Source organism: Protomyctophum bolini, assembly GCF_963924005.1.
Source record: "Protomyctophum bolini genome assembly, chromosome: 7".
NCBI lineage: Eukaryota > Metazoa > Chordata > Actinopteri > Myctophiformes > Myctophidae > Protomyctophum > Protomyctophum bolini.
The window spans coordinates 11,898,299-12,150,893 of record NC_137868.1 but is presented as its reverse complement, the minus strand read 5'-3'; the positions used below and the strand labels follow the sequence as shown (position 1 = coordinate 12,150,893).

General features: G+C 41.7%; 8 protein-coding genes across 12 annotated transcripts; 4 read left to right on the top strand and 4 right to left on the bottom strand.

The window, feature by feature from the left end:
• Positions 1 to 12,252: 12,252 nt before the first annotated feature.
• arl4aa (ADP-ribosylation factor-like 4aa) lies at positions 12,253 to 15,089 on the bottom strand. Of its 4 annotated transcripts, none has more exons than XM_080767486.1 (2): positions 15,000 to 15,089; positions 12,253 to 13,790 (listed from the first exon to the last, which is right to left on the bottom strand). In XM_080767486.1, exon 2 carries the CDS (start codon positions 13,700 to 13,702, stop codon positions 13,100 to 13,102), a length of 603 nt encoding a protein of 200 aa, XP_080623612.1. In that variant the 5' UTR covers positions 13,703 to 13,790; positions 15,000 to 15,089; the 3' UTR covers positions 12,253 to 13,099. The 4 variants fall into 4 exon arrangements, with proteins under 4 accessions (XP_080623612.1, XP_080623611.1, XP_080623614.1 ...); XM_080767485.1 differs by having other exon boundaries at positions 15,004 to 15,051; XM_080767488.1 differs by lacking the exon at positions 15,000 to 15,089 and adding an exon at positions 14,741 to 14,810.
• Positions 15,090 to 15,713: 624 nt separating this feature from the next.
• Positions 15,714 to 17,724, bottom strand: cUnh7orf78 (chromosome Un C7orf78 homolog; the record flags this gene model as incomplete). The annotated part of the gene is made up of 4 exons (XM_080768175.1): positions 15,714 to 15,791; positions 16,355 to 16,497; positions 16,974 to 17,058; positions 17,302 to 17,724. The coding sequence occupies 4 exons, from the start codon at positions 17,722 to 17,724 to the stop codon at positions 15,714 to 15,716; spliced, it is 729 nt and encodes a 242-aa protein (XP_080624301.1).
• A 1,320-nt stretch (positions 17,725 to 19,044) lies between these two features.
• Positions 19,045 to 21,051, top strand: dnaaf19 (dynein axonemal assembly factor 19). The gene is made up of 4 exons (XM_080768787.1): positions 19,045 to 19,136; positions 19,501 to 19,671; positions 20,337 to 20,520; positions 20,875 to 21,051. The coding sequence occupies exons 2-3, from the start codon at positions 19,511 to 19,513 to the stop codon at positions 20,482 to 20,484; spliced, it is 309 nt and encodes a 102-aa protein (XP_080624913.1). The 5' UTR covers positions 19,045 to 19,136; positions 19,501 to 19,510; the 3' UTR covers positions 20,485 to 20,520; positions 20,875 to 21,051.
• Positions 21,052 to 28,390: 7,339 nt separating this feature from the next.
• Positions 28,391 to 53,811, top strand: vwde (von Willebrand factor D and EGF domains). The gene is made up of 31 exons (XM_080768450.1): positions 28,391 to 28,604; positions 30,676 to 30,866; positions 35,147 to 35,378; positions 35,945 to 36,031; positions 36,976 to 37,208; positions 37,826 to 37,915; positions 38,071 to 38,218; positions 38,465 to 38,682; positions 38,942 to 39,015; positions 39,136 to 39,409; positions 39,686 to 39,882; positions 40,197 to 41,053; positions 41,849 to 41,985; positions 42,333 to 42,500; positions 43,567 to 43,671; positions 44,346 to 44,460; positions 47,152 to 47,408; positions 47,793 to 48,012; positions 48,366 to 48,503; positions 49,118 to 49,339; positions 49,857 to 50,216; positions 50,781 to 50,876; positions 50,962 to 51,057; positions 51,359 to 51,454; positions 51,603 to 51,698; positions 51,810 to 51,905; positions 52,072 to 52,167; positions 52,255 to 52,350; positions 52,491 to 52,586; positions 52,872 to 52,969; positions 53,075 to 53,811. The coding sequence occupies exons 1-31, from the start codon at positions 28,529 to 28,531 to the stop codon at positions 53,087 to 53,089; spliced, it is 5,280 nt and encodes a 1,759-aa protein (XP_080624576.1). The 5' UTR covers positions 28,391 to 28,528; the 3' UTR covers positions 53,090 to 53,811.
• Positions 53,812 to 53,947: 136 nt separating this feature from the next.
• Positions 53,948 to 58,282, bottom strand: seraf (Schwann cell-specific EGF-like repeat autocrine factor). Its single transcript, XM_080768451.1, has 5 exons — positions 57,848 to 58,282; positions 56,694 to 56,789; positions 56,313 to 56,417; positions 55,742 to 55,837; positions 53,948 to 54,305 (listed from the first exon to the last, which is right to left on the bottom strand). The coding sequence occupies exons 1-5, from the start codon at positions 58,110 to 58,112 to the stop codon at positions 54,193 to 54,195; spliced, it is 675 nt and encodes a 224-aa protein (XP_080624577.1). The 5' UTR covers positions 58,113 to 58,282; the 3' UTR covers positions 53,948 to 54,192.
• A 4,345-nt stretch (positions 58,283 to 62,627) lies between these two features.
• Positions 62,628 to 68,415, bottom strand: tmem106ba (transmembrane protein 106Ba). 2 transcript variants are annotated; one of them, XM_080767626.1, is made up of 8 exons: positions 68,260 to 68,415; positions 67,102 to 67,309; positions 66,774 to 66,837; positions 66,424 to 66,583; positions 66,191 to 66,331; positions 65,588 to 65,637; positions 65,409 to 65,462; positions 62,628 to 64,754 (listed from the first exon to the last, which is right to left on the bottom strand). In XM_080767626.1, exons 2-8 carry the CDS (start codon positions 67,295 to 67,297, stop codon positions 64,637 to 64,639), a joined length of 783 nt encoding a protein of 260 aa, XP_080623752.1. In that variant the 5' UTR covers positions 67,298 to 67,309; positions 68,260 to 68,415; the 3' UTR covers positions 62,628 to 64,636. The 2 variants fall into 2 exon arrangements, with proteins under 2 accessions (XP_080623752.1, XP_080623753.1); XM_080767627.1 differs by having other exon boundaries at positions 67,102 to 67,312; positions 68,260 to 68,404.
• Positions 68,416 to 88,744: 20,329 nt separating this feature from the next.
• Positions 88,745 to 217,599, top strand: LOC308319250 (thrombospondin type-1 domain-containing protein 7A-like). Its single transcript, XM_080769223.1, has 29 exons — positions 88,745 to 89,269; positions 144,671 to 145,499; positions 150,972 to 151,220; positions 153,924 to 154,108; positions 157,574 to 157,642; positions 162,962 to 163,117; positions 163,279 to 163,482; positions 165,903 to 166,097; positions 169,098 to 169,254; positions 169,576 to 169,686; positions 175,933 to 176,048; positions 177,381 to 177,516; positions 178,086 to 178,189; positions 181,199 to 181,393; positions 181,802 to 182,068; positions 191,997 to 192,175; positions 193,072 to 193,205; positions 193,686 to 193,839; positions 195,499 to 195,640; positions 198,569 to 198,684; positions 199,639 to 199,756; positions 201,946 to 202,091; positions 202,533 to 202,707; positions 206,239 to 206,412; positions 208,268 to 208,366; positions 208,491 to 208,576; positions 209,417 to 209,630; positions 211,545 to 211,632; positions 214,738 to 217,599. Exons 1-29 carry the CDS (start codon positions 89,122 to 89,124, stop codon positions 214,826 to 214,828), a joined length of 5,037 nt encoding a protein of 1,678 aa, XP_080625349.1. The 5' UTR covers positions 88,745 to 89,121; the 3' UTR covers positions 214,829 to 217,599.
• A 497-nt stretch (positions 217,600 to 218,096) lies between these two features.
• On the top strand, positions 218,097 to 228,474 carry LOC308318255 (neurexophilin-1-like). The gene is made up of 2 exons (XM_080767736.1): positions 218,097 to 218,392; positions 227,540 to 228,474. Exons 1-2 carry the CDS (start codon positions 218,312 to 218,314, stop codon positions 228,326 to 228,328), a joined length of 870 nt encoding a protein of 289 aa, XP_080623862.1. The 5' UTR covers positions 218,097 to 218,311; the 3' UTR covers positions 228,329 to 228,474.
• Positions 228,475 to 252,595: the final 24,121 nt, after the last annotated feature.

The following is a 252,595-nucleotide window of genomic DNA, read 5'->3' as shown; positions in this document are numbered from 1 at the left end:
TGCTGCCATCTTCAACCCCCAAGTGAATTAATATGAAAGGGTTCTATTTGTGTCCTGTTTAATGTAGTTATAATGTTAGTCCTACAGCCCCAGTCTGGTGAAAAGCACACATGTTCTAATTGGCTCTTTTATGCAATGATAAATTATGCACAACGTTAATGGTCGGGGGTTTCTGGCCACACCTAATGTGGAAATGGCAACATCCAAAGGTTTGTTTTCTAAATGTATTCTGTGGGGGAATTGTCTCAAATATGTGTTTCTCTTTGTATTACAATCGCATGAAGGCAGGTCAATTTGAGTGGAAATAAGTTAGGAAGGAAATATGTAAAAAAAAAAAAAAAAAAAAAAGTGGGATATTTATTTATTTTTACTGTATGGAAATTAATACCTCCAACATGCAGGCATACACATGCACATATAATTCAAATTATCTAGTGCAAGCATGCCAAGTGACAGATAATTGTGAATTTACATTACTTTGCGTTGCTTTATTTGTATATTTCAAAGTCACCATGCAGTTCTGACACGACATGATGTAAAGCCATTTGGTGGATGCTTTTATCTACAGTAATGCTCCTTACCGTACCACGTACCATGCGCAGATTGTATCTACAGTAATGCTCCTTACCGTACCACGTACCATGTGCAGATTGTATCTACAGTAATGCTCCTTACCGTACCACGTACCATGTGCAGATTGTGCACATAAGCGTGGGACGCCCTAGCCTAGTGGGAGTCAGAACCCTTACCGTGACATTATTAATGTTTTAGGCTATAAATTGTATTACACTGACTATACTGACCTGTACATTTGACTGTGTAATGCTGTGTTCAAAGGTCCACCACATTATTGACTGTACCAGTCACAATATGCCACGGTTTACCCTCCTTCTGCTCTCTAAATGCATCCATCTACCTCTTTCTCACGCAAATGCTCTCCTTCACCCCTTCTCTCTCTCTCCTATCCGCACTGGAATGCAGATACAGATAGCTTGACACTAATTTGACATTACACATAAACCAAAATACCCTCAAGGTAATGGGGGAGTCCTCACATCCCACAGGATGGTATAAGTGAAGTCTCAATTTGCCACACTTCTAGCCTATTCTCCAAATGAAAAGGTTGAAGGCTATTAGAGAAGAGAATCTAAATATTGTATACTGTATGTCAACTTTGATTGCAACCGTATGTTGAACCAATGTTGGGTATGCCGGAATGGCATTCACAATCTTTGGATTATACAGGTACAGGTACTACAAGTTTGTTGTATACCTGGCTTCACTGTCTTATGGAAACAGGCAGTCAACTTCTGGCCTACATGAAGTTAAAGTGTTGTTGAGCAGCCTGCACCGCTCAGTTCACACGTGTGTGATTTTAAGCCTAGAATAAAGCCATCCAGGATGATGATTCATGACCATATAACATTTGTGTGTGTGTGTGTGTGTGTGTGTGTGTGTGTGTGTGTGTGTGTGTGTGTGTGTGTGTGTGTGTGTGTGTGTGTGTGTGTGTGTACCTGCAAATGCAAGAATGTGCGTCAGTGACAAATGATGCAGGGTCACCACTCATCAGCCATGTTTACTCATTCATGTGTCACCGAACACAATGCAAAATGGTAAAAGTGCAACCACTGTTGGCCAGCCTACCTCTGACAGACTACCAGACAAACATAACACTAATGCATGTTGTTGCCAGACTCCACAGCACATAATTTAGGGTTTTGAGTTACACTTTGTAGCCCACAGAGTGAGCACACAGCACCTGGTAGGGAGAACATCAACAATCTGTGGTCCAGGAAGCACTTTATTATTTTAGTCTCTTAGCTTTTGTTACTGTGTTTGCTCAGTGACATCATGGTAGGTTATACAGTGACGAATGGAGATTTGTTTGCTTAAGGTGAAGTGGACAGGTTAAGATGTAACATAATTCTAGGCCTCTACAATATAAAGGCCCCTTTCTGTTTTGTTTTTTTCAATGTATTATACATGTCGCTCCCTCCATTGGTGGCCAGCCTGGCCTACAAAGCAACCAAATGTATGGCACCACCATATCTTCAAAGTCTGATTCAACTATATCTATATCTTAAACTTGTATGAATTTGGTGGAAGGTTTGCACATCATACAATCTTGTTCAGAAGAACCCAGATGTTGCACAGTGTAATCACATCTAATAGTTAATCTATAAAGGAACCTTAATTAAACAGTGAGTAATGTGTAACGAGTACTAATTATTAATTCATGTTAAGGTGGTTCTTCTGTGGTACAGTATGTCTAATAAGAGGTTAACTTAATCATTGTAGCCCATTGTTGTTTGTTTGTTTGTTTTTGTTTTTCTGAACAAGCATACTGGTAACTCTCCACTGTTACCTCATTAAGATGCAAGTGGCTGAGGTCCCCACAGACCAGAATTCCTTTAGTTTTTGTCTGAGTTTAAGTAGGATCCATTTGTCCTGATGTCCCAACATGGACACAAGGGTTTAATGGTTGGAGGTTGACCTACTTGCCTAGCCGAGTCCCACTTGTCTCTGTCTGTGAGGGCAACGTGAAAAAGAAAGGCGTACATAGGGGGTATGAAAGTAAAAGGGGGAACTGCGGTATGCCTCCTGCTATGAGACAGGACAGCTGAGGGCAAACATGCTGCAACATAACCAGCCAACATTATTCTCACTCCCCTCCATCAGCAGCACACAAATAGAACACTGTCATCCATAAGTATGTGCAATGATTGCACATACATAGACATGTGTCTATGTATGCAATTCTACAGCAGGCAATGTGAAATTCAACTGATTGTTTGTTCGTCGTCACTGTAAATGAGGGTAACCTCAACGCCTTTCGAGCATAAATAATGGTTTGAACTTAAATTAAATTATGGGGTTGTATAAAGGAGTCAAAGGTCCAGTCGTTAATGTTGTACAAGAGATGAAGAATTCTTTATCAGACCAATGCCAAGCTGTTTATGGGTGTTTTATCAAGGTGTGTTGTATTATGAATGATTACAAATAGCTTGCATTATCAACTCTATATACAACTTGTGGAAAAGCCAACTAACTACAGATCAAAATACATGAAAATGGAATCAACATTACCAGACAGGCATTCAGAGCATTTTAGACTTAAGACAAATGTGATGTTCTGTGCCCTTCCAATATATATGGTGTGAAATTCTCCAGGCATTATATCACATTAGGCCTTCAACAACAACAAAAAGAACACTGACATTGACAATAGCTGATGAGGGTTCATGCGCTCACATGCTTTCCTTCCCGATAACCCCACTACCCACGTGTTTGCTCTTCTGAGAGCGTGAGGGGCATGCATGCAGCACTGACTTCCTGCCTGACGGATGCACCTGCTCTTGTGGAACAGGTCTTCAGCACTGTGAGCCTAAATCACTCACTGCGCTGCCAACCGTCATACAAACCTGTCCCAATGGAGGCTCCTATTGTTGGAACAGGGAAGACTTTTGCCTTCAATAACACTCAACAAATGTAATTTGTTGACATATAATTTACGGTAGTTCCTTTTCATTTGTAATAGTGCAAACTGTGGAATATTATTATGGAAATGGAAAGTACCGTAATAGTCCACAGTTTAGATATTAGCCTACTTCCTTTTTCATCTTGGAAGCAATATTCAGACTGTGAAATTGCTGATCTCAAGCATCTAAGTCATAATAATAAAGTGAATCAATCGAGATAGTCATATATTATAATGGCAGCAAGTTCAGTTTTTCTTTTCTTTTTTAAATATATTTTTTATCCCACGATTGTGTAACCCATTTTTCACCCCTGTGTCAATCATCTAATGTGATCCTGGGCTCTACACACCCTCCACCAACCTAGTCCCCATATATATGCAAGTTCAGTTTTAAGGCAACTGTTGCCTAATTGCCTTATATTACTGAGTATTTCCCCCTTGCTCTTTTTATTTTGGTTTCTACGTCAGTGACTTTTCCCCTCAGTACAGCTTTTCCATGCACCTACAAAATCTATTGTACTGCAAGGAGGAAGCATTTAACCATCAAACACCATGACAGGCATGACAAACCACAGCTGGGAGAAAGCAAAACTTCCCCTAAATTCCCCTGACTGAAATGTCTTCAGCAATGTTGGACCATGACCAAATGCCAGCTTTTAGAGTCTGGATTTGTGCCACATGTTGGCAGTGTGAATGTGTGTTTCATGCATTAGGACACTAATGATTTTAGTATCATATAAATGTAGGGGTGTTTTTGAAATGTACAGTAATTACTTTCCCCAGTAATTTCTCCTGATGTGAAGGATGACAGATAGACTTAATCCGTGCCCTCTCTTGTTTCGGAAAAAGGTAGGGTTGGAGCCTGCTCTTTTGAAGTCTCTCCTTTCAGTCCTATTTTTCTGAGCGCCACTGTAGCATATCAAAGACTGCCCAAAGACAAAGGTACCTTGTTTTTTCATGGGCACAAAGATATATTTGTAATGAGTCTGAGCTCAGATCTGGCTTTGGGACTTTAGTCTAAGGTTTCAGCTAACATTCGGTGTCTGTGTGTGTGTGTGTCTGTGGGGGGGGGGTGCAGGGGAAAAGAGTCACTGTATTTGTTTTCATTTTCTGCAACAAATAACTTCTCAGTTATTTGTTGCAGTTTTTTGCTCTCTTTTAGGGGTTCTTATATTGAACCCTATTTAAAGACATTTTTGGTTAAATGTTCGTATGTTCTGGGCTCTTAAACCCCAGGGGGGTCCGGTAGGGAAAATCAAAAAATATCGGAGTTGGAACCTGATACCTTGACCAGCCCCATTTTCCCGCTGAGAGCTGTTCATGAGGTGGACAGCCGCTGCCCATGGGGGATTTGGGCTTAAGAGGTTTTAAAAGAGCATTCAATGATTAGAGTGATTTGGAAACCCCCCCCCCGGTAATAAGATGTGTACATGGACTACATGCACATGCTCTACAGTGAAGGGACGCGCAACAGGCCAACAGCACGCACACCTGCTCGGTCATGATTGGAGGAAGGCCCCTCTCAGACTGGATGAAGGCTTTCTCCACCAAAACCGAAACTAGGGTTTTTTGACCCCAGGGGCTCATTGGGGACAGGGAGGATTATGCTCACTCCTTATATGGTCAGCATATTTGAATTAAGTGAAATCACTGAATATACCTTTACATTTTTTTAAAGCAAGCCAAGAGTGTTATGTATACACTATACTATAGAGTGTTATGTCTACATAAAATGCTATCTAAACTACATAAGTTTAGCCTTTGCATATGCCTGTAAGGTCATCGAGGCTAGTTCAGTGGGAAGTTCATTCCATAGTTTTGGAGAAAGAAAAGAGAAGAGTCTGGAATGTGTGGAGAGCATAGACTGTAAAAAGAAATATGGACAAAGCGTTCTCCGGGTCTGATATGGACGTAAGATGAAGCCTGTCAGTCCTTGAATTTTAAATCGCCATCTTTCTAGATCCGTTTGGGCCCAGCTGGCCATTGGCTGGCCCCTGACAACGAGGTGGGACTTCCCCCCCTTCTTTTTCGTTGGTTTTTATTTTGACTCGAGCGGGGGGTGGATCCCGAACATAGACTGTAAAGGTAGCCATGCCCCTCAGAACATACTCGACTTTATGGTAATTTTTTTAATAAATGGGACCATAATTTTCCAAAAAGAATATTTTGACTTGAGAAATGAGACTTTAAACTAGTGACTGGAAGCAGAAAGTATTCATGACCATGTTTATTAAGGTCTAGGTGAAGTTGGGCCCAAATACATGGACCTCTATGGAGCTATGGGGTTTTTTGGGCCCAATGACAGCGCCACAACAGGCCATTATATGAACTTTCAGGAAGTCAGGATTTCCTACTGGCTTCAGAGTAGACACTATTGGCTTCACTGCCCCCCCTGGCTGTTTTAGTGAAGGTTTTCCCAGACTCCCTGTATTGGCTGATCTGAGAGGGGTGGGGGGGGGGGGGGGATTTTGTGGGGACAAAAGCTGTATTATGTAGGAGGGGCTAGCGCCCCTCAGAAATCCTGCTTAATGATTATGTCATCAATAGGTTTCTGTGTCCACAGGTCTATGAGACACAGACCGAGTAAATGTTATACAAAAACATATTTACCATCTTATTTGCAATCATTTTGTGAAGGACGACATAGAAAAGAACCACTTTAATAGTTCATGATGAGCTGCGACCAACTAGTTAGACAGACAGACAGACAGACAGACAGACAGAGTGGATTATTGCTGGTTGCATCTAATCATCCTGATAAGAACCGTATCTAGTTTGTCGTAGTTTAGGGCTGCATATTGAATATGTCCAATAATCCCCAAACCTACTGTGATCTGTTTTTCCCCTGTCTGGATAGTATACCCATTGAGTCTCAGAATCTAGTTTCCAATTGTAAAATCTTAAATAAATAAGAGCTGACACTTCAGAGAGAGATGGTAATGAATAAAGACCACAGCAAACCAGTTTAAATGAAAAGAAAATACATTTTTTGATCTTCCAATTATTTCAAAAAGTGATCAAATCAAAATGATATATTTTACACCAGCCATAGTTAAATCTATATATTTTCCCTCTCTCTCTCTCGCTCTCTCTCTCTCCACAATACTGGCTTGGATTTTAACGAAACTTGTAAATCAGGTCAAACGACCTGTTACCAAGTGCACCAGATGGACTAGGATTTTGTGACTTTAATTTATTTTGATTGATAGCGCAAAGGGCCAGAGGGCATAACTCCACCCCCTCAGGAGTTTTACTTGAGTGGAGTAGGGAGGGAGTCTTGTGTCTGCTTCTTGTATCAAACCTGCTCCATCAGTCTGCCTGATGTTGAAGCAGGGAAACAAATTAACCTTTTCTTCAGCCAGTCACATGATGACTAATGGCTTTGAAAAGTAAGCAGCCACTTAACATACTGTAGGCTTGTGAGAATAGTGAGAATAGATCATATTTTGTACAAAATAAAACAACATTTTAATTGGACAATGATAACACTATGTGTCTGCAACTATACATTATGAACAATGCTACTGTGTGTCTAGTGTGGTCAAGTTATGACCTGAATTGTTTCTAACTAGGCCATACTTCTCTACCCCTAGGAATATTGCACTACTATACTATAGTTTTACATTTGTATTTGTATATTATTATCTCCGTAGTTTTACACTTTGTATTTGTATATTATTTAGACCTTTCTTTGCAGTACAAACTAGAAATGCACTCTGTCGAGCTGCCAACTTCAGCTTTGCACACAAGTTGGCCATGAATGGCCTACTTGTGCATGAGCAGAGCGAGCAACCTACCTCTGACTCTTGTCAACTTACCATCCCTCCCCCACTTCTGCCACCAGTTTGACACCCCTGGTCTATTCTAGACCACCCAACGTGCGAGGATGTCTTGCTTGTGTATATTCTCTTTCCCATTGTAAATTGCAAGCTTCTTTGACAAATAAAAACAGACAGTATCAGCATCCATGGACTTTTAAGTTACGTCAAATCAATATAATTTGCCATAAGCAGACTCCAATCGAGTTATTGAAACATCTGAGTTATATGTCTACATGTATATAAATCCCGTTTTTGGTGGCGTCGCTTGGCCAATCAGGGATTGTGCAGTTTCGTGGCGTTGCTCGGCCAATCAGAGCTCTGCCGCTGCGTATGTTGGTGGCCCCCTTGGCCAATTGGAATGGCTCCGTATGTTGGTGCTGTCACTCTGCTAATCAGGGATTGACTGAAGACTTAACTATGTATGTTTATGTAAAAACGGTGATTCCTGATTGGCCAAGGGGGGCACCAAAAATACACAATCCCTGATTGGCTGAGGGAGTCACCGACATACGCAGCCGAAAACAGTACTCGTGCTCTGCTCGCACAAGGGGATTTCATTGAACTGAATAATATAGGCAACCTGGTGCCTGGGCCCTGGGGTGACTTCAGAAGACAGACGAGGAAGCATGCTTGCACAGTACACAGACTCCGGTGAAAAGCATACACCATACCCAATGAATCTTCTCTTGTCTCTGACTTGTATGCCGCTTTGAGGGCATCATTGTAACTGGGCTTGCAGAGCTCATGACATGAGCCAGAAAGATATGGGCTCATACTGTGAAAGGTTGGACCGGATTGCCATGGAAATTGAGACAGACTGACAACCCCTGGTCAGCGAGGATAACCGGAACACTCGCTCCAAAACACATTCATAGTTTTACTGAGGTTATGTTTAGGAATACCTGGTGGCGACCGTTCCGAGGCGACCGGAATGAACCGTGAGGTTCCCAGTTCGATCCCGGGCTGCCCCAGAGTTACTGTCGAAATGTCCTTGAGCAAGACTCTGAACCCCTATTGGTCCCAATGTGCAGGTTGGTGCCTTGCATGGTTTCCTCCGCTATTGGTGTATGAATGTGTGTGTATAGATTATGCATTACATTCACCCATCCAAAGCGCTTTGGATAAAAGCGCTATATAAATGCAGTATGCACCATTTACCATTTTGGAAAACATGACCCCTTCATCTGTCCTAAAATGGCCTGGACCCTTATCTATTATCCAACCTCATCATTCTTTGCTGTTGATGAACTACTCACAGTGGGTTTATGAAGAGTCCTTTATGGGGTGGCTGCTGCTGATTAGGAGTGCCATGCTGTGTTTCCATGAGATGGTTAGGTGAATCTACTTTCATTAAATTGACTGCATTTATCCAAAGCACTTAACGAACAGTGTATTTCACATTCATCACACACCAACAGTAGAGGCAACCATGCAAGGCACAAACCTGCTTATTGGGACCCAGGGGTTCAAGGACACTTTACTCTACTATACCTCCTGAGCTAGTAGTTGAAACACTATGGCATCCTTGTTTGAGGCTTAGTTGTTCAGCTTTCATTGAACACTAGAGACAAACATTTGTTTATGGTCCAATTGATTTTCATTTTGATTTAATGTGAAGGAATTATTGAGAAAGATGTACTTTGTCGTACTTTAATAGTACGACAAAATATAAATCACTCTTATCATTTTACATCTGAAGTTCATGTTTGTGGCTAATGGAAGAGGGCTTCAGTATTGGGTTTCGTAACTACGCTGCTGTATCTTTATAGTCAAATGTTTTAATGCTGAGTTCGCCAAATCCGATCTATTTTGTTCTACTATCAAAGATACTTGATCCACCTTTTTCTTCCAGCCCACTGCTTTTGCTGACTTTTCCTGTCAGACAATGGGAGAACATAGAGCTTTGGGGACCTCGGCCTGCCACTACCCTAATCCTTCATGCCCAAACAAGACCAAAGACAGATTTCACAGGCTTGTGCCTCACAATACCCAGACTGCAGAGGACACGCTTTTTTGTGTGGTCAATCTGTGGCACATTTTGACTCTGGATATGGATGCACCGTGTGGGTGTGTAACAGTCTACCCGAGAGTTCAAGGTCAAAATGGTACAGATAATGAAAAAGGAATCTGCACGCCGCCACGTACACACACACACACACACACACACACACACACACACACACACACACACACAGACAGAGAGAGTTCCCATTCACCCCACAGCTGCTGAAGTTCATGCTCTATCAGACAGAGGCAGAGGTGAAAGAGCAATCATCACCTTGACAATGAGTCTTTCACACAGGCTGATCCATGGAATGCCATCACATGAACAGTCAGCCATCCATGCCTAAACACTGCTGCACAGAATCGCACAGTACTCAGTCAGTAGCTTATTAGAGGCATACAGTTATTATTTGAATCTTTGACTAGAGTGCAGATATAAAATATAATGCTAATGCTTTGACAGATGTTGTAAAACTACATATGGTAACAGAATATTGAGGATGTTGTCAAAACTGGCATGGTCAACACACTTCTCACACAATAACAAAGCTTCAGACAAGAATATAATATAACAAAACAAAACAATTATCTCCAGGTTTATTACAGTGAGCTTCCCCACACCGAAGGAAAACAGGAGTAATAACCTACAGTACACTTCTCTAGCTATCCTTACTCCACCTCCATCGTCTCCCATTGCAGGTGGCCCCGTTTGCGACTTTAAGCGAGGCTTGCAGGGACACGAGATGAATTCACATGTAAATAGGCCACTTGCTCTCACTGCAGGAAGAAAAATGAATCCTGCAATGATAACCTTGCATATTAATCAAGCGGGGAGGGAGTATGCATATATTGCTACTTCTCTCGTTATACACAACATGGGAAATCTCAAAACAGCAGAATCACAGAGGCAGAGCTTAATATGGTAAAAGTTCCGTAAATAGGGTTGCTTGAGTAACATTTATTTTAAAACTGTGCAGTGGCTATTAGTTTTGTATTTGGCTACAGGAATTCCAAATTTGTTTTATCTCAAAGTTACACTGTCATGTTTTGATGCCCATGCAGTCTATGGCTCCCATTGCATAAACATAATTTATATTTTCTGAAGTTAGCTGCCTAAAACCAAAAAGTAAGGGTTATAGTTTTCACATTTTCACATCACTGGCAGTACACTTTTCAGCCCAAGCTGCATTTCAGAGATGGACAGTTCAGTTTTATGGCTTCTAATGGAACACTAGAAAAATTGCAAAGTGTGGTTGCCGCAGTCGCTTACATAGGCCCCTCCCACTAATATTGCCAGCCAATTACAATGTCATGTTTTTACATTTTTCGCATTTGCTTTTGGCTCTGGGTTGAGTAACCCACCCGTGACAAGTGATTCAAATTTGGGATGGATTGGACATTCCGTTCCTGATTTGTGGCATGTTTTGTAAAATAGGCCCCTCCTGCTAACTTCGGACGACGATTACGGCCGGACGATACGATCAAAAGATCATGTGTACAGATTTTTGTGAGATTTGGACAAAATCTGTAGGAGGAAAAGCAAAAAGTGTGTTTTGGAGAAAATTCTAAATGGCGGAAAATCTATCATGACAGAAATGGGCGTGGCCTATATTGGGAGATGCGTCATGACCCAAGGAATCCATGGTTCAAGAGTTATAAGCCAAAACACGCCGATAGGATGGTTCTGTATACTGTGGGGACCTCATGTTTTTGTATTTTCTTGTTGTTATGTGCTATGTGTTGTTTTTGATGTGGGTTTTTGAACAGACTGTGAAGACGAATAATCTTCATAGTGTCTTGAAAATTGTCATAGTGTCTCTTTAAGAGCTACAGACTGAAGCCCTGGACCACAATGGAAACGAGTACACTTACCAAGCAGTAACTAGCTGAAGTTAATGGATTATAGGAATGCTGTTGAACAGGGAATCTGTTTGAACGTATCCAACCTCACCATTTCCCTGAAGGAAGTCAACAGCAAGAAAAGGTAGAATGTGTTTTGGCCAAAGCGTTTCACATAAAGGGGTAGGCCATTTTGTTCAAATGGATGGCTGGGTAAAGGAGGGAGAAGAAAGGACCCAGTCTTGTGATCTCTCTCATTTAATCACTTGAATTCCGGAGAATATTAGAAGTGTAATTATGCCAATTCCATCTGCGTTTCCTTCCTTGGCAAACAAGGTGACAAACTGTGGTGTGTGCAGATAAGGGCCATGTATCTTTTCGCAATTCCAAAGCAGCATATAGGCTTTTCTGTGTGATTATTGCTAATACAGTACATTTCTCTAACGCAATCCTAAGAAAGATGATAAAACTGCACAGTACTGTGTAGATCACATACAAGAGCTCAGGTGTTTTAGTAATAGCTGCTCTGTTGGTCTTACAGCTTCCAATTGTTTCAAAGGAATGGAAGAGCAACAGGCATAAACTCCCTGTCACAATAATGACAGTTGTATCGCCACTTGTGAAGTTGTAGATCTGCTATTTTTGGCACGTGATTCCATCCAGTATAAGCTGTCCATTATCCAAAAATACCCAGGACACCCCCAGCTTTAATCTCCTGCCTCAGCCTGTTGTACTAGGTCTGTACGGCTCTCCTCTGACTGCCCTGACCACATTTCTATGCCACAAGGCAGACCTGTTATGGTTTTCCTCTTTCCTTGTTATGTATTGCATGAATATAAAGGTGTTTAACCTGTCTCTTTTACAGAAGAGATATTTTGATGTCTGTTCCTCAATATTCATGAATATATTAATTTATCCTTCCTTACAAGAATAGAAAAACTGTTTCATGTCCTGGATTTACGTACTTCCCAAGTTCATGCTGTCTGTCAAGTTGTCTAAACACTTAATGAAGCCGAGAAAATTAGTTACAGTAATAATCATAACCCCCATCCATCACCCCACACTGTATGTGTGTTTCAATACAAATGTATTCAAACCATAATAGTCATTGTCCAAATTGATGTAAATAAGGCTTTATTTAGGAAAAGATTATGCATAATTCTCTAATAATTGCCACCAAGGTGGGCCACCTACAGTGTCTTGTTTCATTCAGGCTAGGCATAAATATTAAGTCCAACACAATAAACTCTATTGGAACACTGTAAACCCATAAGAAAAGGTCAAACTTATTATTTAATCTAAAGTGCTTTTAACAAACAGATATCAGACAGTAGACGTAAATTCATGACACCAATGCATGTCAACACTTTCATAATGAAAGTACAGTGTAAAAACAAACAAAATAACATACACACAGAAAGGTTTTTTGATAATAGATCTCCAAGATTAAAAGAGACAAAGTAGCTGTCCTTTTACCAACACATCCCATGCCGTTATCATATGATATGGTATCAGAATACTCACTCATTGACAAGTTCATCCCCAAACTTTCAAATGCATCTTCATTTTCGTGAATCCTTTTTGGCAATATTTTGGAATAGCCATTGACCATTCATGAATTATAATCAATCTCATAGTCATACACAACTTATTTCGCCTCTCCTGACCTCAAGCCCTCCTCAGCCCCCCCTTTTAAAAACCATAAGCTTTCCATTTAACTTTCAAACATTTCAAAATTCCTTCTTTACATCATACTGGATTCCTTTATAGCACATCCTGATAAACAGTCTCACCAAAACACTATCTGAACTATCCCAAAGCTCAACATTTAGACTGATAAAACTCAGTATATTGACTTGGAGCCTTGCATTGGTATCAATTCAACACCTGTATTCACTCAGGAGAACATCCTCCATAAATCCTTCACATACAAAAAACAATAAAAGACATGGCTCATTTATCTCTTTTTCCTCTGTTGCTGGAGCATCTTTCTCCTTTTTAGGATCATGTCATGCAGCCTTCCTATACCCTCCCTGAGCCCATCTCCTATGATGGCACAGGTAGGCTGTAAGTGCCAGGGTGTTGCCGGGCCCAGTTCCTTTAATGCAAGTGACTTCTCAATCTCACTCAGTCCCAAAGAGTGTCGCAAGTCCTGCTTATTGGCCACCACCAACAATGGCACCCCCTGATTCTCTGAGGTCTTAGCAATTTTGTGGAGCTCCGTTTTAGCTTCCTCCATGCGCTCTGCGTCCACAGAGTCCACTACAAATATGATACCATCCGTGCAGCGTGTGTACGACTTCCACAGTGGACGTAGCTTCTCCTGGCCACCAACATCCCAGAAGTGGTAGGTTACAGTCCTGTGTCCGCCCAATGACACTTTCACCTTTTCTGCATTGAAGCCCTTGGTGGGCACAGTGTTGACAAACTCATTGAACTGCAGCCTGTACAAGACTGTTGTTTTCCCTGCAGAGTCCAGGCCGAGGATGGCAATGTGATAAGACTTGAAGAATGGGATCCTTGAGAAGGCATTGTGTTTTTCTGATAATCCATTCCCCATGTTTTCTCATGCGCAAGCATAGATGATAGACATGTGATCCAACTACTGTTCTTCCCAGCTTATATTCCAGAAAGGCAGCAGTATCGACCTGAAATCACAGTTCACAAGGTTATTTTTGTGGAGCACATAAAAGCATTATCTGTGGCAAATACTAATTTGAGTTAGGCTATTGTTGCTATAAAACTGAGTTTTATAACAGAGTAGCTACTAAAATCAACAAAGCTTCCTTTTGTAAATTGTGGGCCAGACTGCCAGATTACTTTCCCACCGAAATCTCTCTCATCCTTCTAAAAAGGTCAATGTGGTGGGCTTGAACCCTCCCCTTGGATAGACTATGAAAAAGACCTGGGAAATTTGTTGTGTTTGGGTGCCTATGTGTGATCTGTTTGGTTAATAACTACTATTATTACTACTATATGTGGTGGCATGTCGTGTCTGACGTGTCTGTGACTTTTTTTGTTTGTATTGATGGTATTGAATATGAACGGCAACTGGAAGATAGAAAAGAAAATAGATAGGCCTATTTAAAATAGTACAAACAAACAATTAACAACAAACAAACAAACTAACAATAAACAAACACCAGAGCAGCTGGGAGTTGGGTACTAGTTGATGATCTTAATCAGCTTATATGATTGATTTGCACACAAAAAAGCAGCATTAGGCTGTATACCTGAGTGGTTAAAGTGCAAGACAGCTATTGCCTATAATCAACTTTAAGAACATCATTCCTCATCATTCCTTTTTTTTCCATCATTATTATCCACTATCCACATTATCATTATCCCTGTAGAAGCGGGTACTCTATATAGCATAATATGCATTTCGTTATATTTAATTAAAATGCCTACCAGTTCGAGTCGCCTGTGTGAGAATTTACAACCCCCTCTCTTTCAGTCCGAAGAAGCCTACACAGTGCATAAATTATAGGCTATCCCGAAAACGTCGCTCTCTATCCGGTGCTGTTCATATTCCTCACAACCAAGTTCTTTCTGTGTTCTAACGATTGGTTCAAATGGTTCATCACCTGTTACTCACGTCTCGTTTTTAATTCCCCGTCAGGCGTCAGTAGTTGTAACGTGTACGATGTGTATAGGCTACCGTACCGCTACAAGCCATGCATGCTCTGCAAAATGTGAATGCAGCCCCGTCAAACACGCCTGCCCTACAGTTATAGGCTATTTTAAAACACTACTCAAGATGATATAGGCAGCCTACAATAATATCTAGAAGAAGGCAAGTCACAGTCACATGGTGTAGGACTAGCTACATTAGTGGAGGTTAAATAGTAACTTACTTACTGTGTTGATTCAACACGGGTGGTCAGCTTACTTTCCCTTTCAGTGTGCTTGTGACTGTGGCTTTCCCAGGCGACTGTCTGTGCAGCTGACACAGCACCGCCCCACACGCACCCTTGTGTTTATGTTTGAAATGATTGGTCAACGGGCAGAGAAAAGCACCATAATGAAAAGTTGGTGACGCGAGGTTTAGCGCCAATACACACATTCTTCCGACATTGTTTGTCTCCCGTTTAGTGACACACACACACACACACACACACACACACACACACACACACACACACACACACACACACACACACACACACACACACACACACACACACACACAAGAACATAATTGTAATGTGGATTCATTTTAATAGGTGGTGACTGGTGACATTGTGTGACAAAGATTCAAGTTAGGCTATATTTCATTTTTATTATTATTCACAAATAATAAGAAACTATAGGCTATTTATTACACATAGGCCTAGGTAAAGTAATAATCGATTATTAGTAATAACTGTGTAACTATGTAATAATTTATTACAAATTCTATATTTAGCCTATGTCCAGTTGCAGTGTCAGTTGATCAGGGCAGATGAATCACAAAACTGTATGGGACTATGTTATTATGCTTAGAACATTGCTGGCATCACATCGTTGAAATTCTCAGGGTATATAGGCTATGTGCAGCTGTCTGACTGTGTGGATCATGAGAGAGCATTCTATTTCCATGATGTCCAAAGCTTCTCCTCCACCCTGTCCATGAATGCACTGTATGCTCCTCTCCTTCGTCTGTGCCTCTGTAAAATTAATTTATAATTATCAGGAATGTATCCAACATGTTGCTCAGTGGTATAGAGAAATCTACAGAGTAGCCTACTTTCAATGGAAAGGCTCAGTGCCAAATCAAAAGAGAGATAACTCTCTAAAGAAAATAACTTTATGAATATATGGCAGCCGCTGATAGATTACTTTCCCAGGGATCTATCTACTCTGATTTATAAAGGAAGTGATTCATTGAATTGGCGAGCCCCAGCTGTATACTGTTGCAATTTGCCTTCTGATGTGCCCATGTGTGTTTTATTGTATTGTGCTTTTAATTTATACCTTTCTAGTTTGTCTTACTTTATCTGTATACATGTATGATTCATCTTAATGTGAAAAATGTTTTAAAAAAGGGGGAATGTATCCAAGACAGAATAACAAAATTAATAAGCGAGAAAGAGGTGAGTAAAAAGATATTCCTCCATGAACAGAATGCAGTTGTGATAATTGTGATAGGCCTACTGAGCATGACATTTGCAGAAGTGCAGGGTTTAATTAGACACCTCTGATGGATGTACCACCAGCGTCATTCACTCACTGTATAAGAAGCTGACTTTGGAGGCCAGGGTAGCTTTGGGAGTATGAGCCTGGCCTCCCATCTGGGTTCTGCTAGTTTGTATGTGTCCATCCCCAACATCGGGTTTCTTGAAGTAAAGTCTGTCTCAGACGCAGAAGTTTGTACTGGAATCAAACGGACGATATTAAAACAATCACAGTGTCGGCATCTGTCAGCAAGCCATTAGCCAAGTTGGCTGACTCTGGCACATAGGCAAAGCAAAGCAAAGTTACCATGTTTACCCAGGGTAACTGGACTAAGCTCAAGAACTTGTTTACAGCCAGGCCCTGCTCATAGAACATTTCATGGTAGGGGTTCAATGCCTTGCTCAAGGGCACTTCAACGGTGGTAATTTTAACGTGCTGGTCCGGGGATAAGAACTAGCGACCTTCCGATATCAAGACCGCTCCGCAAACCGTTCGGCCACCGCTGCCCCCTCGCCCCTGTAGGCATATAGCCTACAGAAAAGTTATCAATGATGTCCCTGTTAGCTCTAATGCCCAACATTTTCAAACAAAAATAATGCAAATATGAAAGAAATCCTGCGGGTGCCATTTGGATCTTGCATCTCATAAGACGACAAAATTAACAAATTACTTACTGATACTCAGGTGCTGTGATTTGAAGTACAGTTTTCCAGTTTCTTTGTCAGGTGTAGTTATTATCTTTGGTAGGTCTTCCTCCAGCTAATTGCAATGTCAGAAATATATAATATTTGTATATCGCCAATGCCATCTTGTGTGCAAGCCAGAAATTACAAACTGCACACAGAAGCATAATATATAGAAGAAAAGGCTATACTTAAGTGATATTGCGTGCCTTCTTTCTTATGCAATCTTATATTTAGCATCCGTCTTGTGTGCTAAATATTCCTTGCTAGAGGTTAATACTAAAGTAAAATATTTATAGAATGACATTTAGTTCCTTACCAGTCTGAAGTTGTGCGGTTTGGGATTCTTGTAGGGTCCAGAGGGATATTTCCCAGTTTTGACGAATATCAGCTTGGACTCTAAAGTATCAGGTGGCCTGTATGGTTTGCATGGAGGTTCTATCTTTTTGTTGATAATTTCAGTTTTCAAACCCTCATGAATAACCTTTCTAATTTCCCTGTGTGTTTCACTGGGCTGAGATACAGCCTGATATGTAGTTCTGCTCTTCCTTTGAGGGATTTTCAGAGACTGGTACAGTTTATAAGAGAAATCTGGTGCCTTCATGCTCCACACATCAACCTTGTCATTGCTTACAGGAATCAGAAAACATTTGCTTCTTGTGGTTGCCAAATCCTGTCTGGCAGAGAACATCATTTTTCTGTCAAAACTGACTGTTGACATCAGCTGACTTGCTGAAGTCATCTTGATTTAAAGCCTACAGTACATATTGGCTAAAATTAACTCTAGAATCTGATTTGCTAATCTGTGGAGTACACTTGAACAAACAATAATGTGTCCTTACCTTGAATTTCAAGGTAATTGTTCACTGCTTGGCCAATCTTTTCCTCCAAATCTCAGATTTGGAGTTTGGAGTACAGTTTAACAAATTCGTCCTCTTTCAGCAGCACAGCAGTAGCATAGAGAGAAAAGGCCAGTGCAATAAAAGGGTTGCTTGGTGACCAGTTTCACTATAAACTTTATAAAGATTAAGCACGTGCACAGTAGGGTTCTCGACAGGAACCTAGCAACAGTGGAACAATGTGTCCCTCTGAATGCCAGTACACTGGGTTATTTAACTTGTTGAGAACATTCATTCATGATTTGTTGTATGTGTGTTTGTGTGATTAGCCTACTCTGCAGGGACAAAATACAAAACAAACAAACAAACAGAAACGTGTGAATGAAATTGTTTAGATATACATGTTCTCCTGGAAAAAAAGATTACATCAGTTGTGTACAGCTACAATGCTAATCTATTTAGATTTAACTTGGGATTTGAACATAAACCATGGCCACTTGTGACTGAGAAGGTAAAAACCAAAAGATTGGTAAGAATAGCATGTGGTCAAACAGGGAATTACCGGTAACTATAGTTTTCCACAGTGAGTGGATAGATACATTGCTATAGTTTATCTTATTTTTTACCGGTGGAGTACTTTGTAGGACAGCTTTCATGATTTATTTAGGGCCTATGTCAAAGTTTTAACCTAGATTAAATCAAATGTAAATAGATACTGAAAAATGCTCACAGGAATATAAATGTATTATAAATTCCAAAGCCGGGGGTGATAGATTTCATTTGGAGTGGCAGGGTTGCTGGTAAGAGCTCCAGACGTGTATTCCAGAACTGGGGACTGGAGGGTGGTTGTTAGTACATTTACAGCATACACTCTGAATAGTGTCAGTCAAATTATCTCTAGTGTTTCACTCTTTCTATTTATTCATCCCTTACCCTTATTATAATTAACAAAGCTATTACAAATGTTTTGCGATCTAGAAACTATAGGCTATTCTAATCCTACAATAGTATAATTGGTGAAAATCTAAAGGTTTATTGGCAGCAGGATAGCATGGGCACTATAGCTCATCATGGGCATGGATGCAGTGTCAAGATGGGAACTGCACCCCGGCGCCACCTTCTGTTCACACAATGCCATTGCTCTGGCACTGACTCGGCCGGGACCACGGGACGCGTAGCGCAGCCTATGTGCTTGTTTGTTGTCATGGAGACACGTAGCCTACCCCAAAGTGCATGTTTGTTCTCTATTACCTCGGCAAAGACGGCAATCTTCACACATTTCCAAACAAACTCCGTTCAAGGAACCGGCATTCAAGTAAGTGCCCTTTACATTTCATCTCATGGCATGTCACGTCCCAAATAATATAAGCTAACAAAATACGCGAAAGCGATCCGGAAAATAGCCTAATTTAATTTTCCTAATTATCAGTATAGGCTAGGCCGTCGTGTCTGACTAGCGTTATGACGTTACGCTCTGACCAAGACTACGTTAGTAAATGATGTAGCCTACAGTTCAAATGTAGCCTATATTGTTGATTTACTAGCCTCGGTACGTTCCCTCTGAGCAGGGACTGAGGGAACGTATCGGGGCTATTGATTACCTAACCAAGTAACGGTTTGATATCCTTAATTAGTTTGGCTAATAGCCTAATACACAACATCACTGCTATGCTGAATAGGCTCAATCTGATGATGGAGAGGTCGGACACGTTGGAGGGCGATGTGATTGACTTCTCGGCGCTGGAGAGAGAGCTGTCCTCGGCGGTGGAGGCTGACCGGAGATACCATAGAGAGAACGACGCCAAACTTCGAGCCGTGAGCCAGAAAGTGGGATCATATGAAGAGTTCAGGTGAATGGACATCAAGAATAGACAAGGAAACACTTCATATTTCGACATTTTCAAAAGTAGGCTACGACGAAAAGTCACTGTTTAGGCTACAAACTCGTCATGTCACTCTAGCAAAGTGATTGATCTGTGTCTCGTCATACTTGCCCCACAACAAGGATGCGGGCTGGAACTGGAAGCGACAAATGTTTACGCCCCTTTTGGTATATATTTTGCTGGGCCCTATACAACTTCAGGGACATTACAATATATAATATAACCTAAACGTAATATGGCCTAAACGTGCCAAAACCACGTGAAACAATTAGTGCAAATAGCCAACAAATGAGAACATCAAGGCTAGTAATAAAAATGAAAGAAGACATTAACATTTATATGTTATATGTTTTTCCATATCTGTTTAGTTTTTCCTTTCTTTGACACATTTTCATAGGCCTATTCAAATACTGGCTTCAGTAGGCTACTTCAGCCCCTCCATTTCAAAATCAGACAACGCCAACAACAATATAATATTCCATGAATTAAATCCAAAATAAATGTTGACACAGCCATGGTTCTTACTTATTAGTCCTTATTTCTCTACATGGAGTATAGTTTTGCTCACGGACATAGTTATTTTCTGCCATGTCTTTATTGTCTGTTTGTCTGTCTGTCTGTCTGTCTAACAGGGACATAGTTTCAGCCTGCCATTTGACGCCTCTGGCAAAGTTGGATAAGAATGGAACTTCTCGCAAACAGCCCTGGAATCCCCTGTTCTCCCCTACCAAGCAACATACACAAACCAGTGGTCTCCCCTATGTCAGACCTCACACATGATCCCGCCTTCTCCAACAGCCCATGAAGCTGAGAAAGGTTAGTTGATAGACTGTGATGAACTTGAGATAAATAAACCTAACCCACAGCGGCCACACACTCATGTCCGTGTGGCTCACAAACAAACACGTCATGTACTACTAGTCTACAAGTTTATTTTAAGCTTTTGTCTTTTGAATGTTGTTTTCTCAAGTTATGATATAATACACACACCTTTACATTTGATTGTGCCTCATACACTTTATTATTACATTACAACAGTAAATTGCAGTTATTACACAACAGATATCTGAGTAGAGATTTAAAGAATGTCCATGTCCTCTCCCAGGCATCATCCAACACAAACGGTTCTGTGTCTTGATCGTTCTCTTTGTTTTCCCATCTAATCTCCAGCACTGGCACAAGAATGATTCAACTGCTCTGATGGAGATTAATTAAAGGAATGACAAGTGTGTGTGATAGTGTGTGATAGTGTGGCGTGCGCACTTGTGCTTGCACATGAATGCATGGGTGCGTGCGTGCGTGCGTGCGTGCGTGTGTGTGTGTGTGTGTGTGTGTGTGTGTGTGTGTGTGTGTAACTGTGTGTGCACGTGCGCACGTGCGTGCATGTATGTGATTCATTTGTATTTGTGTTTGACATGTAAAAGGAAATAAAATGTAAAAGAAAAACAATAAAAATTATGTAACAATTAATTCTGATGCACCTGTTTTTATTCTTTCTGTGACACTAACAGAGTTGTCCTAAACTCCAACCATCGGGTGATCTAAACAGATTAACATAAACAAACTTATAAATGCACAGATATTGGAAAGAGGCTATTTAGATAAAATCAAGGACTATGGCCTCCCTAAATATGTCCCAAACCGCCCCCTAAGGTCTTCCACTGCTGGCCTGCTCAAGTTGCCAAAAAAAAAGGCAACTAAAAAATACGGGAAAGCAGCTTTTTGCTTCTATGGGCCGTCTGCATGGAACAAACTCCCACTGTACCTTCGTCAGGCAGCCTCTGTAGACATTTTTAAAGCTCAGCTCAAGACCCACTTCTACAACATTGCTTTTAATTGAGTTTTAATTTGCTGCATGTGGTGTTTTTATTATTATTTTATTTGTTTTTATTTGTTTTTATTTATTTTATGTTCTTATATTCAATGTTGTTCTTTGCTTGTTTTATCATTTTTACTACTTATGTTTTATTGTATTCTATTTTTGCCCTGTGAAGCACTTTGCGCTACATTTATGTATGAAAGGTGCTATACAAATAAAGTTTATTATTATTATTATTATTATTATGGAACTACACAATACAGGTCTCCACTTCTGTGGGGGGGGGGGGGTAGCAGGTTTCTATGCCTGTGTCCACTAGACGGTCTGGTATAGTGTTGTGCATTGTATGTGGCGACACAGAACATGTGGCATGGTCACCTGCAATGAGCTTTAGAAGACTCAGCAGGTCAAATTAAAGACAAACTCATGACCCAGATGAAATCTGGACACAAGTATGACTTTCATTAGCCTCACAGTCTACTGACACACTTGCTGACTTTGCCAAATGTTCCTTCTCCTTAGGATTTCCTGTTCCAGATACATGAGCATGATCCTGAAGCCAAGAGGGGTTTTTGTACAGACCACTGAATTGGCTGCTACTAGAGATCCTCATCAGCATGCAGGTGAGTTGGGTGGGCAAAGGAGCTGGAAGGACAATTAGACATCCGATAGTTAGACATCCTGCATAATACAAAGAGACTATATCAATATTTATTTATTTGCATGCAGCGCATGCAAATATTTACCTTTCAATATGAATATTTGCACATGCACAGCCACACAAGAGCAGAACAAAGATAATGCCACTAGATGGCAGCACATACTGAACAGTGAATAGTCTTGCATGTTCGGTGAGTGCTTTTTGGTTCATATAAAGGTAAAACCTATGGGTAAAACTGAGAAATGTGATATGTTTGAGACACATATGGGGTGTTGTACATGAAGTAGGATTCGACACTTCGGACCACGTATCTGATACATCAGCACTGGGAGAAAGAATAATTGTAAAAAAGTATAATAAACAACAACCAATCGCTAGCTGTTCTCTTCTTGAGCAGTGGGCAAACTGGGCATATGTCTACTTGCCAGCCTATTGAGCCCCATTGTGAACCCAGACATGTTGAGTACACCAAGGTTTTATGTTAGAAATGTTGAGTATGGGTTCCCAGCAGGTAGAAACTGTGTAATTTTCATAATTGGCATAATATGTGACCATACCATTAACAGCCTATAGAAGGCAAAACATTAAAAATGTCATCATGCTTTAGGTAGCATGTGACATGTCAAACTACTAGGGGTTTTTCATGATGCTGAATCCATTCCAATCCATTAGTTTTGCACAAAAACACTCCCTGGGTTTAAAACGGCCATAGCCACTTCCCCCCCAAAAAAGCCCCTTGAGATGCAGCATCTCATTTTCAAGCGGGACCCATACACATGTCATACACAAAATACAGAAAAGCATACTGTACACAAATACACAAAACATGCAGTTTGTGCTGACATCGTCACAAAGGTGATGATGTCAGCACAAACAAACTGCATGTTTGTTTTTACTGCTATGCCAGTTTTTTGCTTTTTACTTTGTACTTTTACTTGTGATTTATTTTAATATATTAATAGTTTTCGGCCCATAATCTACTGCTTCACATTCAGGAGATCCCTTTAACTGCATAATAACGAATAGGCCTACTTGTAGGCACCCTCAAGAGACAGACCAAGGCTTGGCATGCAGAGATCAGATGATACATCTTCCAGATTTCAAGCTGCAGTCATGCTTGACCTGACAGCTGCTCAATGTCTAGTTGTCTACTGTAGCTACATAAGGACAATTTTACAGACTAAACCTCCCAGATAACCCTGACAGATGTTCCGGATAGGAACGCCATAAAGAGTAGACTATAAAGAGTATTTTTTACCAACATCCCCAGGCAATATTAGCTCAGTATACATTTATTATTAATTAATTTTAAACTTAAAAAATAAATATGATTTTTTTTTTGGGGGGGGGGATTCAACCTTAATTTATACTAAGTTGTACACAGTGTCACTTGCCAAAAACAACAGATTTTCAAGCAAAAAAGGTGTCGTGTTGCATGCCTGACGTTCTTGCTTTTCGTACAGTATGTCAAATGTGCATGTGGTGTCAGGTTGGCCTCAGACAGAGGAGTCAGCGATCACAGCTGTGATTTATAAGGACCCGCTGCTAAATAGAGTGGATAAAGCTTCATACAAACACTCATCTGCATGCAAGAGAGATTATCCAAATAGTTGTCACAGTGGGCATTTTGTTTGTGCTTGCCAGGACAGTTGACACATGCTGTCACAAACAAACAAGGGAGGGAAAGACAACAAGAAACCCGAGCTGAGGCCAAAGACTCTCCGTGAAGGAGATGACCTCTTTGCCCCTATAAATTTGAGAGCTTCCATTGAGGTCAACCTTTGGCCTCTCAGCTGTGTGTTTGAAAATGGCTCACCATTGTATCAAGTGACATTTATAGCTGCCATGCAATCAGTAGCTTGACATAACCAATTAGGTGGACATTTTGTCAAACCTGAAAACCCACCCCTGGGCAATGGTGATGGTGGAAGGTCAATAAAACTGAGCCTAATTTTGTTTTACCTGAGTTTATAAAATACACAAGCAGAAAGAGGCAGTTTCTGGAGTAGAAGCAAGAGCTATAGAGGCGGACTGCTTTACTCAGCTCTTGTGTATTTCCTCCGAGGTCATTCTGCACCCCCCACCCCCAATGCCCTCTTTCTGTCTCTGTCTGTCTTCGAGGCCACAGGCCACGTCTGACAGTGTGCCAGGACCCGACATCTGTTTTTACCATTGTTTGAGCAAAGCCACGACTACGAGTGTGTGTGTTTGCCATTCCTGCCCATGTCCTAGAATCAAGAACCTTCTATTTTCAATACACCTTTGTCATGCGCCCATGGCAGAAGACATGGTGTAACTCAAAGCAAATATACCTATAGACATAAAAGCTAGCTGTTACTGTATTTGACTAATGATGTTGATGATGATGATGATGATGATGACGATGATTAAGCACATACTGTATTAAACAAGATTAAATATAGCATAGTCCTTAGACAAATATTCTCCATATGGACCAAGGAAGGGCAACAGCATGAGCATGTACAGATTATGCACTTTGACCTTTCGTTTATAGTGAACAGCCGCAGGTGGCTTGTAAATCAAGGTGTTGTCTATTGAATAGGCCTATGGCAACTGAATGACAGGGCTGGATGCATGCTCTGCAAAAGACTTGTACAGGTGCTGAATACTGGAAAGTTGTGCTTGATTTATACTTGGTTGCATGCCGTGTCTCGCACAGAAAATAGCTGATCTACATCTACAAGCTGATGTGGCACTGGCAGTATAAATCACCCTTTAGGTTTACTCAAATGGTCACTTAAGCCCAATATACTTACTAAAAGATCTACATGCTCTCAACGTGTTGCATTGATAGATCTGTTATCTTTACTGTTTTGGATTTTGTTTTTGAATGTTTGATATTTATATATGCTTTGAAATGGTTGTCTACTATCCCCATTCCTGTTTTTACTTGCCATTGACTGGACAATGAGAAAAACCACAGAACAAAGAAAGAACAGAACTCAGTGGATGTTATGGACACAGCTAGACGACTTGGACTTTGCCGACGACCTGGCACTACTCTCACACAGACACCACCAAATGCAAGAAAAAACCAAAATACTGGCAGAGACTTCCTCACAAGTAGGACTCTCCATCCACAAGGGAAAAACACAAATCATGAAGATAAATAACACCAGCACAGAGCCAATCCTTCTAGGGGACAACACGTTGGAAGAAGTAGAGTCCTTCACCTACTTGGGGAGTATCATCAGCAACCAGGGTGGTACGGATGCAGATGTGAAAGCTAGGATAGGCAAGGCAAGAACAGCATTCCTACTCCTCAAGAACATCTGGTGCTCTAGAGAGATACAGCAACAAACAGAAATAAGAATATTTAACTCCAATGTAAAATCAGTCCTGCTTTATGGGGCAGAGACATGGAGAACAACAAAGACAGTGCAAACCTTCATCAATAAATGTCTCAGAAGAATCCTGAAAATACACTTGCCAGACAAGATCAGCAATATAGACCAACAACTCCCAGCAGCAGATGAAATCGGACGAAGAAGATGGAGATGGATCGGGAACACACTACGCAAGCCAGTGTCAAATACGACCAGACAGGCTCTGACATGGAACCCTCAGGGGAAGAGAAACAGAGGCCGGCCCAAAAACACCTGGCGGAGGGATCTCCAGGCAGACACCAAGAGGCTGGGAGGCACCTGGTCGCAGATAGAAAAGAACGCCAGTGACCGAGAACTCTGGAGGTCTATACCCTGGAAAGTGTGTCAGGCATAAGTAAGTTTGAAATGTTTATGACATGCCAAAAATAGGGGCACCTGGTTGAAAGTGATTAAATGTCAAATCTCTGAATCAGAACATATCTGTCATCTGAGGAATGGAGCCAAACTGCAGCCGTGAACAATTAAAAGTGGGAGTTTAATATAACTGTATAGTTGATTGATTGCTGTCATGTACCAATTCACTCATGGCCCTCATGGGTCAATTTTTATACTTGGCGGAGATTCCTACAGTTTGCGACTTTGCGTTGCCTGCTTAATTGACCTAATATCACATTTCCCTGGGGAGAAATTGGAAGTGCTATTTTCTAATTGTGCCATGTGTGCATACTGATTGTAATGGGAGAAAATGAGAAAAATATATAGGAACTCTGCTGAGATTAAACTACTGGGGCCATTACCTCTGTTTGTCTATTAACTTTGTTCACAGGATTTAACTTGGAAAAAAGTACATAAATGGTTGCATGTAGGCCTACTAATACATACTATACATAGATGATAATCATGTTCACTGATTTGTGTGTTTTTGATCTATAGGACTAATTGGAACCGCTAATTACTGGTGGAGCAGAAAGCATGAGGAGGGGGTAAAGAAAGTGGGTTAGATTTTTGTACCTGATAGCTATTCCAGGCTCTCATCAGGTTGATGGTTCAGGAGATTTATGAGGGAGGTGTTGTTCTCTTTTCTGCCTGAGAGTCAAACCCACAATGGTCTGAAGAAGACAGTCTATAGTTTCCTGTTCTCCCAAGGTGCTCCAGTCCAAATGGAACATAATATTATGACCCGGACAGCTTTCAACCTCCCACAGACTGCATTTGTTGACATTGGCAGTTTATTTAGGTGACTGGGACTCTGTATATGGCCTGAGAAAAAGGTTCAATTTTCAATGTAGAACGTTGTGCATGCTATGTGAATGGTTAAAACTCATAACATTAACATTGAGGTAGTTATTCATTAATTGTATTATTATTGTTTCACAGGTATTACAATATGAAGATGTGTGTAACTCTGCTTTTGTCAATGTTGTATACTTTATAACAGCACAAGAAAGTACAGTTCAATACAAGGTCTGCTAAGAGGATTTAAACCCATTACTCAACTCATTAAAACAACATACAGTATAGGCCTACAGTACTAGGCAAAAACATCTTATAAACAGTTTGAAATAAACTGGGGCCAGTTTCGAATAAGTGAGTTGAAAGGAAATGACATATTATGTCCCCCTCATCCCATGTTTATCCTTTTATGTTTTTAACCAGCACTGATCTTACTGATCTACTTCTACTCTTCCTAGTGTTTTATGTAAAGCGCTTTGGGTATTTAGAAAAGCGCTATACATTTGAGCTATTATTATTATTTATTTATTTATTATATTTATAACATTAAAATCGTTATTTTTTCATGTAGCCTACTCACTGCTCTACCTGATTTGCTGCCATTGTATGTTCTTTGATATTGTTTGATGTTATTGTTTTTTTTGCTTTTGTTTTTATGCTACTTTTTCTGCATTTCTCTTTTTGCTGCTCTGTAAAGCAATGCGCTGCATTTATGTCATGAAAGGTATATATATAAATAAAGTTTATTTATTATTATTACTATATTGGTAGAAGGAGGTTAATTTCAAGTACTGACAAATACATTTGTCACACTATAGGCGTAGGCTACTATTGGCCTGTATTATAAAGTCTCCAGTTCCAACAATGGCATTATATCTCAGGGATAAGGCTTTAGCCTACTTGGCAGTTAAAGTGTGAGAATGAAAAAAAAACATGTTTGACAGAGACCTCGATGTGTGATATCTGGTTTATCCAAAATCCCACGCTTAGCCTTTGGCTAAGTCAATTTCCCTGAAAAATATGGTGTGACTGTGACATCTGTTTTAGTGGTTTATAGTAGGCCACTAGGCCCAGTGACTAATGAAATATTACATGCATGGCTAGTGAACAGACATCCTTATCATTTGTCTTTTCCCACCAGTAACAGAAAAAATCTGATAGCCTATATGTGTTGCACTGCTGTATGTATTCAGTTCATAATGTGACATTCTAAAGCTTTTTGATTGAACGCCAACTATATTAGGCCTATCTAATGTTAAAATAAATATTTAAAAGTAAAAAATGTCTTGTTCACCGCACCCTGACTATGAGTGATTATAATAGACCTAATGCTTTGTGTGTGTACGTACGTACGTGTGTGTGTGTGTGTGTGTGTGTGTGTGCGTGCGTGCATGCGTGTGTGCGTGCGCGCGCCTTGCACGTTTACTGTGTTTTTTTAACGTTATTATTAGTATTACCATATTAAATGGATTTCTTTTTAATTAATTTATGAATGTATAACAGTATATAGTTGCAGGATTGGGTCCAGATAAGGTGTACAGCTGAGCTGGACGCTCCTCCTAATGTGTGATGCTGTTGCCTCACGGAGTTGGAAGCAGCGCTGCTGTAGTCCGGCGTCCCGGACAACTCCACCAACTCATGTGGCAACTATCAAGAGCTTCTTTGACCAATCTGGAATATATCATCTGTTTGAGTTGGGCGAAACGACCGAGTAGCCTATCGTAAAACTGTTTTATAGTGGCCATTCTTGTTGGTTGCCAGACAATGAGATTTACACTTGTTTTGAAACTTCTTCCGTATTTAGTGTTTTTACTTTCTAATGCAACGCATCCTCAAACAGGTAAGTAGCCTACAGTGAATTGGGTATTTGGATTTTGGAACCCAAATAGGCTACTGTTATTTTCATACAGTGTTTTGGCAGTTTTCTATTTTTATTGTTGAAGACTTTAAGTTTTATAGCTAGCGAATACGAAACGAAGTTGGATAACTGCATGTTAAAAATGCGAGATAGGCTACAGTGGATATAAACTCGTGTGTGTGCATGTGATGTGTGTAGGCTTTTTAGATTGTCAAAATGATTTTTCTGGTCCAACTGTCCGTCTACAAAATATCTTGTGTGGCATTCTTCTTCGATAGCTTCCCATTCATCATAGTGCTGTCATCCAAGGGCACATACCTCCATAGTCTCACGGTCACTGTAATCTATTGTGCTGTCAGGGAAAGCAGAGCCCCTCTTTTAGTATTTTCACCCACATGGGCCTATGACTCCTGGTGCCAAGAGCATGCCCACTCAGACAGGGAAACGAAACGACTATACCTCGTTGCCTGTGAAAGTCCTCGTCCATTACCAATGCATGAGAAGGAGTGAAGTGACCAGGTGCTGCTGCTGAGAATGGATGTCCGGACAGCTCTGACAACTCCTGTCATCTCCTGCAGCAGCATGTCTGCTTGACGCCAATATGTCATAGTTAGCTGGGCTATCACTTTTCAATTGGCTACTCTGGTCTTGGCCCAAGCTTCTTCTTTAGTGGCACACCAGCAGAAGCAAGTTATGCCAGCAACATTTACTTTATAAAGGATGTCTACCCTATTTAATTATTTTGTTATGGTCCAAACAAATAGGTTGCACTCCTGTTTTAAAATTACATTTGCCTTGAAAGTATTGGCTTTCTTTAATGACATGCTAATCAAAATGTTTTTTTAAGGCCCTTGAAAAGCAAGTGCCTCACGTTTGCTTCCTCTTTTAGAATACCTCTTATGTTAACCCATATCTTAACATGGACCATATGGGCATTTTGAGTCATGTCCTGCCAGCACTGAAATGATTCTGTTCAACTTTGAACCACTTTAATCATAATGATGTTTGGTTTGGATACAGCTTAGTTTTTTATCATTATTGAGGAAGCCACACTCTGAAACTGATACTTTCATGCTGGGTACTTCCAGTTTCCAACTAAGACAGGTCCCAGCTGGGGTCATTTCATTATAAGGATCCATTCATAACTAGTATAAAGGAATACTTGTCAGTTGCAGTAAACACCTGCAAACCCATTCACACCATTCTGTCCAATAGAGAAGGCAAACCATATAGATAAAATACAATGGTCATAAACATGTCATCAAATTAAGGCTTAAGTTACCAACTACCCTGTTGAGACGTGAGAGAGACTTGTAACTAATTTTGTCTTCAAAGTCGATGGGGTTTTCATACAAAGAATAGCTTTGTTTGTCAGAAGCTCAGATGACCTCCGGCGATTATTATGCTTATTCTGACAGGGATATATGAACTATGTCAAAGTTAAGCAAAAAATGAAAATCAACTAGGTTCTCAATGGAGGTGCAGATATATGAACTTTGTCAAAGTTAAGCAAAAAAAGAAAATCAACTAGGTGCTCAATTGAGGTGCAGAAAAAGTTTAAAAAGTAGGCCGGTGCTTCAAAGATCAAAGGAACAAAATGTTGAAGAAAATGCAGCGATCCGAGCACTCAAAAAAGTATAACAAATGAGGAGAGGGTGTAGGCCTATGTAAAATCAAGGTACTTTATTAATAAGTGTTAAAACGCCAATATGTTTCGACTCACAAAGGAATCTTCATCAGGGCAAGTAGGAAGAAACATGTTGGCGTTTTAACACTTATTAATAAAGTACCTTGATTTTACTTTGTTATACAGTTTTGAGTGCTCGGATCGCCACCTTATGTCAAAGTTAATTTGACTCCGAAGCTTGGCCATATGTTTGCAAATTGTACGCAGTTTTGATGCTAACAAAATCTGTGTGATATTCTTCGCTCTTCTGCCTGTGTGTGTCAGTACAAAAATGATGCTTTAATGAGGCTTCTGTGTTCATCCAAACTGCTCATTGATATAGACATTTATCCAGTACTTATACTAACACTTTCACTGGTTCTCTAGTGCGCCCCCCTGAATGTGTTCCAGGAGGCCACGCTCTGCTCCAAAACCCCTACCGCAGCACCACTTTCAGCTCCAGTTGGCTGCAGCAGTCAGCCCTGCAGGACTTCATCTGCGACCACACTCTAACACCAGGATGGTACCAGTTTCAGATATTTGACAAGCCTGCCAGCATGCCCACGCAGTGTGTTGAGGTAAATAACATCTTCTCGTTGATAGCTAACATTGTGACAAAGGAAAAGCACAGAACCTAGAGACGACATGGCTGGAAGGAAGGCCAGACCTCTACACTCTAGTCTACAGTATGTCTAATTGTAGATAAAGATTACATTAATTGCCCCTTTCTAAAACCTTCCTGCTAGTGCGAGCACACACACACACACACACTCACTCTGAACCCCTAATTGCTCCCGATGAGCATGTTGGTGCCTTGCATGGTTTCCCCGCCATCGGTGTATGAATGTGTGTCTATGTAAAGCGCTTTGGATAAAAGCACTATATAAATGTGCCATTTACCATTTTAACAAGTACAAGCCACACTCTCTCATGTTAGGATCACGTAGCAAGACAACTATAGAGAGTATGCGCGTGACATCATCATCATACCAGGAAGTTATGCGGAAATGCCTACTGAGTGGCAAAAAACTACTTTCTGGCCTTGACAGCCCATACATCCAAACAGAAAAGTCATTTTTGATTGCATTAAATTACTTTAATCAACATTAAATTCACTTTGTCACTCACTTTGCCACTCGATTTGCCACTCGATCTGTCATTCACTTTATGCATGCGCATACCCTCTATACTATTCCACAATCTCCAAATGTTATCTCTCTAGGTCGTACTCAGACGAGCCTTCCATCGTTGCTTCCAGTCATCCCAGTTTTCCATACATCTGGCCAGCTCGTTGGTGTTTTGTGCTCCTGTGTCTTTCTTGAGCACATCCACATATGTTAATGTGGAACGTCCTCGTGACCGGTGCCCATGTGTTGGTTCCCACAGCACTACTTTGCTGGCAGGCAGCTCTTGGAGCATGTCTTTGGCAGTGTCCTGCTAGTCTCATTCTCCCGGCTGCTATTTTCTGGCTCACCCTTGGCATTCCATCATACAGGTTCTCGTTGGTAACATGTGTACTCTTGCTGATGTTAAGTACGACACGCAGCATTCTGGTGTAGCACCCATCTAGAGACTTCTGCAGGATTGGCTTCTGGGTCCAGCATTCACTGACGCATAGGAGAACAGACTATACCGTGTGAGTGAAGAAGCTGAGTTTGCTTTGTTAGGGAGGTTTGAGTTCCATACGCTGGCGTTCAGGGCCTTCCATGCAAGTGCCTTCCTCACTTTAAGATCTTGTTCCGTTGAGTTGACCCTGAGCCCAGGTTAAGTCCTTGACTTCCTTCAGAGCAGTGCCTCCTGCTGTTGCTACGGGCCATGATGGAGTCTGAACAGGTGGGTTTTTAGACAACGGCGGAAGATTGGGAGTGAGGCTGCGGTTCTGATTGTAATGGGAAGTGCATTCCATAGTTTTGGAGCCAGAGAAGAGTTTAGGACTTGTGGAGCGTTGTCCCGGTGTTTTTAGTGAGGGTACTTCCAGCATCCCTGCATTGGCTGATCTGAGTGCGCGGGAGGGTTTGTAGGGTTCGATCATACTTGCAATATATGGGGGAGCCATACCTTTGGTTGCTTTGAAGGCCAGCATCAGAGTTCTATATTCTGTGCGGGCAGCGACCGGGAGCCAATGGAGTGAGCGGAAAAGGGGGGAGACATGTGAGAAATTTGGATGGTTGAAAACCAAGCGAGCTGCGGCATTTTGGATCAGTTGGAGGGGCTTAAGTGCACATGCCGGTAGGCCAGTAAGGAGGGAGTTACAATAGTCAAGTTTTGACAAGACTGTTGTCTGGATTAGGAGCTGGACTGACTCCTGAGTGAGGAACGGTCTAATTCGTGTATGTTATAGAGTGTGAACCTACAGGATCGAGTGACAGCTGTGATGTGTGTTTTGAACGAGAGCTGACTGTCCACCAAGGTTCAACACCAAGGTTCCTGGCTGTTGGGAGAGACATAACCAGGGCGTTGTCTACGGAAATAGTTAGCTCCCGCATAGGGCAGGACTTAGCTGGAAAGAAGAGAAGCTCAGTCTTGTCTGGGTTCAGCTTGAGGTGGTTGGAAGACATCCACTGTGAGATGTCAGCCAGGCATGCAGTGATGCGCTCTTCCACCTGAGTGGCAGAGGGGGGAAAGAATATAAACAGTTGTGTGTCATCGGCATAGCAGTGATAGAATATATTGTGAGCAGAGATGATAGTGTGAAGGGATTTAGTGTACAGTGAGAAAAGGAGGGGACCGAGTACAGATCCCTGTGGGACCCCAGTTTGGAGGGTTCGGGGGATGATAGCAAACCTTTCCAAGGTCTGGTTGTGGAGGTAGGAGGAGAACCACCATTGATGGCCTTCCTTAACGTGTAGTCCAGGACTATGAAGAGAAAGTGGGCTAGGGTGACCCCTTGAAGTACCCTAGCCAAGATGTCAAACTCCTCACTGTTGCCATCTGGGGTCACCACCTTGGCCCTTGTTCCTGTATACATGGTCTCTATTGCCCGTCAACTGGCTGACATTTCCCTGGGGAATAAATACAGAATATGATGGTATTTTGTAAACAAGGTCCTCATAGGCAGATCGAGAGGATATTGACCAGCTTGCAGCTGGTAAAAAACACAGTTATCCATTCAGACAGACAAGACAAGAGCTCTCCAAAAGTAGCCGCTCACACCCCACAAGTTCATCCACAAAGTAGCAAACGTCATATGGAGACATACCCATATAAAACTATATGAACACAAACATGCATTAACATGCGCAAGCAGGGTACAAGCATTATTATTGAAATACAGCAGCACACACACACCTTAGAAATGTTATATCAATGCATTAGATACAACAAATTTGCAATAACAGTAGTTAAGAACAATTGTTAAGAATAATTCATAAGAAGCATTATTATAATATCTAAGAGATCTAACATTGTAGGTTAATCCAGTCAGATGGGGGATTTAAATTTGAATGCGTGTCAACCAATTTATTTTTAAATGTCGGGGTTTAATAAAGAAAGGGTGCTCAGTATGCCAGGTTATATCGTGCTGTTTAGTGATTTAGAAATTGTTTCAAGTAATAAGGAAAATTAATTTGAAAGCAAATTACAGCCAGTGAGTGAGAAAGAATGTCTTGTGTGAATGGCAGTGGTGGGTTCTATAAGGGCACCTGAGGACAAATCCACAGAGACTGTTGTACATTACATTTAGAGAGTAGATTTGTTTCGGAAGTATTCTGATATATAATATCTGCATAATCTAGTATTGGTAGTGATAACTGTGAAATGATTATTTTTCTAACCCGGAGGGTGAAACAGTTGATGGACCGATATAATACAATGTGAACACTTATAAGACATCAAGTCTCTGGCCTTAGTTAAACTGAAGTATAGAGTTTCCCCTTCTGCCATATGAATTATCTTTTGTGGGTCATATGTTAGCAGGTCAACTATGAGATGTACTGTACATATGTGTAGGTGTGTTTGATTGATGTGCGTGATGCATGTGATACAGTATGTGCCTGCGATTTGTGTGTACGGATGGATGGTGTCTGTCTGTTCATTTGTACTGTACGTTTATGAAGGAGAGTGTGGGCTGGAATGTTGCTCATTTCCTCTGGGGAGCCTGCTGTGTCCAGCCTCTCTCTGGATTCCTCCCTCCCTCGTTGATGATTGTCCACAGAAGTGTGTTCTGGAAGGCTATGATTGGGAGGATTAAGTGAAAGTCATATTCAACATAATACTTTGTTTAATCTACAGTATGTGCCCCATTAACATACCGGCCTGAATACATATTATTGAACAGTTTGAATTGTTAATAGAAAACAATTGTATTTGAACACAACAATATGTTTTAGTCATATACCGTATACGTTATATATGTATATTATAAATACACACCAAGCATTTATTTTCCCTTGGTGAAGGGAGTGATTAACAGGCCAAGATAAGCTTGCACTAAGTGGTCAGCTGTTGTATCTTCCCTACGGGATGTTAAATTTAGGGTGAAGGTTAGGTTGTTGTTGTGATGTTGAGGTTAAGGTTAGATATAGTATTTAGCCAATCACAGGGACTCTTTGCTGGGTCTTGCCAGATTGAGGGCACAAAAAAAGACACTGATAAAACAAAAACGGAACACAGAGAGTGGAAACAGCAGCACACCGACTTTCTCCCCACAGCCATTTCTTAAGAATAGTTTTTGTTTTTCTGCCTCACACAGCATTCATTGTTGCCCACCACCGTTGGATAAGCTTGGGCAATGACAAATACCTGGGTGATAGTGTAGTGGTGTTATATATATATATATATACAGTATATATATATTTATTTTTTCTACTGTTTTCTGGTTGTCTGTCTGTCTCCTCTGTCTCTCTCCATAATCCCCTAGGTGAACCACTGTGGTACTCAAGCCCCGGTCTGGCTCTCCCTGGGTGAGGGGGAGTACTTGCCTGGGCCCCTGGAAGTAAGGCAGCTCACAGCCTGTGCTGCCTGGCAGTTCTTCCCAAGCGCCAGCAAAGACTGCTGTCTGTTCCGCATCCCTGTCACTGTTCGCAACTGTGGGGATTTCTATGTCTACCTGCTCCAGCCCACTCAGGGATGCATGGGCTACTGTGCCCAAGGTAGGTTTGTAGGTTCAGTCAAGCAATCAGTTTAGTCAAACACACATTCACATAATGATGATTCCCACAGAGCAGGGCTTTCCTTAATTGTGCAAAAGGTGTGACGACTGTGTGCATAAATATACAGTCTGTTCAATAAGTGAAGTCGGAAACTATTATTTCATGTCCTTGCATTCATATTGATATTGTACTAAAATATACACCAGTAAGACGCCCTGAGGGCGAGAAGCGCTGAGACAACGCTTCTTAATACGGCACAGTTGAGAAGCAGGAGTTAAACTATTAATCTGGTGTCAGTGATGTCAGATGTAGAGTTGCTGGCGGGCTCCATATATGCAGATGTAGATGTCCATGTCGTGATCTTCATATCTCATATGGAGACTGCCATATATGGAGCGTGTCACGAGGCATGATGTCACGAGGCGTGATGGACTGACAACCATATGGACAAATTATATTCAATTTGACAACACCTAAGCCACAGGCACGCCTCAATAACCTTTTAATTTAATGAAACCTCAACTCTAGTTTTGAACTCCTATTGAACTCCTATTGTCTGTCTACAGCATCAGAGATATCAGATGTCTCCTCTCCTACGGCGACGGCACCCTGTGGTCCTGATGAGGCAGACGTGGACACCGGATCATGTAAAAGTGAGGATCATCCTCACTGCTGTACATATGGCCCACTAACCGGCTCTCATGTTAGGATCCCACTGCTGTACATATGGCCCACCACCCGTCTCCTCGTGTTAGGAACCCACTGCTGTACATATGGCCCACCACCCGTCTCCTCGTGTTAGGGCGAATACCAAACAATCACAGGTCAGACAGTTGCCATGTGGCAAGGAATGCACCACTGGCCCCCTCGCTGCTGCTCTTAATGAGCTGAGCATGTGTACTGTCGTCCACAGAGCTTTGTCTCCATGGTAACAGCCCTCAGCCAGGTCATGAATTATCCCACTGTAGATTTATTTTTGGGGGGGACTACAGAGGTGGAAGGAAGGTGTTTTAATTAGGGCACATCGCTATACTTAGTTCATTCACTTATTTTCCCTCTACAGTATAGTAGTATAATAGCCAATCTACAAGCTCACAACGTGTTGCAGTGTAACATGTTGTGAGCTTGTCTGCTATCTGCTATTTTCTCTGAATGTTCCCTCCAGAAGAGTGCTGGGGACCATTCAAATGGTTATACGTTATAGGGATAAACATGTTGCTGTGGTGATGTACCTGTGTCTATTGTGCTATTTTCACTACTACAGTTTACATATCATCATAGAATCCTTTTTTTTGTCAGAAGTTAATTAGAGGATAGCCCCTTGAGATGCAGCATCTCATTTTAGAGGGGGTCCTATAATGAAGTATGTAGCGTTTATTTTGTTAAAGTGGACAGTGAAAGCTGTCAACGTTGTGACCAGTGAAAAGAATAATTTGGTTTCTCTCCAGACCACTCCAGATGTTACAAGTTACAACACACAAAACACAATCTGGAACAGAAAACATCAATAATGCCCAGAAACATCAGTACCATGCAGAAAAATACAAACAAGTCCTTACATGTTATCCCAGCCCTTATCTCTCCTTCCCCTATCCAGCCGAGCAGCCTCGCTCTCCGTCTGTCCCCGTGATCACATCTGAGCTTTCTGGCAGTACCACCTACCTCAAGTGCAGTTTTGAGGGTCCCAACACCAACAGTTCCCTCGGTTATGTGGTCGCCTGGTCCCGCCTGTCCCCTGAAGGCAGGAAGGAGGAACTCAAACAGGAGACCACCATGCAGACCTTCGCATTCATTGAGTTGGATGGCTTCAACCTCCGCCTGGGGGACAAGGTCTGATGACATGTGGATTGTACAGGTGTTGGCTAGTTTAACACGTGTAACATTTTAAGCCTATCAGAGTTATAATCATTAGTTTGCCTGTTTTCTTTTCAGACTCTTCCCTTGCAGCGTTTCAATATTTGAGCATTTCTATGAGGCAAACGATCAAATTAACCAATGGCTTTTGAAGCCCATTGTTAAAATAAATCACTAACTGATGTTGAAAGAGTTGAATGAGACAGAAAACATAAAATAAAGTTGTAAAACTGAAAGCCATAGATATAAATATCTTTTCATACAATATTTCATACGATGTTTCTCAAACCTTTCTTTTTTACCACAGTTGGCTTCCCACACACTAAATTAGACCTATGAAAAAAAACATATGGCTTGCTCACACATGTGCGTGCGTGCGTGCGTGCAAACTTTTATGAGTTTATTTGTAAATCTTAGAATATGTCAATAAAGGTTGCCATTTGTGAACTGGCTTAAACTATAAAGACCTTTAATACCTCCTGATTGATGCTTCAGACTGTTGCTTTGTTCAGTTTGTTGCAATCTGTGCTCTCTCTCATTATCTCCCTTTCCCCTGTTTCTCTCTCCGTCCCCCGTCCCCTCATCTTTCTCAGATATACTGCATCAGTTCGTGTTTCTTTTTGGACTCTCCAGACATACAGGGAGCTCCAGTAGAGAGTCAGGAGTTCTTTGCTGGGATCAGGGTATCTAAAATGGATGTAAAATGTTAGAATTGATGTATGTTAGAATTGATTGATGTTTGTGTCGTCACAAATTATGTTTATATGATGTATATAATAGGAAACGGCACATTGTAGCATAGCTATCACACACTGTTAACAGTAACTATGTGTTTCAGTTAAGGCCCACAGTGAGCACAGTGTCTGAGGACGGGAGGCAGTATGAGCTGATTGTGGAGAGCACTGTTGCTATCCCCTGTCTGGGAGATACCTCCACCTCTACAGAGCAGTGCACCCTCACCTTACAGCTTAGCACAAGCAATCAAGGTAGATTCTTCATATGTAACTATAATACTGAATACTGCAATTTGAGTACACTGCTTTTCGTTATTTGCTGACAGCAGGCAAACAAAAGGTGACTTTTGAATTTCTGCAAGTGAGTCATATTTATGGTGATGGTGGAGAAAGGATCTTTGTATCTCCATGACTGACTATGACAGGTCCTGTTACGTTGTCCTTTACATTTATCCTCATTGACAAATACAATGTTTAAATGTTTTCTCCTCTATACAGCAAGTGAAGGGAGGCTGGGTCCAGATCTGTTTTTGTCTTCTTGTGTGGTGGACTTGGCCAGTGCCCCCTGTAGGAATGGGGTGTGCAGTACAGCTCTGATCCACTTCAGCCCTGTTGTTGACTTTGTCAAGCATGGAGACAGGAGCACCCAGATCTCTGTCAAACCTATTGTCACAGACAACTTCCTCTGGAATGGATACTCACCAGCGCCTGTTCAGGTACAGGCAGATTTTTTAAATTACTTATTTTTCTTCTCCTGTGAAATGGCATTTCCTCCATCTATTGGGTTTTTCACACTTAGCCTTGGGATAATCTAAGCCGCTAGGCTATGCACAAGCCAAGGCTAACCTAACCTTGTTTCACACTCATATGTATTAACCCACAGTTTAGAGTAAGCCTGGGGTTAAATATTCACACTTCAATTTGTCTTTAGAATACAACTTGTGTTTTTTTGTTTTGTATTTGCCTTGTATTCAGATAGTAGTGAAGGATGTACCCTCTGCGTATTGCTACGCTTTCACTGACCCTCACCTCATCACATTTGATGGCAGGTAGGCTACTTAAGTCTCCTGTTGAGCACTGTAGGATATTCCTTTTTATAGTAATATGCTGAAATGCATTATATGATTGCATACATACCAAATAATGCCTTGTTTTTTTGCTTATTCCAGACACTATGATAACTACCAAATAGGCACTTTTGTTTTGTACAAGAGCAATGTGTCGCCTTTTGAGGTCCACGTCCGGCAGTGGGAGTGTGGCAGTGTGGTGCACGCCGCTTCCTGTGTGTGTGGCTTTGTGGCGAGGGATGGGGGAGATGTCATTTCCTTTGACATGTGCAACGGGGAAATGGGTGAGACAAAACCACACCTGTCCGTCAAGAACAGAGACTTGGGCAAGAGCGGCATTCGAATCACTGAGTCTTACCGGGGACGTAAAGTCACTGTGAGTCTGACAATACAGCACATCCACAACGTGCAGAAAGCAGCTAGTCATTAGTTTATGTAGCGCTATATACATAGCATAGAACTAAGTCATTTACCATTGAACTGAAACAAAGTTGCATTTTCAGCCTCCAAATATAATGGATTATCAAAAATGGATAGACAAGAACACAAAGTGAAACTGTATTAAATTATCAAAATTCTACTTTCAGCTGGAAGAGTATGTGCAACTCTACAATACTGTCATTATGATTTGACATGTTTGTGAATGCCGCAGGTGACCTTCTCATCTGGAGCGTTCATACGAGCTGATGTGTCTGACTGGGGGATGAGTCTGACATTGCGAGCTTCCAGTTCAGACTGGGACCACACTGAAGGGCTTTGTGGGACATATGATGGACAGTCGGACAATGACTTCCACTCAGCGGGGGGCAACACGTTAGAGGATATACATGGTTTCCTTGCTGAATGGAGGTTAGAATTATTCTATGGTAGATATCTAGTAGTCAGAGACAATTGTCAAGTCTTCAGAGGGAGATTCCGATGTACCATATTCATTTCATTAATCAATTTCATTATACAGTAGTACTCAAATATAATTGGTCATTACACATTTTGTATGTGCAAATGTGTATACTGAAAGCATACTATTTTTTGTTAGGTGTAAGGGTGCAGCAGTTTCTCCTGATTGTTTTATGCAGATGGATATAATGTACTAGTAGTTAGAGCTTGGCCTTAGGTCATTCTTGTCATTGCTTTCATGGCAGTGCTGTTTTCCCCCATGCCAGGCTTTCCCCAGGTACCAGTCTGTTTGACACAATTCCGTCCTATCAGAGCGCTCCAGCCTCCCGCAAGTACTGTAGCTGTCAGTCGGAACCCCACCTCTCAACCCCCAGGACCCGCTCTCAACCCCTCTCCTCCTCTGACTCCACCTGCTCTCAACGTAGTAATATAAGACTCCGTAGCATCATCCCCACATTAGATGTCACAGCTGAATATATTAAATCAGTGGAACTGTTCAGAGGCCAAGAAACAGCAGGGCTCTCTGACGGGCACAAGGATGGAAGACCCACCGCACAGCCACGTGGAAGAGCCCCCAGGAATGGAGCATCAACCGCAGTCCACCGCCAGACGTCCAGGGCCAGACGACAGTCCTACCAGTACATCTCCCACCCGGCACACCAGAGCCTCAGCCAGTCTGACTTAGAAGGCTTTACCTACTTCTTCCCAGAGGACCATGAACCAGTGGGACTCCCTGAGGCCTTTTCTCCTCCAACATGGCCCACTCCTTCTGGACTAACCCATCGGCAAGCCAGGGCCCACTGCCAGCGAGCGGTTGCTAACTCCAGCATAACGATAGCATGCGGACGCCTAATAGGGCGGGCTTTAGTTGGCCGTGTTGTGGCCATGTGTGTTAGTGACCTGCAGCTGAAGGATGATGAGACATGGGCCAATGCAACATTACCACTGCTGGAGAATGAATGCGAGAGAAGGCTGATGGAGGAGAGGAGGATAGAGGGGCAGTACCAGGAGGTGCTGTCTGCCCTCAAGTGTCCCAATCTGTGCAGCGGGAATGGCCAGTGTTCTGACTGGGGCTGTGTGTGCTTCCCGGGATTTGGATCCTATGACTGCAGTGTGCTGTCTGGTAAGAAGTGTTATAGAACTGTACATCCCTACACAGGAAAATCCTCAGTGTTCCTTTATTAACACTGAGGATTATACATTTTGTTGAGGTGCGATAGCCCCTCCTATGTCCAGTTTTGAGTGTTCGTGTAAACACAAATATTGTGTAACACAAACATTGAAGACGAAGGTGAGGACACAAATTCTGATTGGCCGGAATGAGATAATGTATGATGATGTACGGTGATAAGATCACCCCTTACTTGGGTTAGGGTTATCAGACTGCAGACTGCTACTACATTACGCATTATTAAGTAAATTTCATTCAGTGTCAACAGTGGCGCACGCACACACGTAATATAGGCATTGTGCATAGTGCATATAGGCAGAGCAATTGTCATATGAATTCATGTGGGCTACAGATAAGACTTATAACTAATCAAAATGGGGTTTTGGGATAAAAACTACAGGATTCTGGAAGACTGCTCATAATTTGGGACTGAGCAGTCTGGTCACCCAGTTACTTCTCTAATATTATGTTATGTTTGTTAGTCTATAGTCTGACTTTGGATTTGGATCCTTTGATTCCAAGCTTCTTACAGTAAAATGAGTGCATGTATTTTAGCATGGGTGGCAGTATTAATGTCATTGTCAACCCTAGCCTAAGATTCTGACATTTTCAAGATTGAAAATGTCAGAATCCATAAATACATCTACGAGAGTCTAAATCTTAGGCTATGTCTACCCATTGAATGACTAAACCACAGTTTGTCTAGACAACATTGTCTGTGTTTTTGTTGTTGTTGATGTGGTGAAGACCAGATCCCAGAAATCACTGAGTTGGAGAAGGATGGTCTGTGTGACATTCGACAGGGAGACTGTTCCACCATCCACATCTATGGCCAGGGATTTAAGGATTCCTATGAGCTCAAGTGTGAGTTTGTTAAAGAAAAGGTACTTTGGTTTTATACTTCTGTGATGAGTATTTATTATTAATGATGTGCACTTCATCCTATATAGGTTTACTCTAAAGGTAAAACAAAATCTCTTTCATCCAGTCAGGAGAGAGAAGAGAACCTATTTATCAGCTTCAATTTTATAGTGTTTATCTTTTATATGATAGAGCAAATTAATTTTATAACTTGCATATGACTGGCTCACTGTGGTGACAATATTCACTACAATTAATAATGAAATAAATGTATTTAAGGTATACATTTACTCTCTCTCTCCCCTCCCTGGTCATCTCTACTGTCATTCTACCCTCTCCTCCATCCCTGCTTCCCTTATTTGTCTTCCAGTTTGTGGATGGGGAATGGGTGTTGGATGATCCCCAGTTCGCCCTGGCCACTTTCCTGGATGTGATGGCTCTGGAATGCCAGCTCCCCCTGGAGGACAGACAAGCTCTTGCAGGCTTGGACTTGGAGACGGCCAGACTAGACAGACCTCTGGCCCGGTGGCAGATCAAAGTCAGTTACATATTGTAGCACATGCTGCTCATGTCTCTTCACTGATTCACGCTTTTATTGCACATTTTGTCGCTCAACAAAAATTACATAATTAATTTCAGTTGAAAATACTGTAGCCTACATCGTTGTTGTGCAAACAAAGTCTCTTGGCCATTTTTCACTTGACCTCCTTTCAGTTCTCCCTGCAGGGTCTCTCCCGCTTCCTCTGGCTGTACTCTGTTTCCTTTCCCTCCCATACTTTCTCTCTATTTCAAAACCAACTGCTGGATGTGATGAGAGTAGCCAAGTTTAGATCAAGTGTAGATCTGAATGGAGAGATCTGTGCTGAAAAGGTTGCAAAATGGTCCCAGATGATGATAGTCTACCTACGAGCTGCTGCTATGGAACCAGTCCACTGAGTACAGCTGTGGAACAGAGGCTTTATTCAGTGTTCAGAATCTGAATTGTATTGTATTCAACAGTGAGAAACAATGGAGAAAGGGCAGTGTACCCAAGTGCCATGTGGCTGCAAGATGGCAATGCCTGCTAATGCCTTCTCACAGCTATCAGCTCATGTGAATGGAGAACATTTATCACCATTTCAGCCGTCACAACTTCACAGCAATTGCATGCTCGGAGCATATACTGAATATGCATCCCTATTCTGGGCATGTAATAATAAGTGAAAATAGACAAACAATAGGTGAACTTTCTGCAAAGATAGGTGAACACTCGATAAAAATAGACAAAAACTCAGCGAAAATAGTTGAACATTCAACAAAAATAGCAGAACGTGTATATCGGTTATTTTCACTATTTGACATATTTTGACAAGTATATAAGGTTTAGTGGTTAACCTGCTTCTTTCATCTATTTTCCTGGCCTTACAAGGTTATTTAAATGAAAAACCATTTGACTTGATTGATTTGATTTGAATAGTGGCTATTATTACTTTCTCATGTTACATTTTTAAAGTGAACTTCTTGAGATTTATTTGAGTAACTTACAATAACTTAATAGCCTATAACCATTTAGGAATCTCGTTTCCCACCATTTGACAGCACGTCTCAACCCTTACCGTTCGCAGGTGTCTAATGATGGCTATGGCTACAGCAATGCCAAGATTCTCACACTGTATGACGGAGCCTGTCAGATCTGTAGTCTCAACTCTGAAGTACTCTGTACACTGAGGGTAAGTATAGTAGTAGTAGGAACTATTTCTATGCTGTTGAATTGTAACACATAGCATTTAGGACAATTTGTCAAACATGGGGACCTACTGTAAGTGGCACGATATCCAAAACTGTCTATGGAAACAATTTGCAACTATATGATTTTTTGGTCAGCAATGGTCTTCAGTATTCAAAATTGTACTCAGCGATAACATTTAAAGAGTTTCAGTCTAACGTTCCATTGAGAAAAACATCATACATACTAATACAATTTTCAACTGAAATGGGGTTCTGTTGATCAGAAAATATCTGCTAGTAATTTTGTGTAGGGAGGAAGTAAATAAATACTACACACATGGGTTGAATGCTTAGAGGGCGAATGTTTGGCAATCAGCTTTGTTGGGTTTTTCTTACTACTGGATGTTGGTCACAATTGAGTTGTTTACATGGAAAACAGAAGCAGCTTTGTTCTCCTGTTGGCAGAGAACAGTCTTTCTTCAATGTGTACTAACACTGTTTGAACTAGGAGTTCCATTCCTACAGGAGTCAATTATTATTCAGATTAGTATTGATTACGCAAGGCACTAATGTGAAATGGCAAGTAACTGTATTATACTGTGTCAATTTGTTTAAAATAAACTTTGAATTTGATTTAATTTCAGTCTCATTTCAATTTGCTGCCTTTATTTCCTAGGAGAAAACTTGCAACATTGATGGTCAGTGCTATGCTGATGGGGACCACAATCCCAGCAGTCCTTGCCTGATATGCCGACCAGAATCTTCCAAACACACATGGTCTATTGTAGACAGTATGTACAACAAGAACAAGCTTTTTCATATTTCACAAAAGTAATTTATAAAATGATCAGACAGATAATAATGCTGCATTCTTTTTAGACACAGTCGAATTAAAGATCCCTTTTTTTTTTGATTGATTGAAATCTTTATTAACAGTTTGCAGAATTACAGTACATTTCAAGCACAAACTCAATACAAAGACTGTTAACTGTGAGTGGACGACCCAATTAAGCCTTACACTTGTTTACAACAGGGTCCACATTGTTCAATTCATCAAAACATTTAGAGACAAACAAATAGACACTTCTATGTAGTTAAAGAACAGAACAGGAATTCATCATATAGGAAGCGAAAAGGGAAAAAAAGTATATATACAGTGAGGGGAACAGGGGGATAAAAGAAAAGAAAACGAAAGACAGAGTGTAGGGCGCCTGCACACAACACCATGCGTTGATGCCATGTGTGCATATGTGCAGGCACCCAACACCACGTCCATACAAAAACATAGTACAATCCATAGTACAAAGACAGAGTGTAGGGCGCCTGCACACAACACCATGCGTTGATGCCATGTGTGCATATGTGCAGGCACCCAACACCACGTCCATACAAAAACATAGTACAATCCAGATACAAATTCAGCTTTTACAGAGGCCAGTTTCGAATTGCAGCCATCCGTAGGTGCCCTTTGAGAGCAGTTTTGAAGGAGCCAAGGGATTCACATGTCTTAATGACTGTTGGTAGGGCGTTCCACATTTTGGTCGCATAGGAGCGAAAAGAATTTAGTCCCTTGTTTGTGCCGAATCTGGGTTGTACATGGTTTGTTGCACTCCCTCTGGTGTTGTGGGTGTGGACTTCGTTTACATTAAGGAAGTATTTAGACAGGTACATGGGTATCTTGGTGGTGTATCTAATCTTGTGGACCAGACCCATTGCAAGATGCTGTACTCTGTCGTCGACCCTAAGCCATCCCAGCCTGTCAAAGTGGGCAGGGGTGAGGTGGGTTCGGGGGGTGAGGCCAAGTAGGAGCCTGACCAGTTTGTTTTGGGAGGTCTGGAGCCTTGTTTTAAGGGCCTTTGAGGTGCTGTGGTACCAGGAGGTGGATGCATAGTCAAAGAAACCTTGTACAAGGGCTCCTGTTAAGGTCTTCAAGGTGTTTTTGTCGACCAGTGAGGAGATCCTGTAGAGGAATCTTGTTCTTTGATTGGCTTTTTTGATTACGTTGGTGGCCATCTTATCACCGGAAAGATTGGCCTCCAGGATGGAACCTAGGTAGGTAATTTGATCCTTCCGTGTGATAATATCATCACCAACTCTAACCAAGAAGCCATCTGCCTTTTTGAGATTACTATTTGATCCGAAGAGAATGGATTCAGTTTTTCCCAGGTGTAAGGATAGTTTGTTATCAGCGAGCCAGGTGCAGATTCTACCGAGTTCAGAGCTGAGGGTCTTTTCAACCTGCAGTTTGTTCCTGTCCGAGACCAGCAGTGCTGAGTCGTCTGCGAACAGGAACAAGTTGCAGTCACAAGCTGAAGTCATGTCGTTTACATATATTAGGAACAGTAAAGGCCCTAGTATGCTTCCTTGTGGGACGCCACAGCTCACTGGGAGGGGGGGGGACAGTGTTCCGTTCACTTCCACCATCTGTTCTCTCCCCTCCAGGTAGGATTGCATCCAGCTCACTGATGTGCTATCAAAACCAATAGCTTTAAGCTTGTTAACCAGTATGGAGTGGTTCACGGTGTCAAAAGCCTTTTGGAGGTCCAGCATGACCATGCCGCAGTATTTTCCAGCATCCACCTCGTGTTTGATGTGGTCGCTCAAATAGAGAAGGCATGTGTCAGTGGAGTGGGATGTTCTGAAACCAGATTGGAACTCGTACAACAATTTATTAGTGGCAAGATACTTTTCAACCTGTTCATAGACTATTTTTTCCATCACTTTCGAGATGGAGCTTAGAATAGAAATAGGGCGGTAGTTGCCGGGTTCTAATTTGCTCCCTTTTTTGTACAGGGGGGTTACTTTGGCCAGTTTAAAATCTCTGGGGACCTGTCCTTGTTTGATGGAGAGGTTAACTATGTGGGTGATGACTGGAGCTATGGAAATGGCTGAGTCTCTGAGAAATTTGGAGGGAATATTGTCATGGCCAGTGGCCTTGTGGGGTTGGAGGGCACTCAGTTTCTTAAGTACCTCCTCAGTTGTTACCATTGTCATTTTAAAATCATCTTTACAAACACCTAGGTTTTTGTAGAAGCCTTTGATGTGCTCTACACCAAAACGCCCAGAGTGGGAGGGCAGTTTGTTAACCAGCATTGTTGCAATGTTTGTAAAGAAGATGTTCAAGTGATTGGCTACTTTCCATTTAGCTACATTGCTGGTAATTGCTACATGTCTGCAGTTCAGTCAGTGTTGTTCCGTCCGTAATTATAGACCATCTTTTCTTTATTTCTTCAACTTAAAATTGCACAGACAGTATTCTTCTAAATGTATAATAATTTATAATTTTACGTGAGATTCATCAACTAATGCCACACAACATACATTGTATAGTGTGTGGTAATAAATAATGTCATATGTGCTTATCATCTTTTACTCATTATTTATTAATACTGGTACATACAATATCCATTTAAACATTTATCCATTCATTAATTTATTTAATTACTCCTTCACTGTCACGCTTGCTCATTCCACTGCACCAGAGAATGCACCTCCAGAGCTCCAGTCGCTCCCGTCTGGCATCCAGTCCTTCATGGGGGAAGACTTTGTCTACCAGCTACAGTCCCGGGACCCCGAGGGCTCATTGGTGTTCTTCACCCTACAGTCCGGTCCCGCTGACGCATCACTGTCTCCTGCTGGTCTCCTGGCCTGGAAGGCCAGCACCGACACCTCTGAAACGCACACCTTCCACTTCACCATGACAGATGACTGCAATGCTGAGACCAGGGCCTCTGTACAGGTATTGGTGGGAGTTTATGTGCATGTAATGTCTTTGTAAATATATCAATATACTGGCATAGGAAACCATTTATAGACATTTTGAAACACTTCCAATCTCAAATTCAAAAGGTTTGTTTGTAGTCCTTATGGCACAGTTGTTAGTTACCCACTAGAGGGAGCTCAGTGTGTGCAGTCTGAATGTGAAGACTACTAATGTAAGAAGTGCATCCAATGTGCACTTGCTGAGTCTAGCTGGACAATCTGATAAACCACAAGCATCTGCATAAAACATTTCCCCTCTTCTTAGGAGCCAGTGAGCCACTGTGGCCATTTCAGACTGGATTCTAAAAGAATGAGTTAGACAAACAACCAAAGCCCCGTTTTTGTACCCGATTCCTCCCAGGTGTCCGTGCACTCCTGTGACTGCCTGAATGGAGGTTCTTGCGTAACCAACATCAACTTCCCCACTGGCAGCGGGCAGTACCTATGTGTTTGTCTGGAAGGATTCAAAGGGGACAGGTGTGAGGTGAACATTGATGACTGTAAACCCAACCCCTGCAGGCTGGGTCGCTGTATAGACGGCCCCAACTCCTTCTCCTGCATCTGTCCTCCTGGGATGACAGGTAGCCTACTTGCATGCATAGAGTTTATTTTTTGTTTATTTTATTTTTATATCATACTGTTGTATTCCTGTTGTCCCCTTTTGTGCATAAACCTTTGTGCATAAATTTGCATCAGAATAGCTTTGAAGAGCATTGAAGTTACTGGATTTCATCTTCATGGCATTAGCTCAAGGACAAATCATTAACTAATAAAGCAAGTAAGCAACATAAACAAGCTGACACAGAACAAATAGACAAACTCAGAGTCAATGCAAGGTGACAAAGAAAGCCAATAGACAATACAATAGCACGCTATACATATCACTAAACAGATTTGCTGTACGTTAATGAATTGTAATATTGCATGTTTTCAGGTCATACATGCAGAGAGGATATTGATGAGTGTGTTTCCCAACCATGCGTCCCTGGAGTGGGTTGTAACAACACACTGGGCTCTTTTGTCTGTGGTTCCTGTCCACAGGGCTACAGCGGTGATGGAAAAAGCTGTGCACGTAAGTCTAGACTCCTCTCCCGCTTTGAATGTTATGAACCAGTAGGTCACTTAGCGCCCAAATGCAATAGAGCCAACAGGCTCGCCTGGAGGCTGGATCCTACTGCATGTATACTGGCTGCAATTAGGAAACACGGAAGTGAAATTACTACCGCCGAAGCGAAAACAATCGTGAAACTGACTTACATGGCCGGTTAAGACTGATATGAGGTTAGGGAATTATGTGGCCGGTTAAGACTGAGGTTAGGGTTAGATGTAGAGTTAGGGTTAGTAATAGTTGGACAACGTGACCAACGTCCGACGTCTCTGCGCTGGCTCGATTGCATTTGAGTGATAAGTAACCTACTGGTGAGTATCGGTTGATTTTCATACAAATCTGTTGCTCTCCTCCCTGTTTCATCTCATATTACAATACATTTTAGAGATCTTAGACTGACTTGAATCTGGATGATGGCAGTGGTAGAATCATTTTAGATTCATTGCAAGAACAAGCAACCTACAGGAGTGCAAAATGTAGGCCTACATCCGGGGTGGGTGGTGCAAGGACTTTACAAACCTGGGTTCGCAATGACTAATAGGGGGATTTAAAAAACAAACTCTTTCTGTTTTGTCAAGGTAACACAGAGTCCCTTGGCAAGGATGTGGTCACACCAGCAAGAGTACCCCAGGGTTCAGGCAAAACCAAACCATCTGGACATTCTCCTTGCTCTAGAAGGCCATGTCACCCTGGTGTTCAGTGCTTTGAGAGCACCCACGTCTCAACGGGTTTCATCTGTGGACCCTGTCCACTTGGGCTCCAAGGGAATGGACAGACATGCAGCAAGAGTTACACTATAGGTGAGAATGACACAATTATTGTAATGTATCATTGATAATAATACTACAACAATGGCATGGCAGCACTGTCAGAGATTACATTCCCTCCCAATCATAATATTAACCCGCCTGACCCCTCTGGTGAAGTGGATAGGAGGATATCGGAAGAAATAAATTGATAGTGTTTTTTTTTGTTTTTTTAATATATTAGCTTAGCTCATTGGATCTGGTAAGAATAAATAGTTGCGCAGCAGTGGCTCAGGAGGTAGAGTGTCCGTCTTGGAATCGGAAGGATCCTGGTTTGTGCCCCGGCTCTTCCTCCTCCAGATGAGCAGTTTGGTCCCATTCATGGTGCTGTGAATGCTGTGAATGGTTGAATGTGAAATACATTGTAAAGCGCTTTGGATGAAGACACTATATAAATGCAGTCCATTGGCTAACTCGTGCTAATTTCACCAGGAAATAGTTTCTCGTTCACATCTCAAGGTGATGTGTGTACATTTTCAAGCCCTATCTTCTAACTTCCAGTGTTTTTCAGGGCAGAGAACAGTCTCCGGCAGAGCAAATGGAAGATTTCAAGTCACAGAACCAGATTCCAGCAAAGAAATCCCTGCCATCTCATCTTCATCCTCACCGGCTGCACCCAGAAGACCCCTTGACAGAAGGACAAAAACAGAAGCATACATCGTTTCTACAAAGAGGGCAGACAGGAAGACGGCAACCAGCCCAGTGAGCCAAGCGGTCACTGTTGTGTCCTCCCCCACTGTCTCATCACATATAGTGACCTGTGCTGACTCTCCTTGCTTCTCCGGTGTGCAGTGTGAGCCCACGACCACAGGATCCTTCAGGTGTGGTCGCTGCCCCTATGGTTACACTGGGGATGGAATCACATGTAAAGGTAGCGTTCAGTATCTTCTTGAGCTTGCTCACTGAACTACAATAGATTCACAAGAGTTACTTTGGTGACAATGATTGTACAAGTGTTGATCAAAACTTTCCATGATAGTTTATTATATTCTCTGCTTGTTTATGATAATGGAAGCTTATTCCCATATCTTTATCAGGAGAAGTAATACCATAATGGATGGATGCCTAGAAACTGTTTTCTTTTTGAGCGGTGGCACACCGTCTCCATCATGTAGCTTTGTGTGTTCCTATGTCTGTCTGTTTAGGGTACCAACAGGTGACAAAGTGGTGCCGTTGAGCTTCACACTGTGCACAGTACGAGTACAGTATGAGTACATAATCGTACAGTACTGTACAGTACCAGTACATACTCGTACAGTACAGTACAGTACAGTACAGTACAATACAGTACAGTACAGTACAGTACAGTACAGTACAGTACAGTACAGTACAGTACAGTACAGTACAGTACAGTACTTGTGCAGTACCGTACACTGGCGTACAGTACGAGTATAGTATGAGTATGAATACAGTACAGTAAAGTACTTTTTTTCAGCTGTTTGCAGGTATCAATGTGGAAAGAGGATGGAATGTACTCTTCCCAACACATGCACTTGCAAAGAAGGTTACACTGGATACAACTGCCATATAGGTGAGAAAGAGAGGGAGGGAGAGAGAGAGCAGAGGCGAGTGAAATTATCAATGTACCACCTCTAAGATCTTCCTTTTCTTTCTAGCGGTATGCCGGCCTGACTGTAAGAATCAAGGGAAGTGTGTGAGACCTAATGTTTGTGATTGTCCTGTGGGCTACAATGGGCACACCTGTGATGAAGGTAAACCGAACACGCTGTCATGGAATACGGAAGATAGTGTTAATCACTGCTCTGCTGTGTAACAAAAACTCACCACTAAAATGTCAGGGTGTTTTTTTTCTTAGGTTGACAGCTTTGTCATTTTAGAGCAGTGCAAGTGAATCAGAGAAGAACATAATTATTATTTTCATAATATAACATAACATAATTTCAGGACATGCATGGTTCACAACACAAATATTTCAATGCTTAATATATTGAATATGAATAGTGTTATTCACTATTCACTATAGTTAGTAATCATGTGTTTGTTGCTTTGTAGCTAGCTGTGAGCCACCTTGTCAACATGGTGGGACCTGCCTGGCCAGAAATCTCTGCACCTGCCCCTACGGTTATGTAGGGCCGAACTGTGAAATCAGTGAGGACTCATTTCATTACTCTGTTTTTATGTGATATAGCAATGTTATATATTAAGATGATTACAATACAAGTTTGGACACAGGTTTGTTTATCACTGACTATATGAGATAGAAGTGTGGATACTAATTGTTTTTCTCCATAATTAGTGGTGTGTAATCGACACTGTGAAAATGGTGGTGAGTGTTTTTCCCCTGATGTCTGCAAATGTAAGCCTGGCTGGTATGGACCTACATGTAATTCAGGTACTTCAGATGACACTGAAAGGGGCTCAGATTCAGAACACATCAGTTATATCTTTAACAAGTTTAGGTGTTTGCAAACTTGGCATTTGAAATTCTCTGTATCTTCCATAGCTGTCTGTAGTCCTGTCTGTTTGAATGGAGGAACATGCATTAAGCCTAATATCTGCGCCTGTCCCAGTGGCTTCTATGGCGCCCAGTGTCAGATTGGTAAGACTTTGAAAAATCCAAGTTATTGTGCCCAGAGATGGTATAGTAGTTAAGGCCCCTGATTCCATATCCATGTATACTTGCTGGCCTTGTATCAAATCCTCCTATTATCCCCCCTTCTCTTCATCCCATATGCTGATTCCATTATGCGTGTTATGTCTTTCAGCTGTGTGTAATCCCCCTTGTAAGAATGGTGGTCAGTGTATGAGAAACAACGTGTGTTCCTGTCCTGATGGCTACACAGGAAAGAGATGTCAAAAGAGTATGTTTTGTTTGGTTTTATCTGAATGAATGTTTGATGCTATAGGACATCTCATAACATATTATAAATACTACATACGTGTTCCAGGTGTCTGTGAGCCTATGTGTATGAACAAAGGGAAGTGTGTGGGTCCCAACACTTGTTCCTGTACATCTGGCTGGAAGGGAAAGCGGTGTAACATACGTGAGTGACACCCTATATTATCTAAATAAATCATGCCTGTTTCCGCTCAAATTTAAGCCCTAAACCATACTCTGGAACTCATTTTCACAGGATGCTGTGTATATTTCACGTTTTCGTACATTAATCTGTTTTCTGTGTAGCTATGTGTCTGCAAAAGTGCAAGAATGGTGGCGAATGTGTGGGACCAAACACCTGCCATTGTCCAGTTGGTTGGGAGGGCCTTCAGTGTCAAACTCGTGAGTCTTTTGATCCCTTGGTGATACTCTTGAATGGTGAGAGGGACCCAAACACCATCCAGATGGGTGGGGTAAAAAAAGAAGAAAAAAAGGTTATGCAGCAGTTCCTTAATGTGCCATTATGGGTGTGTGTACAGTATCTAAAGTGAGAAACGTATGTCCCTTTTTTATCTTCACAATTAAACACAACGCTCTGATATTTTTGGTGAATGTTTGCCCCAGAATAGTGATGCTAAGATGCATGTGGAACAATATCTGATGTTGTCCAATGTATTTCATATTTAGCGATCTGTAAACATCGATGTGCGAACGGTGGGAGGTGTGTCCTTCCTGATTTCTGCCACTGTCGTAAAGGCTACAAGGGACTCGCCTGTGGAGTAAAGGTCAGCACCTTTTCATGATTATACTGTCGCCATCTTGTTTTATTGTTCAATACAAAGTAGGTCTACAATACAGTTTGTATAATATTTGTGTTTGTATATTTACAGGCACCACATGCATGATGGAAATGAAATGCTGCAATGAAATTAAAGTGACTACAAAATGCACAAAGCAAGAATAGCAAGTTTGTGTGTGTGTGTGTGTGTGTGTGTGTGTGTGTGAGACTGTGTGTGTGAGTGAGAAAATGCCTGTTTGCTTGTGTTTTTGTGCATATTTAAACAATAACAGAGTGACTTGATATATTGCACTTGTCGTATGGTTCCTGTATATCACTACCTCAGGACTCGGAGTCGCACATCTGTTGCCTGCATTAAGCCTCAAAGCAGCTTTTATGCAAATATTTTATACAGAAGCTAGGTGTTACTACACAATATTATGTAATAGAAGCAAAATACAAATGAATCAGATGACATGTGCGATGATTCATTGATAAATACAAGATTGTTTCTAGATAACTATGCTTTTAGTTCCTACATTTTGTATTGTGTAGTTTGCTGTGTAATAGTCAAGTATTGCTTGATATGTCACCAATGTGCACTGTTTCTCTAAAATCCAGCTTTGTTTTGCTTATGCTCATTATGATTAACGTTCATGTCACACATTCAATTGTTGTATTATGAACATATCAAAGACTGCATTTGTTTATTTTTTTGTGATTTAATAGTGTTTGGTTAATCTGTCTACATTTTGATTGTTATTCCACTGAAGACTTATTTATCAAAAATGATGACTTGTGTTCTACAGTATGCAGTTTTTTGTATTGTTTATTGTTAAAAAGATTATCTTAACAAACTTATGTTGTGTTGTACATACATCATAAAATAAAATGATCTATACTATTTAATTTATCTTATGCCTTCTTTGACTGAGGTATTTTGCTCAAATGGACTATACCTGATCACAATGATATACAGTACACATTTCACAAACATTCATTTAATGTCGCAAAATACAGTACATAGTGTGTTTATACAGTTCAAAGATACATTTTAAACGGGTTCAATGGTTTACAGAAACATGTTAAAACAATAAAACTACCATAGCACCTGCAGTTCAAACCATTTGGTAATATTCCACAAGCTCACAATGCATTGCACTGCAATGTGTTGTGATCTTGTAGATCTGCTATTGTTGCACCAAGCTTAAAACAGACATACAGGGCAAACTAGTAAGACTTTTTTCTTTCCCCACAGTGAGGGCCAGAGTAAGGAGGGCGACAGCGGCAAGTTTCGGGAGAAATACACTTCCCTCCGTTTAGGCAGGGCCGACTGCATACAGCTACAACAGAGAGAGACAGGGAAAACAATCAGGAAAGTATTTGGTTGATCGTGTACTAAAAATCCTCTGTGTTAAAGCGGCAACTTTGAACCAAGGCAAAAAGCATCTGTTATTAATTTGTCCTACCCACAATTCGAATCTGGGTCCCCTGCACAAGTGCTGATGTTTTTTATTACCAATGAGCTAATAGAGCACACCTACTTACTCAGGGGAGAAATATAAGTTTTACCTTCAGGCAGTACCACTTGTCAACCAGTAGTAGTCCTACAGTCCAACCAGACCTCAGGATCTTAAATGTCTCGACTACAACCACTGCAGTTGTGTTAGATGTATAATTAGATGAACATACTCAAATATACAGATCAGTCCAAATAAAAATGATATTCACTGAAAAGGTTACATCGTGGAAATGTAGTTGAACTCTGAGAATGTCAAAAGAATGCCACTTTTTAGGGTTAAATACTCATTTTTGGGGGTCTGTGTTGTGCTTTCAGCCAAAAGTAAATTGTTAAGGACAGTGGATTTCACTGAGGAAAGAAACAAGGAGATAAGAGACATAAGAAACAAAACGGTTAGGAACTTTTAAAACCTAATAGTACAGGTATCCGGAGAAATCGCCGCGATTTAGTGCATTTTAGTTTTACTTCACCTTCATTTAAATTGCATTGAATTGAAAGAGAGAGAGAGAGAGAGAGAGAGAGAGAGAGAGAGAGGATAGTTGTTTAGAGTTAACACTAGAGAAAGTAGGAATGCTAAAAGTTTAAACACCAAAGTACAGAAACAATGTAATTCATTAGTAAACAATTCCTGAAATGGTAGATCTACTTATCATTGGTATTCACATACTCACCTTTTTATCATCATCTAGCTGACCATTTAATTGCATCACTTTGGAAATGAACTATAACATCTGTGAGTTTGACATACTACACTGATGAAGACAGCATGTTAGCATAACGATGAAGAATTGTCTTGGTAAACTGGCGAGTTCTCCGGTATTCATCGTACAAACCCAATGACAACTTTAAAGAGAATTCATGAACTCATCTGTTTTTATCGCACCTGGAGAAATAAATGATAAGCGGAGGGACAGTTTGCCTTATAGTAGGTAGGTGGCAGATTTACAGTATCATTCAGTGCAAAAGAAGAAACCATTTGGCCTCATCTTAAACTGATTACTTACTTATTAAACTGATCTTAAACTGATTACTGCAGTATTATTTAGCACTGGAGCGTGTGTGTGTGTGTGTGTGTGTGTGTGTGTGTGTGTGTGTGTGTGTGTGTGTGTGTGTGTGTGTGTGTGTGTGTGTGTGTGTGTGTGTGTGTGTGTGTGTGTGTGTGTGTGTGTGTGTGTGTGTGTGTGTGTGTGTGTGTGCGTGCGCGTGCATGTGTGTGTGTGTGTGTGGCGTGCGAGAAAAGGTCGGACAGACACTAACCAGTATGGCAGGCTCCACCAAGCCACCCTTCTGGACAGCTGCAGATTCCTGGGGCAACGCAGCTTCCTCCATTCCTACACCCTTGGGGACAGATAGCTGGGGAACGGACCACAGTAACACATTCTCAAAATACCGGATATACTGTAAATCACCATTCACCAGAAGAATACATTCTATAGGAGTATGTATATTGTATAGGCTAAAAAAATGATATCCCATTCATGATAACTGGATTGACTGTTACTGTGGCAGATGATACTCCACATGGCAGTAACTTTGGCCTTGGGAAAGCCTTTAGGGAAAGCCTTTAGCCACGTTAGCCTCAATTACACTCTGTTGTGTCACAGGGGAAATAAGCCAATATAGTGAATCTACAAGCTCACAATGCGTCACATCACATTGTGAGGTTGTAGATCTGCTATTTCGACATGCCCAAAATAGGGAAGGCTGGTTGAAAGTGGCCAAAGTCAGCAAGCCAACTTTTGATGAATAGTTCCAGCTGAGACATCAGCCAGTCATTTGGGGACATTGACCTTTGGTGCTAATAGGGTACTTAAGGCTATAAACAGACCTTCTTGACACTTGGAGCCAGACCAGCTTGATGGACAGATGCACTTGGCCACTCCGTTGACAGCAATGCATTCCCCTCCATTCCAGCATCCACCAATACACGTCACTGACAAATACACAGCAGTGGAATCAATGAGACTTTGATTCAACCTGTCTCATTTTGAATGATTTGATTGATCGAAGGATTGATCATTTCATAGTGGCAAATATGGAAATTCAGGGGAAAAACATTGTAATCAATTTACTAAAAACAGAAACACTGTCAAACAGAAAGCATACAAGCTTTGCACTTGATTTCAATAGCCTACATATGCCATAATAAAGTGATTCCTTAAGTCGGTTTATTCAAACATTCCGACAAGTTGCAAACAACACATATTACCTTTATGGCAGTATTTCCCTCCAAATCCATGGCGACATCTGCATTTCCCTGGACGAAGACATTCTCCTCCATTCTTACATTTGGGATAACAATTAGCTGCATTCAACACCAGAGCATTCAATCCCATTCAACACATAAATGTAACGTTAGTCTGTGTTTACCGTGTATCAATCAATTATCATTTCTAACATTGCCAAATAAAAACCACACTGACAGATATCTGCATGGGCCCTGGTGGGCCCTGGAGTCCTAGGGGTTATTTTATTATTCTAGGGGAAATTATATTAGAAAACGTACAATCATTTGATAAGAGTTTCACATGCAGTTATTATTTCTATAGGCCTACAGTTTTCCTATCTAAGACATAAGGAAATGTGCACCAAATTACAAACTATCGGACCAAACCATGTAACATGGCGAAATGTTCTTACATTGGGGTCCCAGAGATAGTCTAGTAGCCAGCCCATAGAGCCCCATTGTGAACCCGGGCATGTTGAGTACACCAAGATTTTATGATAGAAATGTTTAGTATGGATCCCCACTCCCCAGCATGTAGAAACTGCCGGATGTTGAGCAATTTTCATAATTGCCATAATATGTGACCATACCAATTACAACCTATAGAAGGCAAAATATTCAAAATGTCATCATGCTTTATGTAGCATGTGACATGTCAAACTATGATGCTGAATCCATTCCAAGCATTAGTTTTGCAAAAAAACACTCATTGGGCGTCATCACAAATGTATGATGTGTGGGCATGGCCGTTTTAAGCCCAATGAGTGTTCTTTTGCAAAACTAATGCTTGGAATGGATTCAGCATCATGAAAACCCCCTAGTTTGACACATCACATGCTAGATAAAGCATAATGAATTTTTTTATATTTTGCCTTCTATAGGTTGTTCTATGGTCACATATTATGCCAATTATGAAAATTGCTCAACATATGCAAGTTAGCATCCGGCAGTTTCTACATGCTGGGGACCCATACTAAACATAAAACGTTGGTGTAGGCTACTCAACATGTCTGGGTTCACTTTTTGGCTACAAAATAAATTAATAAAATATCTTATCCGTGGCCTAATAATGCATAATTAAACTGGGGATCCTTGAAATCAAAAGGGTTGAAATAACCAAAAGGTTGTAACTTCACCATACTGGCAGGTCTCTCCTTCATAACCTCTGGAGCAGAAGCAGGTGTTGTTGCGGATGCATATTCCTGCGTGTTTGCACGGCGGATCACACCGCGCAGCGGGATCAAACACGAAGCCCACCGCGACTCCTCGAGGCGCGTCGGAGCCGCGCGCGGCACACATGGCCACGAACGCCACCGCCAGCAAGAGCAGCAGCTGTGCGAGCCGCCTCGTCCTACTCAACGCCGTTGAGGAAGGAGATGAAAGACGCACAGCAAGACCCATTATCAACTGATGAATTAGGCTTTTCGCGACTTTTTGAGTTAAACTCTGGAAGAAGATGGAATTGGAAGAAAAAATGTGACGTGCAGAAAGTCTGTCAAACAACCACCTCTCCTCGCCCCTGGCTAGTGGCTGCAACTAGAAAGATGGAATCTACCAACAAGGTTAGTGGAGCCAATGTCACTCAGCACAGCAGGGGACGGAGTGGGGACGGGGGTAGGTGGGGTGGTCTGCTTTCTTCTGGGGGCTGGCCTGAGGAAGATAATGTTGTTGTACTGCTCATAATTATGGTACTGCTGCTTACCAAAAAAGAACAGATCCAAGAAGTACTGTTTATAGTGATTCACTGGTGCTATATCAGCAGTGTGGTGTGCTATTAGTGCAAAATGTGGAAGTTTTGCAGTGATTCCCAACCTTTTGAATTGATTGATTGATTTAAGTATTTATTAACAGATTGGAGAATTACAGTACATTTCAAGCACAACTCTGCAAGCAAAACTGTTAACTGGACGACGCCATAAAGCATTACACTTGTTTACAATAGGGTCCACCATGTCCAATTCATCATAACACTTATTTTAGAGACGTATATTATACACTATAGCCAAAAACAGGAAATCATCATAGAGGAGGTAAAAAGGGGAAAAAACATATAGGCTACAGTGAGTGAGAGAGGGGAAAAGGGGGTGGGGGATTCAGATTTTACGGGGGCCAGTTTCGAATTGCTCAACGTAAACAGGAAGTAAACAAGGGGGAAATCGCGTTCGACCACAAACGGGATTAAAACACTTCTTTGTTGAAAAGTACAGACTAATACATTGCACAATCACCCCGTAATCCTCTCTAACATTTGTGGCACCAGGTTAAGAAACCTATATTTTGCATTTGTACATGTTCGGAGCTCTAAGGGTGCAGCTATTGCCCCCTCCCCTGGGAAATGAACGAAAAAGGGTTAGGCTAGGCTGGCACCCAATACTATAGGCCTACTGTTAAATCTTAAAGTGTTCATTTAACTCAGAGGAAGTGTACACTGGTCTCTGGGGTCCACCCGCCCTATCCTAACTATTAATCATTTAGCTGAGGACCCACTAGGCTGCCATCAGCAATGAGCATGACCTTGATGTTTGATATCCTTTTTGGGTCTGCGGCTGAAGTTGTAGCAGGCTCTGTCTCTTGGTTTCCATCCGGGTCGTAGTGGAAGGTTAGGGGCTAGCCCTAACTCTAGTAGCCCACCTTGGCTCTAACCCTAACCCAACTTGACCGGGAATTTCAAATTCATTCTTTGCTCCATGCTTGTGCCTCCTTCAGTTCCATTCCATGCAGTGTCCGTGGTAGACTTGGTCTTGTCCGTGGCAAATGTATTTTGTACCCACCATTATAATGTTCTTATTTTGATCATAGCACCCACTTACTGAAAGTCAAGACATATTTGGAGACCCGGGTTGTCAAATGTTTTATTTGCAAGGGCCCCCTTAACTCTGAGAGAGTATAAATGGAACCATTTGAACACTCTCAGTTACAGACCTGTTATGGTCATTCATCCCGATTGTTTTTCTCACGATCGGCTGATACCGATCTTGTGCGTACGGGGAATATTTTAATATTTCCAAAATTATTATATGTCAAAACCCACGTCAAAACTGTTCCTGTGTGTGTTGGGAGGAAGGGGAGAATATTCAGGCCTGTCACAAAGATGCAAACGAAATTATATATCTGATTGACCTTTATACCACTTAAATGGTATAAATAAAGGAACGGCTTCTAGTAAATTGCCGATCACCGATTGTCAAGTCCTAAGTCGTTTACATTGGAGTAAACGACATCGAGAGAACCTCTAGAGAGAAGTGAACAAAATTAGAGCAGAATAGTGGTGAGATGTTGCACAGTGAAATAAGTGGTTACTCAATTAGCTTTGAGTCATGAGTGTAACTGCCACAGTCCTGTTACTTTTCTGACACACTTCATATTTACTTCAAGAGGAATAGAGTAATGCAATAATATCTACCTCAGTTCATGTAAGCATTGCTGGCTATATAGTAGTATGGTTAACCAATAGCTTGAGACAAGTTGGCATGATTTCCTTTATGATGGCGGTCCTGGGTCCATATAGAGTAGTATAGGCTACATCTGGAAAAGCCATTTCCTTATGCCTGGAGAGAGGAAACTCTGAGTCTACTCTATGATCTATGATTGTCATAATTAAGACAAATCTATCTAGGATGCTGCTCTCATCTTGGCCGAAATGAAATTGACCATGTCTATATACTGTAGTTTGGCTTTTGTTGATATGTTTAGCCATTTTCATTACGCCAACCACTAGAACATGCATTGTGCATTTTTCCCCCCTTTTCTTATGGTCATATCTATATCTGTGTGTGGACATTTTTTGTCCTTTGGAAATTACCCAATTCAATTGGGCCAATTGGCTACTTACGAAGTCAGTTGCCATACAAGAACTAAGGATTAATGCAGAATCCAGTCTTGGCTGACTACCGGCTCAGAAACCACTTCCTCACTCAGCTCTTTGGACACATGCATGGGGCCGTGGGATGTGGGAGAAATAAATGCATTCACACATACTAACATTAACCCTCCTCTGTACCAAAAGTGATATTCTATCTACCAGAGAATCGTTGGTCTTGATTGAATTTAGTGCAGTATGTGTTCCTGCATTTTGTCTGCAGTGCACCTGGTAAATCGGACTGGATAGGCTCCAAAGCTCCTGACCTGAATCCTACAAAGGAAGTGAACTGGCGTTCTTAATGTGTACAACAGATGTGAACATACCGGTACTCACTGGAGACCTGGTGTGGAAGTCAACAGAGTAGCACAGTGACATGCATCCAGCTCTGTCTAGCAGACTGTGTCCATTTGTCTTTTGGGTCTTGAGCTATAAAGTTTGGGACACGCTGGTCTAGCAGACTGATGAGGTCAAGGACAAAGACAAAGGACAAAGAAAGTGATAGTTATACATATGCCAAATAGATAGTTGAACAAAGAATAATACACAATGTACAGTTAATGGTAATGCTAAATGTTAAAAAGGGGTGTTAAGTGATATCTTTTGAGTAAAAAAGTGCTTTAATTTTCATTTGTTGTGAAAGTGAAAGCTCTATATTCTGTTATTTTTGCTATCAGAGACAGTCTGACAGGTCTCCCCATCCCTACCGCTCTTTAGTAAAAAAAAAGTCTGCAACATTTTATAGTGTTCCAGTTCCCCCCCCCCCCCTTCATCGCTTTCCAATATCACTTGTTTATGTCCTGTATAAGTTATCTCTCTGACTGTGGCTCAGCAGGTCGTCCAATGATCCATGGGTCGGCGGTTCGAATCCTGGCTCCTCCTGTCTACATGTCGAAGTGTCCTTGGTCAAGACACTGAACCCAAAATTTCTCCCGATGTGCTGGTTGGTACCTTGCATGGCTTCCGCCGCAATCGGTGTGTGAATGGGTGAATGTAATGCACAATCTATGTAAAGCGCCTTGGATAAACTATAAGGCGCTATATAAATGCACCATTTACCATTTCTTCTGATTTGATCAAATCAGCTTCATTATCCCAAACTGGAAATATAGTTTGTTTACTAAAGAGCTGGATATGGGGAGGCCCTCCCACGGCGGTGTCTCAGGGGTAGAGGCTGGATGCAAGCGCAAGGTTCCCAGTTCCAATCCAGGTTCCCCCAGAGCAAGACTCTGAACCCCTGCCTTGCATGGTTTCTGCCAGCCATCAGTGTATGAATGAATGGGTGAATGTAATGCACAATCTATTTAAAGTGCCTTGGATAAAGGCGCTATATAAATGCACCATTTACCATTTCATAATAGAGCTCAGCTCAGAGATTTGTTTCTCTTTACATTTGATGTAAATGCATGGATCATGGCTTTTGAAATACTTTTCCAATTTACCCAGAATCTTCATGCTTTCATGCTGTGTACAAAGTGACTGAGCCACACTAGTGGCTATATTTCTTGACAACTCAGCACCACCCAGTGTTTGCAAGCTGTAGTGCAGTCCTCTGCAATTAAACAAAAAAAGCAAAACAAAGGTCTAAATCAGTTGTGATTTTATTCTTTTGCTTCATGCAGGTAAACTACTAAAACTACACCACAGTGGATGATTGTACAGTATTCACATTTACATGAACAAAATAATGTCATGGATTTGGTTGAAAAAAGCAGGTCAGGCAGCAGGCTTCTCATGGTCTTCACCGTTACAAATACAAGCAGAAGGGTACTGTTTTGAAAACTCTTGAAAATAGTCTGCAGCCAAATACAGATATTTCTGGGGTCCTTGACATGAAATAGTTTGAGAACCACTGATATAGAAACATTTGTAGAATCTGGTCTCAGGAGGCAGTTTAGAGACCAGGATTACTGCATGTTTTTTGTGAGGGTACCTACCCTAGGGGACACGGGGAGAACATGCAAACTCCACACAGAAAGGCCCTTTCGCCAACCCCGCCTCGAACAGGCACTCTTGGCCATCCAGCAGGGATCTATAATGCAGTGACAAACATGAGCCCTCAGCCTTTCTTTTTATGAAGTTATACAAACGGTCTCTGGGCAATGGCATATCATCACACATTTAATATACAGTTCTGCACAGCACCGATTCTCATCTCAACCCTTTTCATGTTAACCCCCAAACTGCAAAATGTAATTGGCCATAAACCCATGTGAAAATATAATGTGCCAGGGAGCCCAAGAAGATAATATTTGTGTTACTTTTGTTTTCTTTCAAATTTGTACAAAATTATCTTAAAAAATAGCAGATCTACATTCTCTTTTAGATCTAGTATTTTTGAGTAGCCGAAGTATAAAATAGCGTTAAAGTGGCTCAACTGATTGTAATAACAAATTTTAGCTGAGGACCCTCTGGAACCTTCCCAAGAACCCCTGGGGGTCCCCAGGCCCCACTTTGAGAACAGACTGCAATTAGAAAATGATACTACTTATCACACTGCATTATAGTATGGAATAGTCAAGACTAAAGGCTACCCGGCCATCTATACATGAATTGTTGGTTATTTTGAATTAAAACAGTGTTAAAACAATGACACCACATCCTACACAAAAATAAAACAAAATCTCCAGAACATTAGAGATCTGTGTTCCAACATGTGCTACTGCTAAGATACTGTGGAAGCTAGGGAGGCAATGCAAGACACACTATTAGTAATATGGAATTACATACAGCAACCACACTCCCATGTTTTCAACACAAGAAATGCACTCCTTTTTATACTCAACATAAAATGATGAGAGCAGAAAATCAATTAAACATCAAAAAGGTGCTCATGTGGGTCACCTCACTTTTTAGCGCACATACCATGTGAAGGCTAAAGGCTCCTTAAAAAGCGGTACATTTGGTATAGACAAAATAATCCAATATTTAATTTTGTTTGTTTGAATGTGAAAATTAAATCAATGTTATATGGGGAAGCTATCAAAAGTCAACTGTGGAACAAATTAAATAAAAGAAGTTGGAAAAATTATAAATAAGTTGTTTGAACGAGCATCAATAGGCCAGCAGTTCTACATCGGCACCCGGAATCAGTAACTGTATGTGCATTTATTGGTTATTCAATCAATATCGGCCAAAATGTCAACATCATGCATCCCCAGTCAAGTGGGCATGTCAAAACATGTTGATGCGTCTTTCTGAGCTGGGTTCTATTACATAGATGCATGGTAGAAAACGTATAATAGCATTCACAGTAGTCACATTTTCTTTTGTCATCCAAATATGTATGATATGGAAACCCAAAATAGGTTTAATATAGCTAGAACTCTGAACAAATAAAATATAAGAAATTAAATACATACAACTAGATTTTCATAGACAGAAAGAAATGTCTTTCTAGGAAACAAAGTGAAAGTATTTGTGTAGGAAGGATTGGGAAAAGGTAATAAAGTGATTCGGTTTTATTAACTTGGTCAAAGGGGTTCTGTCATATGTATCTAGGATGACATTTTCCCTTAGAAGGGTTTAAAAGTGGTCTATGGTCACTCAGTGGCATAAAGTACAACATCCCATACAGTACCGGTACAATACTGAATTAACATTCTTTCCTTTTTGATCATCACATTTAAATTCCCAAGATAAAGTGCATCACATCTGAACACCATTGTGGTCCCCAGATGACAGTGAAGTTTTGGGGGGTCACAACCTAAAAAGGTTGAGAACCACTAACTTAATCAATAAGGAGTGTCACTTAATTGGTTAATAGTAAAATAATTAATCCTAATTATTAAATTATATTCTTTTACTATACATTGACGCCAGGATGGGAATAATACTCCTGCAATGCAAGGAAGGAACTGAACAAACAGGCACAGCAACAATTTGGTTGGTAAATTCTTGAAACATCCTGTAATCCACAAGCAGCTGTACTTCATGGAAGAAAATACATTTTCTACCCTGGTTGGCACTTCATTACTTTCCTATTTTTTTCAGTGGAATCCAGCTTAGTAAGGCCCTACAAAAATCTCACTCAAAGCATTTAAGCATTAGGCTGTCACTAGCCTTATTAGTACACCTTCACATGACCATGCAGTGACGTTGTGTTTCCCCCACAGTCCACATACTGGTACATCTCCTGTGAAACTTGCTCTGCATGGCCGAAGTAAGATGCCGTCACCGTCACCCTGTAAAGCAATAAACATCTCATCAATAACAATAGTTCGAGTGATACTGTACTGGATGATGACATCTTTTTGTAGGCAAACCCCGAAGGTACCCCCATGAAGTGTTCCCACCGCAGATTTCCAAAACATATTTTGCAAACCTTTTGGAACACACTCCATCTCAGTTCTGCTCAGTGCTGAGCAGGCACTCAGACCAACCTGTAGGAGTTGCTAATGCAGCCAGCAACATAGATCACTCTCCCTAGTCCCACCCACCTAGACTCCTTCCCACACACAAAGTGAATTACCTCTGTGCCACCCAGATTCCCCTATAGTTTGTTGCAGCTCACCAGGGTATATAGATTGGCTATTTTAATAATCTACAGGTAGTTAATTGACAGTTGACCTACCTTTGTCTTTTGCAGTGGTGTAATTAATTATTTGGGACCACCTGTGTATTCTATAAACATTTTAAATGGCTTTCATATACTTTTATTTTATTATTTTTTTCAAGTGAAGGTTGGCCTTATAGTTCGAAATGTATTTTTGTTTTGGCTATTTTCTGGGTGTTCATTTAAACGAATTAATACATTAATCAAGAACACTTTAACAAGGATGCAGGGTGGAAGCGACAAATGTTTATTTTGCTGGCGTAGCATATGAAGCCATACTTACTGCATCATGACTACAATGTTGTGCACTTTAATGGACGGCAGGGTACAGTAGTCACTGCAAGGAAAGAAGAGGTAGTTTAAGATTTCTAACTAATGAAGGGATTAAGGCATAATGGCAGTTTAATTGTGTTATTGCACTATTGATCTGTGTTTATGCATCTTATTTCATGAGATACTTACAACATATAGCTCATCTCATCAGCAATTGTAGTTGGAACCATGTAATCAACCTGTAAAATAGATATGTCAAGGCATACATGACTAGGTCAACAGTAGGGTTTTTCTATAATTATATCTTGAACTATGTTGACTCAGTGGTTGAACATTGATGCTCCTGTAAGTGCTTGACTCAAAGGGCAACAGTCCACAGCAACCATTTTTATTTGTAAAAACACAGCTAAAGTTATAAACATTCATTGTGCGTGTTTCATTTAGGTTGCACTGTGCCAGCATGGGTAACTAATCCCTGTAGTTAAAACACACCCACAATTAATGTCATCATCTTCAGATGCATTGACCACTAGGCAAAATGTCAGCTGTGCCTGAATAGGGTATTAGGGTGATGTTTGACTGGTATTTGACTCCAGGACAATAAGACCATCAATTACTTCTGATTTTAAATATTTTGTTGGTCACATGAAAATTCGGACAACCTGTTTCTTACTATCTATTTTGTATTGGTTCATGGTTTGGAAGAAACGATGTACTATAAATAGTGGTTTTAGTTATTTTAGTGTAGCTCATCTACAGTACATGTGTACAAAGAAGAGTGTTAGGACCCACCTGCTGTTTATCCAGAGGTACAATTAATGTAATATTGTTATTCTTGGCCTTGCCAATCACCGTCTTGGAGAACTGGACTTGTGCAGTGATGTTGGTCACTGATATGGCATAGTAGTTGTTATTGGTGATGTTCAGGGTGCTCTATCGGAAAGAAGGAAGAGACTGTTAGACTCGAGTCTAGACACTAGAATCCTGGTTCAACAAACAGCAGGGGGATGACAATGCAGCCTTACTGTAACGTTAAGGTAGACAATCCGTCTGGTTTGGTCGTAGGAGACAAAGGCCGACTTAACTCCCACATAGGAGACGTCAATAGAACGAGGGAAAAGGAAGAAAACAGCCAAGCCAGACAGCAGCAGGCAAAGGCCAACTGATATAGAGACATACAGCTTTCTGTGGGGATAAAGAAAAACAGAAGTGTGACACGCCGCAAACCGCTTCTTTTAGGGAAGTACTATTGGCTAATTTTTACTCAATATCAGAGAGTATCATCCTCTAGGAAAAACAGTGCCAACTCCACTTATACAACTATTTTCAGCACAAAATAAAGCATGCTAATTTGGTCTAGTATGCTGAGACTTACGTTCTGCTGGGCCTAAGCCTCTGGTCGCTGTATGGAATAAGAGCAACAAGCTGGTTCTCTTGACCTGTTGGAACAACAACATAGCCTATTGACAAGTCTGTACACATCAAAAAGGAAATAGTGGTCCAATGTGCAAATCATATTTTGAACAGAATTTTAGAATGGATGTTTTTTTTGCTGCACTTTGCATTTACAGTAGTAGTGATCATAGTTGTAGCTACAAGGAGAAATCACTCAGGATTTTGCAGTATGATAGTGGTACTAAACGCAGTCACAGCTGAAGTAATTAGGTACACATTTCTAATTATTAGCAGCAATTAAGTCTCACCTCTTGGGATTCTGCCTGTGCCTTGGCATGTAGGACATGTTACGCTGTCCCTTCCGGTGAACTCCACATAGGGGAACTGAGAGACATCTCTATGCTTATCTTCCTCACTCTGTGCATCTGTTCCATCATCAGCCGTTGTCAGATTTTCCTTGCTTGAGGCTTTCTGCTTGGCAAACAGGGAGTGTGACTTGCCCATACCGAGAGCTTTCTGCTGAACATGTTGATTTGGACAGAAAGTCACATCATTAATTCATTTGAATGTGAAAATGGACTAGGATAGGACGGTTTAATACAAAATATATTTAAGAAACGTATTCACGCATTCAGAAATGTGTCATGATGATGCCTCAACATAATTATGGACACAGAAGGAAAATGCACGTGTTGACAATTTGATTTGAAGAACCTGGCCGCAGCTTTGTTCTTTAAAACCCTCAAAATAAAGGGTAGTGGGTCGCACACACCAAGACTGCAGTTCAAATATAGTTTATTTCATATTTGAAAAAATGGACAAACGTTTCGGCTATCCAGCCTACATCAGTGACACTGATGAAGGCTGGATAGCCGAAACGTTTGTCCATTTTTTCAAACGTTTACAGTCAGTGCGCGGTGGTCATATGAAGATTGTTCTTTAAAACCCTGTGTCAGCGTAATGTTTACGTTTTCGCTCAGTCTATACTAGGATAGGATCATTTCGCTTAGTAGGTTGCAGATCCGGTCTACAGCGGATAACTAGATACAGAGTCAGACAGTATGCGGCAGGTAGACCCCGGATCAGAGCACTGAGAAGTAAATAGAAACCGGGATTTCCACAGGTACTGCAGAAAGCCTGGTGATGCGAGGTTAATCTATACACTGAGCGAGCGGCTGTGTGGCCGCCATGCTCAGACATTTCTCCAATAAGTACACAATGTACCTCCCGAAAGGAAATCGTCATTCAGTCTAGATTTCGCTGCCTAACCACAATATTCCGCACACATATATGTCGTACAATGTGCACGAACATTTCCACGCTATGTGCACGAACATTTCCACGCTTTAATGTTGTCATATTATTCTGCTAAAGTAGGCCTACTGTGCGTGTCGTGATAGCGTTGCATTTAATAGTAGTCTACAATGGACTGTCTGCATTGTGTGAACAGTGTTTTATTCGCTTACCTTATTGATTTTTTAAATTCACAATCGCGTGTCATTCGTTTCACGATGTTGTTTACCAGTGAGCAATGAGGACAAAACACAACAGTAGCTATTGCCGTTAACTTGAACAGAACGCCCCTCTCCGGCCTCTTCTCTCCTCATTGGACAGACGAACACGATGCCGAGTCCGACCCGACCGGCGGAGTCTGTCTGGCTATGTTCTGACCCAACTTCACCTAGACTGTATTACCTTAATAAACATGGTCATGAATACTTTTTGCTTTCAGTCACTAGTTTAAAGTCTCATTTCTAATGTCATAATATTATTTTTGGAAAATTATGGTCCCATTTATAATTTTTTTTACCATAAAGTCGCGCATGTTCTGAGGGGCGTGGCTACCGTTACAGTCTATGAACGGGATCCCCCTCCCACTCGAGTCAAAATAAAAACCAACGAAGAAGAAGTCCCGCCTCGTTGTCTGGGCCAGCCAATGGGCCAGCTGGCCTGAACTGGGCCAAAACGGAGCTTGAAAGATGGCGACTTCCATTGCAAGGACTGACAGGCTTCATTTCAACGCTTTGTCCATATTTTTTACAGTCTATGGTTCTGACTCTGGATCCTAGAGACCGTAGAGACGAGACGGCAAGGCAGGTCGCACTGTGATCGGCTAGTTGGCTGTCAGGTAACTGCTGTCATAAGTTACTTTACACGACTTAAAGGTGTGTGGTAATACGTTTTGGCCCAGTCTGACACAGTCAGTTCTTCTATTATTTTGCTAACCTACCTGTGTCATGATTGTATAATTTGTATTCCTACATTTCACAAGTGGCTGTCTCTTGAGAAAGAAGAATGTTGTAATCGGACAGAGATACAGGAGTAGGCCTACTTTACTCTAGTAATCTAGTCCATTGTAATCATCGTAATGCAGTGGTTTTCCGGGGACCACCAATGGTCCTTGAGGGGGTTCCAGGTGGTGGTCCCCAGCTAAATGACAGAGAGTTGTTTACCAAATTGATTGATTATAGATCTTTAACTCTTCAGACTACAATGGAAATAAAAGGACCCAAGGGTCCATTTAGTTTCATTTTACACTCTCAAGAGTTAAATTATTGTTAAACATCTGTGTCTATGGTACTGGTACCACACCAATACAGCATGGAATTGGGGTTACATCTCATCAGATGGACTGGTCCCTGGCTCAAATGCAGAATAAATAATGGTCCTTGAAATTGAAAAGCACTTTCTTACCGCCAGTATCTTTATCAACCACATGATGGCAGTGTATTGCCTGATATTAATTTGTGGTACCAGTGAATAGTAGGATGTAGACAACAACAGTGTCAGAGACCCCTTTTCCACCATTTGGTTCCCAATGGGAACCGGTTCAGTTCTTTTTGGTTCTAAGTCCATGAGCCAGAGCTCCAAAATTGGAAACCATACCTATAACCATACCTATATTAGATTGTTATCACCATGAAACTTCCCCAGTTGATTACTTACACGAAGACAATGATTTATTGTATGACAAAATTAAATTGTAAGTGTTTGCATTATAATATGCAAATGATATATATATATATACTCACTCACTCACTCACTCACTCACTCACTCACTCACTCACTCACTCTCACACACACACACACACACACACACACACACACACACACACACACACACACACACACACACACACACACACAATATACAGCTCCATCTCACTGAATTTGAATATTTTGTAAAAGTTCATTTTCTTCTGTAATATAATTCAAAAAGTGAAACTTTAATATATTCTCCATTCAGTGTGCATAAAGAGAAGTATTTAAAAAAAATCTTTTAAATCTTGATGATTATGGCGTACAGCTCATGAAAATCTAAAAATCCTATCTCAATGAATTAGAATATTTTACGAGACCACTAAAAAAATGATTTTTTAAACGAGAAATGTCGACCATCTGAAAAGTACATTAATGTATGCAGTTAATACTAGGTCTGGGCTACTTTTGAAGAAATTATTTCATCAATGGGGCGTGGCATGGATGTGATCAGCCTGTGGCACTGTTATTATTCAAGTATTTTTATTTAAGTTTTTTGTACATAAGACAGGACACCAGTACTCAACATTCATGTATAAAAGTCTGAAATACTAGCCTGTGGCACTATTGAGGTGTTATGGAAGCCCAGGTTTGATTGAAATGTTTATTTGAATAAAGCAATTAAAAAAAAAAACAATATAAACAGAAACATCAGAATAACAAGCAGTACACAAAAAAAAGCAAATTCAAAAGGAGTGAGAAGAAGCATAGCTTATTGCTCCCACCCCCTTTCCATCAATACTAAATATCATTCAATAATCTATTCAATACTTGTATAACTAAATCTGTGATATCTATGCATACAAATGAATATTACATAATACATACACACACACAAACCTAGTGAAATCCTGCACCTTCTTCATCCCTGTAGCTCATTAAAATCATGTCTTTGAGCTTAAGTTGAAACATTTTCATGTTTGCACATTTTTTTCTGGTTGTACGCCTAAATTGAACTTTAAAGTTGCAATAAAAAATTCCCCTTAAATTATAATCCCCCTCCTGGTCTCTAAAGTGTTTTTGTATGTTACCTGGTAGTAACATATTGTTTGCTTTGTACATTACTTGTGCTGTTTGGTAGTCCACAATGTCAATACATTTTAGAAACTTTGACTCTAAAAAAAGCTTGTTTGTATGCTCCTGATAACCCACATTGTGTATTATTCGAATTGCTCTTTTTGTAGGGTTATTATTATTACTGGATTTAAAGATGTTATGTAGTTATTTCCCCAAACCTCTACACAGTACTGCAAATAGGGCAGGACTAAGGAACAATATAATGTGTGGAGTGGTTTCCTTCCTAGCTTTATTTATAACTGCAATACTTCTTGAAACCTTGTCTGATGCCTCATTGTTGATACGTCTCGTTTCAGCTTCCTGGGCTGCGGAAAGAGCATCTCCAGCGTCCTCCATGAGAACAGTCAGGGAGTCCTGAAGCAGAGCTTCTGCGTCCAGGGCCTTAGCCACCGTTGTCAGGTAGGAGTATATTCTCTTGAGCGCCTTCGAGGCGTCTTTGTCCTTGAAAGGTCGGGGCCTTGCCTGCTGGAGGGCAACTTGAGTGCAGTGGATTCATGAGTTAGCCAGCCATGGGAGGGCTAATCTCAGGGATTCCCCCTGGTCCTCTTTGTCAAAAGCCAAGGCGTTGCGGTGTGGAGGGTCCACGTCAGCGTCAGGAACTTTCTGAAACCCTGGGCGAAGGGTAGTATGGTCCTGTTGTCCTGTGGGGCCAGTGGTTGTGTGAGGCCCTGCCACAGGAGACCCACGGGTCTTGGTGGCTGAGCTTGCAGAGAGTAGACTATTTTTGCCCAGTGTCCGTCCGTCCACCTGTCTGACTCTGAGCGGCTAGGGCCCTATCTTGCGTTAGAGGCACTAACTCCGTAATTTGGGGAATTACCACTGTGTAAGAGGCGTGCCCCTCTAAAGTTTGCTTATTTTGTGCCACAGCCTAAATGTTTTTTGTCTCCACCAGGCCGAAGGCATGGGGAGAGTATGTTTTGCACTCTGTCCATGTGTCCGTCTGTCCGTGTACAGCTAAACTCTAGAGCAGAACTTCTAGCCCCAATTCTTAAGATCGGCCTGTTATAGTTATATGGTACTTTGCAGATGCTTGTCTCACGTTTAAGATTTCTAACTTGCATCTCCACCACTGAAACAATTTATAGATCGAAGGGACAGTTGTGCCAAAATAACTAGGGCAACTAACTACTGCAAAGTGCCAACCAGATGTACAGTAGCGGTTGGTAAAACAGTCATCTCTGTTAGAGCCTCCTATCACTGGAACAATCTCCCTACAGAAGTGAGAGAGACCTCCAACTATTTGACCTTCAAAATTAACCTTGGTGGCTTAAAGCAAACCAAATTTGTAATCACAAGTACCGGTAATTGTTAGCTCCTTTTGTCAGTGGTGTCACTTATCACTTTTCACTGTAAAATGGTAAATGGTGCATTTATATAGCGCCTTTATCCAATGCACAGAGATTGTGCATTACATTCACCCATTCTTCACACACACATTCACACAACGATGCCGGAGGAAACCTTGCAAGGCACCAACCTGCGCATCGGGAGCAATTAGGGGTTCAGTGTCTTGCTCAAGGACACTTCGACACTAACTAAGGGGGAGCCCGGGTTCGAACAGGGAACCTTGCGATTCCCACCCAGTCACTCTACCCCTGAGCCACTGCCGCCCCACTGTAATTGTTTTGTCCCCTGTACTATGTTTACTTGTTTTTGTAATGTATGTTTTTGTATGGATACTTTTATTACCACTTTTAAGAGCCTGCTTAGGGACTACAGATGCAAATTAGCTTCTGGCTAACTCTGGCCCATTTACATTGATTTGAAAAATGAATGTGCATTGTCCCTGTCAAATAAATACATAAATAAAATAGTGCCATCAGGATGTTTGCAAACAATTCGTTTGATATTACACCTATACAGATTTTGTCCAAACATCACGCAAATCGGTACACATCTCTATAGTCATGTGATCAAGACGGATCTGTCCCGATTCTTCATATTCCATCCTGATTGGCTAAGATTGGCTTCCAATGCAGAAGTTTTCAACAAAATGACTCAAATCATGAACTGATTGTCATGAAACATTCCCACTAGGCAGAGGAAGAAATGCCACCCTTTTCACATTGGCCTATTATAGTGCCATCAGCAGTCAGATTTTTGCTAAATATATATTTTTATATATTACTCCTACAGATTTTGTCCAACCATATTGATTTTTCAAGTTTTATTTTATTCAGTCCACAAACTCCACATCCAATATGGGGTTGATCACATTTGTAAGTAAATAATTACTTTTGAAAGCATTCAAGGTTTGTTAGCGTGATACAATTTCAATTTACACAATGGGATCTTACCAAAGTTGTCATCAAGGACTAAAGTTTTCTCAAAAAACAAAACAAATGTGTAAATGTTAACTAATGCCAACCTGTAATGCTGTAGAATGCCTTGAGATGCACCACAGAGATCCTGTTTGACAAACACAGTAGTGCATAGTTCCCTCCTGGCTTAATTGGTTTGGCTGAAAGTGATGTCTTCCTAGAGCCTAGACCATCAGGACATGGTGCCTGTGCCTGGCTATAGTTGTCAAATCTAGACTCATATCTAGTAGTTTTGGATGTACTCCCTGAGTCCCTGTTCACTCAACAACTGTGTGGCCACGCACGAAGCTTAGACTAAAAGGTTGCTGCTCACAGACAATGATGAGATGGCCTACAGAACGGATCATGGTCCATCTAGGGCTGGTGAAACATGATCTGAGGCTAGATATTATTTGGTATTTTATCCCAATAAGTGTTGTCTTTTCCTGGTTTAAATAACTTTAAGCTGCAATTTATACTAAACACAAGTTTTGTATTATTACTATATGGCTTTGCAAATCAATTTGCTCTTTAAAATGCTTTTTCACACCAACCTCTGCACCATGGGCGACCGGGCCTTCTGCCACACAGCCCCTTGTCTGTGGAACTCTCTCCCTATACACCTGAGAGCCCCACAGTCCACTGACTCTTTTAAGAAAGCTTTTCCCTAAACTTGTTTTACTGCTAATGATGTTGCTTACGCCTCTTTTTTATTCGTTTCTTTTTTGCCATGCATCTCTGTAGCACTTTGAGATTCGTAAGAATGTAAAGCGCTTTATAAATAAAATGCAGTATTGTTATTATTTAAAGACACTGCTAATGTAAGTTGTGGGGGGGGTGAAAAAAGAAGGAACCATAAAAAAAAACCCAATCAGACAAATGGATGCTAAAAGTATTCCTGAGTGACTGTTCCGAGAATATTTGCTGAAACATTCTTCATAGTTGCAGAATTAATTTGGCATCAAACTGGTTGTGTCACTTTGAGAGAGGCTATTATGGATTAATGTAGAACAGGGCTGACATCTGCAGTCATTCTGAACATTGGACAGGTTGGGGGGGAGCAGTGCATGGGAATGATGTTGAGCTGGCTGGGTAATTACTAACTTACAGTATATACTGTAAGTCTGTTAGAACCGGGAATAGTCTGGTGACCACCCGAGAGATGGTTGGCAGCCGGAAACCCTGATGACCGTGGAATACATTACTGAGGATACGTCCCAGTTGCATCCTCCTAGCGATGTTTTTTAGTTCTAAGTCTACTCATTGTACAGTACTAGAGGTTCAGGGCAGGCCGCTACGCATCCGAAACGGTTGAGAAATGACAGTTACCGTGTGGGGGTCCCTCGTCCCTCTAGTAAATAGACTAGTAAACTATAGGCAACTAGTCAACTAGTAAAAATCACTAGAAGTGAAAACCCTAACGCACAATGGTGGATAGCCTATGAGTACATTTATGAACACTGAAGATTTTTCTTTTACTTTCTCTCTACTGCAACGGGATTCTATATGGATATGTACAGTACTTGTACAGACAATGTCACTCACCACTGTTGAAATCACAGATGTAGTGACTGTATACATAATATTCATGTTAACGGCAAACCCTCCGTGTTCCATCACTTCCTCACATCGCAACCTTTCATAAGACATAGGCTATCCAGTCGTCGGCATGGTTAAGAACTTCACTAAATCACTTGCACGTCAAACTCAAATTTTTGTTTTAAATTCTTCTGTTTGGAACGTGGAACGACACAAAAGCATAGGTGGCTAATTTGTGCCTGATATAGAATATGCAGTATAACTAGCAATGAATGTGTGTGTGGGAGGAAAATATGGCCAGAAACCTGCAGTGGCAAGCAAGCCACGTCGTAGCATACCAGCAGTTCTGTCCCGTCGACTTTAGAGGAAAAGATTGTCACTATTTAAAATGGTTGTTGAACAGCTAAATATGACATGCTATGTATTTTCTAGTACTGACATAAATTTCTATGACAGAAGTGGGAAACTCGTTTTTAGTGGCGCACATTGTCTCAAACACAAGCTTTGCTGCCCTGTGGGTAAGCTTAAGGAAATATGTGGCGTGTATGTCACTGCTCTAATTTCTGCTCGGACTCGGTGAAGAAGCACTGGTGTATTGAGGAGATAATGAGCTTTACACGGAGACACAGATATTAAGTGCACACTGACACACAGACAACACATGAGAACATACGCACACGTGTAACATAAATACACACATGTACATGCAGTACAAGCACAGAAACGCATGCACACACACACACACACACACACACACACACACACACACACACACACACACACTCACGGTCTGCCTGTCAAATCATATTAAGATCGGGTCAGGCTGCTTTTGTACTGGTTGCTATGGCAGCAATGAGTGAAAAATGTCTGGCTGTAGGCCGCTCCTTCAGGCAGCTCCTTGCACAGAGAACGGCAGCGGAGAAATCGTTGTATGTATGTAAGTAGTCTCATAGAGGCCTTCTTACATTGTCCTATTGTTGCCCCCAGTTTGATATGCATTAGGCCACAGGACCCCCATAGATACATTTATTTGTATTTATTAGTTGTTTTTATGTGTGTGTCCTGTGAGCAGCTAATCTCCGGCACCGTTAGACCAATCAGCATAAAACTTTAAACGCACACTCCTGGGAGGCCAAGGAAGAAAATTGCAGCCTTATTTTATTTTTTATAAACTATCGCAGTGCTCTCCTTCCTATCCAGGTGAGCATAGATGCCGTGCGGTTCAGCAGGTAGATTCCTGCATCCTCAACTTCAAGTCGGAGCTGGTATACAGGCAAACTGGTAGGCAAAACAAGTCTCTCCAGAGTCCAGAGGCTGCATTAGTTTAGATGGGAGGTTAATGCTTCTGTTTAAATTCAGTTTAATAGTTAATTTCCATGAAAACATTTTCAAACTAGAAAGGTATGCTCAGTGGAGTGGAGTGGACCCGCGCGCCCCAAGGGCCCTCAAATTTGCTTCAGCCCGGGGGCCCTCAGCAAGGTAAATCCGGCTCTGGGGAGATGTGCCATTGGTTGAGAATGAAATGATGTATGATGATAAGAGCGCCTCTCACTTTTCTTTTTGTTTTTTAGCTAGATTATCCACTTTTGTAGATGGAAGTTCAGTTATATTGGCAGGCAGGGGACTTGTTCAATGCCATTTTGATTACGCCTGCATACCCTGGTACACTATAGCATCCCAAAGATACTTAAAAAGAAGCATTGCATCTCTAACCCACATTAATCCTGTTTGGAGGCCAGAATAAAACTATATTGCCACACACACACACACACACACACACACACACACACACACACACACACACACACACACACACACACACACACACACACACAGATAGCCATTCACAACTGCTTTCATCATTTGTTTTCATATTCAATATAGCAGTAACAACCTTTCTCTATACAAAGCCAGAAAGATGCAATTTGTGCTGGTATATGAATGCTGTTTTTGCTTGATTTGGCCCTATTTGAACTTTATTCAATCATGGCTGTTGTTGTCACTTTTTATAATGACACTGGCAACAGCTCTGAAGAAACTAAAGTGGAGTGGTGGCAGCTGTAAAGGCAGCTGGAGCTGTTCCATCTGGGGTGGTGTTGGAGATGCCGGTCCATCTGGGGTGGTGGTGGAGATGCTGAAGGCTGGTCCTTCTGGGGTGGTGGTGGAGATGCTGGTCCATCTGGGGTGGTGGTGGAGATGCTGGTCCATCTGGGGTGGTGGTGGAGATGCTGGTCCATCTGGGGTGGTGGTGGAGATGCTGAAGGCTGGTCCATCTGGGGTGGTGGTGGTGGAGGAGATGCTGGTCCATCTGGGGTGTGGAGTGGATGACTGGCCATGTGGAGCAGTGTCTTGGCAAGGGCACTGCGACAAATTTGGAAATGGTGGGGATTAAAACGATTACATCACAACAAAGTTCCCATTTGTAGAATTCAATGAACCAGCAGAGAAGTACACAAAAGGTTTACTGTTGTTTTTTTATTGCAAATTATTTCAAGGCACTAGGTTGCCTGAGGTACAAGAGCTCTCTCAGTTTGAGAGGGCAAGGACCTTTAGGCGGGTATAGGGCAGTTGTATTTACCACAGGGAATTGGCAAGAATTCACAAGGAGACAAGGATTGAGTATTGCTTGTAGGCACAGTCTTTGTTGAATGTAGCACAGCAGTGACAGTATGGGAAGACACAATAATCTGGGTATGTTTGACTGTTTGTATGTGTGGTTCTAAAGAGGGAGAGAGACAAAAGGAGATACTCAATATTTAGTATGCTACAAAAATAATAAAACTAATACTCCTCACATGACTGCAAAACGATCCTACTCCACAAAGCACTCACTACAATAACATTGAATACATTTACACAGCATAATGAAACTATAATGTCACCAATGTTCTGTTACAGAATTTGGTGCCGATATACAGAATTTCTGTATATCGGCACCAAATTAATGAAATAGTATGGAGTGATGTATAACACATGCAGGCTCCCATGTTAGAGGAAATCAAACCAACTGAGCTGATCATTGGTATGCATTTAGGTTGAGCAAAACAGAAATAACACAAATTACCTTGGGTCAGTGAGGCACACAACTTAATTTAAAGATTCATCAATAGTGAAATGATATGTTCAGGGAACTTGATATGTTTTTCCTAATGGGGCCTGGAGATGAAAATGACAGTATTAAGCCTGCGTCAGAAGCTACATGACATACAGAAGCAGGACGTGGGCCCTGAGGGTGAAGCACGAGTACTGCACAGAGCAGAGATGAGGATGATTAGATGGATAACGTCACTGAGGAAGGAGCGCTTGCAGACCTGAGACGTGGCATGGCAGTGCAGGCGAATGTGTTGATTCATCGTGTTTTAGTGCACCTGATTTGTATTTCCTATCCATCCATTGTTATTTATAAAAAATAAATTGTAATTAATAAAAACCCTATACAGTGGTTTCTAAATTGCCAGAAAAATACTATGAACTATAAATCTAGTAAACTACACTACATTGAAACTAAAATACGACCTAACAACAAAACATACAACCCAACAATAAAATCAGCAGCAGTAATGGAGTGGGGCTTTGGACGGTGAGTGGGAGACTTCACAGACACAGCTCCTTCGAAGGACAGAGAGTACTGGCAGATCACTCAAATCAATATAATGTATTTTCAGGATATTGGCATGGGGTGGTGGTGCTATTCTAATCGGTACTGCACTGGTGGGGTAGAGTAAGCAAACTAGTGCTCAAAGCACTAGTTAACTTTGTTTCTGTGATCTGTGCCTGGTCCGTCTCCGTCCGCTCGCTTCTCTCTCGTCTGTCTCTCTGTTGTGTGGCCGTGTCTCTTCTGCTCGTTCGTCTCACCGGTGCAGTTTTCTGCGCCCTCCATTGGCGCAAATCTCCAATAGAAGGCTCTGGTCTGGTCAGTGGAAGGATAAAAGGTTATAAAAATATCATGCAACTCAATTACAAAAACAACATCACACAATAATCCAAAAGCAAACCAAAACACAAATCGGATTCCAATCGCTCAACCGGTTTACATAATAGACTGATAGACAGACAGCACAGTAACATACCTCTGAGTGTTTGTGTCTGTCCATCGCTAATCTTACAAACCGCTGGACTGGTCAGCACAAAACAATGCATGCACGCACACTACAATTCATTTTATAATGGAAGTATGGTGCTGTGATCATGCTGAAAGCTTGCCCTTTGGAATCCTACTGTAGACATTCATATTGGTCCTGGCTCCCGGCCTGCCACCTCCCTCATCAAATTCAGCGACAGATGCAGCTTGCGCGTAAACTTGATAAAATAACCAACACCAGCTCAGATCGATTCCAAGATGTAAAGTAAATCAAATTATACATCCACTATGCATCCGCTTTAGCATGTTATATAGTGTTTATTCAAAAATATCTGGTCCGTATATCGACCGTCATTGGAAAAATATAAAATGGGGGAAAAACAGCCCCCATACTGGGGAGTGGGGACGCACCCTTTGCTACTGGTAGTGACTGCACAATGTCATACGATAGATTATGCATGCGAGTGTGACATGAAAGCATTTGTGTCAGCTGAATTCGCTTATCGCATATCCTGACAATAATATAATTGGCCCATTTAGTCTCTTCTCAATAAATCTCTAACAATATTAGCACCTTCCCAGAGAACACATTAAGGTTAATATCATATAAGCACTGCACAAACAAAGGGAACAAAGCTAAAATGTTCACTAGGCTAGCTGGCAAAACATTCTTACTGTTCACTTCAGTTAATTAATCAAGGATTTAAGGATTAATCCATTGAATAGTTACATCTCATTATCATAATGAAGTCGGTCTGAGTTCAAAGAGCACATTAATTAATAGGAAGCTTTCTGAGCTAGCAGCCTATTTCCTTTTCTTTGGAGAAAACTGTTAAATGCACGTATGTGTGGTGTGTGCATCGCTGTTTCCCATCCTGCTACCCTAATAGACAGGGGTACATGAGCACCTGGCCGTTCATTCGTGCTCTATCTCCGACCAAGCCACACTTCCACCACACATCTCTCTATGCAAAATAAAACCTGCACACTCCCACAAAAGACATAGACTACATTGCATTCGCCAAAAATGTCTTCTTTACTGTTTAAATATTACTTTTCTGAAACACGCTATTCTTGCTCAACCTCAACAGCCTACGTCAGAATCGTCATGTTGGCGTCTACTACGCCAACTACGTTCACTTAATGGGGCCAGTCCTTCACAGTGACACACGCGTTAGATCAACCACGCGACCGGGATGGTTTCTACCCCTCAATGTCGTGCCTACTCTACACTGCCATCCCAAGTCCCCTCCCCCTTTCACTGCTCCTGTGTGTGACCTGTGAACTACTCTCTGACTGCACTGTGGCTTGATTTATATGTGCGAGGTTGAAATGTAATGCACATAAATTAATTATAGGTCCAGCAAGCAAATCATGATTGTCTGTTTGTGCTCAATAGGTCACCATCACATTCCGATTTTAGGTGTTGTGTTTTCTATGACATTTATTTGGGCCAGTAGTTTCATATCTATCCTTTTTCCGACCAACACAGAACATGCTAACGGTGTTAGCGCGTTAGCATCCATCTTGCTTTTGATTTATATGTGCGAGGTGGAAATGTAATGGACATAAATTAATTATAGGTCCAGCAAGCAAATCATGATTGTCTGTTTGTGCTCAATAGGTCACCATCACATTCCGATTTTAGGTGTTGTGTTTTGTATGACACTTTGGCCAGTAGTTTCATATCTATCCTTTTTCCTTTGACCAACACAGACCATGCTAACGGTGTTAGCGCGTTAGCATCACACAGCTTACAGCGTCAGTGTTGCATGAATACTTTCAACCATGACAATGCCGACTACTTTTGCTACACACACTTCCCAAGGATTATGGAGATGTCTTTTTTTTTTTTTTAAGGTTGAGAAATGAAATAATTATGGTCGTTTCTAATCTCAGCATTTCACAAGAGAAAGACGTGGATGCCTTTCGCTGCGCTGTTGGCGTTGCCATGTCTCATAGAAACAAGTAAATAGGTCTTTAAAAAGAATCCCAAAACAAGCGCATATAACAGGGGTCTGTAACCTATTTTAAATGAAGTGCCATGTTTTTATTTTCTAGATAGTGAGTCAGCCACAAGCTCACATCACAACAATAATCCATGTAATAATCACAATAACAATACTAATAATAATAATCATAATAATCCTGCTACCCTAATAGACAGGGGTACATAAGCACATGGCCGTTTATCCAACAGCTTTCTCCGACCCAACCACACTTTCACCACACATCTCTATATGCAAAATAAATTCGGCACACTCCCAGAATACATATAGGCTACATTTCATTGAAAGAAATGTCTTAATTACTGAATAAATATTACTTTTGTCAACCACGCCATTGTTGCTCAACATCACCAGCCTACGTCAGAATCGTCATGTTGGCGTCTACTACGCCAACTACGTTCACTTATTGGGGCCAGTCCTTCACAGTGACACACGCGTTAGATGAACCACGCGACCGGGATGGTTTCTACCCCTCAATGTCGTGCATTTGCTGCGCCCTTCTAATGCTGCGCCACGCCTACTCTATACTGCTCCATGCGACTCGAACAGCGTCAGCAGCAGCAGCTCCGAGCCTCCGTCAGAAAGGCTGCCCACAGCACTGCACAGCCCCACACCCAAATGAATCGAATGAATGAATAAGGCGCTTATATCGCTATTGCTCAGTGGATGGGACATTTACATTAAAAGCAATCGGATGGACGCGTGGATAACGGCATGGTTGTGTGCAATCGGAGGGAAAGCTTCCATAATCCATATAGCTTCCATGCTAGCTGCTTCAGACACAGGGGAGGGGAGGGAGAAATAGTGCGTAATAGCGCTTATGCAACAATTACCCTAAAACACAAACACCTCAACTCGATGTCATTGTGAATAAGAATTTCGAGCGAAATAATAATTTTTGGAAGGACACTTTCACCCAGTATGAAGCTAAATGTGGAAGCCGTGTGTGTCACACCAAAACGGCTGACCTATAGAATCCTGTAACCAGCCTCTCGCACTGCCTGCGAGTTGGCTCCGTCTAAGGCTCCGTCTTATGAGCAAATTTAGAACTTCCGGTCTGACAGCTAGCAGATTTAAGACATCCGGTTGCTTTCAGAATAAAATAAGATTATTTAATTCGTTAATTAAATAATTTTTACATTACATTATTAGTATTATTATTACATTACAGTTATTGTAAAGACACACATTATGTTTCTGTGTAAAAATAAGTAATTAAATAACATAAAAAAGTTATCTAAATGGATAAATGCTATTCACTGGAGTGCATGGACTTTATAAAGTGGACACTGGACAAAAGACGGCTCCGCCAGGAAACTATCTGGACATACCCACGCGTTTGGGAAGATGTCCTCTACCACCCCACAGTCTCCGCTAAGCGGGAGAGGTGTAAAATTCACAGCAGCAGAGCTTCTACTGGGGTCAATGCAAAAAAATGTACCGTTTCCGGACCCAGAATGGACACTGGACAAAGAGGCCTCCGCGAGGCAACTATCTGGACATACCCACGCGTCCGGGGAGATGTCCTCTACCACCCCACAGTCTCCGCTAAGCGGGAGAGGTGTAAAATTCAGAGCAGCAGACCTTCTATTGGGGTCAACACTCAAAAAAGTGCCGTTTCCAGACCCAGAATGGACACTGGACAAAGAGGCCTCCGCGAGGCAACTATCTGGACATACCCACGCGTCCGGGGAGATGTCCTCTACCACCCCACAGTCTCCGCTAAGCGAGAGAGGTGTAAAATTCAGAGCAGCAGAGCTTCTACTGGGGTCAATGCAAAATAAATTACCGTTTCCGGACCCAGACTGGACACTGGACAAAAGACGGCTCCGCGAGGCAACTATCTGGACATACCCACGCGTCCGGGGAGATGTCCTCTACCACCCCACAGTCTCCGCTAAGCGGGAGAGGTGTAAAATTCAGAGCAGCAGACCTTCTATTGGGGTCAACACTCAAAAAAGTGCCGTTTCCAGACCCAGAATGGACACTGGACAAAGAGGCCTCCGCGAGGCAACTATCTGGACATACCCACGCGTCCGGGGAGATGTCCTCTACCACCCCACAGTCTCCGCTAAGCGAGTAAATGGGTGCTTATATTTCTATGTGAAATGTGGTGATGCTGGCATCACAATAGATGCCAGCATCACGCTGCCTCCGTCTAATAAGCACATTTACAACTTCCTGTTTGGAAACCGAAACAGATGCTTCTGACATTTGCCTGTGCGTGCTTAATCGTTCTTCTGAACACATTTCCCAAATCTCAGTGATTTATCCACACATCGCTCTGTGTGTGTGTGTGTGTGTGTGTGTGTGTGTGTGTGTGTGTCGCGTCGCCCTCCAGCTGCAATTGCGAGTGTGCGCTGTGTGCAGGGCACACTACTGAGTTTAAAACCACAGCTGAAACATGAAGTGGAGTCTGTCAATTCCCGCAATTTCCTTCTTCCCATATTGCGCTGCAACGACACTAGGATTGAGCCCCCCGAAGGGGGGCGAAATTCTAGTCAGTATAATTGGTTTTGGCTTATGGCCACTAGATGAGGATAGCTGAAAGTGGTCAGTTGGGTGAGGAAAGCCTTTAATCATAATGGATTCCCTACCTGTAAATGGGCCTGGGTGAGTGGAGAATCGCGGTCGCAGACATGCATGCCATATTCTCTCTGTGTGCGTGCATGTGCACAAGAGAATGTGTTTGTATAGGGGTACAAAAGCTCTAGAAAGAAATTATGCATATTGGCTGGCTTATAATAATATATTAAAGAGTGTGTGTGTGTGTGTGTGTGTGTGTGTGTGTGTGTGTGTGTGTGTGTGTGTGTGTGTGTGTGTGTGTGTGTCTCCACGCACGCACGCAAGCACGCACAAAATGTTTAGTTTAGTTTGGTCTTCACTGCAGTTTGCATGCCAGTATCAGTGGGCAGGCTTGTAAACCACCACAACCAGACTGACCTTATTGTTGATCTTGTTAAGCCATTACCCAGCCTGGGCCTCACTAAAGACTCTTGACTCTTGTCTATTTCTAAGGCTCTGGCCTGACCTACTGCCTGTCAACTGCCTCATGTATCCGCTAAATAAACACATATAGTACGCACAGTCGCACACAGATCGCACATCGTTTCCGTATCCTTTAAAAAAAAAAAGATTTCTGCAAAGTGCAGAGCCCCTTGGGGGGCGAGCCATCGGGCCATTAAAAAAAATCAAACAAACATAAATACCGGTAGATAAGCGAAGTCCAACCGTTTTAATTGGGATTCTGAACATCAATGTAATGAATGGATATTCAGACCTTCAGACATGACTCTATGTGTGACGATGAGAAGTCTGACTATTGCTTGCATGTGCGTCACACAATACTGTTTTCACAGAATAAAAGAAAGTTTTGCATTCAAATTATGATCTAGATCGGTATTGTAGCTGAATTGATATTTCAGCTTCGGATCAATCAAGAATTTCACTGTTTGATTACATGTACTATGCACGACACATGCAGCCCAGCAGATCTGGCAGATTGAAGTGATAGCAAACCAGAAGCTTTCTCTAGAACACTGGGGGAGATGTTGGAGCTATCAGCCACTTTCTCTCAGCCAGAGCTCTGTTTTTTATCCTGTGGACATTAATGTTAGCTATCCAGAATATGTAGGTCAAAATCCCTCCTACATACTACCAATAAATTCACTTCTATGTCCATCTTTTGTGATTTTTCTTTGTTCAGGAAGCATTTTTTATATATAAAAAAGAAAAATAGAGAATTGCAATGTCCCTAAGGCATTGTGGCGCTCTCAATCCCACTGTTGAACCACTTTAACCACATGCACCCCAGTGTCCCTATTCTGTTGTGAATGGACATCTGGCAAATACTATCCAATCTACTGTACAAGCGCTGCAGCGCACAAACTTGTAGATGATTTTGTAGATTGGCTATTTCCCGAGAAGAGATTTGGTGTAGAGAGAAATTCTGAACTTCATTCAATGTTTGTTTTAAAAACGCTATTGACAATAAAGATAATTAAATGTTTGTTTTACATGTTGTAAGATGATAAGAGCGCTCCTCACTTCACACGGTTGTGATTTTTTTACACCAAATGTCCTTGTCAAAAGGGTGGCAGCAGGGGCAGTGTCTTGAGTGTACAGGGTTTGATGAGGTCTGGCCATATATGGAGTGTGTCTTGAGTGTACAGGTTTGATGAGGTCAGATCAACATATGGATATGGTCAGATCAACATATCAGAACAGGTCATCTCCATATATGGAGATCTAGAGTGTCTTGACTGTCCAGGGTAGGGCCGGGCCTTAATTTATTGGCCTGTTGCTGGCTGCCAGACGCGACTGCACTAATAACTTTGGGGCAGGCCCATCTACAGTTTGAATGGACAGGTATCGGTCAAAAGGAAGACATCAAAGACGTAGGACGTTTGGGGAAGGATTAACATATGGAATGTCAGAACGGGCCACCTCCATATTATGTATCTAGTAACACAGACGCAGAGAAGGCTCCCTTGACTCAAATACACCAGAGTAAGGCCAAGTGTGGACCAGGACGGACACATGCAAACCGCACAGACGAACAGTCTGGTGAGACCTAGGAGGACACTAGTCAGGAGGCAAAACATAGTCCTAGAGACCTCTCAGTGCCTGCTATCCCCCAGGAATACACGAGGCAGAGAGATTCTATTTATGAGTTTGTTTAAGTATAATTAATTTATACAGTCTTATTATAATGCATTACATTGGTTGCATAGAAATATAAAGTGTTGCAGTGTCTTCCTTAACCCACCCTTCTGTAGATATACTACCTTGCTTTTGGTCTTGTATTGTATTGTACAGTATGTACTGTATGTTTTGATGATGAATTGAGTACATAGGACCACAATGGAAACAAGCCCCCAGGGCTTTTTACTGTATGTTATCCTTTTAGCATAGCTTGTGAAATTGTATGCCATGTTGTTTTCAACATGTTAATATTGAAAGTTAGTTAGTATTCAATCAATCAAACAATCAATCAATCGAGCATCTAAAAATATTCATTGTTCATTGTTTTTTGACTCCATCGTTTTGAAAGCTGACACAAGAAAATGCCTGCAGAGTGAGAGCCTTATATAACTAACTGAAATTAGCATATCGCTTCAAGAATACGGCATTCTCACCTCTGAAAGTTGATAAGTTGATAAAATTCTGACAATCTCAAAAAATTATATCTAGGTCAGCCTTGACCATTTTGGCATACTACCCAAAACCACAACATGTTTTGTTCTAAGTATTTGATTGATTCCTGAGGGGTAGGATCCTTAAGCACAACCCTGCAGGACTTTTAGACTTAATGTATGACTGGATCATGTGCTGACTAATAAAGTATTCAATCAATCAATCAACATAAGTAACCTTGGTACTGGACCGAACGGTTTGCGGAGCGGTCTTGATATCGGAAGGTCGCTAGTTCGTATCCCTGGACCGGCACGTTAAAATTACCACCGCTGAAGTGCCCTTGAGCAAGGCATTGAACCCCTACCATGAAATGTTCTATGAGCAGGGCCTGGCTGTAAACAAGTTCTTGAGCTTAGTCCAGTTACCCTGGGTAAACATAGTAACTTTGCTTTGCTTTGCTTTGGACGTGATAGCTGACAGTAGGTGTCAAATGTTTCCAATGTTTCATCACAATTTTCTAAGGATGATTCAATGATTTTTCCTATGAGCACACCTTTTTCATTGACTAGTCACTGCATTAGACTGTTTTGCTTAGTATTCTTCCACTCATAACCTCCGTTGTCATTGTCTTAAAGTGGTTGTTTTTACAGTAATTTTTGGTTTCTGGACAAATGAGGTTACATGATTAATGAGAGAACAGGATATATCTTGCTGCAGTCCTGAGAGAGAGAGAGAGAGAGAGAGAGAGAGAGAGAGAGAGAGAGGCAGTGTGCAGTCTTTCATGCACTGATGGGGTATTGCAATGGCATCATTCAATGTTGATTCATTTTATTGATGTTGATGACATTTTCATCGACAAGTTAGTTCAAAGATATTGTGATCGACAGGACATTTCATTGATGTGTAATATTTTAGATGTTTAATGATCTAGGAAAGGGATTTTCCAATGAACGTCTGGAGGAAAACAGTTTTTGAAATGAAGTTCCATGTTTTTATTTTCTACTATAATTTTAATGACACCACATAAAAAATACTTTCTTTCCTATTATTATAACGATCATTAGAGATTAGACTCAATACACAAGAACCCAATAACCCATCTCCAGACTCCCTCCCCAGTCAGAGTTCAGAGTTTTAATGAATGTAGAATTACGTGCAGGATGTAATGGAGAAAACGCCTGCGTCACTCGCTCCCTGTCTGAAACAGTCTTTACTGTAGATGTTCCCCAAAATGTGCTAAGCCAAATCAGGAAACGCTATGCAAAACCCCCACAGGTATACAAGAGCGAGTGGGAATGCAGTTCATCATTAAAGCCATAGAACATTGAATTCAGTTTACTTTAAAGCCATGCAATGCAAACATTAATTTAAGTTTAATGGAAGCATATGCACAAGAATTTCAATTTAACCTTCAGTTTAAACGTTGTGCAAGACTCTAGACTAAACTATAAAGTGGAGGCTTCGGTGGTGGAGGCAAGCCTTGCTAGCAGCAGCATGATTGTCTGGCAGCAAAATCAGAGATCCAGAGTAGGAGAGAGCCGTATTTAAACCCACTGCCTTGTTGAGGGAATGAGGTGTGATTTGGTGTGTAAAAAAGCATGGCTGATTGAAAGTGCACTGACGTGACAGCTGATTGCAGCTGCTGGGGCGTTTCTTTTTTTATCATCTTCAAAATACTTTTGGTACTTTAAATGTAGGTTGCTGCCAATACTTTTGTACTTTTACTCAATTACATTTTTAAGACAGAACTTGTATTTTTATATTGTTGTATTGGTACTTTTAAGTAAAACACATTGGCAACATATTTCTCTCAGCAACGCTTTCCTCTAATCTGTTTGTCTGTCTTCATGGTGGCTTGCAGTGCTGGGCTGTGTTGACGCAAAGCCCCACCCCCTACTACGGTGACCATTGCGTTCAAGAGTCACACGCACATTTGTGTCCAAATTAGGTTAAAGGATTATTAGGCATTGTAATCCATGTGATGATTTTATGGATTAACAAAGAGAGAGACAACACCCATTACTGTAAAGCAGCAGCAATCTAAACAAGCCTCAATTAAGGCACTCACTATGACTCTTCCCCCTCCTCTGTCTCCATCGTCCCCCCCGGCACGAGTATAAACAACCCACCCACCCTTCTCTTCTCACTGTGAGTGTCCCACTGGGACTCTCATCCTCAGCTTTATGCCCCTCCTCATCCCTACCCCCCACAACCAACCGTCACACCCCCTCCTCTCCTCACTCCATGCGTTAATCTGCACTTGTCTCCTAGCTTCTCTGATCTTGAGAGCAGTATGCGCAGGTCGGTGTGTGAGGGCTGCTGGGCTCCAGCAGTGCTGCGAGCCTGGAGAGAAGCAAGAGGAGGAAGAGGAGCATATTCATCGTTCCTCATGCCTTGGGCAGGAGAGAGGGAAATTAGAGAAATAGGAGGGGCGCAAAAGTGTGTGTGTGTGTGAATGAAGGGCACATAAGAGAGCGAGAGAGGGAGGGAGAGATTGAGAAAGACGAGCGAAGGGCATAAAATAAAATAAAACATGAGGGAAGAAAAAGGGCAACAGATAGAGAGGGAGAGAACAGGGTGGCACATGGAGAACAGCGAATGAGTGAGCGAATAGAGGGAGCGAGAGAGAGTGAACGAGCGAGGGGGAGAGAGAGAGAGAGGGAGGCGCACACACACACACCACACTGCAGACACACAGCCACTGTCACTGCTCCACAGCCAGGGGACAGAGGCACAACGGTAGCGCATGGATGCAGCAGCATGGAGGAGGGAGACTCTCTTGCTCATCTGCAGCTCAGTCCCTCTCACTGATGACCCCCACTACCCCCCAGGGACCGTCCTGTGAAGTTGGGGGAGAAAACGCGACAAGGAGCCGGGGAAGAAGAGGCGGTGTCAGAGAAGTGAGAGGAGAGTCACTCTCCCTGCCCTTCAGAAGACAGAAGAATTGGATTACTCCAGCAGAAGACTGATAATTGTACATCATATAATACTCTCTTACATGTGCACACATACACACTCACACATAGAAACACGCGTACAACACAAGACACTCAAACTGGAACACTTTCACGCCTTGTTGCAGTAAATTGAGGCTTGTTTTGGTGACCTTCTGAACTGTGTGGATTTACTTTTATCCTGCGGTGGACCATGGAGCGAGGGTGGAGGGGTGGAGGGACCCTCCGCAAATGGACAGCAGAAAGCTCATACCTTTTAGTGACATTACTGCTGTTCTATGGCTCGTGGGAGGTTCACACACAGACGGATGACTGGAGGTCTGTCTACTTCTGGGAAACAGGTATTGAAGGATAAACATTTCAAGCATTTGTGCTTTGTTGACATCATGTGTATGCCTTTTGGACAGTTTGACCACGAGAGCTGTGGTTGGTGTGGAGATCTATTTTGTCTGCCTCTACACAGTACAATCTAGTATTATAATTTAACTCTAAGATTGGTATCCGTTCTATATTTTTCTCATGAAAACGAGAACAGGGTCTTCTTGGGACATAGTCAAAAGGATGACAGCCCTAATTTCATGCTGACTTGTCTTGTGCCGGTCTGAAATTTTCATTTTTTAAGTATATGAGCCAACGTTGGAGAAGTTGAAAGAGGGTCGCACACATTAACTAAAAATGTACAGATATAAATCATAGAACTGAGACGAGCAGTGTGTGTTCACTCCATACCGATTACGTGTGACACATACCATGCAGCCACTGTACTATGATCCATATTTCAATAGATTCAGTAGATATCTACCTCTCTCCCTGTCAGATGATGTTCGATGATTGAAAGGTAATGCTGTGCGATAAATGATTAATAATGTGATAATGATTGATAGACAATGTAGCATCATATTGGGGCCATGGAGGTGTCGATAGAAACGGTACAATTGCCTGCATATTACTGATTATGTTTACCACAGCAGAGATGATTCAGTGGTTGATTGTGGGTTGGTTCAACTGTATTCTGACGTTTATTGAACGTGTCCCTTATGTTCTTGAAATATGAAACTTTTTCACCCTTCCATTTACCGTAGAAGCCCACATTGAATCAACTTGTGTTGTGTATCACCCTGGGGCCAACTTAAAGATATTGCGCTTGTCATGTAGGGAGCTATCAGCAATGGTCCCACAACCAATTATGGCTCCCAAGACACAAAGTCATTTAGGAAAGCAGGGTCTATAGAGGATTTTGCACACAGTACTGAACATCTTGTAGAATATTGCCACTGGGCATTCAGAAAATGAATCTCATTGCTCTTTGAAAATGTATAGGAACTTTTTCTTCACTATGCATTAATTAGCCAATCTTTCACTGTGTAGCCCTCTGTTACAACATTGGAGGCGGTGGGGTGTTCATGAGAGATACCTTTCTCTCTCTGTCTGTCTGTCTGTCTTTCTTTCTCTGTCTCTCCTGTCTGAGTCTGTCTGTCTGTGTCTCCCTTTCTCTCTCTCTCTCTCTCTCTCTCTCTCTCTCTCTCTCTCTCTCTCTCGATTTTCAATTCAATTTAAAGGAGCTTTATTGGCATGAGAAAACATACGTTTACATTTCCAAAGTGGAACAAAACAATCTCTTTCTCACTCACTCACTCACTCACTCACACAGACACACACACACACACACACACACACACACACACACACACACACACACACACACACACACACACACACACACACACACACACATTAAATCCGAGTCTGACTTTCCACACCTCCACCACTTCCATTCCAACCTTGAGTCCTCCTACTTACCCGTCCCAGCCCAGCGCCAGTCAAGGCAGCCGTGTATCTCCTGTGGCTCTGCATCTTTAAAGAGGATGTAGCTGAGTAAGGAGATTAAAGGAGCAGGGATTTAACAACCCAGGAAAGACAGCCCAGGGAGCAGACTGGAGAAAGAGGGAAGAAGGAGTGAGCGTTGCAGGCAGAAGGACTAACTTAACCTACATCTATCCTACTGTAGGTCATAGTGATTACACCCCTCTCCCACGCTACACTTCACTCCTCCCACGCCATACATGCCATCCACACAACCGAAAAGCTCAAGGCTCTGCGCTTTGATACCAAATGCAGTGTTTAGTCATTTGCGTGCTGCTTGGCAGCTCAAATTCATAGTGTTTAGCCCTGGTGCTAATATATGCCTCTATGGTTTGACAATTGCTCTCAAAAGTTTGAAAATCACACGGGGCATTATTCCCCCCCCCCCCCCCCCCCAATTCCAGTGCTTTTCATCAAAATATAATTATGCACGCACAAAATTTGCATTATTTTTTTTGTACATCGAAGCTTGTTTATAAAAAGAATAAAAACTAATGTGATGCGGAAATGGAGGGAAATTTCTCATGGCAAGCAGTACTGTGATGTTGTGAATATTGATGAGTCTGACGTACAGCCCCCCTCTTCGAACGGTGGGGAATTGGGTGTGTATTGCTTTTTATTAGCTTCTATGGAAAGGATGATATATCTGTTTCAGCAGTTGAGACACTCTGGCAACGTTTTATTTTTGTTCCTCTGGAGACTTCTATTCAAATGAGGCAGATATAGAGGCACACCGGGTTGTATTGTGCATTGATGGTGATGTCTCTGAAGGTGGCAGTGAGGATAACTGGAGGAAAATAGGATGGATGATTACCACCTGTGATGACGGCACTGGTGATGATGGTGATGGCGATAACGATGTGCCACAGTTGTTTAGGAGGCGAGTTTGTCTCCTCGTTTAAGGATAATTTCCTCGCCATTCTTCCTTGTCATTCCTTCTCAAGTTTGCACTTGGGCTCTGACCCCCCGTTCTCTGACAGAGAGGAGGGGGACGGGTAACATGATTGACATACCACGCAGCGACTAAGAAACAACATAAGTCCACGTTTTTGAAGTGCAGGGGCGAGGCAAAATGTGGAAAGTTGAGAAAAAGGAACAAAGCGGAAAATAACGTGTGTGTGTGTGTGTGTGTGTGTGTGTGTGTGTGTGTGTGATTTCATTTAATACGATTAAGTTTAACCACTTTCAGCCACCTGATACCCCTATTTTGGTTATGTCATTTTCATTATTGTAAAAACATTTAAAAGATTTAACATTAAGGCTATGCCTATTAGCCGGGTCCTTGGCAGTGTTCATTTAGAAGAGTTAGTAGAGCGAGTCTCTGCATGGCGCACAGGTGCACGCACCCATGCATGTACAAACTCAGGGCTGAACTTTCAATACTTCAGTCACCAGCAGTTGTCTCCGTGTCCGTCCGTGTGTCAGTCCATCAGTCTGTCCGTCCGTCCGTCCTCCATCTGTGAGCATCTAATCTCAGACACCGTTGGACCAATTGGCGTGGGACTTTGCACTCACACTTCCAGTAGGCCAAGGAAGAATCTCAGCTTCACATTTTGGCAAATAGGCTACATGGTGGCGCTTTAAATAGCCGTTTCACGTTTTGGGCTTTACCTCTCGAACCGTCGAACAATCAAATCTTCAAATCACTTTTTGCTGCTACCTTTGCTGCTACTGCTACTATGTCAACTACTGTACCTATGGCTACTGTATCAAGATGTTTCAGTCATATTTTTCTGGTTCAATTCCAATTTGACTGACTTCCAAATATTTTTTGACCCTGAGTGGGAAATCCGGCCTGCGCCACAAGGTTTAATTTCATTTATAGGTCCATTTATGTGTCCACATTCACATATAAATGATTAATGCAGTTGTCGATTAACACAAATTAATACATTGGATGGAATTCAATTCACTCTTAAAATGATGGGACTTGAGTCTTGAGTAATGCATGAATAAACGGCAATCAGATCTGATGTACCACTCAGCTGCTCACCCTATAACCACCCCTGGCCTCTATCAGCCACTGGGATCAAGATTATCCATCATACAGATTACGTTGAAGCTGCCTTCAGCTTCTGATGAGTCAAATCCCATTTACTACTACGTACTGCTCCATCTTAACACATGCTCGTCTCTATCTAGGTCTGAGTCATGCACAGACAGTTCAGCTAATCACTTACCAGAACCACCGTGCCATTATGGCAAACATCTTGAGAATATTGTGTGTGTGTGTGTGCGTAATGCACTTTTTTCTGGATTACCAAAGAAAACAACTGACAGATTACAGCCAGAGTTTTAACTAAAACTAAGATGAGAGAACAAAATACTCCAGTTTTAGCTTCACTGCATTGGCTTCCTGTTGTTTTTAGAATTGATTGTCTCCCCTAGGCCGAAGGCATGGGGAGAGAGTATGTTTTGCACTCCGTCCGTGTGTGTCCCCATGTGTGTGTCCCCTAGGCCGAAGGCATGGGGAGAGAGAGTATGTTTTGCACTCCGTCCGTGTGTGTGTCCCCATGTGTGTGTCCCCTAGGCCGAAGGCATGGGGAGAGAGTATGTTTTGCACTCCGTCCGTGTGTGTGTCCATCCGTCCGTCCGTCTGTGTACAGCTAATCTCCGGCACCGTTAACACCCTGAGCGCACCGGACGAAGTTCACCGTCTTTTCAATTAGTAACGCCCAGCGCACAGGACGAAGATTGATCAAAAGGACGGAGATTATTGATATCAAAACCGATCTCATCGCTCCACAGGCTGTTGCGCAACAACAGTGGGACGTCATAGAAAATGTTCCCCCCGTGTTTAGCAAGACCGAAAATCTTAAATTGTTAATTACTCTTGATCTAATTCTAACTCATTCTGTCCAATTCTAAGCAAAGTTTATGTGTTAGACGGCCCACCGCGGTCCCGTCGCTAGTCGCGGTAGAATTAATCATACCTCCCGTTGTTGTCGATCGTCTCTATGTTTTGGCTACATCTAGCTGCGTCGGTAAAAGTGCTCCGGTGCTATAAATCGCTGGACGCTATTTGTAAAACACATTTGTTGATATTACTCCTCCAGATTCTGTCCAAAATCCCGGTAAATCATTACACAGTATCTCTATAGTCATGTATTCAGGACGGATCTGTCCGATATTTCATATTCCTTCCCACCCGTTTCACATTGGCCTTCCCCCCAAAAGGTGGATTTTTGCGAAACACAACAAAATGCCTCAAATCATCCAATTGCCATCCAAGGCCTAGGAAGAAATGGCACCCTTTTCACATTGGCCTATTATAGCACCACCAGGCCACAACCTGACCTGCCCTGGTGAAGACTTTATCTAGTTTAAAAATTATTTTACTTGTTTATAAAGCCTCTGTAGACATTTTTTAAAGCACAGCTCAATATCTACTTCTACACTCTTGCTTTCAGTAGATCTTTTAAATTATTTGTTGTTATTCATGTCCTCACTGTATTTCATTACTGCTATTATTTTAATGTTTTATGCCTTGCTTATATTTTATATAACTTTCTCTGTAAAGCAGCTGCATTTCATGTCATGAAAGATGCTGTACAAATAAAGTTTTATTATTATTATTATAATACCTGTGTTGGCTTAAGAACAGCCAAAGTACTGTACTGTACTGTACTGTACTGTACTGTACTGTACTGTACTGTACTGTACTGTACTGTACTGTACTGTACTGTACTGTACTGTACTGTATCCCCTCTCTCCCCCTCTGCCACTTATTGGCTCATGTGGCACACCCGTTATGCAATGCTCAGACAATCACAGCGCAGAATGCGTCTGAGCATTCTGTCCACACATTCTGAGAACGCATTCTGAGGATGCAATCTCTAGAATTAGTAGTTGGATATAAAATAAGTGATTCCAACCAGGAAAAGACAACATTTATGCCATATACAATAATACAACATCCAAACGCCCAGACGATATCTAGTCTCATATCATAATGTCGATATAACATTGATATATTGCCCAGCCCTAGGGTGTAAGCACATTGAGTCTCTATCTAATGACCCCTCACTGTAGAAACAATGTAACCCCCTGTGCAGTTACGTTGCTACAGTTCTATCCAGCAATACATGCCACTCTACCTTGTAGTGCTTTGGTCCCACAGTGCTATGTGTCACCAGGCTCCCGCTGATGTCACCCATCAATGAGAGGGGACAGTGTGACTAGCACTGACAGGCCATTGTTACTAGAATATATGTCTGCCTTCACAATGGCCCGAGCACTGAATGCTGTCTCCCTCTCCTACAATCACCTGCTATTACGGCAAATACCATGAGTGGGCCATTCAAAGGAATTGAAGTAGAACAGGTAGAGTGGGTTCACAAGTCCAAATCCGTAAGACAAGGTCATTGTTACTGTGGCGTAACAACCTTCGACAAATTGTATTATTGTATAAACTATCCATCTGAGGTTGTTAAGGTAACATAATACAACTTATACAAGCCTAGTTAACATTAACAATTAACTAACTGAGCACTAGCTACAAGTTACTGTACAACCTCTAAGATTTATCTCCTATATTTATATGGGGTAATGATGATCTTTTGAATGTGTGTATTTGTATTACAACCACAGCAATCTGGGAAGCCATCATTTGCCAGATTGTTGGGAGAGAGATTACAACCACAGTGACTCTAGGATTTAAATTGTAATGTATTGTAAGCTCTAGTATGACATACAGTACAGACAGTTTGAGAAACAAAGAAAGTAACGTTGGGTCATCACAAGCCACCAGAACAGCAACAGCGTGCCTTGGCATTGATTGTACAAGTCTCTTTATTTATCGGTACTTATATATATGCCATAGGGTCACAGGTGTCGTGACAGTGTTTGCTGGCCAGTGCTAGCCTTTTGCTCCAATCTATCAACGTCCTTTTCCTTCACAGTCTTGCTGTCTCATTTCCCCACAAAGTCCCTCATTGACGTACCTTCATTAGTCACTTTCATGAGTTGAGTAACCCACAAGAATCTGGTCTGTATCAATCAAATCCAACACAGATGTGAGATATTTACATCCCATTATTGAATTTACATCTCATTAGAAAATTCTGATGTTCATATTGGAACTTAACAATGATTAGACTAGGAGAGTGCATGTATTTGCACCATTTAACTCTCAAATCCAATGGTCATGTGTCTTTGTAATGAGGGGTTACTGAAACTTATATCTCTCTTTATGTAGATGTTGAGGTGCTCTTCTTGCTGACGCAGTCTGATCATGTCTTGCGTTGACATTCTCAGGAGGAAGAGTTGCTCACATTACATATCACATTAAAGCATGAGCATCACATTCACTGAATGTACACATTCAACCACAACGTACAGGTTTTCCACACTGTGGGAATTGCTTTACCCAAACACAGTAAATCTTTTCCCACAACGTGCCTTACTGTGAGATCTCCAGTGAAGACTTTGTGTGGTTATAAAGCCGTTACAAAGCCGCGGGCAACCTCTACGACTTCCAGTATGCCATGCTCTTTCTTCAGTTTCATCCGTAAATAATATATAAACTGCTTCACAACAGTGCTGGTTTCACCAATGCTGGTGCAAGTAAAAAAATTCTTAGAATTTTATATTTTGAAACATGCAGATAAACAACTATAAAGAAAATATCATGGCAGGTGAGCGAAATCATGACGGACGAGGAGATTTCTTCTTTGATGATTATTACAAGCCGCTAAACAAAACGACCCATTTGTGTAGACATTTTTAGAAAATATAACTATTAGCGAGTACAAAAAAAATTGGCGTATCTTCCCCATGGCTTATATGGTACTAGCTGCAGTGCAGCTAATGTATGAGGGCAAGATGCGCTCCACCGCGAGTGACGTCTTTGCTTAGACATCTGAGATCGAGAGATTTGACCATGGATCTCTGCTAGATTAGTTTAAGGAACTCACCATGTCAAAGATGGGCAGTTTGCTGTGGATATTTTTGGTAGAATCCACGAGTGAGGAAACACTACAGAGCAGAAAAGGCCAACCTTCGATGGTTCACAGCATGACTGCATACCAACATAGGTGTGGTACTGTTACTGTATGGCAGCAACACACTTCATGTTCTGACTCAATGTCTCTGGCCCCTACACTGTCCCAGTGGGACTACCTTTTAGTTTGCTGCAGGGAGTTTCTCGTTGACACTATGATAATATGATGTGATGACAGTAATGATAATCTATTGGAAATGGCACTGCGTTTACTGGCTTCGCTGACCAGGGAAATAAAATTCTTCATTGACTTTACATGTTTATGTACACATCTGGTTTAATCACATTTTGAATGCATGCAACCTTGAATTGATGGTGTTATGGTATTGGAGAACAGTGCATTTCAACCAATATATATATATTTTTTTTCATGTTCTTCAGGACAAGCATGTCCTCACTGTCATCAGCCTGACAGAAATAAATAGTTGCTGTCAGGCAGAAACTATCTCCATATTCAAAATGTTTTTTCGTAAATTGATGCCCTATTTCAACAGTGTATCGCAAAAGGGAAAATAACAGATCTACAAGCTTAGGTTTCGCGATGTGAGTTTGTCTTGAGCTTGTCCGGTATTGTCACTATTTTAATGTTGTTTTTTAATATTAAAAAACATATGAGGTTTACACCGGACAGCGACGATAATTTATGCTGGCTGAGTGGCTGTCAAACTGGAATACTAGAAAATTCCCATGTGACTGAGGGGGTTATCCTAAACACAACTGAGCCACATTATCTACAAACCTAACAAATCTGCCTATAATAAGGGTTAAATTGTTCAAATGCTATATTCATACTGTCTTTGTGAATAAATAATAAATAAGGCCATGGGAATATGTAAATGATCACATAGCATTCGTCGTTGCCCTCTTCATCCAATCTCAGGCATTACCTATGAAGCGAATAGAGGTTGGACTGAATTAGTTATATTTTTGCTAGAAACAGACTGTATCATTACGGTATATGAGTGACTGACGGTTGCAAACGATACAGAGACACCTCCCTGACACTAACGCAGAGACAGCTTGTTTATTTTTGGACCACAACGCTGATATGAAACGATTTTAATGAGCCCATGTTATTCTCCTTAGATAAATTACTTCCGTGAACCAGGCAGAACCAGGGGATGAGCGAGTGATGTCAGGACGCTCTATAGCTCTTGAACCATAGGTCGTACAATCAAGGACTCCCTTGAATGAATCCCTGGATTTCTTGTATCATGATGGAACTCCCCATTTAGGCTTGTGAGTCATGTGATAATGACCATCGATACTCTACACCGTTTGCCTGTAATTGCCTTGTCACATTAAGAGCAGGGCCTATTTCTTCACATGTTGAGGGGCCTCTATAGAGTGCAAATCCAATTCCACTTTCACTTCTGCCCATAGGTTAGGGCACAAACTCAAACAATTGCACCATCTCTCATGCAAACTATTTCAAATCCAGCTTCCTTGTGTCCTGACGGCTCCAACCAATAACTGAGAGTCCTGGGTAGGCAACTCAGCCTAGCCACACTGAGAAGCACACTTTTCTAGTTAGAATATAACTATGCCCAGCTTTGGGTGTTTGTGTACCAAATTTGAGATGATTTGATTGGCTGAGCAGCTTTGTGTGTTTGTGTGTACCAAATTTGAGATGATTTGAGATTGTCTGAGCTGTGTTGTGTGTTTGTGTGTACCACATTTGAGATGATTTGATTGGCTGAGCAGCTTTGTGTGTTTGTGTGTGTGTAACACATTTGAGATGATTTGATTGGCTGAGCAGTGTTGTGTGTTTGTGTGTACCACATTTAAGATGATTTGATTGGCTGAGCAGCTTTGTGTGTTTGTGTCGTGTGTACCAAATTTGAGATGATTAGATTGGCTGAGCAGTGTTGTATGTTTGTGTGTACCACATTTGAGATGATTTGATTGTCTGAGCACGGAATGTGATGTATGATAATGTATGATGATAAGAGTGCACCTCACTTCACACAAGTGTGATTTTTATTTATTTATTGTCGATGCTTTTGTGGGGTTATATTTCTGTTTGTACTTACTAGTACCTTTTGTGTTTACTGTTACTTTTTTGAGGGGTGCTAGCCCCTCCTATGACCAGCTTTGTGCGTTTGTGTGCACTCCATAGCGATGATTTCATTGGCTGAGTACAGAATGTGAGGATAAAAAAAAATGACAGAAAAGTGAGGACACCAATTGTGATTGGCCAGAATGTGATTATGTATGATCATGTATGATGATAAGAGCACCCCTCACTTCACACAAGTGTGATTTTTACTTTTTACTTGTGTTTTTGGCTAAAGTAAATCTGAATCTGAATATAAAGTATTTACTGAATATCCTAATGAATTCATGTTCTCCTCAATTATACGACAGAAATTGCATCATTTGCATTTGACTTGATTTGGGGAAAGAAATACATGAAATATTATAATACTGAATTAATGCCCTTGCATATTGCATCTATGCCCCGAGGAAAACACTTGGAAGTAACTACAATGTAAATACCTACGTATTTCCAATGTTCCCGACTGGCAGAAATGGGGCTTCATCTCATTAAATTCATGGCGTCATTGGCTGGCCACGATATTGATGTCCCAAAGTGTCGTGGGGTCTAAAGTAGTCCATAATGTTGCTGTGACCGTGGAGAAATCCTTGACTTGAATAGCTCAGTAATAAATAGTACTGTACCTGTGTGCACTACATGAGCCTGATGTCTAAATTGAGCCAAAAACAAACACGTGTCTGACTCAGTCAGCCCAGCGCCAATGGTGAAAAGCTACAGCTGTGGGACTTGTGCCTGGTAGTGGTATCATCCCAGCTGAGAACAACCTTTGGAGATTCCTTCCTCATTTTAGCAAGTGCATTTTCATATGACCCCTTATGACCCTTATTAGCATAGCACCTGAGGGCAAACGAGGCTGTGCAATGTAATTGGCTAGCCACCCTTTAAATTCCTTAGCAACTAGGCTACACATTTAGGCCATGCATATCAATGAAGGTAATTTCCTTGGGAGTTTCATTGTTCATTAAGGAACAAGCTGATGGGTTTCTTTTAATCATTGTGCCAGCATTTTTGTTTTTATTTCCAGTTACTTGGAGTCACAGTGAAGGCTAATTGCATCTGTTGTGTATGACTTGCCCTATAGCCACCAGAAACTGAGCACTCAGCTGGCTGTAGACTAGAGCCTTCCTCAGAAAAGGGCATCAACAGAGCTAATGGGCATGGCGTCAGCGTCTTTCTGTCTGGAAAATAAAGGAAGTTTTGTTTTGTTTCAGTGTGTAGTGAAATTAGTTTGTCAGGAATTCACTCAATTCAGGAACATTCTTCAGGAACAACTCATGTCTAACACATTCCACATTATAATGTGACTTTGTGCACGTGTTGGCAGTGCAGTATATCATTTTTGACCAAGATTGATCTGTTTTATGGCTTTGCAGAAGCCCTATGCTACCCTTATTGGCTTTACTCCAGACAGGTTTGAATGTTTTATAATTGCCAATCCGTTCAATCAGTGGAGAGGGATAGAAGAGCAGTACCAATGTTTGTGGCTCTGCTAGTTAAATGGCAGAGCTTATGCTAAAACCTGGCTGTTAGGGAGGGATATAGTTTACTTTATTTAGAATGACATGAGAGTATACAACCATGAACCTACTTCATTCAAACAGATCCTAGGGTAATTCAGACCGCTGTGATTTTTCTTCACAACGTTCTAATGCTTAATTTATGTTCTGTAATATGACAGTGTCGCAGGCCAGAAATGACAGATCTACAAGCCGTATAAATCTGACTTAAACGGTTTCATCTTGTTGTGAATCTTTGGTCTGAATCAGGCTGAACAAAGTGTATTCAGTCTGTCACTGAGCCATAGCCTACTATTGGCATACTTGCATACTATTTTTTTCACCCTGATTTATAAGCCTCAACCTGATATCAAAGCCATGTTGCTTGAGGAATGAGTGTCTAATTGAATACCTTATTAATCTCCTCCAGTCAGTGCCATCTAGTTATGATACACTGGCAGTCTTTAGGGCAAATTTGTGGCAGAATTGTCTGGCATAATGAGCATAGAGGGCAAATTAGAATCCACAATATTTAATCATGCATGAAAAGTTTGATAGTAAAATTTGTCAAATTGGGTAAAATGGATAATCCAACATATTGCTGCGATCACAGAATCACTTCCCCTTTTAATCAAATGGTAACAATTTATATAATAATTTAAATCCACTTGTATTTGTCTGTTTGGTAAAAAGAAAAGATTAACATATTGTGCAGGTATCGAAGAGATTTCTGGCTTGCTGAATTAAATACTATATAAAAGATAAGCTATTTTTTTCCCGGTTCTGTATTGTGTATGAAATATGTCTCTTACAAGCACACAAGAATGAGTTTCTGAGGATAGGTCACCTTAGAGTCTTGTCTCAGATTGTTTGATCATAAAGCATTTCCAGTCTGTCTTTTCAAGACTGGCTATCGATTTGATGAATTGTTATGAGTGTGGGGGGAGAAAAGTAAGTTGTCCCAAATTTGCCCTAAAAATTGGCCAGTCTGTCATTACACCAAAAGTCAAAACAAGGACACAGTTGGGAGAGAGCGCTGGAGGACATGCAATTCCAGTGTGCCAGTCGTTCACAAACAACGACTCAAACTTTACTGTGCTAAGCCACAAGTTGAAACACAAACAATGTGCAAGCCTATGTTGGGCTGGAACAAGCAATTCTGCGGTCTGGGAGTGACTTTCAAAACAGATCCTCGCCTCCCATGAGAAATCTATAAGGCGGCTTCAGTGGGTTGAGAGGAATAGCTGTGTTGTCAGGGACCTCAGTGGCATTTACCTCAGTGAAAGGAGTCAGCGCTGCCTCCCCCTAATGCTATTACTATTAAGGCATAGAGATGGGGAATGCTGCTCAGGCGTAAATATTTACTATCTGGTGGTCTTGTCTCTTATCGTTCATGTCTTGAACCACCCATGCTGGTCTGTTAAGAGGATCGCAAGGTCTACTACTTGTTTCACTTGTTTCTTTCACTCCAAATGTCTGAAGGCCAATGTCGAAACTGATATCTTGGTTTGGTATATTGTGGGCACTGTGCTGTATATGCCGTCTTTATAGAATATTTATGTAGGCTAGACCTTTATGACCTAGATTAACTTCCTTTCATCAGATCATGTGACGCATCACTAATACAGATTGAAGTAATCTGTGTTTACATAATAACTACAGTATGGAATACTATATAAGATCCTTGATAGAACTGGTACAGCACAGTATTATAGCTTTATTAATTTCACTTTATAGTAGACCGTATCTTACAATATTTTAGTCAACTCTGGATTTTGTGATTACTACTGACAGATATTTCTATTGAGAGCCAGAACAGACTGTACTGTGCATACTGCTGTAGCGCTGACCAAATTAACTTGAACTTCGTTGGTGACCATACGTTATTGGTATAGGTGAAAACAGTGCTTTGTGTGGCCCTAAACCACCTCGACAGGATGGTGGCTTTACGGTAATTGTCTTTGACAACATTAACCAATGCCTGAACTGAAGATCTGAAATTTGTCTGTGGAATAATGCTGACTTGTGCATGTTTTGGGACCACCAGTTCTTGGCACAGATAAAGGGAAGAAAAACCAAAGCCAAATGGTTGTGACGATTGTAATGGACATTCAGTGCACTAGAATGACCACATCCATTGGCAGCTCCCAGTGGTGAGGGAGGGGTTGGAGGGGTGTTTCAATAATTGACACCTTGTTGGCAACAGGAATACATAAACTTATACTCTGTATATGCAAGGGACTTGAGGGTACACCATAAATCTACACATACAGAGCCTGAAATAAATAATGAGAGAACGGGGAGGGGGTGGCTAATCACCAGTGACAATCCCCTGGATTAGAGAGGGTGGCAGATGGCCTCAGGCAGGGCAGGGCTTGCTGTACAGTATATGGGCATCCCAGTGGGTTGATCCGGTTCATTAACTCCTCGTTCTTATGCTTATATTATTATGTAGTAATCATTGCACTGTGGTCTGACAGTGACCACAAAATCATTCACGTGGCCACACTTCTCAATCCATTCTACATGGATGCCTCCGTCCCCCAAACCCCTAACTTGGTTCAGTCACCCATCACTAGATCAATAGATCTATTTTTCATGGTTCATTGACAGCTCTGCTGAACTTGCCTCTACTGCTGCCCATCTATCCATCCTGCCTCTTCTGTTTCTAATGTTCTCTGTCTGTCTATTTATTCAGTGAACTGTCTATCCTTCAGTCTCTTTAGATTCTATTCATGCATTCATCCATCCAGATACACATCCGCAAATTCACTCATCCATCCATCCATCCATAAATCCATCCATCTGTCTAATTATAACTCCTTTTCAGCCACCCATCAATCTACAGTACATGTCTACACACCCACACATCATGCACACGTATTACTATTCTGTACACCTACGCATCCTTCACTCACACTTTCCTCTCACTCTCCTGGTTGCGGGTGTATGCATGGTGTGCACACTAGGGCGTGCCGATTACCTGAACTGTTCATGTCGATTACTTAATTTATTATTATTTTGCAAATACAGACATTCATGAGCTGTGCTCTTAATGTGACGTTATGTCGAGAGTCTTAGAATTTAAATTAAGTCATTGGTGCACACATGCTGTTGGCCTGTTGCGTGTCCCCCCCCCCCCCCCCCCCCCACTGTAGAGCGTGTGCATGTGCACATCTAGTTACCAGGCAAAGCAATGCTTGTAAATTGGCTTACTAGTTTAAACTTATAGACCCCATAAACCCAGAAAGGAGGGGGGGCAAGTCAAACATAATTAATCTGTCCCATTACTTCCAGCCAGATCAACACCAGACCGAACTGCTGGAAAAGGGACTTTCCTTTGTCCCGACACTGGATATCTATAAACAACAAACCAACAGGTTAAAGAAAGACCTTTCTCAGTATCACCGCAGATTGAAACTAGCTACACACTTTGGAATGGACCAAGGAACGGAGATACTGCCTTTTCGACCAAAATCAAGCTGGGAACCGTCTGAGAATTTAATCCCAAGCAGTCTTAAACGACTGATGCAGAAGGACATGAATACGGTAACACGCATACCAGGACACATTAAGGAAAAAGATAATCTCACAATAGAACAAACCAGGGCACTTAGGGAACTAATCAACAACAAACAAATCATTATCAAACCAGCAGACAAAGGCTCCTGCATAGTAATTATGGATCGACACCAATACCTTTTAGAAGGTGAGAGACAGCTCAACAATCAGGACCATTATAGGCAATTAGACCAACCCATTTACATGCAGACAGCTACGAAGGCCATAGCCATCATAAACAGTCTTAAGGACAAAAGGCACATAAACGCCAAACAACACCAATACTTAATAGGACAGGATAGCCCACGGGCTAGGATATTTTATCTTTTACCAAAAATACACAAAAGCCCGGATTCATGGACAATACCATATGAAATTCCACCCGGGAGACCAATTGTGTCGGACTGTGGCAGCGAGACGTATCAGACAGCAGAGTTTATTGAATATTTCCTGAACCCACTGTCGATAAAACACCCCAGTTTTATAAAAGACACTTACGATTTTGTGGACAAAATTAAAGCTATTAAAGTAGGAAAGGAGGCCCTTCTATTTTCAATAGATATAGACAGCCTCTACACAAACATTGAAACAGAATCAGGACTCCAAGCAGTCAGGGAAGTCTTTAGTAAATACCCAGACACAAGTCGACCAGAGGAGGAAATACTCCAATTACTAGACTTAAATCTAACCCAGAATGATTTTTCCTTTAACAACAAATTCTATTTACAAATCAAAGGCACGGCCATGGGAAAGAGATTTGCACCATCTTATGCAAACATTTACATGAGCATATGGGAACAGACCGCACTAGAAAAATGCAGACTTAAACCGACACATTACTATAGATTTCTAGATGATATATTTGGAATATGGGAACATAGCCAAGAAGAATTCCAGGAATTTATTGATGTTTTAAATAGCCATCATAGATCCATAACGATAAAATATGTGACACACACAGAAAGGATTGACTTTCTTGATGTAACAATCTTCAAGGGCCCAAACTTTAACACAAATGGGAAACTAGACTTAAAAGTATTCTTTAAAGAAACAGACACTCACGCCCTATTACACAAAACGTCATTCCACCCGACACACTCCTACACAGGAATAGTCAAATCACAACTACTAAGATTCCATAGGATTTGCACGCAAAGAAGTGATTTCAAAATAGCTTGTAAAACTCTATTTAATGCCCTCAGACTAAGAGGATACACTAGGACCTTCCTCCGGAAAGCCCAAAAAACCTTCTTAGAAATAAAAGTGCGAGATACAGGCCCCAAATTGGCCCTGATAACCAGTTATTCAACACAGAGCACACTAGCCAACAACAGAATAAAAAGGAATTTTGAGAACCGAACAGACGATCTTCTAAAAGATTATAAAATTATATCGGCCTACAGAAAAAATAAAAACCTTAAAGATTATCTAGTACACAGCAAGCTAAAAGAAATCAACACACCAGCACGCCAGGGACCAGAATACTTCAAACCCAAACAATTAGTAAAAAATAGAACCACAAAACGCGTCTTGGAGATTAAACAACAAATAACAGCTAGAACCAGCAACTGCATTTATTTAATCACATGTGAAAAATGTGGTTTACAATATGTCGGAGAGACAGGTAAAACAATAGGTACTAGGCTGGGACGACACAGATACAATATTAACAATGCCAAAAAGACAACCACAAGATTGGTGCAACATTTTATGGCGCACGGCATTGGAGCTCTAAAATGCGCTGGACTTCAACACAATCCTAACTGGACAGTAGGACAAAGACGTTTTAATGAAAAACAGTGGATTAAGAACCTCAACACGGATTTTCCTCGAGGCTTAAACATGCCTAAAATTAGATCTTGAACACTAAAAAACTTAAACTCAGGATTAAACTGGAGAAATCTAAAAGTGATTGGATCAGACTTCCTTCGGATACATGGCGAATGCATTTATTCCTTGCATTGTGCCTACACATGTCGCGACCTGCGGTCGCGACATGTGTAGGCACAGTGCACTGAAATCTTTTAATTCCCCCCTGAGCTAGTACCTGGAAACCGGAGATAAGTCTTTTATAATTATTACTGATTCTCCATTAGAGACATTTGGTCTCTACTAAAACCAAACCACAACTGAAAAAAATCCAGAACAATAGAACACACACCCATTGATTCTGATTGGACAGAGTGAAACAATGGCTAAGTAAGCCACACCTATCAAACAAAGCTGATTGGCCAAAGACTATCAGTCACGCCCACCATTAGGAACACATATAAACCAGGGTTTCAGCACAACTAATCATTCTTCTAACAGAATCAATCCTGCCTGAAGAAGGACAATACCAGTCCGAAATAGCTATAGCATGCATCAGAAGAACCAATGGAGAGACCACCGCAGAACCACGGAAGTTACATGGCCTGAGGACGGGCCACACCGACGAGACCCTCCACCGGGACGATGGGCTGGAAACCAGCCATATCACCAGGAGAGAATCAACACCATACCGCCGGAAGACAGGCGAGAATTCCACCCTAGACTGGAGGAGCCCTGGTTGAAGAACAGACCCAGACAGAGATCTCCCCACCAGTCACAGGGAATTCCACACAACCAACGGCCTGACCACAGACCACAGGTCCTCCGGAGACAGAACCAACCTTGGGTGAACAAGAGACAGCAAAACCAGCAGTCAATACCTCACCCAAGAGCCGGAGAGAGACCTCAACACCAGACCCGATCGGGTCCCGTAAGATACAACACACATACCTACACACACACACACCACACAGAAAGAGGTGACTTCTTAAAAGCCATCAGAACCATGAACAAATTGATCATAAGTACACATCATCTGCAGAATGTAAATTCTTCTAGCAGACCACCAGCGAGTATAGCAAGGAAAACCCTTGAACTCATAAATTTGATAAAACCAGCTCTACCAACGGCTAAAACCACCCTATTACTCGAAGGGATATCCAGACACTGGTGTCACACAACCATCTTAGCCTTAGAAGAACACTACACCACAGTCTTAAACACAACCAAACAAGAGTTAACAGATAACTTAACAGAGGACGAGGAGAAAAAAGCCTTTACCATAGCAATCAGATGGGCTAGAAAAAACTTAGGGAAAAGACTAACACATTTGGAGATAAACAAAGCTCAACTGATGATCACACAGCTCAGATCAAATAGAACTGTCATTTCTACCCCTCCCCCTCCTACTACTGTCTCTCTGCCTATTCCCACTTTACCCCCACCCCTCCCTCCTCCTCCTTCCTCTGATCCTGATATACCTATATCCACTCCCCATCGTTCTCCAAAACCCCCCCCCCCTTGTGTATCCACTGCCCCCCTCTCCCCACCCTCTCTGACCTCGACCCCCCCCATGTTCCCCACCATACTTATTTCCAAGACAATACTACCAACCATAGTACAGGTCCCCCCTAGAACGGATCTATCGGAAGTAGAGTTCCCCTCCCTGACCCTACCACCACAGAAGAGCCCACCACAGAGGCAAACACGAAGTAGGAGAGCCAATCCAAATGGCACGCCAAAACCCCAGAGGACTGACCACAACAGGACGGAACCAACAAAGAAGAAGACTACACAGGACCGGACCCAGGACACAGAAGCAGCCCCTAGGAGGACCAGGACAGACCCAGGAGAGAACCGAGAAAAGGAATCAGATGAACCAGAAATAGACGAGCCAAGGACCCCAGGGGAAGTCTACAAACACATCAACACCGGGAAGAAGAACCAACGTTGGAGACTATTCCCAAAGAAAAGCATCCTCATCATAGGAGACTCAAACATGAGCCAACTTCCATCTCTGACACGACCAGATCTGCAAGTGGATTGCTACCCAGGAATGGGCTTCCAACATACGAAGGCCCTACTAGAGAGGATACCGAGCAACACCACTGTAGCCTATTGCATCCTGTCGGTTGGGATAAACGAGAGAGGCCACGCTCCAAAACAAGCGCAGAGGGCATTGAGAGAGGCCATCGCAGCAGCACAGAACGCCTTCCCAACTGCAAGTATCCATGTCCCTTTAGTCAACTACTCAACTAATTTCTCAATAAAGGATAAGGATAACATGAGAGAGCTAAATCGCAATATTTTTACCTATAATTACCTCCCTAAATTGGATGACAGGGAGTTTAAAGTGGTTCCTGATAACGTACATTGGACAACAGAGACAGGCAAAGCAATGCTTGTAAATTGGCTTACTAGTTTAAACTTATAGACCCCATAAACCCAGAAAGGAGGGGGGGCAAGTCAAACATAATTAATCTGTCCCATTACTTCCAGCCAGATCAACACCAGACCGAACTGCTGGAAAAGGGACTTTCCTTTGTCCCGACACTGGATATCTATAAACAACAAACCAACAGGTTAAAGAAAGACCTTTCTCAGTATCACCGCAGATTGAAACTAGCTACACACTTTGGAATGGACCAAGGAACGGAGATACTGCCTTTTCGACCAAAATCAAGCTGGGAACCGTCTGAGAATTTAATCCCAAGCAGTCTTAAACGACTGATGCAGAAGGACATGAATACGGTAACACGCATACCAGGACACATTAAGGAAAAAGATAATCTCACAATAGAACAAACCAGGGCACTTAGGGAACTAATCAACAACAAACAAATCATTATCAAACCAGCAGACAAAGGCTCCTGCATAGTAATTATGGATCGACACCAATACCTTTTAGAAGGTGAGAGACAGCTCAACAATCAGGACCATTATAGGCAATTAGACCAACCCATTTACATGCAGACAGCTACGAAGGCCATAGCCATCATAAACAGTCTTAAGGACAAAAGGCACATAAACGCCAAACAACACCAATACTTAATAGGACAGGATAGCCCACGGGCTAGGATATTTTATCTTTTACCAAAAATACACAAAAGCCCGGATTCATGGACAATACCATATGAAATTCCACCCGGGAGACCAATTGTGTCGGACTGTGGCAGCGAGACGTATCAGACAGCAGAGTTTATTGAATATTTCCTGAACCCACTGTCGATAAAACACCCCAGTTTTATAAAAGACACTTACGATTTTGTGGACAAAATTAAAGCTATTAAAGTAGGAAAGGAGGCCCTTCTATTTTCAATAGATATAGACAGCCTCTACACAAACATTGAAACAGAATCAGGACTCCAAGCAGTCAGGGAAGTCTTTAGTAAATACCCAGACACAAGTCGACCAGAGGAGGAAATACTCCAATTACTAGACTTAAATCTAACCCAGAATGATTTTTCCTTTAACAACAAATTCTATTTACAAATCAAAGGCACGGCCATGGGAAAGAGATTTGCACCATCTTATGCAAACATTTACATGAGCATATGGGAACAGACCGCACTAGAAAAATGCAGACTTAAACCGACACATTACTATAGATTTCTAGATGATATATTTGGAATATGGGAACATAGCCAAGAAGAATTCCAGGAATTTATTGATGTTTTAAATAGCCATCATAGATCCATAACGATAAAATATGTGACACACACAGAAAGGATTGACTTTCTTGATGTAACAATCTTCAAGGGCCCAAACTTTAACACAAATGGGAAACTAGACTTAAAAGTATTCTTTAAAGAAACAGACACTCACGCCCTATTACACAAAACGTCATTCCACCCGACACACTCCTACACAGGAATAGTCAAATCACAACTACTAAGATTCCATAGGATTTGCACGCAAAGAAGTGATTTCAAAATAGCTTGTAAAACTCTATTTAATGCCCTCAGACTAAGAGGATACACTAGGACCTTCCTCCGGAAAGCCCAAAAAACCTTCTTAGAAATAAAAGTGCGAGATACAGGCCCCAAATTGGCCCTGATAACCAGTTATTCAACACAGAGCACACTAGCCAACAACAGAATAAAAAGGAATTTTGAGAACCGAACAGACGATCTTCTAAAAGATTATAAAATTATATCGGCCTACAGAAAAAATAAAAACCTTAAAGATTATCTAGTACACAGCAAGCTAAAAGAAATCAACACACCAGCACGCCAGGGACCAGAATACTTCAAACCCAAACAATTAGTAAAAAATAGAACCACAAAACGCGTCTTGGAGATTAAACAACAAATAACAGCTAGAACCAGCAACTGCATTTATTTAATCACATGTGAAAAATGTGGTTTACAATATGTCGGAGAGACAGGTAAAACAATAGGTACTAGGCTGGGACGACACAGATACAATATTAACAATGCCAAAAAGACAACCACAAGATTGGTGCAACATTTTATGGCGCACGGCATTGGAGCTCTAAAATGCGCTGGACTTCAACACAATCCTAACTGGACAGTAGGACAAAGACGTTTTAATGAAAAACAGTGGATTAAGAACCTCAACACGGATTTTCCTCGAGGCTTAAACATGCCTAAAATTAGATCTTGAACACTAAAAAACTTAAACTCAGGATTAAACTGGAGAAATCTAAAAGTGATTGGATCAGACTTCCTTCGGATACATGGCGAATGCATTTATTCCTTGCATTGTGCCTACACATGTCGCGACCTGCGGTCGCGACATGTGTAGGCACAGTGCACTGAAATCTTTTAATTCCCCACTGTAGAGCGTGTGCATGTGCACATCTAGTTGCCGGGGGGGACCGGGGGTGTTTCCAAATCACTGAATGCTCCTTTAATAAAGTTGTGTTGAACTCGGTTGAATCCAGTCAACGCAATGGGACTATGAATTAACAAACTATTATTGGATGATTTGCGTCACAACCTGGGGGGCAGTCAGACAGATATTTTGTGAAGCCACTAAGGAAATCGGGAACTTCCTGAAAGTTCATATAATGGCCTGTTGTGGCACTGTCATTGGGCCCAAAAAACCCCATGTATTTGGGCCCAACTTCACCTAGACTGTATTACCTTAATAAACATGGTCATGAATACTTTCTGCTTCCAGTCACTAGTTTAAAGTCTCATTTCTCATTTCATAATATTCTTTTTGGAAAATTATGGTCCCATTTATTAAAAAGATTACCATAAAGTCGCGTATGTTCTGAGGGGCGTGGCTACCGTTACAGTCTATGATCGGGAGCCACCCCCCGTTCGAGTCAAAATAAAAACCAACAAAGAAGAAGGGGGGGAAGTCCCGCCTCGTTGTCTGGGCCAGCCAATGACCAGCTGGGCCCAAACGGATCTAGAAAGTTGACGATTTACAATTCAAGGACTGACTGGCTTCATTTTACGTCCATATCAGACCCGGAGAATGCTTTGTCCACATTTCTTTTACAGTCTATGGTCACAACTCACAAAGCTTACATTTCACCTTGTTTAATGCGCTGTATCGTTCTCTCACAGTAAAGTGACACACTCCATTAATCTTTCTTTATTGTGTGTGTGTGTGTGTGTGTGTGTGTGTGTGTGTGTGTGTGTGTGTGTGTGTGTGTGTGTCTATTGTCTACAAGCAGTAGTTTAAATGTAATATCCTTGTGCAAGACTTTGAACGCCTAATTGCTCCAGGTTGTGCAGGTTGGTACCTTACATGGTTTCCTCTGGCATCTGTGCGTGCGTGCGTGGGCGACTAGTTGAATGTAATGCACAGGGCATACCTAACAATGAATGCCAAAAAAAGCCAAAAGTTTCATTCATCAAAAGTCAATACAAATCTATTAATTAATTGAATTACTTCCTTTGAACGAAAATGCATGTACTCGCGGGGAGCTGTCAGTGGGTGCTAGAGGATCTGTATCTTGCCTTATAAGCGTTTGGGGGAGGGAGTTGTGAATTAGTCAGTAACTTGAGCCTAGTGTTTTAGCCAGGTACCTCCTTCTTATGATTCCAAATACTTACTCGCAATATAGGATACTTACTGTATGAGATATTTAACTGCAGTATTGTTGTTCAGTGCTTCTGTGCGCCATACTTTATAGGGTGACGTGACGTCACGCTATGGACCGTTTCCGTGACAACAACCATTATTGGTGACGTAACTAAGGTACGTTTCAAGGTCTGTATAGGGGGAGGGCATAGTGACGCGTTCAGTAGGATTTTGGCTTATTTGGGCGCCATCTTCCTGCCTACATGTAGGCTAGTAGGATGCTAGGCTACTTGGCTGCCAGTCTGTAGTTCGTAAGTTTGCTTGTCAGTGACGCTGGTGTGTACACTGTCCCTGCAGTACACCATCTTCCATCTCTCTACTACCTTTGACATGTCACAACTCTTCTACACTATGGCTCTGGATCGATGGTGGTATTATTATTATTCGCCGTTAGAAAATGTTCGGGTGTTCTGATCTGATAGCCGCCTCCCCCTCACAGGGTCAAAACAGTTCTCAATGTTTACATCTTATTTCGTCATCTGACACCCAAACCATACAGTGTTTATTTAAACAAAATAATCTACAATGGTGAATGGTATATGTCTCCACAGTGAGGCTGGAAAATGTAAAAGCAGCCGCCTACTAGCCTACTGGTAGGCAGGAAAATGGCAACCAGAATAACCCGTTCTGAGTAAAACTCCTCCCTATGCACTGGCCCTATAAGGTCAATAACGGGTCTAAAGGATTTAGAATAGCAGAGAGCTCTAGGACTCATAGAAGCAGTCGTACACAGACAGCAGAGAGCTCTAGGACTCTTTCTTTGTCTTACACGATGCAAAACCAACTGCAACCACTACCACTATGCTAATGAATCCCTGTCATTTTAAGATTAGGCCATGAGAACACACATTGTGAAAGCAGACGACTAAATGTAAAGTGAGCTGTGCGGCCACAGCTTGCTTTAAAGCCTTGATAAAGGGCCAACTCAGTGTTGATCTGTCCTTTTGTGGCGTCTTGGCGTACGCCCCTGAGTGGGCTCATTAAGGAACAAGCGGTCAGACAAGCTAGAGTACGGTAATTCATCATGACACGCGTGACCTCCCTCCTCGGTGCCAGAGGCTGTTGTGCGCTGTGCCCTTCCTCATTCTCAATAGACAGAATAGCTAGGGATATGTACATGTGAACTTTAACTCTGTCACATCATTTATTCATGATTAAGTGGTTAATTGCCATTGGCAACTGGCATTATTTCTCTTTTCTTTACCATTCATTTTGACTCTTTTTTATTCTTTTTACTTCAGTCTACAATACATATTTCCATCTCTGTGCTTGCTTTATTAGAAAAACCAATTAAACATTTTCCTATCTGAAATGATAGAGCAATGGGCTGACCACACGCAATCAATTCTGACACTGTTCCCTTTCAGGGATGACTAACCGCTAGGGCAGAACCAGTCAGGTGACGTCGGCGCATGTCACCAGAGAATCACATAATAAAAGGTGGCATACATTTCTGCCGACCCCTGACATTACCACATGTGTATCAGACAGCATTCATTAGGTGTGCACGTTGAGGGACATTCTGAACATTTATTTGTTGATAAACAATAGAATTTCACAGATGAATCCACCAGAGAGATTTGAAGTCAAGAAAAGAAAAGAAAAAAAGAAAAGAACTAAAACTTTAATGGTAGAGCTACTTGAAAACATCAGCTGTGATCTCCATGTTTACATTGTCTCCTTGGAGTTCTCTGGACTGTCTTTGTTGTTTGTCGGTCTGAAAGCCCAGCGGACACATTGAGGAAACAGAAAAACAAGACGACTTCTTCCCTTAGGCAACAAATAATCCACCAGCACAGAGAGCTAGAGATCTATAGGAGAAGGGTTTTGCTCTTGTGCTGACATTGAACCCATGGTGAAACAAGCTAAGTAGATCACGTTAGAAGTGCGGTCGGAAAAATAAACACAAGTGTCTGTGGTTCATGGAGGGCATGCTACTGCTGTGATTCAAACTTTCTTTCATTGTATTCGGGATGGGAAAATAAACGGTTGTGCCAGTTATTGAGTAATAGGACAAACAGGACAAATCTGTCAGGAAACAATATGGCTCATTTCTCTGCTTGTATTAACCGCAGTTTGTATCTCTTTGCCAAGTGGATTTAAACCTCCATCTACTGTACCTCTGTTTAACTGATTAAAACCGGGAAACCATCCTTGTCATTTAAAGTAATTTTACTTTGCGTTGGTTATGCAAAAATAGCAGATCTACAATACATGCTCACAGCGTGACACAAAGTGAGCTTGTACATCTGCTATTTAAAAATAGTAATCTTTGAAGTGTATGAAAAATGCTGAGTTTGAGAACTAATAATTTAGAAGGCATCTTTTTGTAGAATCTGCCTTAGGTCTTAAGCCAGGGTTAACAATTTATTTACTGTTTATTAGCCCCAAAGGTCATTATGTTTACCACGCCCCCCCATCTAGCAACGCAGTGGGATGAGTGAAGAAATTAAAGCAAATAAGGAAAGTAAACAAGCTCCATATCCCTGTATACCTGAGCCCACTGCATCTTGGTATGTCATTATGAGTTCCCATCAAATGTCAGCAGCTGCGGAGCCGGAGCGCACAGTCACACCCAGTCCTCCTACTCCATTCGCAGCGTGCCTAGTAGCTGCGCTAGTTGGCACTCGGATTTAATGAAGATTGTGTGCACGTGTGTGAGAGTGCATGGATTTTCTTCTCCTTGCCTTTCCCCCCCCTTGAGAGCACGGTCGACAGGATTATATAGCTGTCACAGCTGTCAATCAAAACTCCAGCCCACCCCCCGCCCCTCCCCACACACACACCCACCTTATATGCACATTTTTTCCCCTGTGTGCTGCCAACAGCTGTAGCCATGGCAACAGAGATGGTATGATGATGTATTTATCATCACTGTCGGGTGGAAACCGTGTATGTCAGAAACTGTTACTTTTCAGGAAGTGGAAAAGGGAATTTGTGTTACAACTTAAGAGATACAATGGAGTTATTATAGTTCTTCTTAATACGTTTCATTGGTTCAATATTTATAAAACCCACAGACAAAATAGCCAATCTATAAGCTCACAAGGTGTTGCGATGCGTTGTGAGCTTGTAGTGGTATGACAAAGTAGGGCATTCATTTGTTGAAAAAGTTGAAACATGGAGATACAAGTTTTCTGCCCCCCAAAATGTCAAAAGCTGTGGCCTGCTACCTGTGGTCCAACCTGTCGACTGCTGCTGACAGAACACACTTGACACAAGTCTGTCTCATGCATAATTATGCTCTTGTGTAGCGGAAGGCTTTTATATAAATTGGCGTCTAAAAGCTCTGTGAGAATGCTGTACAATTTAAGAGTGAGATTGATATTCTTCTTTTTGAGTGGTGCAACCACTCCCTTACGGAGCTATGTGTGTGGCTGGCTGGCTGGGTGGGTGGGTGGGTGTCTGGGTATGAGCACGAAAACAGCTTGGTTGTTTTTCACCACCTGTGCACAACCTAACACACACACAAACACACACACGCACGTCGCACGTATTAACTGTATATATGATGCTTTCGGGTGTGCCAGTTCAGTACAGTGACAGTACAGTACAGTACAGTACAGTACAGTACAGTACAGTACAGTAGAGGGTACAGTAGAGGGACCGCCACACGGTAACTCTGTCATTTTGCAACTTTTTCGGACGCGGGGCGGCACGCCGGAACTGGCCCGGCCCCCTGGACGCGCACCTGGTGGTCTGGAACCCCCCCCCCTGGGGACCCCCATATGGTAACTGTCATTTCTCTACCATTTTGGACGCGGGGCGGCTCGCGGGAACCGGGCCGGCACCCTGGGTGCGTTCCTGTGGGTGATTTTTTGTATTTATTGAAAATTGTCAGATTGTGTGAGCTGATGTTTTCCTGAAAGTTTGAGTGACCCATAAGCAGTTCTGTGATATCGTCTGCTGTTGCATTGTGTGTGTGTGTGCGCGTGTGCGAGTGTGCGCGTGCGTGCGTGTCTACTACAGCATGTGTGTGAAATGTAGGTCAGTGCTGTTGTTGTTTGTGCCCGTCAGTGAACCCTCCAGTCAGACTCTGGACGATGTGAACTGGTGCGTTGATGCTTGTACATGCACACGTGTGACAGCCTGACACACCCTTCCATCGATTTACAAGATCTACTGCTTTGCCACTACTGCAGTTTTTCCAGTATATAAAAAGGGCATTAACCTACACTGGTGATGCATGTAAGTCACAGTAATGAGAGCCTGTGTATAGGAGTGGTATGCAGGAGGTACCACCAGCAGTGTGTATAGGAGTGGTATACAGGAGGTACCACCAGCAGTGTGTGTGTGTCAGCAACACTCTGTCTTTCAGAGTGGCTGCTTCTCTGATGAAATCTGTCCCTTGGTAACTTACAAAGTATTAATATCATTAAGACCTGCTTGTACATGCTCGACAGGCAGTCTCTCTGGGTGACTACCCATATGGAAAAAAAAATACTAAATTTGTATATGTTTTACATGAAACTTGTAGTTAATATATATGACAGTCAAAGCAGATATAAGATCCATAGTATTTTTTTGTAAAGTGAAACTTATATAATTTTGTCATTTATATGAACTATATAAAACAGTCAAAGCACATATAAGATCTATAGTATTTTTTTGTAAAGTGAAACTTATATAATTTTGTCATTTATATGAACTATATAAAACAGTCAAAGCACATATAAGATCTATAGTATTTTTTTGTAAAGTGAAACTTATATAATTTTGTCATTTATAGGAACTATATAAAACAGTCAAAGCACATATAAGATCTATAGTATTTTTTTGTAAAGTGAAACTTATATAATTTTGTCATTTATAGGAACTATATAAAACAGTCAAAGCACATATAAGAGCCATAGTAAGTTTTTGTAAAGTGAAACTTATATAATTTTGTCATTTATAGGAACTATATATAACAGTCAAAGCACATATAAGAGCCATAGTATTTTTTTGTAAAGTGAAACTTATATAATTTTGTCATTTATAGGAACTATATAAAACAGTCAAAGCACATATAAGAGCCATAGTAAGTTTTTGTAAAGTGAAACTTATATAATTTTGTCATTTATAGGAACTATATATAACAGTCAAAGCACATATAAGAGCCATAGTAAGTTTTTGTAAAGTGAAACCTATATAATTTTGTAACTTATAAGACCTATATGTGACGGTAAATCCACATACAATATTCTTAGTAAATTAGTATAAATTGAAATACATATGAACTTATAAATAATTACTGCAGTAAATCCACATACAAAATCCTTAGTAATTGTGTGTTGTCAAACTTGTAGAGTTGGGCAAACATCAGTGAAACCAAAATCTGATAGGATATTGTATAGAAACCATACAATACAGGCCATGTATGTCACAGAGACATCCAAATTAAACAAAACCTAATCTTACAATGAAATAACATGAGATGACAAAATAATGAGTTGTATTCCCTTTTACATTTTATGACTCCTACATTATTTAAGATCCCCCCACCCAGTGCCCCCCCCCAGCCAGTGTCCTCCCCAGCCAGTGACCCCCCAGTGTGACACCCCCCACCCAGTGCCCCCCAGCCAGTGTCCCCCCAGTGTGATGCCCCCCCCCCAGCCAGTGTCCTCCCCAGCCAGTGTCCCCCCAGTGTGACACAAGCCCCCAGTGCCCCCCCAACCAGTGCCCCCCCCAGCCAGTGCCCCCCCAGCCAGTGTCACCACCATTGTCCCCCCATGTACCTCCCAATGCATTTTATTTTATACTGCTATGGTAACTTATAAGAATCTTCTAAAAAAAACAAAAAACATAAAGAGAGCATATCAAACACTTCACATATGTCAGGATGTGTCTGGGTAGCTCAGTCGGTAGAGCTCTCGCCTTAAGACCACAAGTTCGTGGGTTCGATCCTGGGCACTGGCAACTCAGCGTATGAGTAGCACAGCTTGGGTGCGGCAAGTGATGCGGGAAGAATTGGGAGTTGATGGTATAGTAGGTGTGGTGCTCTATCTCAGCAACCATCTCCCAGGGGTCTATAGCGCATATGTTTTTTATACCTATCATACACTTCACATATAAAAACTTATATATAGTCATAGATAAAACATATGTTTTTTTTATAACTATAAGGTATAATGTATTGGCTGACATATAACAATGTTATAAAAATCATATAAAAGAAGCATACTTTTCTTGTAAATTAAATGGTTACAAACTATAAAATACATACTATAATGGTATTTTTTTTATATATGGAAAGGATATATCTCATATAATTTAAAACTACAAACATTGTATGGAACATATAAGGAAAATACAGTTTGCCATGTACTTACCTCATAGATCACATACATGTTGTTTACTTGATTCATACATGATTCACTTTATTGTCTTATATGAGGATTGTATGAAAGGTGCCACTTTCAAGAGTTCACATATAAAATCTAGTATGTACTTTACATGACATACATGTAAATGACATACATAAAAAATGTAAATACTTACTATTGGAGGCAACAGGACAACATATATGTTTCTTCTACTTTTTTTTCCATATGGGTACTGAGTCTCCTGCCTGCAACGCTGTGTTTGCCTTTGAAGAACCGTCATTTGCTTAGCCTTATGATGATATAACGATTTCTTTGTTTGCGTAGAAGTGTATATCTTTAAATGTTTTGATGAACTGAAAATGGAGGAACCTAATGTATACAAGTGCTTTTGGTTTTATCCTCTCAGCGGATTTTGTATACTTTCCATGAACTAGCTGTACCCATTTAGCAAACTGTTAATACAATTTTCAATCAATCAATCAATGCTACTATTCCATTTTGAGGGGCGCTAGCCCTTCCTATATTCAGCTATTGGTGTAGATTTCCGTCCTACACAAACATTAAATTCCCATTGACAATTAATTCATTGAGAATTTACGGCATATGTGGACGAGCGATCAACATGTTGGGTCATGATGATGTACGATGATAAGAGCGTTTTTATCGTTGATCTGTCTGTGTTATGGTCCTGGCTGTGCTGCCGTTATTTTGGCCATGTCTGCTCTATCAAACATATAGATCTCAGTATAACTAAACTTATAAATAAATGTCAAAAATAAAATAAGATAGACCCTAGAGCTTCAGATGAGGAGATACAGTAGTTGAAGTTCTACCATGAATCAAAAAGCAGAATGAATATGATTGTGACCAGTGGGTGATGAAAGCGAGGAAGTTGAGTATAATAAAAGGGAGGAAGATATAACAAAGGGAGGGTTAGGCCAGGCAAGTTATCAGTGATGCCATCCATTCCCCTCAACTGCTCCGTTATCTCTGACTGAATAGGCTCTCATCAAAGGTTTCGGGCTATTGCACGGTCGGAAATTGGCAGGATTAACCTTTGGCAACGCTTGATGTTATAACGCTGTCTTGTCAGAGATTCCCAATGCCTCTCACGTATGTCCTGACACCTCTGGAACACTTTTGTTTTGTAAAGAAACGGGAAGTAAAGGGGGCCAGAGATGGATGCGGGGAGATGAGAGGCAAAGTGAACGTTATACGGGTAGGAGAGAGAATTAGAGAGATGAATCAAGGGTAATAACAAGGGGTTGATGGAATGGGTGTGAAAGACAAAGAGCAGGGGGCCCTGCGGCCCCTTGTGAAAATGAATGCAGCCCCTTGGGATGGCACGATGTGGGAGAGAAATAATAAGGCTTATATACTTGCTGACAAATACTATGATTGATCAAGTCAGTGTGCCTCTCTTTATTACAGCTGAGCATTGTAAATTTCACACAGCCACCATCGAAACATTGCACCACTGTTGGCCATCACGTTGGGAGCATGCTATGGCATATCAGTCAAGTTTGATGGTTCACTGCAAACACTGGCTGTGACAGCAAATCAACTCTAGAATTTATTTTCCACAGCCGGTAGGGAAGGGGGAAAAAACAGCAGCTACAACAACTACATCAACAACCGGAAGAGCAGCAGGTTTAAGAAACACAGCTTAAAAGCAAAATATTTATCTTTTTTTCTATGAAAATAGCTTTACTTTATGTTCACCAAATCCGGAATGGAAAGTTCACATGGAAGATAATATATATTTCTTCCTGATCACACCGGTGACTGGGGTAGGTTTGGGCCAGTACTTTGATTCTGATGGAATCGAGTGTGAAAGAACATGGTCCACAGCTTCTATGGAGCTGCTTTGATCCTCTACTTTCTGGAGCACCTTTGAAAATGTCTCTTTGAGGATAAAAAAGAAAAGAAAGAAAAAAAACCCCACAACTGATGGTGCCAACGGTCAGCGATACAAAATGTCATTGCACAAAGAAGCCGGTTGGAATGTATTTCTTTGCCACAGCCGACACCTTTTTAAGTATAGAACATTGGAATAGTGTCCAATGTGCGGACAACTAGGCCACAACATCTGGCATGCATTGCCATTCATACTATACGATGCTGTCTCTCTCTCTCTCTCTCTCTCTCTCTCTCTCTCTCTCCGTAGGCCTACTGTGCTGGTGCTGGTACAGCGCAGCTTGCCTATCCCACCTGGCAGTATAGTATACAACACCTTTGCTCCTCCTCTGCCCTCCTGTCCCACTCTGTTGATTATCACTATAATCCATATTTAATGGGTTTACTGCAGTGTCTCCGCCCACCCTGATGGTTGCGGCTGAATAAACCTTCAAAAGTGTTACATTCCAGATATTGTAACCGGATGAGAACGGTGTCTATTTGACGACTCGATGCCTATAGGTTCTTTGTTTGCTTTTTGGTTTTGAGTTGAGAGAATCAATGGCCCCTAGGCAGCTTGTTCAATCACACTTACACAAAAGCTATTATCTCACATGTGTTTAGTCCTCAGGGCCAGCAACTCAGACCCATTCTGTGACTAGAAACTTGTATGCTATTTTGCTACAGTCGCACTAGCTCTGGAACCACACGTGGCTTGTCATCTTGAGTGCACCGGCGTACATGTCATCATGCGATGACATGCATGCACTTCTCTCCGTTATGTATTTGCTTTTACACATACGACAAGTTTGACAGTGTGTGGAATGGTTTTTGTGAAAAATTATAACATTGATTGAATAACTTGTATTATAGTCTGATTTAATTCATATAGGAAGGGCTTATTTATTCAGCTGTCATACTGGTTTCTTTTAGGGCACTTCTTTTTTTTTACCCTTTACACTCGACAAATGCAGAGATGCATTAAAACATGAGTACCGGTATACATCATTACCAGCCTAGTACAGACATAGAAAGTGTAAGATTACACATTCTGTCCTTTGACTGCCTTTCATTTCCTAGCAGTCATCTCCCAGGGGCTCTATAATCCCCCCCCCCCATCTGGCCAATTTGCAGTAGAGGGTGGAGTCAGAGCACCAGAGAGGAGGACCTGAGGTTAGCGCATGGGTGTATAAAATCTTGAGAGTGCGATCACAGATACATCACTTCCACTTGTCACCCACCACTGACACCCAGGCTATTTCTGTGGCTCGTGGTTAGCATCTTTCTCTCTCTGCTCACTTATTCTGCCTCGTGATTTGATTAGGTGCCACCGACGGCACTTGTCATTCCAGTGTTGCGTGGTTAGCTGCTGCAGGGCCCTGAGCCCGGGCCACCTGCTGAGCTGAGCATTAAGGTGCTTGGTTCTTTAGTGGCTGTGTGCTTTGATAAGAAAAACAGAAATAGCAGCAACAGAAGTTAACTCCTACGCAGGTCAGCAACATATTGAGCAAGGGCATAACTTGATTACACAGAAGCTTAATCTGATGAAACTGTGTTAATTGAGTACAGAACATTATGTCAGGGAAGACCACCCTCAAGTTAATATTCACCGTGGGGATGCTTGATTCTTCTACATGTGGCAGAATCATTAAAATGCTTGTTGGGTCTTCAAGAGGCCTTCATCTCCTACTGCTACTACAACATCAATGCACCATACAGTCATACACGCTTATCTTTTATCTCTCAGAGATGTCATAGTGGGAGTGCCTATTCCTGTTCTCTGGAACATGGGACGCAGCATGCACTCATGAATTATTCAAAGGCTTTATCAGTTAGACACGTTATTCTACCGTATGTTCTTTGTTTATACTGTATGTAGGGAATTCCCAACAAACTTTTTGTGCCCTCAAGGCAATGCAAACCTGTATTCACATCCACGCAAAATGGTATATTTAGTCATTTTTATTTATTTACCAAAGCCAAATAAAAACACGAAACACTGCGCACATCCCCGGGTATGGACTACATAGTGATACATGTGCTAAAATAGCAGCTCTACAAGCTTACAACATGCCACAATGTTGTGATGTTTTTTTTACTTGATTTGTTAATATATAACTTTTACACAATTTTGGACGTGCATTTTAGCCCTTTTTTCCAAATCTTATCCATACTTACAATTACCATAGTGCAATAGTAGAATGTGGCAGAGGTAGGCTGAAAAACAGCCAAAAGACACACATATGGGTGCCGGATCAAACAAATTCACAGATAAAAAAAAACTAAAAGTCTGCACACCAATTTCTGCTCCCAGACATATCTTTATTTAAATGTGGCACAAAGATATGCTGGGAGCAGAAATAGGTTCGCAGATTTATTTTGTATTCTCAATAGTAGAATGACCTTATACATTCCTGGATCACCATTACTACTTGCAATCAATTATATGGAGGGCAAGGTTCAGAGGCATTGTGAACCAGTCAATATTCTTGTTGACCTATTATGACTGGCTGGTCTGGGGCCCACCAGGGGTCCAAATGGACACTCTTACGGGTCTGTGACTCTTGAGTGTGCAGCCCCAATCTACGCTGTAAAATTCTCAATGTTAATTCAACTTTGAGAGTGTACAAATGGAAACAACTGTAAACCCTGCTTGCTGGGGGTGGCCGTGGCTCAGGGGGAGAGCGGCTGCTTCCCAGTTCGACCCCGGGCTCCCCCAGAGTTAGTGTCTGAACTCTGAAGTGTCCTGAGCAAGATGCTGAACCCCTACTTGCTCCCAGTCCCAATGTGCAGGTTGCCTTGCATGGTTTCCTGCCATCGGCCGTATATGAATGTGTGTGTGACTGTGAATGGGTGAATGAATGGCTGAATGTAATGCACAATCTATGTAAAACGCCTTGGATAAAGGCGCTATATAAATGCACCATTTACCATTCCACACCAGACCGGTGTGGAACTTGGTAAAGTCTGTCATGGATATACAATAGGTAAATCCACATGCACAGTTGCGCACACAAATCTGTAGATGTAGTTACAGTTCAGTACACTGCAGTAAGAGAAACAAAATAACCAGCACCCAACACACACTGACACGTGCATACACTAAATCACAGATCAAGAACACAGTGTGCATATTAAACTCAGTGGCACGGTGGTGCAACACTAACGCATTCCTTTCTTTTAACCCATTTTGGACTGAGGTTGATTAAAAAAAGGCTTCTAAATCCTAACATTTTTGAGAAAAACCTATGTTTCTATGTCAGTGGTGCTCAACCTTTTTCATGTCAAGGACCCCCAGAATTATTTCTATTGGGCCACCAACCCCCCAGAAGCCAATATTTTAGTTAAAAATGTTCGCTCTGAAATATATATTCAATGATTTGCGAGCTTGTAGATCTGCTATTTTTCAATAGCTAAATTATAACATAATGTTTAAAACACCAAAAGGGGTTCCCGCCCAAAATGGCTTAATCAAAACAATAATACTTAGGAGGGTGTCCAAGCCTCTTGGGCGTTGACATGCTGACTCCTCCACATGCGTAGGAAGCAGTACAAATTAGAGCAAGCGAGAGCCTGGGATCCGATGGGAAAGGCAGCTGTCAGTCGTTAGATCTATTCCTGGCTCTGGGAGTCATCACACAATCCAGGAGTGTGGATAGTTGACAGGCTTTTCTGTAATCAATCATTTGTTTTTTTCCATTCCTGACAGAAAACATAAAAGTCATGTTTAAGCTTTAGGCAGACATTTTAGTTTTTATTTCGTTTTTTATACATTTTATATTAATTTTGTTGTTATTATTTGCAGAGATGCATTGATTTACGTTACTAGCGACATACTAGTGCATTGTCCAGGGGATGTACTTGTACATCAAGCTGCCTCACGCTACAGAAACAGGAGATAGGCATATGGATATGGGCATCATTGCAAGGTTACTTATTAATTTACGGTAGTACGTACTGGGAGTACGACTCATTATTGATTATATTGTTATAATAATAACATTCAAACTTTATTATTATTTTCTATAGTCCTACAAGACCCCAGGAAATTACATCTGGCCACAAAATATCACGGAATCTACTGAATGTGTAGGGGGAGGTGAAACACACAAAGTATAGGCATCCCCCTAGTATGCCCCTTCACATTCAGTAGATCCCGTGATCTTTTGTGGCCAGATGTAATTTCCTGGGGTCTAGTAAGACTATAATAAATAACAATATAGAAGCGGAAAAATAAATAAATAACACTGATCTTTTACTTCTCTAATAATAGCCTTGTTTGAAAAAGACAAAGTTGTCCTAAAAAAAATAAAATAATAATAATAATAGCAATAATGTCGCTCCTCATCCGCTCTCTAGCTATATAACTATGCATCAGGCGCCTGAGATATCCTTCTCCACTGCCCTTTCTCTTCATGTCCTCCCTGCTAACACATGCAATTATTTTCCAACATCTTAACAAGTGCTCCCAGTGGATCAACAGTCAAGTGACACCGTCAATTGGGGTGGGAGAGGAGCTGAGATGGCTGTGTGAATGTCTCATTACTCTGCTGAGGCAAGCAGCACAGACCTCCAAGATGCTCACAAGGAACCATCCCGGCTAGTCCAAAAAGTAATTATAAGTTAATAACCCTGGGGACAAGCAACTACATCAACCTGACCCTTGACTTTGAAACATTCCTAAGCAAACAAAATAAAGTGGCTGTTAGTTTTATCTGTAAAGAGAACAGATGAGTAGACAAAAGGACAATTTGTCACACATGCGTGCACGCGCCCACACATACACACACACACACACACACACACACACACACACACACACACACACACACACCACACACACATAATACTGGCACAGTGAAAAAAGAAAATAGTGCCGGTATATATTCTTTATTGTCAACATATATAGCCTATGCCCCAAACAGAAACATTTTCCACATAGTCAACACCACATTTAGCTCATATTCATACAACATAGAACTTTATTGCTGTCCAAAATCACCACAAAGACGAACTGTTCGTTGGTCAGCATAATGCATAGTGCATTGTCACTTCTATCGGATCTACTCCATGAAGTGGTGGGAAAAGCGTTGTTGATCTCTGTTCATGAGCATTGACTGAATTAGCCTACACCAGCCCTATCCACCAGTAAGACGCCATCTCACCCATCCGCCTCAGTGACAGCAGACTGGTGGGCGAGCACTGGCGCTTTGGCATGGGGGGTCAGATCAACATATGAAATTAATTCTGTACTGGCCATATATGGAGCGTGTCTTGAGTGTATACAGGGTTTGATGAGGTCGGATCAACATATGGAATGTCAGAACAGGTCAGCTCCATATATGGAGATCTAAAGGTGGCAGTGGCTCGAGTGTATAGGGTTTGATGAGGGCCCAGTAAGGGCCGGGCCTTCATTTTCGAGCCTGTTGAGAACTCTAGTTTTCGCCGGCTGCCGGGCGCGGCTGCACTAATAACTTTGGGGCAGGCCCGTCTAGAGTTTAAATGGACAGGTATCAGTCAAAAGGGAGACATCGAAGAGGAAAGATGGATTGGGAAGGATCAACGTAATGGAATTTCAAAACAGATCAGTAAGGGTTTGAGGTCAGATGTAGAGTTGCTGGATCTCCATCCCTGATGATGTCACGTGATGTCATGGGGGGGTGACCAACCAACCAGTAAATTAATTAAGTTTCATTCTGATTTGAAGGTATGGTATAGTGAAGTCAAGAATTTCACCTCCCTATTTGATGTTTTCATCATACATTACTAAATGACATTTTAGTGGAGGCAAACATGAAGAGAGATGACAGAAGGCGGAGGGTCGGCATTGGTAGTATGATTATGATCACAGTCTGTTTGCCTTGGCTCACCCTGAGCATGTGTGTGTGCATGCATGTGTGTGTTTGCTTGGCTTTGATTTTCATGTTTTCAGTCCAACACCTCCTACCTCCGTACTGCTGTTGAATCTCTGTCCAAGAAGCATCCCCCGTGGGCCCATGAAAGTGGGCCTATAAACCCCAGATCCAAGTCAATCCTAAATGTACATTGTTGTATGACTATGTGTCGCTCGTTTGGTTGTGTACGAAGCCTAGGTGTGTACGAAGCCTCAGCGAGCAGCACAGTCATAAGATTAAGTATAAATTAGCTATTAGCCGTGATTGTCATGGAAGTGATACTTTGCTCGTCTGCACTACACCTAGCTGACTGCGGGAAGACAAGCAGCCCTGCTGGGTACATTATTTAACCAACTGACAGCAGGAATCCTTCTACTATCACTGCGCCACATGAAGGGATTAATTTACAGACAGAAAAGCTCCTAATGTATGTGGCTCCTCGTCGTCCACTGAAATTCAACAAGTAACCAACTATTAATTAAGCAATACTACATGAGAGGATGTTTTATACGGTTGTTATACTGCCACAACAGTGTTACAGTTAGGAACGAGGCACTTGTGCTGAGTTATGTTAGTAAGTAGCATTTATAACAGTAATAACAATACTTATGGCTCTATCTTACACCTGGTGCAATACAGCACAACGAATTTTCACTAAATCCCCTATGTATTTCACATCTGCTAGTCCACATATACCACTTCCTTTCTTTCAATCATTTTATTTTTTATTTTTTGCACAAACTGATACATGACTCACATATACATACACAGACTAACCGACATACATTATACATACATATGTCCATACTCCATACATCATCTTCTTCTTACTCCTTATATAATTATTCATGTAGTCTTAGAAATCTTAAAGCCTTTGTTCTTAACATGAATATTTCCTTAATTTGCCAAACCTCTTGATAATATTTCTGCGTATTCTACTCCCATGTGGGCCCCAAACCAAGAAGAATCCATCCATGTCTCCTTGGAGAACATGTGTGAGCCGTTCTAATGGGAGCAGTTGTAGAACATTATGGAGCCAGCTCGATGCAGATGGAACAACATCCCCAATCCAACATTGTAGTATTGACAACCTAGCACAGTACCATAGTATATTCAGAATTCTCTTAAATCTATTGAATTCAGGTGTCGTTGGGTGTAAGCCCAAGATACATTGTAGGGGATCTAGTTCGATCCTTAGACCTGTTATAGTAGAAATTTCGTTCTTCACTTCCTCCCAAAAAATTTGGATTACTGGACAAAGCCACATTAGGTGCACATATGTGCCCACGTTTTCTTTACATTTCAAACATGTACCAGAGAAGTCTTTATCATATTTGCTCCTTTGATATGGAGTAGTTTGTAATTTATGTATAATCTTGAATTGGATTTCCTGAGGTTTGTAGTAGTTGCAACATATCTTTTTACTATTTAATATGATTTTTTTCCATTGATGGTCATTAACTGTAATTTGTAAGTCTCGTTCCCACGACTGCCTGCTGATGTTGGTATTAACGTTCTTTATGGAAATCAATTTTTTATATATATAACTTTTTTTCTTCTTCAGCCGGCAGACCTGGAGAATAAGTCTCTCAATCTGCTCTGGTCCATGTCCTTCTTTGTACTGGGGTATATAATTTAGATAACTTCGAATATGTAAATATCTAAAAAAAATGTATCCGGGGTAGCCCATATTGTTCTTGCAGTTGTCCAAAAGATTTCAAGGTACCATGCTGGTATAGATCATTTATCACCTGAATTCCTACTGTATGCCATTCCTTGAACCCAGGGTCATTACAAGAGGGGATAAAATTGGGGTTGTTAACAATTTCTTTGACATTGAGAATGCCCTCTTTATGTTATTCCATGTATTCAGAGTGTTGTTCACAATAAAATTAGCCCCAATACCTGGTAACAATCTAGTATCGGTTATGAATGGTAGATTTGGTAGCACTATAGAGTTACAACCCTGTATATATATACCACTTCCTCTAGTCCTTGTATTATATTATATATCCCCTTTTTCATGTTTTCCACATTCCCTAGTTCCCTAGGTTTGATTGATTGAATAGTTATAGGTTTTCATTAGATAGTAAAACTACAGTACAGTAGGAGTAACCTGGTCTAAAAGGGACAGCACAAAAAAAAGTCCTTGGGCTCTTGTTTCCATTTGGGCCCTAGGCAATCAATTCATTAAAACATGACATGAAAAAGATTCAATTCAATATCATCACAAAAAAACAACAACATAAAACACTTTACAGACCTGTTTTAAAGGAAGGCAGAGATAGGGCATTGCACACCGGTAGAAGGATAATTTACCCATGTTTGTTTTATAAGTGGGTGGGTGGTACCAGTGGTACCGGTATTCTACATGATACAGCCAAATGTATTTCCCCAGATTCACTATGGCTAATGGTTTAATTGAGTTGTTTCCATGGGAATAAATTAGTTTTTAATATGCTTGGTTGGTTTAGTTAATGGGGTAACTCCAACCTGACGGGAGTGGTGGAACTCTACTGGAAGTGGATGAGATGCAGACCTCTTCTGTCCTCTTAGCCAGCCTTTTCAGGTACAGGTCAACCTGCTGAACCCCCATTCTTTTACCATTGGTCTTCTTAAATCATTCGTAATTTGTTCTGATTTTGCCAGCAAACAATTCAATAAACCATTGAAGCGTTGAAAGAAATTATCAAATAGAATGAGAATTGTGTATCATTAAACAAGTTCAGTTTTCTAAAAAAGAACATGAGCTGTCTCTTTAAAAATAGTATCAGTGCAGTGGTCCCAGGATAGTTTGTTATCTATAATAAGACCAAGATATTTATACTCCGTCACCACCTCAATCCCCTCTCCTCTGATCCTACTGTAGATGGAGTGGGTGGAGGAGAATGTAAAATCAGCTCAGCTCAGACATTTAGAACTGGATCATGTTCAACTTCATCTTGCTCCAGTAGCCTGAGCAAAACGTCATTATTTGGTGTCCAGTGTAGAACCCTGCATTGGGAGTGGATATCGGGACCCCACCATTAAAAAGAAAACGGGGGTCCTGTAATAACCAAGGCGAGGTCAGATGATACTGTGTACATCACTTTCTGCACACTGGGAGGCGAAGTTCGATGGAATGCATTGAAGTAAATGAGAGTTGGGTGTGGCCTTTATTGTGTGACCTTTGTCCAATAATCGATTCAGGAAAATCAAAGAAGATCTACCACACATTGTTTTCTGACCTATCTTTAAAGCAGTTTTTGCACTATATCACATTTTATTGAAGTATCTAAAGACCACACAGTTTGTGACTGGGCAATATGGGCTGTCAACTGTACAAATGCAACCAAAATGTGGTCCATTTGGTCGCGCTTGGCAATTAATGTTAGCTTAATAGTAAGTCTCACAGAGGGTGAAAACATAATTTTGAAACTTCATTAGGAGGTAATATAAATGCGTATCTATTTATTAATAACAACCTAGACCACTGTGTCTCTGTCCATGTCTCTGTGGTGCTGAAATGATCTAATCCTGCTCCCCTGCTCTCTCATGTTGTCTTTCTGTTTGTATTTGGGTCTCAATGATAGCATTACGTGGGCAGGCAGTAATGGTCAAAAATCCAGTGGGAGCGGGTGGGCATGGCATTATGAAAACAGTCCAGTGTAGGGCTCAAACTCTAGTCTAGGACATCAATCAATCCATGTATAAAATGCATAGCACATTGCCCTGCGTTGTGCCAATAGAATAGAGATACAATGCACATTTCGTTGCCCTACACTTAACCTTTGAGATCTGCCCATTATCAAATTGCGATACTCGGCGTGTGTGTTTGTCTGTGTGACTGTCCGTAGATTTTACTAGGCCAATCAGAATCATATTTGTGCACGCTGCCAGCAGGCCAAGGACATTAACTCCTGTATATTTTTGTAATGGTTCAATAACGGCTATATTTTTTGTGAATTGATAATAGCAGAGCAATCATCCCTCTATGTTATGGGATACACGTCCCTGTGAGGCTATGGACCAGAACTATATGTCCATTCAGTGTATGTGAGCTACACTAATAGACAATTACAATGCTCCTGTCCCGCTTTCAGTCTGTCAGCCAGGATTAGTGGGTGAATTAGGCCTACAGTAAATGAAGATTCAGATATGATAAAACCCAGTAATTCAAGAATTAATAAACGCTTGAACATAGCTTTTTTTTTATGGCCGTCATCGATTATGGGGCTGGAGCCATGGAGGCAAATAAAGAAAGGTTTAAGAAGGGGCTTAACCAATTTTAGGCGGGAACCCCTTTTGGTGTTAGCATTATGTTGTGCTTTAGCTATTGAAAAATAGCAGATCTACAAGCTCATAGCGCGCCACCGAGTGGCGCGCTACGAGCTTGTAGGTCTGCTATTTTTTTTTAATCGAAGAACGACTGACATAGAAACATGGCTTTTTCAGAAAGCTGTCAGGATGTGGAAGACATTTTTAGAATCTGATCTCAGGTCAGAATGGGTTAAATGTGACTAATGATCCAGCCTGTCTGATGTCAATATAGGCAGAGTGTTCCACAGTCTGAGGCCTCTAACAGCAGAGCCCGCTCACCTTTCATCTACTGTAGGAACCACCAGGAGAGCTGCATCCACCCATCTCAGAATGCCCACATGGGGAGTTAGTAAATCCTTTCTATAATTTGGAACGAGGCCATTCAAAGCTGTAAAGGTGACCAATAACAATCATAAAATCAATACGGAATACGACTGGCAGCCAGAATAAGTTCACTAGCGCAGGAATAATGTGTTCATATTTCTTGGTGCTTGTTAAAAGCAGTGCTTTGCACTAGTTGGAGTGAATCGGTGAAGGGAGCAATACTGACATAAAGTGCATTAGTAGTACATGCGGGGGGAAAATGTAATCCTAAATATGTGTGTGTCTGGGTCCCTGTGTATGGATATGACCTTTGTGTGACAATGTTGTGGTTCATTTCTCAACTCTTGTACCTAAATTATTTTGGACTACTACAGCAGTCTTTCCTCTTTTTGAGGGGCACTAGCCCCTCCTATACACAGCTTTAATGTTTGTCTTTAGTTCAATGTTTGTCTTGTAAACGCATTGACAATGAAGGGAAACTTTACGTCATGTGTCATTTACGTCATATATATGTTAATGGCGTTTAATGTTTATTTTACATCACCATTACATGACACCTAATCAACATGAGTTAGACTTTAATATATTAGCGCCCGTCACTTCACAAAGGATGTGATGTTGATAGGATTGTGGGGTGTCCATGGCGATGTGTTGGCTGTTTTAGGTGTTTAGTGTTATCAGAAGAGTAGTTTTATAATGATAATTGATCATGCGTTTGTCCTTTGAAAGTGTGAACCTTTATATTTACAATGCTTATTGTGTTTGTGTTTGTTTGTACTGATTTGGTGGGTTTATGTATGTACTGCATGTATGCCGAACTACATTGCTCTCTTTGAACCATTTTTTGTTGTTTGTCGTCTTGGGTTCATGTCTATTTAGTTATACACTTGTATATTGTTCTGGATAAGAGCATCTCGTAAACGCCTAAATTGTAGAATGTGTATAATTGTACTGTTATATTTACAGTTGCTAATCTTATTTGCTGGTTTGTCTAATATTCAGGACTCTAGTAAGAGCAGACATGGGTTAAAAGAGACCGTTATCATTGACGTTTAGCATGGTTTACAACTACTTAACGACATTAACCCTGGCAACCCTATTCATGGTCATGTCATAATAGGCGAATATTTTGTGAAAACAGGCAAACATTCTCTGAAAATATCAGATCTAGGCAATGCAGCTTTATTTATACAGCCCATTTCATACACTGGGGAAGGGCTTTACAGAATAAAAACCAATGCAAACATTTGGTTTGAAGAGAGAGAGAGAACAACAGTTAAGATCAAAGCAGATTAACTTGAATAGAAAATACTAAAGATACGAGCGTATAACAACATACTCCCACCTTCGATGCAACAAATGATTAGAAAAGTAACATTTAAAAACGGCACACTCAGAACAAGCTCAGAACACAAATGGAAGAAAGGATGGGACCAAGTAATAGACCCCTGGGGGACACAGATCAACACGGTATATAGGGGTTAAATGGTTAAACTGTAATGATTGTTTAGGGTTAAACCTTGATGTTATCGACTCTCACAGTATGGGCTATTTGGTAAAACATAAACTTTACAATTATGTTTGTTTTTTTCTCCCTCTAATTGTAAGATTATGTGCAAATCTAGGCTTTGGAGATGCAGAAGCACAAAACAGTTTCCAGATGGCCCTTTGTAAAGTCATTCTAAATTCCACATAGTATGTGTAGAATAATTAAATAATAATTAATTTAATCTCATTGTAGTTTTTTATGCAGTGGTGAATTTGTTGGTTGCTCTTGTAATTTTCTAAATGATAATGAATGATCATCAATGTCACATTGGCTTAAAATATTCTTTCTTCAACATTGTTGTTATTTAACAAAAAAATACATGGATGCGCCTGGGACAGACTCCCAGCACCAGGCACTCCATTCAGGAGTGGTGGATTATATTGGCCCTCCTAAAGGCCTCACCGAGGTTTGTTGGGCTTCCTCCTCACGGAGGACACAGGCTGTCGGCGCTAACCCATACTGCTCACCCGGGTGCCGTCTACATTCCATCTGTCAGCCGTCTCTCCGGTGGTCACCAGACTATACCTGGTTGTCACATATAAATAGAATAACTATGACTAAAAAATACATTGCATGGATGGATGCACCTGGGACGTATCCTCAGTGATGTTTCCTGAGGTCAACAGGGTTTCGGGTCTACCAACATCATACACCTCACTCAGGCGACCCAGCTGGGGTTGATCAAATCGATTTAAAATTATTTAAATTTACTCAGTACAAATCACAGGGGCTATTGCATGCAATGAATTGCTAACAGTAGAATACCAACAGTTAATTCCATGATGAGGAAAATCCTCATCTTGGCATCTTTAATTTAGACACAATGTGCAATGGTGCTATTACAGCATGTTCCTGTTGTCCTGAGAGCTAATTTTACACCCCACCCCTCTTTTTTTTAAAGGGAGAGATGCAGCAGGCAGCATCTGCCAGTCTCGTGTTTCTCACCTATTGAATTGAGATGTAGAGCATGATGCATTGTGGGTATGGGGTAATCTAATCCGGGGCTCTCTGGCACTCCTGAGGGTGGGAGATCTCACCATGTGATTGGAAAATTTATCTTAATAAAGTGACAGCTACATCATCAAACCGCTGCCCCCAGAGCAACTGTGGTGCCGCCACAAAAGGCACACGCAGACACACCGCTGCCGCGCACGTCTACGTGCTCACTGCTTAGTTATTACAAACAGATGCGCTCACAAGCGTGTGCCACTTTAGCAGTCCTCCATGTGTCCACGTGCACACAGCACACAAGCATGCTGCTTCATCATTGCAGACACTAGCTCACAACTCAGGCCACGTGATACTTTAACAGCCTTTAACCAATGCCAGCAGCACTGCTACCTAAAGTATGTATAAATGTATGGAATCCTTCTTTCCCATCTGTGGTTAAAATCTGATTCACCCAAAACAGCCATTGGCTGTTTGTTTATCAAATCTGAGAAATACAATATAAAAGGTATACAATGTACAAATGGTAAATGGTGCATTTATATAGTGCTTTTATCCAAAGTGCTTTACATAGATTGCACATTACATTCACGCATTTTCAATTTTTCACACACACACACACACACACACACACACACACACACACACACACACACACACACACACACACACACACACACTCACTCATACTCCGATGGCGGAGGAAACTATACAAGGCCCAACCTGCACGTCGGGAGCAATTATGGGTTCAGCGTCTTGCTCAAGGACACTTATTATTATTATTATTATTAGGCTGCCAGTGCTATGCCAGGCTGGCGGCGTGTCGCTGGTTCGACTCCCGATCCCGACGGCCTTTGCCGTGTGTCATCCCCCCATCTCTCTCCCCATTTCCTGTTTGTTATTGTTATTATTATTACTTGCGCAAGCAGAGTGCACAAGTACTAGTTTCGCCCAGGGCCCGTATGCAGTGACCGCCCCAGCACTTTTGATGCGTATGCACCATCCCAGAAATTTTGATGCGTATGCACCGTCCCAGCAATTTTGATGCGTATGCACCGTCCCAGCAAATGACGTAATGAATACTTGTGCCTGATACGGCAGTGGTGCCAGATTACATACATGTATACATAGGAGCATTACCTCAGTTCCAAGTATTTTCACGTGCACTTTCTCAGTTCCAAGTATTTTCACGTGCACTTAATCAGTTCCAAGTATTTTCACGTGCACTTTCTCAGTTCCAAGTATTTTCACGTGCACTTTCTCAGTTCCAAGTATTTTCACGTGCAGTTATAAATATTGGAAATAATAATTGGAAATGTAATTCTAATCATTGTTTCCTGATTGGACAAGTCACTAATTTGCATAAACATGGTAGATGGGACATTCGGACATTTTGTCCAATCAGAAAAGGGATATTTCCAGGGGCCTTCTCCTCTTTAGACACTGCTGCTCCTCAGAGACCAGGCCTTCGTCCACTGGGCCAGTAATGCCTAATTATTTATACTTAGTCGTCGTATGACTTGAAAACAGCCGCGTATACCAGCTTACAACACATTGCATCATGATGCGCTGTGTGAGCTGTTAGATCAGCTGTTTTTGGCACAGGGTATTGTGCCAAAATGGCATAAAACATAAATCAGGCTTAACACTCCAACTAAGCAAATCAATCCCTCCCACACTCACAAACCATCCCCCATACTGTGCCGCACACCAGCACCCTTCATCTCGTTGCCGCCTTTGCCAAACTGTCACACTCCCTTGAGGGATTTTTTTCCATTGGACTGCCTCTTCAAATTTAAGTCAAACAAGACAGAACAAATACAATAATATGGTGGAATTGCTCTATGGACTATACTACAGTATGTGTATATGTACAAGACTGAGGTTGTGCTGGGCACCTCCCCAGTGTGAAATAATTTATGTACGAGTCTAACAGGGTGTTTTTGTTTTTTAAAGGAAACTATTACCATAATATGAAAGGGCACTGCAACATGGAGTGCATATCTCCGGCAGGCTGGGTTGCCTAGCCAAAGCTGTGTAAGTTGTGAATTGCAGCATCAGAAAGCAGGGCAAATAGCATTTATACAGTGCAAAGGTCTAGCCTTGGTACCCAGGCTTTTATTTTCGTTCGGGCTCAAATGAAAGCCTGGGGGAACGAGACATTTCTTGGGAGTGAACTACAGTGCAGAGGGGGCGGGGCTAGGGGCATCGCTAGGAGTGGGAGTGAACTACAGTGCAGAGGGGGCGGGGCTAGGGGCATCGCTAGGAGTGGGAGTGAACTACAGTGCAGAGGGAGTGAACTACAGTGCAGAGGGAGTGAACTACAGTGCAGAGGGAGTGAACTACAGTGCAGAGGGGCGGGGCTAGAGGAGTGGGAGTGAACTACAGTGCAGAGGGGCATCGCTAGGAGTGGGAGTGAACTACAGTGCAGAGGGGGCGGGGCTAGAGGAGTGGGAGTGAACTACAGTGCAGAGGGGAGTGAACTACAGTGCAGAGGGGCATCACTCGGAATTTAGTCAGTGTTTGTCCGCTGTTTTCTACCAGGGAGGGGAGGGGCGGAGGGGGCAGGGGCGGGCACTCAATCGATGAACCAATATGATCCAGCGCAAGGCAATTGTAGCCAATTGAAATGGAATATGAAAAAAATATATATATATATATATATATATATATTTTTTTTTTTATCACGTGACATGACAGTAGTTTAGAGTAGTATGTGTTTTGAAGAAAATGCAAAATGGCAAACATAGTTATAGGCGGAAATGGGCATGATCTTCATGATCCAAGGAATCTAGGGAAAACACATTTTGATTGTATGACCTATGTGTATGACACACACACACACACACACACACACACACACACACCACAATGGGGTCTTCCAGTCTTGTGGACATAAAGTAACTAAATGATGTATTAAATAGATTTTTTTCTTATATTTTTCTAGGGAGTACTACGTGACTGATGTTTTGACTATTGATTATAGCATGCCACATAGACCAAACAACTATTCCCAATTCAATATAATTGACAGCATGCATGCCTCCACTGTATTGTACCTGGAAGGGCAAACCTTATGAGTTGGGGTGGCTGGATCATGACGAATGCAGTAGTCAAAGTCGTACAATTTGTCACACGTTGCCGCAGTGAAATTTGTTTTCCGCATTTGACCCATCTCTTGGAGCGGTGAGCCGCAGCCGTGCTCGGGAATCATTCGATGAGTTGATTTGACCCCCCAATCCAACCCATTTCTGCCGATATGTATGTAGCTAGTAGCTACTGATATGTGGCCAGTTGGCCACTGCTGTCATACTGCGTGGTGTGATGCGCGTGTTGAATACAGCTCTGCACAGCGGGATGGAGGCACCAATCCCTGCCCCATTATTTAGTGCCAGTGGCGATGGCCTCCTCTGAATCCCCACAATAAACTAGGGCAGAACTCAGGTCAACACTGGAGTCCACAAGAATACCCGGAGATGGTGCAGTGGGTTAGACTTCCTCCTCCCTGAGTCCATATGAACCACTGCTGGGCTACCATCAAATCCCTTCAAAGCCTTCTCACCTGTGTCTCCCCAAAGTGCACCCTATTACCTCTATCGATATAGAAAAATACGCCAGTGCAGAGGGGTCTGCCAACGCCACTTGTGAGGGAAAAACAAACGGCGTGATTGAGTTGATCCAGTTAGATATGTTGTAGTGTTATATCCATGAATTTTTACAATTTATTTTCAGAGAGACGGTCGACATTATGCTGTTTATTTATATTCCACACAAGGCATTTTACTGTGTTCCGAATGTGTAGTCAAGCATTGTGCTTTACATTTTTGCTCACCCTCTAGTCACCTGTGAAATCATTATGCTCTTCAAATGCAGAATGCAACACATTCATGTGTTTTGTCATTGCGATTTTGAGGCATTTTAAACATGAGTAGAGAGATGAGATAGAGAGATGAGGTTTAGTGATTGTGTACAGAAACTGACAGCTTTGACATTTTTCAGGACAGCTTTTCACACAGACCAGTGCTTTTGACCTTTGGAAATTATCCTGGCTGTGTTGAACACTGCCTTTTGACATACGAATGGATGACTTGAAGAGCAGTGGATGACAACACCTTGTCATTGTTGACATGGAAGAAAATGTAAATGCAACCTGCTGCTTGAATGGAGAAAGCCATGATGGTTTGCTGCTGATTCAGATATCAGCATCAGTGTTGAGCTATTGATGCTCTCTGTCTCCTTACACCCCCAAGAAAAACAGGGAATGGTCTTTTGTGAGAGACTTCAGCCTATCGTGTTACAGTATGTACAGTAGGCTATAATTAGGTTGTAATTATGTATAACCTTCATTTCTCTTCATGTATTCGGGTTTATTTTCATAATATTCAATGTTTCAAAGGGTTTATGCACATGATACAGTTAATTAGTTACAGCAATACCAATAATCATAATTTAAGATCATGCTAGACTCGTTTGAAAAAAATAAGTATTTAACATTGTATGATTTGTTCAAACAATGGAGTTCGCTGTCTCTCCAACAGCCTCAGTTGGATGCAGTGCTTTTGTTGGAAATGCTCAATCAGAATCATCAAAGAAGCCCCTTCCATAACCATGTCTGAACTATGGTATTGTAGCTAATGGAATTCACATCAAGTGTTCCAGAAAGCGCTTAAGTCAATGGATCATGGCTTAGCGAGATCCAGCCGAGGGCACTGATCACACTGAATGCTGGCCGAGGTTAACAATCATCCATGAATGTTAAGCAGCTTGGGTCTCTTTCGGATGTTGAGTGTTACCCTCTGGTCTTTTCCATTTCCCCTTGGATATAGTTTGCTCTTTTCTGTGCTTACCCTCCAAATGGTCTTCCTGGAGTGCAGATTGGACCAAAATGAAACTTTTTCCCTGAGGATTCACATTTCACGATTCTATACAGGCTGCATGAGCGATTGTTAGCCTATTGCTGCTAACTGTGTGCACCCTCTACAAACAATACACTGTTGGCCTTGCATCATCATCACACCAGCTTGTTTGTTAGCTTTTGGCAAACATAATATAATAATAATAATAATGTGACTTATTACAAGTCATGTTCAGTGTGGTAATGTTTATCTCTGCCAAAGACTACATACAATTATGTTGGTATAACTGTAGCGGTTTGTTGTCTCCACCAGGCCAAAGGCATGGGGAGAGTATGTTTTGCACTCTGTGTGTCCGTGTGTGTGCGTGTGAGTGTTTTGCGCCTCTGGATAGCAGCCTGTATCGTAGCTTCTCTACTGAACACTGCATTGTGATTTGTGTGGCTTCTTAATACACAAACTGCACACGTAGGAACTTGCTATCATTAGCAGGGAGGCCATGCAATTATTACATTTGAGCCTTGTTCTTTTGTTTTTGCACCTCAAGCTCTACAATCGTATTTTATTTGTTCTTACTAACTAAAAGCAACAAAATAAATATGAGACCTGGAGGTGTTTTGGAAGAGGAATCTATAACACGGACAGTGTGTCATTTTGTTGCCTACGTTCTGAGAATGTTGCGAGGTTCAATGCAAAGTCAATGGAAAGGAGCAACTGGTGTTGAGTCTCGAGAGCCAGCAAAACATGAAGCATTAAAGTAGAGAAAACCTCCACACTACACACTTACACAGAGTGACAAGCCAATAAGAGAGAGACAGAGAACAGGCACAGATTAGGCACACAGAGTTGGAGCGGAGAAATTAATCAAGATTGAGCAACTTCATGGCCTATTTATTGCCTAAAATGTATGCAGTGTTTACAAAGAAGCTGCCAGAGGCTGTACTTCTCCTCCCTGTCTGAGAACTTCTCAGCCAGGTGCATCTGCTGGCTTTGATCCGCTAGGACCACCAGAGCTCATGCTGGGCGTGGATTAGACACCACTTGAGATGGACGGACATAAAACATGCAAGCCAATTTAGCCGGGTTTTCTTTCATCTTTTCAACTTGACAAGAATTTGTCCTTAACTGCACCTGTGTCATGTGGCACTTCATTAATGAGCATGCAGCTAATGCATATGTACATTGTACAGTGCATGTTTTACATTTACTTGGATACTGTGTATACTGTATGCGAGGTGCATGGGCCGGGTGGCAGAACCCGGGCTCCCCCAGAGTTAGTGTCGAAGTGTCCTTGAGCAAGACTCTGAACCCCTACTGTAATTGCTCCCGATGTGCAGGTTGGTAATTGCATGGTTTCCTCCGGCATCGATGTGTGAATGTGTGTGTGAATGGGTGAATGTAATGCACAATCTCTGTAAAGTGCCTTAGATAAAGGCGCTATATAAATGCATCATTTACCAAGGTGAATTGCTAGGCAATGCATTTGAAGTGAAGGCAATGCTTCTGGCAGCTGTCAGATAGTGAGGATGTGTTGAACTTGTCAGTAAGCAAGTGTCTGTCTTTGTGAGTAAGAGTGAGATGCTGGGGATTTGATCAATTATAATCAAACACAACCAAGAGAGCCACACTGTGACCCCTTCTTTACAGAGGCAGACCTTTTTAGGATAAGGAAAGGGGCTCTTCATTTAATGATAGGGGATACACATTACACAGAGATTTCAACCGTAGAGATATTACACTAATTACAATGCCTTTTAACAGTGGGCGAGCATCGGGCGACACATCGCCTAATCACCCACTATCGGGCGAAAAGATGAACTATTTGTATCTTATCGGGCGACGTTCTTCCGCCCACTTTTTGACTATCAGCCGTTCACCTGCTATCTGCCGTATAGTCGCCGCGTCCCATAGACAAATAATGTACTTCCGGAAAATCCGTCTGGCTGTTAAAACTCACTGTTCAGGACCCTGCACACTGAGCGCGTTTTTCGGAGTTTAGCCGCGTTTCTCCATCGGTTTTCAGAAAAAACGCGTCCAGTGTGCAACCACCTTTACTATCTCTTTCTGTGCTAGGTGAAGTAATTTGTCTTAATTCTCTCTGTTAATTTAACTATGAGAGTTAAATTAACACTGAGGGTTTTACTGTGCAGGGGACCAGTTAAGACCAGTGGACATTGTGTGAATGTGTGAGACTGTGAGTGTGTCCCACTTTAACCCACTAAGCTCAGAATAGAGGATTTTTGCAGAGGGTATTTGTGTTACTAACAAGTAATGCAGATATTTGTGTTCATAGTACGAGGGTTGCCTGTCAAACAAACAAACAAATAATATTGACTGGATTTATAGTATCACATGCCTTATGGGAGAACTTGTTTCATTAATTATACCAAGCAATATGTTGACTTGATATTGAATGAACATTCTTCTGTTCTGTGTTTTATTTACTTCATGGAAATTCAATATTAGCTCTGGCTGGCTTACCATTACTTTCATCTCACCATTTTATGCTGTGAAATAGATACATAGATTATGTATTGATCCCATGAGGGAAATTCTGTTTTCATAGCAACACGCACACGTATATGGCCATAGAGGGGGAAACCTCAAAGCAAGCTGCCAGTCCTGTCAGAGAAAAGAAATATCTCTGGTATTGCATTGACTCGCAGAAGCAGTCAAGAGGATTAGTGTGGGGAATGCAGCTGAAGATATTTTACTCCCTTGTATCTTTTGTGCTGAATACCCAAGACACATCTTTTCTAAGGGGTATTAAATAGAGCTTTACTTGATCTGTAGCTAACGGATGGCCAGACAACCCCTGAATCACAAATATGTGGTGTAACATGTACCATCCACTCTTGCAGCAGGACATTGATCGGGAGTGCTGATATAGGGAGAGAAGTACAGTAATGTCCTTTGAGGTTGCGGCAGGCCAGCTGACATACTGATTGAAGCCAGTCACCACACCAGCAGCAGAGATGACAGATGGGAACTGCTTACAGGTTGTCATCATGAGGCTCTATATACTGTACTCCTGATTTCTGTCAGTCAAGGATCATCATTATTATTATACTTCTACATGAGGATTGTCCTCTGTAGGACAGGTTGACCTCTGTGAGAAAACATGATGAAAGCCACTTCTGCTCATTGTCCACTGGCCACTACACATAAGTGCTATGTACAGTAAATTACTCAAAGCTAACAATTTAATGAATAATACAATAAATCTTTTATTAACGAATTATTATAGTTGTCATGAATTCATTCTTTAACACGCGTTATAATATTTCGACCATCATGCAAGTTTTTGAGGAGCACTAGTCCCCCCTATACACAGGTTTAATGTTTGTCTTTAGTTCGAAGTTTGTTTAGTAAACAGATTGCCAATGAAGGGAACATGTGTCGTTTACATCATATTGTCTCTTTAATTGTTAATGGCGTTTAATGTTTGTGTCGGCACCGTTTGTTTTACATCACCATTACATCACCTAATCAACATGAGTTAGACTTTAATATATTAGCGCCCCTCACTTCACATGGGTGTCATTTTTAAAAACAACATTCTATATACAAAAAGAAAATATAATAAAAAAATCACACCTGTGTGAAGTGAGGGGCACTAATATATTAAAGTCTATCTCATGTTGATTAGGTGATATAATGGTGATGTAAAACAAACCATTGACAATAAAGGGACAATATGACTTAAATGACACATTATGACGTACATTTTCCCTTCATTGTCATGAAGGGAAATACTGATGTACAGTATGATGATAAGAGCGCCTCTCACTTCACACAAATGGGATTATTGAGGGACACTATAGCCCCTCCTACAGTATGTCCAGCTTTGAGGGTCTGTTTGTGCACACACAAACATTGTGTTAACACAAACATTGAATACCATTGACAATGAATAGCCAGCTTTGAGTGTTTGTGTACACAAACACTGAAGACGAAGGTGAGGACGCAAATTGTGATTGGCCGGAATGATATACAGTAATGTATGATGATAAGAGCGCCCCTCACTTCACACTGGTGTGATTTTTTTAGTGGTGCTAGCCACTCCTATAGACAGCAATATGTGTCCCTGGCTGGGTCTGTCTGTCTGTCCGAGCACAGAAATAGCATTTGTTGACCGACCACCAAGTGTCACTGCGCAGCCTAAAAACACAAAAACGCCAGGGCGGATCGAGGACTTCAGCATGAGTACAGTACAGTACAGCACCACTCAGTTCAGACAGGTCTGATTTTTCTGATCTGTTGGGTGACAGAGTTGATAGAAGGACATACTATTCTCAGTCTGCAATATATTTTCCATGGCAATATGGGGCTTTGAAGAGACAGCTGAGAATCAAGCCAAAGACCCACATATTTAAATTCCTCCTACAGTATAGCATGGCAGTGTTCGTGGGTTAAAGTCTCACTGAGAGAACATGTCCCAATGTCTTGCACATGAATTTTAAATGTGATGAAGGTCTGTTGAAGGCTTTGAAGCTCAGTGGGCTTTTAATCCAGCATCATTGATCTCATTGTTCTTCCCACTGCACCTGCAGGAGGGTCGCTTAACCCATTCTGTCCGGGAACCCATTTTGGTGTTAGCACTATGTTATGCTTTAGCTATTGAAAAATAGCAGATCTACAAGCTCATAGCGCGCCACCGAGTGGCGCGCTACGAGCTTGTAGGTCTGCTATTTTTGAAAAATCGAAGAACGACTGACATTTTTAGAATCTGATCTCAGGTCAGAATGGGTTCATCAGACCAGTGTGTGTCCAGTGGAAACCTCGTATGAATCTGATCTCAGGTCAGAATGGGTTAACCACTTAAACCCCATTCTTTGTGGACCGTATTACCATCTGGGGCAATATTATTTGCCCCAGAATAGGGATTCTAGGATTTAGGTGGTTAATTCTGCCTCATCGACTGACACTACTACTGAGAAAACAGTAGTAGTGTAATATGTACGGATTTGTGGGTTTTCTAGTAGTATATGCACGGAATTGCCAATTCCGTGCATATACTGCCAAAAGTGTCACTTTTTCTGAATAGCGTAGTAGGCCTATAACATAAAATATTTTATTTTAATAATTTAATTGTAGGCTACTGTATATGTTCGTTCAAATAAAACGTTGTTATGCACCAGTCTTGGGGGTCTGATACACAACATAAAATATGACGCTCCCGCCTTCCCCAACTCCCATGCAGCCACTCAAACAAGGGTTACGGGTGAAAATATATATTTATTAACAATAATAGTATTACAAAAGGGTAAAGATGTTAAGGCAACTGATAGGTAATGTTAAATAAGAAAAAAGAACTAGAACCAAAATTAAACAGAAACACAAAAGCTTACCTCCTTAACTTAAACAGAACTTAACATGGAACTCAGACTTGGACAGCAAAGCAAACAAACTCATATTAACAAAACATAATCAACTACGGGCGGTGGCCGGTTGGGAGCCGAGGAGGACAGGTCTGTCCCCTGCGTGCCGCACTCTCCTCTGCTGCTCCTCTCTTAAAGGCCACCCTCGTTAGCCACTGAAATGTCTGTTTGGACTCAGGCCTTCTCCACCAATCAATGGCTGCCCCCGAGTTTCCCCCACCAATGGATGGCCGGCTGGAAGTCTCCCCTCCAATGGACGGCTGTCCACCGCGCTCTGCATCCATCCAGTCACGCCCAGGCTCACGGTGCCATCTCCATCTGGGACGATGCACAGGGTGCTGCACAGGGCGCACACACCACTTCACACCAGGACCAAAAGTCATGTCACAGAATAGGAGTCATGTCACAGTACAAACCAGCTCACAGTATATGACCCCAGTATTCGGAGGGGCGAACTTGAGCCACGAGATCGTGCTACTACCGAGCAGGCTAAAGCGAGAAAACAGTAGTAGTGTAATATGTACGGATTTGTGGGTTTTCTAGTAGTATATGAACGGCCAATCCGTGTTATTTCACCATGTTGGGGTGAGATCGGGCTGGACTTCATCATCATGGTTTGCATTCTGTTTCTTTTGGTGGTCCAAACTCAAACCAAGAGAATTTGTATTTTTTGGTGGGAGGTGTGTGTGTGTGTGTGTGTGTGGGAGGGGGGATCTCGACGTAAATACTATTGTGTATGTCCTCAATGGACCTCTGTTCAATCTGTTAACTACTACCGGTAGTTCAGAATATATAACACTTTCATCCACAGTAAAATAAAAGATTGGTAGTTATGAACAAATTGGACTGTCACAGGTTTGTAACTGAGAGTGAAATGGAACCCTCAACCCTGGTCCCTCACCATTTACTGTAGGTCATTTAGGAGTTAAGTTAACACTGAGGATTTTTACAGTCTAGAGAGGAGTCCCAGAGATAATGATGGGACTGCGGGTCCTTGAAATTAAAAAGGTTGATGATAATCACTGGTCTAGATTACTGTAAATCTTGAGTGTTACTGGATGTACATTTTGTTAATACTGATTCTCTGTTCTGTTTTTGTGGGCAGTGCCCTGATAGAGCTTTTTATATTCTATCCTTCTGTGTTTCATTGTTGGAGAAACCAATGCCACCCAGTAAAAGCTTTTATACTTACTTTGGCTTTTACTATTTTGATTTTCACTACTTGACACCGTCGTATCTAGATGAAGGACATCGAAGGGAGCTGTACAACTTTGCTTCACACTTTTATTTTTCTGCCTAAAATGGGGACACCGGGTTGAAAGTGGTTGGAAGTGTTAAATTACCACTGGATTTTACTGTGCACTCCACTCACTGATTAATCTAAAACGTCTTTAATTCCATTATCCAAATGTAACTGATGCTAATGTCTTCTGTTCCCTAGGGCCATGGGGAAGATGTATGAGCAGTGACTGCGGTCCAGGTGGCAGCCAGAGCCGGGCCGTGTGGTGTGCCCATGTGGAAGGCTGGACCACTCTCCACACCAACTGTGTTCAGGGCCAGAGACCTTCCAACCAGAGGAACTGTTTCCGCGTGTGTGACTGGCACAAGGACCTTTATGACTGGCAACTCGGTGCCTGGAACGTGTGTATGCCAGTGGTGGCAAGGACTTTTGGAGCCCTGCAGCCCTCCGTATGCGCCGGGGGAGAGGAGGGCATCCAGACACGGGAGGTGGGCTGTATACTTAAGGCAGATGGGTCGCCAGCAGAGGATGCCATCTGTGAGTACTTTGAGACAAAGCCTCGCTTGGAGCAGGCATGCCTGATCCCTTGTCCTCAGGACTGCGTGGTTTCAGAGTATACCCCGTGGACTTCTTGCTCCAAAACATGCGGGACAGGCCTTAAGAACAGAGTCCGCAGTGTACTGGTTCCCCCGCTTTTTGAAGGGGCCGCCTGTCCCAACCTGACTGAGTTTCAGTCCTGTAAACTGGGGGCGTGCAAGGGTCCTGAGGGTTTGTACAGTTTACGGATCGGGCCGTGGACCCCCTGTGCCATGCCGCAAACTCGGCCAGCGCGTCAGGCCAAGCGGAGGAGAGGTAAAGGGTCCAGGGAGCGAGCTGGGACCAAAGACCCAGAGACAAGGGAACTAATCCAGAAGAAACGGACGAGGAATCGTCTGAACCGGCAAGAGAGTCCGTTCTTTGACGTCCAGGTGGGCTACCAGACACGGGAGGTGATCTGTGCACACAGGAACGGGAGCACCTTAGGAATCCAGTGAGTTGCATGATACATTTTTTTATTTAGTTGTCATTGTCATCTGTCGCTTTTTCACTTACGTAATATGTATAGCTTTGCTAAAAGTTACATAATTAGATGTCCTACACAGTTCTCACTTAGGCAAAGGTGAGAATTAGTTGTCTCATAATGGACTGAAAAAAGAAACGGTTTTGTCTTTCTTATTAACTTGAACAAATGCTATGACATTTTTACTGTGATTTGTGTTCATTAGAGTGCTTAACTCTGAAACTGTAATTTTGTAACTGTAACTGTAAAAAAGAACCAGCAAGGATCTAATATAGTATAAATTGCATAGATATGGCAGAATACTCACATTTATACAATTACCTGTTTGTTAGGCTAGAAGCCCAATGAGTAATATCCAAATATGAACTAAGTTGATCATCACTCGATCCTTCATTTCGCTGTCAGAGGTTGGCAGGTGGATGAAATGGTTATCTGCTGTTTTTCTCTCTGCTTTGCTTGAACAATAATACCTCATTTATACTCCATAATATGATGTGTCGTGTCCTGTGCCTAAAATAGCTTATCTACAAGCACACATGCTCACATGTGAGCTTGTAGATGGGCAGTTTTAAGCGAGGGACACTGTCGTTTGACTTGACTAAATTAGTCTTAAGGCCTTACTAATACAGTCAATCTGATGTCTAGGATGGAAATGGCAACAAAGTAATACTGCAATCATGTTTCACAGTGTGACTTCACTTTTAGCCAGTGATTTATTCCTGGCATGTTCCTTCCAAAACGAATCACTCAAGATGCCAATGCACACAGAAAAAGTCACTGCAACACACACCCACATGAAACAGAAAGAGTGACTGAGAGCAGAACAAAACACCCAGGTTTATACATTAAAAACATAAAGTCAGAGGTACGGAAATATAATTGGAAAATTAACTACAAGAAAGAAAATATCTTTTTTGAGTGTGATCATTAGACTGCTGCATTTTCTAAGCTGGTCGATTCAAAACGGTGACAACTAATATTCTCACTGACAATAGATCATCACTGGGCAATATTCCCACAACAATACTGATAATCGGCCTCATGGTGGCGCTATAACAGGCCATTGTTTGGCATGGATCGGGCCAACGGTGGTGGAGATTAGCTGATAACGGACGGACGGAATGACACACACACACACACACACACACACACACACACACACACACACACACACACACACACACACACACACACACACGGACGGAGTGCAAAACATACTCTCTCCCCATGCCTTCAGCCTGGTGGAGACAATAATGCAACCGGAAACCCTCCATTCACATTATGTATTTGTCACATGCCACATACTATAGGCTTAGATCAGATCAATTATGTACTAAATCTGTTCATTAATGTATTGTTGGTGCAAAATTCTCAGCAGTGAATGGGATCAAATATTTCAAAAGATCTGCAAAAACAGCTCTCATGCCCATAGGAACATAAATATTAATCCTTGAATTGTTTATTTATGGTTCTGAAATATTCATAGTTGTTTTTTGAAAAGTGGAACTAACTTCCCAGCGCAGCAATATCCCAGTCAATTCCTTGCCAGACATTTTCTGAACATCTTGCTCTACTCCCTTAATTTCCTATTTTGTTTGATGTATATCTGTCATTGGGTCTTCTCTCTCTGAGAACCTAGGCCAGCGCCTTTGAAGTAGAACCCTGACACAGAAACCACTTAGCATATTGTCTCATATTAGGTGAAATGTATTTAATGAGTAGTATCCAGTATGGTGCCGCATGCCATTATGATTCTCTTCTCTTCACACATGATTTTTTTATTTGACTATTTTCACTGAAATTCTGAAGCTTACTTACTGTAGTCCCTTGAACCCACATGCAGTAGACGGTTCCAATGGCAAAATATTTTGTTGAATGCAGGTAATGAGCATGCAAGTGTTGAAATGTGGATAATTCTTTCATCTGGAAGCAGTTGGACTGCATTGTTAACTGTCCTCATTCTGTCTAAATGACAGAAATTTAAAAATAAGTCTCAAGTGTCTTTGAACCCTTCAACCGTTGTTGGCAATAGCCATAACAAATGACCAATGCTTAGAGAATGCATCTGCTTTAGGCCTTTTCAGTAAAGTTCCATCAGAGGCGAGGAAATTGAGCCATCATGTTAGTGATTACTTTTCTTATTTTACTTTTCTTTTTTTCTTTCCAAATGAAAAACAAACTGCTCTAGTAGGCCTATCACATCACAAGGCTGCAGAGGTGTCCTAATCTGTAAAAACACAGGAGTTACAAAAAAAAGAATAACACCTGGCTTTTGTGGCTTTCGCCTTTTATTTTATATTTCTTATGGAGGGACAGACAGTAGGCTGACAGGAAATGGGGAGAGATATGGGGGGAAGACATGCAGTAAAGGCCGTCGGGATCGGGGGTCGAACCCACGGCACACTGCCAGACTGGATTACCAGCCAAGGTGCCTGGACCATTGAACGATTCCTTATTTTTACCCAAAGTTTGAGGCAGTGGAGGTGGAGTGTGGCAGTGGTGTCTAAATGAGATCTTTCTAAATGAAGCAGAGCTGTAATTAGCACTAATAGCTCGTCAGCTGCATTGCCTCTAGGGTAAAAGACACGCCGACAGAGTGGAACAGAAAGTGCTCGGCTTTAGTTAGAACAAATTCCTAATGATTCAGAAGGGGCCCAAAGAGGCCTGGTTGCTCATTAACTGCTAAATACTAGTGGAATGATTAAAAGATGGCTGCCTGTCAGTGATAGATTGGCCATGGTTTGTCGATCGTGGCATGGACTTAACACATGAAGACAGAAATACTTTGCGTATTAGATTTTATTACTGATATGAAACTGATTATGCAGTGATCGTGGTAATGAGCAAATTACATATCCCAGTCACTGGTTCATATATTCTTCTCTTCTGTCAGTGTAGTAATGGACACTGCTCTGTTGGATCCACTGTGACTCACCTGTGGTAGCCTGTCAGTGTAGTCATGGACACTGCTCTGTTGGATCCACTATGACTCACCTGTGGTAGCCGCTGTAGGACCATATTCTTCTCTTCTGTCAGTGTGGTCATGGATTGGACACTGCTCTGTCGGATCCACTGTGACTCACCTGTGGTAGCCTGTCAGTGTGGTCATGGACACTGCTCTGTTGGATCCACTATGACTCACCTGTGGTAGCCGCTGTAGGACCATATTCTTCTCTTCTGTCAGTGTGGTCATGGACACTGCTCTGTTGGATCCACTGTGACTCAGCTGTGGTAGTGTGGTCATGGACACTGCTCTGTTGGATCCACTGTGACTCAGCTGTGGTAGCCGCTGTAGGACCATATTCTTCTCTTCTGTCAGTCATGGACACGGCTCTGTTGGATCCACTGTGACTCACTTGTGGTAGCCACAGTGTCAGTGTGGTCATGGACACTCCTCTGTTGGATCCACTGTGACTCACCTGTGGTAGTGTGGTCATGGACACTGCTCTGTTGGATCCACTGTGACTCACCTGTGGTAGCCACAGTGTCAGTGTGGTCATGGACACTCCTCTGTTGGATCCACTGTGACTCACCTGTGGTAGCCGCTGTAGGACCAAATCCTCACACAACACATTTTCATTCTTACAACATTTCCAATATTTTGTCTCAATTAAATGAGAAGTTATCCCTTTTAATAGAAATATATGAGAACCTCTTCAATAGCATACATAAAACCTTGTTTTATGGTCTCATCTAGCAATTAAAAGGCCTTTTTATTTACAAGGTGCTAAGTGTTAGGTTTACTAATGTTTCGATGCCAAGTCCATCTTTATCAGACCATTTATATTTACACAGTGCCAAGTATACAGGTTGACTAACGTTGCCAACTTCCAAGTGCATCTTCATCAGAGTCATGACTCGGAAGATTTGACATGCAGTAAAGGCCGTCGGGATCGGTAGTCGAACCCGTGGCACACTGCCAGACTGGATTAGCAGCCAAGGTGCCTGGACCGCTGAACCAGGCCAACTGGGCCGTGGCTGCTAACTGTATGCTTTTTAAATAAGGCACTCCAGGGCTTTATTCCTCTTACTGTATCTGCTGCCCTATCCTGCGCCTGTGCTGCACATGATGTGCCATTAACTGTTTGATGCCAGGTTGAACCCCCAGGAACAACTGGGAGTTGTCTGAACCCCTAATTGCCCCCCCTGATGTGCAGGTTGGTGCCTTGCATGGTTTCCTCTGCCATCGGTGTATGAATGTGTGTGAATGGGTGAATGTAATGCACAATCTATGTAAAGCGATTTAGATAAAAGCGCTATATAAATGCACCATTAACCGTCTACCGGTTTCTGGGTGTGCTGTCATACTGACCTGACGAAGATCTATCAAGATCGAAACGTTGTCGTTTAACTCAATAAAGTAATTATTTACCAAAAGAATGGTGTGCGGCATAATTGCCTTATTGGCCCTGCACCCACTGTTGAGGTGCGTGTAAATAAGTATGCTCTGTGCTGTCATTTTTACCATTGGTTTAATAGAGCTGGCCTGATTGCTCAGGGGATAAATTGAATCTAGACCAAGATTCAGTCAAAATTCGTGTCAGATCCCGTGTCAATTTGAGACATGAGCTTTGATATGATCTAAATGTCTCAATAGAAGAGTAGGGAGACCAAATACAACTACACCAACTGTATTCATTATATTGTATTGGCATACTCATACATATTGGACAAAATTATATTTTATTCATAAAAGAAAGTTACATAGTGAGGCTTTAAGTACTTAAATCCCAGCATCTGTATTCTGGGGGAAACTTTTGCAGAAAATAACAGATCTACTGTACAAGCTCAGAACTCGCAACCTGTTGTAACCTTGTAGATCGCCTATTGTCAGCGAAGATATTGTAGAGTGAAAACATAAACAACACAAGTATAGAGCCCTGAGGCTGAGGGACTCCACTCAACAGTATAGAGCCCTGAGGGTCTCCGCTCAACAGCATAGAGCCCTGAGGGTCTCCGCTCAACAGCCTATATGGGGTTGAAGCTTAGAGTATATATGAATAGAGACGGCAACCGAGTTCTCCTCCCATCCACTTGCATTAAGTTGATCAAAAGCGCATGAGGCGATTTCACTCCTCCTTCCGGGTAGGAAGAGAGTGCATTCTGGGATGGATTTCCCCGATAACATGAAAGCGCTGGTCGTTGACTATCATTGCGCCGTTTGCGCGCGTTCACGAATGAAACATTCGTTCACGTGTCATGGGCCCAATAACATGAACGTGCGCAATGATAGTCAACGGGCTCGAGCTGCAATGACAAATTCGGCCACTATGTTCATTTCGCCTCAGGGTTTCCTCCGGGTGCCGTCTCTATTCATATATACTCTAAGGGTTGAAGTGCTTAAATCTCCTCAGCACGCCGTCTTAACTCGAACAAGCACACCATTTTCACCTCATTTTCACCTCACCATACTGTACCGCCCCCACCCATCTTTTTTCACAGGTTGTGTACGCCAAGGAACCTTCCGCCAACGGTCCAATCATGCGTCCTCCCTAAGGATTGCCAGCTGACTGAGTGGACGGAATGGGGCCCCTGCTCCAAGACCTGTGTGGAGCCCGAGGCCCCCAGTGGCACGCGCTCCAGAAGCCGACATGTGCTCCAGTTCCCCACGGGAGAAGGGGAACAGTGCCCTCCTCTGGAGGAGGTGGAGCCATGCGAACCGCAGGGCGATGGAGTTCCTCCTTGTCCCACGTGAGTGTCACTTTATGAACATGGGGGGCGCCGTGTACAGTATGCACTGGGCAAGTGATGGCTTTGGGGCTTGTAGAGAAACAAGCATCCAACTATTTTTGATGTATTTTATTTGTATGTATTCAGTCTTACCAGAAGCAAGATATCCCCCGAAACCATATCCCCACTCAGAGATACAATTTCAATTTAGGCATTTAGCAGACGCTCTTAATCCAGAGCGATTTACAGTAAGCAAGAACAACACATGGTAATACTGTACATCAAATTCATAGAAACTTGTCATCAAGAATTATACGTAAGCTAAGAACCAGTGGAACAGTGGAATATCTATATAATGAAACGTTGCATATACACTGACTATAGAGTGCTATGTCTACATAAAATACTATCTAAATTGCATAAGTTGAGCTTTTGTTGTTGGTCGTCGAGGCTAGGGCAAGTGCTACGGGCTAAGATGGAGTCTTAAGAGGTGTGTTTTCAGACTACAGCAGAAGATTGGGAGTGAGTCTGCACTCTGCACGCTGCAGTTCTGATTGCAATGGGAAATGCATTCCATAGTTTTGGAGCCAGAAGGGGGGCGCGTTGAGCGTTGGTTGTCCCAGCGTTTTTAGGGAATGTTCTTCCAGCTTCGCTGTGAATTGAATGACTACAGGGAGGGACAATTGAATGAGTACCGCTAGGGATATCAAAAGCAGAGGCATCATTTCTCCTCATCACCCCTATTAAATCAAACCCTATACTGTAGCTAAAAGTATTGTTAAAAATTAAGAGTGCAAGCTTGGGTTGAGCAGAAATAGAAATGCATCTTGGTGTAGATCGGAATAATACCCTCCATCTTCACCATGCATTCTTTAACTACCATTAAAAAACCTACAGCAGAGATTTGTTCTAAAGTCCTGTGTAGGCAGGGAGCACAGTGAAATTGTAAGTGTTTACACTTACAGCCAGACTGAGGCTATACACACTCTTCCTGTTGATTTCCCTTTATCCACATCGGCAAGCTAATTTGCTCTCCTGGGTGGCCCATTTTTGAGTACTGTATGTGAGCACGTTTGTCCATGCGCATATTTTGTGTGCGTGCATGCGTGCGTGCATGTGCTTGTGTGTGTATGTGGGCAACAGCATATGGAGACAGATTAGAATAAGAGTTTGGACCGGTGCCAGGCACAAAGTAGAGACAAATGGAGGGAGACTGCAAGGATATTTGTGTCACACTCAGGCATGCATGCACACACACACACACACACACACACACACACACACACACACACACACACACACACACACACAGATGGCCTTCATTCTCAAAGTTTCGTCATTTAATGTCCTTTCAGCTATCCCCTGTGTCAAAAACTTCTATCAGCTGTACAATATTTTTTCAATTACTGTCCATAGCCAAAAATGGAACTTAATTTGCACATATGAATTTCTGCGTAGTTTCTTTAGTAATGATTTTATACTCTACTCTTAGTTTGTCCTTGCTTGCCTCCCAAGCATTAAAGGACAACAACAGCATACTTTGTTAAAATGTGAGCCCTCATTTTTCACACTGCAAAGAAGCAATATCATGTTTATAAGAAACTACAAAGTGACACACTTATCGTTACTGGGCTTCATGCGCCAATACGTTCCTAACTTTTCCTCTTACATTTCTTCCAAAGTGAATTCCTAAGAGAAGTCCAGTCAGATTCATGAAACTTTCACTACTAGACATTCAATGTAAATTTGCTATTTGATATTATCCATATGTCATGTTCAGAAGTAGTGGATAGTAGTGGATATAAAACATTTTAGCACTGGAGTTTGGATATGGAGGGGCTTTAAGGCAGCAACTGCTTGGTATGTAATGGTGAGGAAATAGGGGTGTTGAGGGTGATATGGTGGTGCAAGGGGGCTTGCAGGTAGGAAGCTTATAGGAAAATGGAGGAGGTGCCTGTCGGTATATGGGGTGGGGTGTATGGGAGGGGGGGGGGGATGATAGCGGGTGTGGTTATGTGGTGGGTATGGTGCGTTTGTTTGGGTTGGGTTGTAAACTCTAAACCAGTGGTTCTCAAACATTTTCATGTCAAGGACCCCCAAATTGACATTCTGCAGACCCCCATATGAAAATATTTTCTGCTAGGGAAATGTTTTGAAGATTTATCAAAATGTTTCGAAAATAGCCGATCTACAAGCTCAAAATGGGCAGTTTGTGAGCTTGTAGATTGGCTATTTTCAAAGTATAAAATGGGATTATATTTTGCTGTGGACTGCCTGGAACTTCCTCAAGGACCCCTTGAGGTCCTCAGACCAAACTTTGAGCATCATGAGCTGCTTTTCCTTTATGTTCTCAGATGGCACCTAAGAACAAAAAGGCACCCTAAGAGTGCTCCACAGTGTGCGTAGATTCTGTTCTTACCTACGAACAAATCACAGCTAAGAAAACATTGAGGGATCCCAAAACCTTCTTAAAAACTTCCTAAGTGGGTCTAAGAACAAATTTCCTCTTTTCTTAAGAACGGTTGGCGCATAAGGCCCATGTGTTCAAAGTCTGACAACCAAAAGGCAACGATACATGCACACCGACAGCCAAGAAGGAAATGAGTTGTCACTTTTTTCTTCATGTTTTAACCTAGATTTTCTAGAGGTTTGCATAATATTGTTTGATGCCTTTCCTCCCTACCTCTTCCCTTTTGTCACCTTTTTCTTCTTCTTTCTCTCCAGTTACACTTGGAGAACAACGGAGTGGAGTGATTGCCGAGTGGATTCGTTGCTGAGCCAACAGGACCGTCGGCGCAGTAACCAGACAGGGCTGTGTGGAGGTGGCCTACAGACCAGAGAGGTTTATTGTGTACTGGCCAACGCTGAGCTCCTGACATACCTCAATGACCTGAGAGAAAAAGACAAAGGTAAAAGGCCACAGTCAATCTAATCTAAGCACCTGTGTGACTGTGTGGTCAGTCACTGACCTCATGTTCCCGCACTGACGAGGAATATCCTGGTCAGGGCTGGTGAACAAATCCTTTTCCTCGAATAGTGGTGTGTTGGTGTATCACTGAGCATGCCCAGATACTCCAGTGAGGGGACTGATTGGGATTAAATAACCATGTCCTTGGCATGACATTGTCTTCCATCCGTCCTGTGTCAGTTCTGAGTGTTTCCCAGTCTCTATGCTATGTGCTGCTTAGCACTCTGGGCAAGACCTACGCTGAAAAGACTATCATTTGTTTGGGCGGAAGTTGCAGGATTTTAACGGAAGTATCGCCCAAGGAAATGACGTTGATGCTTTACAAATCAGTTTACATTCTCCGCGAATGAAACAAGTGTTTCGATTGGTCTGGAAAATATCGTTTCCGGGGGAAATACATCTGACGGATGTTCCGGAGGAACACCGCCGATAGCTTCTCTGCCTTACGTTGTTTTCCTTACGTTGTGACCAGGCTTTTCTTTTCGCAGATAAGTAAGCCTGGGACCGAGGCTAGCTGCTTAGTGGTTTGGGGTCCGGGACCCTGTTTCTGGGTTTGCACAACTTCACCTTACTGTCCAGATGTGTTGATTTGATATTTATTTTGCTCTTTGACCATAAAGATGCAGGGGACTATGTTGTTTTTTAAAAGTCTAGGATTTCCTAATTTTGTATACTGTATGCACGGGACATTTTACAGTTGACACACATCACATCTTAAGTATTATAATAATCTTTTTGATTCAGAGCGATCGTTTCTCTGCACAGTACACAGCAGTGCCTTAGTACTAACCGTTTCGTTTACATCAGACATACGTACGCCGTCGCCAACGTGTGACCTCAGTCTATGTTTTAATATACAGTGACAATGTCATTCATCTGCATACTTATTTAATTATGCTTAACATTTAAAGTAGCCCTTGTTTTATTTCATACCAGGGAGTTTGCACTCATGTCTCCTGGTGTGAACCTTGTGTGTTACAGGAAATGCCAAGGCCCCTATTTCTGCCACTTGTCAGGGGCAGCTTAGAGTCAAAGATGCCCTCTTATAGAGAAGTGTTAAAGACATTAGCCGGGACTGAGCTTATGGCGAACAACTGTGGCAGTTGCATGAGAGAGGGTGTGTGAGGTATTCACCTTTTTCCTGGGCTGTGTCTAGGACAAATAAAGAGGATGGTGCACGGAGGCGCGGCCTAGGCTCCTGCGGAACTGAAATAATAAAAAGGATATCACAAAAAGAGAATAGTACAAAGTTGATTTTGTTTTTATTTTAAAAAGTATATCAGTATAATAACTGTGGAAAAAAAATGTGTATAACAGACTGAAAGATAAAGGACAAGTAAATTCACTAAATGTTAATGTTTTTGAGCTTTCTATCTAGCACCTCTGCTGGAACACTCCATCATCGCAGTTCCTGTTTACACTGAGCATGTGCAAACCTCCCACAGGAGCCTAGGCCACGCCTCCGTGCACCATCCTCTTTATTTATTCTAGGGCTGTGTGTGCTCCACTTCCTGTCGATTTGATCCAATGAAATCCAATGAAACTGGTCAGATGACCAATGATATCCAATGAAATCGACAGGAAGTGGAGCACACACAGCCCAGGAAAAAGGTGAATACTTACCATGTGTATCCTTTCCTATAGCTGCAAGAAAACTGAGATGTTGAGTTTATCTAACATTATATGCTTCTTACATTAAGTTCTTGGTTATCTTCTGAACAGTAGTAACATTAAGCAATTGATTGACACCGTCTTAAATTATACCATCATTTTGAGCCATGTTACCATGACTGCAAGTACTTCTACAGGTAGCTTTACCATCATTTGAGCCATGTTACCATGACTGCAAGTACTTCTACAGGTAGCTTTGTAATAGGAATGGTTAGAGCTTGTGTATTCAATTGTTTAAGGTGTTCAGTGTTCTAACGTTAAATGTGTTCAGTGGGATTCTAATGTGCATCCACGAGTGAAGTTTCAGATACTGTATTATCAGTAGAAAAGGTGTTATACTGTACAATATACAGTAGGTGTCATGCAGGACAGGAGAAATTCTGATTTTAGTGAAGCAATGGTTGTTGATGGAATGATTTATTTTTTTCATTTATCTGGGGACCTGGAGTGAGTGGATAGATCTGTCTGGTTTCTCCTTCTTCTAGTCCTTGCTCTGTCTCTTGTTCTCTCATCCCTCTCTTCTCTCTCTCTCATTTTGTCTGTCTGTCAGGCACTGTAGGGAGGTCTGGGAGGAAAAACAAAGCACATGTGGGCGTAATGAAAGTAGAGCAGTCATACATGTTAAAGTACACATTACTTCCATATGTACTAAAAGATTCATACCAGTATGTACATATGGAGCGCTGTTGCTAGGGCTATGTACGTGTGTGTCTGTGTGTCCAAGACTGTGGGCAGTTGTACTGTATAGCTGTGCACTGGCACACATATGCACACACATTGGGGTTAGTATATAAAAAAAAGAGTGTGTTATCTGCCTGGTGCAGGATTTGTCTTCCTGTCATTGGGGGGGGTTATCACCCAGCATACTGCTGAGACAGAGAGACAGACAGTGGCTCACAGAAGTCTGCTGTGACCATTTATTTTTCTCTCTCTCGCTATCTCCTTCCTTCTTTCTGTGGCTCTCTTTCAACGTGGTTAAAGGAACCCCCAGGTGAACATGTGGAATCAGCTTACCACCTCCCAAATCCTAAGCAATCCACCTTAATCAGCATGTGGGGAAATGTAGCTTTTTCCACCCTAGTTCAGTATCCAATGTTCCTTCAGGGTTACTTAGACATGGCTTTTGGAACTAGTAAGCACTGTGGCAGATCATAGGGAGCTGCTTGTCCACCTGCGGAACAAGTCTACTCAAGTAGATTCATTGATCCTCATCCTCATGCCATCTTGCACAAGGAATTCACTGCCCAAATTGAATGAATGTGAAGAAGCGGTTTTTATTTTACTTCAGCACAGCTGAATAAGCAGAATAAGCTGCGTGGCATTGGCAGAGGAAGCTATAGCAATTTTCTTCTTGGACGCAACCCACATACTCAGCTGTGCTGTTCCTTACAAATAGGGCACTATTTAAAAGGGCAATAACCAGGCATTCCAACGGTATAAAAGTTATTGCCAAGAAGCATTGTTCTAACAGATATAATCTCTACCCATCACAAATTTTGACATTGTGCCTTCCGTGAACTTGTGCCACCCCACAGAGTGAATAAAGGTTCAAAATAAACATGGCGGCTATATGCCCTGCATCCCTCCCATCTATTAGTTGCCCTTGCATTTAGTCTCTGTCTCTCTCTCTAATGGGCCTGTCTCCCCACGCTGTGATTGTTTGTCTGTGGCTCTCTCTCCCTGGTGCGTGTCTACTGTCTATATAGCTAATAGTGCAATCTCCCTGTAATTGCAGCAGGTCAGACCCAAACACTGCAGAAGCCTAGTGTCCCCCCTCTCCTCTCCATCACCTTCCAGATTACAGGTAGGTGCTTTTATTCAAGCTGTTTAGCCAATACCATGCCTTGCTCACCCACTTTCTGCTCCCCAGGCGTATTATTTGCAGTGTGTGTATATTTTACTGAACTTTATTAGGATCTTCTTTTTCCTTTATTTCCATTATTTATTCAGAGAAGCCCATTGAGAGCAAGCTCTTTTTCAAGCATGCCCTAATTACAGCATGAAATCAGCAAAGTAGTTATAAAATACAATACATCATTAAAATACAATTCAAAATGAAAAACAACAACAAAAGTTTGAACTACATTAAAACAAATCACAGATGTAATTAAATAAAGGGTTAGAATGATGAAACGGGTGCAGTCACAATGTAATGTGTCAAGAAGCATGTTTCTATGGGGAGTGAGACCAATCGAAGCAGTCCTGAAGTTTGTTCCATTTGTTTGAATAAATGCAAGCAGTCTTTCCTTGTTCACTGTTCATACAACATGATGGTCTGATATATCTAATGTGTGATCTCCGGGTAGCTCAGTTGTTCGAGCACTTGCTTTTGGACTATAAGCTTCTGGGTTAGAGGAATATACTGTATGAGTAGAATAAGTATGAGTATCAAGTTGTGCATGCAGTAAGTACTGAGAGCTGATTGTAGGTGTTGCAATCCATGTCCCAGGGTTGTTGCACAATGAAAAGGGAATAGATACCCTTGATCTTGGCCGATACCAATAAACCACCCGACCTACTTATTAGTAAGTCTACCGTTTTATTAGTAAGACTTTAGTATCATTATTAAGTGTTACTAGTAAGTCTTACTAAGTCATGTATGCTCTTGCTTGACGCTTTGGGTCCTATTTTCGCCAGTGCTAAACCCTTATCCCTAAACCCTTATCCCTAAACTTCTTTGCCTTTTTGACTATTTTGAAAAACTTTTTTGAATAGTTCAAATAGCCGATCTACAAGCTCACAATGTGTTGATGTAGATCGATGTTTTTCAAAATAGTAAAAAAGACAAAGAAGTTTAGGGATAAGAGGTTTAGCACTGACAAAAATGGGGCCCTATTGGGTGCAGCACAAGTAAGACTTCAAGGCAGCAACACATCACCTTTCCATGGGCTATAGACTAAGGCTATGAAGCAATATAGCACTGGGCATAACGGGCAACGGATAAGTGATCTAAAGGCAATAGCATGTGGCACGGTGATTGGTTTAATTATTGTAACGCCCAAACCACACCTATGCATAATGTAACGGGTAATGGAGGTGTTTTAGGGATTTAGACAGGTAACCAAAATACCAACTTTAGTGGGGGAACACCCCTTCCCCACTGCTAAATCCCCAAATAGTGTATTTAGAATGCTCGGACGAAAATGGAGCCCTACTGTATGTCGTCCCTTCCCTCTGTTCTCTTGCCTTTTATATATTCCATTTTCTCTTCATTTTTTGCTTTTCTTTTATCTCCTTGCGTCTCCTTCCCTCTTCTCCTCTCCTATTTTCTCCTGATAATGAATTCAGTAGAAATAATGAATTATAGTGTGAAGGTAATAATTTCATATCGATCATAAAATGGTTTCGTTTGGTTCTCCCAACCACTGCAGTGCAGTAGATTTACACTGGCATACCTTGACAAAGTCAGATCTGCACAAACAGTTTCAAGAGGACTGCCTGTCTATTGTATAAAAGAAATGTGGGATATTAGAACAAAGTTCCATATTCTGCTGGAAAATGTCAGGCAGACAAAGGCAACGTTCCCTCTCAAAAAGAATATTTAACGCATGTGTCAGATGCGTCACTCCTCAGTTTGTAAGGGATTTCTTTTTATCCATTGTCAGTTCAGTATAACAGTACTTTGTGAAGAATGAAGTAGAGGAAAAAGGAGGCCTAGTAGTAAATAGTCTTGGGAACCAACAGTTCCTAAAGTCATGACTCATGAGGCCCATTGGTCAGGAGCCTATCTCCTGTTTCCATAGCGTATGGCAGGTTGATGTAAAATTGGACATGATGCTAGTAGCCTGGAAACCAGACAAATCTGCTACAGGAAAAAGTCGGTTGGTGCACTGCAGAGATATTATCTCTGCATAATATCTATGCAGAGATATTACTCTGGCCATGCCAGGCTATACTATGACGCTAGTACAGTATGGTGGACCCAATCCAACCCCCAATCCAACCCGCTGAGTGTCAAGCAGGGAGGCAGGTTTTTATAGTCTTTGCTTTGACTTGAACGGAGATTGAACCCCAGACCTCCCAGTCTCAGGGCGGACACTCTAGCCACAAGGCCACTGAGCTAGTCCAGAATAGGAACACAATGGTTCAAGTGATTAACAGACCTTGACCGTGGCTTGTACTGTCTAGTGTTCAGTACACTGAAATTAAATGACATGATTTTGAAGTATGGTAAATGGTGCATTTATATAGCGCCTTTATCCAAGGTCGCTTTACATAGTGCATTACAGTCACCCATCCATACACCGCAATCAGTGCCAGCACATCGGCAGCAATGTGGGGTTCAGTGTCTTGCCCTTGCCCAAGGACACTTCGACATGTAGACAGGAGGAGCCGGGATTCGAACTGCCGACCCATGGATCATTGGATGACCTGCTCTACCTCCTGAGCCACAGCCGCCCTCAGTATGCCTCTGTGGTGTTCTTTTATAGTCAATAATTTAAAGAGACCGTAGTTTGCACCACTGAGCTTACTATGAGTTTAAGATTTAATCATATTGTAAGCTCAGCTCAGCTCAGTCATCACACAGACAGTAAAATATTATAATCTTATAAATATTGAGCTTAACATAACGAACCTGATTTGACAGCAATTCATTTTGTCTTATGCATACTGTTTTTTGAGTGGTGCAACCACTCCTACAATCAGCAATGTCCATGTACCTACCTGTGTGTGTACCTGTGCACATGAGCCTGAGTATGTTACTGATTTATACCAGTAGGGGGCGGCAGAAACAGAGGGAGGGGTAGTGCTGTGTAATGAGAGAGAGAGAGAGAGGGGGGGGGGGGGGAATTGCACCACTCAGTTCACACGTGTGTGATTTATATTTTTATTGATTGAAATATGTATTAACAGTTTGCAGAATTACAGTACATTTCAAGCACAAACTCAATACAAAGACTGTTAACTGTGAGTGGACGACCCAATTAAGCATTACACTTGTTTACAAGAGGGTCCACCATGTTCAATTCATCAAAACATTTAGAGACGTACAAATAGACACTTCTATATAGTTGAAGAACAGAACAGGAATTCATCATAAAGGGGGGAAAAACATATACAGTGAGGGGAAAAAGGGGTGGGGGGGGGGGTTGTCTATTCAGAATGTAGTTTACATAAAGTAGGCCATCAACAGGAATTCAATACACAGTTTCACTGAATATATGGGCATACAGTACAACAGTGACAGCATCAATGACAACTCGTGAGTGTCAACTATTTACAGTATAGTCGGATCCACCTACGAGTCACGACACTTCCACACATTTTTCATTGTACAGTGTACTGAACAGGCACTAGGTGCTCCCACCCCAACAAACCCTTTTGACAGGATGTGGATTACTACAGGCTCATCATCAGACCCGGTTTGTGTTACATAAAATGTACTTTAAGAAGAATTAGCCATTTTACATTTCAAAAGCTGTTCTCGCCTTCTTGCTCTACAGTCTACACTACTAGAAATATGATTCAGTTCTTCTGAATAATAATTCAGGAGGGAGACTGTAAGCTCTTGGACATCATGTAGGGAGGGTATAAATAATAAGTAGAGGAAGAAAGGTATCATGGGTGAACCATATTACTGTAAAGGGCATAATTTAAAATGCCCCTACAGTATATCCATTCAAAGTGTTTGTTGAAAGTCATTAGCCAACTATTTCCAAGTGCAGGGGATTCCATCTATAACCGTGCTTGTATTTTATAGTAGGCAAACTTTTTCCACAATTTTATTTTTTAGATATCACTCTTAGGATTATTGTGAATGAAAACTACTGAACTGCAGTGCAGGTGGATGAATAGGTAGCGGATGGAACTTATCCATCTTTTAATAACGCCTCAAAAGGGTCAAATTGAAAAGGAACTTAACCAACTGAACAGGCGTTGGTGGAGCTCTGACCACTCAAGACTTGATGATAGGTACAGTAGATTAGGATGAGAGCTGTGTCAGGAATCAGGAATCTCGATCTATATGGGGACATTTCCTCAGGGACAGGGAGTGTAATTTATGTGGAATTGTGAATATCTTGCCATAGCTGATGCAATCATTGGATCATACCCACACTGATGTTTCAGTTTCTGTGTATGAGGTTTGTGTGTGTTTCTTTCCCAAAATGAGATATACACACTATTATAAAACATGCCACATACTCTTAAAAGATAATCACTATGGGGATATATATATATATATATATATATATATATATTATATATCATTTATTTTTTGCCTATAATTAAAATGATGGACGAAATCCTGCTGTGCATTTGTGCGTTTCATAAAGTATGTGTGAGGCTTAGTGTCAGTTAGCTGGTGCAGCCCCAACCAGAAAATAAGGTGCAGGGAGATAAGTTGACAGCTTTGATGTGACATTGTTGTTCGAAACCACTGCCGACCCAAGTGCAGATGCAGCCATACATGTGTGCATACATTTGCACACAGACACTTACTTTTGGAGACTCTTTTTATCGACTTCATTAATCAATGTGTATTTTAACATCTAGAACACCGTTGTCTTCAGTTAATCAAAGATTGCATCTCACCTTGTTTGTCTCCTTGTGGGAACGTATAGAAGCATGTACTGTAACTGTACCACAGGAATCACAGATAACCCTTTCTAAATCCAAAACTGTGGCAGTGTGGTAAACTTTGTACAAAATTACACCTCATGGAATATGCATGAGCGAAGTCTAAGATATTGTCATCGGTTTCTCACACCTTTGCTGTAGCATCCATGAATTCTTAGTTATGACTCTGTGGAGAGTCCGTTATGCACTGTTGTATGTGATAGTGGGATGATGCATTGGATAATCATTACTAATTTATCATTGAGACATGCTAACAAGGGAGGGTGATGAACAAAACAAAGAAAGGTTGGAGAAAGACATGGCAGCACTTCACAGGCAACAATTTTGTGTTTGCATAGTCTCTCTTTTGGGACCTTATGCTTGGAATAAGGGCCTGTAAGAATTTAAATAATACTATTAATAATGTTTCCATTTCATTGTAAACATTTCTCAAATGAAAGGCGTATTAGGATCAAAGAGAGACATCTTGGAAAAGGGAAACACTATGGAAACCAACAGTTTGTCTGTTTTGTAAGTGTACTCTGCGTTCACTTTTCCCCACCAGCTTCCCGTCCAGTGGAAAACAAGCTGTGTGAAGGCCTCATCCCCAACAGGTCCCAGTTGTGCCATATCCCCTGTCCCACTGAGTGCGAGGTGTCCCCATGGGGGGCCTGGGGACCATGCACTTTTGAAAACTGCGATGACCAAGCTGGGAAGAAAGGTACTGTACTAAGGTGTAGTAATTGCTTACTCCAAGAGGGCAATTGTCAAAATGCTCTACTTGAAGGCACAATCGAATAGGTTATATCATGGTCACTATATCCATCCATACTTTTTTACGGTCTACGGTTCAAACTCACAAAATGTTCCTCTGTGCCCCAGGCTTCAGACTGCGGAGAAGGCAGGTCACCAACAAGCCAACAGGAGGGCCAGGAAACTGTCCCCACCTGGTGGAGGCAGTCCCGTGTGATGACCCCAGTTGTTATTACTGGCGATTGGTCAGTCTGGGTCAGTGTCTCCCTGATGACGGGAAGTCTTGTGGCCTTGGGACACAGATGCCAGAGGTCCAGTGTGTCAACAGCAACGGTGAGATGGAAGGCACCATGGCAGAATTGTATTGTTTTTTGTTTTTATGGAAATAATATTAGCTGCTGTTTGGATTTCTGGACTGTGGAAAGCCCAGTGTTCAAGTTAATATTCTTAACTACTGTGCTGGTGCTCTAGGTTTGTCAATTTCAGAAGTAAGCATGACATTCAAGTGTACTCATCATACTAAATTGATAAAAGAGTCCATTGCATGTTCCTCTCCTGAATGAATTCCGCTGTTGACCCACAATTCCATTACTGATGATGAAGTGCAGGTCTTCACTATTTGTGTTGAACATTGCATATTGTCCAAGGGCACCCAGGTAACTCTGGATACTGTGTGTGTGTCTGAAATTCTTTATTAGGAACAATCCCTTGAGATGAACCATCTCGTTTTCAAGGGGGTCCGCTTAGCCAACATGAGCCATTTATCAACTTTGTAAGGTGTTCCCCACAGTCACTCCCACTCACGTCCCCTCTTTATCCCTCCCCTAGACTTTTTACCCCTGCTTTCATGCTTGTTTAATTCGGCATTGCCACATATTACTCTCACACTCTTACTCTGTCTCTTACTCTGTTCTCCTCTTGTTCCACTCCTCTTCTTTGCATGCACAATTAAGTCTTACTCACACTTAATCAAATCCATTTTTTGTGGCCCTGGGTCTTAGTCTCCCATGCCCCTGACTTTTACTGCTACTTTTATTGCTGTAAATCTTTGGAGACTGCAGAGATACTCTCAGATGCACCTTGGATTTTTTTTAATAGCCTGCAGGCTACGGACAAAATAAGCTACGTATACCTGTAGTACTTCATTGATTTGTTTTCCCCACGCAGTCCCTTTCCCATCTAGCATGTTGTATATTGCATGCAATTTGGTCAGCGTTACAGAAAATAAAATGGAACATGCTGTTGCAGTGGGACTCTAACTCAGCTCCAATTGCACTTAATAAGTCTTCACTATTTCATCCAATACTGCAAAATTTCTCATACAGCTCCAAATAGAGTGCTAAACATGACTAGACTACAGATCAGACGGTTGACATATCAGCGGCTGACATTCACTGATGTTGGTTGAGTGGAATCATCCGCTGTACTGCCGTTCTAACCGAAACTCTGCGCTGACACTCCATTCCTCCTACCTTCACTTTGGTTGATTGATCTCTCTTCCCTCCACCTTGAATCCCTTGTCTGATGAAAATTGATTTGTTTTGCTTGAGTCTTCACTCTACATTTTGCTCCAGAGAGTTTTTCATCCTGGTGTCAGCCATATATTTCCTTCGAGTATCATGAAAAAAATAAAAATAAAAGGCCACACAGATGGTCTCCGTGCAGCAGATGGAGGTCGATACAAATGTCATTGAACCTGGTTATTGATATTCCTCATGCTGCACAGTTAGATTGGGAGCTGCTTCCTTTTTGTACTCATGGAGAAACATGAAGGATTTTCCCCTGCATACAGTAGTGGGTGTTCTGTTCATTCACATTTTTCATTTAACATTAACAGTCTGAGAGCCAGCGGTTTTCCTTGTCACTTCGTATTTCCGTGACGGCACAAGTTAAGTCATGATTGGTTTACTACATATTTGTCAAATTGACAGCTTAATGCAAAGTCAAGTCCATTGAAGTTTTGAAGTGATTCTCTCCTGTTTGAAATTCTGACCTCAACCTTCGAAAGAATTTCCTCGATGCATATGGAGTGCTTAGAGAAAAATGTCTTGTTTGTTTCATCACAGAATGCAAAGCAGTTAAGAGCAAAGATGGAGGATATATATATGGGTTAATATATTCCACTTAAGGGCGACGCTGGGAGTTCATGAATAATAAATGGCCTAAAGTGTCAAATATAGGAATCCAGGAATCCATGTGAATTATTTCTTTCCATGTACATGGCTGATTGAGATTGTGTATTGAGTCAAAGGGACACTTCACCCTTTTTGCCAAAAAATATATGTTAATGACGTTTGGAACACTTTCCTGGGAGACTTTATGTGTGTATGTGGTTTTAGATATTTTAGATTTTAGCAGTAAGCCCAGTGTCTCTGATGTCATCAACACTGGGCTCACTTCCTTCCTGGACTACAATACCCATAATGCTTTGGTGCACTGCTCCTCCTTGTAGATAGGGGGAGGGCTGTCTTACTGAGACAATATGTAGTCCAGGCAGGAAGTAAGTGAGCATAAATTCATAATGTGAAATATTCAAGTATTTTAATAAGGAATTAATATGCTTACACTAGCCTAAATAAGTGAAGTAAGAGCATCTGTTAAAAGCCTAAATGAAAAATGGTCTATTCTACAATAGTCTCCATTATTTACATGCTAGCTGTACCTGTAATAAAAATGGCATAGGTACAGTAGTTACCGTACAGTACATAACCAAACAACTTTGATTGCATCATTCTTTGTTTCTACTGTACCAGGAGAGATGGTGGAGAGAGGCCTGTGTGCTTCCAGCCCAACTCCAGAGCCTGTACCCTGTGAGGTGCCCTGCTCTCGGTACTGTGTCCTGAGTGACTGGACCCCCTGGTCTACATGCTCGCAAACGTGCTCCAGCAAGACCATTGAGGGAAAGCAGATGAGGACTCGTTCCATTCTGGCCTACAATGCTGGGGAAGGTGGGTGCCCACAGGCGAACTGACTTTGGTGCCATTGCACAGGGAAATAGATGTAAATTAGGCATCGGTATCAGCGTAGTCATGGCCTTTCGGGCGTCCTCTGCTGTCACTCATCGACTGTTTGGATTTCACACTTGTCTGCATGTGTGCCTTTGCTTATCTGAAACATTCTGCTTATCTGGCCCAGTGATTATTTGTCTGTATGTATACGTCGGCCTTCTCAGCCTGACACTCATCTCTTATCTGCCTCAAAGATCCTTTTGTCTGCATAATATGACTGCCCTTTCTCTGTATGTCTGTTTTTGTCCGTCTGTCTTTGTGTCGCATTGCGAAACATTTTCTTCTGTCTTATCTGGATGCATTTGGATTCCTCATAGTAACTGCGATGGTAGTGGCATGGATCACAGTGATGGAGGGTAATGTTTGTGATTAGTCGTAGCTTGTAGCTGTGTTTAGCCTCTAGCAATACGTCTACATACGGTATAGAAAAAGTAAAATTAATTGCTTATCTGTTGAGTTGTGTTAAAAACAGAGCATTATCATAACAGCCATAGGGTAAATTTTAATTGGATCAGAACAAATTCAACCAAGTATTAGTCAGCATCAGTCTTATAGACCATGTGAAAAATATTGAACAACTAGGTAGTGATCGTTCTCTGTGATTATGCATTTTCATGTATCTTGAAGCCATAACATTAACATATCCAATATCCATGTTTTTCAAAGGTCTTTCCAGAGTGCCAAAGTTTCCAGAACTTTTTGGTAAATGTAATGTGAAATCACAAACTAGATAACTAGTTTATATTATGATAGTAGTATTGTGGTTGCCATTTTAAACATAGTTAATAGTTGTACTCTTAGTCTGCTTCAATGCTATCATTGTATTGGTTACGAGACAAAGTGGGATGAAAAGAAAACAACTTTAACCAGTGCAAACACATTGCGGCATAAACATGAGAAGGTATTTTGAATGTCGAGGAATACATTCCTCCCTAGTGATCACCATTTTCTGAGAATTTAAATGCAGCCTACCATCTGGTGCAAACTGCGAAGCCATCGGGGCCCTGAATGACATAATTCAAGCTCTGAGATCATCCAAGACATTATTGATGTTGGATTTGCAAGCCAAAATGTATTGTTGTGCAAACATGAATAAGTGTAATTAAGAAGCGTTTTGGTGCTTTAAATTTTAATGTGACCACCGGGCATTTGTTTGTATCACCTGCTGGTGGTCACATTACAGCAGACCTTTTCACGGATCCTTATTGTATGTTCGGTACTACCTCTAAATGTTTTCCTGCTGCCCAACACATCGCTTGTTTCTGGGTCAGTGAATGTACTAGTAGTAGCAACCCCAGCTCAATGGTGGAGCCTTATCATGCCAACAGTGGAGCTCGAGCCGCCATATTGTTTGTCAGCTAAAAATGGAAGTCATGCTCATTTGCCATCAGGGTGAGATTTGTCTGAGTTTGCACTCTTCTCTGACCCAACTGTATGAGTGCCGCTGCTCATTACTGAGCTGGCTTTCACTCAACTTGAGGAATTGCGCATGTGGAGAAAATCACCGTCCCACATTGTCTCTCTCCATCACTGTACAAGACGGTACACAGTATCGGTGGGCAATTACATGGAATTAAATGCAGAGAGGGCTCTAGCTCATACTGAATGACTGCCATCACAGTGCAGAAATGAGCGGAGAGAAAGAGGGTTTGAGGGCAAGGGAAGCAGAGAGAGTTGCAGAAAGACCTGTGACATGGAGTGAGAGGAAGCCTTTGAAACTCAACGTGAACGTCAAGCTGTTCAGCTCCTCACAGCACCACACACTGTTGCAAATTGACAGCATCTCAGTTTTAAAGGCTTCTTTGTTCTCCATCTGTCACAGTTCCCTGCGGGGATCAGTAAAGTTTACCTTATGTTCGACAAGATTCTCACTGTTGATGGAACAAAATACACAGACCCTCAAAAAATGAACACCCTCACCCAACTACCGGACGTTTTGGGTAGTTGGTCCTTCAGTATTTCGGTAATACAAAATAGATAGGTACTGTAGATAGTGTGTGTATATTACATACATTATAGTTTATGTACAGTGTACCCTAGACAGATCCATCTACTGTATATATCTATATTATTATCTCTATATATCATTGCTGCCGTGCAGAAACTTGTATCTAAATATTTTAACTTTGTATGAATGCCCTATACTTCGTCACATGTGTCCCACTAAAGTACAGTAACAAATTAGCCGATCTACAACCTCACATCGTGCTGTAATGTGTAATGTTGTGTAATGTTGACTGGCCACTTGACACACCGGGCATATGACCAATGAATGTGACCCCCACCCCTCTTTTTACCGATCGTTAAGGTAATTATCAGAACATGCCATGGAGGCATGTTTTTCAGTAAAAGTGTTAGGGCTTGTTTGTTTGTGTGTGCCTCGACTGAGTGGTGGAGTATCTGCTATCTGCGTGCGGGTTGTGGTGGGCCAAATGTCAGGGACAATTTTTGACCCAGTCCAGCACTGGGCATCAGAGTTGCTAAACCAGTCCAGTTTAACCCATTCTGACCGGGCACCCATTTTGGTGTTAGCATCATGTTATGCTTTAGCTATTGAAAAATAGCAGACCTACAAGCTCATAGCGCGCCACCGAGTGGCGCGCTACGAGCTTGTAGGTCTGCTATTTTTGAAGAATCGAAGAACGACTGACATTTTTAGAATCTGATCTCAGGTCAGAATGGGTTAATCAGACCAGTGTGTGTCCAGTGGAAACCTCGTATGAATCTGATCTCAGGTCAGAATGGGTTAAACAAGAGCTTGTCACTAAATAACTACATTGGAACACAGGTTCTTAGACTCTTTCCCCATTTACTGAAAATAAACTGATTTGGACATACGTACATGTTTTCTGCCCAACAGCAGCGATATGTCACCATAGTATGTGCATGCATTTACACATACATACACATTCCATGTCAATGTATCTACTGTGTTCCCAGGTGGTGGCACATGTCCTAACAGCAGTGCTCTTCAGGAGGTGCGTAACTGTAATGAACATGCCTGCACGGTGTACCACTGGCAGACAGGGCCCTGGGGTCCCTGCACCGAAGACCCCACAGCCGTAGCTCTTAACAGCACCGTGAACGTCCCTGCTGGGTAAGCCTGTTACATTTGAGATATTTTTGCATGATTGTCATAATCGTTTCCATGTTGAAAAGTTTTCAACATTACCACTATTTTTCACTCATTGTAGATGTAAACGTTTTGACCATAGTACATTATTTATTGAGTATTGGTACTGATCATTGTCAGTCTTCAGTTTACATATCTGTCCTGTGCAATTTGTGCTTACAGTCTATAAGCCAAGCATAACATATTATGTTATGATGTTCAACGCCAAACCCTTAATTAAATTGTTAATAGCAATTATTTAATATTTAATTGTTAATAGCAATTAAAATGTCCCCATCATAACAGCCCTACTCCTGGGGACGGCATGGATGGCCAGGCTCCTTGTTCCAACATGGGCATGCAGACCCGTAAGGTGATTTGTGTCCGGATCAACGTGGGACAAGTGCCACCCAAGAAGTAAGACATTGTCCTTTAGTACTGCCTGCATGTTATGCCTAATGCTCTGTTGTGCGATGCCGTCCCGTGAAAGAAATAGCAAATCATGACATGACCTGGTGCAGCTATTTGTGACGCAGTGTGAATCAGTCTTTCCAGTGTGCAGTAGCAATCTGTCTGCATGCATGAAACATGTTTAGTGTATTGTTGGCTGTACAGTATAAAGGTGTCAGTGAACAAACAAGATGATGATAAGAAAGAAAGTTTGTGTGGTAAAATAAACAAATAATGATTGAATAAATGAATAAATACATTTTAGAGTTTGATCTTGAGCGACTTTGGGTACTTAGAAAATAAATCTGAGGCTGAGCTATTATTATTATTATTATTATTATCTTACTTTGATAGTGCTGTTCCTTTGTTGCTTCTTCGTCAAGGTGTTTAAGGCAACATCCACACTCAGATTGACATGCTGACAAATGAGTGACTGTGACTATTGAGACAGAAACTATAGTAAGAGAGGGAGAGATAGAGAGAAGAGGAAAGCTTGGTACCATTTTGTACTGAGGATTTGACTGTGTAAAGTAAGCTGAGTGCACTCTATGTGAAGTTAACTCTCAGAGTTAAAATCGTACTGAGGATTTGACTGTGTAAAGTAAGTAAGCCGAGTACATTCTATGTGAAGTTATATAACTCCCAGTTGCTATCTTTCGTCTGCAGGCGGCCATACTGTACGTACGGTATAGAAATTCTCACTCAGTCCCCAACAGACTAATTAACCCTGTCATTGTGGGCCCTCATCATTCCTTATTGATGATAATGGCAGTGGCCTAATTTAGATGGGTTTGATACTTTTAAGGGAATTAATTCACATGGATGTTTGTGGTTAGCGATGAAGACCACCTGGTATACTCTAGTCTACTGCACCCCTGAAATGTATCTGTACGTTTATTTTTTGACTCAGTTCTGTTCTGCTTTATACTGTATGTAAAACGTCTTGAGGAAGATAATACGGTACATTGTAATTAGTATTTCAGGTAATAAATATACTAGTAATATGTATGTAGTTCATACATTGTAACCCGCATGTGACAATGGTTAAATGCTTGAATCCAACAAAACTGTTGTGTGCCTTGAAGCATGGAATATATTGAAGGCTTAACATCCATGCTGTATTTCTCCTTCATAAAAGATTTACTGATTTGTGAACTATATAGGCTAGTATTAAACATACTGCCAGGTTCTGTTTGGCTCTTCACCAGACATCATTGAACCATTTCTAAAAGTGCTTATTTAATGCTTAAAACTGGGGGTATAGTACACAGATGGAGAGACTATAGGACTTTTGCTTTTCATAGTACACAGTGGTTCTTAGTGTGGTCCGGGGATCCGCAGGGGTCCTTGAAGAGATTCCAGATGGTTCCAGCCAATGAGTAACAGTTTAAACACTTCAAGCCTTGTATTTTTGAGTGGTGCAACCACTCCAAGGAACAGCAATGTCCGTGTTCACCTATGTGTTGGTTCCCCTACCTATGTGACGTTAATGAGCACCAGTATGACTATGAGTACCAGTAGCGGTGCTGTTGTGCCAGAAACAGAGAGAGAGAGAGACAGTGCTGCACTGTTGCCTGCTAATGAGAGAGAGAGAGAGAGAGAGAGAGAGAGAGAGAGGAGAGGGGAGGGGGGGGGGGGGGGAGTTGCACCACTCAGATCACACAGGTGTGATATTTTTCAAAAAACATCAATTTGGGGGTCCTTGAAATGAAAATATTTAAGAACCATTGCTAGTGTAGTCAATAGCATTCAAAACACATTTAGTAGATGGCATTTCTCATGGACAGGTATGGACCATAGGTGGATGTCTCATGTCTGCACAGAGGCCTCTTTGGGTCATCTGTATCATGCCCACACAGATCTGTCTGTGTTTATTTGGTGACTATGAATTGAGCTCATAAACCAGGCTTACAGTTAGAAACGCTTCTCACAGAACCAATCACAGACATTATTAGTATGGTGTTAGCTCAATATCAGATCACACCATAGTGCTGTACGTGCGAATAAGGGAAGGCAACCGATGTGCTGCTGTATGTCATATGAGTGTGTTGAAGGTGCAAAGATTTGGAAAACGATGCTGTCACCAGCCCAATATGAAGGTGGTCCTTTAGGTACATCTTTCCACCCTGTTTGAGAAACTATGTTAAATTTAAATGCGTGTCAGTACAGACAGAGATCTCTGATTATATGGCAACATGAGACTACAGATGTAGTGTACAGCCTATCACAGACTACATCAGGCACGTGTGCATAATAAACCTTGGAGGAACCAGGACATTGTTGCCCTCCTTATGAGGAAGACTATAGCCTGCACAGGTCAAGGGACAGGATGAAGGGAATGGAGAAAGAGGTGGGACTTTATTTCCATTGCAAGGGCCAGAAATACAGTAGCTATAGAGAGAAACTTGAGAGCTGCTTACAGAACAACAGCACGAGGGAGGTGTGTGGAGGGTACCAGGGAGGAGGCCAATGACAGGAACCAGCTCTTCAATCAGTTTGATGGGAGGGGAGGCCCGGGCGACATACAACTAGCAACGGCGGCGTCAAATGACGCCCGTATATGCGTTCCATAGGCACAAAAGAGACGCAGACAAACGTGTACAATACGCAGTGCAATGTAGGTGCGTGGGATGTGTATCGGCCCCGAACTCTAGTTGAGTTAGAGACTATTTGATTGGTGATTGAATACACCAGGTGCAAACACACCCAATATACTGTATTAAGCCTATTCCAACTCATTGTGCCATGGGTTCTCTCTCTCCCCTGAAATACAAAATACCAATAGGCTTTCATTCACATACTGTACCACTGCCATTGACTGCACTTTATGCTGATTCGCCCCCTGAGCAAGACACTTATCCCCCTGGATTACACACTAAATACTGTAGCAGAGATGCTCACACTATCCAACTCTACCCTCTTTGTCTGGATCTGAATAGCAGGTGGGCTTGATCAGTGCACCTGGGAGACCCTGGAAGAAAATGCAGATGTGCCCCGTCTCTTTCATAGAGAGATCTGAGCTATCTTCCCCACATCCCCTGAGGCCGTGAACCTGCACCATGTGGGGTTCACAGTCACACACAAGTGCACACAGGCATGCACGCGCACACACACAAACGTGCATGTACACACATACACTATAGTAGAGTACTCACAAATACTGGCTGTCAAAGACCAGTAAAGAAAAACAGTCACTACAAAGTGTGTCAGTGCCTCAGGCCTGGGCTGCTATCATCCTATTGAGATGTGCTGTGAGAGGAAACAGCAGGCTGCCTTATTGATTTTGACAATCTGCGGTGTGAATTGTGTGTTTGTACTGTATATCACATATACAGTAAGATGTAATTAAATGATGCAAAGTGATGCTGCTCGCCATTGGCTAGTAGACGGAGGACTCATGGGTTATGAATGTGAATCTGTGGACTCTAGTTTGAGGGCAGTAACATACTCTCTTGCTGTCTCCGCCTGCCGTGTAATTGATGGATTCGGAAGTTTGACAGCAAGTGTCAGCAGTGTAACTGACTAAAGTGGTATTACTTTAGGCATCAAAATAATCAACTAGTAGACAACATACATCTGGATAACATGACTGGCATCTACTGTATGTAAATAGGCAACACGTAGTGCTATGGGATGATTTAAAGTGTGAAAACTTGAGTTTTGAGTCTGCAGTCCTGACTGAGGGCAAAGGTCATTCCATGGTCTGGGGGGCAGGAGGTAGAAGTGTCAAGGTTGCTTGGAGCATTGGCCAGGCTGTCATAGGGATGGGTGCACAGACTTCCTGTGCACTGTTTACTGATTGTGGCAGTACTGTATGTAGGCAAGGGGTGTACTGCTGGATTGTATCCTGCAGATAGGGGGGTGCCATGCCCTTGGTCAGTTATAGGTCATCACTAGTGTTCTGAATTGGATTGGAGCAGGAGCTAGTGGCGTGCAATGGGTAGGTAAACACCAAGACCACCAGAATACTAATAAAAGGTCTGGGTTTCCGAGGCCACCAGTATACCACCCTCAAGCTAAACGCCTGAGAATATAGGAGGTCTATTTATATTAACGCTGATGATTTTTGCTGTGTACGGAATGATATTCCATGTATTCCATGTATTCAAATGAGTGCGTTGTATGGCGGACAGTGATAGATAGATAGAATAGAAACCACTGCAAAGCCTGAGAAGAACCACCACACTTTAATGATGCAGTAGATTCAACGTTGTCACTAACTTTAATTAAAGGCAGGGTAAGTGATATTTTTTGGTTAAAACAAAACATATTTTGTGAAATGGTTACTGAACAAACACTATCACAATATAAAGCTTTTTAACACTTATTTTAACCAAAGAAAATCACTTACCCTACCTTTAAATTCATTACTGTATCTTTCCCCACCACACATTGTGTTCTTTTTTGGATTCTTTTTAATTGAGGGACATCAGTGCTCTTCTACAATTGTTGACGGCTCTGTTCATCTGCTGAACCATCTGCTCAACAACAGCCTCTCATTGAACAGATTACTCAACGTGATAATAATAAGTACAACATGAGCATTAGGCTGGCTGCACATCTTAATGGTGTGCTATGGGACAAACTCCCGGTAATGTGCTGTGTATCCCCTTGCCTCGTTGCAAATCATGGCATTTAAAAATCATTATGTGATGATGACACTGCCTGGAAGCAACTCAATATGTTTGTTTATTAATTTGCACATTGATAAAACACTGCAGTGAAGTAATATAGTTACAGTGAGAAAACAATGGATAAAAAAGTGAAAGCTAAAAGACATTTAAACTTGACATGGGTGAGAATTACAATTTTATTAGAATAACTTCTAAAGACCTGTACGTGAAGTCTTGCACTGAATTGCAGGTGTTTCTGTCTAATATTTTGTTCAGTTCTTTTAGCAGGCTTGTCTATTGGCATAGTTCCTGACCCATTATTATGTCGTTTATCTGCATGTTCCAATACTGCATCTCCTGCAGTTGTTCTGCTTGGGTATACGGTACCATTCATTCCCATGCATTAACACTCCAGAGGATTTGTTCTGCTGTGGAGGGATTTAGCTCTTGTCAATTGGTATTAAAAAAGAAATCTCTCCTTGTTTCGTTGTTACATTATTACATTTTGCCTGTAAGGCTCCGTTACCACTCAAGCACCAGACGACGACGTGCTAACGAATGCAGCCCCCCCCCCACCCCCACCCCACCCCCTCATTCATCCCCCCAACATTAAACCTGACCCAGATCATCTTTGTGTCAACCACAGGATGAGGAAACTGAGCTGCAATGTTACTTTAGGGGCCTGGGAGCGAGCTACAATGGTGTTCCAGGGATCAGATAACAAGACGCATTTCAGTGGGTTGTCCCATTTATCTTTTATCCATTGGCGAGGTATTAACAGGGGACCCGAGGTACTTATTTGAGTGAAGATTAACCGCAAGCCTTGTTCAAGAGAAACCTCTGTATGACCTTCTATATCCAGAGCCATCAAAAAGATTATCACCCAGACGCAGCCGAACCCAGTTAAAACAAAGGCCTGTGTGCCGCTCTGCGGTGTTTTACCCTTGAGGAACATCCTGTATTTCAGATTCCTCACTGCAGAGGAATGAGTGTCTTTAATGACTTATGACCAGTTCTTCTCATATAGCCCAGTATGGCCAACCCAGTGGCACAGACCAGCCATGGTGCTGATACTATGTTTGTTTCCCAGTTAGTTTCATGACATCTTGTCCCATGCCGAAAATAACCGAATGACATTTTCACAACACCGCAATTCGTAGATCAGTTATATTCGGCACGGAACATGGCTGTACGATGAACTATAAATTAGCCAGGTGTTACACAGGGCCTTCGGGTTGGGGGTTATGTCTTTTATTAATTGATTTACAGTAGTTTGACGTTGGGAGAGAGATGGGGGGTGACACGCAGCAAAGAGGCTGGATTACCAGCCTAGGTGCCCAGACAGCTACGCCAGCCCCCCGTGCCTCGATTCGTTTTATGTCACAATTAGTACTGTGTTATAAAAAAATAACAAATTCCTTATACCCAAGAATCTATCACTGTGAATCAGCAGAGTTCTGGCTTTTGTCCTATAGGATGACTCATTTGAGATACCTCTGCCTCTGTTTTGTGTAGGCCTATCTGACAAAGTTTCCAGCACTCAGTGTGTGTGTGTGTGTGTGTGTGTGTGTGTGTGTGTGTGTGTGTGTGGTGTGTCTAGGTGCCCAGATGGTCCTCGTCCAGGGACAGTGAGACCCTGTCGAATGCCCTGTAAGAAGGACTGCATTGTGACCCCATTCAGCGATTGGACACCCTGCACTATCTCATGCGATGCAGGTATGATGCAATGCATCTCACCAGTGCAGTGATATGGAATGAATAATGTAATGTAAAGTACGAGCTGCTGTTATCGAAGCCCTATGAGGGAAACGAAAAAAACCAATGCGAAAAAGCTAAAGCCGGAAATTTGCATTACAAAAGGAGGTGCTTATCCAATCACGGGCATTTCATAAATCAATTACTTCACACAGAGGCTGCTGGGACTGTGCCCCAGTGAAATATTAGACTGTTGGAAAAAGCAAGTGGAAATGAACTCTCTCTTGGATATAAGACTGAGGTGGAAGCTACTGTGCTGTGGCAGCCATGTTAACAACCCTCTAATGTCTCCAGTATGCTCGTATTCCTCAGTTCACATCTCGTTACAGGTCATTAATTTGACAGATTGCCATGTAGGGACAACCTTTTGGGTGACTTTTAGTGTGCTCGGTATAGCGACTTCCTTTTGGCTACAACCTGAACCTACACGTATATGACTGTCAGGGATGGATTGTATTTTTGTTACATGCAGCCTTTGGATGAGGCCACCTTTGTCAGACGGCAAACACTGGTGAATACACGAAATTGATTTATGGTGTGAAATAGTTAATATTTTGATAATGTGTCATATAATCCCATATGGGATGGGCCAAAATGGTGGCATCACATTCATATTTGACACTGCATCATATAAATATGTGTCGTTTTCTCACACATGATGGTTGTGCTTTCCATTACAATTAATTATTGTAAGTAATTACAATTACAGTGTTGGATCTCCTTAACCTTGTGCCCATGCACTCACTTTGAAGCAGACACCACATTACAGAGATTGATTAATTAATTAACATTTGTGTTAACGATGATATACCATGAACTTAATCTGAGCAAACCAGAGTATTGCTACATTAAATTTATACTGTAGTTCTTCCCTGTTGCATAACCCCTGTAATCAGTCCAAAGCTTGATTAGCCCAGCCCTCACATGATTACAGTATATGCATGTGGCCATAGTGTTTTCAGAGACTGATGGAGACTGAGATGAGAATTAGCAGAAGAGCTTCAGTCATCACTTTTAACCACTTAAACCCTATATACTTCATTGACCACGTTCCCCCAGCGGTATTTACTTGGCTCTCTCCTTTCCCCCCTCTATGATGAATCTCTTTGCTGAAAAGCTTGCAGATCGGCTATTTTCATAGAATGTCTGCCTATATACAGTTTGCCTATTATGACATGCAGAGAATAGGGAAGCTTTTGGTTTATGTGGTTAAAGTGTCTCATCAGTTTCCCACAGACCACAGTGATTGTAATTCAATGGATTGTAATAAAGTGGTAACCTGTGTCAATGCAGCTGGTAACATTGTGAAGCAAAAGCAGGCAAGAAACCGTCTCGTCATCCAGCTGCCCTCAAACGGAGGCCAGGACTGTCCTGACATGCTGGAGGAGGAGAAAGACTGTGAGCCAGCCAAAGTCTGCCCAGGTTTCAGGTAGAAAGCTGAAAGATGACACCTTGCAACTTTTTCTTTCTTTCTTTTCAAAAGTATTAAAGTATACAGTATATATTCTCTCTGTGTGTGTGTGTGTGTGTGTGTGTGTGTGTGTGTGTGTGTGTGTGTGTGTGTGTGTGTGTGTGTGTGTGCCTTATTTTGAGAGGCAATTGGAGTTTAGTTCCCCTTTGTTGCAACAATAAACCGATTGTGTTCATAAGCTGTAGCATTTTGTCTTTCATCAGAATACTATTATAAATAATGAAGATGAGAAAGGCTTTCAGTCAGAAACATGTTCAGAAGAAATACTTAATATTATTTCCTGTCATGGGATGAGTATACAAAGATAACCCTAACCTAAGTGACAACTTACAGTGTATGATAGAACAGTACTGTATGCAGGCCCGGCCCATCATACTGCAGGGTTCAGGAACAACAGAAAGGCTGATGCAATGTAAGGAGACAGTGTGGCTTGTTAATTCTACCTTGACTGCAACTCATTCATTAGGCGCAGTCAAACAGCATGGTATGCTAGCATGGTGTGACTGTAATGTCCTCATTTATTCCAGGTGGAAGACCCACAAATGGAGAAAGTGCCAACTGGTTCCCTGGTTTGTCAGGCAGGATCGTCCCGGAGCTCAGGAGACCTGTGGATCAGGACTTCAATCAAGAGGTTTTTCCGCCTTTTCCCAAATTCCTTCTCTGCATCGTGCTAAGTGATATTGAAGTGTCCTTTGAGAAACCGGGCCATTGTTATTCATTACGGTGCTTTAGGAGCCATACACCCTAAACAGCCCTAAACAGATGGAAGTTGCAGGGTTTTAGAGAATAGGCCAATTTCCCTAGTTAGTGCATGCATCAAACTACTTGAGAGGAAAAATGACACTCTTTAATAGAGTGAGGTGAGAATGTTTCAAAACATTGGTGAGTTTGTGCGTGAAATGCAACTAGTAATGTGTCTCTTGACACTCATTGTACAGTTTGAGTGTGTAGGATTAACATACTGTACCATATATCACGAGAGGCTGTTTTAAAACAATTAAATTCCTGCTTAATGTTCCAGCTCGTACAGAAAAGACCATTAATAGCAGCTATATTTCCATTTTGTTCTTTGACACTGAATTAATGGACAGATATTAGTTCCACTGATGTGGCTCTAAAGATGGCACTGTTGTTCAGTCCATCTGTCCACTCAAACACGGCTAGCTGGATTACCATATGGCCTTTCTTCTAGCACCACCCCTAAAGCTACATTTTTCATTTGAAATTTGAACATAAGATATATTTTTTCCATTTGTGTGCACTCAAAGTTACGGGGGTTTGTGGCCTAATGCATACTAAATGCTGGGGGTCCATGAAATTAAAATGTTTGAAAAAAACAAACAGACTTACAGTATGTTCCTGTTTTCACACTCTGACAATTCTCAGGCTTAGAGGTCATTTTAATTGTAGACTCAGATAAAGTGAAACACATTGTCTTCTTTCTTATGGAGTATGGATCACTGTTATAGGACAGAGTATTCCCGAGGGGGAATACTACAGAATCTCTGACCACCAAGCGAGTGTCAGTTAAAAAACACGGTTTGCACATGAAAATGCATGCAACTACACTTATACACGTCACAGACACACTTGTGTCACGATCACATGCGCGCGCACGCACACACACACACACACACACACACACACACACACACACACACACATGCACACACTCATGCCTCGGTACCTGACACTCAAGACTGTCACCAGCTGGTCTGCTCATGTGTCTGCAGCTAAAGCTGCATGCATTATCACAACTGACATCATCCTGACACTCACACTCCACTGCGTGAGGGAGGAGTCGGAGGACGGCACACGAAACATGTCGGCGCATAATGAGGCTTCAGCGGTCTGACATAATGATGATGATGTAGAAGTTACTCTCTGTGGACTTTAAAAAGCTAGCAAGCTAGCTTCTGAATGACAGAATCAATAGATTATCATTGCTGCCTCTCTGATGCTATTGTGTTTTATTACTATTTTATTGTGTTGTTATAATTTGAACTTGTATATTGATGTATGTAATGTAAATGATTTGTTATGAAACTAGGGGAGGGGAACCAAACCTGGCCGTAGCTCCGGGCGCCAAAAAGCATTTATCTGGCCCTGCAGGGCATTTCTGTCAAAATTCTATTTTTGCCTCAGACATACTAATGAGCTGACAATAATATGAGCAGAAACACATAAAGAGCTACATATAGCCCTCAGTGGTCACGTGGACCTTCAGTGTTCCTTCAAGGTGGTCTCTAACTCTGAGAGTGTACAAATGTATTTGTACACAAGAGGATTTGTACACCCCTGAAAACGTGCCGACTTTAATATGTAAAACAAAATATATCAGTTGCCACGGACAAAGACCAGTTTTTTGCCACGGACAATTATGTCCGTGTACGGACATATTGATGATCCCTGGGCCCTGCATGTACATACTGTACGTATACAATCATATTGTGTACGTGTACAGTATGTACATACACAGTACATAATAAAAACATTGCCAAACATATGCTGGTCATATACACACCAGCAGACCGTATTATCCAGTAGCACTCAGGAGAGCTTTAACAAAAGAAAACCAAAATTTGTAGAGATTGATTTCTGTATGGACCTACACTCTTGGCTGCCTTACAAGAAAATGACATATTGCTCTACGACACAAGTAATACCTTTTTATTGACCTGCACAATGCATATGATGATGTATTGCTATTTAAAGTGGCTGGCAAATGTCAAAACAATTGAGTTCACAGTTGTAATTTGGCACGTTGCAGCTCCTGTGACATAATTACAAACTGGTCTATTTGTTGTAAAGGTCTACTTAATATTACACAGATTTATCATACCATGTTACACTTCCATGAAGATAATTATAAATTATTTTGTGTGAATACACTCAAATGTATGGAAGGTAAAGCATTTTGGCCCAAAGTATCTATTTACAACACTAAACTGTGTTGGAAAGTAGGCCTACATTTACTCAAGTACTGTATTCAGTACTTGAGTATTACATTTGATTATGTCCATTTCTCAATATTTGATGTGTCTACTCCACTACATCTGAGAGACAATTATAGTTTTTTGACCTTTTTTTCCCCCACAAAATGTCCACAACACAAACATTAATTGCCATTGACAATGAAGGGAAGATTTACGTCATCTTGTCCCCGACTTGTCCCCACACGTCTCATATTTTCCATCGACAATGAAAGGAGAAATTAGGTCAAATGTCTGCCAAATATGATTTGAAATTTGAGGCGACAGGCATTCTGATTGGCCAGAGATGATTCCTGATGATGTTTGATGATTAGAGTGCCCCTCACTTCACCCGGGTGTGATTTTTATTTTTACTCCACTTACAAGTTACTTTGTAGATTTCGAATTTCGAATTCTAAAATAGCTGATCTACAAGCACACAACACACATCACATTTTCAATGCAGGACTTTTGCTCGTAACAGAGTATTTCTACATTGTGGTATTGCTACTTTTGCTTAGGTAAAAAAAAAAAAAAAAACGGAGTACTTTTTCCACCATCAATAAAAGGGCATACACTATGTTATCCATCAATGTCGGCAGCAGATGACACAGTGGTCTCAAACAAATCATAATGAAACCTTCCACCTCTGTGTTCCGTTCCACCAGCGGTGTCCTGTCGCCAGCTGGACGGGACTCAGGCAGACATCAGAGAATGTCTGAAATTTGCCAAGGCTATGCCACCCATCACTCAGCGCTGCCAGCTCCCCTGCCAGGATGACTGCCAGCTCACCAACTGGTCCAAGTTTTCCTCCTGTACGGCCGACTGTGTTGGGGTCCGCACCAGGAAGAGGGCACTGATAGGTGAGGACATGCACGCGCTCTTGTTGTCGTCCATCATCCAATCAAAAATGAATATAATATATTAATATTAATTTGTCAACTTACAGTGTGTTATTATCTTGTAACCATACAATGTTTAAAAAAACCTCATCTTTTCACCTGAATTTATGTGATTGGTTAGCCGATTTGCTCGTCTACATATGATGTAAATTTTCCTTTCATTGTCAATGGCATTTAATGTTTGTGTTGCATCAAATTCACGTCATATTTCAGGCATGTAAATTCTCCTCTCATTGTCAATGGCAAATGTGAGACGTGACGAAAAGCTGTGTATATACGTAGGGAAAAAAGCACATTGAAAAGTGTACCTCAGTCGTGCGATCAGGTGTGTAAATCAGTCTCCACCCCTCTCTCTTTTTACTCCTGCAGGGAGGAGCAAGAAGAAGGACAAGTGCAAGAACACCCAGATGTACCCTCTGAGCGAGACCCAGTACTGTCCCTGTGACAAATACAACGCTCAGCCTGTGGGGAACTGGTCCGACTGCATCCTGCCTGAGGCTGGGAGGGTGGAGGCTGCGCTGGGGATGAAGGCCCAAGGAGAGGGCAAGGAGTGTGGCCAGGGATACCGCTACCAGGCCATGGTGTGTTATGATCAGGACAACAGGCTGGTGGAGACCCTACGCTGCAACAGTCACGGTAGGCTCCTCTGTGTGTGTGTGTGTGTGTGTGTGTGTGTGTGTGTGTGAATATACTGTACGTACGTACGGTGGTGTTGCTCAACACAAATAGCAGCTCTACAATCTACTTGTGGATCTGCTATTCGCCACACGTGACACGGTCGTACGACAAGAGTATAAATTGGGCAACTTCGAGCAAGTGTCACTTTCATCTCCCATAGCCTGTTGCTCAGAGCAGAGATCTTAATCTCATCTCGCCTTGCTCTGTTTAGATTGACCTTTGACTCCTAATGACGCCCTCCAATCTCACACTAATCCTCACCAAAGCACAGAGTGAAACCAGACTGCATGAGTCTGTGAAAAACAGGAGGTTGTTTTTCTTGGCTTTACCTCAGAGAGCCTCTATAGCAGTACTTTTAGCAGTACTTTGGCATTCTGCAGGTGCGAGAAAGAACGGTTATGCTGTAAAATTCCGTCTGGAGGATTTTTCGCTTGTATACTTTTCTACTAGCTTTACTGCCTTTATTGATAGTATCAAGGGAAGATAGACAGGAAAGTGGGACAGAGAGAAGGGGAGAGACATGCAGCAAAGGTCATCATGAACGGGGCCAGAGCCTATATGTGGCATGCACCTGGACCGCTAGGCCAGCAGGCGCCCCCAGCTTGTATACTTTTTAACCCACTCTCATAATGGTGGCTACTAGTTTTGAGCACCACATTTTACGTAAGGATGCACTTTTCCGCTTCTCCCGTCATAATCATGTGACATGTCTTCTTATTGTAAGGTCTGATCTGAGATCCTCTAAAACACTTCAAGCAAAGAATCTGGGCTCAGAAAGGCACTTTGAAATTGCTGTGAAAGTAGAATGCAGAGGGAGATGGGGAAAATGAATACATCAGTGTTATGCATATAAAAACGTGCGGTTAGTCTCCTCGTGTGACTCACAGATTCAGCTATGTGTCAGTTAATCTCAGTGTGGGAGTGACAGGAGCACTCCCTCAGGATGTCATGTGTGTGTATGTACGTGCACCTGTGCGTGATTGTGTGCATATTTATGTGCATGCATTATTCTATAGATACCAAAGCCCAAAAATAATGTACTATACTTTAAAATTAGGATAAATAACATTCTTTAATAATTTAATAATGTTTTATTCAACTACTTCCTTGAAACTTCCAACTTTTAAAAGAAAATTTCTGATCACCAATATCAACTATTTACTCAAGTACTTACTTTACTTGAGTATAACAATGTCCTGGTACTTTTTTAAGTACATTCCACTACATGCAGTGAAAAGTTAGACTTCTTTAATGGTTTCATATATTTATCCTTAATCACATAAACCCTAGCATCGCTCACACAACCCATTCGCAATGTGATGCGTTGTGAGCTTGTAGATTATCTATTCTAGGTGAAGCGATTTAATTTGAAAACGTTCCCTCAGTATGGATGCCAGGTCATCCCCATTCCAATGTAATTTGTCTTGCATGTACATATCTGTCCATCTCATTAGTCATCATGAGGGTTGCTCTTGATAGTAAAGAAGACACGGTCCTCTCATCCACTCCGCCGCTGTCTTGATACCCCGGGGTCACCGTGTGTCACATTGGCTATGAGACAACTGTGCCTCTGTCAGGCAAAGACATCAATGGAAAATGGGGATTTTAATCATCGTATTCATATTGATATATTCACATTTTCATATTGACAGACAAATATGTGGTATCGCTGACTTGTGTGATTGTATGTATGAATGCTTTTTTTAAGTAGCTGCAAATGACAGATGGTTGCCTGTCTACTCAAGTTGAGGGAGCATTTTAACAAATAACACATTTATTTGACTAATAGGACATCTGTGGTACTTAGTTTGCCAAAAGAACATTAGAAATGTTCCAGTCAGATACTCATTTATACACACAAAAAAAAGCTATATTTTGTGGTTGGCAAATATTGATCATGGAGCTTCCATGACCAATCAAAAATAGTTTTGGAAAAGGGATCTAGTTTTATTGGCAAAAATGTGTATATGGACCCTTAGCTTTTCTGGTCCTGTATGTTGTGGTTGTGAAGTTGCTTTCATGTATGAGTAGTAGTGACACATAATGCCTTAATGCTTGGCCTTTACTAAGATTTGATGTCATTGGATGGAAATATTATGTGGGCGGTGGGGGAGAGAATGAGGTCACAGCAGGGGACCCGCTTGATGGCTATAGCTTTAAGGCAAATATTATGGTGAAGACCTGTGAAGTTGATAGCAGCAGTCAAGTGAAGGGATGTGGTGGTCCATGTTGACCCATATACTTGGTTGACCGTTGTCCTCCAGGCTTCTAAAACTTGGTTTGCCCATTATGACAGACCCAGAATTGGGGCCCATGTGGTTAAGGAACAGTGAACCACAGTGAGCCTATACAGTTAAAAGAAGGCAAGAAGCCAATGCCATTGCCTGTTTATATCTACAAGGACTGTTATTGCATATCAGAGGATCGTTGTGTGTGAAGGTTGCATGCAAAGTGCCTATTAGGCGCTTTAGATGCGACCTTCACACAATTGAAGTCTTATCGAGTCAAGCTAACCAGCAGGGTGCAAAAGTAGTGAATCCTTGCGGTTGTCAACTTGAGTAGTGAACACAAGATGTTCTTTCACTCTGAAAGAGGTTCTGACACCTTTTAGTTGTCAGCTAAAGGCTATAGATCTCTGCCTACCTGGCAGAGATGTCTGGGGACATCTAAATTCAATTGCTAGAACCGTGGCGTGAATGGCCAGTTACAAACCTATATACGCCTCCTCCTTGAAAACAATTCATATCACTGTCTCTCTTTGCTTGGTTATGCAACAGTTATTTTCTAAAACTCTGAACTGTTTACACCCATTATTAGCAACGACATTGAGTTTAGATCTCACCAGACATACTGAAAGGCATCATCTGGCTACGCAAGACTAGCTGCTTTTATCTACTTTATTTATCTACTTACCCCCCTGTCATCTGTTTGGGTATTTTTGTTTACTTCTCCTTTTTTCATGAATAAAAAAATATCTCAAACTTTCATACTGCCTGTCTGGAGAGAACCAGTTAAAAGTAAGCCAAAGAAAGGCTTCCCTATTGCAAGTCTCCTTATCTTGGTTTGTACAGGTGACCTACAGTAGTCCCAGTCTTTTGTACCACCTGTCAAATGAATCCTGTGAGGACCTCCAATGTCTCAGCCAGGGAAGTATTTATTCAGTAGTGATAAAGCAGAGCACAGTTTACAAACTATTTCCTTGCATTAACCCTTTATACTTCATTGACTATGGGGTCCCCCAGAGGTCTTATACTGTATAGCTGATCTACAACTCACAACGCGACAGTTTGTAGATATTTTTGCAGATGTTCTTTTGCCAGAATAGGGACTCTAGGCTTCATGTGGTATAACATATTTCCGTTCCCCTGAAAGGTGGAATAGTTTTTGAGTCCATGATGTAATTCTATCTAGCTCGTCTATAGCTTAGAGGGCAAAGATACCAACTGAATCCCTGGATTAGTTGTTCCTCTCCTTTTATCCTCTGAGGTGAAGTAAAATTCTCTTTTCGTTTCACATCTATCTCATTGGTTACAGCAGAACTGCAGAAGTTATTGCCAATATAGGGCATAACAGTGGGCGACTGGCGTGGTTTACTGGGCGGCAGTGGCTCAGGGGTAGAGTGACCGGATGTTTGAACCCAGGCTCCCTCAGAGTTAGTGTCGAAGTGTCCTTGAGCAAGACTCTGAACCCCCAATTGCTCCCGATGTGCAGGTTGGAGCCTTGCATGGTTTCCTCCGGCATCGGTGTGTGAATGGGTGAATGTAATGCAGAGCTAGTGGTTTTGATAGACTGTCTGGTACCTCTTGCCGGATGGTAGCTTTTGGTAGAGGTGGCGACCGGGGTGAGGGGAGTCAAAAATAATCTTTCCTGCTCTCGCTTGTTGGTCCTGGAGAGATGTCAGGTTGCAACCAATGAGCCTCTCGGGCTGACCGAATGATCCGCTGCGATCTGCACCTGTCCAGAGGCAGTGAACCAGATGGTGATGGATATACTCCATGATGGCTGTGGAGAACTAGCCTGGTCAACCCCCCCCCCCCCTTGAATACATTTCATTCCTTTCAGAAATGCAACGTGATTTCAAGTGGTTAACCAGGCTAGTGGAGAACTGAAGTGGACCACAGTTTTCTGTGGCAGGTTTAATTTATTCAGCTGCCGCAGGAAGAACATCCTCTTGGTGATGATTTAGATTTTAGAATGATGACGTTCTCCTCCCGCTACTAGGCATGTGACCATTCACGCAACTCACGATACGATTCGAATCATGATATTGGGTTCATGATACGATTTCTCACAAATGTATTTTCCAGACAAATGACCTTTTTTTGTATTAGGCTATTATTTCTCTTTATACACAAATCCAGTATTGGCTTCTTTTTCTTTTACAATACTGTTTTTCAATCATAATTTCTCTTCAACAATTCTCAAATGTTTTACATAATGTATTTTGCAACATAACATAGTATACATGTTTTTATTTAATTGATTTAAATTGCCACTATAGTTTATATCGATATACGATATATCTTTACATGCCTACCCACTACTGAGAGTGGGAGGTTATAAAGAGTATGGGCTCTTTCATATTCTCCTCCAGACTTTAGAAACAAGCTCTCTATGCAACAACTCAACAATGCATTGCAGGTACGAAATTGTGGTGTTTCACAAGACTGTGAAACTGCTAACAACAGAAATAAAATATACAAATATACAACAAGATTATAATAGAGAAAATAGTGGATTGTGATGAAACGGTAGTTCTGGCTGCACCAGGAGCTATTGTGGTCTGCCTTCCATCTGTAGGTAGAATCATCCCCTTTGGAAGACTACTGATATGAGGGTTGTTCAGAAGCTGGACTGATTGATGGCTAGAGTTGAAGCTGTAGGTGGACAGAGAGAAGAGTCGTTTATACACAACATTTGAAGTCCCACACCCCACCACAAGCCCACCACGGGTCATAGAATTGTGATTCTAAATGAGTGCATTATGGCCTTCTGTATAGTGTCAGGTTGAAGCTGATTAATCTAATTACAATAAAGGTCTGCTGAGCTCAGCAGGCACCTGTAAATGTGAGTGTGTGCGTGTGCATGCATGTGTGAGTATAGCTGTGACTGTTCTTTGACAGGGTACTGCATATTTTGAATCAAATTGAGATACTCACTGAACATTAATACCAGTGATGTAAATCGGTTTTCAATGTAAAGGGGCCCAGGACCCAGGGGTGGTCTCTTAGATGGGTCCTATGGACATTTTATAAGTCCTACTTCAACGACATTAGAGTACAGTACTGAGTACAGTATTGCATGCACCCAATGACCCCCAGAGTGTGACATGATTGTATGAATTTGTGTCCTTTCTCAATGAAGTGTATGAGTCTAAGGTGCTGTCTACACGAGGACGTATTCTGCGTTACTTGCACAAGTACTTAGCCGATCCGCCCTTTCTGCCACATGGAGAGGGAGTTTTGGTTATTTATTAATGTGTACATTATATGTGAATGAAGGGTGTTGTTTGACCTGTAAAGGGAAGCCTTTAATATTGTTTGTGCATTTGTTCATGTGTGTGCTAATGGTTTATTTCACCATAACCACTTAATACTTAAGTATCACAGCTATTTTACATTTGCACATAATGTCTCTTCTCCGAAAATAGCCGACCTGTCACCTGTGAGCTTGTAGATGAGCTATTTTCAGAGAACAGATAAATTATGGAGATTATTTTACAATATAGGCTACATCAACATACATGTCTATTGCATCATATCAATGACTATACATCCATATCTAGTGTTCATTTAATCACTCGTTCCTAACCTGTTCATGAATTACTTCAAAATCTTATATTTGGTTGTAATGATAACTTAAACACTATACATTCATTCAATCACCATCGCCTTTAATCACCATCTTAACACAATACATCACATACATACAGTACAAAGTTTGAAACCCCCAACAGTTAATAAAGCCATGACAAGTCTGTAAAGTGTGTATAAATTGTTTATTTAAATAAACAAATAGGCTATTCCAGATGAGTGCTTCACTCATCTGACTGACTGCTTTGTTGCTTGCTGCTCCAATCAGTTAACCTCTTCTCTCTGGGGGAAACTTTGATGCCGGCTACATACTTGTGCGGGTAACAGCCGATCCGTTCTCGTGTGGCGGGGGTCTAAGGATGCAGGATACAGGCTATTTGCATCACTGATATTGTACTATAGGCCTACTGTTTGTATGTATGTTTGTCATTGCTACTCCAGTGAATCAAAAATCAAGAGGGTTTAAATGTTTGGTGTGGCATGTTCCACGAGACGAGAGGGAAAGGAGGAGGGGATAGGGAGGAAGGGTAGCTCCTATGTCTACGGCTTGTAGATCTGCTATTTTCGACAAAACAGGGACACTAAGGTTCATGTTGTTAAAGGCTCTCCCTCCCATTCTACTCTTAGATATTCTCAGTGTCACAAGTAATCTACAGTACATCCTGGGAGCGCACATGGTGTTCTAGCAGGCTTACTGTATAAGGTGCAATAAGCTCTTTAATATCATGTTATATGAGTTGCTATAATCGAGTGTCTTAACAAATTGTTCTGCATCATTTTGAGACCGGATGTGGCACGATTAATATAAGTCACATCTCCCAGGAGCGTGCCTGGCCTCTTCAATGTTATATGTAGGTGAAAAAAGGCAGTAGCCTATTTTTATGTGGGAGTTAAAGGACATATCCTGGTCAAAGATAACTCAGAGATTCCTTATGGGGGTACTGGAAACCACGGTGCCATCCAGCATAGTAATAGTTTCTACAGTGCTTAGTATCAAGCACAATGGCTTCAGTTTTGGCTGAGTATAGTACTGTAGTGGGTAGTGGTAGTCCCTATAGTCTTTATATCTTTGAGATATGTGACTTCAAAAGAGAAGCATTTTTTCCACTTGCTGCGGCTGGAAGGCTACAGATGTCATGTTTGTTTCCTCATGGCAGCTTTCTTTATCAGTATGCTTTTTTGAGATTATGGTCTCATACTGTGAGAGATGAGTTCATAGGCTAGTGGCTTGTAATGCTTGCTGGCATTCAGCGGAGGCCTTCAGTTGGAAGTCTTAGACGTCCTGTATAGCTGCCTGTCTCACTCAGATCAGTCAACCTGAACGGGGGTGTTCGTTGCATTCTGATCGGCTGCCTCAGTGCACTCACCCTCAAGCATTTCTCCCTCGTTTGTCCTTTCTTTACCGACATCAAAGAGCTTGGTCCCATGTGCTGGTTCATCCTCAGACTCCCCTGGCCAAACTCGCCCTCTCCATGGCTCCTTTGGCTTCTGCAGGCGTTGTAATATTCATCTGACAGCTGCACTAAACATTCTTAAAAGTCCGGGCTCCGCGCAACACCACCACTTAGCTATAGCAAGCAGTGTTTTCCTGTTTCCTGTGTAGAATGTCAAGCTCTACATCATGTTCCTCTTCAGGACAGAGCTACAGGTGGAAAACCAGTAAAGTATTTGTCAACCACCAGTGCATGCGGTTCAGTGTCTCCAATCATTTATGTTGCTTGTCTTGATACAGTTTGCCATTTAACAATTCAAAAGGCCATGAAAAGGAAAGATTAGACATCACAAGTGATTTATTATGCTAAATGTGCAGTAGGAGGATGACAAAGATGGATGACATGCAATAGGCAGATTTGAACTATAACATCACAGGGACATGGTATATGCACTTAAGTTAAGACTGCTGTTTTTCACATAACAGTAGTTTGTTTTGATGCAAACCCTATGTCTAGTTTTAAGATTTATCTCTGTACATAAGTAGAAGGTAAGAAGAAACACATGTTTTAGGATACACAGTTCATTAACATCTGCTGTTCATCATGTGAGTGATGTGACATATGGCTGACTGTCCCTAGCCCTACATGTTCTGTATGAAAGTGACATATGGCTGACTGTCCCTAGCCCTACATGTTCTGTATGAAAGTGACATATGGCTGACTGTCCCTAGCCCTACATGTTCTGTATGAAAGTGACATATGGCTGACTGTCCCTAGCCCTACATGTTCTGTATGAAAGTGACATATGGCTGACTGTCCCTAGCCCTACATGTTCTGTATGAAAGTGACATATGGCTGACTGTCCCTAGCCCTACATGTTCTGTATGAAAGTGACATATGGCTGACTGTCCCTAGCCCTACATATTCTGCATGAAAGTGAAATTCTACACATGAAGACTGAAAGCATCTAAAACCTTGCTTGTGGAGTTTTTGTTTATTTTTCCCCCAGTGAAACATTTAGTTACACCAACATTGTTTCTGTGAACCACTTTTATATACTTATACTTTTTTTTATTATTTGTTTTACTCCATTTGGTCAAGGGAGACATAGACCATCACCACACTAGTGGACTGGACATCAACCACTTTGTCAATGTGGGGACAATGCATCTCAAGAGTATAAGAGTACTTAAGAGTATTAATTGACTCCACACTTTCCTAAATAACACAATTGGTGTGCAAGGCAATGGTACTAAAATTTAAGTAAAGCCCTTAATTATGATAATGATAATTATGTTTGATTCCGGTCTGCTTGTAAATAAAATAAATAATGTATTTATGGATTATTTAAGCTGCTGCCAGCTGTCAGTATTTATATTGTTAAATTGCTTTTGTAATTTTGATGGCATAATTTTATACATTGTTGAGGCCCTCCTATATACAGGTTTAATTCCTTAAACAAACATTAAAAACGCCATCATTTTGTCCCTAAAAGTGTAAATGAGCCCACGTCATAAGATAAAAAAGAAAGAAAATGGAACAAGTGATTAGACACCCAGAGAGACAGTCCACCTTCTCAGCTCATTCAGCCCATCGATTTTCTTAATCAAATACTGAATTGATTTGAGCATCTTGTTACATAACAGTAAAAAACTGCTAGCCTCCCTCCACTAACACAAAGGACACTGTGGCAGCAGTGGGTTGCCACTTGGGAACCGGATGGTTCCTGTTCAATTGGCTCTCCCTGCGTTAGTGTTGAAATGTCCTTGAGCAATACACTTAACCCATACCATAACTGCTTCCTTGCATGGTTTCCTCTGCTGTCGGTGGGTGATATGATAGAGCGTCGCAGTCTCTGAATGACGAGCGGCCCGGAAGAGAATTTCCCATTTGTTTTTCCCATAAATTTCTTTTTTTATTGCGACCACAAGTCGCATTAACTATGAAAACTTTCATTTTCTGTCGTCCTCAGTCAGTCAATCTGTCACCTCCATATGTGACCAGATTTGACTGAGAGACTGCCATCGCACAAATTCCAGCTTTTCACCAGAGGAGAAAATTAGTTAATTAGTTAATAGCACAGACAGACTCTTCACATACTGTCTGAAATAAGTGTCAGAGCTTAAAACGACATGTAAATATGAAATAAATGTAGCTAGGTGTAATGTTAGAGACCACAGAAGTGAACCTTTCAAGCCTGTTTTCTCAACTCACTGTTTTCTGCAAGACATTACTCTATAAGCCATATCTCCAAAACTGGTAGGTCAAACTGAACAACCAATACGTCAATTTGAAGCTATGTTTCCCTGTTTTCATGAAAACTAAAAAACTAAAAAAATCCAATGGCAGTCTCTCAGTCAAATTTGGCCTCCATATGGTCAGGCTTCGTGACATCACGTCTAGTCACCCACGTCTCCATATAGGATCACACATCGTCGTGACATCACATCTCCATATATATATGGTCACGCATCATGACCATTATGGATGATTGCAGGTGTCTGACATCATCAAACCCTCTACACACAAGACACGCTATAAATTGGCCATGATTGGGTGATTCGGGTCACACTTTTGCCTGTTCTTTGAGTTAGCATTGATCTGAAGGCAGTCTTTAACGGTTTTCCTTGGTCCACACAGGCTACATTGAGGAGGCATGCATCCTCGCCTGTCCGTCAGACTGTAAGCTCAGCGAGTGGTCCAACTGGTCACGCTGCAGCAAGTCCTGTGGCAGCGGGGTCAAAGTTCGCTCCAAGTGGCTTCGAGAGAAACCCTACAATGGTGGTCGGCCATGTCCAAAACTGGACCATATCAATCAGGTACAGTAATGTCCAGTTCCATAATGATGGTTAAATCAGATTGTTATGGTGCTGGATGAATGGGAGTTAGAAACCTCAGCTACTGTTTCAGTTTGCCATTGTCTCCTAGAGTGTGTTTATAAGCTGCGCTGCAATGTGTTTTGGATTATGGCAACTTGAACACGCGCAATACTTATAAGACCAACTGCAGAGGGGAGAGAAATAAGAGGGAGCAAATGAAATCTCAATGAATAATAAGCTTGAGTCCGCAAGGCTTTCCATTACCTTCCTCTCATTATTGTGGCAACCGTTTTTGCTGAGCAGTGGCAGTGAGAAAGAGATGGTTCCTATTAATGGAACCCATCTACCATATTTATGTCTTGGCTTCATGTTGGCTGATTTGTTGAGGTTGCTTTGATTTTAAATAAATAAATAAATGTAAATGCTTCTTGGCCTATGTGAATATCAACAGACGCAGATTAAGGTTGTGTTGATGTTTGGTGCACAGTTTATGCAGGTATTTGTGCTGGGGGCTTTTCTGATTATGTCCTTTAAACTGCTGCATTAATCAAATGTACTGCACTCTATGCACCGGGCATACATTCATTAATCCAACTGTGTCTGTTTTTAATATCCTCCCCAACGCCCACTGGATATGACTTATTGCTACAGGCTCAGGTAAGAGCCTCTCTCTTCTCTCATTTATTACAGTATATGGTCTCACATGTTGAATGTCATCCATGTCGGTGGGTCCCTGACATACAGTAGATAGATGGACAGCACATTGCCACCATACACCCAAAATGGAAGAAGAAAAAAATGGCAGTAGCATTACCAACATAATTGAAGCACCAGAGCACCTTCCTTCCTGTATAACTAAACATATTATATTGTTCCAATCCTTTGCATGATCACAGGTGTATGAAGTAGTACCTTGTCAGAGTGACTGCAATCAGTACATCTGGGTGGCAGAGCCATGGAGCGTTTGGAAGGTTAGCAATGTGGATCTGAAAGAGAACTGCGGTGAGGGGGTCCAGACCAGAAAAGTCAGGTAGGAATTCATTGAAAATGATAGAACCTTCTTAGCATTTTTGTTTTCCTGCATATGCATTCAATTTAAAATACGTGCAGATATATACTTGCAGTCATAGAAAAGAACAGCACACATATTGTATACAGCTGTAAGATATTTCAAATTGGGGGTCCTTGGGTTGAGAATCACTGAAATAGCCCACACATTCTGCTAGTCACAAATCCTCACCACCACCCGTAGCCCAGTTATAGATGAAAAGGTGACCTTTGTACTGTCCCTCGACAGAATGACAGTGTTGTTCATCATTCCATTGCATAGGTCAAATAAGAACAACCTCAGAATACAGTATCTCACTCTGGGCCAGTCCCACAGGTGCATGCCAAACACCATTGTATCGCTGGGCCAGTACCACAGGTGCATGCTAAACTCTGTCTTATCTCTGGACCAATCCCACAGGTGCATGCTAAACTCTGTCTTATCTCTGGACCAATCCCACAGGTGCATGCTAAACACCATCGACGGGCCATCAGACCCAGTAGAGGACTACCTGTGTGACCCAGAGGAGATGCCTCTAGGGGCCAGGGAGAGCCGACTGCCCTGCCCCGAGGACTGTGTCCTCAATGACTGGGGCCCCTGGAGTCGCTGCAGCCGGGTAAGAGCTCACACACACAGAGCAGCCAGAAGACATTCGCGCAAAATAAGTTAATCTCTTAACAAATGGAGCTGTGAGAATTCACCATAAGCCCCATGGAGATTAATCCCGGATGTCTCTATCTCATCAAAGTTATTTTCTCTGAGGCCTAACGAATTCAAAGGATAGTGAGACCGTATTGTGTTGTACTGTGTAGCATGTGAATCTTTCCCAGCAGGTTATTTCTCGCCCACAGCGGAGATATAAAAGAGATATACGAAGTGTAGTGAGGTATAGAAATCACAGTAAATCACTTATATTACCCAGCATTCATTGGGTATTGAGCAGAGTAGCTAGAAGATTTATGATTAAAAACAAATCCAAGAACTGAAAGTCACATTTACGGAATATACACACTTCTTTGTGGGAATATCTCACAGAAGTATTGACACACTTTTACTATCTGTCCTTAACATTGGTACTGAACAGCTTTAAGTTTACTGCTCCTGCACCCTGAGACCGCTTGCAGACACATGTACCGCTAGGTGAATTGATCTCGATCAGGACCTAAAGGGTTTGGTTGAAGATTCAATTGTAATTTGTGATTGCTTCCTTAGGCAAAACCTCCACCAGAGGATGTGGAGTTAGCTACTTTAGCAGACAGCTTGAGGATCCAATGGAGTTAGCTGGTTTTGTCAGAAGAGCGTTTTAATACTTTTAATTGGTTCAATATTTTTAAGCAACACAGATGAATGGAGTTAGCTTATTTCTGCCAGACAGCGACGATATATAATTTATGTGCCGAAAATGGCCCACCTACAAGTTTGCAATGTGTTGTGAGCTTGTAGATCTGCTATTTTTGGGGCATGACACCAGCACGCAACCAAGTATAATTTAAGCATAAGAGACAGCAGAATATTAAGTACCTGAGTTGTGCTAAAGGCAAAATTTAACGGCTTTGACTTCACCCACTGTTCTCACATCAGAACTCAGGCTATCGTTAATCACACTCATTCTCTCTGAGTGCCTGACACACGACTTCCCACAATTCCAATCTCGACATGGAGTCCACAGCGGGCACCAGTGGGACGGCACACATGTTTTATTCATCACTCCACGACTCCAGCAATGTAGTTATTTTAAAGACTGTCATTTCTGCCTCGCTATCCCCACTGTGGGCAATGGCTGTGTAAGAACTGCTGGTATACCATTCCAGTTGAAAAAAAGACATGCTGTCATTTCCTGTTGAAAAAAGCCAAAGATTTTTTTAATTCTGGGAATGTGAACAGAAAAGGGAGTGAATACTGTATTATTAGAAAAGTAGTCCCTCTGGGAGATCCCCATCCAGAGAATGGCTGAACATCAGCGTGTCCTATAGTAATCCACTTATTTAGAGAAATTATTTATGTAGCAATAAGCTGAGAAATAATCAAAGAGCAGGCAAATTCACCCAGTTGAATAGACCGTATTGTTGAGTAAATATGGACATCATATTGGCAGGAGTTCTGGGTTGAAAAAAGGCTTAGTTCCAGTTTGAGGATCTGCCTGCACTGAGTTCTTATCACTTGCTACAACATGGCTTGCTCACTGGATCATTTATGCTTTCATAAGAATATACACCCCTCATCCCTCTCTCATTTTGAAAACATGCAAATGGTTAATAGAAATCTTCTGTTTCAGCCTTGCACCAGAAGCAACAGTCGAGTGCGGACGGCTTATGCACTCCGATCGCCTAGTGTGGGGAGAGAGTGTCCTGAAACCACTGACAAAGAGCCATGTAGCCTGAATCTAAACTGTTTCAACTACTTCTACAATATCACAGGTAATGGACATGATGGTGAATAACAGATTCCTTTATGAAATTGCATAAAAGGCTGATTTAGTCTGGGAGTCCTGTTTTGGGTATTATCCTCACAATTCCTCATTAACATATACAAAATATAGCCATGCATCTGTTCTAAATGCAATTAAAATTGTTTTTAAATTGGCAGTACTTTATTACAAAATGTAAGGCTGACTGTCAGAATTCAATTCTATTAACACATTTTGTACATAATACGTCCTGAAACGTCATAAGGATTGGAACCAAGAGGTGCCTTAGACGTCTGTGGACGTCCTAGCGACGTCCAAACGACGCGGGGCGAGATAATAATATTCAGAATAATTACTTTTTTTTACTTTTTTTTTGCATTTCGCTTTTCGCTTGCCGTATGCTAACGCTCTGTGAAACTATTAGCTTGTCATTGACTCCCATGTTAGCGCGGCGGAAAGAATGACTCGTATCTCCTGATCCAGGACGCTCTCCGTGGTGATGAATGGATCGATATGCTGGCGCTGCGTTTCTGCTCCTCATCCGTCTCTCCCGCAAAATATGAACTCTTTTTGGAGCGTATATAAATATATTAAGATGATCGGAGATTGTGATGGCACTTTGTCAGTCAACTTTTTTAAGAAAGTATTTCCGGTTCATGGCTTTCAAAATAGAAGCGATCACTACTCTGGCGATTACTCTGGCGCAAGCAGCGCCTTTATTTTGATGCAGTTCCGGTACTAAATGTGTTAATATTTGTCATCTCATCTTCAATGCTGCTCCCTTTTCCCAATTTCACTTGTTTTCGTCTGTCTTTGTTTTTGTCTCTGTCATCATTACACTGGGAGCCTTGGCAGCTAATCTCCACTTCTGGTATCCCAGTGGCACGCAGCCTTCCCAGGGCATATGTACATAAAATACGAGGACAGATCATTATAGGGAAGAGGGTCTGTTTCTCATTTTGGCTGAGCCCATCTTGGCTGAGCTGAGCCATTTCTCTCATTCTCCCTTGTTCTCTCACTTTCGGCTGCTCTGTTGCCGTTTCTCTTCCTCAATGCAGTGAGTCTCCCTATTCCACTCCCCAGAGCTTCACAAAGCTCCCCTACAGGAGGAGACAGAGCTCCCCGCTCTGAGTTGAGCTCTGAAACGAGCTCACTGCAGCTAAAAACAGCCACTCATCTTTGTCACAAGATTGCAAGCTTCATGAGTATTTTTGTATTTTTTAACAACAACAGCACACACAGTATATTTATTTATGTAAGGGCTTTGGTACCCAAGTGCCCTGGATTTGATATGACACACACTCTCACACACGCACGCAGGCGCACGCACACACACACACACACACACACACACACACACACACACACACACACACACACACACACACCGCACAGCAAAGCTGGCATATTGCCTCTGAAGGTTGATATATTCTGTTGTATATGTATGATGTTTCTTGTAAAATAATTGACGTGCTGACAGTGATGCCACACCCTCCTCCACTTTCAGAGGAGAAGACTGGAATAGGACTAATAAAGCTTGCTTTGTTGGCCAAAGGCACCGTAACACCTAATTTATACAATGTCACTCGACAAAAATAACAGGTTTTCAACTGAAAAATGGGTCAGGTCGGGACGTGATCATCCAACAAAGTCTAAATTTGCCCTGACACAGACGGTACTGTTATGATAATGATAGGAAACAGACTAGGAGGAGTCAAGAGGGCTGATGCCAAATGCATTGGCCTCTTTTCTGACAAAGAAATCATCATGATAGATGATACTGACAATGTAAGCTAGATGTTATTTTAAGATACTGTAATATAATTGTCAGTATGGCATTTTTTCCTTAACACAGTGACTGATATTTGCAGGTGTGTGACGCAGAGGAACAGTTTATCAGCTAGAGTCAAGCCCACTGTCATTTTCAGCTTATAAATCATTATCAACCCTTTAAATGTAAACTTGTAATCGATTAAACTTAACATTTTAAGATCTATGCACAAGATCTATGATGTGGTCATTTGACATAATTGATCACATTGGCATATGCCTGATTAAGATATTTAAGCACTGAGAAAACTGTTGCGCCTTTCTTCGTCCTTTTTTCGCGGTGGTCTCAAAAACATAAGGGAAACTTTGACAGGAAAAGACTGATTAAGATATTTAGCATGAATTCAGATAATCCAAACTGTGGGATATACTGTATATCCACAACATTTCATTTTCTTCTTTTATTATCGGTTACTTTATTTGGTATTATGAGCTGTCACTAGAACATCTGTTGCCTGGCTGGTACTGTTTATTAACACTTACTATGCATTGCTCATAATGTTTGCAGAAGATTACTGTGTGGCTGCACTGGTTGTGAATAACAGCATTAGCTAAATGGCAGTGAAATGAAAATGAAGTTGTAAGAAATGGAAATCCTTACAGTCAGGGAAAGGGGGCTACTGCAGCTGATAAAATAGCATTCTTGATAGAGTATAATGTGGAAAAAATGGGGAGAGTTGTATTTGATGCTAATCGCTAATGTCTCCCTCCCCGGGGATCTCCAGTAGAGAGAAATCAGATGTTGTCCAATTTTCTTTTGGGATCATAAGCCACGTAGCATGAAATGGCATCATAGATATTCGAACACATTGCAGTGGGGGTGTTAGTGGGACAATTTAGCTGTCACTGCTGTCAGCCAAGTGCAAAGAAGTAAGAATTGGCACTGTTGTGAAGCTAACAACCAGACTGGCTTGCCTTTATTTGCTGGCCCGTAAACATTCACTGTTTGGGAGTACATGTCAGCTGAGCACGTACTGTACTGTAGGATGCTACAAAGCTTGTTCAATGGCCTAGGCACAGAGACTCTGAACTTGTCAGCTGTTACTGCTGATTGTTCAGATCTGTGGGCGATAGTGTCACAATGTCGCTGTGTTGTGTTTCCTCTCAGACTGGAGTACGTGTCAGCTGAGCCCTAACGCTGTGTGTGGGAATGGTGTGAAGACCAGGATGCTGGACTGTGTTCGCAGTGATGGCAAGTCTGTTGACCTCAAGTTCTGTGAGGAAGTAAGTCCTGGATCTCTGTAAATGGTAAATGGTGCATTTATATAGCGCCTTTATCCAAGGCGCTTTACAGAGATTGTGCATTACATTCACCCATTCACACACACATTCATACACCAATGGCGGAAGAAACCATGCAAGGCACCAACCCCCACATCAGGAGCAATTAGGGGTTCAGTGTCTTGCTCAAGGACACTTCGACACTAACCTTGGGGGAGCCCGGGTTCGAACTTCCAGCCACTCTACCCCTGAGCCTGTCTGTCTGTCTGTGTCTGTCTGTCTGTCTGTCTGTCTGTCTGTCTGTCTCTTACTTACAGTATTTACTTAAAATTATGTCACTGAATGTCACCCACAACAGAACTATAATGATGTGTCACATTTTTCAGTTCATCATTATGAAGAATTAGTTAACTTACTGTCTGTACCCCTTTACTTCTTTTACTTTATTTATTTCCATCTTCCATCTTAGTCTTTCTGACAGAAACCTCCGTATAGACTTAATCACGTCACTCATTACTGTATTCATAGTACTATTACGCCTGCAGGAATATGAAATATTCACAAGTGTTCCCACACAGACAATGCTGTCAGTGGATTGGGTCAGGCATTTTATTCATTCATATTGTGTAATTGTATCCGGCAGGCTGTGGCAGAGAGTCTTCCCCACTGCTATTTAACCCATGGCCCTCTTCATCGTCTGGCTTATTCACAATTACACAATGTGTCTGAACAGCTTTCAAAAGAGCCCTGGTATCCCAGTAGACCAGCCTGATGCTGCCTAGAACCACATGCCCCCTATCAGAACAAAGGCTTCTGGGAGTTGTAGTATCCAAAATTCCAAATGTCACACTGAGTTCCAACACATTTGACGGTTCAGAGCTGTAATGGGGTTTGTCTGAAGAGACCGGAATTGTAAATGATACGATGATGATGGATTCTTCTCCATTTCCTCTGTAGTTAAATCTGGAAAAGAAGTGGCAGATGAATATCTCCTGTGTGGTGGAATGTCCCGTCAACTGTCAGCTCTCAGAATGGTCGGCCTGGTCTGAGTGTTCACAGACCTGTGGACTCGAAGGTACAGGGATTGACAATGCAAGACATTCAGGTAGATAGAGCGTGAAATTAAGAAGACCAATCTCAATGGTGGAAATAATTAAAGTAGCCTACAATCTTGATGTGTTTTTCTTTTACTTTAGTGGAGTATTTCCAGTTTTCAATTATTTTACTCCACTACATCTCAGAGGCAAAATACTTTTACTACTACAATTATTTGAAACATTTAGTTACTACTAGTTACTTTGTGTATTTTGATTATTATTACAAAACAAAACATATACATTAACCACTTAAGCCCTATATACATTTCAGCCATTTGAAAATAGCCGATCTACAAGCTCACAATGTGTCGTGATGCGATCCGTTGTGAGCTTGTAGATATGCTACCTTCTGAAAATCTTTTTTCAGCAGAGCGCAAACCAAACATTGAGTGCTCCATGTGCGCCCTGTCGCATTCAGTACCTATTTAGCTAAAAGCAATTGCAACCTGTCGTGTCGTTTTAGATAAGAGGGTTAGGCAATTGGTAAAGAATCTAGAATCAAGAGGGTTTCTTTAATTGTCACTACGGTTGTGTCTGTCCCATAGGCTTGTGTGAAAACCTTTGCAGTACCCAGGTGGAGCGAGATCAATTCGTGGCGGCGGCGACTCGCCACGACCTATTTTTTTACGCCATGACGTAATCTTCATTATCCGCCATGGCAGAACAAAATCCGCCGTGGCGAGTACAGAATCCGCCATGGCGGCGACTCGCCACGACCTATTTTTTTACGCCATGACGTATTCTTCATTATCCGCCGTGGCGAGTACAGAATCCGCCATTGTTTTTTTTTTTTTTGCGTGCCGTGGTGCAGGTTTTATTGTCCTAGTAGTACTATTCTCGGAATTATTTCATCCTCTTGTAGCGTAACGGTTAGCGCTCTCGCCCCTATAGTCAAGGCACTGTGCCGGGCCAGGTTCGATTCTTGCAAAAAACAAACTTTTTTTTTTTAAAGTTATTTTTTTACCCGTACATACAGTGTGTGTGCGTGCGTGCGTATACAGTGTGCGTGCGTGTATGCGTGCGTGCGTATACAGTGTGTGTGCGTGCGTGCTTCATCGTATTTATTATTATTATTATTATTATTAATATGCAGGTAATAATAATAAATACGATGAAGCACGCACGCACGCACGCACGCACACACACACTGTATACGCACGCATACACGCACGCACACTGTATACGCACGCACGCACACACACTGTATATGCGTGCGTGCGTGCTTCATCGTATTTATTATTATTACCTGCATATTAATAATAATAATAATAATAATAATAAATACGATGAAGCACGCACGCACACACACACACACACACACACTGTATACGCACGCACGCATACACGCACGCACACTGTATACGCACGCACGCACACACACTGTATGTACGGGTAAAAAAATAACTTTAAAAAAAAAAAGTTTGTTTTTTGCAAGAATCGAACCTGGCCCAGCACAGTGCCTTGACTATAGGGGCGAGAGCGCTAACCGTTACGCTACAAGAGGATGAAATAATTCCGAGAATAGTACTACTAGGACAATAAAACCTGCACCACGGCACGCAAAAAAAAAATAAACAATGGCGGATTCTGTACTCGCCACGGCGGATAATGAAGAATACGTCATGGCGTAAAAAAATAGGTCGTGGCGAGTCGCCGCCACGGCGGATTCTGTACTCGCCACGGCGGATTTTGTTCTGCCATGGCGGATAATGAAGAATACGTCATGGCGTAAAAAAATAGGTCGTGGCGAGTCGCCACCGCCACGAATTGATCTCGCTGTCTCTCGCAGTACTATCATTAAATCACAGGGAATCAGATAAGAGTTGAATACTGGCTAAAAAGGCACTGAAGGTGGTTAGTGGAGATGATAATGTGACAAAAACTAAAAGCTTAAAGGTGTGAGAGTTTGCTGTATTTTTTTATTCAATTTTTTGTCTGTTTTGTTCATTTTGCACTGTGATAGATTTAGAACAAATTAAATGGTTAATAGTTTCGGGCCTCTTGCCATAGTCAAGAAGGAGAAGTCAAAGCAACAAGAATTAATCAATATGGCTCTGGGACTGAGCAGTACTGTATGAAGCCTTCTTTGTTTAAGTCAAGCACATCATCTATCATATCTTGGCAGACATAAGGATAACACTTGTCACATCCTGTCTGTTCGGTCCAGGGAGAATGTGGAGGCAGAGGTTGGTGGTGCAAGCATCTCAGGGGGACGGACGTCCCTGTCCTCTTCAGATGGAGCAGTGGAAACCCTGTCCTGTCAGGCCCTGCTACCGTTGGCAGTATAGCCCCTGGTCCGAGTGCAGAGTGGAGGTACAATAATCTATACTCATTTGTCAAGGTATGAAATTGCACACATGCCATACAGGCAAAAGAAACCTAGAAGCATAGTGGCCCTCAATTGTAAATCCAAATTTCATAAATGATTAGAAGGTATGCATGCTGATTTAATTAGCTTATTGAGTTTTAACCACTTAACCTCTATTATATACTTATAATACATTATATATGTATTATGTACCCCAAGGTTCTACTTGGCCACCCACCTCCTTTCTTCCCTCTCGTCTACACCATCATGTTAGCCGTCAATAAACAAGCTCACGATGCAATACAAGTTGCCAGGGTTTTTGTGGTTAACTACATAATTATACAATTGTATTGTCAACTAACCAGATACTGGAAACATTTAATGTTTCCAGTATCTGGTCAGTGTTTACAATTCAACACTCCCCCCTGCTGTGTTGCTCTCTCCAGAACGTAGTGTGTGGACATGGCCAGCGCTACAGGAACCTGTCCTGCTTTGTGTCAGACGGCTCCGGGGAGGGTGAGGGCAGCCAGGTGGACGAGGAGCTGTGTAGCAACCTGGAGATGGTGGTCAACGGAGACGAGCAGATCATACTGAAGGAGAGCTGCGTTCTGCCCTGCCCAGGTACAGTAGTTGGTGGACTCTTAGCCACTAGTCATGTGTTACTGTACGTGGTGTTGCTTTATCAACGGATGCTCTTTTTATGTCCTGACTTTTTTATGTTTGCACAACTTGAAATACACAACAATTAAATAAAACATGCAATATTAGAGTGTGTACTAGAGAGACAATACCAACTCGGGACTCTGCCCTCCACTCATTCCTCATCATCAGGGTCTTGCACGGTCTGCTGTGTTGCTAGCTCCGCTGTCACGCTGCAGTGTGTCTATGTACTGTAGGTGGTGTCTTGAGTCTTCCCCTCCTAGCTGCGCCTTGGGTTGGCTCCCACAGTGTCAGCTTGTTGGCTACCATCTCCAGGTGCCTGACACACAGTGCCCTGCCAGCCTCATCCTTCTCTCACCTTGTCCGTGAGCTGCGGGAGGCCTCCATAGAGGTCCATGTTTCTGATATTAAATAGAAACTATGGATAATAAAACAAATAAAGACATGCAGTACTGTAATATACTGTACAGTGGTGTGTGTGTGTGTGTGTGTGTGTGTGTGTGTGTGTGTGTGTGTGTGTGTGTGTGTGTGTGTGTGTGTGTGTGTGTGTGTGTGTGTGTGTGTGTGTGTGTGTGTGTGTGTGTGTGTGCGCCTGTGTGCCTGTGTGTGTGGGTGCGCCTGTGTGTGTGTGTGGGTGCCTGTGTGCGTGCACACGCACTCGCCTGCTACAGTATACAGTATATATATATATATATTGATCTCTGGAGGGAAATTCAGGTTGTACTTTATTGTTGCAACTGTGTACAGGTACAGAAGAGTAAAACTTATTTTTGTTTGGCTTCCTTCAGACAATGCAACAGCATAGATTGTAGCACCAACAGCAGCAAGGGTGAAACACAAGAGAGGTACAGGAAAGAGAAAAGTTAAACAAAATTGTGGAATGGATCTCCTTAATGAATGTAATGTACAGTACAGTCTATAGTCTAAATATATACTGTATACACAGTACTTTATACACTGGCTGCTTTCAGTTTTCCTTTACTACTGCAGGAGTCATGCCCCCTCCTTGGCCTGGGTAATGAGCCCAGTGGAAACAGCTTCTGAGTGTCTCATCATATTCTATGAGCACATGTTTGGCTATTTCATATATTTTACTCTGTGCATACAAAATATGTTTGCAATTGCAATATGGTCTTTCCATAAAATAGACTTACCAGTCATGTTGAGTTGGACTTGGAACTGGAAGTCCTTTGATGTCAGTATAGGAAACTCTTACATGTCCTCTATCAGACTATTTTGTCCGGTGTTCTATTTTATGCTGTGGTATATGCTGGGAAAGCACAGGTGGACAATCGATAAACTAATTAAAACGGCAGTCTGTATAATCTGCATTCAATCTGACCCCTTAAACAGTCGTGGAGAAAAGAAACAGACTGAAGTTTGACACCACTTTAGTTTCCATATGGAATAGGAAAAAAAAAATGTTCAGTTAACTTCAGTAGCTAGTTCAAATTATAAAGTAATTTGTGCATTCAGCCATAAAGTTGTCATAAACATGTCATAATAAATGTACAATGATCTACATAATATATGTGGATTTGTATTGAATGTTTAGGTTATTAGTTGGGCCATGAAGCAATGCAAAACAACTTGATTGAGGTTGTTTGATGTTTTGTATCTCTTTACAGTATGTACCGTAAATATATACAGTATGTACAGTATGTCATTCTGTCTGCACATTTGTCCTCCAGAGGGCTATGAACAGGCTTAACTACACTATGCACACACACCTCTAGGTTGACCAGTTGTTGGCTGTGTATTTGCGTGGTCATTTTTCTTTGCTGGTGTACTGCAGGGATATTGCAGTGGAGCTTTTCTTGCCAATGGCTCGCTGCTCAGCAGTTTGTGTGTAATGAATTTATGTTATCTGTCTTTTATAGTATGCATGGGTGACCAACCCAGTTCCCCCTTTGGGGAGGAATAAGGTGTATGAAGTTGACCCCTCATTTATTTAAATTCTTAAATATATATAGTCATAAAAGGAAGATGTAGATAAGGGGAGTAGACGGGTCAGAAACATGCTTTTAAGCCTTTTAAGCCTTTACTGGAAGACGGTTTCTAAACTGCCCACAGCCCTCCTACAGACTGAGTAGAAAAAAATCGTGCCATTTTATCATGATTATTAGTGAGGACGTATTATATGAAGAATTTGAAGATAGGTTGAAAAGTGGTGAAGTGGCCCTTTAAGACGCAACTCAGTGTCACAAAATACGGGTCAGACATTTTGTATAATTTGTGTACCTTTTACTAGTTAGGTGATGTGTTATGTTTGTGTAATACATTAAAAAAGGATATATGATGTTGTTTTTCTTTTTCTTTTCCAATAATAATAATACTACATAATTTAGTTGTATAATAATGGCTGAACAGAAGCAGATCAGCATTGTTAATATTGTGCATTAAAGTGAGCCGAGTGTGAAACTACAGATTGCATAATCTAGACCAGTGTTCAGCGAGACCAGGAACCACTTTCTAGGATTTAACTGACCTGTCCTGAATGTTAAGCACAGTATAGTAATATTAATAGATACATATTATTTTTGAGGGGCACTAACCCCCCCCCAGCGTTGTGTGTTTGTGTGTGAATAATAGTGATGATTTCATTGGCTGATCACCCCATAGCGATGATTTTGATTGGCTGAGCAAAGTACGTATTGAGGATAAAAAGTGATGCCAATTGTGATTGGCCAGAATGAGATGATGTATGATGTTCATCGTTCAATATCTCACAGTATAATTAGATTTTAATTTTTTGCAGTTGTCACATTTCTCAACTCAGAGATGAGAAAATATTAAAGCATTTTACCATTGAGTGCTGCTAATCCCAGGACCACAAATTCACATCATAAATTCTTCACAAATTAGTCTAAAATAAATTAAACATTTTTGTTCAATGTTCATTCAATATCTCGCACTATAATTCATTTTTAACAGTTTTTTCATTTGGGAATTAGGAATTTAGGAATTAAACTCCCCGAGATGAGAAAATATTAAAGCATTTTGCTACATAGCGAGTGTAAAAGCACACACTACTTTCTGTGAGATGGGGGAGGAGGACGACAGCCTGGGAAGTTTGGCAGATTGCTATGAGCACATGCTCACTTTAACCCACACACGTTTCTCCCTCTGTCCAGTAAGCTGTAGCGTCCAGCTGTGGCCAGCTGTAACCCATGGCATATGACAGCCCTCTTTCACTGAAACCGCTTTTCCCCACCTAAGGCCCTCAATGCGTTTCTCCCATCACATATGTTGTGTGAAATGTAATACAAATTGGTTGCATCCCAAAAGGTTTGCTGAGCATGCATGCTTTTTTTCTTTTTTTCTTTGACCAAGCAACAAAGACCATTGCTAAAGTGCTTAGTGCAACAGTTCTGCAATGTCAAGCTGAACTGCAGTTTTGTACTTTAGGCCATTGTGCAGCTTCAGTGGAGCGGTGTACCCCAGAAACAAAATTTTGATGCAAAATATGTCCCCTGCCCCCTCCCCCAACAGGAGAATGCTACTTGATGGAGTGGTCAGACTGGAGCCCATGTGTGAGCATGTGTGTCAAGGGGGCTGGTGTGGACTTTGGCTCGGTCCAGGTGCGCTCGCGAGCCGTCATGGCCCAGGAACCAGAAAACCTGCAGCTGTGCCCCGATCAGGCCTGGGAGCCTCAGCCCTGTTCTAGTAAGTGTGGCTTCACTTCACAAACATCACTTGACAAACAGAACAAACGGTGGCTTTGTCTAAACTACCTGGTATAAAACTGGTGCTGTATAATCTGATAAAGGCAACATGCTGTCCAAAACTTGTTAAGGAGAGAGGAATTGGCAGAGTATTTTGCTGTGTCCATGTTTTCTGTCACACAACCAAGTGAATTGGCACTCCGTGAAAGGATTTCTTGAGTGTAATTTCAGCACAGTGTAACAGCCTGCCTGCCCCATTTTGCACGCACGCAGGCACGTACGCGCGCGCACACACACACACACACACACACACACACACACACCCTAAAGTTCTCATATACTGTATTGGTCCACGGTGCCACATGTACCTGTTCTAATCACACATTACAATGAGGATGCTTGTGAATCACCAACACTGAAGCTCATCACAGCCGTGGGCTCAGTCTGCAGAGCAACCGCCCCCTCTTCCTCCTATAGCCCCAGAGCAGTGTTCTTTGGCCTGACCTCGTTTCACGACATCACTCAGGCCCGGGAAAGAGGAGAGAGGGGTGGAGGAAGAGAGGGGAAGGAGGAAAGATGTGAAAAGGGAGAGGGAGGAAGAAAGGAAACGTGCGTGCGTGCGTGCGTGCGTGCGTGCATGCGCGGAAGTAGAAATATGAGGAAGTGAATTTGTTTGAAATGGTTCAGAAATACAAGCCTAGGATGGCAATGTGACAGTAGCAAAGAAGAGGAGACTGAAGTGAGCAACTGAGTGAGAAGGCACCGCAGTGCAAAAACACTACAACATGCAGAACTAGGCTACGCCACAGTGAGCGGCAGAGAAAAAGTGGAGAATAAAGAACAGAATGGTAAATGAGTTCCAGTCCCATAGACGATATCACCATCGCTACAATAGAGACCGAGCTGCGTTATCGATCGAAGTGCTGATACTGTTACTCCAGCACCACAGAAAACAGATCTCTCTTTTGTTCAAGGTTAAATTGTTCATTTTCGCTTAGCTGAGCAGCACGGGCCCGTGATTGGTTACACGGGGCTCCCTAAGGAAATCTGGTCATTTACTGCTCTGATGGTAGATATTGATAAAGCCATAATAGCTTTGATAATGAGTCATTAAGCGAAAGCTCTTACTGAGGATTAAAACAACTAGACAGCTCTATGTAGAGCCGTTGATATTGATAATCTATGAGAGCAATTAATCCTTCACCAACATCCTGAACGGCACTAATCCACATACATGGATGTATACTGTATGTGTACTACTGTACACATACAGTGTACCAGTAGTAATAATACACACTTACTACATACTATTGCACTGTTATCACCTCAACAGCCTTCATTTGTGCGGTGGGAATGTAAGTGATAAAGGCACTAAAAGGATGATTGCTGATATCACCTCTTGAGCTGATAACTGTTATCAACCCTAAGGTTGATTCTTAAGTGCGACCACACGCTCATCTGTCACTGCGAGCGACCTTGCTGTGAATGGAGCATGGCCACCATGGGTATGGTATGTGATGGAATGTATGACCTGGGCATTCGTCATAGCTGGAGTGTAGCTATGTACTGTATCAGCAGTGCTGCCCGTGATAGTGAGTCATAGATCATTCTTCATTTTCCTTTTATTTATATTAAAAAAAACGCCCACATGGGACACTATACTGTACCATGGAAACTATAGCACCTTTCATAGAATATATTTGTGAAAATGTATTTCCACAGTCCAGTGGTGTGGCTGTGTGTTTCCCGCAGTGTCTGTCAGACTGTGACCACCCATGTTAAAAAATGAATGCACATGTTGTACTGTACAATGCTTTGGGCATAATGTTACTTTATGGTGGACCTTTCCTCTATAGGTGGTGAGTGTTATGAATACAAATGGATGAGCAGCCAGCACCCAAACTCCAGCAGCATCAACTCCTGGTGCCAGCGCTCTGATGGACTCAATGTCACAGGTTAACTACTAAATTATTTTTGTGTATGTATCAGCATTGCAAATGAGGGTGAACCTCAATGCCCTTTTTGTGAATAATCAATCAATCAATATTTGATCTTTCCTTAACAACCTGTGACTGTCAGGAGGATGTCCCCCCATCAACCCTTCAGAAGTAGTAAACAGCTCCTGTGACTCTCCATGTCTCATGCCGAAGTCCTTCTGTTCCGAGGTGAGCTGCTCTTATTTCTGTGTGTATACAATTAACCATCATTTATTCATTTATTGTTTGAGGCATGGTGTTGTGTGGAAAAAGTCAATCTAAAAGTTCACAACACGACACATCACGACGTATTGTGAGCTTGTAGATTTCCGCAATGCATGAAACACCATCGTAGATAATCAGACTTAAGTTCTTAAAGCCACTAGCCACTTTAAAGTACTAGAATCATTATCCATACAAATCAAGGCATCATTGGCTGACTAATGACTATCATGTTAAGTCTTGAAGAAGTTGTACCCCTTTCTAGCTTTAATAATGCAATTTCACCAGACAACAAATCACAATGTCCATAATTTCACATATTCACCTTAATTTACATGAACTGAACATTAAGTTCCCTGCATACAAAAACTATATTGTATGTTGTATGAACTGAACTGTTGATAGAATTTTGATATAGCAGTAGTGACAGTTCTGAATTAATTTAGTTAGCTAGACTCTGTTTTAAAAAAACATATACTAGAATAATCTGATATGCTGGAAGCATTACAAACATGCAGATCTGAAACAAAAAAAGAAAAACAAAGAACTGCCTTGTACAACCACATTTCTCCCCTGGGCAGTTCCACGGGCAGTTCCACTGAAGGCACTGTAGCTTGCTCAATGGCTTGTAACTATTTTGAAAATAAATTAACGTTATTAATTCGCTTTATTCACTCCAAGTTCACCAGTTGGTGCAGAGATTCAAACTAACAACCATGTGTTTTTGGAATCATAAGTATGACTCCAAAAACAGATTCTCATCACCCAGGACTCGTTTCAAATGTAACTCTCCACTGCTCTCTGCAGGCTAGTATATGCATGTGCGAGGAGGGCTACACAGAGGTGTTGTCCCCTATCGGGCAGCTGGTCCAGTGTGCCCCCATCCCGGTCCTTGAGATCCCCACGGCCGGCGACAAGAAAGCAGACGTGAAAACCAGTCGTGCCATTAACCCCACTCTGCCCAGCACCATCCAGCCTGGACGCACAGGACGCACCTGGTACCTGCAGCCCTATGGACCAGGTCAGAGCTCTAGACAGTAGACACCATGATTGTGTTTCATTTGAATCCTCATTACTCATTACAGGTACCAACATTCATAAATTAAGTCAGGCCTTATGTCAAGTGATATATAAGTTTAATTTAACTGCTCGGACCCCAGTATCCAGGTACCAACATTCATAAATTAAAGGAATATTTCACTTTAAAAAAACTTTTGGTAATTTATGTGAACACCCCAGACAGTATTTATATATTTGATATTCATCTTAGCTGCCCTGTCTCCTTCCTACAAACCCATTGTAATTTCAAACTCCATATTAACCATGATAGATTGTGTATTTTTACTTATTTACTTTATTTATTACATTTTAATCATTTTGTTTGATGTTTTAGTCTCCTTCGGTCTCCTCCTCTACCTCATTATTTAAAAAAAAAAGAAATAAAAAAAGTAATTGAAAAACATGGCCCCTCACGTATTAGAAGGACAATACAGTATCTGTCACCAGATTTTTTTTGTGTGTTTTTGATGAATCTATCATGGTTAAAGTGGAATGGGTTTGTATAGGAAGGGGGCGGGGCAGAAAAATGAATATCAAATATCTAAATACTAAATCGAGCAACTTAAAAACTGTCTGTGGTGTTCACATGAACCTGGGTAGATGATAAGTGAAATTTCCCTTTAAGTCAGGCTTTATGTTAGAGAACAATTTAATTTATCCACTCCAGCATGCATATTCTGGGAGAACCAGTAAGCAACTAGAACAACTGCCCCTCGGGGCACAGGTCTCCACCAGGGCAGGTCAGGTTGTGGCCTCCTGGTAGCGCTATAATAGGCCAATGTGCCGTAGATTAGCTGTACACAGACGGACGGACGGACACACACACACACACACACAACTTTGGCCTGGTGGAGACAAAAATAGCTGATCTACAAGCTCACACCGCGTCAGCTAATTCAGGCCAATTAAGAGATGTGGTGTAGAGAGTCTGGAGCCAACTCGGGTCCAATTTACTAAGTCTAGAGGTTTGAGTGGTTGATTAATAAAAGTGGTATAAATTATAATGAGAAATTCTACCAGGTACTGTTCTTAATTGCCGTCACCTGTGTTCCAGGTCTAAATTGGTCCCTGTACTGTAATTGCAAGTGCATGAAAAATAAATAAAAAATAAGCTGACACATCAAAGCCAGTAATGTTGTGCTGGATCCAGCTGGAAAGACCACTACTAACTAAGCTATTCAGACGCATGTGCAGTACAGTATATATCCATCCGTATGTGTCCTAATCTGAAGCTGCTTCTGGCATATTAACATTTCAATAGGCATCTGTGCCGTGCATTCTGATCAATGGTGCATGACAGCGACATAACGCTTGAGGAACGTTTACGATCCAAGAGATCGGAACAGATTGAGGCTGTCACAAATCCTGAAATGTGCAGCATTTGTCAGGAGGAGCGGGAACTTCCAGAGACACCGGGCGCCATCTTGTAATCCTTGAATCGTTAAATCTTCCAAATGATGCTTCTTTTTTGCATCAATATTGCAGGGAGATTTCAAAGAAGGGGGGAAAAGAAGCACTTCAATGTGTCAGTGTGTAGGCGTCTTCAGCAGCTTGCACAGAATGAATTGTTTAAGCCTTTAATGGTTCTTATTGCCATAATGCTTCAGTTCTCTATACTCTGTCGTATGATGGTGTCAGCAACTGAAAATAGGCGATCCACAAGCTCACAGCGCATTGTGGTGCGATGCATTATGAGCCTGTAGATCACCTATTTTCGGTGCACAGCGCCTTCTTACGGAAAAGTATATACTGTAGACTTAAATATGAGCACTGATGAGCTTCCCCCTTCACAGAGGGAATTGCTTGAGCCCTTAATGGTTGTTAGTGCCATATTATGTGAACAGGCAGCCCGACTGACGAGCCTCCTCCTTCACAGATGGAAAGCTGAAGATGTGGGTGTACGGTGTAGCAGCAGGAGCCTTCGTGCTCCTCATTTTCGTAGTGTCTATGATATACCTAGCTTGGTGAGTTTACTCTCCTCTATTTATCGTCCTCCTCCCCCCATCATCATCAACCCAAACTATTTATTTTTGGATCAAACCATCCCATCTGTTCCGTTCCATTGTGCAGTACATCCATCCATCTATAGCCATCTGCCTGTCATTGTTTTTGTTTAAGTTTGTTTATTTATTTTTGCCTTCTTCATGCCTCCTCCTGCTGCCGAGGGCAGTAGCTACTGTGCCGTGGTCTGTCGCTCTCTTAAGGCCCAAGAGTCCGACGCCAATGGGACAGTCTGGATGGGTCAAAATGCACACGAGTTGACTTACACATGTCCTGATTGCCAAGAGTTGGCCCAAAGCGGCAGCATCGACTAACCAGGATTCAGAGGTTCCCCTTATAAAAGTACCTCCTGTGAGCCCTCCGCCAGTGTCACGTGTCGTGCCTGCCTTGTCGTGCCTGACTAGCTGAAGTGAATGTGCTGGTGCAGGTGAGCTCTTGCTGAAGCTGCCCAGGGTGATTTGTACTTAGTTTCGCATTGCGCATGTGCATCGAAAATAGCAGATCTACAAGCTGAGCTGAGATGCATTGTGAGTTTGTAGATCTGCCGTTTTTGATGAGCAATACATGGTGCGCAGCTATAAGTATAAATCAGGCTTTAGTTCTGCTTCTAGACTGCACTAGAGTGCAAGTGTAGTCAAGATTCAGTCTAGTCCATGTCCTGCTGAAAGTTGAAATTGTACATACAGTAGCCTTCAAATTAAGAAACGGTATAATTTTATACAATGCCCCAACATATTAAATAAACTGCCCTATCAGAATTTGTTTAGTATCGCTGAAGCTCATTTTACCGGGGGGGGGGGGGGGGGGGGGTAAACCAGTTACACTCTAACTGGTTTAATACAGGTACAGAAATACAATTTAAAGATTTGTACAAAAATATTCTGCATAAAATAGTCTTCAAACTACATAAATTCAATATTATACAGTCTTGAAATAATAAAGTGCCCCAGATGTGAAGCAGCTATTGACTTATATCATGTATTATACATTTTTAATCCATACTTGTATGTAATATAATATTAATCAATCTATTCCATTGGCGATGCCTTAACTGCAGTGCAATAAAACATTAACTACAGTGTAATAGTGCAACTTAATGTTAAAGGCTCATTCATAGTCTGGATTTCCGGTGGTGAGGTGACCACCGAACTACAACATGACGTCACGAGCCGCGGTGAAGAGCAAACCACCGCTCAATGTTATTTCAGCTCCGGTGGTCACCTCACCACCGAAAATCCAGACTATGAATGAGACTCATCCACTCGGCTTTATATCCTATATTAGGCCTGTATCCTGTTCAGTTGCATGCATGCAGCAGCATGAAAACCTTGCTTTTCATCTGGACAGTCTTTCCTCGCTAGCAAGTTGCAACTGGATCTGGGCTGATCTTGTCTGGCATGCAGCTCTGTTCTTATTAGACAATGACATCTGCACTGCAGTATAAAGATAATTGTGCCTTGAAATTCATCCAATGACCATGCACCAATAACTACCTTGTATGTCCAAAACCATTACTTTTCAGGAAAGTAATGGAAAGTAATAAAAAACATGGACTGTATATAAAACCCAGACACATTTCATTACTTTCACTTAAAGGTTGTTTAACAAGTTGCATTGTGAGCATTGATGAATCAAAAGTAATAGTATACAGAATTGGAAGATAAGTTCTATCTGCCACAGTTTTCAGATTGTGAATTAAAACAAACCTGAGTCTCTTTGCATCATAACACTGCCCTCTTCTGGTCTGGAATAGATATAGGCCAATAGTTCCCATTTCTCTCATTTCATTCATTCATCTGTAACATTTTGTCAAGAGCTCATAACCTTATTACTGATATTACTTGTTACATATCCTGGCATAATTTTTTCCCATACAATTTACAGAACATCCATACCCTGCATTTGAAAAATATCAGGATTACCATCATTACCTATTGAAACATAACACCCCACAATTTAAGAATGTTAAGCATTTACATTCTGGCATTCAGGGTAGGGTAGCTCAACCAACATTTGTAAACTGGAACAATGCTTTACCAAAATAAGAAACCAATGAATTTAAACTCAAATGTGATGTCTTTGAGTTTTTAATCTGGTGCTTTAGAGACAAAGAATGATTGCCATGGCTGCTAAAAGATTTTTTATTTTTTATTATTAGCTTTATGCTAACATGAATACAATCAAAATGGTGTGCTAAACGCCATGCCTAATTTTGAACTACTGTATTTGGCGTCGAGGCAGATCATCACTTAGACATTTTCAAATATTGTATGAAGCTAAGTAAAGGAAAAATACATCTTATTTGCCAGCTTTCCCAAATCCTTCTCTATAATATTATGCCAGGTTTAGTCACAAGTTTAGGTCCTAACGACCGGAAAGGCATATACAGTAACAAAATGGTGTGAAGGAAGGAAGGACAAGGAATTCATACTGTATATTACATTACAGTAATGAATGGGAGATATAGATGGAGGGGAGGACACAAGTTAAATAAGGATTTTGAAACCTTTGACAATTGAGACATGGATTGTAGAACAAGTAGTAGTAAGTCAATACATTGTATACAGTAGCTCTTAAATGATAATCCACACCATGCTGACACACTGTTTCTTACCGTATCAATCATCAACCCAGCATGTTTTTGAGCCAATACTGAAAGCCATGAAGCCTGATTTATACTTACTGTAGTTGAACACTGATCTACAAGCTACAACGCATCACGCAAGCTTGTAGATCGCCTATTAAGTATAAACCAGCAGGCATTAGAGATCTTATAGAGGGGAAAGCATGCCATTCGTGGTGCTTTATTAACCAGAGAAAATGCTAAATATAAATGGTGTGTACACAGGTTTCGCATAGGGTAGGCACTTACTAATTATGTAACGCTTTCAGATCTTTCTTTTGTATTTTCCATACATTAATTCCCTGTTTCAATGTAGTGTTCATAAGAAATACTGAAAACAGATAGTTTATAGTAGTTTATAGGCTATAATAGCTGTCGCATGACGACTGTGGCCATAACTTCCAGACACTTGTCTTAACACTCTTTCTTTATGCGTCTCTCACAGCAAGAAGCCAAAGAGACCTCAGAGACAGAGACAGCAGAACAACCGACTAAAACCTCTGACTCTAGCCTACGACGGGGATGCCGACATGTAGCCTCCCCCACCGTGGGATAGCTTCACCACAAACACCTCTCGTCATCATGATGCCATTGCAGGGAGGGGAGCGAGGATGTTTACCCGGCGATGATGAAACTCATCACAGGGCCGTGAAATTACTGAAGATTCTCTTCGCAAAGACACCTGCGGGGCTTTAACAAATTCAAGTAGGGTTCCATTCATTACACATGTTCATTTTCCTTCTTTTTCTGTTCATATTTTTGCACACAAGAGCCTTCATGATCTCCACTGACATGAAGACAAGCCTTTTTTTAATTTTGTCTCCCTCCGATACCACTTTATGCAGAGGAAAATCCTCTGTGCTAATTTAACTCAGAGTATATATGAATGGAATGAGATGGACCCTTACGGGTCCACATGGTTCCATTTTAACACTCGAATTTTGCAATGTGTAAAGAGTGCTTTCCAAGGAAACATGGCTGGCTGCTGTAAGATCCAGACCTAACTTCTGTTGTCTTTGAACGTGGTACAGCACAAGCTTCCCAACTCTTCCCTCGTGCTTTCTTTCTCTCCTCGTCCCTAAAAATGCTGAGTAGCTGGAGGCTTAGGATGCTGTGGTGGTTTGCACGTTGCCAAGAGTCACCGCAGGGAAGAGGAGGAGGAGGAGGAAGAAGAAAATCTCCATAAAAAGGCTTGGATTCCTTTTCTTCAAGCCTCGAATGGGTTTTGTCTCAAATCTCTTTTACTGTCTTGAACAAAAGGGATATATTCCTTCTGTTGTTGTTGATTTTTTTTCTTTCCTTGTCTTGATTCACAGGCACAGGCCTGTATTGAAGGATAAACTGTGTTGTTTGATGCCGATGGAGTAATAGCCTACAATCACTCGTTCATGGAACTATTGCCTGCCTCCCCCTTGCTTTGTTTCAGGCACAACATTGCACTATATTAGTGCAGCATGATATGCACCTATGACTTCTACCTACTATTGCCATAGAACACTGCCTCTTCAGACAAAACCATAATGCAGTTTCAATGGTGATCATTATAATTACAATAGGAAACCACTCCAGGAAGAGATATAGTAACACATTCCACAAAACAGGGTGTGAGTCGATAGTAAATAAATGTATAGATTTGATTTCTCACAACTGATTTTTGGTTGTAGTCCAGTATCGTTTGTGGTTTGTAGATCTGTCTGGTGTTATCTTTCTATCTCTGCCCAGATGCAATCAAAAAGCTAATTATGATATTGGCGAGTGTCAAAGTTTTGTCATCTGTTTGTAGTTATTTTTATCTGCGATACATCAGATCAAAATATAAATCCCGATATAGCAAAACAAACTGAGACTCTACTAAGAAGAAAACAAAGAGTTGAATTTAACCCATTCATCTTATTGTATGTCATGCCCATAACTTCTGCCTTAATGTCAATACTTTCAATATTTATTGCCCCACATCACTAAATTCACAGTGATTTGAATGGGTTCTTGACTAGATACAAGGAGAGATGATTATTCTGAAAGTCTCGTAGAAACAGTAACAACTTAAAAATACCTATACAGTACATAGTTGACTGGATTTCTGAGCTTTATAGCCCCTTCCTGCTTTTGCTCTAAACTAAATATCTCTGCCTAAAATAGCTGATCTACAAGTTAATGCATCGCATTGCCACGCATTTGTTTAACTTGTAGATCAGCACACATGACTGACACACGTTGCGGATTGTCATCCTATTCTTTGTGAGAGGACCACAATGGAAACTAGAAAAAGTGCCCCTCGGGTCACAGGTCTCTACCAGGGCAGGTCAGGTTGTGGCCTCCTGGTGGCGCTATAATAGGCCAATGTGAAAAAGGTGCCATTTGTTCTTATGCCTTTGATGGCAATTGGATGATTTGAGGCATTTTGTTCCAAAAATGTGTTTTGCAAAAATCCACCTGTTGGTGGCGCTATAATAGGCCAATGTGAAAAGGGTGCGATATATTCCTCAGCCTGCTCCTCGGCCAATCCTGCAAACTTTGAAAGCCAATGTTAGCCAATGAGGATGGAATATGAAATATCGGACAGATCTGTCTTGAACACATGACTATATAGAGATAGTGTGTAACGATGTGTTTTTCAAAAGTCGGCCTCCTGGTGGCGCTATAACAGGCCGTTCTGGAATTTTTTGGGAAGAGGTTCATCGTTGGTTAACGGTGATCTATTAAGTATAACGGTGCCAGAGATTAGCTGTACACAGACGGACACACACACACACACACACACACACACACACACACACACACACACACACACACACACACACACACACACGGACGGAGTGCAAAACATACTCTCTCCCCATGCCTTCGGCCTGGTGGAGACAATAAGACTTGGACTTAACCAACATTTTTGTGGGTTATTTGCAATTTAACTAAACTAAACCATTTATACATTTTCAGTCAATCCATATCAACAATCCTCTTACATTATGCATCATATCATCTCATATTACTTAAAGTGAACTATAACATAGTGTCTAAAATTAAGGTACAGTACAATACATACATTTTACAATAATGTTCACGAGAGAACACTGGTGTGCAGAATGTTTACCTTTTTGTTCTTTGATTTGTATATAACGGCAAACCCATTCTTTTTCTTTTGCAAAAAAAAAACAAAAATCAAAGTGTGTACATTTATTTTGTAATGCACAGAAATGTTTAGTTTGAATATTGCAAAGTGGGTGTCTGACGATGACCATGTTGCTGATTGTTGTATGGTGTTAAAGAAAAAGAAAAAAAAAAGACGGCTCAGCCATTTTGTACAGGTTGTTTATATGTATGGGAAGACTTACTAAAAATAAATGAGGAAATGTTCTAAACATACCCAGATAATGTGCTATGGCTGTCAGTGTGAAATATGTCCCCACGCTACTGCCTCTCTCTCCCCATTCTATTGATATTGCATGATTAGATGATCGTTTATTTGGCTGCCTATTGACAGCAGGGCTGCAGCAGACTGCCACTAGGTGTCAGCGCTGACGTTTGAGAAAAGTTACATCTCAAAAGTATGATCAGAGAGTGGTCCTCCTCCCTCTCTGTGTCCCCTACACGCCCCCACCTCTACTTCCACCCCTCTCTGTCCCTGCTCTCTCTGACTCTCCTTCTCCCCCTATTCCAAGCTACCCCACACACACACAATCTCTCTCTCTCTCTCTCTCTCTCTCCCCCCCCCCCCTTCAGAGTGCACTATATAAAACATCTTGCTACACTGACAGTCAGACTTGCAACACCTCCATCCATATCACAGCTCCTCTGCATCCTGCATCAAGAGGAGTTGGTACTTCACAGGAGAGACTATCCCTCCTGGTCGCTCCTGTAAAGATTGAGACTTTCAACTGTCTTGCCTCGGGACTGCATTGACCTTTGTCTTTATTTGCTTTTGTACTGCTTCAGTTAGAATTGTATTCAACAAAAGGGAGGCTCCTTTGTTGATCCAAGGGTCCCAGGAGAAGACCAAGGAGGAGGCTGAGAAGGTTTGCATGAAGAGATACACTCCACTGAGAGACATGGAGACCACATGTCCAAGGGCTGCCGTTCTCCTGCTGTCGCTTATCTCGTTAGTAAGTTGAATATGGAACTTTTGTCACCATAATGCATGAAACCTACCTTGCATTTCTTGTTTTCTTTTCTCACTTTCACTTTGTATCTACAATTGGTGGTTTTGCATGTCATCTTTATCACAATGGGCATAGAAATTGACGTGTAGGCCTATAATAAATGTATACGGGGTGTTTTGTCAACGGTATTGCTGCAGAGTGTGCCACAACATACAGTAGCACAAGGACAAGCAGTCCAAGTGCAAATTATGCACTGTAATGAAAGTTACAGTATAAACTCATACTGTATCATTTACAAGATTATTTCACATGCTGTGTGATAACTTGAAAACATTGACTAACAGTGTGTAAACGTAATATCCTCACCACTACCTGACTACGTTGTTAGGAGCTGCCTTACTAGGACTGCTGCTGTGCTGCCACTGATAGACCATATACCAATTAATAACTAATTGCATGTACTTTACTAATTAGCAATTGCTAACATCATACATTGAACTGTAGGATTTGCAAATCTATTTGCAAAGCATTGATCTATTGCACCCATTGTTTACCTTCTATACCTGCATACAATTTCCAGATTTGCAGTTGAATAAATTGTTTCACAGTGCAGCAGGGAGCAGCCTGAGCCCACATTCTATTATGACACACTAGAATGACACTCAAGGCACTGTCAAGTGCCTTGACAGTTTGTGACAACCTCAGCTCCTGTAATCCTCTGAGAGACTCTAACCTCTCAGCCAGAGATAAATGTGTCAACAAACAATCAAAGGGGAGCAGGAACACTCCCTACTTTCCTTGAACAAAAACAATTATAAAACAAACTCCAATTTAATCTCCACACTGACTTGACTGGCCTTAAATGGCTCCTGTGGCGTTATCAGTGTTTAATTTGCATAGTGATGGAGAGAAGTCAATTACTATTAATTATTCTCCACGACTTAATAACCATTATCGAATTGAATCCACCGTCTTGAAAACCATAAACTCAATTTCACAGCTGACTAAGCACACTAATCATTTTGCCTCCCCTTTCACTAATAGAGCCCTCCTAGATGTGAGGAAACTTGAAATTCCTTAAATCCAGAAGAAATTGCATTAACCAACACTAATTCCCTGTTACAACCAACACTAAATAACTGTTACACATAACCCACAAATACGAATTATGAAGTATAAAACTTTTATAATATGTACAGTATATTAGTATCAAAGTTCTGCTTGCAGATCTCACAGTATCACATAATGTGAATCTTTTTTTCAGGCTGGGCCACCAAATTGCTTCGCTATGCTTTAATGGGATGATCATAATTGTTTCGTACTCGGCCCATCCTAAGCTTCTGCCTCCAGCTTCTTCGACAGATTGACAGACCCATGGGAACCTCGCAAACTTATTTTGGCCGCCTTTGAACCAAGTCGTGTGTGAAATACTATGATTATGTATTTATCCTCTGGGTAAGTAGGAAACTAGTGGCTAGGCTGCCTATTTTAACCACCCGCTCAAATAGCCCTCAGACTGTCCACATGCAGTGTTTATCCTCCACAGAAGTCATGGTAATAATTGTGCTCGGGCTTCTGTAAGTGGTGCTGCAGCGATAAAGCACCACTCCCCCTTGCAGAAGCTAGAGAGCAGCCTGTGATGTCTTGACACACTTTATGATTTGTCATAATCTCTGACCTCCACCCCCAGGTAACACTTTGATATCGCTGGAAGAATAAAGACCTGATTACATGGTGCTGCTGAGTGCCTATAGTTGATCCATCATCCCAAATAAGGGCTCTTACATGCAAGGCAAACTGCATGGTGAAAGAAAAAGCATTCGGCTATGGATTGGACCCCCACTTCAAAATATTTTATGCGAGGGACCGCCAGAAGCAAAGAATGTTGCTTTTTAAAAACAATATTCAAAGATTTGCACTAATTTTCTAGATTTTTCAAAAATAGCAGGGGACACCCCAAGGACAGAGAAAGGAATATCCACACTCACTTCTTATGAACTTGGTTTATTTGAACAAGCACAGCAGCAGTCTATCTAGAGAAACACCCCAAGGACACCTGGGGGTCCCCGCGCCCCGCACCCCGTTTTGAGAACCAATGCTGTATATGTACAACTTGCAAGCCTATGGTTATAAGTAGTATAGTTGGTTCCTGTCAGAGATTGTGACTTCAGTGTCATTGTGAACAGTGGCTGTAGTGGATGGATGTGAGAGATTAGATCGCTATCACCTAGCCTTGAGCATGTCTAAGCTACTGCATGACAGGGCCGTGGGCGGTGGTCACAATTAATGACTGCTTCAATCAATCAATTCAAACCTTATTTATGTGGTCCTTTTCATACAATCAAATGCAACACAAAGTGCTTCACATAATAGAATAGAACATTTAAAATAATTACATCAAGAACAAAGACAAGGAAAACTAGATAAAGTGCTCCTCAGAGCGCAGGTAGGTTATTGTTGCCTCCTGGTGGCGCTATAATAGGCCAATGTGAAAATGGTGCCGTTTCTTCTGTAGGCCTTTCATAGCAATCGGACTCTGCATTCATAATTTGAGGCATTTGTACCAAATTGTGTTTTGCAAAAATCAACCTGCTGGTGGCGTTATAACAGGCAATGTTAAAATGGTGGCATTTCTTCCTCGGCATAGTAGAAAATGTTACCGAAATCACAAGCTGCATTCATGATTTGAGGCATTTTGTTCAAAATTCTGCAAACTTTGGAAGCCAATCTTAGCCAATCAGGGTGGAATATAGATCAGAGTTCTGTGTTGTCACATCACTATAGAGATATACTGTGTACCGATTTTTTGTGATGTTTTGACGAAATTGGAAAAAAAGTTTTGCATAAATTGGCCTCATGGTGGCGCTATAACAGGCCGATCTGAAAAGTTTGGGCCAGAGGTTCTGCTCTGGGAGCATCCCAAAGAGTGTGTGTTTGCAATTTCGCAGCGACCGGGCTAACGGTGCCGGAGATTAGCTAGACACAGACGGTCGGATGCACGGATGCAAGGACGGACGGACAGCTAGGGTGCAAAACACTCGTTCTCGTTCATGCTTTTGGCCTGGCGGAGACAACGAGGAAACACTAGCCAATGCACAGCACGATGCACAGTACTCGACACACAACAACAGACAAAAAACGAAGATTATATCGAAGACTTAGACATTATGAGGCCTAAAAGATTGAAACTGGAATAAAATAGAGATGCTTGTGATGGCAGATCTTGCTGCCGTGTTAAATGGGTGTGCTATAGGTAGGCCGTGTGCATTTTCAGAGCATGTTTATTTTAATGATCAATCAATCGATTCTGTTCCAGCTTGGATAAATATACTTTAAGTTCCTATATGTATAACAATGAAAACTACATTTTCAAGGTTATAAGGAAAACATATACCATGATGAGTACCATTTTTGTTAAATATATATATAATCTTAAATCGTCATTGAAATCTTATTGTTTTGCCAATTATTTAATTGGGAATCCTCACAGCCCTAGCTGTGGGCCGACCTATGGGCCTTGGCCCACAGGTTGAGAATAGATGATTTAATTGTCTATACAAAAACGAGCATCAGCTACATACTGTAAAAAAGAAAGAATAGATCAATAACTAAACTAGAACACTCCTCTGAGTGCAGTTCTCTGCCAGGCCGGGTTACCTACACACCATACATGGGCAACTGGCGGCCCCCCCACCTGCGCTTAATGTGGCCCTCAGGTTAATATCAGAAGACTGATTATTGATTTGCAAACATGACTCGCTTTAATTACTAAATTAGTCTAAATTAGTATTGTACCTTATGAATAGTATTAAAATGTTGTCTTTTTTTTTTTGTTATCAATTGTTTTTTATTTAAGACAAAAATCACAATAAAACATGTTAACATCATGAATGAAATAAAATAAAGAAAACAAAACATATGAAAATAACACATAACAGCAAAAGAAAGGAACACAAAAACAAACAGACAATCCCACCCACCCCTCCCCCCGGGACCAAAGATGTCACAAAATGTCAGGACTCCTACCACTGTGCAATAGGGGAAAATAAATAAATAATAATAATGACTAAATCATGTCCTTAACCATATCTGCAATATCAGACAAAGAAGACACGAATACGGGGATATTATTTAAAGGCAATTGGGATACACCGTTTAATAAGAATAGAGATGGGGAGGGTGTAATGTTAATTTGTAGAATAATCGAAAGTTTAGCAGCAACCAGATTCCAAAATGTGAGGACACCCGGACACTCCCACACCATATGAAAGAATGTACCTATGGTGTTCGGAGTGCAGAAAGTGCAGTTATGATTATTTAAAATCCGCATAGCACACAATCTGCGGGGGGTTAATAAGTATGTCCGATGAACAAAATTTAGATGAATTTGCTGATGATCAGGATTCCTAGAAGATAGGGCAACATTAGACCACACTGTATCCCAGCTCCAATCTGGATCTAGATTTGGTATGTCATTCCTCCATACAGTATCGACAGCCAAGGTCCCATAACTAGATTCTAATAAATAATCATACAATATGGAAACAAAACCTCTTGACCTAACATCACAGATAAGTCTATGCAAAGGGTGCATTGCAAGGGGGGTCTGCCATGGAACCCCGTATGTCCTCATGGCAGTTCTCAATTGTAAATAGAAAAAGAGTTACCAGGCAAGTTAAAAATATCACATCAATTCTGGAAAGAACGTAAACCATTGACATCAAATAAATCACCCAAAGTATGAATCCCCTTGGAACTCCATCCATCTGGGAAAACGAATAGGACGATTGTCCAAAAGCAAACCATCATTGTTGAACACTGGGGAAAACGAATTCCATTTCAAATCAATCTTGCGCAATTGTTGTCTTTTTTTGTATGCATTTTTGCATTGGGCATTTGAAATTAAATTAAAGTTTTACTTTTCAGGATTTCAATTCAAAAATAGCAAAAAATATGTTGCTATATGCAGCGTGGCCCTCTGGAGTGAGTGTGACAATATAGTGTCCCTCTCAATCGTCAAAGTTGCCCACCCCTGACCTACAATTGGTGGAAATTTGAACTCTGAAACATCTGACAGATGCGTCTTGATCACGTGATCACAGAGATGATGTGTATACCGATTGAGTACTCAACCGATTTGAGTTTTGGACAATTCTTTTAGCAAAAATGTAAATAGCAAGAGGTACAGTCAGACATTTAGGCTAAAAGGATAACACAAGGAAGTCCTGGGGACTGGAGAGTTGCGTCATGATCCAAGGACAATAAATAAATAAAGTTGATCTGTGGATCACTTTTTCTAATTACATCAGGCAATGTATTTTTCATCAATATGCCAGTATTTTTTGGCAATAATTCCATTACGAATTACTGTATGTTGCTGCCAAGCCCGAACACGCTGCCCCATCTAGGTTGTGAAGTGGCTGCCTAAATCTCCTATCAATCTGTTTCACCTCCATTCCAACTCTGTAATGCCTGTTAAAGTAGAAATGTCGGACTCACAAATCCTCCCCACACACCAGTCACGGCAGCTGCAGCATTCGGGTAAATGAAAACCGACACATACTTTCATTCTTCCCCCAAGGTTTTGTGTACAGCCCACCACTGAGTTGTCTCGCTTCTCAGGTGGTTCTATTAAACAGGGAATGTGTTGGCTGTTGGGGGTTCCAGCCCATAGAATATTCTCCCAGCTCTCTGGGGAAGCTGGGGTTGTTTATCTTCCCGTTTCAAAGAGAGGATGCCTGCGCCTTATCACAGTCCCACCGAGGAGTAGATAACATTTAGGTTTGTTCATAGCCTACATGCTGCATCTGGCAATCTTTGAGTTCCCTTAAAGGACCTCTGCAAGGCTGCGCTTTGTGTGTTATCATGTTGTGGAATGCTGGGAAATTGGAAATAACATTAACGGAGGACTAAATGGATTGGAAAAAATGCTACTGTTGCAACTATATTGCTTGTTTGAAAGTTGCAAAAACTGCCAAGTTGATTATGTAATGACCGTTTTGGCCTTTTAAAACATGCAATATAGTATTAGTATACATATCCTATGAAATGTAGTTTTCTTCTTGATAAGCTGTGTGCAGTCGTATCCTTTAACCGTCTTCTTCAAAGTCCAATTATTGCCTAATACGGTTTTCTCTACCTCTTATCTCCGCCTAATTCTCTAATTTCCTTCTGCGTTATCTCTCTTTCACATAACGACCTGCTTGTGCACCAATACATCCACACTTTGTGCCTTGCTTGCATGTTTTTGAGCTCGACAAGAGGTAATCTTGGCCCTCCAAGTGTTGATGCAGTCTAGGGGGTGGGCCTTCTGAATATAAACGTCATTTCAGTCAGGACTGTCTCTGATCTGACTAATCTCCAATGGCCGGATTACAGGTTGGGTTCTAATCCCTGAAGTGGGGTTCTCTGTGAATCTGTCACGGACTGCTCTAATCCAGAGGCTGTCAGATGCTAGATGAAAGCTAATTGCAAATCTTATTTGCATATAATTGCATATCACCGTTTGCATATATAGGCTACACACACACACACACACACACACACACACACACACACACACACACACACACACACACACACACACACACACACACACACACACACACACACACACACACACACACACACACACACACAGTAGAGAGTAGATCGATTATGACCCCGGCCTACTTTGCTCCCAGGTTATCCAACCAATGGAAGATGCAGCTGTGCCTGAGGTTCGATAACGAGATCAATGACGAATGCCGGATATAATTTGTTTAACTGTACCCATAGTTATGTATTCACAAGGATGGGAAAAAAATGCATTTAATTAACACTATAAATTAATAAATAGATAATTTATTAATTATGATTCTTGCCTGAAGCTAAGCACTGCCCGGGTGAACTAAATTGTGGTCCCACTAGGATTTCCTGAATATGTGAGGAAGCAGTAGGTCAAGTGCACAGCAGGTACTGCTGGCAGTGGCAGCCCTCATCCACTTTATACTGTACACCCATGCTTCAACCTTGTTTGTATGCTTCCATTGTGTGAACTATGAAAAGGTGGTTAATGGTTTTCTGCTCGATTTTGATTCATTCGTGCTCGGGTTAATTAACTCGTCAGCTTTGAATTCTGCCAAACCATCAGCCGCAATCACGTTTGACAGAAGATTTTAGTCGATGTTTGACATGTGGAGTTCCTTTCACTGTGTGGTCTCTCTCACGGTGGCAGTACAGCATCAGCATGTGGTGACTGGTGAGACATTAGATTGGTCAGCTACTGCCAGATCACTGTGGTGACTGGTGAGACATTAGATTGGTCAGCTGCTGTTCTGTTACCTATCAACCTTCTGGTTCTTTTATCACCCCCCTTTTACCCAGGGAAATTAAAGTGTGTGTGTGTGTGTGTGTGTGTGTGTGTGTGTGTGTGTGTGTGTGTGTGTGTGTGTGTGTGTGTGTGTGTGTGTGTGTGTGTGTGTGTGTGTGTGTGTGTGTGTGTGTGTGTGTGTGTGTGTGTGTGTGTGTGTGTGTGTGTGTGCGCGCAGTACATGGCTCGTACATGGCTCTTTTACTGATAGAAAATATTGAATGAATTACTGACGAATCAGCAAAGAAAGAAATCCTGCTCAGGAGATTTGAATTACAGTATGGGTCACTATGATACTAAAATTGAGAACGCTCATTTAGCTGGGAAGTGGGAACATATATCTAAATCTATCCAAAAATACAAATACAAAATCTCCATTTCACAACAAACGATGGGGCTGTCACAATTTCACGCACTGATGTCCGACATGGGACAAAACAGAAACAGTTGCTTACTGCGACAACGCTGATGTAGCCCCAGTATAGCCCTGTCAGTACCCTGATGTCATATGGATGACATAAGAGTACTTTATGGGGATTTACCGATATGTTTAACTGCCGATCCGAACCGACTTTCCACTCAGCACACACAGTGAAAAAGGTTTGAACTGAATGTGACATCAGTTGAACATCCTGAGCGACTAGATAACCACTTAACCACCAAAAGGTTCTAAATTATTTCCTGTTGTGCTGTGGCCTGTTGTGGGCTTGTCGATCTGCTATTTTCGAAAGATTGTTGAAATTCTCGTTTTTTTTAAACCCTGCCTCTAATGGCCTGCCAAAATTGGGACACCACTTTTAAATGGTTATGAAAAATAGCTTTCTTAATTGTCCAGGGCTACAGATTTGTATGAAATGACAGATTTGTTCATTAATACTGAATGATGCAAGTATCTTGGGCATATAGGAACACTATATGAAATTAATGTTTTATTTAATATATTTTACACAAGATTTGGTGTTGTCATAAGACCGTATTTAATATAAAGCCCTTTGGTTGAACAAATCTGGAGAGGAGTTCAAGGATCTGAATTATAGCATGTTATGACACATATAATCAAGCTGAGGCCATATTTCTTTATTCCGAGCAAGAGAGTGAAGGACACGAGAACAACCCAGAAACATAGGTTCTATTTTCACCGTGGCTCTGAACACACAGATCGATCGGTGCTCTTCAAAATAACTGGGGGCCATCTTTTATCCTGCTCTGGCGTATACACTAACAAACAGACATAGTAATAACCACTATGGCAATTTAATTGGTGCAAGTTCTAAACCCCAGCCTTCAGTACCACAATGTCATAACTATGAACTTTCTGAATGAGAGAAGACCTTAATTTCAGAGTATTGATCGTAGGGGTAAAGGTACAAAATGTAAAAGCTTTACCCAGATAGATCTGCTGTCATGTTCCCCAGTCGGGGTTAGGCCATCACTGTCACTGGCCTCCGTTGGCTGCACAGGGGAATCTTAGCGCTCTCATCTGTGTGATTGTTAGGGGAGAGAGAGAAGGAATCATCAATCATCCATTCAGGGCACATACAGCAGGTAATAGTCTGCTGTTGTATCATGTCTGCACTGGAGTAGCGCTTCATTCATCTCGATGTATGGCAGCAATACCCTCAGTCTTGGTTAGAACGCCATGAGCACACATAAGACAGTTTGCACATACTAAGAGCATGCATGTTATTCTAAGCTAGGTGTAGGTGGACATTTCAGTGCAAGTGAGTGATAGAGGCTATTTCTGTGTTTCTGGGGTATTGTTTTTATGGGATTTTAATGATCTCTTTGCTTCTTTCCAGGTTGCCAGTGTTCAGTCACCCAGTTCAGGGCCCTCAGACTTGAGAGAAAGCCCAAAGTCTAAAATGAAGACCTACTGGACTGGAAGCAGCAAGGCCCTCTCCATCAGTCGTCTACTCTCACAGACTCTCTACAGCAAGGAAAACTTTACCTCTCTGGACCTCAGCTATGGTGACGCAGGAGCGTACTCCAACCAAGAGCAGTGGAAGTGGCTTCACAACACTTCAAGCACGCAGGATCCTCGTCCCAGGGCGAAAAGGAGGCCCATTGTGAAGACGGGCAAATTCAAGAAAATGTTTGGCTGGGGCGATTTCCACTCCAACATCAAGACCGTGAAACTCAACCTTCTGATCACCGGTAAGATTGTGGACCATGGCAATGGAACATTCAGCGTCTACTTCCGCCACAACGCTACCGGTCAGGGAAACGTGTCTGTAGGGCTCGTACCTCCCACTAAGGCTGTGGAGTTTCGTGTCCCTCAGCAGCAGCAGCAGCAGCAGCAGCAGCAGCAACAGCAGTCAACCCTGGAGCCCAAAGACACCAAGCTATTCAACTGCAGAGTGGAATATGAGAAGGTGGAGAAGGGAACCAGGAACTCTTTGTGTGCCCACGACCCTTCCCAGAGTTGCCCCCAAGAGCAGACGCAAAGCCATGTTTCCTGGCTGTGCTCCAAGCCCTTCAAAGTCATCTGCATTTTCATCACGTTCTACAGCACTGACTACAAGCTGGTGCAGAAGGTGTGTCCGGATTACAACTACCATAGTGACACCCCCTACCTTCCTACTGGATGATCACGGCGTCGGGGTTGGGGGACAAAAGGCACAGATTCAAGGCCTGAAAGACAACACTGTGTTTGGGCTGAAATGGAGTTGTGCACCCTATAGTAAAGAGACGCTTTAGAACGGAGATGTTGACTGGTATTATTAAAGCTAACATATCCCTGCTGTGAGATTGAGATTGCTACGCTGAATAGACCTACCCTGAGGTCATTGGAGAAGCATTTAGGAAAGCATTTATAGACTCTCAGTACTCTTATTATGCATAGCCGCTTACAATGGAAGGCACTTCCAAGCCATTCCAAAAAATTAAAATTAAATTAAAAAAGCCAATCTTATTTATGTAAATATAATGAAACCCAACAGTTTTATAATGCCTTCCCTATACTAATTGAATTGTTGATGATGTATTCTCCTCGTATAGTCAAGCTGTCTATCCATTTTTATCAATTTCTGAAAAATCATCACAAATAAGTAAATATTTTCTGGAGTGTGAATAGGCTATTAGAATGAATAACACTCTGATATTGTTGTTGGAATTTCATCCATGTTCATGCATGAACAAAATGTCGTTTTTGGTCAATAATGGCCATCTACACTTCGATTTTTAAGCCTGTCAAAAATACTTTTAAGCAATACTTATTATGGAAACATTAGAGAAGACATAATTTAGTTAACTCAATCAAAGGAGGGGCTCCATTTATATATTATCTACTATTAATTAAATAATTGTGCGGCTGGATGGACACACACACACACACGCACGCACACACGCACACACACACACACACACACACACACACACACACACACACCCACCTTACAGTAGCTCCATTATGGTTAGAATTGTTATATACAGTACTGTATTGTGTATATGACGGCAAAAGGCAAAAATGTCAGCACAGGGGGTAAATCACATGTTTCAAATTCATACCCTCAAATAATCCCATCTCTGGTATGAAAGAGCCAAAATCTGGATGGTTGTATAGTCAGTACTAGCTTGTAATGATATTGGCTATTTAAATTGGCTATTAAACCTTCATTACATAAATTGGGAGTCATTGGCACAATGTGAAACATTTAGAGAAATGAGCACAGTGTGAGCGGGAGTTCTGTGGAGTGCCAGTGGAGAGTAAGAATAAAGTGCCAATAGAAAACCTGTAGTATATAAAGTATAAATGTGCACCTAGGGGCACAATCACTGCCGTCTATTTAAATTTACAATTCTCTTACACAGTGTAGGCTATAGTGTATATGCTCCAACTTGGCCGTTAATGGCAACTGAGATGACATCCAATATACAGACATGGGGTGTATTTTCTAACAAAGCCCGATGAAGAAAAGGCTCTCCCTGTGGGATGAGTGAGCATAAAGAGGAATTTATGATGTGTGTGAACAAGGTTGGCAGAAATCACTAGAAGCACCTGACTCGTAAATTGAGAGCATGTTCCTGTCATCATTGTGGAGGAATGACTAATGTTTCATATTACTATAGGGACTGTTCTTTAATTTCAATGAAGTGATTGTTCTTCTACCGTCGGCCAAATCCACCCAAGTTAACTTGTGTGCAGTTAAAGGGGCACTTTCAAGGAATAATAACCAGTGCTGATTGATGCACACAATCTCACACATATTGCAGATCTGTGAGAATTAATTTGGTTAATTGAGAGTTTGAAGGTTAATGAGTTTGAATTTGTTGTCAGGTTGATACTTAACTTATTGTGTGCAGTATTTATGTTCAGAAAATGGCTTAAAGAGAACCAAAATAGCTGAATGGTCCAAAGCCTAAAGGATTAGTTTGTTTTCGTATGGAGGGTTGCTTAGTTTTAAAGTTACATAAGCTTCATAATAAAATCACACTTTGTGTGAAGTGAGCAACACTCTTATCATCATACATCACATTCCGTACTCAGCCAATCAAATCATCACAATGTAATTCCTGCCAATCACTTTTGGCGTCTTCACTTTTATCTTCAATATGTAATTTGCTCAGCCAATCAAATCATCGCTATGGGGTGATCAGCCAGTCATCAGCCAATGTTTGTGTTCACACAAAAAATCTGGGCATAGGAGGGGCTAGCATCCCTCAAAGAAGTTACATTGATGCACTGTTTGTCTGTCAGCTGATCAAAATTAAATGCCTTGTCTGCACAAAAGCTCCATCTCCATGAATGAAACTATTGGTCTCCATTAGGCCACAGCAGTTTCACAAACCAGTAGCATTCACAATTTCACATGTCTCCAGTTATCTTTTGGGCCAGATCATCTCCCTCGCTTGACTTGTCCTGGGCCGGAGCCATCCATGCCACCCGTCTCTCCCCTAGCTTCTCTCACAATCCCTGATTAATGTGGTCTGTGCGGGAGCTGTCAGAAATGGCAGAGAGAATCATGGGATTTCTCCTTCAGAGTCCCAATGACACCAAGCTGCTGCAGAGTAAACAGATGACTAACCACTGGCCTTTTGGCAGCCAGTAGAGATTCACACGGAGGCAGGCCAGTAAACGTTGCTGTGACATTTAGGTGGATTAGAAAGTACTTGGGTTCTGCTACTCTGGTGTCAGAGGTGGTTGGAGAAGTAATTATTTGTGTCTTTTGTTTTTCTCAAACCACCGGAATCTCAGCCTCATTATACATTTATGTCTATGTTTTCCATACTTGAATTATCGAGACATGCATAAAGTGTGATATCTGATATTGTTACATTTGTCATTCAGAAAAACAAATTAAATGTGTGCCCTATCGCAGACAATTTCGACTGGCACCTTATTCATTTGAGGGTGGGGAAAAATAAAAACAGTCAATTGTGACTTCTGGTCATGTACTGCTTCAGAATTAATTTTAAATCTGGGTTTAAAGCTCTCCTGGGGCGCAGTTTCTAAAATGTTGACATATTAAAGGCTCTATCAGATGATGGTTTCTGTTCATGTTCTTTTTTCTTTTTTGAATTACAAATAAATTACTCCCTCTCCATCTCTAAACACTATTACTTCTCTGGAAATGAAAACTCAGTCATTGTGAATGTCTCGTATCAGGTAAAAATGGGAAAGAATTAATTAACCTTTGTCATTTTAATTGCTTTAGTGACAGCTGTCCTTTGGTGCCACAGCTATCCTAATGCACATACTGTGTGCTTGTCAATTACTTCCTGGTGAATAGATTAAAACACCACAGAGGATAGAGTCATTTCATTAGTCAGATTTAATGCCCCAGAGACATCACCAGGTATGAACACTTCACCCCTAAATATGCTGCAAAATGAACAATACTATTAAGTCCACATGAATAGAATGAATTGTAGCAACATGAAATTAGGTTTATGCTCAATTTAATTATTTTCCTCTGCTGCTACATTTGCCATACAGAATTCCCTTTGTAATTGGAAAATTAGAAATGCCTTTGGTCTTTTTTAAATTGGAGTCTGCAGATCAGGGAACCTATTGGGTTGCCACCACTAGTCAGCCTTCATGGATTTTAACATCAAAGCATTGTCAATACCTTGTTCTATGTTAAACAGAGATGGCACATTTCCTACCAAAGCCCAATTTGGCTGTTTATGTAAGTACTAAGATTCTAACCCAGGTTTCTCACATGAGAAACCAAACATCTACTGCTCAGCCAAGGGAGATTTAATCGAACTAGTGCAGTGCCAGTGCCCCTTCAGCTTCTGGTAGCCTATTGCTGCTTGCAGTTGTTGGGGACATGCCCATTTAGAGCAGGCTGATCGCTTGGCCCCTGGAAGTGCTGCTTGCAGCGTTGTTGAGAACCGTGGTACGCCTGATTGCAGCCTTCTCGACAATCCCTCATCCGATTGATTTCACACTCGACACTGCACACCCGTGGTTTGGTTCTTCAGCAATACACCCGCTAAATGTGAAGTAAATTGACTGAATGGTTCTCAAGATTATATGCGAAGGATATACATACATTTATATATACTCGTGCAGTACCCATACCTGTGTGCCGGTCCAGAGAACCACTCATCTGATGTAGTTACTTCACACTTGACACTGCACTTCCTTGGGTGGGTCGTCAACAATACACCCGGCAAATTGTGAAGTAAATCAGAGATATGCATGCCATCACGGAACAGACCAGGCCAGTTCTGGTGAACCGTTGATCCGATGGACTTCAACTCGACAACGTGACCCGTTGTCGAGTTGAAGTCCATCGGATCAACGGTTTCGGAAATTGCGAAATTGCGGAAATGGTAATTGCGGAAATTGCGGAAATGGAAATTGCGGAAATTGCAGAAATGGTAATTGCGGAATTGCGGAAATTGCGGAAATGGTAATTGCGGGAATTGCGGAATTGCGGAAATGGAAACTAGGACACTGATCCTTGGGACCTCAGCAATACCTGCCAAGTGTGTGAAGTGGATCACATGGATGGATGCAAATATGATAGATGTCTATCTATCGTTTGCATGCAGATATTCCTGGAATTTATAGTTGCACAGTTTATGATTATCAAATGAAAATGGACCTTTCTGTCTACTTGTAATCCCTCAGCAGGTGCACAGCTTCAAAGATAGGTTAACACCAATATTTTCTCACTGTATCAAGTGCAATTTTCACAGCTATCTCTTTCTCACACTATATGGAATGTTCTAGCTTGTTTGGCATTTATAGCAGATTGTTATAATGTACTACAAAAATATACCCAAAGTGGTATGTTTTTAAAACAATAGTTTTCAATAGGAGTTAATTGTTTCTTGTGTCTTCCCAGTGGTGTCAGGTGAACAGATAGTCCATGCAGTGTTAGAAACAGCTCAGTGAGCTGATGAGAACGAAGAAAAAACATGGTCTGAACATTATGTACAGTAGGTTTCAAATAACACATTTTCTATTCATTCAAATTAAAACAAATAATTAAAATCCATAATCTAACAAACTATAGACTGTAATGAAAATCTTCTGTGGGGATTGAATTGTACTGAAGGTTAGAACAAAAGAAAACTATAATAATTTCCCCTAAAGCGTATCTGATGGTGAATTGTGTGCGTGCGTGCACCTACTGTATACACGTGCACGTGACGAGGTTTTCTAGGAAAGACAAATACCATACTAAGCTTCATATTGGAGCAGAATTCTGCAAAGAGAGCCAACATAGTCATAGTATTTAATACATGTACATGTATAGGTTTTTATAGGAAAGACAAATGGCATACCAGGATCCAGGATGATGAGAAAGCTTCATATTGGAGGAGAATCATGCAGAGAGGGCCAACATAAGCACTGCTGAAAGACTGGCTTCCCAGAATCATCTTACTGTGACAAAGTCAATTGGCTTATGGATAAAGGTTATTCCAGCACAAAGATGCTTTGTCATAATCCCTCTTCAGTGAGGGTTCTCCTTCGACATGGTTTTGCCAGTTTTGCCATTTCCTTTTAACATGAGAACATTTGGAGTGTCCCATATTCTGAGTGGAGCTTTTATTTATTCATTTATTTATTTATTTGTTTGTTTGTTTGTTTGTTTATTTGAATACTTTATTAGCTGCTACGAAAGCAATATAGCAGTACAAACAATGCTAAAAGGATAACACAAAAAGGCCTGGGTCTTGTTTCCATTGTGGTCCTATTGCGGTTTTACTCTTGAACCTTGAACAACAGCACCTTGAACAATAGCAACAATACAAATATTTATTACACAACAATCTATTTTGATGCCATGGTCAGTCAGGTCTCAATGGGATTTCCTGGAAGAATAAAGGTAACAATTTGATATTTTTAAATAAAAATGGATACCTGACCTCTAAAATATAATAATTAAGTAATTCCTTTCTGTTTATTTACAATTTTTGTCATTCGAGATTTCACGTCTCATCCTATTCAACACCATAAACACCATGAGATGTGTGCTGATAATCCGAATTCAGTTTGTAGAACTGTCCATAGCCTGCAGGTAGAGGCCTTTTGTGGCGGTTCTGTACAACCATGGGTCAAGGCCGGTCACTGCACTCCCTGTGGTGGTGTGGAACGCAAACAATGTTTGTGTTACGCAATGTTTGTGTTTACACTAACACTCAAAAGTGTCCATTCATTGTCCATGGCATTTAATGTTTGTGTTAGGACAAAGTTTGTGTTTACACACACACACACACACACACACACACACACACACACACACACACACACACACACACACACACACACACACACACACTACAAGCTGGACATAGGAGGGTATCACCCCTTTACTTTTTTACAGGGCCAGTTTTTGCGTCTAGCGATTCACATTTTTTAATGGCTGCACATTTTAGTGGCATAGGAGCGAATGTGCTGTCAAAACCCCTAATTGGCCTAATTGGCATCAATCATTGGTGTCAATCACTGATCATGAGTAGTCAGCACCTGGTGACAATCACTGATTGGGGCGAGGCACTGAAAACAGGAAGTGTTTGTTCAGTATGAGAGCAGCAGCAGTGGAGAACACAGCATGGAGAGAAGCAGAACAAACAGACTTTTCATGAACTGAACTGCAAACATTGGAGCTGGGAAGACCGAAACCTCAAGCCATCAAGGGGAATGCCACTGGTGCGTTAATTGTTACTGCATTGAAGTTTATTTTGTTGCTTAAATTTATTATAAAAGTTATTTATGTTTTTGTGCTGCTAGGCCAAATTTAACTGCTATAATTAGCTATAAGTTTGATTTAAGTTGCATATAGGCTTGCTAAGTTGATGTGATGATCTTGAATTGAATTATGGAAGAAATATGAGTTAAAACAAACTGTTTATTTAGATTACTGAAGTGACTAGTGATTCAGTCATGTAGGTTACATTAGTAACTATGGTTATTCGAGTGACATGAGTGAATTTCAGTTATTGGTTTTGTTTATGACCTTACATAGTTAATGACAGCTTGTATTTGTTTTTTGTCTTTTTCTCTGTTTAAGGTTTTCAACCTAAATACCTAATACCTAACCAACAACTGTACTTACCTGTACCACAATTTCAAGTAAAAACAAACAGAGGAAAGAAGTTGTCTTTTTGAGTTGACCACAGTTCCCCCTGTCGGCTAAGCCGTTTTTCAAGTTTGGGCAAAAAGGTTTCTGAAGAAAATCCCGAATAACTTGACAGCGAAAAGATTCTTTTTCTGATCTGTATAGGCTACTGATGACATCAGGGATCTCCATACAGTATATATGCATGGGCATAAAAGGGATACAGATATATAAGGATATAATATATATATATAAGGACTGACAGATACAGAGATCTAGGCATGTCGCCGGCGCAATTTAGGTGAGGGTCGCATAGCAGTCTAATCCTCTAGTCTACTACATAACAAGCTCTTCCTTACTTCTGGTTTATTAACTGATTGATTGAGATGTAGCCTATATGCATATCATTTTTTTAATACACGGGGAGGCAGTAGCTCAGTGCTAGAGTTGCCAGTAAATCAGCCAGATGGCAACCGTAAGGTTCCAAGTACGATCCCAGCTCCCCCAGAGTTAGTGTCAAAGTGTCCTTGAGCAATACGTGGAACCCCTAATTGCTGCACATCGGGAGTAAACAATAAATGGACAATAGATCAAGCTTTGTTATTAGAAATCGTCGATGTCTCCAACCTTAGTGTTGCCATAAAAACCTGTGTGTGTGTGTGTGTGTGTGTGTGTTTGGGTGTTTGGGTGTTTGTGCGTGTGTACACTGTACGTGCTTGTGTGTCTAATCATGTGTTTGTTTACCTATGTGCTTCAATGTTAATTACACCAATCCCCAAGCTACTTCATTGCTTAGGAAATCATAATGCAAGTACTGGTTGAAAATGTATTTCACTGTACTTTCTGGATAGCGCATACAGGTATTATTATTCTTGTATAGCTGTAAAGCTGAAGAATAAATTATAACACCTTGTCAAAAGAACACCCATAATGATTTCTAAGAATACTGCACAGGTGCGTGCTGTAATTCTATCCTACATGCAGTATACCACTAATGTGCATGTTACATGCAGGCACAAATCACTACTAAGGGGATAGTCTAATTCCTGAGCCACTATAAGAACATACAAACAAGACAGGACAACAATACATGATGGACAAATAGTGAGACACTGTCATGTGACACTGACAGTGACAGGAGAGTTGACAACATTGACAATAAATTACAAAGAGGATTGACCACCTGGCAAAGGAGGAGAGGGCCACGAGCAGAGCGAGACTTTACCCCGTCCATACGCTGGCTTTGGGATGGATATAAATGAGAATAAATGTTTCTCAACCTTCTTTGGGCCAGTCCCCACCCAGGTCCTTTACGGTCCCCACCCCCATTAAAATGTAATGTAAGCTTTATATTTATTGTGTTTTGTGTTGCTTATATTTTAGAAAACATACATGATTGATTTCCAAACATCAGATTTTACATTAAACTGGACTGTTGGTAGGTGATTATTATGTGCCTACTTGATGAGAGAGCCTGTTCCGATTATACGTAGAATTGTGGATGTCAGGCTCTTTCACATCAGGCCCCTCTCACAGCGGGGCACTCAAAACATACACCCGTAGCAGGGCAATGGCTTGCACAGTCCACTGTTTTATAGACTACTACTGTACTTTGTTCTCTGTACAGCTGGTCTGAAGGCCCAAGGAGAATAGAATTATGATCAGCATTTCCAAGATGAGGGAAGTGCAGAGATTTGTAGGCACCTACTGTAGGACTGAGCCATAGCACTGGTCAAGGTTGGAATCGTTTTTTCCATGAAGGAGTGGTTGAAATCTCTCAAAATGTACTTGGGGTTTTGGTGAAATGTGTTTCAGTCTATTTACATTTGGATGTAAATGACAATAGAAAATAGTTCTGGAAGGACTGAGCGACATGGCCAGGAGATATGGCTTATCGCTCACGATTGCACTTATTGATACCTGTATAAAAGACAAATTCAACCAATGATTCTTTACTAGCCTCCCCATAGTTGCATTTGCCCTGATGGTGCCCCACAATTCTTGGGGCAGCGAAATCCAATCACAACAGCTAATTCTTTACTGGCATTTTGTTTGTCTCTAGCGAGTCTTATGGGCGTGCAAAAAACATCAATATAGTGAATGATTATCGATGAAACCTAAAGGTCAAACCATGTTTCCATGAACACCAGCTCGGGTTTCTATATTTGTGCAGGTAGTTGCCTAGGCTGCAGTGTCACCTTGCTCGTTGTTCAGAGTTTGGGACAGCTAGTATCTCTGCCGGAATTTTACACGCACGTACGCACGCATGCATGCATGTACACACGGTCACACGCGCGCACGAACACACACACCCACCCACACATCACACACACCACACACACACACACACACACACACACACACCCCAGAGAGAGAGAGAGAGAGAGTTGTAGATACAACAGTAGATAATTAAATAGACCTTTGTTAATCCTGTGAGGTACCGTAAATGCAGTTGTCATAGCAGCACCACTGCAAGGATGAAACAAAGATACAGATTAAAAGGGTAGAGGAGGATCACAGAGGAGTAGTAGTGACTATAAAAATGTTATACAAAATAGTATAAAGACAGTAAAGATGACTTTTTTTAACTGGCCTTTTGTGACTGGACTGGTCAGGTGTGCATAGTGTATATGGGCCACCAATGGTTGGACAAGGAAGCGAAGGTAACTTTAGCAATCAATCACCAGCCAAACCGGCATATACATTGAATACGTATAGGGCCAGACCTGGAGCACCACACTGGACACAATGTGCGTGCGTGCGTGCGTTCGTGCGTGTGTGTGTGTGAGAGAGAGAGAGAGAGAGAGTGAGTGAGTGAGTCAATTAGAATCAATATGCAAGGATTGGCTTTAGTGACATTATGCAGGGCTATATTGACATCTCATATGCAGTAGAAACATTGTATTGCAGGATTGATTGGCAAAAAACACACTTTGTTGGTGTGTGTCTCCTTTGATGTCCTGTTGAGGGCAAGGAGGACACTTTGGTCCACGGACTAAGCCTGGAATAAGGCTTAAGTCCAAATTAATTTGGATGGCCCATAAATTATTTGGGTCCTAGATCCTGAATAGAACCTTTTTAGACAAAAACATTGTCTAAAAAGGTTCTATATAAATAAAGTTTATAATTATTATTAACATGCCACCCATGTTCTTCTATGAAGGACTGACATGCCACCCGTACTGTTTTGTGTAAGTATTGCTTTGTCACCCTGCCTTTGATAGAGGCTAGCTGGCAGGTAAATTATTATTATTATCATGCCACCCATGTTCTTCTGTGAAGGACTGACATGCCACCCGTACTGTATTGTAAGTATTGTTTTGTCACCCTGCCTTTGATAGAGGCTGGCAGGTAAAACAATCAGGGTCGGTGAGTGTCGGAGCCAGGGGGGTTAGTTTGCCATTGATTTATATCTCTAGCAACCTCTCTCACAGTGCCTCCACTGCTAAAGGTGAGATGAACAGCCAGTGTTTGTGACAGAGATGGACTATGGGCGGCAGAGGGAGAGGGATGATGCACTTTTAAAAAATGCATCACCGTTAAATCAAAGAGTAACCTTGAACATGTTCTGTCCCATGCCAACTCAGTGACATGCTCTGCCCTCAGCGCTCGGTGACACGGAGCATGACAAACAGCAGGGATGGATCTGCACCGTATAGGCGAGTGGCGCTGGGTGGCAGCCCAGCTTCCAAGCTGAGCAAGGGCAATCAAATTGAGATTTCCTCTGAGTTGGATTTCGACCCATTATTGCCAAATTCATATAACCTGAGAACTGCTGAGAACATACTGGCAAATTTCCCCCAAAAGGCTAGTCCATTTGTATCTCATTCATTGCTGACCACATTGACATCCACCTGATAAAAAAAATTGAAAATAATTTGTGCACAGATGGTGCAGTAGTGCTTTCCTCTCAAAGTCCATGTTCCCTGCTGCCCAATAGAAAGAATACTTTCAGCCGGTATCTTCTATTCTTCTCATCTCCCTCACATAAAATTATTGATGCTGTCTAAATGAAGCAAATGTTTTGTTAAGCATACGGGTAAAGTACTGCTCTCATTTTTATGAAAAAATTGTAGATGTGTAAATGATACTTTTATTATTCCTGCTTGTGGCAGATACACAACTACTCCCCAAACAATATTCCATGGATTCTTTCACACAGTGGACTAAGTTTAACCTAAAGGAAATAAACCCTCAAAAACTAAACCCCCATCAATCAAACCGTTTCAACAGAACTTCTCACAGTTGGTATTATGCAGTTAGCCAAGTCCAGGGAACACACCGGCTTGCATTTCTTTAACTTGTTTTCAAATCAAACATCTCCCTCTACTCCGATTCAATGAATAGGACATGACATCCATCTATCTCAGTCCGCGGGTTGCACCAGCCCCTTGCCTTGTCCATGAGTGGCTGCTCCGTCGCCAGGGCTGTATTTCAGCATGTTGAAGTGCATGGAGAATTCCCATGAAGGGTAAGGGATTATGGATTTTGGCCTCTAAGCTGCCTGGATGCCCAGCGAGGATGTCTCTGAGCGGAGTAATCTTCAAACAGCATAGAGTGATGAGTGGGCACCGAGGAGTTCTACTCAGGATCTAAATGTGTTCCAGCAAGTTACTGGCGGGAAAGGGGGAGGACGGGCAGAGAGGGAGAGAGGATAAAGTCACCATTTGTTAGGGTTATGGAAGGGAGGATACAGTGTCTCAGAAGACACTTTTGATCATTGTGTATATAATATATACAGTATACTATATATACATTGCCTCAAGAAGTAAGGGGTCACACTAGGTTGGTGTAAATGTAAATGTCATGGTTCCCCATCACCACACATAACTGCAGATGGAAAAAGTCAATTGAGCAATTTTTGGGGTCAGGTCAGGCCTCCTCGAGGGGTTGCCAACCTTTATAATGAGGACATGCTCCATTCTGGTATAGCCTGTGTCCCAGCAAATGGGACTCAATGTATTGGTCATTTTGGCATTTAGTGGTGCAGCAAAATGGAAAGAACATACCCAAAATGAAGGTGCATGCACAGCAACAAAGCGTGAGATAAGATCGGGCAACATCAAACTAAATTAGCCATTAGTACTGGCCCTTATCAAAATCACAAGAGGAATTTCATTGACTCCATCCTGATTGGATTAAACCTCCAAAGGAATCACTTCTTTCAGGATTATATTGTTTTTCTGTCTTGTTCAAATGAACCCAAATGGCTTTGATAGGATCTGGGACCTGAAGATAAGGTTATAAGTGCAGTATGACGATCTGATTGGATGAAGGACACTAGTTCTTCTACAGATAACATATCTTCAGGAGACATTTTTTATTTGCCAATGTCAAAAGCCTCGAGGTAATGTCAAAGGTCATGGCTTGGTATGGTGCCAAGACAAATATTTAAGAAGTACTATTATGCAAATTAGACAAAAATATCATATACTTAATTCTATTTTTGTCTGTGTGACTGAGAATAATTGTAGAGTAGCCTATGTTATGTTAAATAACAGGAGCCACTATTTACTGTACAAATTCACAACTCACAATTAATGTAGATTAGTTAATAAAGTGTCTAATGCTTTGTAAAAAAAAAGAAAAAAGGGTTATTGTGGCTTAAATAGAATTTGCTACTGAAAACATCAGTGTCAGGAGTGACAACTATTCCCTTTCAGTGAGGCGCACTAGAAATCTGACTGGATAGTCAGTGCATTGACCAAATAATTGCAACAACTGCACCCCTACCCTCAACCCCTCTACACAACAAAAAAACACCTGTGTGTTCCAGGTGCATGCCATAGGCTTTGGCCTGACAGCGCATCACATGTTCGAGTCCCATTCATGACGACCTTTACTGCATGTCTTTTCTCTCTCTCCCTCTTTCCTGCACATCTTCACTTGCTACTATCAATAAAGGCAGAAAACAAATCTTAAAAAACACCTTATAATAATAATAATAATAATAATAATTAAATAACTAATTAAAAATAATATATATACAGGCGTACTTTAGATCAGCTGCAGTAGACTGATGAAAACATCCGCAGTCAACAGATGAAAGCTTAAAGGGAAGAGGAAGATTTACAGACTGCCTGCCATATGCCAATGCCACAATGTTATACTGCCATCCTATGGACAGTACATGCAAGTGCTGATGGCTGGCGTTTCAGTATTTGAGTCAGTAGGCCTAGGCCTATTATTTCAATGTGTTTGAAATGTGTAAAATGTATTGAGAATGCATATAAACTCAATAAAGTAACCAAAAAGTATGTTGTTTTTCAACATATTATGTATATGTCATTTTTCATGGTTTTCGATGATTACAAAAAAATATGAAAATCATTGATTGATTGATTGATATTGATTGATTGATTGAACATTTTATTAACAGTTTGCAGAATGGGTACAGTTCAAGGAGAGTACAGGTCAATACAAAATCTGCTAAGAGGATAAAACCAGAACAAACACAAGCACAGGGGTCCTCCATTTTCAGTTCATCAAAACATTTAAAGACATACAAATGTCACGGTTAGAAAAAAATTAAAACGTGTACAGTATAGAAAGGGGGTGGGAGGGGGGACCTTTTTTTTTTTTTACAGGGTCCTGTTTTGAATTGCAGCCGGCCGCTGGAAGGGGGGTGCCGAGGGTGCTCCAGCACCCCCTGCTGGTGGAGAGGAGAATTTCTTGACATGTCTATCAGCGTGCAGAATGCAGAATGCACAGCGAGTGAGTTGACTGTTGACAGATAGACACAACAACATGACGAGACGAGACGTACAAGTTGTTTAAAGATATCTAACCCAAACAACAACACAATAAGAGTCACATAGACTACTGTTATTATGATTAACTCGGTTACTCGGATGATCGAGGACTGGAGGAGGAGGAGGAGGTGGAAATAACAACACAACGACAACTAATAGTAAGTAGGCCTATAACAGGTGTGTGTGTCTGTGTGTGTGTGTGTGTGTGTGTGTGTGTGTGTGTGTGTGTGTGTGTGTGTGTGTTAGAGAAATGTTTTTTTTCTTCTATTCTAAAGATGCCGCTGTGCAGGACTTGTGTGTTTTGGAGAAATACACGAGGGGTGATGTTGTCGAGTGTTTGTGTTGGAACGCCTGTATGGAGACACTACACAACACTGTTGTGTGCATCTCTCTCTCTCTCTCTCTCTGCTTGCTGATGCATAGGCCTACATAATTCTAATGGAGAGGTGTGTTCAATCTTTTTGAGTGAAGGAACAGCAATGTCCGTGTGTACCTATATGTGGCCATGAGCACCATATATGACAAACATGTACCAGTAGGGGCGCTGTTTGCGAGAGAGAGAGAGAGAGAGAGAGAGGGTTCAAGGTTCAAGTTTATTTAGTGTCCCCGAAGGGCAAATTGGGTTGCAGCATAGACAGTACATTAAACAATGAATCAAACAAACAAACAAACAGTTCACATAGCAGATACCAGAGGTGCACACAACCGTTAAAGTGCAGGCGTTTAAAGTGCTATGCGATAGGTCATAAAAGTGCGTGTGCATAGACATAGGCACGAGATAATACAGTAAAAAGTGAAAGTGCTCATCATAAGGTTATATCCTCGATCTACCCACAGCAGCATTCAGTGTTAGCCCCTCTCGGAACCCTACATAAAGCTTTTATGAAATTTGGACTTTAAGCTAAAGTAAACAAAGTATCAGAAACTTTACTACATTCGGGTTCTGCTTGCGGGGCTACATTCAGTGTATGAATAGAGACCGGGACAAAGGAATGTTTGTGCCTGTTTTTTGTGGCACATGGGGCTCGCAAGCGAAGGCCGGATGGGAGAAGGATGTACTCTCCGTATAGTGGATGAGCAGCATCAGATCGGATACACAGAGCTTTGTTAATTACCTGTTTTTTAAAGATCTGGTCTAGGCCGTTCATTTGTGAGCCAATGATTTTTGAGGCCACTTTTACAATTCTCCCTAGGGAATTTTTGTTTCTGATGCAGAGATTACCATACCAACAGATAATGGAGAAAGAAATGACAGACTCGATGTAGCCTAGGCACTGTAAAACAGTTTCATCAGAGTCTTGTCGACATTGAACTTAGCCAATTTCCTTAGGCAGTACAGGCGTTGTTGACCTTTTTTATGCATCACGTCAGTATTTAGGTCGAATTTCAGTTTGTCATCAATAACTGTGCCTATAGATACTTGTAGCTGGGTACAATTACAATATCTACAGTCTGTCCGTTGACAACACTCTTCTGGGGGGATTGAGGGGAACGTCTAAAATCTATGCATAGCTCTTTTGTTTTAGAAACATTAAGCTGCAAGAAGGTGTTGTCACACCAGGATAGAAAGTCGTCTACCACTTGCCCGTGACAGTTCTCATCATTATCAAGCAGGCTGACGATGACCGAGTCGTCAGCGTATTTAATGATGAATCTATTTTGGAAATGGCTAACACAATTGTTGGTATAAAGACGAGAGGGGGGGAGGGGAGTTGCACCACTCAGTTCACACGGGTGTGATTTTTCTTGTATGTTGCGCTGTGCAGGCTGCCTGTCACGGTGTAAGGAGCAGTGTGGGTGTGTGTGTGGTTGTGCATGTGCACGTGTGTACATGATGGGTGCTTAAGTCCTAAATAAGTCATTATTAGGCCAATTATACCCGAATAAGAATGGCCGAGCAAAAACCTTCCAGCGCCCCTAAGTGCTCTTTGAGATCTGTTTTGAAGGAGTCTATGGAGTCTTAACGGCTGTTGGTAGGGCGTTCCACATTTTAGTGGCATAGGAGCAAAATGAATTTAACCCCTTGTTTGAGCCAAATCTGGGTTGAATGTGGTTCGTGGAACTCCCTCTGCATTGACTTCGTTGACATTAAGGAAGTATTTTGACAGGTACATGGGTATCTTAATGGTGTAGCGAATCTTATAGACCAGGCCCATTGCAAGTTGCTGTACTCTATCGTCAACCCTAAACCACTCCAACTTAAAAATGAGCAGGGGTGAGGTTGGTTCTGGGAGTCTAAGGCCAAGTAGTAGCCTGACCAGTTTGTTTTGGAATGTTTGGAGCCTTGTTTTTACTAGGGCCATTGGGGTGCTGTGGTAGTACCTACCTGAGGTGCATCAGTGCATGCATAGTCGAATAAACCTAGTCGAAGAAACATTGAACGGAATTGGTTGGTTTCAGACATGACGCCTCTCTCTCTCTCTCTCTCTCTCTCTCTCTCTCTCTCTCTCTCTCTCTCTCTCTCTTCAATTCAATTCAATTCAAAGGAGCTTTATTGGCATGAGAAAACGTACGTTTACATTGCCAAAGCCAGATTACATACATGTATACATAAGAGCATTACCTTTAATCCTCCCGACACTAAAACATATCGTCATTACGTCACCATCGAAAACCAATTACTTTAATCCACATCTTTATTACGTCATCATTGAGAGCTAGTTATACCAGTTATACCCTGACGTCATATGCTGCTACGATACATACGCATCAAAAGTGGCGCAAAGTAACACCACAGTATACCGCTAATCAACTTACACATTACATATACAGTACATAGAGGCATTTCCTTTAATCCACCCGATACTGATCGACATACGTCACCATCGAAGGCATTGGGTCCTTAGGCTCCAGACTTCACAAAACAAACTGGTCAAGCTCCTACTTGGCCTCACCCCCCGGACCCACCTCACCCCTGCCCACGTTGACAGGCTGGAATGGCTTAGGGTACAGAGTACAGCATCTTGCAATGGGTCTGGTCCACAAGATTCGATACACCACCAAGATACTCATGTACCTGTCTAGATACTTCCTTAATGTTAACGAAGTCCACACCCACAACACCAGAGGGAGTTCAACAAACCATGTGCAACCCAGATTCGGCACACACAAGGGACTCAATTATTTTCGCTCCTATGCCACCAAAATGTGGAACGCCCTACCAACAGTCATTAAGACATGCGAATCCCTTCACTCCTTCAAAAACGCTCTCAAAGAGCACCTACGGACGGCTGCAATTCTAAACTGGACCCCGTAAAATCAGAATTCCCCTCACCCTTTTTCCCCCTCACTGCATATGTTTCTTTTCCCTTTTTACCTCCTTTATGATTAATTCCTGTTATGTTCTTTGTTTGGCTATATAGAAGTGTCTATTTGTACGTCTCTAAATGTTTTGATGAATTGAACAAGGTGGACCCTCTTGTAAACAAGTGTAGAGCTTTATAGTGTCGTCCACTCACAGTTAACAGTCTTTGTATAGAGTTGTGCTTGAAATGTACTAATTCTGCAAACTGTTAATACATATTTCAATCAATCAAACCATACGTTGCAGTTTTAGGTTATTAATTAAATAACATTGTTATTTAAAATAATAAATACAATTAATAACTAATTGTTCTATTAATAAAATAGATCCATTCATTAATAGACTATTTAATATTTTATTACATTATTTGTTCTGCCTGGTTTAAGAAAATAAACAATTATCTAGTATTTTTTATGTATTAACTAATAACTAGTTGTCATATTAATAAACTAGATCTATTCATTAATAGATTATTTAAAATTATATTATATTATTATGTGTTCTGCCTGGTTAAAGAAAGAAAGAAAGAAAAATATTTGCAGTATGTACTGTGTAGTATTACTACCATATTTATTGTAGACGTCTGAAACGCGTAAGGCTGTCTACTCTCTATTACTCTGAGTAACCACTGGAAAGAAGTGTTGGCCTAAAAGTGACTGTCATTAACAGTTTGTAGAAAGAGCAGAGTTCAACACAAGCTCTGCTAAGAGGATAAAACCCAGAAAAGCATTATTTTAAGTCTTGTTTACATTGAGGACCATTTGATTCAGTCTGGTCTTCAGACTGGTCTTAGTGGTAAAAATGTCATGTTTGATGGCATGGCTCTGTTCTGGGAGATTTTGTCAGCATTAATAATAAGCCAGGTCATTCTGTAGAGACCTTGAGGTGAAAACCTTCAGCTTTCCAAACACTTCATTTGAAGCCTGGAGGCCTCGTTTTAGCCTATTTAGACATGGTGAAACCTACGTTATTTTTTCAGAAAACCTTAGGCTAGGTTTTAGAAGGTCTAAATGTGTAAACTATAAGTATAACTATAATTAAAAATAACCTTAAACATGTTGTAAATAGTACCACTGTATTCCTCGTCCTTGTTGTTATGAACCATCTGATCTAAGGAGGAGGACACCCGGGTATAAATGCAATAATTTATTAACAAGATTGAGGAAAATAATGAATATTTACAGATATAGCGTCATGAATAAATTACAATTACAATAAACATATGACAATCAACAATAAACACATATTACAAACAGATATTACTTCTATTACAAAATGTGACTATGGCGTCTTCTCTCATGTATCATCAGATGTCCGGCTCCATGCCGTGCAGCCAACCACATCAGAGGCTGTTTCTGGGCTTCCTTTCCTTTTGCTTTAAGTATTGATTGATTGATTGAAATCTTTATTAACAGTTTGCAGAATTACAGTACATTTCAAGCACAAACTCAATACAAAGACTGTTAACTGTGAGTGGACGACCCAATTAAGCCTTACACTTGTTTACAACAGGGTCCACATTGTTCAATTCATCAAAACATTTAGAGACAAACAAATAGACACTTCTATGTAGTTAAAGAACAGAACAGGAATTCATCATATAGGAAGCGAAAAGGGAAAAAAAGTATATATACAGTGAGGGGAACAGGGGGATAAAAGAAAAGAAAACGAAAGACAGAGTGTAGGGCGCCTGCACACAACACCATGCGTTGATGCCATGTGTGCATATGTGCAGGCACCCAACACCACGTCCATACAAAAACATAGTACAATCCAGATACAAATTCAGCTTTTACAGAGGCCAGTTTCGAATTGCAGCCATCCGTAGGTGCCCTTTGAGAGCAGTTTTGAAGGAGCCAAGGGATTCACATGTCTTAATGACTGTTGGTAGGGCGTTCCACATTTTGGTCGCATAGGAGCGAAAAGAATTTAGTCCCTTGTTTGTGCCGAATCTGGGTTGTACATGGTTTGTTGCACTCCCTCTGGTGTTGTGGGTGTGGACTTCGTTTACATTAAGGAAGTATTTAGACAGGTACATGGGTATCTTGGTGGTGTATCTAATCTTGTGGACCAGACCCATTGCAAGATGCTGTACTCTGTCGTCGACCCTAAGCCATCCCAGCCTGTCAAAGTGGGCAGGGGTGAGGTGGGTTCGGGGGGTGAGGCCAAGTAGGAGCCTGACCAGTTTGTTTTGGGAGGTCTGGAGCCTTGTTTTAAGGGCCTTTGAGGTGCTGTGGTACCAGGAGGTGGATGCATAGTCAAAGAAACCTTGTACAAGGGCTCCTGTTAAGGTCTTCAAGGTGTTTTTGTCGACCAGTGAGGAGATCCTGTAGAGGAATCTTGTTCTTTGATTGACTTTTTTGATTACGTTGGTGGCCATCTTATCACCGGAAAGATTGGCCTCCAGGATGGAACCTAGGTAGGTAATTTGATCCTTCCGTGTGATAATATCATCACCAACTCTAACCAAGCATGTAACATGTCAAACTAGGGGGCTTTCATGATTCTGAATCCATTCTAAGCATTAGTTTTGCTCAAAATACACTCCTTGGGCAAAAAACAGCATTAGCCACTTGCCCAAAATGTACAGATCGTTTTAGCCCAAGGAGTGTTTTTTGTTCAAAACGAATGCTTGGAATGGATTCAGAATCATGAAAACCCCCTGGATTGACATGTCACATGCTACTTAAAGTAGCATGTGAAAGTTTGACAATTTTGCCTGCCATAGGATGTTAATGGAAAAAAAAGCCCAATACTAACAGCCGGTCAGCAAGTGGATTCATGAATGTATGTATACAGACAATATTTTAGGCCAATAAAAAAGACTATACCAAATTTCAAAAAGAAAACCTTTGAAAACCATTTAGTTCCCACCCTGTGGCCACAGGGTGGCAGCATTGTCTCAATCACAGCCGGTAGAGTATATGGGATGTCAGTTTGAAGCTAAATAATGTCAAGAAGTCTTACAGGCCTAGGGAAAAAAAAACTTGCTTCCAGTTCCAGCGAAGTGGTTCTCAAAGTGGGGTCCAGCAGGCATCCTTGAGGCGGTTCCATGGTCCCCGGTCGGCATCACAATCATTTTAACACCTTTAGGCTAAACATATTTTAGACCTTGACTTTTCAAAAATAGCCGATATACAAGCTCACAGTGTGTCACTCTGAGAAAAATGTTGAATAATTTGGGTGTCCCTGGCACAAAACATTCATGGGCCGGGGGTTTGCGGCCAAACTTATATTGGGGATCCTTGGCATGAGAAGGTTTGAGAACTATACTGTTCTAGGTGTGCAATTCAGGCTATTTCCTTAAGCACAAGTGAAGACAAAGGAGCTGATTAAACAAAGCTAAACAAATATGCTATTTAAAAAATATATATATATTGAATAATTCATTTTTTTCTTTTTAAGATAAATCTTCTCTTCTGGGCGTCGCTGCATGGCACAACATCTTTTCAGATGGGGAGTCCTGCTGCACATCAATTTGGGAGTCCTCTACATGAACAAAGCTTGAGAACCACTGCACAGACGCTTGTATTGGCTTGTTCAGAAGGGCAGTTGCAACATCAACAGTCAATCCAGTAACATGGAGGTAAGCTACAGTCTGCAATGTGCACTAATCTGCCTACTACAAGTGACCATGCGCTGACCCCACTAATACAATAACATGTACCACCTCACCGCACTGCAGCACATTCCACACAAGACCTTCAAAAAGGAGGAAGAATTTGCTCATTAATTGGCCCAAAATATTTTCAGGGTCTCTTTTTTCCCAGACATTTTTTTGCAGGGAGATGTCAAGTCAGTCAGGTGGATTAGGGCTTTTTTCTTTTTCTTCTTTCTTTTATTTACTTTATGTTAACGTCCGCGTTGACAGAGATAAAATGATTAAATTGGTGTGGAGAGATTATGCAATGGCCAATTTGTGCTGATATCATTAAACTTTCATCAGGGAACCTGGTTTAAAGCCCTAAATTGCTTATTAACTCGTCTTTTTGTGGCTGCTCGCCTATCAACACTTCAAATAAGCCAGATTTCATGAACAACCCCACCCGTTCCACCCGGAGGATTTTGTTCGCCGTTTTATTTGTGCTAGACGAGACATCACTGGCTGGCATACCTTGAATAAAAACCACGCACACACACACACACACACACACACACACACACACACACACACACACACACACACACACACTTATTTTCCCCCCTTTTTTTTTACTATTGCATGCCTCGATACATTTTGCATCCCACGTCCGTCTGTCTGGCTTTGATGGACGGGGCATGGGGGGGGGGGGGGGGGGGGGGCGGGGGGATTCAGGAGCTCACAGCATGGGGCCGCTGCCCCCCAACCGCCCCACCCCTGCCTCCAACCCCCCGCCTCGTTTCATCTCCACGTTCCTCCAAAACCAATAAACACACTTGCAGATGTGTGTGTGTGTGCGTGTGTGTGTGAGAGGTTCTGTGTGCACGTGCACGTGACACATACAGTCACACACACACACACACACACACACACACACACACACACACACACACACACACACACACACACACACACATAGTTGCGCACACCACAACTACCACCGCAGGTCACACAACACAAATAATCTGTGGCCAGGAGCAAGGAGCGGAGGGCGTGAATAAACAAGTGTGTGTGCGTGTGCGTGAACGCATGTGCGTGCGCGCGTGTGTGTGTGCACGCGCATGCGGTTGTGCGTGTGCACGCAGGAAATGCAAAGAAACATTACAGTGTGTGCAACAAACACATGCCGTCTGGACTACTATACTCTGCAGCAGAACGGAGCGCAGAGATTATTTGTGGTCGCCGGCAGGTCTTTGACCAACATTCAGCTCTGATACCTGGGAAAGGACCGTCCCCACACTGTCACTGTCACCCCTATTTTTGAGTGGTGCGACCACTCCAAGGAACAGCAATGTCTGTGTTAACCTATGTAGGGGCAAAAGTGGCGCTGTTGTGCCAGAAACAGAGAGAGAGATAGTGCTGCACTGTTGCCTGCTAATGAGAGAGAGAGAGAGAGTGGGGGGCAGGGGGAGAGGGGAGTTGCTCCACTCAGTTCACACAGGTGTGATTTTTGAGTGGTGCAACCACTCCAAGGAACAGCAATGTCCGTGTTTACCCGCCTATGTGACGTTATTAACCCACCCACCCATGCACCTACCTATGTGACTGTGAGCACCAGTATGACTATTAGTACCAGTATAGGGGCGCTGTTATGCCAGAAACAGAGAGAGAGAAAGTGCTGCACTTTGGCTGCTAATGAAAGAGAGAGAGAGAGAGAGAGAGAGAGAGAGAGAGGAGGGTGGGGGGGAGAGAGAGTTGCACCATTCAGTTCACACGGGTGTGATTTTTTCATTATGCCAACAAATTCCTACCCACACTCATTACTGTGCTTGCGAGACTTCACGCAGGGCTGTAGGGGGCTGCCATGATACATTTTGACAGGCAGGCAGCCCAATAGAGCGTCGCAGTCCCGCCCCCCTCGAGAGACCCGGAAAATAAATCCCCGTTCATTTTCCTCATAGACTCTTCAGTATTTATTTAAAGACGTTTATGCCACGGACAAAGCCAACTCTTGTCGTAACAAATCATGTAACCTTTTTCATGACAAAATTACATTTTGTCCAATTCTTTATGGTGTATTTTATACAATATAACGTATACAATTGGGGTGGTCCATCCGACGTGTCCACACGTCATAAGGAATCGACGGATCCTCAATGATATCAGGCGAGAGAAGAATATTCTGAATTTTTTCCTTTTAATTTTTTTTTTTAGTCTGACTCTCGGCCACCTTACGCTTCGCTCTTCGGTCATATCAGCTACAGGCTAACAGGCTAGTTCACTAGCCTAAAAAAAATGACCAAACATTTGTTTGATTGTGTTTGATAGGTGTGAATGAGGCCTATAAGAAGAAAAACTAAATTGTTCATAATGATTAATTGATTATTTCGTTTGGTTAATTGTTGCAGCCATACGCCCTCCATGTCTTCTCCACACCGCCACCAGCCAGCCGTCCTCCAGACGTGTCCCTCCATGTCTTCTCCACACCGCCACCAGCCAGCCTTCCTCCAGACGTGTCGATCGATTCGCGACACAGACGAAACGGACCATCCTCTTGACCTTTGGACCTCGACTGGGCAGGGCGTGTCGGCGGAGGGCCTCGTGGTGGTGGTCGTGAGGTCAGAGTCACATGAGTCCAAACTCCACCATGTACTGTATAGAGGCCACAGCACAAGACACAGTTGGTTTATTGTGAGCCACGTTAATCCATTTTGGGCGGGAACCCCTTTTGGTGTTAGCATTATGTTATGCTTTAGCTATTGAAAAATAGCAGATCTACAAGCTCATAGCGCGCCACCGAGTGGCGCGCTACGAGCTTGTAGGTCTGCTATTTTCTTAAAGTTGTGAAAATGTGGCGCAGATTTTTGAATATATATTTCAGAGCGAACATTTTTAACTAAGATATTGGCTTCTGGGGGGTCCCTGGAACTACATATTTTGAGAAGGGGGTCCGTGGCCGTGGCCCAATAGAGATAATTCTGGGGGTCCTTGACATGAAAAAGGTTGAGCACCACTGACATAGAAACATGTTTTTGTCAGAAAAATAGGATTTAGAAGCCTTTTTTTTTATCGACCTCAGTCCAAAATGGGTTAAGAGAGGGGGGGGGCTGCTCTCTGCTCTGTGCCACAGGAGGTGCCACTGTGGATCCACGGAGCGTGATCCAAGATGTTTGCCTTGGCCTGCAACGCTGCTGCCCGCCTGCTGCCTCCTAATGAGAACCACGGCCAGGCCATTAAGGCCCCATCCTGTCCTAATAAGCAGCCCATTACATGATAAGATCTGGACGTTGTCGCTCTCGGGGCAGAAACCTCTTATGTCCATTTTCTTTTTCTCGTAAATGAATGTCCTACCGCTACTTGATCATACTACACCGTCACACGAAAGCCTCAAAGGAATAGCAAATCCGCAAGCTCAAAACCTGATGCGAATCGACACGTTTCTAGCTTGCAGATCTGCTACTTTTGCCGCTTTTGTATTTGAATCGTGAAAAGTAACAGTTTTGGACATCTGATGTTTCCACCCGACAGACTATATTCAACTGTTTTAGTTCTGCTCTGATTTGATTGCAATCTTTGGCACGCTCTTTCCTTCTGAATCAACTTAGAGAGCAACTTAACACCAAGAGAACTTTTCTTTTTAATGAATTGGAAAATGATGTACTGCAGGATATTGTACAGGCGTACCAGTAGTTTTTCATAGT

Bases quoted from the DNA above. Each gene is read 5' to 3' on its own strand.
- seraf (XM_080768451.1), bottom strand. From the start codon at position 58,112: ATGGGTCTTGCTGTGCGTCTTTCATCTCCTTCCTCAACGGCGTTGAGT. The intron at 56,418-56,693 runs GTAATATGTGTT...TGTATTTGTCAG, and splicing joins AGGGAAATACTGCCATAAAG to TGACGTGTATTGGTGGATGC. The intron at 54,306-55,741 runs GTTAGTGTCTGT...TCTCTGTTGTAG, and splicing joins TGGTGGAGCCTGCCATACTG to CTGTATGCAGTCGGCCCTGC.
- dnaaf19 (XM_080768787.1), top strand. From the start codon at position 19,511: ATGATGGAGAGGTCGGACACGTTGGAGGGCGATGTGATTGACTTCTCG. The intron at 19,672-20,336 runs GTGAATGGACAT...TCTGTCTAACAG, and splicing joins GGATCATATGAAGAGTTCAG to GGACATAGTTTCAGCCTGCC.
- tmem106ba (XM_080767626.1), bottom strand. From the start codon at position 67,297: ATGGGCAAGTCACACTCCCTGTTTGCCAAGCAGAAAGCCTCAAGCAAG. The intron at 65,638-66,190 runs GTGGGTCCTAAC...TCTATTTTACAG, and splicing joins TACCTCTGGATAAACAGCAG to GTTGATTACATGGTTCCAAC. The intron at 64,755-65,408 runs GTAAGTATGGCT...ATTGCTTTACAG, and splicing joins AACATTGTAGTCATGATGCA to GGTGACGGTGACGGCATCTT.
- arl4aa (XM_080767486.1), bottom strand. From the start codon at position 13,702: ATGGGGAATGGATTATCAGAAAAACACAATGCCTTCTCAAGGATCCCA.
- LOC308318255 (XM_080767736.1), top strand. From the start codon at position 218,312: ATGAAGAGATACACTCCACTGAGAGACATGGAGACCACATGTCCAAGG. The intron at 218,393-227,539 runs GTAAGTTGAATA...GCTTCTTTCCAG, and splicing joins TGCTGTCGCTTATCTCGTTA to GTTGCCAGTGTTCAGTCACC.
- LOC308319250 (XM_080769223.1), top strand. From the start codon at position 89,122: ATGGAGCGAGGGTGGAGGGGTGGAGGGACCCTCCGCAAATGGACAGCA. The intron at 145,500-150,971 runs GTGAGTTGCATG...CTTTTTTCACAG, and splicing joins GGGAGCACCTTAGGAATCCA to GTTGTGTACGCCAAGGAACC. The intron at 199,757-201,945 runs GTACAGGGATTG...TGTTCGGTCCAG, and splicing joins ACAGACCTGTGGACTCGAAG to GGAGAATGTGGAGGCAGAGG.
- vwde (XM_080768450.1), top strand. From the start codon at position 28,529: ATGAGATTTACACTTGTTTTGAAACTTCTTCCGTATTTAGTGTTTTTA. The intron at 48,013-48,365 runs GTAGCCTACTTG...GCATGTTTTCAG, and splicing joins CTGTCCTCCTGGGATGACAG to GTCATACATGCAGAGAGGAT. The intron at 49,340-49,856 runs GTGAGAATGACA...AGTGTTTTTCAG, and splicing joins CAGCAAGAGTTACACTATAG to GGCAGAGAACAGTCTCCGGC.